Below are 286,692 nucleotides of genomic sequence, written 5' to 3' on the forward strand. Positions count from 1 at the left end.
GTGTCTTAGCTGGGACCCCAGAAAAGCTGGAGAAACATTTCTGGATAAACACGTAGAAGAGGCAGAGAGACATCCAGGCACAACATATGTGGGAAGGAACAGATCTAGACTTGACTGTATTTATCCTAAACAGCGTCAAAAAGAAAACTGAAGTTTTAGTAGGCAGAGGCACTGAATGGCTATGCCTGATTCACAAGATACCACAAAGCGCAGCTACCCTGGTAACCAGGTCAGATGGAGATATGGGAAAAGCAGATCCCAAGGCTGCTAGAGATCCTTCACATGGCCTTGAGTACATCATGTTTGTCCCTTTTAGCTCCTCAGAGGTGGGCTAGCTCCTTTTCCCTGGCCTTCTTTACCCTTCTACTAGCTCTTCTATTAGAGCTGACGCATTTGCATAGCAGCTATGCTCCTAAATGGGGGGACCACTCTGCTCATCACTGGCAAGCAGTTAAGATGCCCAGGTGAGAAAGCAAGCAGGCAGGAAGGCATGCTAGAGTACCCAGGCCTTCTCCTCTCCTGGACCTGCTCAGTTTCTTCAGGTGATGGTCCAGCAGCTGGTCCCAGCCCAGTTACATGAGCGTGCCTGCCTAGTACAAACACAGACCTCTGCCCAGCTACAACCAGGAGGCACCTTGGGAAAGTATAAAAACATGCAGTGAGAATAAACATCCGGATGAGGGCTGAGGAGGGAAACCAAAACACTGAGAGAAGCCAGGAATAATAAGAACCCAAAACAAATAGAAAAGAGCTAACGGGAGCAGCGGATCTAAAAATAAAATGAAAGAACAACAGCAGGGTGGAGGGACTGAGATATTTCAGGGGACTGGCAGAGTGTAGGGCTTTCAGGGCTCAGTTTTACAGCCGTGGGGCTCAGCTCTGTGGCAGAAGCAGCCTCTCTTCTCACTGCCTTCTCTCCCAGATGTTGGGGAAGATGGAGAGAGTAGGCTTGGACTCCCAGGAACTGTCTGGATAGCAGCAATGACAGCAGCCTGCTGCCCACCCCTACCACATCTCCCCTTAGGGACAAGTGTTTTTGCTATGGAGGAGCAGGATGCAGATGTCCCAGGAGCAGATGTCCCATCTAAACCTTTCTCAGGTCCCATGAGAGGTTGCTCATTCCTCCAACCCACCAGTGAGCTGGCCCATAAGGCTTGAGAAGGCCGGGACCACGTCTGCTCAACCCAAGACCTGGGGGAAGAACACATGCCTCCTGTACACCCCAAATTAGTGGTGTCCTGGCTAGGTCTGAACCCTGGTTATTTTGGGAACTGCCCCAGGATGGCTCTGCAATCCAGAGCCGTTAACTTGCTGTAACATCTATATCCACAGATGAAACCACTGAAAACCAAACCCCTGAAACACTCTTTGTTGGTTCAGATTCCCTGAAGCACTTCAGCCCCTCAGGCCTGGATCATATGAAATCAACAGGAGAAAACAAATCATTCCTTTCCCTCCGCCCAAGGAATTAACTTGGCTTGCAGCAGGAAGGTTGTACTGGATGGACTCTGCGCCTGCCTGGCAGTGTGGGGTGCACAGACCCTCAGTAGGGAGGCCATTTTGGAGATGGGCATAGGGCCATTCAGAGACGAGTTTAAACCTTCTCCTGGGAAACCACAGCAGGGATGCTACCTGCCTCCACTTTCTCCAAGCTGACCGTAGGGCTCCTGGGCATAAGCACCTTCGCTCCAAGGAGGACCCAGACCCCTTTAGGACAGAGTCCCTGCATGGGGCATTGAGACATTTGCTTTTTCTTTGGGGTTTCCCCCATCTTTCATCTGTTGCTCAGACTGGCAAGCTGTCCCCATCACCCTTCTCTGTCACCAATGCTCCCCTCACCCTGGCACGGGTGATATGGCATTTCCATGATGGGACTCAAGGAGCTGCAGGGAGTCTGAGAGCATGCTGGAATAAAAGAATACACTTGGGACACCTCTTGGCCTTTGACTCAAAGCAGTTCCCCTCTCCTGAATACAAGATGAACTGTGTTGTGGTGCTTCTACCACCGGGCTCACCAAGCCAGACCTCCCCTTTCATGGAAGATGTCCAGCCTCACCAGGGCTGCAAGTCCATGGCCACCTAATTAAAACCAATGGTGAATTGTAAAGATGGGGGAAAATAAAACAATAAAACCAAACAAAATCAGTCTGGATGGAGAGCCAAGGAGGCCACGTGCCAGGAAAACGAGCCACTTGCCAGTTTGGCACAGAGTGAATGCTTGGCCTGTTGAGATGACATGCTGGTGCGGGGCGTGCTGAAGAGGCACTTACCATTTCAGGGGGAAAACAGAGGTAGGGAAGGGGCCAGGGATGAGGACCAGACAGAGTCCAAATGACGACTGAATCCCAAACACACATTTAAGCATGAAGATGGGTGTGGGGGAGGATCAAGACCCATCCCTGCCAGGGACTTGGCTAGCGTTAGTCAGCACAGCCTCATAAATGGCAATACTGCAGCTGCTACAGACAGGCTTCCACCAAAACCAGAGCTGGAGATATACAGAGCAAGGGACAGTGCTCAGCCAGCCCATTGAAAGCACAAAGCAACAGGAAAGGGCTGGGGAGCACACTGTGAAAGGGCACGGAAGATACGCAGCCAAGAGAGGCATATGGTGCACCAGACTTTGGAGTCAGAGGTTGAAAAGATGGTGAAGGTCCCAAACCCCTTCGCCCTGTGCAGGAATGAGACACCCAGATCAACACTGGGTGCTAAAATAGGGGTGCAGGGCAGGCAGATGCCCAGGTGCTCCCCATGTACACTGCACCCTGGCAGGGCAGCAGCCCATGGGCCCTCACAGAGGAGGTAGGGGGCTGTGCATGACTTTCCCCACTTCCCAGCTCTGGCAGGGCATGCTGGCAGAGGGCACCGGCTGCTTTCCAGGATCCAGTCTCTCCTTGGCTCTTTTCCCTGGCTCCCCAGGACACGGTACAGCAGACAGCAACATGCCCCCCTCTCCATGGGCTGGTTTCTTACGACCCAGCGTAAGGAGCCTGTGAAAGGAGCAGCCGTGGCCAAGTTTCCCCTTGTTTTTACTTTCCTGGTTTCATTTTATCTGGGTCCAAGTGGTGGGTTTTGAATCCAGCCTTTCCCTTCTGTGGCTCTCCCCACTGGTCCCAGCGGTGCTGTAAGAAAACGTTAAGTCACAGGCAGCCGGCACCTCCCTGGCTCCGAAAGCTGCACCCGGCAGGATCCCGGCCGGATCCTGGGATGGACTTGCAGAGGACTAATGGAAATGCACCCCTACTTTGAGTCTCTGCTGGGTCGTTCAATGTGTGAGTCTGAGCTTTCAGCATGGGTTTTTTCCTCCCTAAAGTCCCCCTTTTCTGTCCGTGCACTTCTGGATGTGTGGCCACACCAAGGCTGGACCCACTGAGCTTTTCCAACAGTTTTCTCCTAAAAAACCCAGGAAGTTCCTCCACTGGCCCCTGCCCTGTCATACACCATCATAGCTACACCCTTCACCCTGCAGCCTGCTCAGGGTCAGGCTCTCTCATTCCCGAAAGTGCTGCAGCCGTCATTCCCAAAAGCATGTCCGTGAGACACTAACGCACTTCAGACACGAGCCCCCACGGGTAGAAGACTGAAAGGCAAAACCAGGCTCACTGCTCTCTCCCCACTGCAGCCAGATTTGCCGGGGCTGCGTCCCCTCCCCTCCTCTCCTCTGCCCAGCTGCACAGCATCCCCGCAAGCCGGCGGGGTGAGTGACGGGTAAACAGAGCTTTTCCATGGAAACATTTGTTCAACAAAGGATTGCAGATTTTCATGGCCAGTATCTGGTTTCCTCCAAACTTTTCTGTTGTTGTTTCTGAAAGCTGCCCGGCTGGTCTGGATCTGACTTTCAGGAGCATTTTTCCCCCTAATGCTTTTCAGCAGCTTGGTTCTCCCTGCTCCGTCTTCTTCCCCGCCCCTCCCCCCCCCCACCCCCCACTTCTTTAGGTTTCCATCGTTTCTTAAAAAACACAAATGGAGGTGATGGTGTCTCTTTTGGCCTTTTCTACAGGGCACAAACTCTCCTCCCTGAGAGATCAATGGTAATGATGGGTGACCCAGGAAGGGATACTTGGCTTTTTGTGCTGATAAAAGCTTGAAAAGAAGAGGTGGGACTAGGCAACTTGCTCTGGGCTACGCCTTCTAAGGGACACACAGAAGGAAGCAAGAGACTGTCCAGAAGAAGACACGAGAAGATGCTTGCAGTTTGTGTCCACATGCAGTGATGTGAGAGTGCGAGGACGTCGCCCAGCCCTATGGGCCTACCTCACTCCATCCTTTTGGCTCGAAGCTGCCTTTCTCCCTCTGGCTTCTTCGTGCTTAACTTGATTTTCCCCAAGCAGTTCTGCGCTGACCCTTAGGCAGACACGGGTTGCTCCCAGGAGTGTCCCCGGCGGGTGCCCAAGGAACCAGCGGCGTCCCCAGCACAAGGCGGCGGAGGTGACAGCAGGTGGCACTGCAGCCCCAGAAACGCTCCGGGAGCTGCTGCCCAGCAAGGACACGCTCCCACCCACACCCACATCCACACTCACTCCCACCCACATCCACATCCACACTCACTCCCACCAACATCCACATCCACACTCACTCCCACCAACATCCACATCCACACTCACTCCCACCCACATCCACATCCACACTCACTCCCACCAACATCCACATCCACACTCACTCCCACCAACATCCACATCCACACTCACTCCCACCCACATCCACATCCACACTCACTCCCACCAACATCCACATCCACACTCACTCCCACCCACATCCACATCCACACTCACTCCCACCCACATCCACATCCACACTCACTCCCACCAACATCCACATCCACATCCACATCCACACTCACTCCCACCCACATCCACATCCACACTCACTCCCACCCACATCCACATCCACATCCACATCCACATCCACATCCACAATCCCACCAACATCCACATCCACACTCACTCCCACCCACATCCACATCCACAATCCCACCAACATCCACATCCACACTCACTCCCACCCACATCCACATCCACATCCACATCAACATCCGCACTCACTCCCACCCACATCCACATCCACATCCACATCCACATCCACATCCACATCCACACTCACTCCCACCCACATCCACATCCACACTCACTCCCACCCACATCCACATCCACATCCACAGTCACTCCCACCCACATCCACATCCACATCCACACTCACTCCCACATCCACATCCACACTCACTCTCACCCACATCCACACTCCCACATACATTCCCACTCCCAGACCAGGGCTCAGGGAAAGCAGCCCCCTCCACTGCGGGGTTCATCCCATCTGGTCATCAGACCCCACCAGCCCCCATGATTTTATGCACTATGAAGAAGAAGAACTTGGGATATTATTCCTAACCCATGCCAGAGCAGGCTGTCTGGGAGAAATCCTGTGCTTAGTGAGGGTTTGGTGCAGGGATAAGTCCTGGAGCAGAGAAGCCCCCTCCTCACTCTGGGGGGAGGTAAGGCTTACTGCTTGCTATTTGGGGTACAAGAGGCTAAACGTGCCTGTTGGCTGAGAACAGGGAAAGCAGGAAGAGGCAAGCATTCCAAGAAAGCAAGGTAGCCCAGACAAAGTGCAACCACCAGCTGCTGCATACTGGGGGGAGTTAGGGAAGAACCTCCGTTGATGTAAAACTATGAATGTGAACACAGAATTAAAAACCAAAACTAAACGTACACCAACATCCTTCCATGAACTATACTGATTTATGCCAGTGAATTCCTATCAATCCCTCCAGTTGTGCTAAGAATATAACCAGGGATGTGCCATAGCCTCTGTTCCCATCCTATAACTACTCTGAGTTCAGGCTTTATTTTTAGCCCGGCTTCCTCGGGGCTCAGTCTGATCTGATCTCTCTGGAGAGATTTATTCCTGCTAAATGCCACCCCTCCTGTTAGAAATTCCCATTCTCCCAGTGCTGCTGAAGGGGTCGACCTTGTTGAGCAAATTTGAAAGATAATCTGGTGAAATTTGGAACAAAACTGACTGCCAAACAGAGAAGAGAGACACCTAAAATCGCATCCCAGGGTGAGATAGACAAGTGGCACTCAGACATCAGAGTAGCTGGTTGGTGGCCCAGAGGATGTCAGGATTGCTGCAGGAGGAAGGAAAAGAGGGTAATTTTCTTTCTTCCTTTGATTTGGCTGGTGTAGTATTGCCAAGCTCTTTGTGACTTGATTTCAAGCAGTTTGCTGTGAGTGTTCAGTGCTGGTTAGTGGTGTTTGGTCCCGTGACGCTGTTTCTGGCCAGCAGTTGGTTGAGCTCATGTCTTGTAATTAGTGGGTGGGCTTCAGGAGACCACTGCGGCTTCCGATCTCCCAGGGAAAGGGAGAAAATAAGCAGGATTAAGGAATTTTAGAAAATTACAGGCTTTTTCATTTCATGTAAGCTTTGCCAGGAACACCAAGCCCTGGAGAAGGATGGCTACTGTAGGATGCATTGCCCATGGGCAGGACTAAAGGACTTCGTTTCTCATCATAGTCACCCAAATAACTCCCTGTGTGTGCCTGTGTGTGTGTGTGTGCACAAATACAGCGTTGTCTGCCCAGTGGTCCACGGGCCAGCGGTGGCTGTGGGAACGTGGTACCTCTGCAAGATTAAAGGGATATATTCCATCTGCAAACACGGTTTTACACATATTTCTTTTTCACAGCAGGATTGCTGTAACTGGAGGACTTGGGGGATGCAGAGGGATGTTAAAACAGGGGAGCACTGGTTCTTGCTCATTTTTAACGAGGCCGATCTGTTGAGGTGACAACACTGTGTGTCCAGACCAGCCCACCCGGGCTGTCAGACCCCACTTGAGCTAATCCCCTTCTTGCTCACATGATTTTTCCTGCAGAAGAAAGAGACTGAAAACCAACCACAAAATCCCCAGGAAAAGGCCAATTTTGAAGCTGCAACAACCGAGCAAGAGCCATAGGAGAAGCCGCAGTATTTTTCACTAGTGTCTCTATTTGTCCCTGGTTTACGGGTCTGTCAGGGCGTTGAGACCCTATCTCCCCAGCCTGTCTCATCCGATACCCCAGGGCACATTTCCACTATACACATTCACTCAGCAGCATCTAAAACTGATGAACAGTCAGTACTTGGCGCTAAATGCACAAAATAAATGTAAATGCTGTTTCAGTTGGGCATCCATGCTCCTGCTTCTGTTGCTGGGTGCAAGATCTGACCACCCTGTTCCCATCTCAGAGGAAGAAGGTTCTAGCTCCAGCATCACCAAGCAATCCCTTGCTGCTATGTTTCCAAAATAACAAGTTTTTCTGGACAGGGTTTGATGACAGGTTTTGCCTTGAGCGAAGGACTGATCTGACATTCAGAGCAGAAAGGATCTATCAGCCAGGCGCTAAGGCACATGCCCCAAAACACTGCTTTTTCTGAACTACAATAGACACAAAATAACAATGTCTACTTCATAACTGCAAACACGTATCTAATCCTGACTTATCAGGCAAGTTGTTCTACACAGTGGCTCTATTAAGTGCATTTATCTCTCTATATACATGCATATGTACATGATATGTTTATGTATTCTGTCTCCCATTCAGAGTAGGTATTAATCACATGCTGCTCCACCCAAGCAATGTTAGAAGTGGCCTATGTCTCTCTGGTGATGACTGCTTCCACCATCACCCATGTGACTCTTGTTTGCAGGCTTATTGCACCAGAGCTGCCAACTGCGAGCCCCTGGGCCCCAAAAAGATTTTTTGCTAAAAAAGAGCCAGCTTTGGGCAAAAGCCTATTAGTTTTCTACAGCAGGGCTTCAGGCAGCAATCATCACCCCATGGCGACATCGCACCCTGGAGACAGTGCCCTTCACAGACATCCCTGCTGTGCTGCATGCATCCAGCACAGGAGCAGCGTGCTCCTTCAAACCAGCCAAGGACTTCTCTCTCTTTCTCTCTCTCCCCCTTCTTCTTATTTAGCAAAATAACCCTGCGATTATTTTTCCACATGAAAGTGTCTGCTGTTCAGGTGGACAATCTGACTCCAGCTGAGCCGCCTGGAATCCCTGTGGTTTTGATTTTCAGTGGAGAACAATCTTATCAGCCCAGATTGTACACAGAGATAGGGAGCCTTCCTTCGGGTAGGGTTGCATAAGCACAGATTGCCTCAGCTGGGATGGGGAAGGCTCCGCTCACTGTATTTATTTGTTTTCCGCACCATGGGTTTCAGGTTCTCCTGGTGACCACCATTTCAGCTCTCCTTCCCCACTCATTGTTTGAGCAGCCGAGCCTTCCTCATGGCTCACTGGGCAGGAGGTTCAATTTAAATCTGGCCTCAGCCCGTGGCTACTTGCATATTGCCTTGAGAGGTTTCTTGCCTATAGGGGATTTTCCCCCCTCCCATTATGGTTATTCTCTGGGCAAGGATGGGATGGCCCCCAATTTGGGATGGATGTGACTCCCCCCTCCCTTGGCACACCCGTTTTGGCCTCTTCCTCTCCTGTCAACTCCTCTTTCAAACCTGCCAACTGCGTGGGCACCTTGTCTCCGATTGCAAAGGCAGGATATACGGTTTCCACAGAGGCCGTCAGCAAATAGCTGTGACTACGTAACCCTGGCAGAAGAGGAGGAAGAGGACAGAGAGGCATTCTGAGCAAAGCCAAGCCCCAGAACATCACCCAGAGGAGCACCGAGGGGTGCAGACTCAGAGACTTGGGCATCTGAGAACAGCACATGCTGCAGTGGGTGTTGACATGGGGGTCCCATCCCACGTCGCACAATCCTTCTCTCCCAGGGCAATCCCCTCACATGCCACCCAAGGGCACAGGCTGGCAGGGACTGAATGCACCCATGCGACCTCCATGCTGATGCTCTGAGATGTCACTGGGACCTGGCAGGAAAAGTCACCATACAAGTCAGAGCGTGTCTTTGGAAAATGTTTTGTTTGGAGTTAACCTTGCAGGGGCATGGGAGCTACCTCGTGCATGTTGAACTCCTTTTGCTGTGGGAAAATCTTGGTCTTGGCCCAGTTCACAGCTTTTGCTCTTTCTGTCTCTTTTCCTCCTGGTGTGGAGAATTTTAAGAATTCTCCCTTGTACTGATGCCTTCAGATCTTGTAACATCACCTCTTTTCTTTCTCTAGGACAGATTATTACATTTAACACATCTGTAAATCAGAAGGGACCACTGTGATGAGCTGGTTGGACATCTGGTGTGCCATTAGCCCAAATCAAGCCTACTAAACATCTCCCAGAAAGTCATCACAATGTGGGGCATTGATTCTCCTCCTTCTAAAACGTACACTCCCCTTTTAGGCTTGAATTAGGCCATGAGTGGGTGCAGGGTACTGCGGTGACCAGCTGCTGGCCATCCTCACCATGATCATCATGCCTGGTGCCACGGGCTTTGGCCACACCACCATCCCCACCAGCCCAGTACCAAGTTCCCACAGGCTGGTGGCAATTGAGCAGGCCAGGTTCTGCATGGAGGTGCGGAGCTCAGAGGCAAAGCAGAGGTGGGGTCTTGAGCAAGCAGCCTACAGCTCCCCATCACCATGCCCTTGCTTTGCCTTTGCCCTCCTGGCAGTTCCTTGAACCTCATCCAAGTTACCCTGCAGACCTGGAGGCCTCAGAAGCAGATCCTGCACGCAATGGTAATAGATGGAGCTGCTACAGCCCAGGGTGGCAATAGCTTCTTGGCCAACATGTTGCACTGGGTATGTCTGTCCACTTCATTAGGCACTGTGTCTTCTGAGGACAGCACAGCTCCAGCATCCCCACGTCCTTTGCCTGTGCTTTTCCTGCCAATAAACAATACAGCTTCCCTACCGAGCACTTCCTGGGCCTTCGGGGATATTCCTCCTTACGCTGTCTCAAGCCTCAGCATCTCCCCCTCCCACAGGGGCAGCAGCAATGCGTGTCCCAGCCTGAGTTGTCCCAGCAGTATAAAACCACCATGTGCTTATCTTCCCTGTCACCCAACAGACTCCAGATACCATGGGGACCAGGGCATCCACAGCTCAGCTCCACTGCAAAGGGTATGTGGCACAAACCACCAACAGTCCTGTGTGCCAAAGGTTGGAAACCACCATACCAGGGGCAGAAGTGTCCCCTGCCGCTGAGCACTGCTGAGCCCACACACCATTCCTGGCTGCTGCTCACCTCACTTCTGCTCCAGCAGAGGAGTGACACAGGCAAAGCCCTGCTGAGGCAGGCAGAAGGAGCCTCTGGCTACAGAGAACAGAGCAATTCATGGCCAAGTGGTTGGGCAAGTTCTGTGGTTTCTTCATGCGGGCACCTCTGCCCAGCCCCAGAGGGCTCCCAGCTGGTGTTCACTCCCTCTTGCACACTTTGTCTCCCTGCTTCCCAGCTGGCAATGGGAGATTAGGCATATGAAGATCTTAATTCCCTAAATACATCTCTGGTTTGTTTTAGCCTGACACAGCCCTTCTCTTGGATGAAGCACACACCAAGGCTATGCCCATCCACAGCCATGGTGCTGCTACAGAATCCCTCCCATGCCCACACAGATAGCAGTACGGGTCACTGTGGCAACCAGCACCCCATACGGGGCAGCAGGAGTGGCAGGGGGAGAGGCATCCCTTGGGACTCAGGAGAAGCATCCTGATGGCTTGCAGATGTGATTTAATTTTTCAGTTGTTTCTAATTCGCTTGCGTAGTTGGGTTGGGTTTTTTTTAATTCTAGAAAAGAGACAATTTCTTCAGGGAGTGTTAGCCACAAGCCTCGTCTGGCATTGTGTTTTAGTCAATTGGTTTTGTCTTGTATTATTAGGAATATTGTATTACATAATGATAAGCTGCATTGGCTTATTATGGGGACTATAAAGGGAGGCAGCCCTGAGCACGTGGAGCACCAGCCACCAATGCAGGGCAGCCACCCCTCCTGCTTCATCATCTGCCTTTACTCTGACCTTCAGCAGGCCTGTCGTCTCCCCGGGTCTCGGTTTCCCCTCATGTAAAACACTTCAGCTATTAGCTGAAAAGCTTTTCCATCCTTAAATCAGAAAAAAAAAAAAAAAAAAAAAAGACGAGTTTTTCCCTTTTCTTCCATCCTAAGAAGCAGACATGAGGATCTTCTATGCCTTTTCTATCACTGCTGAAAGCCATCAGAGTCTGAGCAGGTTTGGGACTGTAGCAAAGCAACCCTGATCCTTGCAGAGCTAGGCTATGGAAGGGAAGCTCCTGTAGACCCACCCTCTGACATCTCTGCTTTTCCCAGGGAGCACCGGGTGCCCTCAGAAAACCTGACAGCTTTGGCCCTAGCAGGAATAGCAAAATCCACCTTTGAAGATGGATTGATGCAGCCAGGCTGGCCAAGTACTGCTTTCGCTGTACCTTTATTGCTCCTGCTGCTGCTAATGGCATCCACGCGTGTCAGGCAGGTTAAAGCACCTCCCTCTGAAGGTGGTGTATGCAAGCACCCAGCCTCCGGCAGCATCACCCTACAGTGGGCACTTCCTCAGATGCAAAACCACCAACGAAGAAGTGTACTGGCTAGGCAGACAGCAAAGTTTTCCGTCTGTGCCTGTGCAGTGTCTGTGAGCTGCTCTCCAGAGGAAAGTAGGAGTAACCAGGAAGCTCAGAGGTGAAGAGTTATCTCGGGCATGTGCTGTTTTCTTTACAGATCTGCAGAGTCTGAAGCACTTCAATAACAGTTAAACAATTATTAAATAGTACTTTATCTTCAGGCTGGATAACAGCACAAGCAGCTGCTGGCTGCCTAGTGACAGGCAGCTCGATAAAACCATCCCCCCAGGAGGGAGTCTGGATGCCTTGGCCCAGTCCTGCCTGCACCGCACACCCTGCCTCATTCCAGCTGCTGACATTTCCAAACCTGTGTGCTCAAAATGAAGCCCCGATGTCCGGCTGAGCAGGCCCGGATTGCAAAGTCGCAGAGCACAGAGGTCCCCTAACCACATCGCAGCTCCAGGCTCCTGCCATTGCAGCTGGGGATGCACGGGCTTTAGGGAGCCAGGCCTGCAAATACAGTGTTTAAATCCATCGGCTGAGCGAGCATCTGCTCCTCACCACGGGCCTCTGTGGAGGATTTGCTAGCACGTGGCTCAGGATGGTGGGGGCTGAAATCAGGACCATTTCTGCCCCTCTGCAGGGCCAGGGAGGCAGCAGGAAGGGGAGCTGGGCAGGGGCTGAGCAGGCTTGCGGCCCGTGCATGGCATGACGCTGGCTCAGTGTGACCAGGGAAATAAAATGGGGGGTGGGGGAAGAGGGCCTGGCTTTCTCTCCGGGTGTTTGGTTTTATACACCGCATTTCCTGGTTGGGGAATCTAAGCATAGCCCCCACTCCAGGCTGCCCCCAGCATGGAGGTAGGCTGAGAGAAGCATGCTGCCCGCCTGCGTCTGCAGGAGGAAGAGGCTCTTATGGTAGAGGTGACCTTTCTAAATCCCTGCTTTGGACAGACATTTCCAATAAGTGCTGAAGAAAAGCCTGCCAGTTCCAGCTTTCTCAGCCTGCTCTCCATTTTCCTTCCATCCTCTCCAGGCTGAATTTAATCCGAGAAGGTTCCTTTGAGCTTTTGTGTGTTGCTGGGGGAGATGTGGGCGCACAAGGGATCGCATTACAACTTTCATTTCCTGAAATGTTTGAGGGAACATCCAGGGTTTTATCCACACATCAGGCAAAGTTGAGAGCTCGGATTTCAGGTCTTGTCACTCAGCTGTCACCAAACAAATGAGCCTCTCAGAGCTGGAGACGGAGGGAGCTACCTGCTATTCATGACCCCAAAAGCAGGTGATCACTCATGGGAAAAGCAGGTAGAATTAATCATTCCACTGTTCTCCATTTCCTCCACTTTTTTGGCTGACCTGGACACAGTGTGAAATCTGTCCTGGGGGGTGAACAGGAGCGGGGGGGGGGGGGGGGGGGGGGATTAACTCCTTCCTGCCGATGGAAATACAAAGCAGAGCTGGGTGAGAAACAGCCCCAGGCTGCCTCCGCAGGCTGGCTTTGCTGTGAAAAGCTTGCTGCGAGGTCAAGCCTAATCGAGGAGAGCTCAGCAACCTGCGCCTGGCTCAGCTCCAGGGCCTCCCTGCTCCCACCTGCCTGCCCCGGCCCCTTCCCCTGCCGGAGGGTCATTTCCAGGGGCAGACCTGGGCACCCTCCATTCCTCCTTGCCACCATCCGCCTGTTGGCAACCTCATCCTTCTCCCTATGAAGTAAATAGAGGGTCGGGGCATGGAAAGGGCTGTACCGAGCGGTCCTGCTCTGCAGCCGCCGGGCCTGGCAGCAGTCCCGACCCGCAGTCCTGTGATGAGTACGGGGAGGGTTTGGGCAAGGGGGACATCCCCTGGCAGCTTCCCACTCCAAAAGTCAGCCCTGCCGTTGCCTGTGCGCAGGAAGTGCATCTGCGCTCTTTGCTTTGGAAATAGCCCTGATTTGCGAGCCCCTGCTTGGCTTCCTCGCTGCTCAGGGCTGGAACCCCGGGCAGTATTTATCCTTCCTCTTCGCCGAGTGACATGGGGAAACAAATAAAAACCAAACCAAAACTAAAAAAACCCAAACTAGAACAAAAAAAAAAAAAAAGAGAAAGAAAATAAATATAAAAAAAAACCCCACACCAAAAAACGGAGCTAGAGCTTATCCATCCTCAGGACCCAGAGCCCGCAGCTGCTCACCTTAAAAACCTTCCCCCTGCTCCCTGGGTGGGTGCCCCTTTATGCCCTAGGGGCTGGGACCGGCTGCGCGGCTTCGCGGAAGATCACGGAGGGGCTGGTTGAGGCCCCCACTAAAGGCGGCGAGGGTCCTCGGCAGGGCCAGGGCCACGGATCGTCCCGTCCCTGGGGTCCCCGCGGGGGGCGGGGGGTCCCGTCCCGTCCCTGGGGTCCCCGGGCGGCCTCCTGGGCTGGGCTGCCGGGGCTGGTGTGGCCGTGCTTGGGGAAGGCTCGGTCCTTCCACCCTGGAACGTCGGGTTTTGTCCCGGCTCCACCCGCGGTCGTTGATGGGCACAGACGCGCAGATGCGCGTTCACCAGCGTGGCTTGTGCGCCCAAGCGCAGGACTTGCGCCCTCCACCCTGATCGCACAGAGCCACGTTGGATCCTGCCCAGGAGGGCTGGGGGTCCCCCATCGTCCCAGCCGTGCCCCCCCCCCCCCCCCCGAAAAAAAGGATCGTGGGCGCAGGAAACCCTGCAGGAGCTGGGCTGGGCAACCCGATGGGGCAGCCGGGGCCAGGCCGGAGGGAGCTGCCGGAGCCGAGGAGGACGGTGGAGAAAACGGATCCGCAGCCCCGTGCCGGAGCCGCGGCGGGGGGGATCCGAGGAGGGCCCTGGAGCGTGTCCGTGCGCCAGGGCCTGAGAGGTAGGGACGCGAAGCGCTCCGGCCTGGCAGGACCCTCCTGCAGAGGGTGACATTTCTCCATGGCCCAAGACCCCGAGAACAAACACGGGAACGACTTAAATTATGCACTTAATGATGCAAAACGCTAACACGGGGGGACCGGCACCAGTTGCTCGGCCGCAGCGAGGCCCCGACGGGGCTGTCGAAGGGAAGGAGCAGCTCCCTCTCGGCCGTGCCACCCCCAGCAAGCAGCTCTGCTGGTGCTCCATCCTCATCCCCACTCTCTTAGGAAGGCACCGGTTGCCCCCTCAGCCCCGAAGCGGCCGCCGGCTGGGTCGTAAGGGTAGGCAGAGGGACAGGGGCTCGCCCCGGCAAAGAAAAGCTCAGCCTGGGTGTTCTGCCATCAGCGTTGTTTAATTTAGACTGTTTAGGTACAATAGAAAATAAACCTGAAAGCACATGCGATTTTTGGTAACAAATACTCGTCATCCGCGGGCTCTCTGCAAGCCGGAGGGGAAAGCGGAGAACGGGGCCAGGCGGGAGCAGGCAACGGGGAGCTGCCGGGGCGGCCCGAGAAGCACCCGTCCGGGGGGGAGCGGCCGCCAGCTCTTATTATTACCCTAATTTTAGCCACATCGATGCATTTCACCACGGATTAGAAGGAAGCCAGGGGTGGCGGGAGCTCGCTCGCTGCCTGCCTCGCCCGGCCGCGTTAAGACATAGGCACTTGGTAAAACTCTAATACTGCAGCTTTCGCCTTTTTTTTTTTTGTGTGTTTTTTTTTTTTTTTTTAATTTAAACTACATCGAAATCTTTCCGGTAAGGCTAAATATGAAAAATGTAAACGTAACTCCCCTCCCTCCTCCCGCCACAACGCCGGGCTCAGCGCAACGAGTCGCTCCCTCTGCCCTCGGCCCAGCTCAGCGCCAGCCCCGCAGGGACACGCCGGGCAGCAGCGAGGATGCGGCGGCCGCCGCGGCCCCTCCGCGCCCGCGGGGCTGGGATTTGTTTGGGTGGAATCGGATCCAGCTGGGGTTGGGTTTGGTTTTTCCTCCTTTTTTTTTTTTTTCCCCTCTCTCTTTTTTGTAATTCCCGTTGGGACCAGCTCGGTTGAACTCGAAGGGCTCAGGGTTTCTGCCGCTCCCTGCGTTTGGCTACGCGGAAAAAAAAAAAATAAAAAAAATGAAAAACCCAATCATGGTGATGACAGTGGGAGACACTGGGAGGGAACTGGACCAGGAGCCGACGTGGGGTTGTGTGAAAAGAGCCGAGAGTCCCGTCAAGAAGCAGCGGGTGAGCTGTAAACCCGGGTGCTGTCCTCTATGTACAACCCAGAACCTCTGTCCCCGAGCGGAACCGCCGCTCCCGACCCTCTGCCAGCCCGCCGCGGGCCTTTAGGATCCCAGATCCACCAGGCTGGACGTGAGGGGTCCCAGCAGCGAGTCCTGGAGCTGGTGGCCTTGGAGGCTGTGAGGGGTCTGGGATGCGGCCAAGCCGCCCAGGGAGTAGCCGGAGCTCCTGGCGTGGCTGAGGTTCCCCTGCAAGAGCAGGACCGAGTTCTGATCCGGGCTTTGGGGAGGAGAAAACTCTTCCTCGGAGCTGGACATGAGGGGTTTGCTCCCATCCAGAGGCGAGAGTTGGTTCGGCTTGTTGGTGGCCGCGTTGTTGTTTTCCGTGTTCTCCCTGCAGAAAGGCAAAAAAAAAACCAACCCACAATGGGGACGTTATGGCGGGCGAGAGGCGCCGGGTATGGGCTCTGGGCTGATGCCCCCAGTAAATCCTTTGCGTTCTATTTCATCGTGGCAGCAGATGCCTCTCTCCAGAAAGAAAACAAAAATGTAGAAGAGCCTAATATTTTCCTAACGGACGGTCTCAAATTTCTTTTTACCCTCCTAGAAATAGGTGTGCACCGCACAGCTCGGTAGTTTGGGTGAGAAGGAAAAGTTGGACGGGAGGGGGGGAAGGAATTCTTTCTCTTTTTAACTCAAAATGAAAGCGCGGCCCGGGACGAGCAGGGTGAGGGATTTTCTCTACGAGGCTCGGCGGGGAGGTTGCTGGAGGAGACAAAAAGCGGGGCGCTGCCCTCCGTGGTTGTCGGCTTCGCCGGGCCGAGCCTCCGCTTCGCAAGGAGGCCACCCCGGGCGGCGCCGCCGGGGGTGCCAGGGGTGGTCTCGATACGGAGCGGCGGCTCGGCCCGGCCAGCGCGTCCGCACCGCGGTCACCCTCCGGTTCCTTCCCTCTCCATCCTGGGACTTTTTTCTCCTCCTCCGGGCTTCGGAGTTACCGTGCCCAATTCCCGGCAATACCCGACCGCTTCCTCGGAGGCTCCGGGACTGCATCATTCCCGATTTACTCCGGGCGGCAGGCAAGCGAACAAAGACGGCGGAGCGGCCTGGAGAGGCCGGTGAGGGACTTGCTGCTCCCTCCAGGCAGGTGGGAAAGGGGGTCCGGAGGATCTCGGGTGGAAAATCCACTTGGGTTTCCGCGAAAGGGCAAAACGCAGGGCGGTTTGGGGTGTGGGCGGGTGTGTGTGCGTAGAAATGGATTTGGGAGAGTGAGTTATTTTCTTTCGGGGGAGCGGGGAGAAAAGAGGGGGAGGGAGGGGATGCGGGGGGGTGGCACGTACCTTTCCTTCGCCTCCGCCGCTCGGTCCCGCTGCCTCCGGTTCTTGAACCAGTTGCTGACCTGGGTGGTGGTGAGACCGGTGGCTTCTGCCAACTCCCGCTTCTCCCGGGGGGACGGGTAGGGGTTGTGGGCGTACCATTCCCGCAGCACGCCCCGGGATTTCTCCTTGAAGCAGTAGCTGGTTTCCTCGCCGTCCCAGATGGTGCGGGGCAAAGGGAATTTTCGGCGGACGCGGTATTTGCCGACGGCGCCCAAGGGTCTGCCCCGCAGTTTCTCGGCTTCCACGTAGTGAGCCTTCAGCCAGAGCTGCTGGAGCTTGGGGTGGTTGTGCGGCGAGAACTGGTGGCTCTCCAGGATCTTGTAGAGCTCGCGGAAGTTGCCGCGGTGAAAGGCCACCACCGCCTTGGCCTTCAGGACGCTCTCGTTCTTGTGCAGGTGGTCGCAGGCCGGCAGCGACCAGAGGAACCGGCCCAGTCTCTCCAGGTTCCCCCCTTGCTGCAGCACCTCGCAGACGCAGGCGACCTGCTCCTGCGTGAAGCCAAAGGACGGCAGCATCGACATGGCCAGGCACGACGGCGGCAGGAGGAGGAGGAGGAGGTGGCTGCGGGCACCGCGCGGGAGCGCGGCTGCGGAGCGGCGTGCGGAGGCCGCCTGCCGGCCCCGGTCCCTGCCCTGGCCGCGGCCCCAGAGCGGAGAGGCGCGGCGGCAGCCCGCTGCGGCGGGCGAGCGGGGATGCTCCTCGCGGCGCCGGGGGGACTTTGTCCCGGCTCCGCCGCCGCCGCGCTTAAAGCGCCCGAGCCCCCGCGCCGCGCTGATTGGGCGCCCGCGGCTCGGCCCCCGCCGTGGCGGGCCTGGCCCGGCCCGGCCCGGCCCAGCCCAGCCCGGCCCCCCCCCGAGCCTAGCCCGACCCGGCCCGGCGGGCAGAGCCTCGGCACGGGCGGGCGGGGCCTGGCGGCGGCGACCCGGCCCCGGCAGCCGCGGCTGCGCTTCCCGCCGCTGCCTCTGCGCGGGTGCGGCCCCGGCCCTGGCCCTGTAGGCGGAGCGGGGGGAGCCCGGCTGCCCGCGCCCCCGGGCGCTCCTCGGGAAGCCGCTGCCGGCGGGGTTTGCGTTTCCTTCCCCAACTTTCCTTCGCCCCCCCAGCTGCCGCGCTCCCCAGCCCGCTGCCCTCCGCTGCCAAGCCGCCCCGCATTTCATTGCCGCAATGCTGGGCTGAATAAAGAACGCCTCAGTGAGGAGCTGGGTGATGCGCGGGGCCCCTGCTCCCCTCCCCCGCCCGTGCGGCCCTCCGGCCCCGCTCGGCCCTGGGGGAAGTCGGGGGGGGACGGGACCGCGGAGTCTCCCCCCCGGAAACAGCGCAGGCAGCAGAGCTGCACGGGCCGGCGGCGCTTTAATTAGTACAATCCTCATTTGCACACCTCGCTCAAAAGCAATTATATAAAAAAATTAGAGAACAATTAGGCTCCCTAAACAAAGATAATCCATTGTCAGCAGCAGGGATGGGCTGGGAGCTGAGGACAATGCGGGTAGATAAGGGCAGGGGAGCGGTGCGAAGGGGGTGTCTTTATGGCTGGATTTATCTTTGATTAGATAAGGCGAAACCCGTATTTCAAGCAGGCTCCAGAACGCTTTTGATTCGGGAACGAGTTTGCTCCGGGGGTTCTAATAACCATCGCGGGGCTCTTTAAAACCTGTTTGTCTTCGCTAAAGACATTCGGATTTATTTGACTTTAAGTGCTCAATGTTAAGAACAGCCTATCCGTGGCAGAGGCGGAGAAGGGCTCTTGCTGCCCGCTCCCTGCCAGCAGCCTCTGCCCGCGGTACGATACGGGAAAGGCCGGTCGCGATATTTTCCTAAATCCGGATTGTTGTGGTTTTTTTCGCACGTACTTCGCTGAGCGGGGCTGTTTAAAATAAGCCTCTGCCACCCAGTCTGTCCAGTGACTTTAGTATGCGCGCTGGAGTCAGGGCGCTTCTATATCCCATATCCGTGTGTCTGGTAATTTTCCCTTACCATTTTATTTTAGTACTTATGATGTTGCAGATGAAGTCTTAAAGAGCTGCAACGTCCTCCCAGAAGGAATGTCTGCTTGGAACAGATCCTTATTGACAAGGCAGCTGTGTGGGGACCGGAACGGAGCCTTAAACCCGGCTCTAGAATCAACTAATACCCTAAAGTCTGGAGCAAGTGCGCAGAATTATAACGCCTGGGCGTGCAGCCCCCGTCCTGGAGGAGCAGCGCCCTGCTCAGCCCGGGAGGTGGGCTCCCCAGTCGTCCTTTTTGTTCGCATTAATTTGTAATTATTGTATCATTTCTTTCTGGTAAGGTGCTCAGTGAGCGAAAAGCACGGACCTGAGCGTTTATACCGTCAGGACGGTGAGGAGAGAAATGAAGGTCGGGGCTGTGGAAGCTCCTTGTCATTTATTGAGAGCTGGTTTCCCTTGCTGTCACATCTCCCCTCTTTATTTTTTCCTTTTCTTTTTCTCCCCCCCCCCCCTTAAAAGGCCGACCAAACCAAACACCGCTCTTGGACTAAGCAAATTATCCCGGTGCGTCCAGCGGTGGAGCTGCCAGGAACGGGCGAGGGCTGAGCTTCTCCGCGATTTCTGAGCGAGACTTCATTTTTCCGTATCACCAAAAACTGACACAAGGAGCGGACAGACTCGCCGGGGTCTACCTGGGAGTTACACACCGCAGGCGGGACCCGGTCAGCAGCGATGTTAATTATTGCGGGGGGTTGGTTTTCATCAAGAAAAGAAAGATGAATTTGAAACCTTTCACTAGAAAGCAAGGAAAGAGGTACATGAATTCCCAAAGCACCCATCCCATTTAGCCATTGAAAATCACCCAGAAAGAAAATAGTTTCGAGCCACTCCAAAGACAGAAATAAAAAGAAATAGTAAATAAGCGAATGCAAATACAGAAATAACAGCAACACCCCATCGGCGCGAGCCGCCGCGGCCCCTCGGCCGTCGTTTTCGAGGAAGGGAGGGAATAAGGAGCAGCCCGACGGGATCACCACGGTCCCCCGGCACCGGTGGCTTTGCACCGCCGACCCGTTTCCCCCGCCGGGGCTGGGGCCTGGCACCTCCGTGTCCGCGGAGAGGAGGCGGCCGGCCGCGGGGCCCTCCGCTCGTTGCCTCGCTTGCAGAGGCACCCATCGGCTCGGTTTGTGCGGGAAATTTCATTTATTCGCTTATTTATTCGATGCGGTGTTACAGAGCTCGGAGCGGGGGTGAGGACGGGTCCCGCGCAGCGCCCAGCGAGTTTTCCTTGATTTCGCCAGAAATATAAAACAAAGCAGAAAAATAACCAGAACACGACTCCCATACCCCCCACCCCCACCCCAGGCTTTAGAAATAAAGCTCTTCCCCAACCAAAAATAAATTTAATATTTTTTTTTCTTTAAGTGTGAGGGTCTGGAGGAAACAAACAGCGCAACAAAATCAAATCAGCGACATTTTTATTTTCCGGAGCCCCGTCTCACGGGGATGATAACCGGGGCTGGAGCCGGCGGGGCAGTAACACAACGCTGCCGCTTTCCGAACCTTTCGGAGGCGAAATCCAAAACCGGCCCATTAAGTCAATGAGGTTTGTGTTGTAGAGGGCTCCTTTCCCATCCACTTGCTGTTCTGAAAAATAGATCGCATTTCGTTATCTGGAGTGAGGATCTGCAACGTGATACCGGATCCGCGCCGCCTTCCCCGCCGAATGCGCGGGGGAGACAGCCAGCGCCCCGGCTTCTCCCGAACAATAAAGGATTTGTGTTTTCTTTCTCTCCCTCTCCCCCCCCCTTATTCTATTTTTTAACGAGGAAGGACAAACCCCTCTCCATATGCATCGCTCTTCTCTCGCAGGAGCCTTTGGCCCTACGCGCCTGCAAACCGGTGTGCGACCTTTAATGACTCGAGAGTAAATTGTCCTCTAGGCACCTGTAAAAACAAACCCAAGGGGTGGACGGGGACGATGGGACCGTGTCCTTGCCCGGGCCCCCAGTGCCTGCGCCCCGGGTACTCGATTCCTAGGGCCCCACTCCGAGAGGGCCAGACCGGGCCGGGGCTGCCGAAGGAGGGACCGGCCGGGCCGGGCCGAGCCCAGACGGGCTGGGATGGGCTGGGGCAGTTTAAGGCCTTCCCGGCGTGGTCCCGGCGAGGGCTATCCCCAGGGCACAAAGGGCTCTTTTCTTTGCGCACTTACCGGGACATTTTTCAAAGGATTAGAGGTGATTACGCTTTGGTTTGGGGTTGTTTTTTTTTTTATTATTTTCTCTCCGAGATAAGTCTTTCTGTCCCTGTCCCCCCCCCCCCCCCTTATTTCCTCCTGCTTATGCCGTGGGACACCCCTCCCCGTCTTCCCCCTTTTCCTGCTCCCCAATGTACCCTCTGGATGCTGATTCTTTTAAGCTATGAAGAATTTCCTTTTGGGAGGTGAAACCCTCCAGCTCCTCCTGTTCAGAGGAAAGTGCTAGTGATGGTAATACAGGGTGACACTAAATAAACAGTTAGAGCAGAGCTGGAAAGATGGAGTTAATTATCCAGTGAGCTACATTTAAACCGAGACCAGGAGGGGCTGATTTGTTTTGGCGCAGGGAACTGGGAAGGAGACGAGCCACCGAGGTCTCCTTGCTTCTCTTTAGAGGCTCCTTAATTTGTCCTTGCAGTCGCCAGCCCAGGGACCAGCTGCCCATGGCCCGGTGGCATAGCCCGGCAGTGGGCCTGGGTCCCGACGGCCCCCAGCCCGGTGCCCGCCACCCGGGAGGGGGCCGGTGCGAGCCGTGCATGGGAGCGGGCGAGCTCAAGGGGTCTGGAGGGAGGGGTTTCCCCGCGTTTGTTTGCTTTTTCTTGCCCAGAAGTTAGATAAATTACCGTCTCTGCGCTCGCCAGTGCCTGTGCTCCTCAGGTAAGTCTGCATATGAGCAGCAGCCCCGCGATGTGCTTTTGTGTTTTAAATTTTCCCTCTTTGCTTCTTTCTCTCCTTTTTTTTTTTTTTTTTTTTTTTTTTTAAGAAGTCTGATATTAATAATCCCCGTATGCCCCGCTTTCCGGGTCATTACGGTACTGCTGGTCTCTAATCAATCCTAATGCGATGGCAATTGGAGTCTCTGATGAATGCATCTCAGGTTTCTTGTAATGGCTCTACCACATTTTCCTGGACCTCCTTCTTTAACCTGAGATGCCAGGGGGACGTCTCCGTTCTCAGCTGCTGATTACTTCAAGATGTTTGGGCTGGTGTGGGGAGAGAGGGAGCAAGGGAGGCAGTCTGCCCCTGAATAATCTGGAACTGAATTGGATGAGCCGTTTCCTAAATCAAAGGACAACGGCAGGGTTTAACTCCTTTTCTGCACGGAAGCCCGCCGGCTTGCCTTCCAGCCGGCACCGGCTACGCTGCCTCCCCCCCGTGGGTTTCTGTCCGTGTCCGTGAGACGGCCCGCGGGTACCCACACACCTCCGGGGTGCGCAGCTCCCTCCGTCAGCTGCGGATCCTCATACAAAAGGGGACCCCCATCTCCATCCTCTCACACCTCCCAGGAATCCCCGTGCTGGTGGTCGGCTCCGTACCCCGCATGCAGGGAGCTTTGCCCCACGCAGTGGGTGGGAGCTCCAAGCCTGGGATGCGGGAGGAAGCCTTCCGCGGGTGCGCAGGGACCCGCGCAGCAGCGCGTTGTTACCAAAGCCATTCGCATTTTCGCGGCATTGTTTTCCTCCCATTTCTCAGCATAATGGCATTTGCCGTAACCGGAGACAATGATAATTGCAATTTCTGCCCGGTTTTCTTTTATTTATTTATTTATTTTTTTAAATAAGCTAATGCAGCTCAAGCCGGGCGCTGGCTGCCGCGGCATCGATCGCAGTCTCCCCGGAGCACCGGAGGGAGGTTCCGTCGAAGTGTGTCTCCTCCGTGGGGGTAAAACACTCCCCGGGTGCCCCTCTGCAGCCCCTCTGCGGCGGAATATGCTCCAGTGCAAGGCAACAGCTTCGGCTGCACTCCCATAAAACGAGGGTGTGCTGGAAAGGGAGTTAAGTGTTTAAACGAATAATTCAGTTTCTCCGCGCTTGGATGCGATGTAAAAATAATCCCCGGGAGAACAGCAGCGAGGGTGGAAGGCTGCCCCGTCTGCCGCCGGGTCTGGCCCTGCGTGGGGAGGTAGGAGCGCGGCCGCGGGTGGGATGTCCGTGCAGCGCGGGTGGGTTCTCGCTGCTCCAGCGCAGCGGCGCCGCATGGCCACGGGTGGGTCACTGGCTAAGGCGAAACAAACCATGGACATCGCCTGCCCTTAGCGCCCGCGGCGGCGCCGCGCACCCACGCGTGGGCAAACCCGCGGGAGCCTGCGCGTTACTTTAGGGGGAGAAGGTGGGAGCCGGGGGCTCGGCAGCCCCCTCTGCACCCACGGGGTGCACGCACGGCGACCCCCGCCCATGCCACCCGCGGCAGGGACACCCCTGTCCGCACACGGGCTTTCCCCGCTCGTGGCCGGGGCTGGAAGCCGGGTGCACGGGAGCGGCGTCCTTCCTTAGGTGATGCTGGGGCAGGAGAGCGCGGACACTGGGAAAACAAACCCCCCAAAAACCAAACCAAACCAAAACCCCCCAAAAATCCCCAACACCAAAACCAAAAAAAAAAAAAAAAGGAGAGAAAAAAGGGTGCGTGCAAGGCATTGCAGGGATTTTCTTACTAAAAGCTGGAAAAAAAAAATAAACTGAGGAGGCGGTTGTGAAAGCCTTTTTGGAAGGGGGTTGCCAGGCTTCCCCCTCAGCTCCTGGTACTGCCCAGGCCAGGAAGGGCCCCCTACGGTTGAAGGGGGCAGCCTATGGCAGCCTCTGGGGAGACAGAGGGAACCCCATCACCTACCCCCCAAACCTAGGCCTCACCACCTTGTCCCCGCAGCTGCAGCGCAATTCAGGGTGCAAACCCGCAGCTTTTGGGTCCAGCTGTGTGCCATCTTCCAGCCCAAATCCATGTCCTGTACCCAGGTGATGAACAAGGCACTGCCTGGAGGTTGGTGGGGTGGCAGCGGCGCGCAGGGCAGAATTTACATACAGGGCTCAATTTGCCTCTGTGCATTTGGGCACTGAACGAATATTTTCATTGCGAGAGCTGCTGGCTTTGGGTGGGCCAAGGGAAGAGGCACTGTCAACCCCTTGCACGGGCGCAAGTGTGATTTTGGGAGGGTGGCTGGGCAGCATGTGGGGATAAGGGGTGCGGGGATGAGGGTTGGGGGCCCATCCTGCACCCTCCGTCTTGGTGGGTTTCTGAGCGAGCTGCGGGAAAGGGACCTTTCACCCCTCATTAGTGATGCCATTAGTGGCTTGGCAGAGCGGAGCTGAGGTCATGTTACATATGGCACACAGTCTGTTCAGCGCCGGCAACGCCAGCTTTGAAATTTTAGAGAGGGGAAAGGTCACCTTGCGTAAGCCGAGGTCTGGGGGTCCTCCGCTCTGTCTGCGCCCTGGGTGGGTCTCCATATGCCTCCGTCGTCGCCAGCCTCGCTCAGTCTGGCCTTGGGAGGTGCTCAGCCTGTCTTCTGCCTCCTGAGTTTGCAGGGAATCACCTAAATGAAGGGAATACTTTCACGCTGCCTTTCCTTTTCCCTTACAGAAAGTCTCCCTCAGCACTGCTGGGTCGGGTTTTTTTCCTCTTTTATCTTCCCAGCCTAAACCCCTCTCTAACAACTGATTATTTTTTCAAACAACATATAACACAGCTTTCCAGGAGAAAATGAGTTGTCTCTGTTTATCAGCAGATCTGCCCAGACGGATAAGTTTACCCTTCTCAGATCTGGGTATATAATTTCATAGACCTCCAAAAGTGTAGTGTTTCCATGGTGATTAAAACTTCTCACTCCTGAATCTTGCTGGGGTATTTCAGGTTTCATGCCACTGGATCTTAGAAAAGCACATCTGCACAGTTGTATTTCTTTCTTCTGAACAGCCAGAAAAAGAACAAATCCAGTATATTTTGTGCTTGGCAATACAGAACACACTACGTTAAATTAGTTCCTGGTGTAATTCACTACACTGAATTTCAGTAGGATCCTGCCGGCGCTTCGTCAGGAATGGTTCCAGAGGTGGTGACTGTGGGGAAGAACTCACCATTTTCCCACTTCTGACAGCTGACAGTGTAAGCTGTGCCCCCTCTCAGCCCCGCTGCAGAACCCTATTTCGCAAGCTTTATTTTTTAAATACACAGGGCCTGATACTTAAGCTCTTAAAGCAACTTGGAAGGGGGGTTTCTGGCATGCAGCTGTTGCAGAAGGATCTTCAAAAGGACATTTGCTTCTACGCAGGTCATAACTAAAAAAGCTCTAAATGAAATAGATGCTTATCTTGAGAATCCGGAGACGCTGGAGCTGAACCAAGATGCGGTGCAGATCCAGGATACACCTTTCTGCCTGCTCCAGTGGGGCATCTGAACAACCGCAGTGAAAGGAGCTTGTTCTGATTTCCTACTAATAGGGCTCCTTGCATGGATTTTAATTTTTAAATAGGAATAGTCTTTGGCTGCCTGAAAGAGAGGGCTTGGGAGCGGAGCTATGAGACTGCTTATTTTCAGAAATGGAGATGCTGAGATCTGCCTATGGTTTTTGACACAGACGATGTTTTTTCTAGCATGGGGCTAAACTGCACTCTTAGTTATGGAGTGCAAATCTGTCGACTTAGATGGAGTTCATTGCAAGTGGAGTGCGATTTAACCATAATTTTCCGCTGCTGTCTGATCGCTGTAGTCTGAAGAAAGCAACATATGTATAATGGTAGCTGAGATGCAGGAGGGGTGGAAGCTTTCTACCAATGAGAACCACATTAAATAATTAATTCCCAATTGCCTTTCTACATTAGTGCTTTCAGCTAAAAAAGCTGATCAGCTTTGTAAAGCCCCAGGCAATGAAACATTTGGTGCATTGTCAGTCCGAAAGTGGAGGTAATAGATATCCAGGGTGGCTGGAAAAGTGTTACTCTCCATCCTGTCATTTACATATTCCAGCTGTGAAGCCTCATTCTTCATCCCCTCTTTTGCCTTACTTTAGTTTGACAGGACATCTCTTCTGAGGTGGCTGCTGAGGAAGCCAAAAGTGTATTTATTTTACCAAAATGAGAGTAACTTAATGTTTGAGTCTAAAAATGGAGTATATCTCTTTCATCAGCAGACCAAACCTGATGGGTTAATAAGGAAAAGGTTGAATTTCTCCCTCCTTCCCCATTTTCCCCCTTACCCCATCTGCTGGTCCCCCAAGCTCAGCCTGTCATCTCGGGTCAGGTTGGGATCTTCAGGGCTCGTATATCATTCACAATAAAGATCTTGCCGTGAGAAATGAGTTAACAAGCCTTTTGATGTGCAAGTCATCAGAGACTGCTCTGCTCACCTTCTGAGATAAATATACGTGTGTATGTGTGTATAAAGCCGAAGAAGAAAAGGAAGCGTTGGAATAAATTGCCTGGGGTGGTGGGAGATTCTCTGTTAAAAACAGGTCTAGACAAACATCTGTCAGAAAATACCGCCGTCTATTTGATCTTGCCTTACAGCTGGGGAAAAGACTGAATGGTCTTTTGGTGGTGCGAAGTCCTTTCCAGCCCTGAGAGACCTATGCATAAATGTGCATGTGTGTAGGTGATTATCTGTCTGTGTGTGTGTATATATATGAATATTCCCACATTCTTGGTGACAAGCTCTTGGCCTCCATTATAGTTTGTGGCAGTGAATCTTGTAGGCTAATTACACGTAGGTTTGCTGTCTCTTGGTTTCATTGAATTTGAGTTTCAGTTCCATTTAATGCCCTTTGTACCTCGAATGTATCGGATCACAATGTCTAATCTACCAGCTGTATTTTTCTGCCCTCCCCTTTCTTTCAGCTCTTTTAATTCCAAGTGAAGTTCCTTCAATTCTATGAGCTTTTTTCATGATTCCATTTACTCCCAGAGCACATCTGTGAAACCACTTGGGGTTCTACTTCTTGAGCTAAGGTTATGAGAGTAGAAACCTACCTTTATTACTAGACAAAATAGATGGGTGCCTGGCGAAGCTGTTTGGCTGAGCAATAGGACAGCATGAAAGATTTGCTTAGGGTTTTTTTAATTACTATTTTTGCATATGATCACTTTCCTAAGCAGTCCTGTGCTTTAAAGACAACACGGTCACAGTCGATGGTGGCACCTCTATAACTTCATTCCAAGCACGCAAACCTTGGCAGGACCCATGGTGATGCAGGCTGCATTTGAGGAGTGTGTTGGCAGCTTGCTTATGTTTATGCATGGAGGACAGGCAGTTACCAAGGGCCAGGACTTGTGGTCCTTTACACAGGAGCCAATATCAAATACTTCTATTAAAATTCATTTGAAAGCAAGTTTTATCACTGTGACACATAGGGGCTACCCTAAAGACACGGTCCTGGGTGACTCAGCATTGGAGACAGAGAAGAAGCTGTTCCATGTTAGAAAGCTTATATGACAGGTAGGGGAGGAAGGGTTTTGCAGGGCTGCTGGAGAGAAAACTGTATAGCAATTCCTCTGTCATTAGCCCCAGAGCACACTTGTGCAATGCAATGCTGTGATTCCCTGTGACACTGACACCTCCCAGAAGCTGTGTCCCTGACCCATGCAGAGTGGAAGCACGAGGTGCTGCAATGAGTTGCAGGGATCAACATCAAACTTTGTAGCACAAAATGAACCCTGAATTTCTGAAGCCAAATGCTGGGATGAGCCGGACTGCAAACTCTCTGTGGTCTATGCTTTTAGCCCTCTCTACCAGTAGGTGACTTTTCTTGGCTATCCATCTTGTCCTTCCAAAAAAACTCTGTCCCACATAGAAAAAGAATGAGTACAAAGTATAGCAACTGCATGCGCTAGCTGAAATCACTAGCTACCGCAGCATATATCCGTATGGAAGATTGTACCCTGTGACAACCGTGGAGGGGACACCCCACTACTTCTGCCAAGACCAAAGCAAGGAAGAAGCTTTCAGCCTGGGGACAGGCAGGGGCAGTCATGACACTGCATGAGCACAGGCTGCCAGAGCTCATGGGTTTGTCCTTGGGCAAGGTTTGAAGAGCAGCTGTGAGTTAAGCTCACCTTTTGAATGTACCCTCCTGGCAGATGCTGAGTTGAGCTCTTCTGCATGTTCATTCAAGGAATGCAAGCAGCAGGGTGAAGAAGATAACTTACAAGCTCCTTGGGTGGCATGGTGTACAAAACCAGCGGGGCTCTTCCAGAGTGTACTACATCTCAGCTCATAGTGGGATGCAAAACAGGTTTTGACATCAGGAAAAGCAACTGTTTTCCACGCAGCCTCTGGCAGAACTTGGTTGGGCAGCTGAGTAAAGGCAAAGGTGAGAGAGCAGATTGAGACTGTCCTCTGTGAATACATCCAAGAGGAAAGGGCTATTCAGGGGGAAGGACAAAACAGGAGCAGGAGAGACGAGTATGGGCTGGCTGTGAGCACACACAAGCTGGATGTCAGAGTAAGGTCTCCAGTCATCCATATGTGGCACTCTGCAGCAAAGGGTGATAGAAATTGCACTGATTTTACAAAGGACCTCAGTATACATATGAAAGGGCTGAGATCGGGAATTCCCCTGTTTTAACCCTTAGTATTAAAGCATCACTTTTCATAAGGTTTGCCTGCACAGGGTCAGGCAGGCACGACACCAAATGCAGAACTTCCTGGCCAGCAGGTCCTTATTTGCTGTTCCAGAAGTGGCACATTTTCACACACTGGAGGCGTTAGCCATGTCAGATAGTCTTTTCGGGGGAAAGCTGGTGGAGGAAGGGGGGATTGTCTTCCCCCCTTTTTGTTTTCTGCATTCCTTTTGCTGGCAAACCGTTACCATTGTGGCTGAGGTGGTTTGTCTGATGCTTCTTGGGTTTGTACTGCAGCCAGCGCTTCTGATTCTGTCTGGCCACATATTGTATTTGGCTGGTTGTCTCTCTTGAAAAATTCCTCTTTTCTTTCATTTCTTTTTCTTTGTGGCATTTTAATATCTCACAACAGGCGCCTCTACAAAGAGATTAAAGGTCTAAAACTGAACAGCTATTTCATAGGCAAGCTTTAACTCAGGTAACAAATAAGAACCCCTTGTAAAAGAGAATTTGGGGAGAATATCTTGAGTGTGGGTAACACTTTTAAAACATTTCTTCCACAATACTGAAGAATTACAAACAATTCCTGAGCAAGAGTACATGCAAAACAGCAGGGATTATTTAGGTAATTAAAGACTTACTTAAAACAATTTAAGGAAAAACCAGGAGAAAGTGAAGCTGTATCGACCTCAAATGATTTTTACAGTGATGAGAGAAAGGTCATATACATTTGGATGGGGAGTGGATGCAGTTCAACTATGGGAAGGAAAGAGAGGAGCCACAAATCCTTTATGCTATTTATTTGTTCAGCCCTCTGGTAGAAAAACCATTGGAAATGTAGTTGGGGCTGTCTGGAACTGGCTCTGCACTGCAGACCTGGCCTTTTTATTGAGCTTAGTGAAAGCACTCCAGAGCCTTGCTTGGCCCTGGGAGGAGCTGGATGTTCAGCTTTGCACAGCCAACAGACTTGTGTAAGAAGCAGTGACCCCTTGGCAGGGAGATCAGCAGTAGGTTTGTCCTATTGTGGACTTTTGTAAATGCAGTTTATCTCCAACCCCTTCCTTTTTGGTGACTTCAAGTAGATCTTTTCCCTCCCTCACCTTACAGGATTTTTCTCTTTTTTTTGGGGGGGGGGGGGGAGTGTCGGGGGGTGGGGTACAGTTCCCAAGTTCTCCTATTCTCTTTTGAAACTTTCCAGCTGGTAAGTCTGGGGAGCTTCTCACCTGCTGGGGAGCCTTTTCCTCCTGCATCCATCCTCTCCTGCCTGGCATAGGGAGGGGGATACCTTAGCAGGTGCTGGAAGCCTGCAAGGGCAGGTGGGGAGTGACTGCAGCTCAAAGCCCTTCCCAAGGGCTGGTTTTGGCAAGTGCCAGCTTGGCCCAAGGGCACTTTGGCTCTTTGCCCCCAGGGAAGAGCATAGTCCTGGCTGCATGAAGACAGCTCGCCATGGAGCTAGTGTGCTGCAGGATGGGCTGAGGCTGTGGTTATGCTGAAAGGTGCTCAGTTACAAGGTCTCAGGAAAGTGGGGAAATGAAGGGCAGGGGGATAGGAGCATGGATTTGGAGCAGCTAAAAAATGTACAGCTTGATTAGGAAGTCAGAGCCAGGCATTTGAGACTCGGTCTCCTCTTCTTTTCCTGGTGCTGACCCCTCTTGCCATGACTGTGATGTAGGAAGCCACTGGAGTCCACTATAGGAAAAGTAAATATTGTTGTTTCAAATAGAAAATGGTTTATTCTATAGCAGAACAGAGGGTGCCTTCTCTTTGAGAGGCCACACTGAGCTTAGATAGGGGGATTGTAGCCCACACAGCTGCCAATGAAGCTGCTCTTTCTGATAGCTGCAAGCCCTGCTGCCAGGCACATCACCCTAAACCCACAGGGGATGTGTGTGGGGCTGGTGCGAACATGTCCATTGGCTCCAGAGACTGCCCATCACCTCCTTCTTGCAAGCAGGTCCTTTGCTAGGGTTTGGGCTCAGTTTTGGGCAAGGTGTCCAGGGCAGGATAAAGTCGCATTGATGGGAGCTATGCAGGGCATATTGTAGCTAGGAGCAGGCACAGGAGCCAGTGATGCTGGGGGAAAGGAAGGGTACAGCCTCTGCCCTTTCCTACTGAAGCTGTGTGACCCTTTGTATAATTGCTTTAGCTCTGATGGCACCATGGTGATTTACAGCACTAATGCTTTGATCCAGAACATGTTGGACCATGGGACATGAATTAAAATGTGAGAGATGTCTGTAAAGCACAAGTTTCCATTCATGGTCAGCTATTTTGTGAAGACATGAGTGCAACCAGGTGTGAAGATCTTGCAGGAGGTCTGAACAGATTTGTTAGAAAGTGAATGTGAGCACAGCAGAGTAAGTGCTATTAATAGGATTTACACAGATTAGTAAAATAATCTGTGCATTTCAGATTGGATTTCATATTATGGAAAAGAAAATTAAGCCACATGCCATGCAGACCTTTCAGGCAGTGATTTGTGAGTGTCATTTCTTTGCCCGCAGAAGTGACTGCTCAGAAAAGTTATGGCAGCTCCATTAGTGAGTCAGTGAAACCTGCTGCGAACCCAGGCAGGGACAGTGTCTTGTGGGGTGCAGAGCTGTGCTGGCTGATTCAGGAGACAACAAAGGGAGCAGTATCACAGTCATTGCTTATGCAATGGCTCTTAAAATGCACTGCTGGGTGGAGAAGTGTCCAGGCTTGGCTGCATCACCACTGGTGCAAAGTGGTCCTCCCAGATCAGCTAAATGAATTGGGAAGAGAGATATGAAGAAGAAAGTCTCAAAAGTAATGCTTCTTCTCTAGACATGGCCTGGAGAGGAGCAGAACTCAGTAAATGTTACTGAAGTGGGAAGGAAAAGGCCTCTTTAAAAGGGCAAGGGCAGAGTGTTATTGCTGTGCCCTGCTCATGCTCCTCCTGGTGCCCTTCTACAGGAGGTGGGCAGGAACAGAGAGGTAGGAGGCATTAGCACAGCTTATGGAACGACCAAGCACCCAGGCTAATTTTGAGATGTCATCTGTCTAAGGGGTAAGTTTAATAGTATCTTAGCGATGTATTATATATGTTACATATATATCACGTGTCACACATTTAATGCATTATATTGAATATATTATATATGATTTATATATATTATATATAGCGTGTGTGTGTGTGTGTATATATATACACACTTACATACACACACATACAATACCTGCTCTATCAGTATGGTCTAGCCTCAATATTTCAGCTGTGCCATCCCACCTGGGTGAATCTTGGCATGGATGAGCATTTCAGTACCTCTCATCACCATGGAGGGAAGTGCTGTTACTGCCATTGTATTGATGGGGAGATGGAAATTCAGGACTTCTGGTTCCCAGTGGTTCATATCTGCTAATCTTGGAAATTATTGTTCAAGTTGCCTCTGAGTCAGGCTTGAAAAATACAGGACAGCTGACCTTTCTCCTTGTGCTCCCTCTTACTTTGCAAAAATACAAGCTTTTGGAACATTTCAAACCCCATTATAGAATCATAGAATGGTTAGAGTTTGGAGGGACCTTAAGGATCATGTAGTTCCAACCCCCTGCCATGGGCAGAGACACCTTCCACTACACCAGGTTGCCCTGTCCAATGTGGCCTTGAACACTGCCAGGGATGGGGCAGCCACAGCTTCTCTGGGCAACCTGTGCCAGTGCCTCACCACCCTCACAGGGAAGAACTTCTTCCTAATATCTAATCTAAACGTATCCTCTGGCAGTTTAAAGCCGTCTCCCCTTGTCCTATCCCTACATGACCTCGTTAAAAGCCCCTCTCCAGCTTTCTTGTTGGTCCCCTTTAGATATCGGAAGACTGTTCAAAGGTCTCCCTTGAGCCTTCTCTTCTCCAGGCTAAACAAGCCCAACTCTCTCAGCCTGTCTTCACAGGCGGGGTGCTCTAGTGGAAAAAAACATTACCCTTTCAAATTACTGTTTTAGGCCAAAGCTTTAAAAGTCAGAATGAGCTGAGCAGCCCAGATTTTTCTTCTTGCAGCATCTTGTTATGTTGTGCAAATAAAAATCTCGGAGTTGGTTTGGTTTGCCTGGGAGAACAAGCACTTGGGAATTTTCTTGGACCAGGGTTGAAGCTGGCAGCTAATGGCACACGGAGAAGGTTTCTTGCCCTGTTAGACTGTCTCCTTTCCCGCAGCCCTTAAGGTTCATCTTGTCTTTGCCATTGGTGATAACTCAGGCGACAACCATTTGTTACAACAGGAGCCGTTTGCTTATGATAATTATGGCTACACTGAAATGCAGGTTTGTAGGCAAATGGGTATTTACTTGTGGTGCTGAGCTGGGGCTTTGAGTAACCTGGCATGGGATTGCATGTGCTGCCAGTCTCAGTGGCAGCTGCCAGGCACAGTGTGCTCTGGAAATCCTGCCTGAGTTATACAGAAATGAATTTGCTTGAATTCCTTAAAAACAAAACTGGTCTTACAAGGGCTGATTTTAATAAATGCATTTGTATGCTATTTTGGGGGGTTTGTTTCTAAGCCAGTGAAATGTTCCCTTAAGTTATACAGAGGTTTCTTAAACAAATAGCTACTACCTTTACTAATTAGACTGCAATAGCCTAGTGAATTAACCCAGAAGGGATTTACACACGTTAACACCCCTACGCAGGGAATGACATTAGCTTCTTGAAGGCTACTGTAGCCCTTCTCCTCTTGCCCTTCTCCTCCTCTTGCCTATAAATGTAATAATGTTCCAGTTTAATTTTAAGTTTATGGAAATTTGGATCCAAAGGCAGCTTTGACAGATATTCTCCTGAATTTGTAGACCATTTATTAGTTTTATTTATGAGCTGCTACCTTTTTGATACCCTGGTTTATTCTCTTGAAGTGTCTTGGTGCACACAGTGCTCTCAGACCCAAAGGTTCGGAGACTGTGAGACAACAGCAGTGTTGAGATAAAATGCTTTTATTCCATTAGATAAATGTGATATACCCATATTTATATGTATTCTGGTTTGCAGACCTTTAGCACCTCCAGATTAATTTCTATTTTTCAAATACAGGAACTTGAGAATGAAGTTGAGCAGGAAGCTGTGGCTGTACCCCCCACCCCTCACCTCCTTCCCCTCTCTCACCAACTACTAAGTATTGCAAAGCTCATAAATTGTGAAAGCTGGCAAATCAGAACATTGCTTAAATTTAAGACTGAGACTTGGGGCCAGGAGATTTCAATCCTGTATTACCTGGAATATATCATTACTGACAGACTTGCTGGGATTCGGTTTCTACCAGCTATAAAGTGGGATTCTCAAATTATGTCATGACAGCCTAGTTGCCTTTGATGATATGATATGCCATTTGGAAAGGGGAGAACCATTAGATGTGACACAACTTGGCATCCATCAGCCTTTTGATGCTGTTCCATGCCCTGATGAACTGAGGAAATGTGATCTGGGCAAAGCCCCAGTAGGATGGGTGGGAAATTGTTCTGAAACAGTGATTATCTTGTGGTTCCAGGTCAAAATACCATGATATCTTCATCAAGGCCTTCTACGCAGCATGACAGTACTTTTTATTGCTGGACAGTATTTTCAGGAATAGCTTGGATGTTGGAAGAAGGTGTGCTTCTGAAATGCAGAAAATACACCAAGATAAGGAAAACTAGAAGACAAGCTGGTGATTCTGCCTGAGTTTTACAGGGTGGAGACTTGGGCCCTGAAACACAGGCTCTCACGTCTGTAATGGAAGTAGAGCTTGCAAGGCAGAAGGCACTTCTTTCGCTGGACTTGGCTCCAGTAAAACCTAAGCAAGAGTGCTGTTTAGTTTTGGGTGGCTCCAGTATTGCCTTCCAGTCTTTGAGTCTCTGTTAGCAGCTGCTTATTTCACAGGGATATTTAATTTATTATGGCTTGTAAAAAGATTCTAAGATTTGAGAACAGTTAAGAAATTAACAAAAATAGGCTCTACACTGTACTTTAATCTGAGGGGTTAGTCCTCCACCCCATCAGCAAATGACTTCCTTGTTCCTTGTGAGCGCTGTTCACCTGAAGAAATCGTGCTTTTGTAACCCAAATTACAAAGACTCAGATTTTTGTGTGAAAATTTGGGAGGAACAGGAGCACTTCTGAGCCATCTGTATGTTAGCAAAACTTGCTGCCGTTACTGGGTAACAAACATAAACCAAGAGCAATTGGTCAGGTAGTTTCATTTGCTGGAACTGATGTTTCCAAAGAAGAGGATGAAGCAGGTTAGCCCTGCTTTTGGTTTGCCACAAAAGAAACAGTCGGTAAAGAAGCTGTTCCCAGAAACTAAGGCCAGAAGGGGTTTACTGAGACTGCAGCACTGACGCTGTGTGTAGGAAGTGCCAAATGTCCGCCTGGCACCTCTGTACCACGCCAGTAAATTGTCAGCATTTCGCTGGCTGAGCCTGGGGAGGGCTGTCTGGCATGGCCTGATCTTTGCCCTGAGACCAGGCATCCTGCAGCACTGCTGGCTGGTGCAAGGCAACCATGCCCAGTATGTGCACCATGTCCCGTGCTCCAGGGAGCGCTTCCAGGCAGGCTGGGCTATTCTTGATAAAGCGGTACCTGGAAATAGGTTGCTGTCAGCACCCGCTTCCAGGTACTGTTGGTTTTGGAAGTTCTGTGTCCCACCTTGCAGAGGTGCAGAAACAGCACAAACAGTGTTTAGAAGCTCTTGGGAGACCATTATTCCATTTCTGGGCAAAAAGAGAAGGGCAATTGCAGCCTTCAGGAAGCTAATATTCCCTACATAGGGGTGGTACATGCGTAAATCCCTCCACATGCAGATAATATCACACCCTTGGAGCGTGCAGCTCTCTTACTGATACTGCTCAAGCAGGCTTCTCCTCCAAGCGTGGCAGTTAACCCCTGCTGCCGTTCTGCAACAAGCTCTGAGCAAGGGCACAGCACGCTCTTGCACTTCAGCAGCAGGCCAGGAATCTGCACCTGTCTGGGGGTCTTCACCCTCAGCCTGGCTCACTCGCTGAGTTTTGGGACCTGGTTGTATTTAGGCTGCATGGAGACCTCATAGCAGCCTTCCAGTATCTGAAGGGGGCCTACAAGAATGGTGGAGAGGGACTCTTCATTGGGGACTGTAGCAATACCATAATGGATAATGGGTTCAAACTTAAATAGAAGTTCAGGTTAGATATAAGGAAGAAGTTCTTTACTGTGACAGTGGTGATGCACTGGAACAGGCTGCCCAAGGAAGTTGCGAATACTCCATCCCTGGCAGCGTTCAAGGCCAGGCAGGATGGAGTCTTGGGTGACATGGATTAATGTGTGTGGTATCCCTGCCCATGGCAGGGGGGTGGGAACTAGATGATCTTAAGGTCCTTTCCAGCCCCAACTATTCTATGATTTTATATGTTGCCTGCAAGAGGGAGCAGAGGTTGTCTCTTCTGCAGCTCTATAGTGAGCCTCAAAAGAAAGAATTTTTCTCTTTTTTTTTTTTTCCAGCCTTAATCTGGTCAGTGCTCGCTTCCACCTGCATGCATACAGGACGCCAGACAATATTTTTTAACACAGATAGCCTATATATTTGTGTGTCATTGCAGATGTGCTTGGGTTGGTAATAGAAAGTGTTGCCTTTTAGAACTGCCTTCTGATAAACCTATGTGCTCTTGTTTGCTTAGGCAGCAGTATATAGCAAAATCCCCAGCATCTTCCTAGGACATGAGTAGGTTCTTTGTCATTTGTTCTTGATTTGTTATTGAAGACACCACTGGTTTAGGACATGGCAAGAGTATGCACAGCTCAGGCTCTGGACTAACCCATCCTCACTTCCTGTGAACGTATCTCTGTCAGCTCCTTGTACTTTGTGGGAAGTGAGTTGAACCTTTCTTGAATTGCCTTGATCTGGAAGTGTGTGTCTTTAGAGGCCTTCAGGGTCCATGTGGGCATCACCTTGATGGGGTGATTCAGGCAGGAATGGTTTCTTTGAAGCCTGAGTGTTGCTGGCTCAGTGATCCTGATCCAGGGCCAGTCTAGTTATTGACAGGGCTTAGCTACAGGCTTATGTGGCTATTGGTCGGCATCGGAAGGTGGCTGTAGACATAGTAAATAACTGAAAGAAGCAAACCCGGCTTTGGCATAAGCAGCAAGTCCTCCTGCTGCTGTCAGAGGGCATTGCATCCGAGCCGGATTTGGCTCCTGGTGAGGCGGAGTGAGCCAGTGGGCAAAGCAACAGGGGGAGTCAGAGACCTGGCTTTGTCCTCTGCCTCTGCCACCACTGCCAGCACCCCCTTCCTGGCAAACCACCTCTTCTCCCTGCGCTCCTCTCCCCTCCCAGCTCGGGTTGCTTTTATTTCTGTGTACTGTAAGCTCCTCAGGGGACGGGCTGCATTTTACAGCTGCAAGCAGTATAAGGGATACCACTAACACTGAAATAATTGGCTGTCAGCTTGCAGAGTAGAAAAGAAAATGGTGCGGTGTAACATTCTGGAGTCCTTTTGGGTAATAAAAGATCTATTGCAAAGCACTTTGGCTGCAACAACAAAGCTTATTGATTAGCCCGAAGTATTCCAAATTGGGTCTTTCTGCCCGAGAAGTAGCAGGATGAAGAATTAAAGTACTTACACAAGAGAATATTGTACATGAGTTATTGAGTAACTATCAGCTCTGCTCAAGAGCTGCTCAGTTCCTCTGGACTGCTTGCAACTTCTGAACATTTTATCTTTTTCCTTCAGCATTTGCAGGCGTGTGCCAGCTTCTGTAGCTTATAAACTAGGTGCTATTTTTATTGAATCTGGCTTTAATGTAGTAGATTTTTCACACGTGTGTTGGCTTTTTATTGTTGGTCTCATTCCTGAACTTTCTGGCACCTCTAAGTGTAAAGTCAGTTATGCACACATTGTTTGGCAGATGAACTCCTATTTCTGGGAATCATTTTCCTTCTAAAATGTATTTTTATATTAAAAATGTGATCTGTATCCGTAACTGAGATATAATGGCCTAAGACTCCAGCCCAAAGATTTCTGCAGCCAGAGATCACCACAACAGGGGATGTAGCCCTGCAAGGAGACCTCTGCTTTCCAAGCTGTGAGCATTTCTGTTGAGATCTTGTTTTACTGACTCAACCTCTGCCTCTTGGAGCTGAAAAATTCCCTTCTGATCTGGCACCGGGGAAAATCCAGCCAGAAACAGACAATAAAAACTTCAGTCTTCCAACACTGTCTCCCTTCCCAGCTCATCTCCCTGCTAGATCAGTCTCACTGAGCCTCTCTACTACCAGCTTTATCCCAGCTACTGCTGTGGCAGCCCCTGGTCCTCTCTGCAGCATCCTCAGGCCCTGTGTGGAAGGCAGGGGGTTGGCGAGCTGGCTGACCACCCTTCCAAGGGTGCTGTCCCCTTTTTCTCCATCTGCACACAAGCTGGCAGGGAAGAAGTAACTGGCTGTGTGTGGTTTTCTCGCCCAGGGTGACCTGGAACACATCTGCAAAGCTCTCCAAAGTAGCAGGAATGTGCTCCGTTAGGACATGATTCATCCTGCATACCGCATGGGTGGCTGCTCAGGGAGAATTTTGACATTTGCATACATTGAGACTTTCCACTTCTCGGTTGCCTTCAAACCCCTGCACTTTTTCTGGTGGAACACACAGGGCTGCACAGGAACCCCCATCCTGGAGGGGATCGCTCCCGGCTGGAGCTGACCCAGCAGGGGCAGTTCTCCCCTTGGCTGCATCATGGGGCAGAATGAGAGAAGCAGCTGCTTACAGACAGATTGAAGGACGGCTTTAGACCTTCAGCCCCTGCTCCAAGCAAAGTCGGGACAGAGCTGCTGTCCAGGGGTTGACTGGGAATTTTGGTATCTGCAGGGCAAGAATATATCAGTCCTACTGCTGGGGTAAAACCAAAGCGTTGCAAAGGGAAGCTCTATGAACAGGACTGAGTCATGAGTGCTGCTTCTGGGAAGGAAAAGGAGTTGGGCAACGAGGCAATTCTCTCTCTCTACCTTAGGGCTGCTCCTGCTTAACTGGATTTACCTTGGCAGCTGCAGAGTGCGAGCGGGGTCAACCCCAGGCGAGAGGTGAGCGATGTTCCCAGGGCTGGGGGCTGCTTCCTGCACTTTGCCACCCAGACTGCTGTCAGCAGTGCTGCATGGAGCCACCGGGATGTGGCTGGGTTAACTGGGAAAGACGGAGGAATGGTGAATAATGGTATGGAAAGGTAATGTCTTAAGTGATTAAAAATATAATTGGCATATACAACTGGATCTATTTTAAAAAATTAATCTCAGAGACCTGATCTTGCTTCTTATGGCCTAAATACAATTTAAGGGGTGAAAGGGTGGCATGTGCAGGCTGTTAAGTATCTCTACTGTAAATGTACAGTACATATGTACAGGTTCATGTGCGTGAACTTACTGCTATTCATTTTGGCACCAAAACCGTAACTAGGCAATCCTGGTACTTGGAGCACAGATCTAAAGTAATGTAGTAATGTGTTTAAATCCTTTAATATTGAGGTAACGTAAAACTTCAGGCTGTTCTCAAAAGGCTGTCAAAACCAAGTCTGATACCAAATGCAACGTTTTAATAAAGTTTTTTAAACAACATAGATCTAGCAGATAGGAATTTATCTACCCCAGAAGAAACCCTGATGTAGAAAGTATCCCAATGCCATAGAAGTCATGAGTAAATATTGACTCGTCCTAACTAGTAGGTGGAAACATATTTCAATAGTATCTATCTAATTATGGTATAAATTTGTTTTAGGACACAGATTTAATAGCTAGGTTTGATACAAAATATAAGGTTAATGTTTTTTAATTTAGTATTTTAGAAGCAAAGTTAGGCTTTGCCAAAATCCACTCAACAGAAAATCTCATTCCAGTTTAAGTAGGCTTTTGACCAACTTCCTGGTGAGCAGATATTTCTAGTGGCCATCGCCTTCATGATGAGTTCTTCAAAACCACCTCTACCTCAGATTGATTTTCTAATACCCAATTCAAAACCCCACATTGTAGGCAAACAGAAATATTTACACAAGGTGTGTATAAATATAAAGTTTATTCAGTATAGTGTTTAGAAAAATAAGTTCACATCATCTCAGAATACAAATAAAACACTTAATTGTCCAGGCACAAACCCCTATTACAGTACAACAAACATACATACTTTAGATCTCTTTGGTTGGGTAATTAAGCACAGATATGTTTGATGACACACTCTGGGGTGGCATCACCTAACAGTGCAGTAAAGTCTTCTGATTACTCCCTCCTCTAATGCGTACATTCTGCTTAAATTTTATATTTGTTGTAAGGCACAATAAACCCATATCGCAGAAATAACTGGTTAGTTCTGGACAAACAGTACATGCAGCAGAAGAACAAACATCCTCTGAATGTGAATCCTGAAAGTCAGAAGATTCACCCCTTCCTTGAGTTCAGAAATTCAAGAAGCTACTTTTAAACTATATGAAACATACAGGTAAGGTATAAAATATCCTTCAAGATAATAACTGCTAGGAGATACAGGAAGACTTCGGGTCTCCTTGCTTGCAAAATGTCATTACCTTTGTTTCCAGAGTTATAAAATTACTATTCTTTATGAGATGCTTCTCGATCACAAGCACTCATGCCCCGGAGTCCTACACACATATTTCATATGAAAATGGAGGGATGCACCTTCCTGGTTGTTCATCTGCCCTTGCTAAGAAAGATGCTCAGGCACTGGTTCCTGTACACACTGGCCAAATTCTACCCTGCTTTATTTAACTGAAAACAGTTATTGAGGTGAATTTGCAGGATTTGAATTAAAAATCTGTCCATTATTGTCATTAATCTGGGACTGACAGTAATAACAATAAAGATGGTTCCAGACTTATTTTTGGGTGAAGTAGCTTTCTGAATGCCTCTTCCTGAATCCACAGGTAGGGTAAAGCAGTAAATGAAAGAGGTATATGCTTTGATAGACCATGATCATTCAGTTATAACTGTCTGAGTGTCAGCCTTGTGCACTGGTTCATACTGCCACCATGTACTGGGTCAAATCCATCCCTGATCCAACCCCAGTGAAATGAATGGACCGTATTCTCAGCTGGTGTGAAAGAATATGAAAGTCAAAGGAACTGTGATAGTTCAGCCCAGCTGAAGACTTGGCTGATAGCTGTCTGTGACTTATGTGGCTGAAATGTTCTTTTAGGTAAGACCACAGGAATAATGTTGCAAATAGTCCAGAAAGAGCGCCCAATTTAAGTTATTTCTGGCTCCCTGCAAAGCTCTGGGTGAAACAGAGGCAGCTTTAATTAGAAGTAGTAAAGAGTAAAGGGTTTTCTAACACCATGTTTTGTAGCATTTGCTTAAACTTTAAGCATCTTTTTCAAAGCTGAATCTGGGACCACAGAAGTAGCAGAAATTGGCAATGTTTCCTGTTAGATTTCCAGTGGACTTACAAATTGCAAACATACATGAAGCTGAAATGATTCTTTATTCTCATCTGTAACAGAGGGAGTGAGTGAGGGAGGAGAAGGAACACATATGCCAGATAGACACACCTTCCATTTAAACAACAGAATGTGTTAATAAGGACTGTCTGTTGAACTTGGACACTCACTGCCATTTATGTGTGTGGGTGATGAGCATCCATACCCTCTAAACAGCATCCATACCCCCTAAACACCATGTAAAATCCTCAGTTTGGGGACCAGTGGAGCAATGCCTTATTTACAGCAGCCAAAGATCCAGCCCCAGATGCTTTTAGGGGCTTTGTGTACTGTCTATTTAGAGCAGTTAGCCTGCTTGCTTGAGGGCCACATAATAAAAACTGACCCTTATTTTACAGTAGGAGTAAAACTACTATTTAAATATCTATTTTAAAAACACTGTACCGTGCAATGAGTCTTTATATTGTGCATATGTACCTGCAGAAAACATAAGGTTATAACTACCTTAATCTGGAGGGAATGACACTTATTTTCACTGGGAGAAATAAAAAGTAAAACTTAATAATAAGTTACTTGATATCTGGAAGACTAGAATAGAATAATCTTACTTTGCCCCAAACCACAGCCTTTATGTACATCCTCCACTCCCACTGAAGAGTGGGAAGTCTCCTATTAGAAGTACCAAACACTCCAAAATGCACATCACTGTAACAACGTACACAGTTTTCATGTCAACTGTGCTGCAAAGCCATGGAATTCAGAGGCTCAGTAACAACAAATGCAAAGGAGGAAAATAAAATAAAATAAAAAGTAACAGGTACTGGCGGAACACCACAGTCTTTTCAGTTACGAGACCAGATCACATTAATAACTGACTGCTCTGAAATGCTCTCTAGCTTGCCTCCAAAGATAGTCTGAGCTTCACAGACCAAACATAAAGCCAGAAACAAGTCCTTCAGAGCCACACATATGCTCTCCATTAACATGACAACGATACATGGTCCTTCCAATTTTCCAAATAGTTGCACAAATCCACGCAAAGCAGCTACTGTTATTGTCATCATCATCACCTTAGTTTTATGTGTGAAGAAGAGGTGGGAAGCAGATTGCTCATGCTGGAACCCAGCAAACAGATAAACAAGCAGAGCAGAGAGGAGAACTCTGGTCTATCTGGGTCCCTGCTCACGCGGAGATCCCCTGAATGTCAAGGGAAATTGTGCCAGGGGAAAATACAGCTCCATGTTCTGCTTGTGATAATCTCCACTTTAAAGCACTTGCCTTAAACACTCTTTTTGCTTGGGAGCACGTGGGGACAGCCAACTGCTAATGGGCTGTTTCTGTTTGCAGAGCATCAGTGACTTGGTACAGCTGCACAGTGCACCCCTTGCAAACTTGCTCTTCTCCTTCCCTGTACTTTTCCCTGCAGCCCTTGGTTCTGGCTTGCAGCATGGACTCCAGTGCTTACTAACGGAGCTCAGACTCAAGGTTCCACAGAATACCTTGCACGCTGCATTCAATATAGTGCAAAACAATAGCGAGGATACCTATGCCATGCTCACGGTGCACAGAAAAAAAACATTCCTCAAAGACTTTCCACAGAACCAGTTAACAACCAAGACAGAAAAAGACTGGGATGTACTACCTATCCTTTTTCCTTGCAGTTTTTCTTTTTGTCCTTTACAGTGATCTTGTTTTGTCCTGAGCCTGATTCAGAACCCACAGAAGCTTATGAAAACATATTCCATTGCTTTCCAAAAACTTCAGACCAGGCCCCTGATGAAGATGAATACATGCTTTAGTTACCGTATATATTCACATTAGAATAAAAAATAATAAAACAAAACCACAAAGATTAACAGCATGTCATTTTCATACATCTGCATTCTTATTATTATTTTAAAGCTTAAGGATGTGCTTTTCCATGCTACAAAAACTCCTCTGGAGGAAAGGTAAGATCTGTTTGACCTGCCCATAGCCTGCCTGCTCCTGTGTCCCTGGCAAAGCACAAAGATGCAAAAGGAGAGGGGACCCATTGCCAGCCAAGCTGAGACCATGGCTGCTCCCACGAGCCCTTTGGGCAGCTGCAGTTCCCACCATCAGCCCCCATGCTGCTTTTTCTGGAAGATTATATAAATGCACACTTGAGTGCACTCCTGGATGGAGGCCTGCTTGCCTGAAGAGCAGCTGAAGCCCTCCCACACAGGCTTTTTGGCCAGTGGGTCCATGTAGACAATGGGGCTACCTACCCTGGCCTACCCATCCAAAGTTTCCTGCTCAGCTGCCCAAGGCTGGAGCCAAGACCTCTCCCTTGGCATGATGGCTCTGCTCATGGTGCCTCTCTGGACTCCTCCTGCCCTGCTGACGTGGTGCAGAAGGACCTATCTTTGGCTCTCTGCACTACTAGCAAATGTCACCCACGATGACTGAAAGACTTAAAACTCTTCTTACTCGTGCAAGCAGGGGCACTGAAGTCAGCGGGTCTACTTGCAGAAGTAAGGCATCATTTGGCCCTGAGGACGGATATTTGCAAGTCAGTGTTTTTATTCCTCCTGCCACTGTGCTTTAGTAACAAAGATAAGGCCACTAGGAAGAAAGGCACATGGAATTCTGTAAAAAATACACAAAAAGGTTCAACTAATTTGCAAATTACTAACAAAACAAACAAAAAACCCCTGAACACAAAGACAGAGGGGGTAGAGACAGGGGCCTCCTGGGTTTGTGAGACTGGGAGTTCATTTTCTAGTGTCAGTGTGATTAACATTTTACTTTTACAGTCTATTGCTTGAAAAACTACAAAAAGTAAAACCTTGTCAGAAACAACTACGCTTACTTCCTGCTCAAACAATAAAAATAAATTAAACAGCCAGAAAATATTTTCCTTTTCAATGCACTGTGTCTAAATTGAAAGGGAACATAGACCATAAATAAAATCCATTGTAATTGTACTAATTTTAAAAAAAGTCTCCTTTATAAGAAATGAAACAATATTTACATTCACACTGGAAAGAAAGCTTCCGAGTTGCATAATTAGAGTTTCAAATGCTGTTTTTTCTGGTGCACTAACAAAACGCTAGCTGTAGCACTTACAAACCTGCAAATGTTTGATGCAAGATTTTTGGTTTTAACGCAAGTCTGCTGGAAAAAAGCAAACACACCAGTAACAATATTATTGATGATTTTGTTTCACTTCTTAACCTCAAACAACATAAAAGCCGGCAAGGTATCGTCTTAGAGTTCCTTAGAAATTTCTCAATGCCCATGAACTAGAAGTAAACAGCAAAAATGACTGCATTATTTCTACCTTTTGGAGCGAGATTCGTGTTTTCTATCTAATGGCAGGAGTGTATACTTACTGTTGAGAGTATGTTGTACTGTGGAGAGTTTAGTTAAATTATCAGGGTAGTATCTTGTAGTCAAACTACCCATTCGTTCAGTACTTGCTCTGACATTTCCTTTCTCCTTTAATCCGCTTAAAAGAGAACACTGCACGCAAACCAAGTGCGGCAACCTAATTCCATCGCTGGAGATTCCTCTGTACATTGATGCAGATCACTTAAGTGTTCCTCTGTATTCTTTAAATGAAAAAAAACCCCAACCACCAAACAACAACAAAAAAACCCAACAAAAAAGAACCCCACCTGGTGTTCGTTAGGGCCTCAACAGGAGACTTATCTATTAAAGACAGAAAGCAGGGGAAAAAATGTTACAAGTCTTGCATATCTTCATCCATCTGAACTGTCTGCAGTTTGGCAAGTTCTTTTTTGTCTGTTTCCAGTTCTTCACAAACCGTGTCAACGATGTTACTCATAACATACTTGGATTTTGAATCCAGCATCATTAAATTGCCAGTTGACTTGCTCTCAGCATTAGGTAAGAAATTCTCTTTGACGTCAGGTACGGCTTGCAGAACTAACCTGTGCTCTCTGACAAAATCTTGATGTACTTGTGCGGAGGGGTGGCTGACACGGTCTCCACTTGTAGAAACTATTTCTCCAAGTGTGGGCTGTGCTGTAGAAATCGACAACAAATCTTGACTGGTAATGAGGGAACAGTTCTGAAGGGTTGCATAGTTAGTGTTGCTGATGGATATCACTGTAGAGGTACTGGTCACGGGTGATGACATGGACTGGCTCTCCGAGATACCAGAGTTCAGTTCTGCAGCATTTAAAAGAGTAGGTGGTGTGAGGGAAAAATTATGTGAAGGTGTTACATTCACTAATGAGGAGGCCAGGGACTGGAGTCCTCCGCTGGATATATTTTCAGAAGACATGTTTACATTTAGTTGCGTACTCTGACTGACTGGCATCAACTGAGAAAACACAAGGCTTCTTTCCAGTCCTTCTTGCTTGACAGAGCCTACTGCCTGGCCTGAATTGGGAACTGTATAAACGACTGCGCTTGGAGTGAGGGGACTGAAAAAAACCTTTCCTTGCTGCACTGTTGAAGATTCAGTCGTAAAAGTTCCCCCATCAGACGTGCTGGGACTTACTGAAACATTACCTAGAAGAACGGAAGCAAAAGAAAGGAAAACAAAGATTATAGTTTGCAGACAGTTGTGGAGACATCTTGGTCTTTTTTTATGTTTGTAGGACATACATACGCTATTATGTCATGCAGCACAGAATCGTGTTGTTTGTAACAGGTGAAAGAAAATCTGGTACGAAGAAATAAAAACTGTTACTAGAAACTGCTTTTAGAAAGAAATTAAAAAAAAAAAAAGAAGAAAAAGGGTTCTTGTATATTAGGTATCTTTCAGGCTCTCATTAACGGGCAAACAGTCCTCAGCCATGTGATTAAAATGAACGTGCTTTGGCCTTCACTAGTTGCCACCACTCAATTTCTATCTAAAAATAGAAGCATGAAAGGCTATTAAAGATAGTTCAGTGACAGACTACAGCTTGTGTGTGGGAACTTGAGGCACATCACGTGAAATTCACTATTGCTGGGCAGAACCTACCTGAGCCAACCTGCAGAGAAAACAACAAAACCCAGTAACTTCTATCTGGCTAACAAGGCAGTCCATCAAGCACTCGGAGGTATTGCCTTTCATCTCACTTTATCACTTATTTCTAAAAGCCTAACCCTACCACATCCATCATGCTGTGTAAAAATCACACAGCAACTGCCTACCCTTTCTGAAAGCCACAGCGCTGCCTGCGTGATGCTGTAGCTAGCCAAAGCAAGAAGAGGTGGCCAGAGATGACCCCAAGTTGGTTTTACTGGATATGCCATCTAAGTTGCCATTATAATCATTCCAGAAATAAGACATGCTGGCTCTTGGTACTGGGTCCCAGTTCAAACACCTCCCTCTCACAAAAGCAGTTTAATTATAATTTTAAGAGGCAGTTGGAGACACTTAAAGTTTTTAGAACACTACTGAAGATAAATTTCTTCCCTGGAAAATATTTTAGCTCCCTATTAATTTACGGTAATCGATGATTTTTTGGAAGATATGACTTGTGTAAACCAGAGCAGAAGTGAGGCAGTTTGAAGTTACCTGGTGATATCATTTATTGTACCTTACTTAAATATCCTGCAGCACACTGCAGTTGGACTAAACAGCCAGCTATCCATCCATCTTGTACTAAGAAAACCAAAAAGAAATCAAAGCAGCAAATATGGGTCTTGACTTTTCTCTCCACCAGACTAGATGTATGGTGGATCATTCACCAGTGGGAAATGGTTATTTTTAACAACAGGGAAAATATTCAGAGGGGCTCTTACTATGAATCTTATGACTTTTAAACACAATAGCTCCCCGTTACTTAAGGGACAGAACTTACTTTCTCACTTTTTCTGGCTGTCAGTTTATGCCTGCCAGTATTCAGACTAAATGTCTTCTTTTTTCCGTCCTGGTTAAGCTATGTACCAGTAACTTCCAGTGACTGTGTCACATTTTAGGATGTAACAATGGTGCATCCATTTAAAATGTGTTTGTACACCTTCAGTGCTCCTTCCCATATCATAGCAAGAATCACTGGCTCTCTATACATATTTAATTCAAATAAGCTAATGTGAGCACAGTTTCATTTTCATTATAGTACTCACAGCTCCTGAAAGTAGACAGATTCATTCAAGTTTAATCATTTTCATAACCAAAGATATTGTGGCTAATGAGTAACAAAGCTGTTTGGTTGTGCTTTATATATAACCTGCTTCGTAAGAAGGATCCCAGAACTAGGCTTGTGCCCCTGGAATTCTTCCTGGCTGGCTACAAGTTTCAGTCTATCATATGTTAAGACAAACTCTAAAGCAAACTTGGGGAGGAGCCTGCACACTTGGCACGTGAACCTGCGATGACATATTTCCCTTGGACTGAACGCAGTTCTATCCAAATGCCCTCGCATTTCGTATCTATGAGCTATTGCTTATTTCTATTGTTTCCCTGCAGTTCGATCTTTCTTAATTAGAGGACAGAAAATGTACCAGCATTAACTGTTTGGTCATGTTGTATCTACAGTCATTGAAAATTTGCTTCTATGAAATGCTTTGGTTAAAAGAAAAAAAAAAAAAAGAAAACCAACAAAACAAACCAAAAAGCCAAAACAACCACCAGAATAACAACGATGGTAACAATTTCCAGCTGCTGCAATTTTAATTTTTGTGAGCCTTCTCATTAAAAGAATTCAGTGGCAAATGGGAAATATTTTGAATTACTGAAACGTGTAAAATTTACAGATATTTGTGAAGACCGGTATCACAGACTTCTGAGAACAGCATGAGATGAAAGGGGTGTAAATTACCAGACCTCCTTCTCTGCTCTTCCAAGAGGAGCTCAGCCTCATGTCACAGTCTGCTCATGAGCATAACCCGCTATAAAGGAAGTCAAAAGGTATCTTTTGATGTACTGTGTGTAGCCATGGTTGAGATTCAATCCTAGTACCTTGGAGGAAGTGTACCACAGCTTCTAAAATGCTAAGTGTGCCTGATTCCAACTTGTTCTCATACCTTTTATTGTAAGAGACAAAACTTTTACCTTGTGAAGCTGCCACAGAAACAGGAGGCAGCTGCAGAGAAGAAAAACCAATGCTTCCATTCAGCAGCTGGCCATTTGTTCCTGAATTGGGGATCTGGACAATGCCATACTGGTTTATTTGGACAGGAGCAGTAAAAGTAACTACAGAGCCTCCATCTTGTGAAGCAGCAGTTTGTACGCTTTCCCTTTTCACCTCTGAGCTTGGTATCAATCCCGGGAATGAGACTGGGATGTTGCTGGGGCTGAAGGTGGCTGCTGCGGTATTGGGGACCGAAGCTTGAAGGAGTTTGAAGTCCTTAACATCTTCTGATGAAGATGACAGTATATCAGTAATGGATACCCCGTTGCTCACAACACTTGATGTGGTTTTGGGCGAATTTAAGGTAACAGTCTGCGAAGCCCCCACGCTGAGTCCATTGAGAATGACACCATTGGGTCCCTGAAGAAAAGAGCTACCATTGAGAAAGACGGGAGAGGTACTGGCAGGCACGAGGTTTCCATTCAACAAGACACCAGATGAGCTCAAGGCTATTTTAGTGTTTCCAAGCTGCTGCATGTAGACGGGCTCCATGTGGCCAGGAAGGCTGAGGCTGGTAACGCCATCAGATGAGCTGGAGAGCGGATGGGGAGATAAATCCTCCTGCCCCTTACTGGACTCATCTTCTGTGCTAGGGTTGCCATCTGACTCACTATGGGAAAAGATGGAGAGATGACATTGCATTACAACGGCGTGCCGGCAAGCTCTGCAGCAAGGAGGGCAACTTGCTTTGATACAGTTTGTGCGAGTTTTCCCAAAGAGGTGGGTTTTATTTTGTTTTGCCTTGCCACTTTTAAACGAATTTCAAGTCAACGGGAAGGTTTCTTAGAAAAGGGCAAACCAAACTTTCACTTAAGAGAAACTTTTCAGCCTGGGTTATGAACTTGTAAATAAATCTCTCTCCCCCCGCCCCGCCCCATCCGATCCGGGCGACCGAAGGGGGCTGCCTCGGGCCTCCCTGCGCCGGCCCAGCGTGCCCACACGTGTGAGAAGGGCCGCAGCCATTTGGTAAATCCCCGGGCGGCACCAGCGGGAGGTGAGAGCCAGCAGGCCTGGAAGCGCCGCCCGACCCCGGGCCCCCGCCACCCCAGCCCGGGGGCAGGCCCGGCCGCCTCGGGCTGTGCAGGGGCCGGTGGTGCTGGTGGGCGGTCTTTGTGCCGCGCCCCGCGGGCCGCCCCGGCCCCGCCGAGCCCCTCCGCCCGGGGCTGCGCCGGGTGGATGTTTCCCGACTGGTCCGCCCTCCGCTGCATTTTTCGGTCGCTCCCTCCCCCTCGGCGCTCGCCCTTTGAAGCGTCCCGCGGAGAGGGGGCCGCGGCGGCACAATCGCGCCCTTGGTTGAGAAATGCCTTGGGGCCCTCCGCCGCTTTCTTCCCTCCTTTCCTCCCTTCTCCCTTCCTCCCCCCTCCCTTCCCGTCCCTGCCCCGGGAGGAAGGAGGGGGGCGGGAGCGGGGAGGTCACCTCCACCTGCCTGCCTCGCGGCGCCGAGCCCCCGCCGCGGCCCCTCCGCCAGCGGGGAGGGACACACGAGGGGGAGCGCGGGCTCCCGGGCGCGGGCGGCGCGGGGCCGGGCGGGGGAGGCTCTCTGGCCCCGCGGGGAGCGAGCGGCAGCGGGGCTGGAGGCAGAGGCCTGCGGCGGGCCGAGCTCGGCAGAGCCGGCGCTGAGGCCCGGCGCGGCCGGCCCCGCTCCCCCGCTGAAACCCGAGCCCGGCCCGCTCCCGAGTCAGGTTTCAAAACAGAGCGAGCGGCGGGACCCCACACCCCCGCGCGCCCTGCGCCCGCGTCAATGATTAACTCTGTCAGCGCGACAGCTAAATGCAAACGAGGAGTGGGGGGACACGAACGCTGCCCCCCTCCCGTCCCGTCCCGTCCCGTCCCGTGGCGGAGCCCGCCGCGCCGCCGGTGTCCGTGGGCTCCCGGGCCGGGGGAAGGGACGCGGCGCGGGGCGGTGAAGGGGGCGGCGGGGCTGGGAAGTTTCCCCGCGCGGTCTCGGCGCGGCTCGCGTGCCTGCGTGCCCGGGCCGGGTGGGTGTGTGGGAGCGAGGGAGCGGGGAGGAGGAAGGAGGGGAGGACGAGGCGCACTGAAGGTAAGCGCCATGTTTGCAAGGGAAGAAAGAGCCGGGAGAGGGAAGGCAGGCGGAGAGGGGGCGGGGAGGAAAGTTTGCCCTCACCTTTTGGACTGGGTCTCGGAAGGGTTGCGGTCCCGCTGCCTGCGGTTCTTGAACCAGTTGCTGACCTGGGTGAGGGACAGCCCGGTGATCTTGGCCAGGTTGCGCTTCTCGGCAGGCGAAGGGTACCGGTTCTGCTTGTAGAGCTCCTTCAGCGCGTTACGGGACTTCTCCTTGAAGCAGTAGACGGTCTCCTCGCCGTCCCAAATCGTCCTAGGCAGAGGGTATTTCCTCCGCAGCCTGTACTTGTCCACCGCCCCCAGGGGTCTGCCCCGGGCTCGCTCCGCCTCGGTGTAGCGAGCCTTGTACCAGAGCTCCTGCAGGAGCGGGTGGTTGGAGGAGTCGAAGTTGTGGCTCTCCAGGATGCTGTAGAGCTCGGCGTAGATGCCCTGGTGGAAAGCCACCAGCGCCCGGGCTTTCATTAGGCTCTCGTTGCCACGTAGCAGATCGCTCGGGGGCAAAGACCATAGGAACCTGGCCAGGCGGTCCAGGTTCCCACCTTGCTGCAGGGCTTCGCAGACGCAGGCGACGTGGTCCGGGGAGAAAGCCAGGGGGGTCTGCGAGGAGGAGGAAGAAGAAGAAGAAGAAGAGGGAGAGGAGGCAGCGTGGTGATTCCTGGTCAGGAGTTCCGTGTGGAGCAGTACCTGGTCCGCGGTTGCCTCCTCCGCGGCGGCGGCTGAGCCAGTATGCTCCATGGGGAACGGGGCCGCAGCGGGAGGGGGCGGCGGCGGCGGCGCCGTGTTGAGGGCTCCAGCCGCGGCCCCGTCGGGGGACACCTTGCTGGCTTCAGAGAGGATTTCCATCACATTTTCCTGCTTGATCTCCACCGCGCTCGTGATCTCGTCCGTGGAGGAGGCAGAAGACATACTTCGGTTTGGGGTTTTTTTTTTTTTCCTCTTTTTTTTTCTTCCCCCCGTCCCCTTCTCCCCCCTTCCTATCTCTCTGTAAAGTCCACTCCTCCTCCTGCTCTCGGCCCGCTCTAGCCGATCAGGTTTCCTCCCGGCCACGCAATAACCATTAAAGATAGCTGCTATAGCAAAGTAATATAAACGGGCTCCTCTCCGCAGCTCCCCCCAACGTGACTCCCAGCCCCGCTGCAATACTATATGGCACCGCAGCCTGCTGGCCCGGCCGCGCCCGCCCATTGGCTGCGCCGCGCCGGGGGGCGGGGGCTCCCGCGTCTCCAGGGCAACCGTCAATCAAGCGGACCCGCTCCGCTCCTCTGCCCCCTCCCCACGTCCACCTGGGGAGCGGTGCCCCGCTGCAGGGGCGGCCCGCGGGCGAAGGGAGGCGGGCGGTGGCCGTGGGCCTCCTCACCTGTGCCGCCCGGCCTCTGGTGGGGAGAATCCAAACTCTCAGGGGCAAGGCGGTGGTGACCCGGGGTGAGGCTCGGCACCTCGGCCTCCTGTTGATTATTCATGACGGGGGAGGGCTCCCACCCGGTTACAGCCGGAGCTCTCGGGGCAGAACAGATCGCTCCCCCGCCCCAGCGCCAGGCAGGTACTGCCTGGTGCAGCTTGTACCTGCTTGGCCCAGCCGCCGCGGCCTTCCCTGCCGCCGGCTGGCTCTGCCTGGCCGTGGTCGTGGCCGGGAGGGGTGCGGAGCGGGGCGGGCCGGGCCGGGCCCCACGGCAGGCGGAACGAGCCGGGCGGCGGGCTGTGCCGGCGGGCCCCTTTGGCAGAGGCACGGCGCGGCGGAAGGCGGAAGGCCCGGATGGAGGCAGCGGGAGGGGAGGCGGGGGGGAGGCAGAGGGAGGCGGCTGCAGCCATGGCCATGGATATGGATGACCTGGGCTGCCCGCGGTGCAAGACCACCAAGTACCGCAACCCCTCCTTGAAGCTGATGGTGAACGTCTGCGGACACACGCTGTGAGTGAGGCCGCCGTCCCGTCCCGGGGGCACCGGAGGGAAGTGGCCGTGGTGAGGGAAGAGGGGAAAGGCTTCCCGGCCTGGGCACGGGGGTGGTGCCGGGCGGCGGGGCCTGGAGGAACGGCCGCTCCCCAGGCCGGTCTGGGGGTGATCCCAGCCCAGCGGGGCGGTTGCGCGGCGACACGGGCCCCCGTTTGCCTCTCCATGCGGGAGCGTCGTGGCCAGCGGTTGGGCTTCGGGCCGGGGGCCGGATCGCGGTGTGGGTGGGTCTGAAGCGTTGTTTTCGGCTGCATCTGTAGTGAAATGCCACGGGGGAGGGCAACACATAGTACTCGGCTCCTGTCCCGAAGAGGTGTGGGGTTCGGGCTGCGAAATCGGAAACGTGGCGAAAAATATTTTTCTCATCAACGTAAAAACTTCTTGCTTGTATCTAGTACAGTGTTTGTGTAATTAAGGAGGAAGAAAAAAGAGGGGTTTTGTTTGTTTGTTTGTTCGTTTTTCTGGCATGTGAATTCTCCTGATGAGTTATGTTTTGTCTGAAGGTCTGATGCTGGTTTAAATGATTGGAAAATCCCCCTGTGAACCTCTGCTGATGGTGCTGTTTACTCATTCGTTGTTCTTTTTTTTTTTTCTTTATTTTCAACTAGAGTCATAACTTTTTTTCTCTTTCCCCAAAAATGAACGCTTAGATAATTCCCACCACAGGCTCTAACTGATGTAAGTCACACGTAGTTTGAACTCTCACATCTGGACATTTTCCTTGGTTGGTGTGGAAGTTTTAAAGGATCTGCTCTTAAGTTCTTTCCAGATACGCGCAGTAGAAGACTCCTACTGCAGTGCCTGTTTATATTTTTAAACTGCGCATGAATTGCATACAAAAGATGCAGCCTGAAAGCTTTATTGAAGTTGACGTAAGTGTTGCCAAGTGAACTGGATTGCAGCAAAGGATTTGTGCAATTTTCTTAGAAAAAAACGTTAGTTTTCATTTGGTCCTGTTCTCTACAGCCACACAAGCACTTCTGCTGCCACGAGTGAAGGTGTGTGGGAGAGTCCAGATGGTTTCCTGGTAGTGGTGGTGTAGGAGAGGTCTGCGTCAGTAGTGCTCCTTTGGTGACAGTGATGCTGGCTGCATGGAAGAGCAGCTTTAGCTGGAGTTCAGAAGCTTTTAGACAAGGCTGTGCAGCTTTAAAATGATGCCTTTATCTTGTATTTCAGTGAAGATCAAAGGGGTAGTGGTCTTGATGATCTTCTGCTTTCAAGCTCCTCTAGAGCCACTTCCAGCAGAGGACAGCATGTTTCAGTTTGCTCTCCTGCTTTGGTTCTCAGTGTTTTGTTTTTTTTGTAGCTGAGCTTTGCTTGAGAAAATTAGTCATATTTTGTGCTGTACTGGTTCCAACTGCTGACACAGTATTTGAGGTTGATATCTTTGTCTAGGTTTCCTTGTGTCTTCTCAGCTGCACGAAGACTGGCTCTGCTTGCCCCAGCTCTTGTTTGCACTTCTGCATTTGGCAAATGTTTTATCCAACACTGAATTGCTAGTCTGGATCCATGTAGCCCTGGGTTGAGGCAGCTAGTGTCTCTGCAGGGTGCTTGCTGGGAAAGAGCTACCAGATTGACAGGCCCACCCAGATGGACTTTACCTGGACACAGCAAGGTCTTCTTAGTCCCTCCTTTACCTTCACGGCAAAGGGTGTCTGCAGCTGAGCATCACTGCTTTAAAGCATATGTGTGTGGGTAAAGCTGAAGTCACTATGTAAGTAAGATCACTGGATTTCTTTGGTTTTGTTGTGATTAAGGGTTCTCCATCTTGATACGGTTCTAGTGTGTCACCTTTACTCTGTAATATCCTTGCAATACCTCCTTTAGGTATTGTGTTTTTATTATTGCTTCCATATGATGTTACAGACCCTTCGTGCTGGAAGTGATTTCTTTGTAATGGTCAATAAATTCTTGTAATAAATAATCTGGAAGCTGGAAGCTGAGATGAGGCACCTGTGAATGAAGTATGAGGGGAAAAGTGGAGGTAATTGACATTTGTTCTGTCATAAATTCACTGTGTTTCAGGTGTAAGGAAGGAGTATTTGACTAGTTCTCAAAGCAAAGGAGCTAACATAAGTTTCTGATGAAGATTTACCCTTCCTAGGCAACCTATTCGAGTAATTTGCTGCTCTTGCCATTAAAAATCCTAATTTCTAATCTAAATTTATTTTGTTAATGTAAGCATTTGGGAATTCTGACGTGTTTTATACACCTTGTGAACTCTTTATTACATGTTTTCTGCAGGAATGTGTCACATGTTTTAGGGGCTTTCTCTTTGGTGTTTTCGACACTTAAGAAATCCTGTTCTTTCAGTCTCTTGAGTGATTTTTATTTCTTATTTTTACATTTGTGGGCTGTTCTCATTGATTTTTTTGAGGTTTTTTTCCACTGGGTTTGATTTTTTTCTGGAGCACTGGAACTGGACAGAGTGCTCTGAGTCGTTAGTACAAGAGGCAGAGTCAAAATTATTTCATATGCTTTTCATATGATATCTGCATTTCATACATCTCAGTAAGGCAATGAGTCTTTAAAGATTTTTTTATTTTTTGCCTGTGTGATGTATGTGATTTATGTTTAGCATAAACACCGGATTCTTTAGCACTTTACTGCTCAGTATATTTACAGGTAGAACAGTGTTTATATTTGCCTTCACTGTGCTGTTACAGGGGCTGATTAGTCTTACTGTTTTGCTCTGTCAAACTACATACTGCTTCAGGTGACTTTTGCACTTGCTTCGAGTCGCTTTGGATTCTAAGTCCTTCCATCCAAGTGATTGTAACTGTTCCAAATTATCCTCTGCTGACTGAAAAAAAACCAAACTTTTCTGTCCTGGTATTTTCCAATGGATAATTTATGGACAAGATGTTTTTCGAGAGATTTTTCAAGTTGTTGTGTGCAGCTATAAGAAATCAAACCGAGGAAGAGCAAAATACGGAGTTGCTTGCAGTAAATGGCCTACCTTTCCCCCCCTCCCCCAAGTTACTTTTTATAACAGTGGGGAATGCTGAAAGGTTATAGCCATGTGAATGGCCTTGCTACCTATTTTCTCTCTGACTGAAAAAAGAGCCAAGTTTTCTCAAGGTTTGGGTTTCTAATCATCTCTCAGTCCTTCAGTATGTACTGTATTTGTTTAGATTATATGACTGTCAATTTAAGACTGTCAAGAGTCCAGTTAAACCAAAACTGTGTTGCCTCTAGTTGCTCTTTTGCTACCTACATGGTTACTGTGTCATTGGAAGAAATTATATTCTTTTGATATGATTTATGTGTGGGATCTTACCTGCTTCGTTATCTGAAATATGCCGGAGATAAGTTGTTTGTCTGGTTATTTGTTTCAGCATCTTTCCAGGGACTGATGGTATCCCTGACTGGTCCGTGTTTCACTGTGTAGTTGGTTAATTGCTCTTCTGTGCAGGTGCTTTTGCCTTTCTTCACGCTGTTGGAGCTTAATGCAGAGAGGAGAGATGATCTTTGATAACTGCCTTTGTCAGTTTTCAAAGGGTAAATATTATGTTTATCAGATTTGAAAAACTTGAAGTACTCTCTCTTTACTGTGACACCTGAATATAGTCCATAGGTTTATGGAAGCTTCTTGTCTGCAGAAGCATATTGCCTTTATCATGCTTTCTGTTTAAAGTTTGCTGATAAACATGTATGGGGAAATTTCAGAGCCTTGACTTTGTTGTCTTGGGAATTTTGGAGCTATTCTCTAATGCATTTCCCAGTTCTGGCTTGTGTTCTTGCTCCTTTTGCTGTGATGTGAGTTACATTGGCCAGTTAATCCGTTTTAGTGAATGAAGATCAATGCAGAAAATGCCACAAGTGCTTTGACATCATCTGTTAGAGATTTTCCTTCCCATTGAACAGTGAGTTAATGCACTCCTACTTTAACTGCTCTTTCACTGCAGACGTTGTGAAGGAATATTTTCATGTCACCTTTGATATTGCCTGCCGGTAGTTTCATTACTGGTGCTTTGACCTTTCTAATTTTGTGAACTGTGCTGTATGCTTACTAAAGGGACCTTCAGTGATTTGATTTGCACTTGTGTGAAATCTCTTGAATTTCAAATCATTTAAGAGCCTGTACTTAGTTGCGATGATTTGTCAGTAAGCTTCACATCTTTCTCTGAGGTTTCAGATAGCTTCTGGTCTTACCGTTAGTTAATTTTCTTTATTTTGTGGTTCTCTGTTTTGCTCTTCTGAAGAATTGTGAGAGTTACCTTTTTATGCCTTCTGTCAGCCAAGTTGTTTCCACTTTCATGTTCTTAGCCAGTTCCTCCCCTTTGGTTAGAATTAAACTAGAAGAGCCTTCCTTTTATTGTGTTTCTTCTTTCTCTTACTTTTTTTTTCTTTTTTTCCTTCTCATCTCCTACATAAACAAAGTTAATCTCAAAGCATTTGAGAACTTGTTGGGCGACGTATGTCCTGTTTATTCCTTCTTTTTTGGTGGGTGTCTGCAGTGAAGGTTCCGCTTGCTACAAAGTCCTGTGCTTTGGAGGTTTGGAAGTTAATTCTTCTCTTCTGTGCATTAATTTAATTCTCTCTCATCTCAGGTAGATCCTGTGTGTTACAGAGTGCCTGTGCTGGCCTCATCTTGCTGTGACCTCGGTCCTGCCAATACATTCATTATGGAGCTCAGCACCACATATGCACATAGCACTTCTCCTCCCTTGTCCTTTGTATATCTTCCTGTGTCAATGTGCTTGACCCGATGTTAGAAGAGCTCGCAGTGGCTTTCTCCTAATGCTGCATGTTTGCCATGTTCAGTTCCTCTGTGGTCAGTGGGGCTCTGGAATGTGTTCATGTCCGCTTGTGGCAGAGCAGGGGTCAGTGCACTGATAAGCACAGCAGTGCTGCAGTGAAGATAAGCTGTAGGCAGATGAGTGTGAGAGGATGAAATTGGACGTTGGGTCTCAGTTGTAAACATCCTTCAGGTTGGGCTTCCATTGCAGTTTATTCTAAGAGAACCATGCCAAGCCTTACAATTATGTTTTTTATTTTTTTTTTTAATTCTTTTCCCCCAGGGCTTTCTTCTTAGTATTTTGTTTTCCTTGGTTATTGCTTCCTGACCAGTATCTCCAAAAGTGTATTACCATGTGTTTTTGGCATTGGAGTAATGTTGAATAAGCCTTTTCCACTATAAATCTTCCCTGTCAGTGGAAGGGAGGATGATAAATTAGCAGTTAAAAGTTGTTCTAGGATGGGACTTAGTATGGAAATGTTCAGTTCAAGAATAATGAATGCCTTTTAAAGTTTATTTTCTCAAGTATAACTGAGGTTCAAGGCATTGGATACTTGGCTTTAAAGATGCTTTTGTGCAGGGGAAAGTGTGTCTATGAAGCAATGCTTGATAGAAGTTCTGCAACACATTAGTTTCTAAGGTGCACTGATGGCTTTGCCTTCTTTTAAAAGTTCACTCTCAGGAATTATAGTCAGAAGTCTTTGTGCATGCATGATGGTTTTTGATTATTCACACAATTCCTAGTGTCTTTTCTGAGCATACAGATGCTGGGTGCGTGCTTGCCAATGAAGCTGTAATCCACCTGGCTTCATTTGAGACCGTGAATTATCTCTTACTCTCCCTGCTTGGGTTTCATGGCCTGTGTTAAGTTTTAGGGGGCAGATTAAGCATATCCCTCTGATTTACTTGCATAAAGAGGAAAGGAAATGCATCCACTGAAAACTGCCTTAAAAGAATGTTAAGGTTGTTACTGCAAACAGGATTGGATAAAGAAATTTACTGTTGGTTGTAAACTTAGACCATATGGTCTCCAACAATCAGACACAAAAGTCTTAGGTGAAAAAGGTAGTTAACTGGGGTTGCTGGTTCAGCTTTGTTGTCCCCCTGCCTGCTGTAGGGAGGAGAAAGGAAATGGGTACATAAAGCTTTTTCTTAGGAGCCAGTCCTGCTGCTGCAGCTACCTGTAGAGAGAGGAAACATGAATGTCTGCAGACCAGCAAAAGAAAAGAAACTCTTTCCTCACTAGTGTCATGCCAGCTGTTGTGTTGCCTCTGGAAAGCATCTTTCCCAGGCTTGATATGTCTGGGAGACAGGACACGGGTGCCAGAGCAGCCTCCCCAAAAAACTGACAGGCTTGATTTCAGCTGCTGCCAGTGTGGTTTGTTCGTGTGCTGCTGCAGTCTTAGATGGTAGTTAATGAACTTGCTCTATAACTATCTTGTTTGTCTTTTTCCTGTCTACAAGAGACTTACGGAAAGGTGTCAAGGCTCCTTATTAAGATGTCATTTGTGCCTTCCTTTTCCCAGAGGGAGATGTGTTTGTTTCTTGCCTTATTTGTTAATAAGGCTTCAAAATGAAGACAACATAAAAACGCTTACTATCTCTAGGCCCAGCTTTGCGTTGCTCAGGGGAGGTATCAGTTCACTGAGTTGTGTTGTGGGGATTCTGTAATCTGCCCTGCACCCTGTTACATATATTCCAAGGATTCATTAGGGGGTAATTGCGTCCTCTGAGTTACCTTTATTGCCGTGCTAACGGCTGCTAAAATGAAGAAAACAGAGGTTTAATTATTTGCTTATTTATTTTAATGTTAGGTGCATTTGGAGTTTTGCGGCTGTCAAGTTCCCCAGGAGCTGGAAATAGGCACATCCCTGGTGGATTTTGGGGAGTGGGGACTCATGCCAGTGTATGGAGCTGGAGTTGTTGGAAAAAAGTTTGGAATCTTGTTTAATCTCCTTCCAAGTGAAAGGATCACTTGGCTTCCTACTGCATTCTTCTCTGCAGTGTGGTTCAAGAAAATGCCTTTCTTCTGAGATGGGGGGAAGCCCTGGAGGTTGTGGAAAGTAAAATAAAACTGTGTTTTAGCCAAGTAAGTTTGAGTGAAGTATTCCAACTAGAGGTAGGCAGTGTGAGGATCTGTCAGACCTGTAACTTTTAACTTGAGCATGTGGGAATTAGGTGCTTAAATATGTATTTGAAATTTATTTGGCAAGCTTTTTTCTTAAGAAAATATCTTAAATGCAAGATATACAAGGACAGTGATAGTGTATTTAAGGCTGTCATTTGCAATGTAAAGATTGGCTGTGATGTATATGATTTTTAATCGTATTTTGTTAATACAAAAGTGGGATGTGGGCTTATGAGTACAAACAGTATGAGTAGTGAACCACAGAAATGTGGATGCAGGAGTCGTGAACAGGCACAAGGGAAAGAGCCGCTAGGCCCTGGTATTTACTGGACTCATGCAGGAGCTAACTCGTGCTAACTCATGGTACTTACTGGACTCATAGAGTTTACTAACCTGGCAGAAAATGAGAAGCTTTTTTGGTAAGTTAATGTGATGGTGTTTGTACAGGACTAGTGAGTTGAAGTGGCTTGTGAATAGTTAGGCATCAGAGATGGTGCAAGAAAACCTGGAGGAACATGCATCCACAAGTAAGGTAAGGACAGGGTTGAAGGAAGACACAATGTTGATTTAGCTTGCCCCATTTTGTGAAGCTGCATGCTTAAAAAGCTGGCTTCTCTGGAAGAGCAAGTGCTCTGTTTTGTCTTTTGGCTTGTTTTTTGCTGCTTTTGCAATATCACATCTCAAATTAGATTCCTAGGTGGTAGATCCTTACTTGCATGAAAAGTATAAGTAATCTTGGTAGACTAAAGCAGATAAATACATACAGCTAAAAATCTCAACCAGAACAGGGACTTGGTGTGGTCCTAAATGTGGCTACTTTACTTTGGCAAGATAAGTAATGAAAAACAGGTAATTAATTCCAAGTGATTTACATCTCAGAGAATTCTCTTTGTTTCTTATCTGTGAGTTGGGAGACGCATCAGGGAAGTTTTTTTACTCTTTTGTCAGATGTACCAGTTAGGTTAACTGGTGCTTGTGATGAAGCAAAATTACTTTTTAAAAAGTGGAATAATGTATTCCCTCAGAAAGAAGACTTTTCCCTGACTTCTTGGGGAATAAAAATCGAGGGCATCTTTCTTCTTTGTCTTCTTGTTTTATTCTTTGTCTGTTTTTATTAATTTGGATTAGATGCTCTTTGGGCTCTGTTCCATCCCATTACTCTTCCAGAGTCTCTCCAAGTTAGTCGTGGGAGGTGATTAAACTATTGCTGAAATACCCAAGAGGTTATTTCCTCTACCATCCGGTTTTGACAGTGAATATTTACTTTAAACTTTGGCTCTGAATCATGATCTTAATACTTCTGATGAAGTGGTGTTAATGCCTCAGTTATTATCATTCTTTTGTTTTAAAGCTGACGTGTTTAGAAAATCTTCTCTTTTCTCTGTTGAGATATCAGTTGTCATGTCTGCTTAGTAATACTTCTTGTCTGCTTAGCAAAGCTTGCAGAGTTCAACTCTTCATTCCTGACAAGTACTTTTCGGAAATTGAAGTTGTGGTTCTGCTGTGAGATGTAACCTTGGCAAAAGGAAAGCTATTGTTTATACCCTGGGATCTCCAATTAGTCAACTGAAAAGTAAATTCTTTTTCTTTGATTCTGAAAATTCTGTCTGGCTAAATGTGCAGCCTGGGATCCTGAAAATGGATATGGGGTTTGGGTGCCCAGCTTGAGGAGTCTGCAAACATGCCCAGCCCTTTTCGTTGGGTAAATGCTTACCAAAGTAGAGTTGAATGTGGTAGAAGTCCAGCATGGGAATGACTGGTCCAACATAGGTGTGGTAAATCTCTATGTCTAAAATAAGTGCTTCTCAAAAAGATGGCAAACATGATAACCTTTTAAACAATTTGGTACTAGTGGGTTTTTCTTTCTTCTTATAATTGCATCTGCCGCGTTAACAATTCAAGCCAATACTGAATTCCTTTATGAGGAAGAAGGACGTTTGTCTTGCTTCTTTGTGGCTGTATTAGCTGCTAAATGTTAGTGATATGCATAGGTTTAATATTTATGAAATTAGGCAAATTTATTCTAGTAATTTAAAAAAGGCCATCTCAGTAATTGTAAATTCACAGCAGAGCAGATGTGCAAGTGCCCTGTTAGAATACTCAGGAGTTGCATTTATGTGTATGCTCTTTGTTTGGGGCACCGGTTGCTTTTTCCTCAGGACATCTGAAGGTGAAGTTTGAAGAAAAGCTAGGTCAGCATTTTGGAAACTGAACTGTGTACTCCAGTGTTCAGATCTGGTTAGGAAATTAAGAAATAAAGAACTTCTTCCCTGATAGGGACAGGCTATGAGACAGGCAGTGTGCTGAGCTTGACTGGTGGATGCTTAAGTTTTCATGTTGCTGGTTCCCTCTACTTTTGTCTTGTACATGACAAAATTAGACTTTAAATGTCGTAGCTAAAAATACTGTAAAACTATGTTCTAAATTCTTCTTCCTTTGGCTATAACGCATATGGGGGAGAGAATGTATTAGGAAATTCTTGCACATTTTTTTCATGTGGAATGCAGGTAAGTTGAGAAGTGAGAATAAGATGCTTCTGCCACAGGCGAACAATGAGCAAGTCATCTGGTCTGATCTGGATTTTGGCTCCAAATTGGAAAACACGTAGAGAATGATTTTTGCTGTTCCCACAGCCCTGCTGCAGTGAAGAGCATTACGGTTAAATTATGTCTGTGTATGTGCAGAATTCTGGACTTACTGTGGGCCCAATAACTTCCTAAACATTACAAAGGAAGGTAAGTGGTTCTGCCGAGAGTTAGGAAATAGTGGGATGAGGCACAGTGAGGAGGCGGCTCTCTCTCTCTCCTCCCCCCCCTTTAGTTTTTTTTTTTTTTTTAAAGAAGCAGTGTTGAGGTGAAAGTTCCCCAGCCCTAAGAATGTTCTGCTCCCTAGTTTTTATTAATTCTGAGCAGTGTGGCCAGGTTGTCAATCTCACTGCCACGGTGGCAAAGAAAGACTGCAGTTCCTAGACAGCAAAAGGCAAGGGAGTGGTTCGGCTAATGTTGATGCCTTTAGACTGCTGAGCCAGAATGGGAAGTGTTAGGTTGAACTGGGCAGGAAAGTTTGGCACTGGGGTTACCGGTGTCACAAGAGTTGCTGGCAGAGCTGGGGTGAATAAGGTAGACCTCTGGTGCCAAGCAAGTACAGGCAGACAGATGTTAAACACCTTTGTCATCCTTACATGCAATGGGTTGTGTTTTCTGTAAAGAAAAAAAGGTATCTTCGTGGGAGCCAGAAGCTGCACAGTCTGCAGGTGTAACGAATGACTAGGTAATCTTCAGTGTGAGTATGTGAGTAGCCTTGTGTAAATAGAAGAGTTCAGATTCTTCTAGGATTTAGCTTTCTGCAGGTTTGAAAAGACTGAAAAATAGTCCTTACACACACTGGACAGCATCAAGAAGGACTGTTAGTGGCAGTTGTATGGTTGATAAGCCTGTGACTGATACGCTGTGAACTGGAGATGGGAAGCTGTCTTTGAATCTCCAAGATCCCTTTGTTCCAGGAAAAAAACAGAAAAGTAACCTTTCATTTTGGATATGGCTGTATTCTGTAAAGTGAAAGAGGGAAGTCAACAGGACTGAGAACAATGCCAAAATGATGTGGTGTTGCTGTGAATATCATCACCTGAGCAGTCCTGCAGGATTTTAGGAGCTGGAGAGATACTTGGACAATATAGTCTAGGAGCTTAGTCTAGAATTGCTGTATTTGAACCTTTTTGTTTCCAGACTTTTAACTGGCCTAAATTTTTGCTTAACAGATCCTTGTTTTCTATTCTATCTGCCTGGTTTTGGGGAAAGGTAGTACAGGACAGAACAGCAGATACAGCCAGAATTGGCTGTCTCTTCATGGGCAGTATCTCGATGTATGAGAGGAACAGCCCCTTGGAGATTAGTTCCTAGGGATGAGTTTAGGGAATTCGAACTGCATGGGTCTGGGTGGGAACCTTTGTTGCCAGTTTGACAGATCTTGGAAAGGAGCCTTCTCTTTTGGAAAGAGTGTGTGACTGGGAAACATCTTGTGGCTCTTAGGAAACTCTAAAATGCTGTGGTGCAGTTGAAAAAGGAGGTTGACTCCTGGTCTTACTGTGCGGCAGTAAATGAAGCAGCAAAGACCATGAGGGGGACTTGCCTAGAGAAAGGGATATAGGGGGTATGACTACATGAGGATTTAAGAGTAGTGATGACTGGGCTGGAGAAGAATTTAGGACTGTCTGGGAAGACTGACAAAAAAATGGAGCTAAGGAACCATAGAGGAAGATGTGAGGTTCTAGGAGGATGAATGCCTGGGGAGCTGGCAGCTGTGGGGAAATCGAAGGTAAGAATAGTGCACATCTCTTATGTGTGTGTGTGCTTGCATGTGTGTGAAGGGGGTGTAGGTGTCTAAATGGAAATTAGCTGAGCAGGGAGTCTGTGCCTGGATCCAAAAGTCTTGCTCAGGGAAGAAGGAAGGATGCAGAAGGGGTTGTCACTCTGATATCTTGCCTTTTCTCACTGGGCTGGAGCAGCACCCAGGATATTTGAGGCACTTTACAGAGCCCCGGGGTGCAGTTGGCCAAGTTCCTGGAGCGCAGCATTTCACAAGGGCTCCTGCTGCACCCATTGGATTTCCCTGCAGGAGCACAGGCTGTGCACAACCGCTCCTGCATTACCCAGGAGCTGTGCTTTGAGCAGAGGAAATCCTATATAGCACTAATGCTCTAAAATCACTCAATGACTAAAATCACTAAAGCACTCTCAAATCAGCAATGTGAAATTTGGGCATGCTTCAGGCATTAATTATAGTGGCTTAATTTCCTTGTCTGGTAATGTGGGGATAATACTACCTCATGGTGTTTTTGAGAAGGTCAGTTATTTAATGCTGACTATGCATGCCAAAGACAACTGGAGGGGGGAAAAAAAGTAAACATGTTGAAGCAGGGTTTGAACAGGACAAAATAAACAAGGTGTGAGGATAAACTGGCATTGTCTGCATGTTTGTTAGTTGAGTGCTGCCTATGCAGAGGGCTGAAAGGGGTGGCAGTCCTAGCAAGTTCGAAAGAGCAACCCTACATCTTGGTTCCTGGCAGGACATGCACATTAATTTTAAGGAAAACATGTAATGCCCAGTCAATATGTTGTGCAGGCATGTTAGAGGAATAGCATGATACTAAGGCCTCTACCCCACTGCCTGACTTAGTTTACGTAAGGTAATAGCTCTTGAGGGGAGTGGGTAGGGAGTAACTGAGTAACAGCTGGATTGCGTAAGCCTTTTTTTTTCCAAAGGAAACTGAGCTAACTTAATGTGAATACATAATAACTTTATATTGTAGTGCATGACCACAAGAGGGATCAGACCACTTGAATTTTCACTTTTATGTTTTTGAGTCTGCATTCTTTCATGTAGCTTGGTTATGGGTGTTTTACATATAGGGATTTTAATTGTCTGATCTGATGATTATAATACTAGAAATCTAGTTGAATAGTGGGCTTGTGCCTGGTTTGTTTTTTGTCCCAGGTCTTTTTCTTGGTTTCAGTTTGCAGTAAAAATAAGGCTGTGTTACTGCATGTCTTAGGTAGTCTTACATTTCTACTTGCAGAAGAAGTTAAGTCTTGCTTTTGCTAGGTAAGACTTAATTTCCAATACTCTTGTTATGGCTTTTACTTGAATATTTTAAAAACATGACTGTGCCATTGAGTTCAGAACCCGTACAGAGTCTGTATTTTATATGAGCTTGATCATTCAAACCTGATTTCTAGGTTTCTACCAGTTCTGCTCTTCTTGAACAGCAGTTGTGTAATTGGCAAATGTATACAAGATAAATGCTGGTCTGGAAGTAAATCATGATCTTAAGGTCCTTTCCAACCCTAATTATTCTATGATTCTATGATTCATTGAATATAATGAGCCACAATCACTTTCTCTTACACCTGATTAGTTCAACATTTTATTTTAAAATCCATAAAGTTTTTAGGGATAGGAGAAAGATGCAGAGTTGCCTGAAGGAGAATTACCTCAACTTACTTCATTCTACTCTGTGTCCTTCCCTCACAAATATAGAAGCAGCTATATCATTGAAAATTTAATGAAGCTTTCATCAGTATAATGCTGTGCCTCTACATTCTCTGAAACGTATTAATATTTAATGAGCTTCTAGTTCTAATTTCAGGTAACAGGAACTACTGAATATAACCATAAATCTGATTTGTTTGTGAGCAACATGTCCCATGTCATTTACAATTCGTAGTCATTGATGACCGGGGTGGTAAAGTATGGGGAGAGTTCTACATTCGAGCATCAAGCAGCTGCTATTTAATTTGGCCTTTGACTGCATTTAGTACTTTGCTAAAAATGTTTTGTCCCGGACCTTTATTTTTTGCCCATAAAAATCAGCTTCAGAAAACAGAAGTAGTGACTTTAAAGCAATGAGGTTGTTGTCCAAGTGTCATAATTGAGTGTTTAGTGTTCTTGTTGGTGTTTGTTTTGTGTGTTTGCTTTTTTTTAATTCTTAGCAACCCGAAGGTTAGTTTCTTACTTAAAAGGTACAATAGTGGGAAAATACTTTGGATGTGTGAGGGAGCTGGTAATACTGAACAAAATATAGAATTGTATATAATTGATTACAGAAGATGGAAATAGCCTAGGAATAACTGTGAAAATATCCTACTGTATTCTGGACAGTTTCAAACTGAAGATTTCTGCAAAGCATTGAATGATGTTGCACTGCTAGTCTTGGTTGGAAGGAGCATCAAGACTTGTTTTGCTCTTTCTTACTGAGAGTGAATAATAATGCTGAAAAGATGGGATTCTTTACCAAATTTTATGCAATAACAACACCTATGAGTACATGGTTACATTTTCAATTAGAATCATAGAATAGTTAGGGTTGGAAAGGACCTTAAGATCATCTAGTTCCAACCCCCCTGTCATGGGCAGGGACATCTCACACTAAACCATACCACCCAGGGCTTTATCCGACCTGGCCTTGAACACCGCCAGGGATGGAGCATTCACAACCTCCCTGGGCAACCCATTCCAGTGCCTCACCACCCTAACAGGAAATAATTTCCTCCTTATATCCAATCTAAACTTCCCCTGTTTAAGTTTTAACCCGTTACCCCTTGTCCTGTCACTACAGTCCCTAATGAAGAGTCCCTCCCCAGCATCCCTATAGGCCCCCTTCAGATACTGGAAGGCTGCTATGAGGTCTCCACTCAGCCTTCTCTTCTCCAGGCTGAACAGCCCCAACTTTCTCAGCCTGTCTTCATACGGGAGGTGCTCCGGTCCCCTGATCATCCTCGTGGCCCTCCTCTGGACTTGTTCCAGCAGTTCCATGTCCTTTTTATGTTGAGGACACCAGAACTGCACACAATACTCCAAGTGAGATCTCACAAGAGCAGAGTAGAGGGGCAGGATCACCTCCTTCGACCTGCTGGTCACACTCCTTTTGATGCAGGCCAGGATACGGTTGCTTTCTGGGCTGCGAGCGCGCACTGAAGCTGGCTCATGTTCATTTTCTCATCGACCAACACCCCCAAAGTCCTTCTCCACAGGGCTGCTCTGAATCTCTTCTCTGCCCGATCTGTAGCTGTGCCTGGGATTGCTCAACCCAGGTGTAGGACCTTGCACTTGTCATGGTTAAACTTCATAAGGCTGGCATCAGCCCACCTCACAAGCGTGTCAAGGTCCCTCTGGATGGCATCCCTTCCCTCCAGCCTATCAACGGAACCACACAGCTTGGTGTCATTGGCAAACTTGCTGAGGGCACACTCAATCCCACTGTCCATGTCAGCGACGAAGATGTTAAACAAGACTGGTCTCAACAGCGATCCCTGAGGGACACCACTCATTACTGGTGTAACGAATAAGAAATATAGAATAAGAAAACTTTAACATTGAGATGTTGTTTTGATCATGTGAAAATACTTTATTATACTATCTGCATTACTTAATTTATGGTCCTTTTATCATTTCTTATAATCATAACTGACATCCATTAATATTTAATAGATGTTTTTGGAGTTTAATTGCAGAAAAGGGCCATGTATAATGTGGTGCTGTTGATTATAGGAACATAAAATTTAATAACCAGATACATTCTCTGCAGTTCATAGTATTGCCTTTGTAATAATACAAAAGGCAGTGTAGAGAATGGTATTCACTCCACCCCTTTCTTGACATGCAATTTTCTATATCATCTGTTAAGAAGTCTTTGAGGAAGAAATCATAATATGGTACCAAGAGAAAGCTGTGCTTGCATGGCATGTTTTAGTATCCCGATTGCTTTTGACTGCTCTTATTTTCTTGCATTAATTTCCTCAGAGTTTTATACTAGCAGGGCTAATCAGGATGTTTTCCCACATATTTGTTTAATCCAACTTTTAATGTACATTTTAGCAGCCTCACAAATGGAACACTGAGTGTATTACATGGGTATTCCTACCCTTCCAGGTATGTGTAGCAGCCCCAGAATTTTATTCAATGTTTAACAAGACTTAACACTTAACTTTCATGGTCTCCTCCAAGAGCAGATCAGGAGGAGTTGTCGGACTGCCAGCTTTCTGGAGCCAGTGTCCTGGGTGCTGCTAATGCGCAGCCCTCCAAGTGCCACCGGCACAGGCTTGCTGGGGGGGGTGTCTCTGAGGGGCGTCCTGCACAGTCAATGATAAGGTAGTAGCGGTAGACTTGGAGTTTGTGTTAATGTAGTCACTTTTCATATTTGGCTTTCACTTTATACAAGAGAAGCTGAAGGTGGTTGAGATGAGGGAGAGGTGCGGGGTTTTGTTTTTTTTTTCCGCTGCTTTAAATAGTACCAGTTCAAAGGTCTTAAATGGCTATCCCTCATAGTCTCTGAGTGACATCAGATCTTTTGCTTGCCAGTCTTAATCACTGACCTCTTTTGGCTAGGTCAGCTTTTGAGTAGGGATTGTAATAAATGTACCAGTCCAACTTCATTTTGCAATGGTAGAGGGGTTTTTTTGTGCAAGTTTGGAGGGGCTGCTTTAATAAAACACCCATTTTCCCTTCCTAGCTTCTGCAGACATGCTTTTTCAGGTTTTTTTTTTTTTTTAAAGATAATTTGAGTATTTTACCTAGAATCTCTTGAGGTATGTATAGATTGCACATGAAAGCTACATTCCGAGCATTGTTTCCAAGTTTAGTAGCCAGAAGTTAGAAAATGCTAAAAGAAAGATTCCTTGTTCAGTCTTAGCTTGGTTGCTCTGTGTATAGGGTAGCATGCTATTATTGATGTAGAATGCTGTTTTTTGTCTTGCAGGATCTGTTTTGTACCATATTCAGATATTTTAATCTGTTATTTTAAAATCAAGTTATTTTCTGGCCATATCAAGTATATGTAGTGATTTCTTTCTTTTCCTTTAGTACTTTGTGTCTCTGAATATAAAACCTTTTATGCCTACGTATTTCTCCTGTGATGTAAAAACATTGCTACCTCCATCTTACTGATGAGAAAAATAATTACGATTTTACAGGGATTTCTAAATTTTCAAGGGTGTTACAAGGGGAATGTTAAAACTTCTTTCCCATCTGTCCTTCATCGTCAAACACACAACCTGCTTCCACAGCAAACAAAAATAGCCTTTTGAGAGCCTCATAAGGAAAAATGTTAAACTTAGACTGTGCCAATCCTATGAATAGTTGCTGGGTGTTCCAGAAAAGTGTATTTGTGTTAGTTAATGTAGTCATATTTCAGCTTTGCTCTGCAGTATAGTTTTGGAGTTGTTTTAGAAGTTTTATTTTGTATTAGAACATTGAACTCATAGATGACTGGTGAATTGTGCAACCTAGTGTTTGGGCAGGTAATACAGTAGATCATCTCAGTGCTACTGAGCAAGATTAAAATTGAAGTTTTTGTCCTGGGGTAGAGGAAACTGGGTATAAAAAGAAACAGAATTTCAAAAGGAGTGGGTTTATTAGGGGTATGTTTTGTGGGGCTTTTTGTGTGGGGTTTTTTTTCCCTTTGCTTTTCTTACACCCTTGGTTAATTTTTCTGTTATTTATCACACACAGTCATACGAGCACTTCTGAGGGGCAGCAAACTGTGATGCCAGTGCAGGTACAGGGACGACATAGCATCAAGGCCTGTTTTGCCACCAGAAAAAAACTATCGTGCAACTGCCCCTCTGTATGCGTCTTGTGTGCGTCCTTTGTGTGTTTGCTGAGACACTTTGCCAGCTGTGTGCCTTCCTATGTACATTTTGACTATGCATTTTTAAGCTTAATTGTGAACAGAAGACTTGGACTTTACCAAACATCTGTGATACTGCCCTTTGGGCGGTGGTGTTACTGCTTGCACTCAAATTGTTACAACTCTTCCTGCGTTCTGCTTGTAGTACATTATAAGCTTTGCGATTGGCCTTGTTAGTGTAAGATATTGTTATGCTTTGTACATGAAGACATCAGACTCACTGGTCATGTCTTTTATATATAAAGGTGATGGGAAGAAAAGATAAGCAGTGGTGTGGTTAAAGAAAAAATAAAATGACTGGCTGCATGTTTGTGTTGGCTACCACTTGAGTCTCCATGGTCAGTTCAGCTAACTGAGGTCCAAATGTTCCCTCTATCACTTCCTTGTGTTTCTACCCTCTTTTTTGGTACTAAATGGTGAACCAGTTCAGAGGTGATCCATTTTAGGGTTTTAGGCTGGTTGTCAGCTGAATTACTCCTTGTACTGCTCCTGGGAGCATGTGCTGTTATACAGGTACTAGGACTTGAATATGGGGTGGGGGACTGTGACAGCAGAGATTTAAAAGTAGGATAAACTACTGTAGGACTAGACCTTGCAGTTGCAGCGGCCATATATGATACCAGTAAAAAAAAAAACAACACCAAACCCACCAAAAAAGAAAGAAAAAAAATCTCTGCATTAGGTACTTGTATGTGTTGATAGCTTTGGTGCTGTGCCAGGAGAGCGCTGTCTTGGTAGCATTCCTGCAGCATAAAGTTGCCACGTAGGTGTGTGACAGCCATGCAAAGAAACCTTTGATCTCTGGTGATCCCATGCAGTTTCCCCAAGACATACTGTGGGAGTTAAGATGTTTGTTTTAGTTGACAGCCTGAGCAAGCAGAGGCTCTGTTTTTCTTTTGCTCACGCCACATGGGTTGTGTGGATTTGGGTAATTGCAAGGAACTGTCTCCTTGTGTTACGTAAAGTTTATATTCCTGAAAATAAAAGGATCACTTGTGGATTACTGGAGATGTCTCAATCTGAAAAAAACTATGCTGGGGAGGATACAACTTTCTCCTTGAAGTAGGGAATGATTTCAGACCTCTTCTCATTCAGGTATTTTCATGGTCCTTTCAAAACTTGGGCTAGTGGTCTTCTAGCATTGTCACAAGTGGGAATGAAGGCTGGTACAAGGTACAGCTCAGGAGAATGGTCATTGCACAATATGGTACTTGGTAAGAGTGGTTTTCATTTTGCTTGTTTTTCTTCTCTATGTCAATTAAAGTGAAGATAATACAAAGCAAAATCTGGTCATGGGAATGGCAACGAAGCAGGTTTAAAATTTAATGCATCACAACTCATTATCAAGTTGCTTTTTCTCTTTTTGTTTTTGAGCAGTGTTTACATTGATAATAGGCAGAGGACCTTTCATGAGTCCCAACTTACAGTTCTGTGCAAGGAAAAGTACTTGAATTAGCTATAGTCTTAAAAGCAAATAAATTTGAGCAGGGGAGGTGAAGATATAATGGGAACAAGAAAAGCACAATTTCCTCCTGACTTAGTTCATACAGAGTGCTTGCTCAGTTTTATGCATTATTTTTCAGTGGAGCCGCAGGATGGGATGGGGAGTAATACTGATGTTAAAGCTTTGTGGAGTGTGGGTTTAAGTGTTCTTTGTCCCTTGGCTTGGGAAGCCGTCCCACAGCTTTGGTCTGCAGTGTGTGCAGGTGGAGAGGAGGACAAGGAAGTCATGCTCCCATTAGCCTCCTGAAAGTACTTTGTGTCCCCAGAGTGCGAAGCTTGGGGCCTTTTCAAAGGGTAACAGATGCTGTGCAGGTGAGTCAGCCTTTTGTGCTGAGGGCCAGGTTTTTGACTTATTTTCAAGCTGGCATGCTAGGGCACACTGGCATTGATCACGTTCGTAAACACTTCTCAAAGTTGAGGAAGGCTTTTGTCTTGTGACCGGTTTTCGTTAATGCTGTGGGAGTGACCAGCTTGACACATTTTCCCCAGGTGGCATCAGCAGCCTATGAAATACAGAGGAAGCATTTCTACTTTGTGACCTTTACAGCAGGGAGATCTTCAGGAAGGACAACTAAGAGTGAGTGTCTTTGTATTTTTGGCACTTTGCCCAAATGCGTTCACTTTCCACTCCAGAACAGGGATTTAAAGGCTCCATGTCTTGCACCAGTCCCTTGGGCAGTGCAGTTCCTGTCTGCGTTACCCTGCTTTGTGTGAATTTGATGGTTGACAAGTTATTCTGCAGAACAGGAGGAAGATAACTTGGTTTTTGGTTTTGTTTTTTTTTTTTTTTCAATGTTGGAAAAATTGTTAGTGGTGTTGCTGAGTGGAATAGAGCAGGGCTGAGTTTGTTGTGCTGAGTTTTATGTCAAGTTTAGGCTCTCGCTTTTCTGAAAGAATGCTCAAGTTTCCCTTTATTACTCCTTCATAGTCTTTGTTTTTGAACAAAGATTCAAGAGTATTTGCCTGCAGGAAAGAACAGGTGAACAGTAGTTCTGATTAGTTTTCCCACAATATTTGATGTAAATATGGCCTCACTGCTGGGGCTGCTTACAGAGTGTGATGTTGGACAGTCCTAGATATACACACTTTGGTGCTAGGGAAAGCAGAAACTCCAGTTATGGGAATTGTCCAGTGCATGTAATAAGTGCATGTATCTCAGGTGTCTGGATCTCTCTTTTGATTTTATTTTCTTTTGTTGTAGTGGTTCTTTGTTTGTTTTCAGTAGGCCGTTGTCTTGAGGGGCCTGGTCTTGCAGACAGTAATGAACAGTTTTTGTTCACTGGTCATACCTGGGGGACTGTTCAAATAAGTGTATGGAGCTGAATCCAAGACCTCCTTGAAGCCCACCAAACACTGAGGTTTTGTTTCCCTCCTTCCTTGAGACCTGTGTTCCCAGAGGGCCATGAAGCTGGTTTGCCTCTCCAATAGTAGCTGCCTAAGGATTAGGGTAGAATTCTAAGCAACAGTTTACAGCTTATACATACATTTTTTAACCTACCTGTGATGAAGTACTGAGTTTTTACATGCCTTTTAAATGGCTATGTTGGTGGTGGGAAAAGTGACTTAATTGTGTATTGTCAAAACCAAAGAACTTCTTTTGGCATGGCCATGTAATGGAGCATTTAGCTTCACTTGAATCTGGTTTTGCTAAAAGCTGCAGAGCAGAAATCCCATGGGTTTGACTTTCACTGTCAACTGCTTTCTGTGTAGGTGGGAGCATGATGCAGGTGCTGGTGACGGTTTGAACCACTTGACTTTGTGCCCAGAGTGACAATTGCTGCCTAGCTAATAGAACCAAAACATACTATTATCTTATTAGTGCATTCCCATCTTTATGCAATTAAACCACATTATATTTAAACTGCCTCTGCTATGCACATTCCCAGTTTTAACACTTTGTCATTTAAAGCCGATGAGAATTTGACTGGAACTTAATTCTGTGTATACGGTCTGGGTAGCAGTTGAGTGTATCTGTGTGGTTGGGAACAGCTGCCCTGAGAAGTGAGTGTGTAAGTATTGTCAAGGTCTTCAGCTACTGATAAAGGGGAACAACCAGCAAAGAAATACACCTTTGTGAGGGAGAGTCCTTCTTCCATGGGAGCACTTTCAGGTAAAAGGTGAAAATTTATCATCTTGGTATTCACTTTCATTAAACTTACATAAGCGTTGGTCAGCAAGGAAGTTTCCTCAGTGTTTAATAATGTTGACGTGTTTAATAATGCTGATTTCTGCAGTTCTTAAAGAAAACCCAGTTGCCTTGGCTCCATTGCTTGAAAGTTTTGCAGCCAAGTATTTGGCAGTTCTGGAAACTATAATATAAATTGCTATTAAAGGTGATATTTTGGGGTGAAGTATTTTTTTGAGTAAGCATATACATCTTTAAACCCTCTGAGTCATGTATTCTATTTTTTAATACAAAACAGTTTTGAAGACTCAGCATGTCATTGTGGTGGTGATAGGGCACAAAGCACAAGGTGGCACATAAAGGCCTCCTGAAAGGAGGGAAAAGAAGGGAGACTCTTACATACTTCCCTAGGATCACTAAAATGACACACATTAATTTATAATGACCTTGTCAACCCTTGTTGGCAAGCTAAATGAGGTAGGGTGATGCTTCCAGTTTTGGGGCTAGCTTCTGCTCTGCACTGGGTTGACTGAGGAAAGGTGCTATGGTAGGGCAGCAGGTAATGGTTATGGTTCAGCAGTACAGACAGAGGTGTGTTTCTTTTTATGCTGGATTCAGTCATCTTGGGAATGTGGCCTCATCTTTGTGTTTTTTCACAACCGACTGTAGCGTGTTTTTAACTGAGGAATTTTGTTAGACTGGTTAATGTTGTACATTGTATTCGGGTTGTGCTGCAGTGGGTGTCACCAAACTTGTTTTACAGGGTTTCCAGGCAAAACACCCAGTGTGATGTTTTCTGCCATGGGTATGCTGATAGGCTTTAAAAGCAAAAGGCTGCAGCTGCTTTTCAAATAGTTCTGCTATGCAATGGCACCATCATGAACTACAGCCTGTGCTGGTAACTGAATGATTTTCAGGGTTTAATAACTGGGTGCATGATAGCTGCAGTAGCCAGGGTGCAGTCTTCAATATCTACAAACGATCTTTTGATCCCTTTTTGAGTAGTAAACTTGGCTTATGTCCTTTGTGGAAGTAGGTGAGATGAGCACTTCTCTGTAGCATCATAATGTTTCTTGGAGAAAATGGTGAACAGTAGAACACTTTATATTTCCATCAAAGATGTTGCATGTGGGTTTAGGGGGTTGAAGCAATTGGGATTGCCCTTAAGATGAAAGTTGCAAAGTTAAGGAAGTGGCTTAAGGTCGTGGGAATCTGCGAGCTTTAGAGAACTTACTAAAATTGTATTGTGAATAACAGGCACGTGGATTTAAATGAACTACCCTGCTAATCAGAGGTATTGGTGATGGTTGAAGGACTAGTTTTATCCATAAAGGGGGAAATGAACCTTTACATGGGAAAAGTTGTCTGTGTAAGCATTTTACAGAGCAGTCATGATCCTCAGTACACAAGTAGCTACCTAGCCAGATGTGTGCCACAGCACTCAGCTTGTGCTTTCAGATGTAAAAAATTCAGGTTTCACACAACTGTTCTGAAAACTAGTCCCTAAACCCTGGTGGAAGGACCTTTGTTTGCCTAGGTTATCCCTGTTGGACATCAAGGACGATTTGTGTATTAAGCTTGCAGGAGTGAGCCCAATAATTCATAATAATACATAATGCCATAAAATGGTGAGAGTAGATAATTCACAGTATTGGATCTTCTTAGAGATTAATTTTTGAGTAGAAGAATTTTATATTTTGTGCATATACAGTTTGCTTTGGCTTAGAATGTTAAAAGTGGTCAGTGTGAAGTGGGTACCTCCGAAGTATCAGCAATTTCAAGGGTCATTGCTTTCTGAAAAACTGATCCTTTGCATTTTGGGTTTCTTTACTTGGTCTCCCAATCTCTGGTCATCGTGGAACCTGCTAGTAGCTGTTGCTTTCTTGGAGGGTCTGCAGAATCAAAAATTCATGTGTAAAATAGATATATTGATTTTTTATTTTTATTTTTTGTTAGTGAGTGGTGGATGAAGAAATCCTTTTCATTATTGTGTATGAACTGCTTATTTGAATGAGGCTAGGAGCATATAGAAAGCATAAAGTTCTATTCAAAGGCTTTCAATCTTAGAATTATGTGCTCAAGGGTATACTCTCCTGATATGTGTGGACTACTTTAGTGGCACTAGATAGTATCAAGTGCTTACTGTGTGTGATTTATATGGGTAAGGAAAATGCTATTCAATGTTTTGTAGACCAGGAACAATGTTCTTTGCACATGGCTTTAATACAGCTGTTGTTAGCATAAATAAATGCTGCTTTTGAATAACGCTCACAGATCCCATGTAATTATGGAGCAGTGTGGTGTTTATGAGAAAACCTGCAGCATTGTTGAATGCTGCTCAGCTGATGTTTGGTTAAAACTGATAAGCTCAAATATTGTCTGGAACTGATCATCTGAATCTTGGGGCAGATTTCCATTTCTTTACTTGTTTTCAATGGCTCTTTATTTAATCAGGGTAGTTCCACTGATGGGCCATGGTGCCCATTATAAGCATAAGGTTGTAGCCATGGGTAATAGTGGGTTTTGATAGACTTTTTATTTATTTAATATTTCAGTTAACATTATGCAAAAATAAGAATGGACAAAAATATTATTCAAAATGGGTAAGTTAGACCAGTCCTACAGAGGGTGGCAAGTGGGGTTTATGCTGGAACAGGCACTGAGAAATACTTCCAAGCTATTTCCGCACACAAGTAATGAGCCACATGCAAATGCCCAACAAATCCACGCTCTGAGTTTGGTGTTTATGCATGGGCGGAACTCCACATAACAAAGAACAGATTTGTGGATGTTTAACTGACTTCAAATGGTTTGACAATATGATTGTGATCAGCTTATGGATGTTAGGAGACAGCTGTGTGTCATCCTGTCCTATCCTCTGCAGTCTCTTCTCCGGGTGTCCTCATCCACTGCTGAGTAACTACACTGGGGTGTTCTGTTTTATGTGGTCTGTTGCATAGCTGGTATTGGTATAAATACAAACAAGAATATAATGTATTTTACTAAATGCAGTAATCTTTCCTACTTTTGTCTTTTTGATCCATTAATCCTTGATGATTAATACATGCTGTCTTGCTTCTTGCTCCCACATTATGCAGCTGATTCTCCTCCTTTTCTCTCCTATTATCAAATATTGAAAGAATGAATATGCATCACAAACTTTCATAATGATAAAGTTATTTGAAATATGCTGCAATTTAGAACAGTTTGTGTTATGTTTTTGGTATGGTGAGTAATGTATTTACTTACTTAGTCCTGTTTGATAACTTGTGAAGCTTCTTCTAACTTCACTGAAGTAGGGCTGGGTTTTTATCCTCTGCACTCTGTAGGGAATGGCTGAGATGCCAGCATAGCTAATGAATGTCTGACACATCCTCCTTATTTTTGTTTAAAATCTTCCTCTAAAAGTAGTTGCATTGAATGTGACCTTCCAGTTTAACTTCAGAAAGTTTTTGTGGTGTTCATCAACCGATTTAATGTATGAAAATAGCAATTGCCATTTATTTTTAAGCTTGAGGAAGTAGCTTTTTTTTTTTTTTTTTTTTTTTTAATAATTACATTTACAATGCAAAAATATGTTCCCTACCAGGCTTTAAGTAGGATCTCTACCACCTTTAGAAGGGAAATTGCAACCTGACCTGCTCAATGGCCAGTGTGGAATGGCGGAGGAGGTTTAGTGTGTTTTTCCTCTTTTTTGAATAAATCAAAATGTATTTGTTTTTGAGATCGTTCCACTGGCCACATGTTGTAGGGTATTTCAAGACATCTCTGAAATATTTATCATGCTGTGTCCCACTACAAATGTAATCTTAAGGTCTCTGCTGTTTATGAAGCACAGTCTATATTTTATCTCCTGCTGAGAAAAGATGTGATAATGGTTGTTTAGGGATTATGTGAAAATGAAGTGAGGAATGACCCTTAAAAATTGGTAGGAAGTAGGAGATTCCCAAATGAGACTAGGGAGGTGGGGAAGCTGTTTAAATTGCTACTGTTGGGATTTTTTAAATGAAAATATCCTTTGCACTTACATGCGTGAAAATGAAGATTGGCGAGATAAAGAAGCTTTTCAGTAAAATGCAGGAAAAGTCTGTTGGGTTACAGAAACTAAAACTAAAGCTGTAACTCTAATGACTTGCCTTTGTTAGTGCTGCAGTTTCAGAGACTGCAGCCACAGAGTGTAATAAAGGTCATTAGGGGCTCTGGGAAGTGATGTGATGCAAACCAGCTTTAGGAACAAGGCTAGCACAGACACTCCTAAATAAGCGATCCTTTGCAAGGGGAGAGATGCCTTACTTCATTTTGTGTTCATTCTTTACATCTCCTTGAACTTCTTAAAAACCAAGCAGGTTTGACAAAACCTTAATGCTGGGTTGCAGAGCTCTCTGTGGCCTGTGGCACATTCAGGGGCAAATGTTCTGTAGATTTCTCTGGACAGTGTTACACATGGTTTGGCAGAAATGCAGGGAATGACCCTGGGGGTCTCTTGCACCTCTGTTTTTGTGTGTGATTACACTGAAGTGAACTTGTTTAGCAAACCCTGAGTGGTTTGTTAGATTATATATACATACATATATATAAAACCTAACATATATAATTTTTGTGTATATAATTTTTGTTATATGTATCTTGCGTGTGAAAGACAGATTTTTCAAAAATAGAAATGCAAAACCCTGTCGCTCTTTCAAGCAGGTGTTTTTTTGTGGATTTTTTTTTTTTTTAATGCTAGTCTTTCTTTTTAGCAGATACTTATCCAGGCTTATTTCTTTAAGGATTAAGTCTGTATTTCGATGAAAGAGGGCAATAAAATGTTACTGTGGGGTTTTTTTGTTTCTTCTGATAAGATTTTCTACAACTTAGTGTTAAGAATGATTTGGATTCTGCTCTGTAAGGTATTTAAGGACTGCAAAGAGATCATTCTTCCTTCTCTGACATTCAGCTATTCAAATTGTAATAGTAAAGGCAACAGAGATTTAGCAAGTCATTCTAAATGATGCTTTAGGTCAGGAAATAAATTGAAATTCTAGTAGGGAATTGAGATATGATGTAAAATTACCTACACTAGTCTAGGAAACTGGCCTGCTCTCGACAACAAAAATACTAGTATTCAAAGGCTACTGGTGCTTTTGGTTTGTCCCACTGAAAAGGCAGCAGTCTTAAGAAGCAGTTTGTTCCGTAACGCTGTATTGGACTAATGAAGAACCAGGAACGATTTGTTGAGTCATGACCACCACCGTTTGCTGCACAAAAGATCATACTGGTGACCTAAGGCATGGTGTACTACAGGGTGTATAGAAGTACTCATCAGCTAATACGTACTTGCTACCAGAAGATTTTTTTTTTTTCCATGCTAGTAGAATATATATCCATATTAAATTATGTGGACTATCAGAAATAAGACAAGCTGAGAATGCTTGCTCTCTCTAGTTGTGAAAAATACTTGTTATCCTGTCTGCTATCCTACCTGTTCTCGTATTGCTTGTAACTGTGCTTCATCTTTCTAGATGTGTTTATCAGGCAGCTTTTAGGGTACCCTGAAATAACAATGGACACCAAGGGTCGTGTTCTCTCTTCTTTTACTTTTGGATAAAGCTAAAATAGCTGGGTATGCTGTAAAAGCCTTGGAAGAGGGAAGAGGAAGACAAATTTTAATAAACAGTATTGGGTGCTGTTGAATTCAGAGTTGGGAAGAGAGGAACAGCTTTTTATGCCCTTCCACCGAGTGGGTATCCCCCGTAATTTAGTTCTGGGGTCTTATTCAGGCTGAAAGGACCTTTCTGGGGGCCCCTGTCCAAGTTGGACATCTTCACAGATGGGTTTACTGTGGTTATTTCCAGTGACACGGGTGAGGAGCCCTCTTTGAGGAGAAGTATTTCTCCTAGAGTTGAGTTGTCTTGCCTCATGTGTTATTACACAGTTGGTAAAGAGTGTTTTGAATGCTGGGGGGGTCTTCTATTGCCAGAGTTTTTGACGATGTGATCTTATAGCAGGTGAAGCTGTTCAGAGGTTGCCTGATGTGGTGCCTTCCTCTTCCCTTGCTTTGCAGCCTGGCTGTGCTGGTGCTCATGTCACACCTTTGCAGTTGGGGTGTTTCCCTTTGTCAAAGCCCTCTCAGTGTCAATACATGGGTGGAAGCTCCTGAATGGGAGTATTTTTGGTGGGATGCCCTAACCTGTCTGAAGTCTGCAGGAAGTTCAGGTGCTCAACTTGTTGGGACCTGGAGTTCACTTGAGGGTTCTCCTGAGGGTTCCGCTTTGAGATTAGATTGGCAAAGCTGTGTAGGTCTGTAGTGGTTTTTACAAAAAGTGCCAGCCCGTGCTGCTGGGCACTTAACTGCGTTGATAGGTACTAAACATAGTCCTTGTTCCCTGTTCTTTTCATGCTTTAGCTTTCCGAATGGTTGAGTTCTAAATATGTCTGGTTTTCAGGACTTTCATGATAGTGGGGTGATGTGCTTGCTTTGTCTGGGATTTTATATATGATGACATTTCACTTCAGCTTTCACAATCTGGTTGCTCATTCCTGCCTTCACTTTGCCTGTTGCTATGTGCTGGTACAGGTATTTGTGAACTATACTCTCTCCATTTGGTGAACCAAATGGGAGAGTTCATCTTGCCGAAAAAAAACCTCAGCAAATAACCATGTGGCTGCACAAATGTTTTTCTGGCCTGCGAGAGAGGACAGCAGGGGAAGGACAGTGTAGGGCGGTATGAAGGCAGATGATTGGTAGCAGCTTCTTTGGTACTGGTGCTTACTTAATATGTAGAAACACAGTTTTGATGTTCCGAGGCTCCATATATAAACTCGAAGTTGTCAGGACTTCTGCGGCTCATTGAAATGGGAGTTGGTCAAACCATTGAGGTTGGTCTCTGATTTCTGACAAATTACATAAAAAGAAGCAGTTGATTTTACTGTATCATAAAAAATTTGTGCAGGAGCTCCCACATAGCAGTTTGGCAGATTGTTTTTTCAGTCTTTTCAAACCAAGAAAGTTTAGTGGTAGGGGACAGTTCTTTGTTACACATTGCTTTTTGAGCACTGGCAGTATTTTCAGAGCTATTCAGAACATGGACAATGCAGTTACTGCTCCAACAGGCTGTTTCTTTTCAGTTGTTTTTAATTGTGTATACACACACCCACACTGTCCCTCTGTATTTGAATAGCTTAAGGAAACTGGACTGTGTACTTTTTACACTTTGTGTGAAATACAAGAGCCCTGCTCTTGGCAGAAATTTGGCTTGGTTCCTCCCAGAAGCTGAGAGAGATGAGCCAATGTATAAACGTCATTCAACAGGTATGCTTGCAAGAGATCAGTAAAGGTTTTGTTTTTTGGGAGTGTTTTAAACACTTGCATGTTTCCCCTTGAGACTCCAAATCACTGCTGTTTTTATGGAAAACCTTGGTCATATACCTCGTTCTCTTACAGATGTGTGTCTAACCAACTTTATTGTCTTACTTTTTGAGGTCAGACATGAAATACAGGAGTGTCTTGATGACAAGCCCTCAGTATTGTGATCAGGATATCCCATCATGCCACCTTTTAATTCCCCAACCTCCTCCCCTTTTACGGTATAGCTGCATTTCCTTGTCTTGTTTCCCCATGCAGTTGTTGCGCTCTAAAATGCATTGAAAGTACAGAACAGAAGGTTTTGCTTGTTTCGGATCAAGTAAAAAATTTGTTGTGACTATTTTGGGTCCCTAAAGTATTTATTTTCAGTTGTCTGTGTTTTAGTTTTTTTCCAGCATGATTTCTGGCATATGCAGGTGTTTCATAAGACTGATCAAGTGAATGCTCAAAATACTTGAGCTAGCAAGACCTGTCGGCTCTGGGGGCAGTTCAACCCACACTGTGGTATAGGACTTTCTCAGGAGTCCTACATGGATATGGATATGAAAGGGGAAGGGAGCAACGTGTCTTGTATGAAATTTGGTTATACTTGTTACCAATAAGTGTGTTTGTGTTGTGAGACAATGAGCAATGTTGAGCTGGATCATGGCTAAAAAAAACCAGTTTCTGCATTTGGAGCAGACATGGAAAGTTTCGAAATTGTGTTGTAAGTTCAGGTGTGCTGGGGGCAGCTGCTAATCCTGATAGCAACACGATTTGATGTTTGTTGAAAACTCTGAAAGCTTGCGAAGGTTCTTATTCAAAGAAAATAAAGCATCATAAAGAGGTTATTGACATAGTTGAATTATTATTTAGTGCATATGTTTGCCCAGTAGACTGTAATGGATTTGAAGAGGTTGTTCTGGTACATTGGGTGAATTCTTGGCCGATTTTATGCCTACTCGTTGTGAAAGCACTTATTTCTCAAGGCCACACAGCTGCTATTGAAGTGTCAAGAAGTGGCCTGTCAAGTATTGGCCTGTTGTTTGACCAAGTTGACATAATTGTGCTGTAAGACATGTTTTTTTTATGATTGTGTGCTTAATTGGCTGGGCAGCAGTATCTCATAAAGAACCATTTTAATTTAAATACCTACGGAAATATTTTCTCTATACTATCCAGACTTAAAACCATGAAAGGTTCTTTACTTTTTCCTAGGAAAAAAGTAGAGGCTCATCTGTGCTGGATAAATGTGGGTTAAGTCTCAGCTTGCTGCAGACTCTCTCGTCAGGTCCAAGCCACTTGAAATGGTTTTGCAGTGGAGATGTTGAAACACAGTGGGTGGTGGAAATGTTTCTGTTTATTAGTAATTGACTCAGTGTGTCCTTTTTTTGTTTAAAATGTCGGTCATTGAAAGCTGTAGCTCATCCAGTACCTGTTCTGCTTTTTTTTTCTGGCGAGTGCAGTTGAGATGAACTCTTCTGTGCACTGTAGTACGTGTATGGGTGTTTGGAAAATAGGGTTAATTGTGGCTGAGTGTGTATGAAATTTTTGAGATGTCTGGGCTCATTTAACTTAGTCCTTTATGCAATATGGAGCAGAACTTGTCTGATAGAACAAAAAGGAAAGTGTGTGCATGCATCCTTTTTTTCCAAAAGACATAAATAATCGAAAAGAAGGCATGTGATGCTGAGAACTGACACGATACCGAGTATTGGCAGATGCCAAAGTCTTTTTTATTGTTGTTGTTTTGCTTGTTGCTTAAAGGTGGGGTTAAAATCAGCTCTCTGGAGTCTCAATATTAAATTACATGCTAGCAAAGTAATCTCTGAGATTTTTGTCTTGCAGTGTATGTTGCTGTGGACCGAACAGAGGGGAGCCACAGACAACTGGAGATAGCTTATAAAAATAGTGTTTAAAACCCCAGAATTCTCATCTGTTGATTGAGTTGTGATTTCTGACTGAAACCCAAGATGTGTCTTACTGACATAATAAACTGTAATCTCTACCTGGTGTGTGGGCTGCTTGTGAGAAATTTACTAGTTGAAAACAGACCTAGTGTTGTTTTTTTTTTTTTTTGCCAAATAAGGTTTTGAATTTGTCTCCTTACAAAGTGAGAACAGCAAAATCACCATTGGTAGAAGTTCAAAGAATCTGAATAAAGGAAGAGGGAAAGAGTAACTGGTGTCTTCTCCCTACTCCCTCTTGTATTTGGCAGGCACAGTGACAAGATGGCCCAAAACACATAGAGAGCTGCTTCTGCAAGTACTTGAATAAAGATTTCTGAATTTCTGAGGTTTGAAAAGGAAAAGGCGTATTTTTGTTCCCAACTGTCTGCTCATCTGGGAGCTACTGATCTCTTAAACTCCTTTAATCCAAGGCTCTCAGAAGCATTTGGTGTCACTGCAGCCACACTTATTTCTCTTTCCTCAGCTTTTGATCCCTAACCTGTAACATGGGGAAAATTACTTTTGCTCGGTGGCTTTGGTTTTTGGATCACTGATATCATCATGATTACAAACATGATTATTCTAGGAAGAACCTGCCTATTAGGCTGTGCCTATTACTTCATCAGCCTAGAAAATAAACCTGCAATGGCCTACTGTGTATAGTAGATGAACCCTTGGCTATGTAGCAGAAACCACTGTGGGTTATGAGGACTTGCTAAATGTACTGAAGGTTGCGAAATAAACAGGTTTGACAACTGCTTGCTCCAAATTGGGCTGTTCTTGTCTCAATTCAAGAATCTCTGTACAAGAACACAAGGTTGTCTAGCCCAAGCTAAGCAAAAAGTCTGTGAATGTTTCTAGAAGCATCTTTGATTTAAAATCTAGATTTCTTTCTGTAAGCTCTCTCACATGTGTGTTTTTCTGTTGGTTCTTTATGTCCCCTTGTCATAAATCAAGAGTCATTCAATTTCTGCAAGTAAATTTCTCTCTGATATTAGAATTGAGGAACAAGTGAAAGCACATACTTTTTGTGATGATTCTTTCCGTTCCATTTGTTCATGGTTCAGGTCTTGGCTATATGGTGAAGGCTGCATTATTGATTTTCAATCTAAACTTATTTTTCTGTAGAGAGGATAATTTGTTTTATGTGTTACTCTAAATAACAGAAATCTTGGCTATGGAAGCTAAAGAAGAGAGGCTTGGAGATTCTAAATATTTGATATCGTTTAATACTTGTATCTACTAAAAATAGCCTTTGTAAAGAAAGGTAGTAACTCATTCTGTAATGTACCTAGTCAACAGCAAAGCCATAAAGATTTTTTTCTGAAATAATTAATGGTTGTGTATCGGAAGCCCTGCAAATTTCTGTTATGCTCAGCAAAATCTAAAATTTTAAAAGAAAGAATATTTTGTACTCCTGCTTGCGAAAAATAGCTCTTTCTTTATTCTGTTTTGTTTGCTCTCTTGCCAGCCAAGCTAGAAAAGTAAGCAGTGCTATCAAATGATGCTAATGTTGTGAGCCATTTTCAACCAGTCAGTGTCCAAGAGGTTTGATTCCTTATCTGCCATCACACCTCTACAACGCCATGTGCCCTGCATTCCCCACACATGGACACAATCTTGTACCCTTTGAAGACACCATCCAAAACAAACACTCAGTTCTAGTAAGTGTAATTTAGTTGATAAATATCTAACAGTTTTCTGGAGAGGAACCTCTGCTTGTTTTCTGCAATGTACCAAAAACATTTTTAGTCCGATCCTTATCCTGAAGTCCTTGAACACTGACAAGAGGACATGTAGTGCTATTTGTGCAGTAAAGACCATCTAGATGCTTTATTATTTGCTTTCCTGAAAATTGTGGTGTCATTTTAGACTACTCAGAGACCAAGCCATTTGTTTTAATATTTCATGGGGATGAAAGAGAAGAACAAGACAGCTTAAACCAGGGTCCATGGAAATGAAAATGAGCATGCTCATGTTTATTATCCTGATGTGCTAGACCAGAAGACTTTATTGTTCCTTGAGATATTGTGATTGCTTTTGTTGGTAATGTTACTTGTAGTCTTCCCCTGTTGGCCATGTATGTGTAACTCCCTGAGCATTTTCTATTAATATCTGCATCCAGATAACTGTTGCTCCTTCCTCCTCAGGGGAGGACACATCACACTTCTCCCCTGCTCCAATATAGGTCTCTCATGGGGTCACAACTCCTGCCAGCAAACCTGCTCCAGTGTGGGCTTCTCTCTCCATGGGGCCACAGGTCCTGCCAGGAGCCTGCTCCAGTGCAGGCTTCCCACAGGGTCACAGTCTTCTTTGGGCATCCCCCTGCTCCTGCATGGAGTCTTCTCCAGGCTGCAGGTGGAGATCTGCTCCACCGTGGACCTCCATGGTGGACACGAGGAGGCGGGGGCATATACTGCCTCACCATGGCCTGCACCATAGGCTGCGGGGAAACCTCTGCTCCAGTGGATGGAGCTTCTCCTCCCCTTCTTCACTGATCTTGGTGTCTGCTGGGCTGTTTCTCTTGTTTATTCCTACTACTCTTGCCTGGCTGCTGTGGCTCCTGTGCAGTAACTTTTCCCCCTTCTTAAATACATTGTCCCAGAAACACTATCACCATCACTGATAGGCTCAGTCTGGGCCAGTGGTGGGTCTGTCTTGGAGCTGGTTGGCATTGGCTCCATCTGACATAGGGGAAACTTCTGGCAGCTGCTAACAAGAGCCAGCCCTGTAGCCACCCTGCTACCAAAACCTTGCCATGCAAACCCAATATTTCAGGGTAAAAACTTAAATCTGAAAGATAATGAAAGATTTTAGTGAATGTATGAAATATAATACAGATCACAGAGGCCGTACAACCTCAGTGTGAAGAGAATTTGCAGTATTGCACCCTGAGTGCTTGTTTAGACTTCATGTAAAGCTGTATACTCAGTATTGAATAATACTGAACAACATATGTACCTGTTTTTTAAGTATGAACATTTGTCATAGTTGGTTTCTATGTGCAACATACATGCATATGCATTTAATATATATACGCATATAAAAGTTGCTGATTTAAGGCTTCCAATTTAAGAAAGCATGTGGTCATGTTTGCAAGGGAATTAAGCAGGTGGTTTGGTGCCTTGCTCATTTGGGGAAAGCTGTATGTGATGTATTGGCCAATAAAAGTTGCACTGAATGATGTCTTGCTTCCATAGTCAGACTGTCCTTACACTAAGGCAAATGAGAAGGGTTGGACTTGTAAAGAAATGGAAGAATCCCCTGAACTGATGTGGCTTATGCACAGTGTGGGAGCTGTGTAATGTCAGCAGTAGTGTCGGGGTGTCCCCCTCTGCTGCCCAGGATGTCTTGACTGTTGCATGGGTTGGATGCCTTTGGGGAAGTCACATAAATTGCTGCATATCTTTAAAAAAGGGGGGGAGGAAGTTATTCTGTACTTGTAAATTTTACAGTGCGAGGTTTTTTTGTTGGGTTGGTTTTTTTTTTTTTTTTTGGTCACATTTTGAAATCTTTATTTCAGGACATGAAACAATTTATTAAACCCATCTTTGTCAAAATCTGCCTTCCTGGTGTTTGCATCTGCTCTGACTTCAGTGCTCTGTAGCACTTGTTTCAGAAGGATTCAGGAGACGTGTTTTTTCCTTCCTCAAGAATTGGGTGGAAGTGTGTGGCAAAACACATTTGCCATCGCTGGGAGAGCAGCTGCAGTTTGTTGAGGGAAGGATGACAGACTTGCTAAGAAAGTAAGCTTGGGATCTGTGTGTGTTAAATCTGTCTGGAGATGCAGAGGAGGCAGGACATGGAGAAAGTCCAGGTCTGCCCTTGACTTGTCACATATAACCTCCTTTGAATTCAGAAGGAATTACCTATGAATAAATACGAGGCTGGGTGTGAATGAGTGAGAATGGGATCACCTGACACAGGCTTCCCATAGTGAGGAATTAACTCATCATTTTTTATTTTTTTTGCATGGAAAGCTGTTTTCCAGCCTTAGAAACACTGATTCCTGTTTGGGAAGACACTGAAGCACTTGTACAAAGTGCTAAGTGTCCTTCCAAGAAGGGGTTTTTCTTTCCATGGTCAAGTTTTGTGTAAACTTGAAATGTCTCTGATTTAGGGGAGGGGAGCAGAGAAGTGATTTCAAGTGCTACTGTCTACATAATGTCTGCACACGGAGACCGGTACTGTTGGTCCTTAGGCAATACAATGATAAACCCCCCCCCCAAACAACCAAAAACCCCAATACAAACACCTGCACTAGGATCTACTTGCCAAGTTCTGTAGGTGTGCACTCCCTTTTTTCCCCTCCCTGTGCTTTGGCTGCTGTGTTCAGAGAGACATATAAACAGCACAAGCTGCCAAAATGAAGGAGACCGTGAAACTGTCCTTATGTATGTGGCTGTTACATGCACAGACGTGTTAGGGGAGGAAGGAGAAAACCCTTTGCCTGCCTTGCCTTCTCTCTTGCATTTAGTGGCGCTTCTCCCATAACAGTGAGCTAAATTATTTGCGTAAAGTATGTATCTTGAGTTGATGTTCAGTAACTTATGAATTTCAGTGTGAATTTCAGTAACTTATGAATTTAGCCTAGTGTGCTAAAACTTTTCCTTCCTAGATAAATTGCATTTAAATGTTCTTAGTTTTCTAACTAAAGGAATTCTGGAGCAGGAAAACATCAAAGTAACTTCAAAGTTTGCTCTTTAGCATTGGCAGCTGCTGTGCATTTTGAAACTGTAGTCCTACTTGTATTAACAAAAAAAACCAACTCTATTTTATTTTTTAATTGTAAGATACAATTTTGTTTGTTTTGCATTTTCTAATCTGGAAAACAGAAGCTGGGTAAAACTGGTTGATCCTAGCCAGCTCTGCCTCTGTAAGTACTGGAACCAGTTTAGGCCGAGGTAGCTCAGCAGAGTGAACGTTTTGGATAAGATCCTTTGCAACCGTGTCAGTATTGTTTCTCTGAACTTGTTTAGCTTTTGTGCTGGGTTGGTGAACATATCGTATAGCACAGCCCTTAATGTACAACTACTTTGGCTTCAATATAGCTAAGCTATAAATAGGGAGTCTTTTGCCTGGCCTGCAGTAGGAAATGACTGCAGCAGGTGTCCTCTGCTAGAAATTTACACTTTATTAGTACCTAAGTACTTTCTTTTTAAAAAAAAGACGTTCTTGTTGTGTGTTCTCCCTTTATTAAATGCCAACTTGGCTGCTCAGCAGGCATCTTGTTACAATTCGAAATCTTCATTAAGAGAAAAGAAACAGAAGCAGAAAGGTATTTTTGGTTTATTTCTGTGCAGCCTTTGTGTAAAGTATATTTTATGTGCAATTTTAAAAAGTGATTAACAGACGGCACAGGAGAGCTGCATAATGCTGGTCGCTGGTTAAAATGGTATTTGAATTCTTCTAGCTGTGTTAGGCTGGAGTTTAGCTCAGGTTTGTTACAGCAGTTCCTGTGTGGTGCTACTGGTACATACTTGAAAGCCTGTGGCAATACTTGTATTGCTGCTTGTGCTGAATAGTACCTCGCACTGTGAATGGCCTAAAAACAGTAAGTGGGGCTTTTTGTGCAGCAAGGTAGTACACAGAGTAAATAAGGATATTGTAGTCTGGTCCATGTGAAATGAATCTGATGGTGTCACTAAACAAGCTTGCCCTTGACACAAACCCCATCATTGTGTTTGGATTAATTTTTATTCTCAGCAAAGAGGCAGAGTTGTTTGGGGCAAGGAGAATAAATGCATTTGCACTGCTGAGATTGTTTCCTTTCAGCCGGTTTGGAGCTCCTTTGCCTCCTTGCCACTGTTGGGTGCTGGAGAAATAGTGAAATCAAGGAGAGAAGCACTGGCACTAGTCCTTATAGTGTGTATGTAAACAACACATGAAGGGAACGATCCTGTGTTTCAGTTACTGTTTAACATGCATCTGCCTTTATACCCCTTCCTTTCTCCTGCAGATGCGAGAGCTGTGTGGAACTGCTGTTTGTGAGAGGGGCTGGGAATTGCCATGAGTGCGATACGCTTCTGCGGAAGAGTAACTTCAGGGTACAGCTCTTTGAGGATCCTGCTATCGACAAGGAAGTGGAAATAAGGAAGAAAGTGCTGAAAATGTGAGTATCGCCAGTTAAAAGAACAGAAGGCGGATGTATTGCATGAATCGCCATTTAAAAAAATTAATCCTAGAAGAGGAGATAATTTATTTTTTAAAGTGACAACCAATGAAACTCAATCCATTTAATATAGAGGAATTTCAGAGAATCTGATTTTATGCAACAACTGAATTCTCACTTTAGGCTTGAGGGATTCCTGTGTAGCATTAGAAAATGTTGGGTGTTTCTGTGTGGCCTACTTTGGCGAAGGCTTGCCTCCTAAATGGAGGTGATTACATACCGCTTTCCCCTTGAGGAGATAACATGGGAGCAGGGCAAGAAATAGGCCCTTGATTGCTTTAGTTCCTGGGGGTGTGTTCTCAGATTTGATGGCCAGTTCCCTTCAAAACGAAATTGACAAGAGAAGCTATGTTCACATTGTTTTCTACTTCACACAGCAACTGCTAGTAAGGAAATGCTTCCTTAGGAGCCTTGTGTTACTAGTCTGTCATGCAGATTTGAGAACTCTTGGAGTTGAGACAAATGAGGTGTAAAATTGCATCGCACTTTCTGTGGCCAAGAAACAAAATCTTATAACTAAAGTAAGCGAGTCAGTTGATGTTTTGGTGGAAGAGGGTCTGCAGTCTAACAACCCTGGGGAGACTTGTGTCTGCAAAAATGTATGTACAAGTAAATTGTAAGCTTGGCAGCATTTATCTAAGGCTTAGCGCAATACTTAATGAATCGTAAGATGCAGGAAACTAAAGACCAGTCAGTCTCACCTCTGTGCCTGGCAAAATCATGGGGCAGATTCTCCTGGAAGCCATGCCAGGGCACATGAAAAACAGTGAGGTGGCTGGTGACAGCCTGACCAAGTTTGCCGATGACACCAAGCTGTGTGGTTCAGTTGATACGCTGGAGGGAACGAATGCCATCCAGAGGGACCTTGACATGCTTGTGAGGTGAGCCGATGCCAACCTTATGCAATTTAACCAAGCCAAGTGCAAGGTTGTACACCTGGGCCGGGGCAATCCCAAGTGCACCTACAGGGTGGAGAAGAGACTCAAAGCAGCCCTGTGGAGAAGGACTTTGGGGGTGTTGGTCGATGAGAAACTTAACATGAGCTGGCAGTGTATGCTCGCAGCCGAGAAAGCCAACCGTATCCTGGGCTGCATCAAAAGGAGTGTGACCAGCAGGTCGAAGGAGGTGATCCTGCCCCTCTACTCTGCTCTCGTGAGACCTCACTTGGAGTATTGTGTGCAATTCTGGTGTCCTCAACATAAAAAGGACATGGAACTGTTGGAACAAGTCCAGAGGAGGGCCACGAGGATGATCAGGGGACTGGAGCACCTCCTGTATGATGATAGGCTGAGAAAGTTGGGGCTGTTTAGCCTGGAGAAGAGAAGGCTGCGTGGAGACCTCATAGCAGCCTTCCAGTATCTGAAGGGGGCCTATAGGGATGCTGGGCAGGGACTCTTCATTAGGGACTGTAGTGACAGGACAAGGGGTAGTGGGTTGAAACTTAAACAGGGGAAGTTCAGGTTAGATATAAGGAAGTTCTTTCCTGTTAGGATGGTGAGGCACTGGCACAGGTTGCCCAGAGAAGCTGTGGCTGCCCCATCCCTAACAGTTTTCAAGACAAGGTTGAATGGGTCTTTGATCAACCTGGTCCAGTGGAAGCTGTCCCTGCCCATGGCAGGGGGGTTGGAACTGGATTATCTTTAAGGTCCTTTCCAGCCCAGGCCAGTTTATGATTCTGCAATTCTGTATGATATTGCCAAGATGTGGGGAAATTTTGTCATTGACTACCAACATGGTGATGGGGAAAGTAGTAATAGTTTCCATGTTTGATGATAAATTCTACTGAAGTAAAAAGTCAAGCTGGAATGAAGTCATCTTAGTTGACTAATTATGAAATATAGTTAGAACAGAAAGTATTATAAAATGCTTGGTTCACTTGGATTTGACAGATTACTTTTTAGTAGGCCGAAAAAACTCCCCAACTTGGAATTTGGGCGGAGTTCTTGGGTTTAGACTTTAATACTACTGGTGTAATGTGTCTTGCTCCACAGACCAGGCAAAATCTCAGCATTATGTTTTCTTGGGAAGAAAGCCCAAAGTCTTCACTTTGAGAGGCTGTTCACATTCTAGCCAGTTGTCCCTTCATCTTACTAATTTTTCCATCTATCAAATGTTGGATAAGTGAGTTCTGGAATGTTCTATTGGTACACAATAAGTGTGTAGCATTTTCAGTTTGCTGCTGACATGCTTTCTGTTGTTGGTGCAAAGCCAAGCTCCTTTTTCTAATACTTCTAGAAAAGCTTTTCTTGTGGGTGTTACTGTTGCCTCTGGCTTTCTTAACAGGTTTCTCATGCTAAAGGGCTGACTTGGAAGTAGGGTATTCTACTCTCTGTTCTCCTGTTTACATGTAACCTTGGAAAAGGAGTTGTCAATTAGGAGGCAAAGATAACAACTGCTTATGCCAGGCTGGGTCCTTTCCTTTGAAAGAAGCACTTCTGTCTCTTAAGGATTCTATTTGTTGGGCACATTGTTGATAAAAATAGGTCAGTACTTAATAGACTTGCATCAAGAGCCTTACTGAATTGAAATCACATTTTTGTGTGTTTGTATAAATACTTGTTTCTCTTCTCTCAAAGATACAATAAAAGAGAGGATGACTTTCCCAGTCTAAGTGAATATAATGATTTCCTGGAAGAAATAGAAGAAATTGGTAAGTCCTAATGCTTGCATTTTTGATGTGCTCTGCTCATGAGACCGTAGCTTTTTACCTTCTGAGTCAGCTGCTTATGAGAATGTCCGAGTGTCTGTAATAGGAATTATCATAGTATCAGATGTTTATCTAATTACCTTTTTCTGTACATTTTAAATCATATTTTCTGAACTGTAGGACATTAAGTAAAATATTTTATCTGCCAGAGAAAAAAAACCGTGATTTGAAGAGGAAGCAGTGCTTTGTATCTGGAAAGAAAAGGCTTGCAGGGCGCTGTCTGTGCTGCACTGGAAAAGATTAAACAGAGAAGAGGAATTGAAATTTTCATTATATGCCTCCATTAGCTTTATCTACCATGACAGAAGCCATATGGTGTCTTTCATCGTTTTTGCTTCTGCAAGTACAGTAGTTGAAGCTGCTTTGAAGCTGATGACCTTACATACCACTGTGGTAGCATTTTATGTTGCTGTGCAGAAGGAGAAGGTTTAGGAACAGACATTGATTTCTTTCTCTTTGGATTAGTTGGAGCAGAACTTTGCCCTCTGGGGAAAGGACTATGTTATCAACAGAGTTTATTTTCTTAGTTCAGGTGATGTGATTTATGGTGGAGTGGTGGATTTTGCTTAGAAAAACAAGGATGTGTTCAAAGGAGTGACTCCTAAATGGTTTGTTTCTTGTTTTTATGAGCTTCTGAGGCTTTTCCTTTTTTGTGTCCTGGAGGAAGAAGAGGTGGCTTAGAACATGCTGGAGGGGCAGTGAATGTGATTTGAAGGAAAATGTGGAGATGCCACTCCCTTTCAGTTTCTCAGAGGAGACCTTGCTCCTCTTTGCACTGTGGTGTTTTGTAGAAATGTATCCAATACACTTATTGCTGTGAGTAATATATCGTGTTTTTGTTGGCCTCAGAAGGATGAGGCTGGAGAGCTAAATTGTGTGGCTGGGAAGCACCAGGCGCACTCTTACGGCTCCAAGTATCTGGAGGAGATGATGTGGGTGTAGTTCTGTTTGCATATTTTTTTGGATGGTGTGGGGGAAGGAGGAAATGAGTAGAAAGAATGGATACATCTTAGCCAGAGTATCCTGGAAGAATCTCTGTGCTCATGAAAAGGAAAACTGCTTTTTATTTATGTAACATTAAGTACAGGTTTCCCACTTACTGCTGTTGCAAGGATTTTTAGCATCTGCAACAAGGGAGTCAAAGTTTTGCCTGAAATTGCCTTAACCTCATGCAGTTGTACAAAATATTACTGTTCTCCAGCTCTTGGGATTAGGTTTTTAAATTTCAAATGGTTCCAGAGCCAGCCTTAGTAAGTTGATTTAGAAGCAGCAGAAATCATGGCTGGTCTTTGTAACCTTGTGAAGAAAAGTGAATTTGTCAATAATTGTGCTGGCCCTGCAAATGCACAGTGAAGCAGCTCAGCAGATAAGGTTTAGGTATTGGAGTTAGCTGCCTGAAAGGGACGCCTAAAATAATAAGAGGAGTGGTAAGTGCGACTGCCTCCTAGTTTCTTCATGTAGCAGCCAGGGTAATGAGTGGAAAGAAGGGGTGCAGTCAGGAGGCTCTTAATTTCCACTGTCAAAGGGGTCATTTATGCTGTACTAACTTCAGGCAGATGCAGAAGCTGGAGGACAGGTGAGATTCAAGAACACTACCTAGGGTAAGAATTCAAGCCCTGTTCTCCTTTCCTTGGTCACAAAGTTCATTGCACGCATCATGTGCCCTTCCTTGCTTGCGCACATGGACAGAGTTCCCCACTTGACAGTTGTAACACTATTGCTACGTTGTTAAGAGTTCTTCCAGTGGCTTTGCTGTGCATTTTGCGTGTGGTATGACTGAATGATGTGTTAAAGGTGCCTTTTCATTGTTACTTCACATTTTACTGCTGAGAGTAGTTATGTTTTTTTGAATATGTGAATTCCCTGCTTGCATGTGAAAAATTAGGCTGGAAGATGGGAAAGAAAGGGTGTAGTCATGCAGTGCAGAGTTTTGCCTTGTGGAACCAATGTACAGCAGGTTGGCTGGTGGCTGTTGTTGAAGCTGCCAGGTAAGGAAGCTGGGGAGCCAGAGAACTGCACTTCCCCTTTCTCCCCTTACCCCGAACTTTCAGTTTTTCTGTAGGAGGGGTGAGGTGCAGCTTTACCCTGTTTTATCTTTTACTAAACAAAGCTTGCCATTAGTTATTGTGGGGGTTTATATGAAGTAGTTGCTTGGCAGAGACAAAATGTAAACTCCTATATAACTACGCTGCACATGATCATAGCACAATTCTAATAGTTCTACCAAATGTTACAGGTAGGTCAGCTTCAAAATTTGCAGTGATTGCACTGTCTTACTCTATCGATGTGATATATGACCTCACTTGAAACATATTTTCCCCCTTCGTATCAGGCATGTTATACCTACAGACTTTTTCTATTTAAAGAAAAGAGTTGGGTGGTACAGCGGAAGTGTGTGTGTGAAGGTCAAGCAAACATTAGGGTAGTCACCTCTTAAGATTTCTATTATAAAAAACACATTTTTGAAGTGGTTTAGAATGTAGCCACTAAATATGCTTTGGGCTAAAATGTGTTATACAAGGCTTTAAATAGAAACCACATTTTAAAGCAGGTTTTCCCCAGAAACTAAAATCAGTTGGACAATTTGAGAACATTGTAAACACAGTTTGTTGTCATTAACACTAGGAAGAAAAATAAAATGAAAGGGTTAAAACCTGCCTTTGGGGAAGGTGTAGACAATATCCATCAAGTAAGTCAGGTTTATGCCCATATGATGGGAGGGGTAAGGTTAGCCCTTAGAGCGTTGTTACAAGTTACAATCTCTGGACATAATGCAACTTCTGCTCACTCTTTCTACAAGGAAAGAGTTTCTTTCACTATTTATTTCTTTCACTCTTTATTTCTTCCCCAAAGTATCTTCATAGCCAGTTTTTCAAAACCTTTCCATGTAAGCTCTCCAGAGCAGAGCCCGCCTCTGAGCATGTGTGTACACACTGCATGGCACTATTCTCCTGATACCTGAATGAGGCCTCTAGGCATTACCGCAAAACAGTTGTTAGTGGTAATTATTGCTTTTTAAAAACATTCAGTACATTTGACTTGGAAGGAGGCTGCTGTATTTGTGCCCTTTGGATTCCTGTATCTCATTACTTCTCTATGACTTTATGCAATACGGGCTGCCTAGTGACTTGTCTTGCTCGGAACATTTATCTCACAAGCGATCCTTGGATAAGAATAATTTTGGAATCTATAATCACTTGTGGGTTTTATTTATTGTTTTGTGGTTTTGTTTTGTTTATTTTCTCTCTGTGTGTGCATGAGGGTGGTATTGCTGGTCCTGACAGTGAGAATAACCCAGCTTGGAAGCTGAGTGACATGATCAGAGGTAGATTTCAGTCGTCTCACCTGTACAGTGATTTTGGTATCACACTGCTCCAGTCAAAATGATCTTTCTTAGACTAGTGGGGCTGAGTGATCTCATTTATTACTATGCTAAGTTATTTTTCTGGAAAATTACTCAATAAAAGAAAAGTGAGGATAAACAGAAGTAATTATTAATGCCTAACTAGATTTTTCTGGCTTAGCTGTTGGTTTTCTTTTGTTTCTGATAATTAATTTGTTATAATCACAGAAATGTTAGTTGGAAGAGACCTGTTAAAATCTATTTCATCTTTTCTCCCCCTCACCCCTCTCCTACTTCTCTTAAAAGTGCAGGGACCATGCACCCAAGTCACCAACCAAAGGTGCCACAAGAGCTTGGAGCTCCCGAGGCAGGCTGAGGGTCAGAGCTGGCGATTTATGGTGATCATAATTAAGGAGCTGTTTGTAGTAAGATGGGAGGAATATTGTTTATAACAAACTGATACTAGTAATTTTCAGCTTTTCAGCTGGCTTATACCAGCAATGCCGATAAAATAGATCTGCATTGTAGCTGAGTAATCATTTGCTGTCTTGCCAGAGAGGGTATGTTCCTACTGTTTGAATAATAATGTTACCATGTAAAAAATATTTGTTGTCTCTTAAGGACCTAGGAGAAATCTCAGAAAATTTGCAGTGTCTCAGACTAAACCAGGGAGATTTTGACAGGCTGAAGGTCCTGCAGTGAAGTGACATTCATTTGTAGTGCTCTGGCTCCAGACAAATTACTGTGCATGCCATATAATTAGTATTTGTGTCTGATTTTCTTTTTTCTAACTGGAAATTTTTTTCCATTTGTTGTAGAATTGCATGATGAAAGTTGTTGTTTTAAAAAAGCAGTGAAAGCCTCCCTGTAGAGGCTGAATTTCAGTAGCAGTGAATTTTACGTAAAAAGAATGAAATGTTTCAGAAAAACACAATAGTTTTCCTGTTATACTTCAACAGATGTCTCAAGGCAAGTCATTTTATAAACCAACCAATGTGAGATGGATAAGTAGATAAATAATTGTTACATACAAAACAGCTTCTGTTTCTTCTCCCTGAAGGGTTTCAGGCCACTTCCATCAGCTTATGCTATATTTCAACATGGACAAAGTAAGTCTGGCTTCTCTTTGAAACCTTTTCAAACTAGCCATCTGCTTTGCCAGTCATATTCAGATCTATACCAATATTTTTTCAGGGTAGGTGTAGCATATGAGTTAGGGGTTTTTAACTCTTTATGGTTCTTCTAGTTTCAGAATTTGTTTTGTTGTGTTTTTTATTTTTAATATAATTCCTCCAAATGTTCCCTTTTAAAATTTCTGGCAAAACAAGCAGGTACTCCCACCCTGACAAAAGCCCTGGCAAAGATGTGAGAAAAGCCTGTGAAGACTTTCTGCCAGGGCTATCCAACAAAAGCCCATAAAAGTTTCCCACCACAGGCATTTTTATTGTGGGATGGAAGATGCTATTTTCAGTTATTAAAGGGCAGCTATTGATACTGATGCTGATATAGAGGTATAAGATCTTACTTAACACTGTTGCAACAAAATGTGCCTCTTAGGTATTTTAAGTCTGAAATGTGGATGACTTAGTGTTGAGGAGCAGATGCTGAGGACCAAGGTAATGTTCCTCTTTAACAACCATGAATCAGTATTCAGTGGGAGAAATTTGCTCTGGCCTGGATTTGTGCTGGAGGTATGAATCTTTCTAATTCTAAGTTCTAAATAAAGACGGGCATCGGCACATATTTAAAACTTTCCTGCTTTCCCTAGTATGTCTTTTAAATCTTACCATTTTTGATTTGCAAACCTAAGTTTTGACTAGTTGAACCTATTAAAGGTAACTTAGAAAGAAAAAGAAAAACTTTGAATGTTTCAAGTAGCAATAGTTGCAAAACCTGGATAGATCCAGTTTATTGCTGGATTATTTTTAAAGAAATACCGAAGATGTTCAGGAGCCTAAAGAGGCATTTGGCATCTCCTCATGCTCCTCCCCTTGCGCCTGAAGGTGGCATCTGGGCATCCTGCTAGCACAGCGTTTCTCAGATGCTATTTCTTTCTTGTGTGGTCACTGAAGAGTTTAAGAGAGCTGGTGTGTGGATTTAAGGAAGTGCCGACATTCCCATGCAGCTGCTGTCATTGCAGAACCCTGGTCTGATTGTATGCCAGCATCTTCACGTGACAATTCTCCTGTGCCATAATACCCAAATATTAAGCTGCTTGTCAGCTGGGAACTGTAAGATGGCAATTTGGAGGTCAATTTGGAAAATATTATGCCTTTTGGATGGGGGGAAAAAACCAACTAAAATTAAAAAAACAAACAAACAAACAAAAAAAAAACAAAAAACAAACCCAAACCCTCCCAAACAAACAAGCAACAACAAAAACCCCTAAAACATTTGAAATGGGTAAGTTGTTTCCGGAAACCAAGGAGTTGAACTTTGAATGGCTTGTTTGGGTTACAGCAGTGCCCGGAGATTCCACCTGAGATGACATCAAGACTGTGGGGATAGGTGCTGCATATGCCTACAGTACAGAGATACAGCAGTTGATCTGTAGGAAGAAGGAAGCTTTATACCTCTACTCCTGATTCTTATTGGTGGGAGACCTCCAGTATAGAGGCCCGGTTATCTGCCCAGGAGCAGTTGCGAAGCTGGAAATTGAACTCTGGCACCCTTTCAAATTCTTAAGCGGCAAAACCAGTCTCCATCTCAAATCTTCCTCCAGAAGTGCTGAAGTGAGGGTGGGGGGTGGAGGTGGAAGAGTTCAGCTGATTTAGGAGCCAGGCTCAATTAAAATGTCAGTCCTGTTGATTGTGTGTATTATTTGGAAAAGAAAAGGGGGAATAAATACAGCTTTTGGGTTAGGGTGTTTTGGGTTTTGTTTTTGTTTTTTTCTTAAAGTTAGGAATTTCTCTGGCTGTCTCTTGCCTTGCCCTTTTAGTTCAATTCAAGGAAGGACTGAGTACATTTGGTAAGAATGAGACAACATGGTGGTTCAGTACTTTCAGTACTCCTGAAAAGAGAGTATTCCTATTCCCATCTGTACACTTTTAGTACTTCCCTTGGTACCACCTCTGGCACTTGCCTGACCCCTTTGTTGAGCCAGTTCAGGTTACTGGAGGGTGTCTGACACTGCAAAGCATCCAGGGTGTCCTGGAGTCAGACCAGGTGAAAGAATGAGACTTATGCCTGGGAAGAGGGATGTAAGAGCAGGGCTGCCCCTTTTGAACAATACAGCTGGATTTGAGAACTGAGCTGCATCCCACAACTTCCGCAAAATGTCACTTTCCTGTTTTCTCTGCCCACCTCCATTTGCTCCCTGCTTTGATTTCTTGCTGTTCCCTTTGCTGCTGTTAACTGATTTACTAGTCTAGGGTATTCATGGTTTAGTTTACCTAGAACCCTTCTAAAAGCTCATTTTTGCTGTGTGGAGAGGATGAAGGAAGTGATGTAATCTTTACCAAACTGAGATATGTGCTATCCTGATGAGTAACCACAGACCTCATGCTTCTTCCTTCTGTTTCTCTGGCAGCCTTATTTATACAAATGACTTGGCACTAGTGCATGTGTCCAGGGTTCATTTGGACCTAGTTGCCTGAAAAACCTACGAGGAGGGAACTGAACCATAATCTTGCAAATCCCGTGCTAGTTTTCACCAGAATCTCTTTCCCTTCCTCAGGGTTTGACTTAACAATGGCATATTGATTGCACGTTCTTGCAAAGGGTATTTATCAATGGCTGGGCAAATCTCTCTGCTGCTCTTGTAGATTTACTGTAGCCACGTGACAAATGCTCTTCAAGGCCTTAAGTGCTGTATGTTTGCAGTCTTCGATAGCTTTAAGGCTGTGGGCATGAGCCCAGCATCCACTCTGGATGGTGATCACCAAGCAACTTCCCGGTGATAATGGCTTTCAGTTGGAATTCACTTGACCCACAACTGAACCAGTGACCTAGGGGTGAAGGCTCAGGCATTGTATCAAATTACTAATCATCCAAACCGTCTGCATCTTTCAAGCTGTTGATGATAGAAACTGTTCAATTTCTTGAGGTATCTTCTGTGTAATGTGTAAATAATTGGGAATTTTGTGCTAAACTGTGGAGCTTGCTGGCTGACCCTGCTTGCTCATAATTTTATGTGAGATACAGTCTATCAGTATGAAGAGATATCAAAAGAATGCCATTTTACCTATGAATCTGGATGCATCTGCAGATTCTGCATAATAAAAGTAATTTTAAGTTATTGAGTAATATGAAAATTTTGTGTATCTGAGAACTTGAATGGTCTCTAGTCTTTGTGCATTAGATAATCTTATGAAATGGAGTGACTTAATTTCTAACCTTGTCTTAATATGTGTATGTTTAGTCTAATCTAATTTTACAGGATTACTGTTCTTAGTTGTAATGCTACTTGAAAAGGTTAATATTTTACAGATACTATGAATAATAATATTATTCATGTGTATCATTATCAGTATCACAAAATAGGATGCAAGACTCAAATTGTCATCTACAGATGTATAAACCTAAAGGAGCTCTGCTAACTGAGGTTGTGTTTAGCAGGTTGTGTCTTTATTTGTAGGGCATATTTTAATAAATTCTGTTGTTGCAATGTTTGTATTTGGTGCTAGAAGGGATAGAGAACATAAGAGTAGTATTTCTTTGTCATAGTCATGCATGCTGACCTAATACTTTTGCTTTCTGTCTTTCTAATATTTATGTAGTATATAACTTGACCAACAATGTGGATTTGGAGAACACCAAAAGGAAAATGGAACTGTACCAGAAGGATAACAAAGAAGTCATTCAGAAAAATAAGATAAAACTGGTTAGTTACCTTCTCCTCTGCCTTACAATTTTATTCATCAGTTACAGAATTAAAGGATTTTCGAAGTGAAGTACTTTCTGTAATGTCTTAAAAACAAGTCAAAGCTGAAGGCACTATGCAGATATCACTTTGTATTTAAAAATTGTAATATGCTGATGTTTTGTGCTACTGATATTTAGTGCTGTGTAAAGAGACTACATTGATAGTTGAAATGTAGTCACACTTTATTTTGGGAAGGGCTTGAAAAGAGGGGCAGGGAGTAAAATCTGCATCTAATACATCAGCACGGCATGAGTGCTGGCAGTGTCGTTGGACAATATCCAGGAGAGACAAAGTTCATTCCTGTACCAGGACAATCATTCCTTTCTCATCTGAAGGAAAAAAGGAATCCAGATGCAGACATTATGAAGCTCTCAGGAGAGAACTGTAAAATTGAGGCAAAGCACGGATCTGGTTTATGCAAAATTTAAGATGAAGGATGTTGAAACAAACATTTAAAGTTTTGCTCAAGAGCTGATAACAATGACATCAAGAGAATTATATATATGATCTGTATGCAAAACATACAGTTCTTTGAAGATCCGTTCATTAAAATACAGCTTAGATATAATTTTGTTCTTTAAAAATAAACTTGTGTTTCTTTCTGTAAGAAAAGCTTAATCTGTTAAATATTTTTTCAGTATAAAAATACACATTATTATCAGTTCTTGAAGGAAAATGTCTGCCCAGAGTGTGACATAACAAGGTTTTATATTTATATTACAATTTCACGAAGGACTTGCTTTCAAATCAGTAGGGGAGAAATCCTCACTTCCCTTAAGTCTGTGGCAAAACTCCTAGTGGTTTCTTTAGTGCTAGGATTTCACAGGAGGAGACTGGAATCTGAAAAATGTTTGTTTGAACCTCTTCCTTTTAAAGGCAAGGAAATTTCCCTAGGGGTCCATCTCTGATCTGTTATCCTGTCTCTGATACTGTGCAATATCCTATGCTTCAGAGCTTGAAGAGACCTGCCGTATCTTTGGCTACATGTCTTACTTTACAATGTAGGTGCAACCTCTTAGGGTCACAATGAGAATAGTGTGCTTTGCCTGCAGCCCACCTTCTGTTCACGTACATGACTCGCAGACAGCCTGTGCGCTAGCTGTGTGATCATATCAAGCAGCGCAGTAATACTCTCTACCCACCCAAGCCCCCTGGGTCTTCTGTTTTCTGTACTCTGGGGTCTCACTGTGACTAGAGGCTGTCTGGTGGAAGCTGGGCAAGCCTGTGTGAATGCAGACTTACTGGAGATCCGGAGACATTTCTTTTTTATTTCTTTTTTCAACATTTGAAACATTCAACATTTCTTTTTCAACAGTTGAAACTTAATAATAGACTTGATATAGTTGCTGTTACAAAAATTGCATGATCTTGGCCATAAATTTACCCCTCTCCCAAGAGCTGCTCTTTTTGGCAAGTTTTGGAATGTCTTTATTCCATAAATGGTAAAAGGTGTCCTAATTTCGTGCCTGAACTTCTTAAAGCAAGTCACTGTCCCTTCATTCTTGGGCTCACATAAATTTTTCCTGTCCACTGTAATAACTTGCTTCTGAGGAATATAAGTATTCTCTGTTCATGTTGTTGTTTTTGTTACCCTTTGCCTGTTTTAGTTTGAATTTGTGTTTGGCAAGTGGAGGGACCAGAACTGGAAGCAGTATCGTAGCTAAGATCTTAACAGCCTCTTGCAAAAGATCACTGTTTTCCCATCTTTACTGGAAATACGTTGACATGATACCAAGACTTGTAGCACTCTTAACAGGAGGTTAAAAATCAGTACTGGTCAAGTAGTGCGTCATGGTTTTTCCTCATTGGTTTTGAACTGATGAATTAATGTCTCCAAAAATCTATGGCCTTGTAAATAATTTTGATCTTACTTCTGCTACTTCTTTCCCGATGTGTATGTCATTGTTTCTTAAAAATCAAAATATGAAGTTACTGAACCAGCCACCTCAGGTTTTAAGTGACTGCTTGTTCTTCTGTCAGCTCTGTAACCAGTTCCTAATACCCTTGCTACTTGTGTACTAACTCGTCTGTTAGATCTGAAGATTAAATGCAGAACCATGTGGAGAAAAAGTTTAAACAGATAGGTTTGGATGAAAAAGTGAAGAACTTGTGGAGTAGGGGTTCTTGTTATATATTGATTTTTATATATAATTGTTGTGGTTTAACCCCAGTTGATAAATAAGTACCATGCAGCCACTTGCTCACCCACTTCTACCCCTGTCCCGGGTGGGATGGGGAGGCGAATCAAAAGAATGTAAACTCCATAGGTTGAGATAAGAAGAGTTTAATAACTAAAGTATAATACACTACTACTAATAAAGGTAAGGAAAATAACTAGGGGAGAGAATATAAAACTGAAAGGAGAAAGGAAAAAAAACCCAATCCAGCAGTGATGCACAATATGATTACCGCCCACTGACTGATACCCAGCCTGACCCGAGCAGTGATCTACCCTCCCGGGTGACTCCCCCCAGTTTATATACTGGGCATGACGTTCTGTGGTGTGGAATACCCCTTTGGCTAGTTTCGGTCGGGTGTCCTGTCTCTGCTCCTTCCTCGCTTCTTGTGCCCCTCCTCACTGGCAGAGCATGAGGCTGAGAAGTCCTTGATCAGGGTAAGCATTATTTAGCAACAGCTAAAACATTGGTGTGTTATCAGCATTGTTTGCAGACTAAAGCCAAAACACAGCACTGCACCAGCTACTAGGAAGAAAATTAACTGTCCCAGCCAAAGCCAGTACAATTATAAATTCTGCTTATCTACATGTATAGAGTCTTGCGCTCTTGAGTGGACTACAGTTTTCCCAAGTGTGCCTTCTTCCTTCAATATCTGCTGTTCTCCAGCCATGAGACATATGTTTGTTACTTCCTGCTTTGTCATTAGATGTTTAATTGCACTTGCTGCTTTGTTCAGTTTTGAAATAGTTTTGTCTGAATGCTGTGATGAGTGTTTTTCTTGATTGTCCTTTCTTGAATGTGGTGAAACATTATGTTTTCTGTTTAATTCTTGCACTTGTCATCTTGGGTTTACTTCAGGCTTCACCATGTTGATCTTTTTCTTTAGATGTTGAGACTGTGTCTAGATTATCTTCAAGGTTGACACAACCACCACTGCCCACTGAATTCCTGCCCATTCTCTTTTACTGTTTTGTTTGGTCTTTCTTTCCAGAAGGAGTTTGATCTGACTTGTGATAGTTCTTCCTTTCCTGTAGTCTGATCTGGTTTAGGTTTCTATATCAGTTTACTTATTTCTGAGTATAACTTTTTTTGGGCTGGTTCTTCAGACTATAGATCTTTGAGCACTTCCCTACCAGCTTTCTTCTGTTCCAGTGCAAATTCCAGGCAGTCTTTAGATATAAACATGGAAGAGGCTTGAAATGTCTTCAAGATCCTAAGCTCTTCAGTTCTGTTGACTGAACTAACTAAATCCTGTAGTTCTTAGAAATAACCTCAGTCAGCAACTTGGGGATTTTCTTGTTTACTTGTTTCCTTTCATTAAATGCAAAGAGAATCCAGTTTCAGGTGATCAGTTGTTCGTGACCAGCTCTTTTCCAGCGTCAGTGCTATGGTTAGTTATAAAATGAAAGCACTTTTTGCTGACTCGGTGGCAGGTGGTGAGGTCTGACAGCTTTTGCGTCCAGGAGTAACCGGGCCTCACTGGGACCCATTGGCTTGATCTGCCTGGTGAAAGGGTGTTTTTCAGCATATTCTGGCCTCTATCAGTTAACTATACTTTATGTTACAACTTTTTAAGAACAGATGTTACCAAGCTCTTGGCTGAAGTGATGTTTTGCTGAAATGGCTCCTATCAATAAATCATCTTTTTAAGTTGTATGCTGTTTTAATTATCTCTGCATTTTTACTGAATCTCCTTTTGCTTTAGTTTTTTTTTTTTGTGGGGAAGATTTAGACAATGTTGGCTGTATATTTTGTCCTATACCTCTTACAACCAAACTGACATTCTTTTGATTTCCTCCTCTGTATAAATGGTTTAATCCTTTCATTTTCCCCTCTCTGATCTCTCCTCTTTTTTTTTTTTTTCTTCTTTTTTTCTTCTTTTACTGGGATTTTCAAACACAGATTATGAAGAAGGTTAAAAAAGGCTTCTCAGGAAATAAATTCTGAAGCAAAAACTAGTCACTTTGTCCTAGTAATCTCTTATTTTTCCTCTTGTGCCACATGACTATAATCCAGATGATAGGAAAAATTCCTTGTTTTCTGGGAATGTGACATTTTTAAAGTTCACACTTGAATATGTTCTAGCTTTTAAGCTTTTCTGTTAATATTCACAGCTTTGTAATTGCTTATTTTCCTCCTACGCCGCTGATAAGCACACAGTGTTGTTTGCACAGAAGGCGCAGCTGATGGGAGGGATGGCAGTCGGGTATTGTGGGGTTACATTTTCAGTCACCCCACTTGCGTCGCATGAGAAGTAGGATGTGTGCAAGCAGAAAGGGGTTTGTTCTAGAGTGAATGTATCACAATGTGACCCATTTTCATCCTATTACATAAAGAACCAAGACACAGATGATTACATCCAACTGCAGAGAGCAGCAAGGGTAACTTTGCATTGGACAGTAAGAGGAGGTGGGATTATCATCCACAGTCATCTAATTTATGTTTCAGATGCGGGAGCAGGAAGAGTTGGAAGAAGCGTTAGAGGCAGAGCGACAGGAAAGTGAACAAAGGCGACTGCTCATACAGAAAGAAGAACAAATACAGCAGATCCTAAAAAGGAAGAATAAGCAGGCACTCTTGGATGATCTGGTGAGTAACAAAACCAGAGGCTTTAAATGCTCAGTAACAGAGCAAATAGCAGTTACATTGACATTAATCTCTACTATGGTTAAGTCCGTGGTTTTAACACACCTGCTTCTTTGCTTACCTGTCTTGCATGTTTTGTGCTACTTTTCTCTCACTTATTATTCATTTCAATATAGCAAACAATTCTGGTTTTGCTAAGCTAAGGACTAGAGGAAGAGTGCTTCTGGGATTCATAGACTTAGTTGGGCTCATTGTCCAGAATGTCCAGTTCTGGTTAGAAATTAATTCTAGGAAAACTTCTTGGCTGTTCCAACTCAAAATTTATCCTGGATAATGTTCTAGCAAAGAAAAATTAAGACTTTTTTTGGCATTTGAAGAAGGCTATTTTCCTGCTTCTACATGTTTTGATTTTTGTGGGTGATTTTGTTTGTTTGTTTGTTTGGGTTTTTTTGTTTTGTTTTTCTTTTTCCAAGTGAGTTCCACTGAAACCTCTTTTTCTGTTGCAAATTCACTTGTACAGGTGTATTTCAGAAACGGCTTTTGTGTGTCCAGCCACTCTAGCAGTTTGTGTATTAGTTGACATTTGACTGCATATCAGAAGAAAAGCTGGTATAAAAGTCTAGATTTCAATTTAATTCATTGATAATATGAAAGTCATAGACTTTGGCTGTGGTCAAGGATGACTTGCATTAGCATAGCTGATATGGTGACTACTCCATATTGAACCTGATAGCTGAGGTGTGAGGTTCTGTCATGTCTGAGGCCATGGAACTGCCTGCTTTGTTTGCCTTCAGCTGATGACAATTGCTTCTGCTTTAGTGCATGGCTGGTCATGCAGTTTGTGAGGGCGCTAGGGGAGATACTAAGTTGGTACATGTGTGCAGCCATGTCATTGTGGTTTAAAGCTGGTTGGCAGATTTAAGCCAGAATTTTTCATATTTCAGTTTATCTCATATTTATATAGTGTTAATTCCTGTTTTGTGTTCTCAGTTCTTATTCAAGATACAGATGCTTTTCTACTTTTCCTGGAAAAGTAGAGTTCACCTTTGAACCAGTGCAGGAAGCACTGACATGAAGAGAGAGCATCAATCTGCAATTCAGGTGTTTCAGAGCCTCCTGAAGAGCTGCCTTTTTCTAAATCAAGAGTTCTGGCAACCTGTCACTGGTTTTGCTGAAAGGAGCTGCTCTTGTAAGACCTCACCTGGAGTATTGTATGCAGTTCTGGTGTCCTCAACATAAAAAGGACATGGAACTGCTGGAACAAGTCCAGAGGAGGGCCACGAGGATGATCAGGGACTGGAGCACCTCTCGTATGAAGATAGGCTGAGAAAGTTGGGGCTGTTCAGCCTGGAGAAGAGAAGGCTGCGTGGAGACCTCACAGCAGCCTTCCAGTATCTGAAGGGGAGCCTATAATTATGCTGGGGATGGACTGTTCATTAGGGACTGTAGCAATAGGACAAGGCTTAATGGGTTTAAACTTAAACAGGGGAAGTTTAGATTGGATATGAGGAAGAAGTTCTTTACTGTATAAGGGTTGTAAAGCACTGGAATGGGTTGCCCAGGGAAGTTGAGGATGCTCCATCCCTGGCAGTGTTCAAGGCCAGGCTGGACAGAGCCTTGGGTGAGATGGTTTAGTGTGAGGTGTCCCTGCCTGTGGCAGGGGGGTTGAAACTAGAAACTAGATGATCTTAAGATCCTTTCCAACCCTAACTATTCTGTGATTCTATTCTATGATTCCAAAACCATGTAGCCATCCAGGTGTCTGGCTGTAGTGAGGGCCAGAGCCTGTCAGTGATGTTGGATGGTAGCTGTGCAAGGTGTGACCAGGTTGGTGATTCGCTCTGCATGGTGTCAGAGCTACAGGAAGAGGTGGAATGGCTAAGGAGCATAAAGGAATCTGAGGAGGAGATTGGTGGAGCTGTACTCTACCATCCCTGAGAGGAGCAACCCAGCCACACTAAAGAAATTAAGGATCCCCTACTTTTGCAGTTGGAAGCAGGTTACTCCTCAGAGTAGATGGCATATTACCCTCCAGCTTTATGTCACTTTCCCAAGTACCCCTCTACAAGATTCAAGGCCCTGCTACTTTCCTGTGAATCAGGAAAGTGAGGAAGATGATGAAGTAGGTAGGTGATTATCCAGGTTAGAAGAGTCACCACAGAAGAGTCAGAGAATGCATCATATCACGGCCAACTCTAGTAGGAAAAAAAAAGAGTGGTTGTGTTTGGTGACTCCATGCTAAGGGGAATGGAGGGCCTGATAAGTAGACTTGACCAGACTCACAGAGGAATCTGCTGCCTCCCTGGGTAGGGTGAAGGTCTTCACCAGAAGATTCTCACATCTTACTAGAAATGAGCTGGGGTAGAATGTCAGTGTTGGAGGCCAGATCCACAGGGCAACTTAAGTGCATCTATGACAATGCCTGCAGCAACAAACAGGAGGAGCTGGAAGCCATAGTGCAGCAGGGAATTCATGACATAATCGCCATCACAGAAATGTGGTGGAATGATTTGTAAGATTGGAGTACTGCAGTGGATGGTTACAGGCTCTTCAGAAGGGATAGGCAAGGAAAAACAGGTGGTGGGGTTGCACTGTTTGTCAGGGAGTGCATTGACTACCTTGACCTCAGTGTTGTGAGTGAGAAGGTTGAATGCGTTTTCCAGGAAGAGAATTTCAGTTCCAGTGATTAAATCCTAATGGGTGAGGACATTCACCGTTTCTCATATGTGTTATTTATAGTATTATCATATTATGTAAAGGTCTTAGTATTTTATAAAAGTGTCTGACAATATCATTCTATCTTCAAAAATCTTACAATTTAGGTAGTCCAGAGGCAGGTAAAGGGGCACAGAAATGTTTGGTATTTAAAATGCTGTGCAGTGGGCTCTGGTTCTTGGCCAGCCTGTGGAGTGCAGTGGCTGTTGCAGAAATGGTGGACCTTGGGCCAAGGCTTCATGAGCCTGTCCTCAGTGCAGAGCAGGGAGGGAGAGGCCAGTGTCACTTGCTGGAGGCCTGAGCAAGGCATTGCTGATGGCTTGGGCTCTGCAGGCTACTGGAAGAGCAATCAGGTGCTTTGCCTAGGCTGTTAGTTAGTTTGTCTCCCAGTAATAAATTAGGCAGATTTTATACTACCTTCACTATAAGTGACTTCTTTTACAATAAACCCTTTCACTTTAAAAGCAAATCTTGTTATAATTTAGACTTGTAGTCTCAAATGCAGTTTTACATATTATTGGGAGAGTTGTGTGTGTGTTTTGTTTTGGGTGGTTGTGTTTTTTTTAACCTTCCACTTGGTTAATCAGGGCTGAGCAAAATATTAAAGCACTTCCTGTATTTACTGTATAAACTCTCTCACCTGTGTACAGAGGATTACAGATTTGCTCTTAGATGTCTTCTGTGTTATGGGCCTTGCACTCTCCTCTTCAAGAGCCCTTACTTCCCAGGCACCAACGAAATGGCATTGATGCTCATGGCAAAGAGTCAGTTTTTTCTTGGGCTGGGGTATAGCTTGGAGTCAAGTGATAAGCAGGGTGCTTTAAAGATATAAAGTGTCTCTACTTTTACCAGAACCTCAGAAGTTTTGAGAGAAATCTTCAAGAATTTTTTCACATATGACTAGCTTTGTTCATACTGTTAGCTTTCCCATACAAAGAATTGCTAGTTTGGATAAATTCTTAAAGGATTGGACCTTTCATGTGTGTTAATAGTTAACAGAAGGGTTATCTGTGTATTTGAAAGGACAAACAATGACGGATGTTGTGGCTTGCTGGCATGGTGCAGGTTTCCCACAGTTGTGTAATCTGGTTACTGGTCATTGTGTGAACTCTTTAGTTGGTAGAAAATTTCCTTTAGTTATTGTACTGGAAGTGTGGTGAACATTTAAGGAATATGAGAAGGCAGAATGAACCAGAGAAGGCTTTCCACTCTTCAGTTCTCCCCCAGGATATTAAAACTGATGATTAAAAGAGTCCAACATCCTTAAACTCTGGTGACAGCCAGCAGCACATGCTTCTGCATGGTGATTAGACATATACAACACTTTGAGGCTGCAGACTGTAAACTAGTGCATTTGTGGTCTGAGTTTTCTTCAGTTATAAGAAAATTAGATGTCTCATTACTACAGTTTAGGCTTTTAACCTCTTCCTTCTTCATCTCCCAGTTAATCACAGAAATGTTAGTAGGATCCTGTGCCTTAGTTGTTGTATTTGTGACTCTGGACCAGATCTTGTTGTGTGAGATTTTTTTGCTTTAAGCACTTGCAATCTAGCCATAAGACAAAGGGAATGTCAGAAAAATTTGAGAGGAAAAGAGGGCTGGAGAGTTATGTGAAAAGTCAGTGTGCAACATGACCGTTTTCCATGATCACTTAAGATTTCTGTAGGCTACCATCAACACCAAGGCAACCTGCAGCATTAAAAACTTCCAGCTTCTTACCCTGGAATGAGTAAATGAAAATCACAGCCCAGTTTATTAAAGCTTGTTTTGTTTTATGAGAAACAAATATGGTGCATAGTTTAATGTTAGCTTGGGGTTCCATGAAACAGAAGTCTATGTGACATTTGAGGCCTTAGGAATAAAGTACTGCTCTAGAGCAGTCCAGGAAGAATCCATCTGAACTTCTTCCCTGCTCTCAACTCTAGGGTTATTCTAGCTAGGAAGTCTCAAGACTGTCAGGGTGTGTGTGGATAATTGTGTTAATTCATTAGAAAATTATTTGGCAGATACTTTTCTGATTCTTTCAAGAACGCAGTTGCATGCATATATGTATGTTAATAATCAGTCTGTTCTGAGAGCTTAAGTAGTTCACTTGCTTAACTATTCATTTTACTACTTTTTATATATATATGTATATTTTAAAATTGGCTGGCTTCCCTAAAAAATAAGTTGGTGAAGGAGAAAATAAATATGCTGTTGGTTGCACTTACAATAGTGCCATTGTGCAAAGCAGAGCAAGGATCATTTCCAAACGGCCTCAGGTGAAATCTAATGGGAAACAATTTCAAACTGGTCTGAGTTCATCGGTATAAAGAATGTGTCTTAGATAAACATCTGATCCAAGTTATAATACTTGGTATTATGACTTCTCTGATTAAGTTCTAATTTTTTAAATTTTATTTTAATAAATATAGTTACATTGGCCAGTTGGAATAAGGAGCCTGTTATATTGTCTTTAATGTGGATTCTATAAAAATGGTTGTTTGCAGGTTACACTGATTTATGGGGTTGCTGCAGCTTTTTCTTATTACTGAAAATGATTGTTTTCTTTAAACTGTTACTCATAGAGAGGATACTTTGCATTATGCTGCTCTGCTGGTGATGGCCTTTCAGGCACAGCTTGCAGTTTTGAAAAATATGCAGTGTTAATTAACTGTTTTTGGGTTTAGCATTTGAAATTTGTTCCTCATGTTTACAGGAGAAGTCCAGTCTTCCTGCATCATTGCTTTTAGCTCAGCATAAGGACAGATCTACTCAGCTAGAAATGCAAGTGGAAAAACCCAGCCAGGTCAGACCAGTCACGTTTTCCACTGGGATCAAAATGGTAAGTCTTGTTTGTTTGTTTGTTTGTTTATTTATTTATTTATTTAAATGCTTTTCAAAAGACTGAGGATTTCCTTATATGAAATTTAGAGGTTCCTTAAACCTAAGTTGCATATTATATGAAATGGACTCTTCCAATTAAATATGTAATTATGAATTAATTGAAAAATCATTCTGCTAGTTAGAATGTATGAAACCTTTTCATTGCATAGTTACCAAAAAGCAAGCTTTATCTCTATCCCTGCAAGCTAAAAGTTTGCACTTTATTCAGATTTACTTTAAGCACTGGTGTAATCTGTGTGTATGAGACAGGCAACTTAAAAAATGATGCCAAATAGTTAAAGATGCTATTTTCCTTGTTACTAGATTCCAGGAATCAACAAGTATCTGTTAGTTCTGGGGTGGCAGCTAAAGATCTGTCAGCATTCCTGTTCTTTATCATGACATGGTACAAGTACACATCAGCCTGGCTGTGGAAATGTAAAGTTTGGGGGTAATGGGGGATGTGAGTGTGAATTACTGGTCTCTTTTGCACTTTACCAGTTTGCTGTTTTGTTTTAAATCTGTGTTTTTTTAGACTTTGTATTCTAGAATTGTAATGGTAAATGATGTCTTGAAAATAACCAACAATATTCACCTTCCTCAACAAACCAAAAAGTCAGCAAAGCAAAAGCCCTTGCATCAAATTAGCCTTTCATCAGTTAATCAATTAATTTTGTCAGGGATGTCTGTGCTGGGTTCATTATCTGCAAAAGAGTTCACAATGTAGAAGTGCTTGCAGCTTTCCCTCCATTCCCTCCTCTACCACCCCAAGTAGTTCCAGGTTTTGCAAAGTTGTGCAGATTATTTTCTTGTTTTCCTGTAGTATAAACTGTATCTTCTTCCTTTTGCTTTTAAAATGTGAGAGTCTGGGGGATTTTCTGTTCATGTAGAAAAGCTAGTGGGCAGAAAGGTTTGTTGTTCTGTTTAAAACAATTCTAACTGAATGCCTGTACTTTTTCTTGCTGTTTAAATATATTGTCAGAATTTCTTAAAGCTGTTGGCCTTTCTTCTGGGAAGAAGAAGATTAGCATATACTACATGATGAGGAAAATGGAAGTACTTTCTAATGCATCTGTAAATGGACGTTAAATGCAGTATATGTTAATGGTAATTTCAGGTCTGTAGCCCAAAATAAACTTCATCCAGGAATGGTGAAAGACTTGGATTAGGAGATTTCTAGATCGTAACATTTAATTCTTAATGTTTGGAATAATAGGGGATATTCCAGGTAACTGATTGTTACTTTATCAGCGTTCAGAAAGTGTGAGTAGATGCCTAAATTAAAGTCCCAGACTAACAAAAACACCCCACCCTGACTGACCTCAGTCCTAGATTAAAAAAGAACAAAAAATAATAATAAAAAAGTTAATAATAAAGTTATTTTTAATAAAGTTGTTTTTAATAAAGTACAGTTAATAATAAAGTTAAGTGTAGGAATGTTTGATGTTCGTTATTACTGTTGATGGAAAATGCATTACATCAAGCAAAACAGACTTTACACTGATAAAATCACAGGTTTTGAGAAAGATGAACATTTCCATATTTTCTTCATAGGGTGCTTGATTTAGTTATTACATGACATTGTTTTTTAGAATTACATAGAAATTACATTACACAGTAATAACAATATTGATATTCTGCAAAATAAACAAATTAAGTGGCTGACTTGTAATTTCTGAAGTAGTTGTTTGTTACCACAGCATGGGAGTATTTCTGTGGGTGTTCTGCTAGGATGCAGTTCAGTGTGTTGAAGCAGATGCGGAATTTCTGTGGATGACATGTAAGCTGGCAGTTTACAGGGCTGCTTTGACAAGCTGGCCTAATTTGAATGAAATGTGTTTTAATATGGCTAAATGCAAAATTATAAATAGAAGAGTAAATAACAGGCTCTGTGAAGAAGATTTGGAAGTTTAGCTAAGCAATTTAACCAGTTCGATCCTTAGCCACAGCATGTGTATGCTGGGGCCTTGGGTATGTGAATAGTGCAGCAGTAAAATAGGAAAGGACTTTTCCTTTTGGATGCAGTATTGGGAAGACTGATGGACTAGAGAGTTCTGCTGACTGCATTTTTGAATACAAATATCACAATGTGAAGAAGAGCTACAAAAGTCTATTCAAAGGCAGAAAGATACGCTTTGTACTGTGTTCTCCCTCCTGTTTAAGAGAAAGATCATAGAATCATAGAATGATTGACTGAATTTACAGTATGATATGACTCAGTTTCAGCAAGTACCTCCTTAACACAGAACATAAAATCAATTGCAATTACAGTGCAACAGTAACTGTAGCAAGAAATCAGTAACCTTAACTAAACACATAGGATCAAGGATACTGAAGGAACAAATAAGACCTAAAGTTCACAATGTTCCACTGGTTAATTGGCCGTGCTGTCCAAATTGACTGTTGCTCCACTGATTAATTGGCCATGCTGTCCAAATTGACTGTGGAATTCAGTGAAATCTCTGGTTGATGTTTTCAGGTTTAGGACTGGGATGTTCCTTGGAAAGTTACTGTAGTCAAATGCAGATTGTTTGACTCAGAAGAGTTTGTTTTGCAAAAAGCAGTACTGCTTACTGTATGTGATTTGCTGTGGTTGATGATCCCTGGCAGTGTATTCCAGTGACAGTGTAAAGTGAGTTCCCACCTGCGCACCTTATGACATGCTTATTTTCTGGGTTGAGTGTTTTTTCTAAAATCTTGAGATGCTCAGTCCATTTCTTTTGTATAGGTGTACACTTGAAATGTGTAGAGCTGTTGCTGCACTGCCCTTCAAGGAAACAACGCTCTATAGTTGCTTTAGCTTTGTTCCTCTCTAAGCCGTGGGGAGTACCAAGAACCTCTTTAAAAATACAGTTCTAATTAATGCTCAGTTTGGCTTGAGTTCTGCAAATTAACTATAGTTCCTGTGAAAAGTCTGCTTTGTGCTCACGGTTACAGTTTTGACAGCGCACGTTTAATGAATCACTATGTGTGTTTTTCCTCTGTACTTTTATTTTTTCCTAATAGTTTGGCCACTGACCTTTTCTGACAAGTATTTTCCTTAATTTTGTTTCAAAAGAAAGGAATCCAGATAGAGCCAGCTGAGATGCTGGCTAACCCAAAGCTTGTGTTTACACAAAGGCTATAAAAATATGCCAGTTGTGGCAATCCATGGGTTTTTTTTTCTCAGCCTGAACATGAGTGTTTTTCTTGGAATGGTTTTGGTCAAAGATGTTCTTCAGCCTGACTGATAATCGGACATGCTTCTCGGTTTCTGAGCTGAGGCATGCCCATTCTAGTCTCCTGGGGAATGCTCAAGGAAGTTTGCTCATTTAAGGTGTCATATTAGCGTTGTGTAGTTCCTATGCTTGCATGGCAAGGAGGCAGTGTCTTTCACTTGTAAGCTAAGCAAGAGCATCCCCTATAGCACAAGACGGACAATTAGCTCATGGGAATAGGGTGTCCTTCACTTTTCCCTTTGTTTTGGTTTTTTTGTTTGTTTGTTTTTCCTTTCAAGTGGAAGCTGTTTTTTCTTCACAGTTTGCTTATTAACTTGTGAATTCTATTTCAGTAAGTTGTAACTTTTGTGCACAAAGCATGCCTTCCTAATCAATTTGATTTGCCTCTGTAAGTGGGGTGAGAAAGTGTTTCAGAGTTTTCTGTTTATTGTGCTCATCTTAATGAGAACTATGCTTTGAGCATATCTGAATGTTTAAAACAATTACGAAAGCTAATCTCAAATCAGTGTAAAGCTACAAAGGAAACTGCAGCAAAGCAATAGTTGCTGCGGTTGTGCTAACAGTTGTTGCAGTAGGGCTAAAAATACTATTTTCTGTCAAAGCTTGTACCTTAGATTTTAGTAGCTATCAAAAAGAGCAAACCTTGTTGGAGATGCATGATATTTCTCATATTTCTAGGGGTTATCAGGGTGTACAAACCAAATCTAAGGTCTGACAATAGAACTCTTCTGTTTCTTTGTGAATGGAGTGACCATTTCAGATTGTGAGGTGGCCTTAATGTGAAGGTAATTTTAATGTCTAAACGAGGTGCTCACATGCATTGCAAACGAATGGCAGTTTGCAAATGTAACAGTAATTAATTTCATTGCAGTAATTTAGGGTTTTTAATGTTTCTGGTATTTACAAGACTGTTGGAGCCTTTTGCTGCTTGTAGATCTGCACTTTACATCACCATTGCGGTTAAGAAAAACTTAGCGTTGATGTATTTAACTTTAATTCATTGAACTGGGAACATGCAAACCTTTGAGACTGTGGCCCAGCTATTTACATGTTTGTAAAAAACATGAACGCTTTAGCTGGGCTGAGCTGCATGCTCTCTTCAGCATGTTTCAAGCTATATGCCCTGTCCCTTTCCTGTTCCTTCCAGTTTTATGTTTCTTGCTCCTTCCCCCAGCCTCCCAGGAGTCTTGGCCTCTAGCGACGGTATTCTTGAAGTAATTTCATGTAGTTAAAAACTTAATTATGTCTAATTGGATTGTCTGAATATGCAGGAAAACAGCATAGGTGTCCTCTGGCTGCCACCACTTGAGAGAGCTTGCCTTTCACATTTTATACCCAAATACCTCTAAACTAATATAATGCATCACTGCTCAATTTCTGTCGTATTTTTTGTTTCCTTAATTAGTAGTAGTGGGAGTATTAATAGAAATACTAGTGCTTTGTGTTGTACATGCTTCGTCATTACCAAGATGGTTGCCACCCGTCTGAATTTGCGGTTTAAATAGATGTGTCAGGGAGGGAGGGGAACCAGATGCCCGGAGGGGATGTACTTGCCCAGGATTAGACAGTAGAGCAGCAGCGGAAGGAGGAATAGGATCCAGCCCTACTAAATTCCTAACCTTGTGTCTCTTCCGCTGAGCCAGGCTCCATCTCCTGTCAACAGGACCCCTGAATGGCAGCAAATTAAGAGTGAAATATCTGCTTCAGCTTCTACTTCCCTGTCCAGATCACAGCAGTGGTGTTTACATTTAACTTTCTGTGTGTCTGAATATTACCCAGATTTTATTCCAGTTATTGTAGCTTTCAGGCTATTAGTGAGTGAATGCTGGGGAGAGCAGTGTGCAGTCTGAAGCAGTTGAAGCTTGCAGGAGGGAGCAGTCGAATCAATATTTCAGAGGAATGGATCTGTGTCAGACACAGGATGTCTACGACACTTCAGGAATGCCCACTGCCACTAAGCTGAGCACAACAAGTGTTAGGGAATAGATTTCGTGCAGTGTTACACTTGCAGTATTATTCTAATGGGAAATAATGTTCTTATGTTATGTGGAGCTATTTCTTTTAAAACACTGACCTCATCAGCTCAGGTCAAATTAACTGTTCTTCATTACTGCCTTTTCCTGCAATATTGCTTCCTGTGCAAACAACTGCTCAGCGGCTGCTCCTGTTTTTCAGTCTGTTTCTTTTATAGCTTGCGGAGCAATTATCCAAAATCCTGTTCCAAATGCAAAATAGTCTGTCAAAATACGTTTTTAATCAGTTGTGCTCCTCCAGAGTTGCTTAGACATATGCCAGGTACCCTGAGGTAAGTGAAGTGTATATCACACTGTGGTTTAGCGTGTAACTATTCTGCAGCTCCTGAGAGTGTTTTGCCACCCTTTCTGCATGTGAAGAAACTGTTTCAGCCTTGCAGCCTTGCTTTGCCAGTTCTTACTGCTCTGGTTGGGTTGGTTGGACTAGATGATCTTTTTAGGTCCCTTCCAACCCTTGGGATTCTGTGATTCTGTGATTCTGTGTTGGTTTGTTGGTTTTGGTGTGTGTGGCTTTTTATTTGTTTTGGGTTGGTTTTTTTTTTTTTTGTTTGGGTTGTGTTGTTGTGTTGGGTTTTTTTTAAGTGCTTTTAGTACTTGCCTAAAGTTAATAAGTAAACAAAGAAATAAAAGTCAAGCCTATTTCCTTCCTTGGCTGTTAGCTCAGCTGGTCTATCTGAAACACTTCAGATGGAATTGATTTCTTTGAGAGGTATGCCAGTCTGAGTTTAATTGGTGTTTTGTTTTTAATCTTTATTTGGTTCATACGACACATTTCTCTTGCACATTTCTTTTTTCAGATGAGTGGAATGTATTTCCCTTTTCACAACACTTAATAGTTTAGAATCACAGCAAAATCACACCACTTATTTTCAAGAGGAAGTAGTGTGTTTAGGGATATAGATCCTGTTGGAATAGATGTATTTGTTTTAGAAAGGGTGTATGTAAAGGTGAAGTTTCAGTGGTGATGAGCATTATCTAGACCTCCAGCAGGAGTCTGGTGGAATCCACACTGCAAGGCTGCTGCACGGCCCTGCAGCCTTGGTGCCTGTGCGTGCGACGGCTCAGTGCTCAGGCACTGGGGGCTGGGTGTCAGTCCCGTGAAGTAGAGTCTGTTGCAGAGGAAACCTACATGTGCTGGTGAGAGGGAAGTCCTTGTGCTTTTCAGCAGGGCTCTGGATGAGGATGCTCAGAGGACCAGCATTCTTGCCAAGCAGCTTTCCTGGAGTGGAGATTCACAGGGGTGCATATTTGAAAGCAGGTGCATGTAGCCTTCTAACACTGCCTCTGCCAGTGGGACTTTGCAGCTGCTAAGCACCTTCTCTTGATTCCTAGTGAGAATATTGCATGTTGCTTTAGCTTTGAAGTTTTGTCATTGATAACAATATCTTGTTTTAACAATAAGCATTGCCTTGATCTGCTGAGAAGGATACCTGTTTCTGAAAAGAAAACAGGGAAGAGAAATGGTGGCTTCTGGATCTCCAGCATCTCTGACAATAAAGGTATATTGAATTCACGTATATGAATTGAGGGACAGCAAAAATGCTGAATGATAGCATTTGCATTAGGGCTAACATGCTGGATTTAAACTATGATCCAGAGTCCTATGATTAACATAGAGTTTACTTAAATCTCATAGGATTATATATACAGTATTCTTGCAACTTCTGAGTAGCATGATGGAGAGTGATTAGCAGTAGTGAATATATTTGTCATACTAAATCTCTGGCCAACTATTTAAATAAAGATGTTTTGTTAAGAGTCAAGCACATACATGCAGACTGTGCTTAAAGTTTTTGAACTCTGGTTTTGAAGTGTATGCCAGACAAACTTTGTTTGAGTGATGTATCACCAGAACGCTTCCTGTGCACTCCAGCCCACAGACTGAAGTCCCAAACATTTAATTGGGTTCTGGCCTTACTCAGTAATTACTATTATATCAAACTGCATAAACATGAAGCACATTGTGTTGACTTAATGATTTATTTTTTATTTTTTTTTCCTAATGTAGGTAAGAAATATTTGTTTTCTGGTGGGTTTTTTGGTTTGTTTTTTTTTTTTTTTCCTCGGGGTGGAAGGCAAAGTAAATTTTACAGTATTTGTTATTTCCTCTCCCCTCATTTACACAGTGCTGACCTTGGAAAAGGAGACTGGATTTTGCAAATGCAGTATTATGTCTCCCTGTATCTCTTTGCAGGATTTCTGTTTGGAATGCCAGAGGAAAGATGCCATACTCAAAATTAAGTTGCTTAGTGGACAGACATAATCAAAACTGCTTGACTCAGTTCTGTTTTACGGTTAGGCTCTTTCATACTGCTCTGTTAGAATAAATACTTGTTCATTTGCTTTAAGGCTCCTTTACATAGCTAAAGCAGCAGACGTTTATATACACGTATGAGTATAAATACAAATTAGGCGCATAAGTTTGCACAGCTGTAATGACTGGAATTCAGTAAATGAATTAGTGCCAACACTGTTAATTGTATGGGAGTGAACAGCAAGACCAATGTACTTGCCAGTGAAGTGGCTGTAGCAGTGGAGCAGATCTATGCTTCCGCTGTTACATTTTGGAATGGACCTGGGCATTTGGGGTTTTATGGTTATTTTCTTTTTTTGTTGCTGTTGTTGGTGTTTTGTTTTTTTTTTTTTTTTTTAATCTCCTGTTTGATTTATGGAGTTGCTCAAGAGCTTGCCTGGGTCTTTACCACAAAATTTCAGAAGCATATCTGTGTGTCATGCAGTCTGTTGTTTCGGTCCCCTGAAAAGATGCTGCTTAGGATGAGGCTTACAGGGAGGACGCTGCTAGCTGAGCTCAGCTAGACTGTTGTCTGCTCCCCATCTGCATGGGAGCAGGCACTGGAACAGGAGCTGGGTTTTAGGTCCTACTATAAGGATGCACAAATTCAATCCTAAAAACCAGCCAGACTTGCCACTAGCTATGATAACACAAAGACATGTTGTAAAGTGATCTAGGGAAAATGCCATTTAGGTCAGCCTGAGATCTTCCTGTTTCTGAGCCTTCTAGCTCTGAATATGCCGTTGCTTGAGTAGGTGTTACTGTGAGCAATAAGGAGAGATCTGACTGAAAGAAAGAAGGTGGCTGAGAGGAGAGTCCAAAGAAACAGCTGGCAGGGAAATAAAGAATAATAAAAAATTTCTCAATCACTGTTTGTTTTGGAAAGATCATGCCTTAAGCACATGGAAATACTTTACACATTTGAGAAGTGCTGACTTCCTACATGCCTTGTGAAGGAACAGCAAATCATTCATATAATGTAAACACATTTATAGATTGTTCCAGTGTAACTTTTTTCAGTGCTGCTGTACTTCTTAACAAGATACAATTTAGTGCATATATGGTCTTTTGATGCTATACCTTGGCTGAGAGTTGCAAACACCATAAATATTAGAATTTGTGCTAAATGAGGAGCACAAAGTTATTGAACCACATTTTTAGTTCAAAAAGTTATTAAATAGTGTTGCTTGATGCACTGCTTAAAAGTAAACATACCAGAAAGTAACGCTGGGGTGAAACAGAAATAAATAGCTTGTCTATAAGTGCGAGTATAAGCAGTCTCATTATGTCTTGATAGAGATGATAAAAAAAATTAAGAGCAGACAGAGTTCCTCTGTAAGGGTGGAAATTTAAGTCAGGGAAGAAAAATTAATGAAATGAGAACAGCCTTGGTGCCAAGATTGCAGTAGGTATTTGTGGAATTGTATAATCATAGTGCTGGTCGGGGTTCTTGAGAGGCCGTGGGGCTCTTTCCCCTGCTGCGAAGCAGAGTCAGTAGTACTACATGATAGGTACCTGTCAAAATCTCCTGGGCAGCCTGTGGGAGCACTTATTGCCCTTGCTTTTACATTTTAGGGGAAACTTAGTAACTGTACATTTTCTTGACAGGAAAGGTAAGGTCATTTGATGTAAGTTTAATTTTCTCCATGTCTAGGTAGGTGCCAAAAGCAGCTTGTTCTCTGCCCCTTTGTAGGAACTTTTTATGTACTTGAAGATGACAGTGGAAAAAGGACTTCACAGAACTAAATATTTTAGAATTTAGATCTTAAAAAAAAAATAAAATAGTTCAGATGCCTTTATTGTTACTTAACAATAAAAGCATCGATTTCTTCTGCAAATGGTTGATAGACTGTCTCCACTGTACAGGCTAGATGTGAAATGGCATTCATCATCTGGGATGAGGACTCTTTAGAGAAGAAAATTCTTTTAAAGAGAGCAGTAAGAACATTTAAAGAATTGTAGTAAAGGCAATTAAGTATTTGAAGCCATTTAGGCAAAATAAAGTAGTAATTTTCTATATGTGCATAGAAGAATGTATTATCTTTCTGCCATCATCCTCTTTTCTTAGCACTTCTCTGCAGTTGTGAGAACATTGCATTTTTCTTCTAATCCTTTCTTCTGTTGCTGCTGATCAAAGTAGTTTTGTGTCATTCCTTCATCTTCTCTATTGTTTACCTGGGGAAGAGCTGGTGACCTGGAATGAAAGAGCTGGGCTAATGGCTTCACAGATTCCTCTGAGTCAGTGGTCACTTGGGTTGTGTCCATCTCTCTGATTTTGAGAGACTTGCTTATGAGGCACATTTGTGCAGACTTACCTCACAGGCTAGTTTTATTCCTGGTTATTCCGTTTCTCAATGAACTGGAGTCCATTATCTGATGTTGTAGAGTATATTGACCTTGCAGCATAGCTAGGAGATAAGTCATATGCCTGTATCTTCTTTCTCACCTGTTCTCAGTACCTCCTGCAGACAAATTTTGGGTAAGCACAGCCTGCAGCTGGCTTTTCTGAAACTTGCCAGACTTAAAAAGTCATGCAAGGGGAGCCAAGAGGGGGACAAGAGGACTGGCAATAGTGGAAGGCAATCCCTGAAAGAAACTTGGCAGGGATGTTGTTATCAAGTCAGTAGCAACAGCAGCAGTGTCATGGTGGAGCATGGGTTAAGAACTTGGGGTGGGGAAGCACAGGGCAGCAGGTGAGATGGACGGAGGAGGAGGTGGGAACTTGGATGTGAGGTGCTTTGGAGAGAACATGGGGGCACAGGGCCATCACTCTTATGGGGGAGATTTGGGGCAGTTTGGCAGAAAGGCAGGAGTGGGATGGGAGTTTCTAGGAAGAAGGGCAGAGGGGATCCTGCATGAGATTGGGAAATAGGGGAGCTCTGGGACAGAAGGATTTGGGGGATTGGGTCTTTTTGTATTCATCTGTTTGGATTGGTTAATGTGTAAGAAGTCTGGTCTGTGAGGGCAGCAGGGAATGGTGTGGGCACACTTGTGTCGTTTCAAATCTGACCCCTCCACAGCTTAAGAAGGGTGCTGGCTGTAGGCAGGGATGTACATGTAAGACTTGGGTTTTCCACGTCATCTTCTTTTTTTGTGTTAATCTGTGTTACAATATGCACCAGCCTTGCTAATATATGAATTCTCTACAAGGGAAAGCACTCAGTGTGTTGACTGAGGCCATGCACTGTGTGTGCATGTGCCACCTTTCTGGACCTTAACTTGTGCCTAAGTGAACACAGTAAATAAATGAATGTTTGCTACAGGGTCTCAGAGGAGTTAGCTTTTGAGCTTTAAAACAGCACATTTGTGGAGTAAAAATACATTGACTCTAGCTTTCAACATTCGGTATTTATCCAAGATGCACTCATTGCGCTAGGGTACTTGCAGCAAAAGATACTTGGATCAGAGAGACAGTGGTCTGTACCAAGGAGACTTCAGAAGTAATTTTCCTCTAGAATGTTTGTTCAGGTGCAGAGGGTAGGAGAAAGGGATATTGGTTTAGGCAGTTGGCATTGGACATCAGAAGGTGAACTTCCCTATACCTACCTAGTCTGGACTTAGCATGTCAGGCAAGGTGTCACTGGAAAGGAATATTGACAGCACTGGCTACTAATGAAAGAGGAATGATGCTCATGAAGAAATGCCTTGGTCTCTGAAAATTTGGCTTATCTTTATTCCTCTTTATTTTTTAAAAAGAAAAATGTGGATAATGTAGTGTATCAGAGAATTAGCTATTTTAATTTATTGTTCTGCTTTGCCTGAACGTAGCTGCTATACAGGTAACTCATATTTTGGGGAAGTAACAAGGCTCGGGTGTAATTTCTGACATGTGTTACAGTTCAGCAGAATGTGTGGCAGAGCAGTAAAATCCTCTGCCTCTTGCAAAGTGGATAATAGCATGTTAATAGGTTGTATTTTATGTGCCCTCTTTCTATATAATATAAAATACGGGAAGTTTATTGTGACTGTGAAGAAACCTGCTCTGACTCGCTTAGACAGATGTGTGTAGTGGTATGGGCAGGAAATGGAAGGACAGAGAGCACATGTGTAACAATCTATCTAAATTAGCTGGATGGGGGCCAGGAAACTGGAACTTGCAGCATTTGCAATGGTTAGTAGAAAATGAAGTGATGGCTTTGTGTAAGAATAATGATTCTTGTATTATTCTGGGACAGTGAGGTAGATCCTGCAGGAAACAGATGTGATGTCTGAAGGAGATGCATGTAGAATTGGATGACAGTAGAAAGGTAAGTAGGTTGGAGGGAAGAACAACTTAAAACTCAAGGCTGTGCACAGGGGGGAAGCAGCATATATTCTTAGGTCTGAGGTCCATTCTGTTTCATCTCTTGAAAGAGAGGCAGAAACAAAGAGAACACTGCTGTCTTCTCCAAAGCATAGAAAGAGAATCACAGAAACATGATCCTCTGGAAGACTGTCAGAGGCAGTGCCCAAGTCAACAAGAGCTGCTGGTCTATGCCATGTAGGCTTGCTGACAGATCTAAAAGGCATCAGTGTAGGCATCTGATCCTCGCCATCATTAGGCAGCCTTTGGCACTGGGGCTTAGAGCTGCCTGTATTTCTGTAACTGCAGGCACATGTGCATGGCTAACATAAGAAAACCAAGCCACATACATTCAAGGCTGTATATAAAGATGGCTGGCTTGTAATGCTTCTCTGTGATAGGCCCTTGGAGTTCAGACAGCCAGTGTTTGAATAATCAGTTAGTAAGTATTTGAAGAATTTTCAGCCTTTCCAAGCAGGTGGCACTTTCTGTGAGAGCGTTATGGTAGTGGCACTGGAAATGCAGTGTTTTCCCCTGTTTCATGTGGAGTGGGATTTGAGCCAGATCATGACTGCAGATTCAGGGAAAGGTTAAACTAGGGAGTTTTATTGTTGGACTTTCCACCAGTCACACATAAACTCTGATATGGATAGAGTTGGAGGGCTTCTGTGTTGTCTGCTTGATAGAGGAGATCTTGGTATACATCTTTGACATCGAGATCCTGGTGCTCAAGGTCTGTTGGCTGTGCCTGCACACTAAGGGATTCCCCTTTGTGGTTATTCCTAGTGAAACATGGTTTTCATTCATTGCCGGGGGAGAATAAGAGTGCTTGACTTGAGAGCTGATAGGATGTAGAAGGGACTACAGTGGGAATTTTATGTTTCCTTAATCTCCACCAAGTCAGTTTTCATTTATTCACCTTAATCTGCCTCTTCATGGGATGATGTCTTGAGCTTGAATTCCTATTTTAATTTATGTAGGATCTGAAGCCTAGATGGGATTAGAGCAAGAATTCATCTCAAATATGGCAATTCTGAAATCGGGTAGGGCAGTTCTGAAATCTGTTTGGAAAAATAGGTAAAAAAAAAAAAAAAAGATGCATATGCTAAAGCCTAATGCCGTATCAGCTTAGTTTCATTGGTAGTGTTGTGTCCAGCATCTGCTTTATGCTAATTTTTAATGTGTTTTGTGTCAGGTTAGTTAATTTGAAATACAAAATTAAACAGATGTTCCACTTTTAAAATAACAGAAATATTCTTGAAGAGTGCTGGACCTATTTAACTGTTGGTTGCTTTTAAACTCTCTGTAACTCACTTAGGCTGTAGCTGAGTTGCCAGATACAACATTGGCACTAAGTCTGTTTATCACCTAATTGAAAAAAACTTGGATTTCATTTTAAAGGACCCTGAATAAAATATTGTTGGTATCTAGGTTATTTTGTCATGAAGAACAAAGGAAAAAACACTGCTGCATATTCTGTTTGGGGAAACCTCTGTTTGCAGCTCTGGAGCTGTGGAAGTGCAGTGTGGACCTGGGAAAGATGGGAGTAGAAGAGTGCATTTTCTTACATTTTTTGTATGGGGAAGCTTTTGCTATTTTGCATTCTGTCGTCTTTGTTTTTGCTGACAGAAAAGGAGGAGCAGGAAAGCTAAGGAATGGCTAGCTGATACTTTTAGGAATGGGAGAGAGAACTCATACCTGACACTGCCTGTGGGTGACAGGGGTAGACGCACACAGCAGTTCTTTATTTGTGCAATCAGAGGTATGTGTGTGTGCATTGTCAATTGTCCATGACAGCTGGTGTTGGGGGGAGAGAGCTTTTAGGGGAATTCAGAGATTTAGATCAGGGAACATTTGCTTCAATCAAAATGCTTAATTTCCGGTTAATACCAAGTGACTGTCAAATAAAGCTAGTTCGAGCATGATTTTGGGACTGGATTATCAATGCAGCTTTGGAGGGTTGTTTGTTTTGGGTTTCCCAGTTTCTCCAGCAGGGCATATTTTGCTGAAGGATCAATTAGAAAACCCAAAGGAATGTGGTTAATGTGAATGACAGGGTTACTACTCTGACCACTTTGGCAGAGTCATTGAATTTTTTAAAACTGCCCCTTTCACAATTCTTTTATGCTTTTATATTTTTTTGATTCAGTTAATTTTGATACATTTTTTTATTACTTGCATAAGGGCGTGCAAAGTATTAAGCTAAGACCATGGAAAATGACTTTGTAAATACTTTCTTATTGTTCTGAAATCTAATAAAAAACCTGCAAACTTCATCATTCATCATTTTACCATAGGAGTGTATTTCTTATGAAGACAGCCTAATATCCTGCAGCAACTCCATGGCATTACAAGAATAATTAATGGACTCTTTTAGGGCAGTGTGTGTTGCTACAATGTGGAATAATACTTCAGTGTTGCAAGTGAATGGTGTGCTAGGAAACACTAATCCCTCGTGTATAGTAACAGGAAGTATAAATATTACTTATTAATAATAATATAAAACACCTTCGCACACATGCTTTTTTTCTGGGCATTTCTACCTTTTTGTAAGCAGTGAATTTTGATTACAGAAAATTGGTGAGAAGCAGGAATGATTTGTGTAATTAAGAAGATCTGTTTATTTAAAAGCCTTCAGAAGTTCTGAGATGGAACTTAGCCGCATGAGAGGGATGAATGTTGTGCAATAATGCCCCTTCATTCCCCTTTCATAATAAATCTCTGCAGAGTATTCATCTAAAGGGCTGAATGCCAAAAAGAACAGGTTCGACTTGTCTGTGAGGATTTACACCACAGTAAAATGCACAACTGCTTTTGTAGAGGTCATTGTGAAGGTCACGGAGCCAGCATGCAGCACTGAATGGGAGCAGCCTGTAACAGTGGTGTGAGAGGTTGGGCTGGGTGAAATTGGTATTTAAAACCTCATATGAAATGTAGCAATAAGCTGGAATCATTAAAACACATGATTTCAAAGCACGTATGTTGTTTTGCAAGAAATGTATGGTCTCTTTTCCAGAAGTTTGCATTGCATACCCTCTGCTGAATGTCCCTCCTGCGTCAAAATGCCAGAGTGTGCTCGATTCTTGACCGTTAGCATTGACATAACTTAGCATGTCTAATATAAACACCCTCAAACTGTTAACAGTCGCCTCTACCCAGTTCTTTAAAACCCCTCACTGATATTGAAGTGGATTTAATTACCTGTAATTTGGCACACCTATTTTTACAAGTGAGGTCTGAGTTTGACCAGAGGGTCACTATGTCTTTAAATAAAAGATGATCATTCCCAATGGCAACCAGCCATCAGTGGGGTTTAGTGCAGAGATTAATTAGTAAACTTTGGAATGCGCTACAACAAATGCAGCTGATTGGCAATAGCATGTGGAGCAGCAACTGGTGGAAAGCTACTGCTGCTGAGCAGCAGAGTTATTTCCAAAAAGTCTTAAGAGTTGCCGTGATGTACTATGCTTTAAATGGCACTGTGCTGATAGCATCAAACCTCCAGTTTTCTATTTGTGCAGTTTAGTAAGCACACAGATTAAAGAAATCGGATGTGCATTTGGAAAGAAAGCAAGCTGTCTTGTATCATTTTGATGTGATTAGGTGCACCCCATCAATAAACAGTGATGATGCCCTTGAACATGAGTTTACAGAGGATTGTAGTTTGTCTGCAGTGTGGTTTGCAATTTTTTTAACTAGGAGGACAAGTATCAATGGTGCTGTAGAATGTTGGAGTAGGAACTATTTGAAAAAGATGTTGCAGTAAATATGATTTGATTCAGTAGCTGTTGCAGTAAGCCATTTCTTATAATTGTAGCCTACTTTTAAAATGTATGTAGATTACTGAGAATGTGTGCTTGCATGATTTATAATTGCTTGCTGACTTACTTTTAAGGTTTTAAATACATCAATTAGAGAAATTTGGAAGCATCCTATGTAAATTAGCTTTCTAAGGTTGCTTGATCTATTTGGTATGAGTAATGGATCCCATTACATATCATCCCTAGTGGGACTGTTTTCTCAATTTGTGTAGGCCAGGGGACTGGGGCCCAGATAATAAAATTAAGATGATTTATGTAATAACTAACTACTCTTGAGAGCTGACTTAGAAGCCCTATATACTTTCAAAAATCTCTTTTAATATTATTGTATTAGTCTCTTGGTGCCCACCTTCAATTAAAGGTATGGTCAAGCATCCATTTAAATCGGTAAAAAAACCAACCTCACACCAATGTCAGTGGGTCTTTGCTTAAAAAATAGCCCATACAACTTGACTAGTGTGGTAAAGTTCATTTTACTGTATGTATCCTGAGTATTTAGTGAAAGGCTGCCCTTGTAGACCAATTAATGGTATTGCTGGAATAGTCATATGAAATTTTTGATGTAAAATGGGCTGAGGTGCTTGATCTCATCAGATATGAATCATCCTGGCTTTGTCCCGGAAAACCCTTAAGCATGTGCTTTCGAATTAAGCAAGCTTGTAGTCCTCTTGTCTTAACTCTCAGCTCTGTTACTTTGTTTCGTTTCAGTCTCTAGGACACATTGATGTATTATGCTGGATCTGTGGACCAGGCAATAGAACATGCTGGTGTCTTAGCTGGTTGTGAGCCGCTTGACTTCTGAGCTGTTGGAACAGTCTACAGAAGGGCGAGGAACAGAGACCATAGTTGTACGGGTGCTGGTTGTTTCTCTGGAGGCCTGTTTCTGCAAGCCTCTGCTTCCTAGACAGTTGTGTTTATTGCCATAGGTAATTGCAGTGAAGCGGATGGGCTCAGTTTACACTGTCAGGTTTAGGCTTGCTCTGGCTTTGTTGGACTGGACTTGCAGGCCATGCTCCAGACAAAATAATTGGTGACTGCTTCTCTGACTTTGCTAGGCTCTCTGTGTGCTTAAAGCTGTGTAGTTTTCTAAGGTGAATTAATGTTGCTGAATCTGGGTCTAAGCCCCCAGTAAATATGATAAAATTTTCTGATAGCGAATAGATTCGTTAGCCTTTAAATGAATCCTGTGTGGAGCCATGCACAGGATTGGGGCATTACAGGGTCTTGCAAAACATTCAAACTGTCAACACTTGGGAAAGAAAAGACAAAAACCTATTATTATTTGTATGTACTCTAGAGCTTCTTATTTGCTCCCCTTGATTAGAGTGATAAAGTATCAGTTACTTCTATATCTGTAGTGACATAGTTTGTGACACTGAATTTGTGTTTCATGTGATGAAGTGGAACAGTGATGCAGATGCACGGTAGCTCAGTGTTGCTGGATGGATGGCTTCCAGGTAGATGGAGGCTTGGGCTAACTGGCTCAGAAGGCAATTCTCTGTCGTCAGTCAAAAATCAGCACTTGCTGGTGAGTCTAGAAGTGTGTGTGTGCACACTGAGTCAGTCTCGTATATACCTGTATGATTGTACCACAGATTAAACTCAAAAGGCTTGGCAAATCCTATTTGTGTGGGAAGCTTAAGTGCAAAAACTTGCCTAATTTACTTTATTTACATCAATATAATCCTGCTTAAGGCCTTTTGGAAAGCACATCTAAGTGAACAGTGTTCTAAGTTAACACGGTGTCTTTCGTGTTCACAGTAAAAGCTAGTTTCATTTGTAAAGAGTGTGCTTATGGTTACCTTCTACAAACTTTTGATATATTAAATGTAGAAGAACTCAGTTCTCCTGCATGCGCACATCGTCTTTTGTGAAATCTGTACTTTAAAGATTTAATATCTTCAGGTTTGCTTTATGATCAGCAGTTCTTTGAACCTGTAAGCAAGAAAGTGTGGGTAACGTCAAATATCTGTCTGATTCTAAGGAATGCTTATGTTATTTTTGACCGTATAATGTGAAGTTTGATTTCTGTCTCAAAATTGCAGTATTCTAGCAGAAATGTAAATACAGTCTGAATTTTTTTTTAGGTAACTTTTAAATGTGTTCTGTCTTAACGACAGGGACTTTATTCCAGAGATCCTGGATATTCAAACCGTGGAAACATACTTCTGTTCATAAGGGCCCAGATTCAGCAGCTGATGTCTAAATTGGCCAAGTTCATTTGTGCGTGCTTTCGTTCAGGAGATACTGATCTGTGCTGGTTTAGACTCAAATATAACATTTTTGGTAATTGTGAAGCTTCATTGAATAGAGAAGGGCTAAGGGTGGAAGCTGAGTGAAATGATTTAGAGTTTTATATAAGCACATAAAGCTGCAAGTTGTCTTGTTGTGTTTGGTTTTGGAAGGCACTTATTAACTGCTTTGACATCTCGCTTTTATTCTTGCACATCTGCTTTAGATTGTTTGCCATAAAAGTGTAAGAATTAATCTTGCCCTCATTTTTGTTATTGCTACCAGAAACCAAACTATTTTTATTACTACTTGTATATGGATTTGGACCCTGAACTGTTTTCAGAGTTGAGGAGCAAATGAGTTTGTATTAAATTTTTTCCCCTCCCTCACATTCACTCCAAGCTTATAGGTAAAGTTAATTAAATTAGAGTTTTCAAGTGCACAGAGATGTTAGGCATGGCTTGTTAAACTCTGTAGTAAGTGCTACTTTGCTTTATTTGGTCCAATACTGAAAATTTTAAGGAAATTCAAATGATCAGCTCACGTTAGTTTGTTTCTCAGTTCAGCAGCTGCCCTGAGCCAGGGTAAGATATTTGCATCATCTGTGGAGAGCTAGAGCTTAGTACATATTTTACTATATGGAAAAAAAATATATGAAAGTCAAAGAAATGAAAAGCTTGCTGCATATTTATTCATTTGATTAACAAATGTTCTTAATACTTGTTCTTGGGGCTTCCTTTTTTCCCTGTTTATTTCCCAAGAAGCAGTAAGTAGCGGTGGCATGTGATGTCAGTATAAGCACACTGCATTTGAGTGATTTCTTTCCCTGTCTTGTGTATTATTAAATTTCAGGGCATTCTGCTGATGTGGGTTCATCCAGTCCTTATGTCAGAGCATGTAGGAATCTTCCTTTCTACAATGGAAGTCTTGTTTTTAAGGCAAAACAGTCTTGTTATAAGCCTATAGCAGGAAATACTTAGGCGGCTTCTGAGTTGCTCGAAATCTGATGTTTGTGATGCAGTTGCTTTCACAGCAGTTTCCTCTTTCAGAATCTGTGTCGACACTTGGATTTTTTTGGTTTGAACAGAAGTGTTTTAGCAAAAAAGTTCACAAAGGAGCCAGTGAACAAGATAAAACAGATGAGGCATCTCTTTATTTTATAAATAGATAAATAGGATTTTTCTGAGACTGAGTGAAATTACCGTGTGATTGTATCACTGTTTTGCTGCCAGATTCTTTTTGCCGAAGTGAGGTTGTAGGTTTTTCATGGCAGGAACTGTTCCTTTTTCTTTGTACTAAGGATGGCTTAGAAGTTTCTGGTTATTGTGCTTCAAGGAGTTAAAAAGCTGAAGCTACTGAAACAAGTGTAATGCAGTATGTTAGTTCTTGGATAAGTGGAGGGACTTTTTGCAACCCTCTCGGGATCCGCCAGGGCTTGCAAATAGGTTTCTGATCCCATGAAGTTCTGTGAATCCTGTCCAAAATATTGCTAAGTTTGAGGTGCCATTTGAAGTGTACACAACTTTAAAAGCTGTCATGTGCCTGTGGTTCAGATTTAAGCTTCATTTTGATATAGCCACTTAAAACATAGGTGGAAACTTCCACGGAAAGAAACTAAACCTCTCTGGAAGGACAAAAGAGTATGTTTTGTGCAGATTAAAAATGCAGTTGCTTCTGCCCCAGGGAGCTTTTTGTTTAGTTTGACAAAATTAATGTGCATTTTCAGAGCAGTGCCATGAACCATGTGTTAGGTTTTGAGACAAGGGCAGTGTGTCTTCCTGCCCTGAGAATAATTGACTAATGTGTACTTGTGCACTCTTCATGCAAATCAGTGGAAAAAAGGCTATTAATAAACTACTTTCCACTTTTAACAGAAAGTAGTGATTTCTAAATATATTGCTAATAGGTTTCAGTGTTCATTTAAAATTTGTAGTAAATGTAGTCCACAAGTATGGACAAGTATGTGAAGATGCATCACATACTACTAATGTCTGATGACACTTTCTTAATTTTCTTTAGACTTCAATTTTTTAAATGCCTCCTTTTTATTTTTTTTTGCCTGTTTCTAATTATTTACTCTGCTGTTCTCCCTTCCTGTTTTTCCTGTTCCATGATTTTGCTTTCATCTGCCTTTATTGTCCTTTTTCTCCATATTTTATTCCTGGTTTTGTCCATGTTGCTGTAAAAGCTAACATGCTTGCTTTTGCCAGACAGTTATCAACTGTTAGCAGTCTCTCCTTAAAATCTAGCTATTCATGGAATCTCACTTTATTTCTTTTTGTTATCAGCCAGACATAAGCCATGTTGAATGGGATGTTCTCCATCTTTATCAACATTTATCTGGGTCGAGGCTGTATGCTCAGTAAAGCAGGGAGTTACGTTTCTGACTTTCACACACACACACACACACAGACACAGTTTCTCATCCTCTATAGACTGAGGTCAGCTTTCCATTTGGTTTTGTTGTTTTAGCAGTCTTTCTTTTTAAAACATCCATCAGACTCTGCATTCCTTAAAAACGAAGTTGTAGCTGTGGCTGTTTGCATGTGGGGAAGCTGATTTTGGGAATCCCAGGAAAGAGCAGCCAGTGGAATACAGCGATGTAGGGGTCTTTGTGAGCTTCTGCTAATGAAGCAGATAATTTTTCCAGGTTCCACTGTTTTTTCAGGAAATTCTAAATAATTTTCTTGCCTAATGGAGGGATCTTATCAGCATAATACTCAGCTTTTCTGAAGCAAAAGGAATACCAGTAGATTCAGCTGTACCAAGACTTAAACAATTGCTGCTGGTGGGCAAGCAATGCACAGCTATTGCTGTGCTCTGACCTCCGCTGCTGTGTCTGTCCCTCTCCTAATATTACGTATCATGACAAAGTAGCATTTGTCAAACTGATTTCTATGTCATAATAGAAAAATTAGGCCCGTAATGTGGGTATTTAAAACAATATTATTTTAGAGCCTTTAATCCTGTAATTGCACTGGCTACTGCGGAGCTTGGGCTTTGTTAATAGCTAAACCAAAATGATGGAGGCTCCAGAAGTCTGATGGTAAAGATGAAACAAAAGTTTGCTTAATTCTGCTTAACGTTGTATTGCTAACATAGCACATTGGGAATTAGCGCTAGGTTTGTGTTCCATAGTGCTATGTAACTGAACAGAACATTGAGTTGAAGTCACCTGCTGTGAAATGTTCTCTCTGAAAAATGGGAAGAACCTGTGGTTTTACCCTGAGGAGGGCAGTACCAAGCCCTGTGAGAGCCCAAGCAGGAGAAGGAAAGCAAGACCTGATAGTGAGGTTTGCAAATGCAGTTGGCACTCCTGGGGTGTCTGAATACTGCACAGCCGCCAGTTCATGGCATGGCTCTTCAATATAGCTGAAAGTGGCCAAACAGATAGTGCAGGCAGGGTAGAAGTCTTGGCAACCAGAGCAAAAGGTGCAGACGCAATTGAATTTCTGCATGCAGCACAATGGATCACACAAAAGTTCTAAGTGCTTAGGAGCTGAGACCGACTTGGTAGCACAATTGAGAAATGAGTGTGAAAAACCAGGAGGGGTGACCTGTGGGTTTGTTAGTTACGTGAATATGCTGTTCTGTTTTATTTCTTTGTTTCCAAAAATGATGCTGTCTTGTGTGCTGGGCTGTCCTTTGAACAGTGCTGGAAATTTTGAGGAAGGCTTGGCAGTTCCTGCCAGAACTATGGAGTCTCCACTAAAAACAAACAAGTGACTCGTTGCAGCAAACATCCAGGCTATCCCCTGAATCCTAACTGGGCTTCAGCAGCCAGTGCTGGAGAGGACAGTACCAAATAGGCGTTGTGATGCATTGATGTGAAGGGCACCGGGCTTTTCTGTGAAGAGAGTAGTCACTAAATCCTGGTACTGGCGCTGACCCAGAAGAATTGTATTTCAGCATGTTAGATGGACACGGGCTTTCTTCTGAGAGATTAGAGAAATGGGGCCTTTTGGCAGGAGCTTAAAGATAAGTCTTGTCAGGTAATTAATTCTGTCAGAAAGTGGTAAAGGAAAAGTTTGGAAGCAAGTAGAACTCATGGTGTGATTTAACCCATTTTGCTCCATGGTTAATTTCCCTGGTACCTGTTTGTGTGTAACAAATCCCACATATATGATAGTCTTTGTTAGTAGCTTCTTGAGTGGTGTGATCTCTTGCTTTATTTCTGCCATTCCTAAAGAAAGCACATTTTAAAAATCTGTTTTGGCATTCAGAAATCAAATTAAGTTACTGTGGAGGGGAAAGAAAAAGTCTAAATACAGTCAGATTGTTACTGAAATCATCTACCCCAGAGAGAGGGCTGCAGGGTGTCCATCTTGTATCTCTTGTCCTGCTACGTATGGTCAGATTCTGGTTTTGAGAACAACGGGAAAACTTACTTTGATTTTGTTGGTTTCTGTTAGATCATTTGTTCTCTTTCTGTTTCACTACTGGGATATCCCCATAGCACTTTGCATAATTGAGTAAAGAAATTAGATTTATTCTTGGTTTTCAAGAGCAGAAGAAAAAGCAGTTGGTTTCAGATGTTTGTCTTTGGAAAAGCCTCACTGGCGTAGGAATTTTAGGCTAAGGAATGGAATTATGCATTTTAGTTTGACATTCTTCATGTTTATTTAAAAAAGCTGTGGAAGACAGGCAGGGTAGAGGTTAAAATAATATTAACTGAGCCCTCCAAATCTATCAGTTTCGTTCTCCTTTTCCTGAGTATTACTGTAGTCAAAGTAAGTAGTTAATCAGAATCAGAAAGCCATATCAGCATTGCTGACATGGATTTGCCAGTAGTGAATTGGGAGAGTGGAAACTGGAGGAAAAAAATCTATTCAAAACAGCCCAGCTTTTGGCTCAGAACACATTGTCTAAGATATTTGCATTAATATTGTTCTGTAAGAAATTCCGTTAACACATGATCTTTCCAAAACCTGTGTTCAGTTGTGAGCTTAACAGTAAAATAGTCTCCTAAGACTGCTTATACTGAAAAATTCAAAGAATTCGTAATACTGTTTGAACATTCACTTGGAAGCGTTTGGATCATTACGCACTTAGATGATGGCATATCAAAACAGGGTTTGTTAACCTTTCTGTTGTGCCACATACAGTTGAAGTGATGCTCGGGATGTGGTGGTGGTTTTTTTTTTTCTGTCATGCCCTGGCATCCCACAGTGCTCGGCTTCTTTTTGACTAGCCATGTGCTCCTTACACCAGGCGGTGTAAGAGTTAAATGAAAAGAGCATTGCTGCAAACTGGCTTAAAAAGACATAGCACATAAATATTACTGTTTCTGTTATCTGACCTGTGCTGTGTTCTGGTAGTGTGGTGATAGCAGACCTGAGCAAGTTCCGAAGCAGGGAGAAATTAAAAAAGCAGAAAGTTTGGCTACATCATCTAGTCCAGCTGCTTCTAGTACAGAAACATGCTTTGTCTGGACAAGTTTTACTGACCCCAGTCTCTGGCTTCTGTCTCTTGCCTGGGGATGTTTTTGTGGCATAGCTGTTCCTCCTCTTTCCCCCACTAGTGCATTTTTGGTGTCAGTCTCCTTTCTCCTCCTCCTTGGCACTTGAGAGATTTCTGAGAAGACTGTCAGTTGTTACTTCTTTTTGCTGCTGAGGGAAGGAGGTGAAGGAAGGCAATGTCATTTTGGAAACAGGGAAACGGAGAGACAACAGGAGGGGAAGAAGTGTGAACGCTGCACCTTGCCCTGTTATTTCTGGACTCTGTGTGCTAAAATAACCTCTTTCTGCTAGCAGGCAAATACTGATATACCTGCATTTGCCAAGAGTTCTTCCCCCAAACCTGTGTGTGGAAACTGCTCAGATACACTGTAATTTTGATGCTCTAATAGCTGCAACTTCTCCTAAAAGGACATAGATTTTCTTAAAAATTAACTCCTTGTCACTGTGAAGGCGCAGCTCTTTGTATATAATCCATGGCTTTTTTTTGTTCAGTGCCATGTTATATTACAGTCTGAAACAAAAATTATCTACTACTTTTGTTTCTTATTATTTAAACTGAGAGGCATCTCTAACAGTGTATCTAGGATAGTGTAAAATAAGCCAGTCAATTTTATTTCTAATGCAAAGCCATTAAAGGGTGTGTATGTTAAATAATCCTCTATTTCTCTCATCTAAAACCATGCAGTACATGAATGGAAAGTCAGTTGCTCACAAATCCATTGCTGTGCAGTCTTTTACATAAACAAAGTCATAAGGATAAGCAAATGCCTTCCTTCTAATTAGCAGTGTGTTTTGTGGTTCCATACATTCCAAAATGTAATAGACAGCTACACTGCTTAAAATAATCCAAGAGAAAAAAGTCGTATGCCACGAAGATAGGGGTGGGAAGGACAGGAGGCAGGAAAATCTGTTGTCTGTATTCTTGGAGGCCTTTTCTGTCTCCATTTGGGTACTGTCAGCTTCTTTTACACAAATATTACAGCATCCAAGGGGAATTAAAAGTACTTACCCATGACCACAAAGTCAGACCTTAGGTTTGTCAGGAGAAAGCAATGCAAAAGCAGGATCTTGGACCCACTGCTTTCTTTTTGGTTTTAACGTGCTGATAAATGCTTCCTAATGTTGGGAAGAGGTAGGGCTGGCTGTCTAGGTGGAATACAGGAAATTTTGACATCTTATCTCATAGATGTGAAATGTTTTTTGGATCTGTAAAAGTGCTGTGTGAAGTCCTAAGTAACAGAACTGTCTCCCTGTAATGTCTCTAAAGCTATACAACTTCCCTTTTATACCAGTCTTTTATGGAATGGGCCACTCAGGACAGAGTCAAAACCAATGTGTTAATTGGTCAGGTAGCTTTTAACTGAGATAATATTGGTCAAGTTGAGCCTTTTAACTTCAGCAAGATTTTTTATAAATGCGCCTTATCCTCACATCAGTGGAAATAGGGAAAGCAACACTTTTCACTGTTAAGTTTTCATAGGTTTCCATCCCAGCCTTTTTGCACCAGTCTGTGCCATAGCCAGTGTTGTGACCACACTGTAATTGTGCAGGGCTGACCAAGTTGGAAGCTGGTGAGCTTAGAAGCCCCTGTAGCCGTGCCTCTGCACTGGCATTGCAAGGAGTCAGCAGCACAGATATATCCTGTTCACATCCAAAACAACTACAGAGCTGATGGGCTTGCAGGGCTTAACCAGGCTTCAGCCCCTTTCAGTAGGAATGTACATTGTAATTTATGCTTCCATCTAACCCTTTCCTGAATCAAGGCAGAATAAAATCTGGTTTATAGGAACAAACCTCTACCTCTAAAGGCCAGACAGCTGTAGGGCAGGAACAACATCTGATCATGTTGGGATTTCCTCTTCAACTCCATTGCTAAGGGGAATGTAATCCACAGTGCCAAAGCCCGTCAGCTGAAGTTGTGATTTTGCGAAACAAAAACAAATGAGATGTGTCATACAGCTGCACAGTCTCCTTGAGGTGTGGATCTGCTGGCTGGACACAAACCAGTGCAGTCATTTTGCCATGCAAAAGTATGTACTCCTAATGCATGCACCTTGTCCCAGGGTACAGGTGAGAAAGACACAAAAGCCAGTGCTTTGAAACTGATCTTGATGAACCAGATGATCCACTGTTTAATGGTGATGAACCGCTGTTTAATGGTGAAGATATTTAGCTATTGGAATAACTTACCTAGCAGTTGTGCCGTGGACCTTTATGATCTGAAATCTTTAAGTTGGATGCCTTTCAAAAGAAGATGCTTTGGCTGAACAGTCCTTGGGCTTTTTACATGCACATGAAAATGTCCTGGCCTGTGCTGGACATGAGGTCAGACCAGCTCAAGGATGGACAGTTCCGCTGTTCTGCTTCTCTTCAGATGATCTGCTCTCCAGGCCACCAGCCACCACACTGTACCTCACAGAGAGGTCCCAGTGACTTTTCCTGAAGCAAACTTTGGTCCCTACCATACAGCTGGGAACCCCCAAATAGCAGAAGACAAATGAAACGTTTTCAACCTGTCCTCCCAGGAGTTCCTCGAAATGGGCATCTGTAGCAGCATAAACGGAGGTGTGGAAAGAAGGTTGTGACGAGCCCAGTCCATTTGTCAGGAGCCTTCCTGTGTCTCTTGGCCAGCATTGGCAGAAGTTGCTCTTGTTAAAAAAGTGTTAGGAATGCAGCAGTGGCAACTCTGCTAACAGTGAGCAGCTGTTCTGGTGATGCCCTCCAGAGATGTGGCTCCTGCAATCTGAGCTGCTCCCTTTTTCCACACACAAGTAATTTCCCAAAATATTTATCATGGTTTTGAACTCTGCCTGGAACTGAATTTTCATTTCTATGGCTGGAACAAAATTGCTCTGGATTTGGAAAGACTGAGGCTTTTTTCACTCACCAGATGGGGGTGTGCACATGTAAGATGTTGGTATGTCCTTCCCTTCAGTTTGGCTGGAGAGAAATACACAGCTAAATCTGAAAGTCTTAGTTATACATTAATGTCTTACAATGGGTGTAACATGCCCACATGTATGTAGTTATGAGTTATAATGTTTTCAAGAACTTGAATAGATTGTAAATTGACAACTTCTTGCAGTATAAAAAGACCCTGCAACTGTATCTTAAACATCATGAAGTGGGATTAAGGATGAATTTTTAACCTTCCTTTCCATACCTTTTTTTTGTTAAATGTGTGGTTGCTTGGTTTTAATGGTGCAGCAATAGTTTGTGGCACAGAAATAACAGCATGCTAACCATGAAAGGTGAAGTGACTCATGGCTGGCTTGAGAATTCTCTTCACCACATCTCACCTTCAGGAGACTGTCACCCTAATGGTGTTAGCAGCAGCCCCTCTGGGCTCCCAGGCAGTGCAGAAACAGGCTAGAACTGTCTGTTCTCATCGCACGCAATGAGCTATTTCAGTGGAAAACCTGAACTGCTGATATTTCCATAGATATCAGCATAGATCCATAACAGTGTTTTTCAAGGACTTGCGTCTTCAATTTTCTTGGCTATTTTCTGCAACTGTCTAAACAAAAATATCTATGCTCCAAATTCAGAAAGGTCACTGTCCCCAGCCACAAATTTAATTATCAGCTTTCCCCTTCTACTAACTCTTTTTTTGTCCTCTTTAGTTAATTTTAACCCAGTGTCCTACATTAGGAGCCTTTAGTTTCCACTTGAGGGAGTAGATGCTTACATGAGTGGCCCCAGGGAAGTGAATCTCAGTAAGTGCTTGCTAGTGGGAAGCCAGGGTTATACATGGTATTATACCGTGGAAAGCTTCCCATCTCTTGTTGCAGACAAAATGTCTACAAACCCAATACTGCTACTTTCCTAAATTCCTGCATTTTGCAGATGTGAAGCTCAATTTCTACAGGGGGAAGCCAGGCTGTTCTGGGGGAACTCATAGTGCTGTCTTTTTGCTGCTGCTGCTAATTTTCATGAGCACCGTAGAATACAGTAGAAAATTGAAACTGTGTGAAAGATCAACAAATCAGTGTAGAATGTCATGCAGCAACATCTGTTAACTTTGGCTCTATCTCGTATCCTCCTGACCCCTCCTTTCCAGCCACAAGTCTCCTGTTTTGTGAGAGCTCAGAGTGATAGGGACTTGGGGAGGGGGGAATGTCTAGCTGTTTCTCAGTGGTCTGAATGGCTTGCAAAAGTACCATCTGGAATGAAAGTTTTATGCTTGTGTGTTTCTATATTTTTAGTTAAAACAAATGGGAATTTGCTGAATGAATTTATTGTATTGTGCTGTGAAAGTCTATCTTGAGAATTGTTATATAGAGGAGCTTACGAAAGCTGCAGGGAGAAATGAAAGCAGTCTCCCATTCTAATTAGGGCTTTCAGGAAATCATTGATTACAGAATCAAATAGGGTTGCTCAGAGACATTGGTTTGATATTACTTCTGGTAAACAAAATTTTTTCTAATAATAATTTTACTGGTGACACTGGAAGCAGCTGCACTTTCTAGTGGTAAGCTTGCCTTCAATAAAACTCCCCCCTTTCCTCCTACCTTGTCCATATAGTTACAGCTAATGAAACATTACTTCCAAACTATAGATTTCAGTAAAAAAATTAAATGGTGAAGAAATGGGCAGTATAATAGACTGTCTGTTCTAATGGGATGGTCTTTGCCTGGACCGGGTTAATGGCATAAGCTTGTTCCTTGCATTGTATTTAAAAAATAGTCAAAAGAAACCCTTGACCTGATATGTAGAAGTTTTATACCTTTTTTCTTTTTTTTAACAGGGTCAGACTATTTCACTAGCTCCTATTCCAAAACTAGAGGAAGCTTTGTATACGTATCAGCCTCTGCAAGTGGAGACGTATGGACCGGAAGTTCCAGAGCTTGAAATGCTGGGAAGGCTGGGGTGAGTAACACAGCACGTTTAATTCCAGTTTCATGGCATGATAGCTGGCACTGTTACCATCTTCAGCTTGCCAACACGTAGGGGTCTTTCTTTATTTTTTCGTTCCTTTTTCTTTTTTGTAAGGATCTTGACGAAATATTAGACTTCCTGCCCAACCAACATTTTGTTTGGGAGGATAAGCTGAAATTTTTGGTTCTCTAGCCTTTATAGATCTGTTGAGAGCTGGACTGGATTGCATTAGTGTTTTTAAGGTTGTCCTTGGCAGTCATAGTGAAGTAGCTGTTCATTTTCAGTTGCACAGTATTAAAAAATAAATAAATAAAAATCCAGGGCTTAATATACCCAGCTGTAAGCCAGTAAAAATATTAAAGTTGGGCTGTTTGCCATGGAAAAGGGTAGATTTACTTGTCGACTGCCGTCTACAGTCAAACTGCGTTTGTGAGAAATGAAGCACAGAGCTTAACTTTGTCAAAAGATATAATGCAGGGCTGGTCCAGCAGCTTGGCGGCATTGTGCTGTGCAGCCATGTTTGGAAAGGAGTTTGGGAGCCCTCTGTGCCTGGGTGTCGGAGGCTGGGAAGTCCAGAAGTGATGCATCTGCTCTCTAGGGATGTGTTGGTAGCTGAAATGCCACCTGAAAAAGCATAGCTACTGGGACAGTGAGTGTCACCCAACTCATCATAGCCTAACTTTGAAGGTCAACAACACTTAGAGTGCCTGGAAGACTATGTGGCAGAATAAGTGTGCAGAATTGTAGGGTAAGAAAGAGCTTAAAAAATAAGTTTATGTTTGACTGTTCAATATGAGAAAATTGAAGCCACAAAGTACTGAGCAAAGTTGAAACAATTTAGTATGCAGTTTCAGAGACCACTGAAATCCAAACAGGAATCACTGGCACAAGAGAGATTGTATCTCATCCAGAAAATTATAGAGGTATATAGACTTTTTTTAAAGTAAATAAGTAATGTAATGCCTCAGAAAATTCAAGGCTCTCTGGAGCTGAGGTTGCCCCCATTTTCGCTGTTTCTGTGTCCTCCTGGTGCCTGTAACTTTTATCTCATGTCAAGCTTCTGAGACCAAATATTAATTAGCAGTTTAACCTTGAGCAGAGCCAGATTCAGCCTTCACCACCTGTCTGGATGGAGCACAGCTGTGAGGGACCTCCAGTGTGAGGGAGTTTGGGGCCCTCTTGGCCCTAAACCTCATCACAAATGAAAGTGGGCAGGGGGAGATGACTTGTGCAGGGAGGACTTGTGCCCCCGTAGGCAAGTGCTGGTGTCCAGATCAGCAGGAATCCTGTATGTTCCATGGCCATCCCATCTAGTTGCCTATGGCACTGTTTCAAAGGCAGCCTGGCACCTTGCAATACGAAATCCTTTTGATTGTTGAGTCTGTATGCGAGCATATTTGGAGCAGCATTTGCAAACAGTGCTCATAGCCTTTTCTTAGAGATGCTTTTGCGTGTGTCATTTCACCCCTCTGAGTACAAACAGAGGCCCTGGAGTTGCTGGAGGAGTTGGGAGTGGTTTTGGTAGTAAGGGGTGGTGGGTTGGTGGTACACACCAGAAAGAGTTCCTCTGAGGCTGTTTGCAATGGGTTCTTAGCCTGTACAACTCTAACCCTGTTCTGTGGGGTGTCTGAATACCTTAAGCCATACAAGGCGCTTAATTTATATATTTGTGTTTCTGTGTTTATATGAACTCATGCATTTCCTGTTGATGATGAATGCTTAACTAATGTGCCTCAGTCCCTGCTTTGGGTTTTTTCAGGCAGCTGCATGCAGCTGCCTGGGTGAAGCAGAAGAGCTGGGCACAATGTTACCCACTCCTGTTAAAGATTTTTAGTTTCCTTGTCATTCGCACCCATACAAAGACGGGATAAATCTTTTCATGTTCTCGTTAATAATTTTGCAGTCTGGTTAATTGCTGCTGCTAAATAGTTCACTTGAATGTGAAGGCTATTATCGTTGAGTTTCTGGAGCTAGAATTATTGCAAAGATGCTGCCGAACTGGAAGCTTTGAATTCACTTCTGGTAGCAGAATTTAATGATTTTTTTTTTGGGTTTTTTTCATGATACAGTTTATTATCTTCAAAACACTCAGTAGAGTGGGCTTTTTGAATATTCATATCTTAACCTCTTGCCTTCTGCAAGACTCACTCCAGATTTCAGCATCACCGTTGCTTTTCTTTCATAGAATCATGGAGTGGTTTGGGTTGGAAGGTCCCTTAAAGATTATGTGGTTCCAACCCCCATGCTGGGACACTGTCCTCTAGGCAGGGTTGCTCAAAGCCCCACTGGGCCAGTAACAGTTGTAATGAAGGAGACATCTGGCAAGAAGATATCTAGCAAAGAGAAAGAAAAATGGTGAATCCAGAAGGGATCATTTAAAAGCTTTGTTAGGGATCTCTTATAATTTAATTTAAAATTTGCTTTTTAAGATGACTTATATTATTTGCTCATTTGGCTTTACAAATAACTTGCGTGCAGTGCAGTAAGCTTGATTCAACATCCTCCTACTGCTGAAACTGTTTTCAGTTTCTCTTGGGGCTGTAAATTTTCTTTTTTTTCTGTGTACAGAAACATTTAACATCCTTATGATGCATTTTTTGCCAGTGTGTTGGGAGTCTGAGAATGGCAAAGAAATAGATTTATTTCCCCCTCAACACAAACGATTGGTATAATGTGTAGGGGCTTGTGTCCTTCAACACCCCAACACTCCCCGTTTTTTAATGGAGGAGTAATGAAATATAGGCAATAATCCTGAACTACGTTGAATTACATGGCTTTCTGGGAGCAACATGTATTACAGTAACTTGTAGACCGTATTTAACCTTAATGGCAGTAGGAATGAAGCATTATTGGAGCCAGCCTCTGACAGAGGTTCCCTTGACTACGTGTCTGTGGGATTACTGCAGGGAAGTCTTGGCACCTGGTGAATACACCCTGAATGTGCCAGGTTGGTGATGGTCTGATCTGGGTGATAAAAGATCACTTTGGGTGTTCAGGCTGTGAGGACCAACTCATGCCTATCTCAGATGTCAAATGGAAATATGGCTTGAAGAAGAAGGGAAAACATGTATGAGGGCATCTCCCAAACCTGTGGTGCTGTCCTTGGAGAAAAGTGTCTTGGATCACTGTAATGTGCCTGTCCTGGAGGCAGGCTCTACAGCTGCATGTCAGTCCGTGATGAGTAATTGTCCTGGGTCTGTGTGTCTTGGTTGGTACTTTAAATTACTGGGGTGTTCAGTGATGTGCTTTGGGAAACTGTTGGTTTCTGGTTTGAGTTGAAGGCAACCTCCTGATAGGAGTCATGTTTAGAGAGCCCTGTGTTATCAAAGGCCCTCCTAGCATTTCTGCTGTGACTGGAAACAGATTGATGTACTTTGACTAAAGCTGGGAATGTCATTGTTTGGGTCAAATTGGTCCAAATCTGTTGAACTGCCAAAGTCATTGCAGGGCTGTGTGACCTACCATGGCTTTCAGGGAGTGGAGGTGTGTGGTTGAGAGAGGGAGCAGAAGCGCCTGGATGCTGAGGCACTCATGCCATTAGTTTACTTTGAAGTTTCCTTAGAAGAGCAAAAAGAGCCTTTCTTTGCCTTCTTTCCCCCTCTCCCCCCATGTTTTAGCTGAGCACACTGAATTTGTGTGGTTGGAGATCTGGATTTTTCTTACTGCAAAACAAAAGAGATGAAAAAATACAACAAACTTTGACATGCCAAGTAGTGAAAGAGCAGAACAGGATGGGGATGGAAATTAGTTTGTTGTTTTAAAAATGTATGCTTGTTTTGTAGTTTTGATTAAGGAAACCAAAACAAAAAACCAAAACAAAATGCAAAACCAAAACACAAAAGCCCGAGGATCAAAATGATGGTTGGTTGAGGTCCTGAAAAATGTAAAGACATTCTTGGCATTAACTGTAAGTATGCATGGCAAGCAGGAGCAGCCACACAGCGTTCTCACACCAAGTATTTACAGCTGTGGAAGAGCCATATGCAAGCTACTTAAAACTGACTATAAATCGAAAATCTGCTGATGTGATTAACATTTTGGGTAAAGATGCTGAACTTTGTCTCAAAGTTTAGAAATAGTCTGTTGTAATCCAAGTGGATTGTACTCTTAACACAGTCCTATTCTCGCAAAATAGGGGCAATTTACAAGTAAGATAAGAATTTGTTTGCTCTCTACTTAAAAATTTTCTGCCTTTACAGAGAGCTTTTGTACAGACCTTGAAACCAAGTCAAGCCTGGGCTGCTTAAAATAAAAATGTGTTTGCCTACTTAACTTTGGAGAGCTACATCCTGAATACATACATGTGAATATAAATACCAGGTTTACTTCAAGTATCTGTAGTTTTCTTTAGGCAAAAATGTGACTTCCCTTTCATCTATCAACTTGTTTTTATGTACAATCACACTGTTAGGAGTGCTTCAGTTAATTGGCATTTTGTTTGAATATGATGCAAAAAACAGTGGCGAACACTAATCTAATGAGGATAGGTAATATCCTTTGATAATTTAAAAGCTAAAATGACATTTAGCTTCGATTTAAAAGTTAAGAACAAGAACTGAAGCAAAATCAGAGTAGCATGGAAGTCTGTACATAGAACGAATGTCTTTTAGCCCACTGTGATTAATAAACAACTGGATTGTTTCATTACTTTTTTTCCTGGTGTAGGACAGCTCAGTCATTTTAAATTTCAAATTAAGATGAGGTTGGATTTCATATCTGGTGGAGCTTTGTAAGCATTTAATTTTTAACCTTCATTTCAAGTGGAAAATTTCTGCATATTTCTTTGTTGTACAGTGTTGTAGAGTAATTTGAAACACATGTAGAGTTCTGGCACTTCCTAGAAATGACTCGTGTAACTTCTTTGCTGTCAATCATAATGATTTTTTTCCTTAAGTAAGGCAATAGTAAGGGTGCTCTCCAAACTCTTCTTAAGCCATAGCTGATCTGGTCTTTGGCCAGACTAGTTTTTGCTAAACCCCTGTCAGTGTCTGTGTTGGGTTCAAGGCAGGGAAATAACTGAAAATCGATTTTGAAGGGGTGACAGGACCACTGGGCCTTAAAAGTTGTAGCAAGTGATTTGTCACTGAAGTATGCAGCTATTTCTTGAATCTTGGAGAAGGAGAAAAGCCGCAAATGAAGGGCTTACTTGATCTGCTTTGGACCATTGATTTTGAACACTGAATTCATTCTGCTCCTTTGAACAGAATACAGTTTTTCAGTAAGCTCAGTAGTCAGAGTCAAAAGATTGAGTAAAAGCAAGGAAAGCTTGTCTTGCTTTGGAGGGCAGGAGAGGGCTGCACTCGTTCTTGCAGGAATTCTCTTGGCTATCAAGGCATATGGTCTGAATTCCCAGTGTCTCCTGTTGCTGGTCCAGATGCAATCCTCAGTAGAAAGATCTGTCAGCCACAATGCATTTTGAATCTGGCACCTAATGGATGAGAATTGGTAGGTAAGAAGTGATTATGGCTTTAAAGACAGCCACATTTGCATACAGCCTTTTACAGCAAAGTATTTTGTCTTCATTTCATCATGAATAATTGAATAAAAAGTATTGTATGGGTACACTTTTTTTGAACAGTGAATATGGCCAAGTGAACAATCTGTTTCAAAAGAGGATGGAAGGAAACAGAACTGTGGGTAAACCATCTTAATTTGGTTTTATTCTGGCTGTCTTTCATTTTGCAGGCACTTCCTAAACCTTCATAGCTTCTTACTTCTCATGCCTCTTGCATGATGCCTATAAAGACTGCCTAAAGAAACTCTTTTGTATTGCTTTAGCATACTATAGAAATCCTACAGGTTTTGTTGTAGGATTTTGGAAGGACGCAAGTTCGATATAGGGGAGGTTGATTAGCACCAGTTTTTCCAGCTGCATGGAAATCAAGGAAAGGAGTGCAGCTTTTAGTAAGTCTGAAATTTTACTGTTTAAGAAATCGGCTTTCTGGCAAAAATGTCTAAGAGCATTTCAAATGACACCCTGTAGTATATGGTGTCTTCTGTCAAGGTCATTAGCAATTGAATATATTAAAAGTGGACTGCTTATGAAACAGAGTTTTACTTCCTGCCCGCCCACCTGTGGGTATAGTGTGGGTTCTGTAACTGTAAAAGGTCTCAGGAGGGTTATAAAAGCAGAGAATATGGAAAATATGTAAAGAAACAAAGAAGGAAGCCTGCATACACCATGTAGTTTCTTGTATGTAAAGTTGGCTGTAGTTGTATATGTATCACTAAATTAACCTCAAAAGCTGGCCATGACAGCAGAATGTCCATAGTAATTGTTTTTGTTGGCGTTTGGCTTCAGAATTAACTCATCGATCTAACATGAGTCCCTGTACTTGGAATACTGGTCTGTTAATGTTGTTTTACTTTTTCATGCAATCATGGAAAAAATATGTTTCTGCTCGAAGCAGTTGTCAAACAAGCTTCTTTCATCGACAATCAGACACAGGGCAGCTGAGTAAGGCTGTTTAGTCTAGAATAAATACTCGAGAGATTACAAGGTCGCTGTAGGAAATGTAATTATACCATTTATTCCAGAATAGTCTTTTTGTAGTGTGGGCTTGCAGAATACTAAATCATGCATTTATTAAAATACATATAATCTAAAGGGAAAAAAATAAACAGGCAAGACTTTAACATAAGGAATGGAGAATTGTCTGGCAAACTGTACCCCAGGATTAACCAGTAAATACTGTTTTGTGGCGTTTTTTTTACTGAAAATAGGTAGGAAGCAAACCCTGAATTGTCTTTGCAGGTGTAGAAGCAGTGCTATGAAGTAGGCAACTAAACTAGTGTCAAGCAGAGCTGTCTGCTGATGGATTACAATGTGGCAGGAGGCATTCAGCAGTTGTGTGGGCCAAATGCACTATATTCTGTACTCTTTGCATTTTGCCAAATCAGAGCCTCATTACTACCAGCCTACTTTAAAATACCAGATTGTCTGATAGTTCTTACCTGTTACTGAAAGCCCTGCTTCGTTTTCATCCTTCCCTTCATCCTCTGCATTGATATTGCTATTGATGTATCGTTTTCTAGTGACTTTGTGCGTCCACATACTTTACTCCTTTGGTTGTCCTCCATCAGTTTAGAAAACATGTTTTTGTAGAACTCAAGTTTTACATCTTCTGTTGTTTCTGTAAGGTTACAACTTAAACAGGGTTAAAACTTAAACAGGGGAAGTTTAGATTGGATACAAGGAGGAAATTCTTTCCTGTTAGGGTGGTGAGGCACTGGAATCGGTTGCCCAGGGAGGTTGTGAGTGCTCCATCCCTGGCGGTGTTCAAGGCCAGGTTGAATGAGGCCTTGTGTGGGATGGTTTAGAGTGAGGTGTCCCTGCCCATGGCAGGGGGGTTGGAACTAGATGATCTTGAGGTCCTTTCCAACCCTAACTATTCTATGATTCTATGATTCTAAGTTACGTGGTTCAAGATGAGTAGCTTTTGTGCTCAGTATTTTCTTTTTCTTTACTTTTTTCCCTCCTTGCTTCTCCTGCACTCCATCATATTGCCCTGTGAGTCCCTCTGGCTCCTCAGCCAGATGTATAATTGTATTGGGAATTGTGTAGTTGCCACAAGAAAAACAGTATGTTTTGCATGTGCAGGAGGGATCTTCCCTGCTTATTTCTCACTTCAGCAATAGGAGGGCCTCAGTTTCCACTGTCAAAGCTCATCTGGGGGCTTTTGGGACAGAGCCCCCAGGTGCTATCTTTAAGCCCAGACTACAGAGAGAGGAACATCTTCGCAAGGAGGAGTGAAGTCTGTCTGATGATTGTCATGTGGAATATGGGAGCACACTGAAGACCACTGCTGAGAGGAGGAAATCCTCTTAATTAACATCTGAGCATCACTCCTATTGTACTTGGCCGTAAAGAATGGCAGAGAGATGTCACGACAAGGAGCTGCTCAGGGGCAGTTGAGGCAAACACGCATGGCTTTCTGAAGGGTCCTCTAATTTGCCCTCTACGGCATTGTAAAAATCCATTGTAATAAAACTGCAAGAAGGAAGGCTGAAAAGAGGAAGAGGCTTCCTAGACTCTTCAACATTATTGTTTCAAGAAGGGGGAGTTATGTGTAACATTTAGACTCAATGGGATGGCCAGCAAAATAGATGAAAATAAAGCCAGAAATGATGCATCTTCTTGACTTGGACACTGATAAACATAGTTGTGAAGCAGCCTTCCAAATGAAAATTGTTTGGTTGGGTATCAAATGGCTGAATTACAAGTTTCCTGAAATGGCGGAGAGAGGCATGGGAGTGTCTTGCTTGAAGCTTTGTGCAGCTTTTTGAGCTGTTGCTTGTGATTCTTTAACCCCCTTCAGATAGCTTTGTTGCAGCTTTCTTCTTGATGAGTAGCATTTCTCACAGTGATGAGGAGTCTTACTGGTGCCCAGAGAAGCTGCATGGGGTGAGACACCTCATAGATGTTCTACATTCCCAAGTAAAGCTTCAGCTGGAGCTTTTGAGCACCCACAAGACCAAGCCGTAAGAAATGAGACTGCATTGTTTCTGGTGTCATGGCGCAACTTAGAAAGGAGAGGAAAACTGAAGCTCTTTGGGTCTTTGAAATTGAAAGATGTCCAAGGACAGGTAAAAGGTTATTGTCTTGTGTGTCTTTGTAGTTAGAGGCTCATGTGTGTTGGGTCAAGAGGGCAAAAGAGGAACCCAAGCCTTTTACAAATGAACAAATTCCCCAAAAGCATAGCTGCTCTTAGCTTTGTGTGTTCTGGACCCCTTTTATTCATCATGAACACTAATGACATAAGGTGCTTTTAATTCAGAGTCTCTTAGACGCCGGTATTTGCAGGATGGGTGTATGTTCAATGAATTCTTTAAATACTAGTCATTGTAATCGTCCACTGCTTTCATTTCAAATAAGCCTTTGTATCAAATGATTGAGATGTTACCTGGTTGCTTGACACCTGCAGTAAGGTTGCTGGCAATGCTGAAGCTGGCTTGTGGTGCTGTCTGTGCAGTGCTTTGCCTTAGTTAGTACACCCCACAGCAAGGCCAGTAAACCTGTCCATTTACACACATGAAGCATGCAGCAGCACCCACTTGAGCTAAGAAAGAGAGGACTGACCCCTGAACAGGCAGCAGTCTTGTGAAGATTGGTGGCACTAAACATATGGCTACAGAAGCCGTGATTAATTCAGCATGGTCTTAAAAATGCTCTTTTTTTTCCCCTCCCTTGGGTTAGGGACATAATCCATGTTTCCTATCATGCTCTACAGCTTTGAATTGTTTTAATTTTAGTGGGGCTGCCTACAGGGGTTGAAGAACGTACCTGCAGTTAAGTTGGCTGGCTGGAAATTACATACACGCATTTAGGAACTGTTTTTCATGGCTTTGTTTTTAATGCCTTGCTTAATAGTTAGTTGAAAACTGTTCTAGATAAACAACACACGTAGAGCCAGACTTCCAGAAGGAATTTGGTTGTTTGCTTCTCTCTCTTCCAAACTTAGGCATTCAAGTTAGGCCACATTTGTAATAACAAAAGAGGGGTTTGAACAGAATCGGACTTCACAGATGAGGCCTGAAGGTAACACCACCGTATTTTTGTTTCTTTACCTAACTGGTATTAAATGTAAAAACATAAATCCTTTTCAGTGGGAGAGGAGAAGGGGAGATGGTTTTCATTTGGCATAATTTCCTGTGAGACGTAGTTCTAAACAAGGCCCATATTTACACAAGACAATACAGTTTTACATGTACTGGTATATCCAGCACACTTTAGAATTGTTTAGCCAGCCCCGGGTATTAAATACCTTCACAATAAATGTGTTTAATAAAAGTAGATGAAGTTTGAAATAATTTTTGAAGAATTTTACAGTAGAAACACCAGTTAAATCAACCCCATTGCAGTAATAAATGTCACAAAAACAATTAATTATACTTGCTTGCCACTGCAAAATCAATTGTGTAACTGTTCTTCTAAAACTGACTTTTACATTACTAAATCCTAAACACTACACTTCTGTAACTTGTCAGAATCAGGTTTTGGTTAATAGATATTTTCAGTGATGTAATGGGAACTTCTGGCATGGAGTCAGAATATAATGGACTGTGATTAATGTTTTAATAAGCGCTTTTCTTCTACTTATGATGCAGCAGTGAAATGGTTTCCTGCTTGGATTGATAGAACAGCAGGTGTGCGTACATACTTTTTTCTTTCAGTAAGAGTAAGTTTTTCAATTCTTCTGCCTGAAAACATTTAACGTTTTTCCTTGAGTCAAGTGCTGCTGATTGGGGGTTTTCAGTTTGTTTGTTTTAAATCCAGCTATTGCCGGTATTTGTCATGGTGATGTGGAGGGTGCCATGGAAACTGTTTCAGTACTTAAAGTAATTGCTTTGCAAAAGGGGAAACTCATTAGTTTAAAAAATAGTTTTGATATATCGATGTTTTCTTCAGTGAAAGGATTTGTTTTAAAATAGTGTTAGAGTAATTCAAAAGTGTGTGAGTACAAAGTATAGTGTTGAAAATATTAGCGGGTTAGATTTATTATTTAAGTTGATGTAACACTTGCTACATGCTTGGTTACTTTTGAACTAGAAGTGATTGTGTTTTTCTATAGTTGAAATATTTCTACTTAAAATAAAAAGTCTATTTTAGTAACTGTTTTTTAAGGACCCATTAATCCAGATTTGTTGCAGGGATAGGTTTTTTGCTTAGAGTTCCAGACTTCTGTTGTCTTGATGTATTGATGAGGTGGTATTTCTTCTAAGATGCTGCTTAAGGTGAGCATATTTTCTATGCTTTTAACATCCTACTAATTTCAGGAGGCGTTTGTGCACTTGATCTCCACTATTCCTCAGCAGACGAATATATATAAAAGGAATATATATATATATATGCGCAACACAGCGCATGACGACTACCTTCTGTTTAAAACAAAGTAGTCTCTCTTCTTTCCTTTTTCACTATCCTTGTAGGCTGGATAGTAGCAAGGAATATGCCCGCAATGGGAAGAGAGGAGAAGAGGGTGAACCCCGTAGAGAGAGGACATCCAGTGTCTTAGGTACTGCTGGCGTTACTCCACCAGACAAGACTATAGGCACCTCTGCTCTCTCATTTCATAAAGTCACGCAAGCCTTTCTGGAAAGATAGAAAAGGTGCTATGGTCCTGTCTCCAGTGCAGGTGCTCTTCTCTGTTCTCTGTTGACATTAATTGAGATTCAAGATAACAGGTAGTTTCTCCATCTGTTTGTTCTTTCCCCTAAACTTGGGAATCTTGGTAACTCCTCTGTTCCCAAAAGTATCAACACATGCTTTAATTTTTCCATCAACTTTGGAAAAAATGCAGATATTGCTGGACTTGTGTTTTTAATATTTATTGAGAATTTGCCAGACAGCCTCTCTATCTTAGTTTTATGCCAGCTCTCTGTACTGGGGGAGCATCTGCCTTGCATAGAGAAGGTTAGTCGCTTTATTTGCTACTGCTGCGTTTATCTGGTTCTCCCTTAAAAAGATGCAGAAGGTGAGTTCTGGCTGCTATCTTTATTTCCTAACTCTGTTCCAGAATTCATGAGGAAATGGTCATGAGTAAAGCCAAAAAAAATCTACACCTCTGCTCCCCTTCCTGTCATTAGAAGGTTCCCTCTCTCCTCCTCCGATTTTCACATTTAGGTCCTGATGGATTGGGCAGATTTCTTGCTCTGTGGTCATTGATTCTGTTAATTGTCAAAAAGCATTCCAGAAACGAGAGAGAAAAGGAGATCTGCGCTCTGAGGCCATCTCAAACTTGGAAACGTAAAGCCTCTGCTGTTCCAGACACTCTTCAGCACACAGTTTATTTTTTTGGAGCTAAAGGTCCCACAGATACATAGTCTGCAAACAATCCAAAATATGGAAAGAAAATGGTGCCTTTTTTTTTTTATCTCTCTCTTTTTTCTTTTATTCCATGATGTAGGTGCATCCTACTTTTTTTTTCCTCACCAGAAGAGAAGCAAATACTGTTTGGAAGGTGTGAGTACAATAGGGAAGTTTGCTTTCAAAAGTCTGCTGTGAATGAGTAGTCTTGTGCCTTGAGCAGTCCAGGCCACAGGATCCTTTTTCTTGATCTTTTGGCTTTTGTCTAAGAGCAGACACTAAAGTTACTGTTTCTGGGAAACTTCTCTCTCTTTCTCAGTCACCCAGAAGTAATCTACAGACTTTTTAGGTCTTGCTGTATTTGCTCTGTTTATCCAAGCCTTAAATATGCTTGGAAAAGCATGGGCTGCAGAAGAACATAAAAACCTGGTGTCATCCAATTCTACAAATAGGTGAGCACTCAGTAGTGTCATAACAGCTGGTACTGACCCTGGACATGACAGCGATGATCATTCAGTGCAACAACTGCCCTCCTTGCTCTTTTTCATGAATTCTTGCAGCCTGACTCCTACCCTGCCTTCTCCTAGGAGCCACAGGAAGCTCACGTGTTCCCTGACTTGGTTTTGGATCTAGGTTCAAGCTGCTGTTCTGAAAAATTCCTACGGCTTGGGTGCTGAGGGCGGCAGCTTTACAAATAAATGAAAGCTCATGGAGGTCCGGTTCTTCTCCTGGCCCTGGCAGAGGGAATTTACAGTGGCTCTGATGGGAACAAGTTTAGATCTATAGAGGGGCCTTTGTTTCTACCCTTGGGCAGTATGTGTGGATGCTACTTTCTTTTGCAGCACAGTGGGTGAACTGTGTGTGCTCACAGGCACTTTCATATAATAGAGGAGTGTGCTCAACATGGCTCAGGGATGTTTGCAAATGGAGCAAAGGAATGCAGCTACCTGTATGACAGAGAGCTGTGGCAGTGAAGCAGCATGCTAGTGCTGCAGGCTGTTCATCAGGCCCAGTTAGTAGGTATTTGGCTTTGCTGGGAGCTGTGGGCTGCTAGTTGACTTTCCTGTATTTCAGAACAGAAGTACTGAAAAAAAATGGCGTTATCTGCTTAGATCAACTGCCCATATGTGCTGTGGTAGCAGGTTTTACAGGCTGTCTGCCCTGGGACTTGAAGAACTGAAAAGAAAATCAGTGTCTTTTCATGCTATTTTTATCCCCTTAGAAAAATACTTGGTGAATGGGGCTAGCAAATATGTTGGATTTCAGTACTCGTGTACAGGTCCAATTTGTGCCTTCCTCATGCATGTGCACAAATCCTGTTTCCATGGGAATAGCAGTGCAGTAGTGGAGTTTCATGTAAGTGTCACCGTTTGCCCAGGAGCGAAAGGTAAATGCAGCACAGGTTCTAGTCTTGATCTCCAGAGAAGGCTGGAGGGTATTTGCTACTTCCAGCAGGTAGGGCCACATAAGATGGAATGTCTGGGTGGAGGTGATAATACAGGCTACTGGTATTTTCAAAGAACAGTGCATCTTCTCTTTTGGGCTGCTCTGAAGGATAATTATTTGTAACAAATCCCAGAGGTTTTGTTGACTCATGACTTACATTTTGGTTTTATTCAGCATTTTTTTGCCCTTTCTGAGGGCTCCCGCAGCTGAAACAGCATTGTCTTGCCACACGGCAGTTTCAGCTGAACCTCGTGTTTGAAGTGGCAACACTGCTAAATAATTGTGACTTGTTTTTAGAACAGCATGTCAGCTGCCAGTTTCCTTAAGAAAGCAAAAGCAATGTGAAAAGCCAGGAACACAAATAAAGGAGAGGCTTTAAAATCCTTCTCGTGTAAAAAAAAAAAAAAAAAAAACCACTCAAAAAAACCAGACCTAAAACAAAACCAGAAAACACCTCAACAAAAAAGGCTCAGAAGATGTGCTGAATTTAGCAAAATATCTTGAAGTAATAGGAAAGTGACATCTAAATAAGTATGTGTGCTCCTTGATTCCTTTCACCTTCTTTCCTCTCCCTTTTCTCCAGCCCACACATAAACTCATTGATTACATTTTTCTCTTAATGAGCTGTTTACAGAAATTTTGCCTTTTCCTCAGGTTTGCACGCTCTCAGAATAGCTGCCACATGGTGAGGGTAGTGTGAGGGGGAATGAGAGCTCCCAGACACTCCCTACTTCCTTGCACAGTGATGAAGAAATTGCAGTGAAACCACAGATTCTTCCAAGAAGAGGGTAGGATTTAGGGCATCAAAAATAACTGCTCTGAAAGCACACTGTGGGCACTCAGAAGAACTGAAATTCCTGCTGGAAAGATGTTACTGATATATATGTTTCTGTGTGCATATGTGTATATGCATATATCATTATATATAATTTTACATTTACCGTGTAATAACTCCTTGTTGCTATTGCTGTGATATTAAGAAGTGTTTCTGTACGTAGTGACAATGCATTGATTGTTTTAGCAACTACAGCTGCAGATAGGTGTTTTGCCCTAGAAGAGAGAAGCTGATGCTCAGAGAACTTACTGCGGGAAAACAGATTGAGTACTGAATAGGCAAAGGTAACATTTTCTAGAGCAGCTAGTTGAATGAAGAGTCTGTCGTGCTAGTTTTACTGAACTGCAGGCTGTGAACTGGTTAAAAACACTAGCTTAGGACAATCAGACTAGAGAAGGAAGGGTGTTGGAAGCGCAGTGTTAGTGTAAAAGGACGTATTGGCGAACGGGGCAGTGTGTGCTGTTTAAGGTGCTTGCGGAACTGCAGAGGAGGAGCTCGACCACCCAAAGAGATGGATCAGATGTGATCCTGTCCCGGATTCCTCTGTAGTCTTTGTTAAATCAGGTAGACTAAAATCCTCAAAGGCAGTTATGCACAAAAATACCTTCCTTGGTAGTTCGGAATCTCTCCATATGTAAATCCTTCCTTTTCTTTTTTGTTTGTTTTGTTTTTCCTCCCCATTTCCCTACTTGTGTTACTTTGTTTATGTATCCACCTCCTTAGCTACAGAAGTAACCAGAGTTCAGGTTCTGTAAGTTGGCCGCTGTTATCTCTGTGGTGTTTCCAGTATTTATTAATTTGTGCAGTGCTGTGACTTGTGTGATGTGTTCTTTGCTCCTAGCTGCATGACCTTTGCTATTGAACTGTCTCTAGTCGGAAGAAGTCTGTATTAGTAAATGCTGCAGATTAGCCTGAATAATTTATCTGTTTTCCCAGCCCCCTCAGATTTTTTGACAGCTGTGCCTTTTACAAGGAATGACTTTTATATTTGCTTTCAAATCACAGATGAAAGTTGTTGAGAATCACTGGGATAAAACGAGACCCCTGCAGGGAAAATACCTCGTCAGATAGTGAATCCCCACTTACACTTATTTCTTGAGATCTGTGTAAATTGCACTGAAATATTTTTTCTTGATGTAGCACCTATGAAACTAATTTGAATGTGGTACTTAAAAAAACCCTGCTTGTTTTCATTATAAACCTAACGTTGGGCTTAGATCTTTTCATTGAGATGTGTCACCAAGAAAATTCATGCCAGTGCTGGTTAAACAAATCCATAGGTCAGTGTAGTATGTATTCAGCAACAATGCATTAAGTGGACAGAGCCTATAGTGGAAGCTTTTGTACTCTGGAGGGATTAAAGAATAAGACTTACTGATACAGAAAGACAACTAACTCCAGAAAAAGACCCATGGCATTCCTGTGGAAGTCTTACCAAATCTTGTTTTCCTTGAAAATATGGAATGTGCATTTTGTACAAAAAGTAATGATTTTGCATTGATGCAGCTTTAACCTTCATAGAGAGTTATATGAAAATTCTGTGAAACAGCACTGGTGGTGAAGTGTGTGTGTGAGCTGTGTTGGAAATGGCTTCCAGAGCAGCTTGGGCTTTTATGTGCTCCAGAGGATGTTGGAATATCACAGAGGTGCTGTGTGTGGAGCTGGATCTGCTTCTCCTATAGTTTCTCCTCTTCCATAGCCCCAGCTGGTGGAAGCTTTGTAGTACAAGAAATTCTCAGTTGGAGCAATCCCAGGCACAGCTACAGGTTGGGCAGAGAAAAGATTCAGAGCAGCCCTGCGGAGAAGGACTTGGGGGTGCTGGTCGATGAGAAAATGAACATGAGCCGACTTCAGTGTGCGCTCACAGCCCAGAAAGCCAACCGTATCCTGGGCTGCATCAAAAGGAGCGTGACCAGCAGGTCGAAGGAGGTGATCCTGCCCCTCTACTCTGCTCTTGTGAGACCTCACCTGGAGTATTGTGTGCAGTTCTGGTGTCCTCAACATAAAAAGGACATGGAACTGCTGGAACAAGTCCAGAGGAGGGCCACGAGGATGATCAGGGGACTGGAGCACCTCCCATATGAAGACAGGCTGAGGAAGCTGGGGCTGTTCAGCCTGGAGAAGAGAAGGCTGCGTGGAGACCTCATAGCAGCCGTCCAGTATCTGAAGGGGAGCTAATAGGGATGCTGGGGATGGACTCTTCGTTAGGGACTGTAGTGACAGGACAAGGGGTAACGGGTTCAAACTTAAACAGGGGAAGTTTAGATTGGATATAAGGAGGAAATTCTTTCCTGTTATGGTGGTGAGGCACTGGAATTGGTTGCCCAGGGAAGGTTGTGAATGCTCCATCCCTGGCAGTGTTCAAGGCCAGGCTGGACAGAGCCTTGGGTGGCATAGTTTAGTGTGAGGTATCCCTGTCCATGGCAGGGGGGTTGGACCTAGATGATCTTAAGGTCCTTTCCAACCCCAATTATTCTTTGATTCTATGAAGGGCATCGCATTAGCCCATAGTAGATTTATGTGCCAAAATAATTACTGAAGTCTTTGAAAACCTCTGTAGCACTTGTGTGGCTGATAATACGATACTTCCATGTAGCTACTTTAAAGTCATCTTACTAGAGTGCTTGCCCTGCTGATGAGAGATCAATATGGTCCTTTGCTCTCTTCCCTTAAATCACATCAGCAGCCTGTCACATGTGATGTACTGCGCTTGACCAACTTGATAGAAATTATTAGCTTTATTTTGCTAGTAAAGAAATTTCACTTGACCAAACCCTCTTTCTCAACAGAATGTCAGAGTACCTTTGTGTAGAATATAGCTTTTCACTTCAGTATACAGGTCCATGCCCTAATGAAAGTGACCTGTTTTCCTCTGTAATAAGCTCTTCCAAGCTGCTCATGAGCTTAAAACCTGAGTAGTATAGGTCCAGAGAGACCCTGACATTGTTTCCTTGTTACACATCTAGTGAGTGCTCGCCGTGCCTGGCTGCCATCTGGGACGGCTGGAGTACTGGTCCAGTTGCTTTTAACGGTTGATTACAAGGAAATGCATTTCAATAGAGAAGTTTTTTAAACACCTGGATTATCTACCATGCTGCTATGTATTCATTTAGCATTCATTTTAACTGAAGAACTGCATTAAGCATATCGTATGCGTTATCTTTCTCTCCTCTGCTGCCTTTAATTAGGAGGTTTATACCTTGAGGTACAACAAACATTATATTGGGGCTAATGGGAAATGAGTTTGGACTTGAGTTATAGTGGCCATAAAACGTGATGAGATCTGACACTTGGTTTAATGATGCCAAAGAGTGGCATGACATGTAATCCAGTGGCATCACACTGTACGGTGATGCATAAAGCCCTAGTGTGTTATGTAGTCTTAAGAAAAGAAAAAAGCTTGGTTATAACATTCAGTGAATGTTTGTGCACAAACATGCATGTGCCTGTTTAAGCTGTATGATAAACCAGTGGCCCACACTGTTTCTGAAATTTCTCATTGTAACAAGGAGTTTTTATATATTAATGATACGAGAAATTAAGCATTTTAAGATCACAAAGCAGGAATATTATCTTTAATTTTTTACAGATGTTTATGATGATTGAAGACTAAAGGAGTTTCATAATGAAAGAGCAAATTGTATGAAAGAAGTTAAACTCCAGTACATATACACTGTTCTTTAATATTCTAGGCGAGTGTATCATGTACTAATATAATAATCATTCACCTCTTGCGTTGCAGCTTTCTGATTTGCCATAACATGGAACTTCCCTTTAAAGCACAGTGATTTTTTTAAAACTTGTTTGATCTGTCCAGTAGGTGTAGAAGCTTGTGTCAGACATGAAGATAGCAGATTCAGCTCTGACAGATGATACAGACACAGTGAATTAATTGACTTCAAGATTGACTTGAAGATAAGCTGAGAAAGTTGGGGCTGTTCAGCCTGGAGAAGAGAAGGCTGCGTGGAGACCTCATAGCAGCCTTCCAGTATCTGAAAGGGGGCCTATAGGGATGCTGGGGATGGACTCTTCATTAGGGACTGTAGTGACAGGACAAGGGGTAATGGATTCAAGCTTAAACAGGGGAAGTTTAGATTGGATATAAGGAAGAAGTTCTTTAAGGGTGGTGTGAGGCACTGGTATGTGTTGCCCAAGGAAGCTGTGAATGCCCCATCCCTGGCAGTCTTCAAGGCCAGGTTGGATAGAGCCTTGGGTGACATGGTTTAGTGTGGGGTGTCCCTGCCCACGGCAGGGGGGTTGGAGCTAGGTGATCTTAAGGTCCTTTCCAACCCTAACTATTCTATGATTCTATGACTTCACCAGGGGAGCAGATTCTTCCTTCCAATTATGCCAAATGCCAGACAACTTTCCAGAGGTGGGGAGGGAGACATACCTAAAGGGCAGTACTGACACAGTGCTTTTCTAGGATGGGCTTTCTGTGCTTTAATTTTACTTTTTTCTTATTTATACTTTCAAGGATAAGGTAATAAAATCAAAATAGATAGTTGCATCTTTGTTTTGGGATTCTCAGACCTCGTAAATTCATTGCCCTTTTGTGCTCCTCTTGGATTTTCTGCCTGGTTTTGTGAAGATAGAAACTTTCAGGGATCTCTATGAAGCAATGAAGTCCTGGACTTTTAATTTTTCTGCCAGTATTAGCTGTTCTGCTTCTTCTACTTCATATCAATATAATTTAAACCCTGTCAAAGTCAACAGGTTTCTTGCACATTCTAAGTTTTTAATATTTGAAAGGCAAAGGAGAGGACTGGGCTTTTTACTTGATTCGTTAATCCCTGGTCAGGACTATAGCCTGTCTCGTATGAAGCTGTGCAGTTTTGTGTTCCAGCACCACATGATTCTGTTACAGAAATTTCCTGTCAGTAGAAAAGGAGCCAGCAAGGCTGTCATGGTGTAGGGGTTATTGTTTTGAGGAATACAACTCCCATTTTCTCCATTCTGACACCCTTCCCTCAGTTTTTGGTTTCAGTTAGCGTTTTTTTCCACTGCATGAGAAGTATTTTTACCAAGAAATGTAATAGTATAAATAATAAAAAGGGGTGGATATAGGCAACTTTTTATCCCCTATCACATTCCTCTGACATTGTGATGTATGACAGAGCACAGTGGTGGGCAGTGCATGCACATGCATGTTAGTACATGCACACTTTTGTACAAACGCTTAGCAGGCCCAACAGCGTATCCATACTACAATTACAAGGGTCTGTGTCTCTGTGATATATTAAAGTTCATCCATAGTGAGACTGGGTAACCAGACCACATTCCCTTTCCCCGATAAGTTCTACAGGTAGTCACATGTTGCAGCAGAACAAAGGCAAACCTGTCACAGGAGAAAGATTTTGCCAGTGAGGAAGACTTGCCTGGCTGGTAAATGTTAGGTTTTTGTCCACTGGATGGGTTTTTTTCTCACTGGATGAGCCCTTTGAGTAATTGATTAAGGTTGCAAGGTGCTCAGTGGTTTTCAGGGGAAAGAAAAGAACAAAAGAAATAAACCTGTCTTTTCTTTTTTTTTTTTCCACAGTAAAGGTAGAATCTGTTTCCAATGTCCTTTTCTTTTGTAGCACAACTCTATTATATACAGTTGGCCTTTTTGTGTCTTACTGTTCATTAACTCCTCTGGCTTTTTCAGGAGTATGTAGGTAAATCTGACACTTTGTATTTTATGTGGTTGGGGGTTTTTTGTTATTTATTGCTGGGTTTTGCTTTACAAAAGTGCCTAGAAATGTACAATGCAAGTCTATCGTACCAGGCAGTGTACAGTGATTTTAGAGGTGTGTGGGAGAACAGTCCATGCTCCAAGGTGCTTAAAAGTGGAGGATGCCATCTTTAAGAGAAAAAAATAAACAACCCCCAGAACAATAACAAGCTAATATAAAATAACAACGACAAACCAGCTCCCTTTTCTTTCGCCTGCACTTGACTCTCTTCCTACTAAATGCGGCAACGCTGTAATAACTTGTCATTTTTATGGCTTCTCCCTGTCAGCATTAACTTTTCCAGATCTTTCAGTGGCAAAGAACTCCATTCCATTTGTGGGTTCCAACTTTTTACTCATCCTTGCATCTGGTTTTGTTGCCTTAAAACCCAGATATTTTCAGATTGACACAATATTGATCACAGTTGCGTTTGGTTAAATTTGAGGTTAGTTTTACATGAGTCAGTGATGAAATTTCATGTGACTCTCATTTGGAAATCAGGCATTCATTATCTTTAAAATAATTTTTTGAGAAACTTTATTCAGCCATTAAGTGTACTCGTACTAAAACAAGCCCTCAGCCCTTAGTGTGCATAATTTAGATTTGGAATCGTGGTATGTTTGGTTTTTCACGTTTCTTGGAATGTGCTTTCAGTTCAGTTCAACAACATTCTTTTTAAGGCATAATTTTAAAACTAATTTTTGTAATTCTGGCAGCAAATGCTGTAGCACTAATTATACCATAAGCATTCAATGTTTTTCCATCATGAGCTGGCTATAATCCCAGTTCTGGAATACAGCTTTCTTGTTACTCTCATTTCTTCAAGTGAAGGTGCAATTTTGTTCACAGAAATGATTTCTTAACTAACATAAATGGGGGACTTTATTACATACTAAAGCAGTTTGAAAAGTATGTATTTTCATAAATGATTTTTGAACTTTTCTTAATGGAAATTAACTCCTAAGAATGAGTTAAAGTAGCAGATACTGTTCAGAAACAGACTCGATTCTTGTACCTGTAAATATTGTGCTCATTTAACCATCTTTGTAAAAAAAATGGAAATTAGTGAAACAAATACAAACTAGTGGCATTAACATACCTGTTTGTGTTGTGGATTTCAAAGCAAAACAGAACCCAGTACTACACCCCAGGGGTCAGTACTGGGACCAGTATTGCTTAGCATCTTCATTACCTGGGCTGAAGGGAAGGAGTGCACCCTCAGCAAGTTTGCAGGTGATACGAAGTTCAGCAGAGCAGCATGTGCGCCAGATGGTTATGCTGCCCTTCAAAGGGACCTCAACAGGCAGGAGAAATGGTAAGACAGCAATCTTGTGAAGTTCAGCAAAGAGAAATGCAGAGTCCTGCACCTGGGGAGGAATAATAACCCCATGCGCCAGCACAAGCTGGGGACTGACCAGCTGGAAAGCAGATTTGCATGGATGGCCTTGGAGCATGCCAAGCTGACCATGAGCCAGCAACGTGTCCTTGCAGGAAAGAAGGCCAACGGCCTCCAGGCTGCATTAGGTAGAGTGTTCCCAGCAGGTCAAGGGAGGTGATCCTTCCCCTCTGCTCAGCACTGGTGGGAGACACATCTGTAGTGCTGGATCCTGTCCTGGGCTCCTCAGTGTAAGAGAGAGATGGACACACTGGTGAGAGTAAGGACATCGGGTGTCTGTCCCATGAGATGAGATTGAGGGAGCTGGAACTGTTTAATCTGAAGAAGGGAAGGCTCAGAAGGGTCTTGTCAGTGTGTGAAAATACCTGATGGAGGGCAGGGAGTAAAGGGGACAGAGCCCAGAACGACAGGATTTTAAGGTCCTTTCCAACGCTAACTATTCTATGATTCTATAATTCTGTGATGAGTAATACAGCTGTGAGTCAACCTGAAACGTCAAAGAGGAGGTCTAGTTATAAATTGGATTTCTGTTCCTGTATCACCCTGTCAATTATATAACTTCACTACTGAGTTTAAACTTTCCAGGAAGGAAAAAGTACTGACAATAAAAATTACCACTGCTTATAAAATAGGAGCAAGCGGTCATAGTGTCCTGCTGGTCCCATTGGAGTGGTCAGGCTCCTGTGTGCTCCTTTTTCTGCTTCTGGAGTAGGATGGCTGGGCTGGAGGGAGCAGTGGTCTGACCCAGGACAGCTTTCCTTATGTTAAATGCCTTTCTCTAGTTCTTACATGAAGTATGACAGTGAACTTGGATAATGCTAACCAGATAATAATGCACTTGTCTGTAACAAAGCAAATGGCACTTCTTTGTAGCAAAGCAAGAGTGAGTTTTGTGCCTTTGATCTCTATGAAGTGCTCTGATGTGGTGAGATCATCTTGAGGAGGCACTAACAGGTCTTTCATTGAATTTTATGTTCAACCAGATGCAAAAGGAAGGATTAAAAAATGGAATTTAATGTGTCCTTATTGTGATAATTAATTTCAGTCAACGATTAGCTTGTTTTTCAATCTTGCTGGACAGGACTTGGTATTTGAATGGGATATTGGTGAATGACTTTAGTTTTCACTGAAAATTAATATGTCTGTCACCTTTTCACTATGGCGTTAGTTTTGCTTTCCAGGTCAGTAAGACTGCCAGCTCTCCGTCCAGAACTGATTTTCTTTATCAGTGTATTTGTATGTGTCTTGATAATCCTTCCAGTTACTGCTTTAGAAGATGTGGGAAGAGGAAGAGTATTTGTTCCCTGAAGGTTGCTGTAAACCAGTCATTGCTTGTGTGATACTTGATGAATGAAATATTTCCATACACCATAAAACTTTATCTTAGTAAGTCTTGAGATGTTAAAATAATGGTAAATATTCTGTAGACTAACTTTTGCAAGGGCTAAATAGCCTGGCCTTGATCCAGGAAGGCACTTAACAATGTGCTTAACTTTAAGCGCATTGAATATTCTTACTGGCATGAGTGAAAAAATCAATGAGACTGCTCACATGCTTAAAATAAGACTTGTGCTTAAGTGTCTTTCTGGACCTCAGCCAGAGCATTCAGCCTGTGCGATGGGCTGTATTCTAATTGTGGGCAAAAGCCAATAGTGTTTCATTTTGCTTGTCTTGTGTGTTTCTGAAGAATTCATTGATATTGTCTATGTTTATTTTAATTGGTCTCCATTTCCCATCTAAGCCCTACCAACTCCAAAGCTCTCGGAGTAAAATAGATGTGCAGCTTAGGGTTGTCAAACAGCTTGTCAGGGATAGTACTTAGACTGTATATATTGCTATAGAGCAGGAACTGAACTTCAGAAAAGCTGGGAAAAGATGAGGTGAAACATGATTGTTTTCTTTGGTAGCCAAGGTTTTAATATAGAGAGAAAATGAAGAGGAGAGAGGAGAAGGGCTGGTGACACATCACACCTTTTCAGTTAACATAGTTGCTTCTCAGGAAACATTAAAGAATGCAGACAGATGCATTAATAATCTGCTGGCAGTGGCTGTAGCCTTGGCAAGTAGACTTTTCCTACCTACTATTGATTATTCTGACTCTCAGGCAGCAATTTGCAAAGGGTGGCTTGATCCCTCACCCTCAGAATGGGCAGTGAGATGACTTGTCATGGCCAAAATGATTTTTAGTTTCTAACCAATCCGTCCTGTTTCTTCAACAGCATCTTTTACTGCTTAGATGACAATTTCCATTGCTGACAACTGTGAATGATAAAATATACTATATTTAAACACAAAGGGCCTCCATGTCTAGGGGTGCAAAATAACCCACCACAATGCTACTGAGCATTTCGTTGGCACCAGCTACACTTGTAGAAACCAACCCTCAAGTGCTGTAAATCTGGGATGTTACTGGTTGGCAAGTGTAAAAGCAGTGGAGCCACAGTGATCTAGAAGACCTTTGCTGTCAACTCTAACTTACTTGGCTAAGGAAATAGCGTGTTGTTCTCCCAGCCCTTTTGGTTGTCAACATCTAGACATCACTTGTCTTCCACTTTTCCTCTCTCTGTTTACAGGTTCCTCCTTACATCTGACGTTGCTGTTTGCTTTCTTTTCCATCCAGGTTGTTAGAGCCCATGCATCAAATTCTTCTTTGTGTACTGCCTTTGAGTTGTGATTGCTAGTATTTCTTCACTTGCCTTTTTTACTAGAAATTTTTTTCCTACCCTTTATATATTTGATTTAGGCTAGATGGAAGAGAAACTTAGGTTAGTTGGGAAGAGGGTGGCCACAGTAAATGAAAGTCAGGCATAAACACTTCTTAAAGGATTAAATATGTAAAAGTAGGATGAACCAATTGGCTTCAAGAAATTTTTTATGTCATTACGGAAGTATCTCTGGAAAATGCATCTCCATGAAGGAGCAGCTGCCATTTCTAGGAGACCTCTTCCACGAATCTTGAGCAGTTTTGAATGAGTTTGCTTGAGGGTTGTTGGTTTTCTTTCAGCTGCAGAAGTGTGCTTGTTACAGCACTCCAAGATAGGTTTCAAGTATCTTTCCAGGTAACTAGCAGTGTATGTTTTTATTGTGTACTTGCCCTAATGACCATTTATTTCTTTAAGCTGTGAATGCCTCTCTTAGTTGAATAAAAGCTCAATGGAATCACCTGTCACATACAGAATTGCACACGAATTGAATAAGAGGTGATTTAAGGCTCAAGTTTACAAGGTGTTTTCAGATTCAGGGATAGCCAATGATCTTTTAAAACAGTGAAATGATGTGCACTAAAGGTGTCAGAGCCAGAATTAGAACTGGAAGAATGGATAGAAAATGGATTTTATAGCTGTTTTGCTGTCAGCTGTTTTCCCCTTAGCTTTTCTAAAATCACCTATCAAAGCTGAAGTCTTCTAGGTCAATGAGTGTGTTTGTCAGGTGTCTTCAATGTGACAGAGCCTTCTGCCACCTAGTGTTAATGTGAGTTCTCTCCTCAGCAGGATATCACCAGATAATTTATTAAATATAAGTATTTATTAATAATCCCCCCCCCCCCCAATTGCTGGGCACTCTCTGTAAATGTTTGAAAATGCATTTTCTGCATCAGAGGGTTTGAGAAGCATTTAAGTCAGTACACACAACTTCTTTGCATACACTTATTGAGGATGCAGTTTGCAAGGTGGGTTGTTACACAAATAACTCTGTTAACACTTTTTTCCCCCAGATGAAACCAAAAGATTATTCCACCGAACTCAGCACACTTCTGTTTTCATATCTGTGCTCCTGCTGGTTCAGGAAACTGTATTAGACTGAAAGCAGCAGAGAATAAAAATTAATTCAACAGAAATTATCTAAAATAATGATTCTGTTTAGACACTTAACTCATTGTCTTTTTAGAAGAGTAAAATGAAAATCTCCCATCATCACTGCTTTTTCCCCTCTAGACATTCCATCAGGGCACAATGGAGAAGGACAATAACATCCAGATAATTGCACCCGGATTTCACAATAGAAATGTCAAACTGTTAAAATAGAAAAATAGGCTTGATGATACTTTGTATTTAAGCCAAATAATAATAGCTCCTACCATATGTTGACAGAGAGAAGGAAACTGCTTAGAACCGAAGGAGTGGGGGTTTTTCCTTCATTCTGCGATACAAATATTTTCAGGGGAACAGAGCAACTCTTTCCTTTCTCCCCTCCACCCATGTGAGCGGTCTTTGACTGCTCTGTGATACAGCGTGGGGCTAATCAGTTCCTTTGTAGGTTGGTGTCTGAGAGCTCAGCCAAAAGGGAGTATGTGATTTGGGCAGATGATCCTAATTCTTAGCCCAGCTGTAGTTTTCAGGAGAAGCTCTTGCTCCTAGCTCCTGCTCTCGTCACTTTTCTCCCTGGCACCTCTTCCAAGTCTTCCTGAGGAGCAGATGCCAGCATGGCTGAGAGCTGTAAACTTGATCCTTAACATCAGACTGAAATGCTGACCTGATCAGCAGCAACCAGAACCTGAAGCAGCAGAGGGTCTAATGCATTAGTCAGCTGTGATACCAGCCAGGCTGATTTTTTCACCTTCTTTTGACCTGAAGAGTCTCATCTTTAAATAGCATCATTCAAACTGCAGTCTTTTTGCTTTCAACAATTACGCTTTTCAGATACTGCCTGAAGAAAATAACTTTGGGTTCTTATTATCTCAGGTGAATAACTACCAGCGCAGAGCTCTGTGCTCGTAGTTATTCATTAGAGATAATTATTAGGTTTGGCGGCTTACTTATCTGATCAGTATCAGAGGTTAAAAACTCTCTAGAAATTCTTGCACATCTTGTGCTGTTTTGTTTGAGTCATATTAAGCTGGAATTACCATGCAACATGAATTCATTGCTACTCTGCCAGAGCAGAGGATGCTGTATCACAGTGAAAGCAGGATAGACCAGCTGACCTGGGGAGACAGTATTTCATTTTTCTTTATTCATATGATGGGTTTTTTTCCGTCAGAAGCAATTTGGGGGCAAAGCCTGTGTCTGTGGTAAATGCCTTCCTGCTGTTGTTTTGCTGCTCTCAGTCCTTTATGTTAGTGGGGTAGAAGGTGATGTTTCTTCCCCCTTAGGTCCAGCCTCATTGTCCTCACTGAGGTCAGTGCCCTACAGTGGCATTTCAGAGCCATGCACCAGAGCAAGTACTTGGAGGAGGCAAACTGGGGGAAGGTGTAGGGCCAAGGCAGGCTGTTGACCTCTATTAGTCTGCAACCTGACTGTGGCTGTGCCTGACACTCAAGTCCCCAGGGGCTCTGTCCTGTCTTGCTGGGACTAAAACACAGTCCTTCAATGTGAAAAAACCTCTAAAAGTGTGCTGGCCAGTCCATTTTCCAGCCTTGGGCCCTAAGTCAAGGTCCTTACCAGAGCTTCTGAGGCAAAAATATCTCCTCTCTGCTCACAGCAGTCTGTGCTGCACTCTGCAGTTGTGGTACAGTCATGACCATCTTTGTGATCTCTTGCCACAAATGTACTGAAAAATGGGGGTAAAAAAAGTCTCTGTGCATCTCCGTCCTATTCCTGTAGGTGTTTCTGATTGAGTGCTCTGTTCAGAAATGGCTTCGTTTGCTTCACAGCTGTGTAATTTACATGGAAGCTGGTCCAGAAGGAATCTCTTTCATGTAGCTCACTCGAAGCCCCAGTTCATCAATATGGATTGCTTGCCATGCACTGGGGATTTATGGTACGCAGTGGGGTGTGTGGAAGTCAGAGACAGAGTCGGCGAGTGAGGAACAGTGGGGAATTTTTATGCTAAAAGAAGAATTTGTGTGTCCAAAAGAACTATCTTTCAGAATAAAAGCTGTGTTCCCTTTTTGCCTACAGATGAGATGCTGTATTCATGGAATCAAACCCAGGGAAATGTTCCCTTAGCCGTGAGGAAAGACACAGTGATGTCTTTAAGACTGAAGTTGCTTATTCTTGTAAGGAAAAAAAGAAAGATAAGCCTATGAGAACAATCCTGACTCAGGTCGTAAGTTACAAAAGAGTGGCTAACTTCCTCAGAGTAATAATAACTACTTAAACATAACCCATGTTCTTCTGGTGACCTCTGTCCTAAATGTAGTGTGTGGAGTTGGAGGCAGTAGGAAAGATGAAGAATTTGAAGATAGAGCCATGCCAAAACATTTCCACAACATGTTAAAAAGAGAGCTACTTTGCAATTAGAAATGATGGTTTACTGGTCTTTTTAGGCTTTGAAAAGGAAGAGATAGGGGATCATAGCTGAGAAAAGGCCCTTGTGTTCAATGACATTCTTCTCGGGGTCAAGTACAAGTGGAGCCTGATTTAGTCATAGACTAAATGTAGCTGCAGTTCTGCAGTCCTCCAAAGTGTAATCTATACTAGTCCTGCAGAGTGAGTGCTTTGCTGAATTCCAGCTAGGCCTGCAGTGTCCTTGTTATGCAGCGAGGCCGCTCAAGGGTGTTAAAGTGCTTACTTGCAGTTGTTGGAGCGGTTTCTGCGATGGCGGATTGATTTACTGAATCTGGAAGTTCAGAGCTGGAAACGTGAGCGAGGGAGGATGCCTTGGCCGCGGTGGCGAGGCTGGGTGTTGAGAGGACAGGCAGCTGGCGGGTGACCTCAGGAAGATGACAAATGGTGAGCCAGGTGCCCCGCTCATCCAGAGCACTCCCATCCCCTCTGCTCCCAGAGGCGCGAGTTACGGAAGTTGCTCCTGCTGAAGGAAGGCTTCCTGTGAGCGAGGCTTCTAGAAATAAACATTAACCCTTTGTTTCTGGCTGAGTGCGCGGGGATATGAAATCAAGCAGCTATTTGGGAAAGCGTTTAGGCAGAAATCCTGTCAGTTTGAGGGAAAGAAAAAATAATCAAATGGTAGTGGTTGAACATACTGTGGAGATGGTGTCTGAACACCGGCAAAAATGTGTGGTGCTGAAATGTGTGGTGAGCAACAAGAAGCAAACAGTTTATGCAGCATAATCAGTGATGGTTCTTGAGAGACATGTATTGAAGCCATTAAAACAACTAAATATATTACTGGGAGGAAAGTGGGATGTGAGGAAGTTCCCCAGTAACCGAAGAAAGAAAAGTCAGGATAGAACTTGTATAAAATACCCTTTACAGAGGTGAAACGTGAACAAAAAGAAATTGCGTAGCCTTTAGTTTTTCTTTGCTTGCAAAGGATTAATATGTTTGCAGGTTCTGCTTTCCATTTCCTGTTTTTATTTTGAAACAGGCAGTTACCTGCTAAACCGAGGAGAACTTTCAGGTATTCATTGTCTTGAGTCTGCCCTGTAACAGCACAGAGATCTATGAAGCAGGTTGACTAAACCAATCTGAGAATATGCCTCCTTTCTGTGAATTGGGGGTTATGGTATACTCTAGGAGCTTCAGGGTTTTATTTTATTTTGGAATTTTTTTTAAGTAAAAAGCTAAATCAGATTGATTTCTGTCATTGCTTTAACTTTTGAAAGCGCTGATTAAATGTAGTGTTTGATTGTTATCAAAGGAAATACGCAGACACCCATTGTGAATTCTGGGCTCGCAGGAGGTGCAAAATGTGTTTATCAAACATGCATTGGATTTACACGTGAGGTCTTGAACGTAAACGTGTAGCTTGTGTAACTCGGTGGGAATTTAACTTGTTAACTTTGTTACTGTATTGTTTACAGGTGAAATTTGATTTGCAGGTCCTCTGAAGATGGGTATAGGTCAGCTCACAGCATTTTGGGAGTTTATGACTCATTTCAGAGTGCTCTAAGTCTGTAGACTTTACCTCTGTAGTCTACAGTGCTTTAAATCAATAGCCTAAGTCCATAGTGCTTTGAGTCTATAGTCTTTCTCTACGTGAAATCACTGTATTAGGGCTAGTGCCTTCTTGGGTAGGACCCTGCAGTGACACTGGACTTGTCTAAAAATTGTTATGGCAGTGCCTGCAGAAACCTGCGTGTGGTGTCCAGGGCTGTCAGCCGGTGGCTGAGAAAATGCGTCTTAGGTCAGAGTAATACAAAGCTTGCTTTATTCTCTAAAACCTTTCTCATCATTTACACTTTGAAACATGCACTCTTAAAATTACTATATCAGACAGCTTCTGTGGGGCAGAAGGCATTTCCCTTTGTTCTTTGATCTTAATTTCTCCATGCTTTTTCATCTTACCTGTAGGCAATAGCATTGGCTTCTCAGTTACTCTAAAGGCAAATGTTTGTTTATGTGTTAAATAAACATGAGGGCCTGATTCTGGTCTCGGGTCTGTTTAAAACCTAGAGCAGCAGTTGAATTGCTAGTTCAGTGCTAGGAAAATGCTGGAGAACGATGTACGCTCTAAAACTTTTCTTCCTTTAAGCTTTTTTTTACTAATAGAAGAGCTGGGTTTTTTTATGACACACTGACTACTGAAGATGTATTTTGAGACGGCTGTCTAGAAAATTTCCCTCCATTCCACCCACCATTCTCTTAGTTTTTCAGTGGAAATGCTGGGTCTCCGGAGTCTGGATTTCATCACAAAAAGAGGAAGTTTTCAGGGAAAATAGTGTGGTAAAATATGATTTTGTTCTCTTCCCCCCACGAAGGGTGACTGGTTTGACTTTGTGTCCTTGCGTTGAAAGATTTTCCTCTTGCAGGCTTCACAGTTGTACTCACCAGTGTCATAGGTAATTTGTAACAGTATCTGTGGTACGGATAATGGGATATGTCTTACAGTTTAAGTATGGGTTTCTCCATTTGAAAAGGAAACAGTTTATGTGAAACATGAACTAGAAGTTACTTAGTTCTTATGTTAAATACTCCGGAGATTCTTTTATTGGTCATGCAGTAGCCGAATGGTAAGGAGCGAAGCTGCCTCTTTTGGAGTGGAAGCGCTGAGCCTGAGGTGCTGCTGGGTCACTGTTGTAGCAGGGCACGTGTGGCTTTCAGCTGCCACCGTCTGAGATGCTTGCCCTTTGGTGTAAAGGAGGAGTGGGGGAAAAGAGGGAGGAATAACCTGTCACTGATCTCTTACCTTTGGAGTTGGAACTGGCTTTATCAGCGACAGCTATATATTGCTTTTCTAGGCTTTTTTTTTCCTCCTCCTGTCTCAGTAGCGGAACTCTGTGCTGTTCCACTGTAGCTGAGGTGTGCTGTGGCAGCCCTTACTTTAAACAACTTCGTGTCAGCACACATCTTTGACATGTACTCTGGCCCAGAGACACTCAGACAGCATTTGAAACAAATTGCTAATTAGACAAAGCAGATGGAGGAGGCTAAAAAGAATCACTTTCTTTTATTGATTTGGTGGGTTGGGGGCTTCTTGGCTTTCCTCCTGGGAAAAGCTGTTTCTGCTAGAACAGAGTTCTTTGCTTGGAAGGCACAAAACTAAGAAATAGATGTTCTGGGAGCCATGAACTCAATCTCCCAAGTAAGAAGTTTTTTTCTTAAGTATTCATTGTAACAAATAGAGACCCATTAGAGTCAGTAGGCATTTGATTTTGAAGAATTTATTGCAAGATGAAGACTTATTGGAAAGTTGGTTGAAGTTTCCCTATGAAAGAAAATACTCAAATGTCAACTAAGTACAGGTATGTTTATTTCCAAGCATTTGGAAAGAACTGTCTTGGACGTTTTAAGATTTGGCTGGAGAGGGTGCTGGGACATCTAGTCTAGGTCATGCTTGCCTGGAAAGGTAGAACCAGATGATCCTCGAGGTCTCTTCCAACCTGCTGTTCTATGATTTTATGATTGAAGTAAGGCCCTGGAAATGTTGTCAAAGATGAAGTCAGCTGGAGCCAGGGGGCTGGCTCATAATGCCAACTGTGCTTTCGGCAGTCCACTCTTAACAGCTGCAGCCCCTGAATAAGAGCCTCTGAATGGTGGCTTTACAAGCATGCCGTAAGCTTCTTTACCTGGTCACGTGCTGGTCTGGAGGAACTCCAGGCACAGCTCTGTGAATCAGGATGAATAGGTGACTGTTCTGTGGCAGCTTCTTGGTGTGTGGGTATGTGAAATGGGCTGAGCAAGCCTGTGGCATGGAAGAGCTGGAGTCTGGGACCCATCTGACATCTTGGTGGGCAGTTTCTGCTCACTAAGGCCTCAGAAAACTAGCATTGCTCAGCAGGATTACTACTAAGAAAAAGATAGGCTGGCTTTACTAAGCTGAATCTGAACTGGTGGGTCTGCTGGCTGCAAGTAGGATTGCTCAGGCATCAAGGGTGGTGGTTATGGTAGCTCTCTTTTGTAGACTTTTTCAATAGCCAAAACTCCATTGTGGTATTTAGGATGACATTTTCTTGCACCCCTGCACTATGGGCTGTATTTGGTCTTCTCCTGCTGCAAGACTAATGGCTGACATAATCTGGATAAAGATATATTTTTTCTGTCTGCCTTGGGATCTGTCATATTTGGAGTTCATGGTGCGTAATGGTTTCTTGATACTGATTCACACTGATTGCTGCAATTGTATACGCAGAGGCACAATAGCCAGAGGCAGGAAAAGAAAGCAAAACAAGTAGCATGCCCCCCCTTGGCTGGTGCAGTGGGAACCTCCCTGCCTGTTTGCGGGTGCCTGCAGCAAACCCCACAGCACGGTTATTTGTTGTTCCTTTTTGGACTTCCTGGTCACATTCAAATGAAAGCAATTAAAACTGTTCTGCTGTATTTATCAACCAAATGATGTCTTGATTCCTCAAGGCAGCCACGGACCTGTTCCTTTCCAGGGAAAAGTCTTCCCCATTCAACTAGTAAACAGATTTTATTTTTCCTCCACTTAATACTTGTGGTGGTGGAGGGCAGAAAAGAGTGGCTGATGGTAGGTGCATTGCTGCTGTCAGGACTGGAAGTGTGACCTGGGGCATTGAGCTGGGCTTGTGAGGGGCCCTTGTGGAGTTCATGGTTGTGTTAAAGTTTCAATATATGTTGGAACAGGCTGTGCTGGCTGGTGGTCAGCAGGAATTTCTGACACCAGTAATAGCTGGTTGGTTTGTTAAGATCTAAATACAAAGAGCGCCTGCTGAAATAGACAAAAGACTGCTATTTGCCTTCTGAAGACCTGGGATCAGGCATGTAGCTAGTCTGTGGAAGGATTAATTGCTATTCTGGACTTCTTTTAGTATCAGTTTTGTGTTGTGCAGGTTACAGTTTGCAAGGTTTGAGTAACACCTGGCAAAGGCCTGTTCCCAAATGAACTTCCCAGGGCTATGTAATGAAGAACAGCAATGAGCTCAGCTCATTTCATAAACAAATTCTGCTTTGGCTGCATGGACCATCTATGTGGTAGAACTGGTTCAAACAAATCACAGTTGAGTGGAGGAGCTCAGTTTCTTACCTGCTCAGGGGCTTAGAGTAACCCAGGCCATGCATTCCTCAAAAGAAAACAGGCCACAGAAAAGTTTATTATGTGCTGCTCTCATCTGATAAGGCCCAGTCTCTGCAGTGATACTGTGAATAATACATTGATAATTCATCTTAGAGACTTGGTAAATCTAATGAAAACAATTCTCTCTAGAAATGTTCAGGAATGCAGTGTGTGCTACTGCGTTACTAATGCTTTACACAATTTTCCGGACTGGACTATTCTCTTGCTTTCATGCAACCACTGTTTATTATTTATATGATGAATCTGGAAGATTTCCCAGATCTAATGTCTGCCCTATTACCTTCTGTCTTGGATACTGCGGATAATCAGATGAGCAGTAAATCTGTGGATATGAATTACATGATCTTTTTTTCTTCTGTCAAACAGTTTTTTGAATGATTTTTTTCTTCACCCCAATAAAATACCTAATACATCAAAAAAAGTACAATCTGCCTTCCAGATACACAGTACTCCACATGTACCTCTAGTGATGCATCTGCAGGAACACCAGTGGAGTGTATTTATTTTGGATAGATGGTGAAGGTGTTATGAAATAATCCCAAGCACTGATACTTACAGTTGGGTGGGTGAAGTACTATGTGTGTGGGGGGGTGTTTGGCTTGTTGGTTGGATGTTTTGGTGTGTGGTGGTTTTGGTTTGGGTTTCGTTTTGATTTTCTTTTAGCCTGGTTTGATTGTGCTGTTTCTCCATCTTCTCTGTTTCTGAGGTCTTTCCTGAGCATCTTTGAAACAAGACTGCCCTGTGGAGCAGTGAGGGGACATTTGCCAGTGGTCTCGGATGTTACAGTCTGACAAGCTGTGGTTGGGTTCTCTGCGCCTCAGAAACAGCCATGCCAAGGGGTGCTGAGGCTGCCTGGGCAGTGGGTGGAAGGGCACAGGGGATCACACTGCTGTGTAGTTCTGTGACGGTCCCCGTCACTCCTGATGAAGTGATGGTGACACAGCCTTCGGAAAAGAGAAAACGTGAAGGAAACCCACTCCAGGAGTGACCAACTTGATTGCGCGTCTCTGCAGCAAGTGTGAATTGCACCTCTTCCCTTGAAAGCAGGAGGCTTTTTAAAAATCATCCCCCCACTCCCTGAGTGATGATGAGAAACCGGAGGCCAGGAATGAGCCCCCTGAAGGCTCATGAAGAACAAAATACGATGTGTTTTAATTGACGTGAAAGGTTAATGGGGAAGATCAACATCCAACGGCTGCAGCTAAGGAAAGGGAACTTGTTTGGGCAGAGCCCGAAGTGGAGTGCAGGCATTACAGTGGGAAGTGTGAAACCATGGGGCAGAGAACACACGGCCCTTTAGCCTTGCTCAGAAATAATGGTGCAGGCTTTTTTTAACTTCAGTCTGCCCTCAGTAAAAACAAGTTACACTAAAAAACTCTGCACCAGAAAAAGCAAACCTCTCTTTCCTGGTTTCTGCTTATAAGATTTACAGATACTTAAAATAAACCTATGAAAAACAGACCTAGTGTGCTGGAATTTGCTAACTAGTGAGAGCAATTACCTCCAGGTCCCAAGACCTAACGGAGCTTGACTTTTTGGAAATAAAACTTGGCAGGCGCTTCTTCCTGCTGCTGTTGTAAAGGTGTACATGAAAAGATGTGTTGACCTCTGCCAGAAACCCCAGGAATCCAGTTCAGAGAGATTCTCCTGTGAAGGGCACAGCCGGCTTCAGGCTGCACAGATGGTGATCGGTGGGGAAAAGCCGGCAAAACATTCAGTTCTCATTGTGTGGCTTCAGAGTGGCAGATTCTATGCAATTGCCTGGTGTACCACAGTAATTAAACAGTCAAGAGCAGTAAGTTCAGATACTTAACAAGAAAATAAAGACCCCACTTGACAGCCAGCAGCTTGTCATGCTTGTTCCACAGGAGGAAGGGTAATTAACACAGGTTGCTGTAGTAAAAGTTGATCTGAGTCTTTTTATCAATGATTTTGTGTTGCTTCAGACATCACATACCAATTAACCATAAGTGTTGTAATAGCTGTAAATCAGGGTGTGTTATGAAACTAGTGCCCCAATTTCAGATGACCTAAAAAAGGGTAACAATAGACTCTGTCTCTCTCCTTCTAGTGTAACAAGTAACAAATGATAAGAAAAGTAATGAAAAACACAACCGACCTTTGTTAATGCAGAAACATAAAATAATCCCCTGTTTTCTCTGGACCGCTCCATGCAGGAGTGGAAAATTGAAGTTTCTGCAATGAAAAAAACATGACAGATGTGAAATCTGAGAGGGAATTGATTTTCATAAGACTCTCGGGCGTGGAGGGTGGAGATAGTTTCACACCAGCATTTCAAAGGAAATTATTTGTTGTTGTCAGTATTCCTTCATCATTACTGGCTGGGGGAAGGAGCTCTTGTTTCATACAGCAGTTGTAAAAGGCCTTTGGGAAGGATGAGATTTTCCTCCTAAAATATTAAGGGACAAGTAATAAGAATGTTAAAAAAAGAAGTTAAAATCCATTAAGTGCATTCTCCCCCAAAACCAGAGCTCTCTGCAGACCAGCTTCCCCTGTAGATGGTGAGAAAGGACCGGCTTATGCTGCCATGTTTGTCAATTCCCTTTGGACTAAACACTATGAAGTGGGTTTGTGCCCCAGGGTCTCTGCTGTGCTGATGGAAACCCATGTCCAACCATGAGGATCGGGCTCTGTCCCACGTTCATACCAAGTAGCAGAGCACACCTCAGCCCAGCCGCAGGAGGCAAATTCAGTCTCTCAGCTTCAGCATCACCAGCAATCTACTCAGAAATGTTGCTCATGTCTGTGCATTGTGGTTATTAGGTGCAAGAAATACAGTTTTAAAACTGTAATTAATCATTTCTAAGTAACCTCTTTTTCTACACATTTATGGCTTCAATGGGTATGACTGTTTATTATGTCTTACCTATAAAATCTGACCTGTTTTATATACTCTTTATGGAAACAGTGTACGGTCATAAATTAAAAGATGCAACTGTTTTGGATATTTTACTGGTGGTCCTGTATTTTCCTGCCAGAAGTGCAGCTGGTTTAGGTTTCTCAGGATAACATTATAAAAGGCTGTATGCATTTTGCAAGTTTATGCTTGAATTGCCAAGCCAGAGGTGGAGTGACTCAACCTTCCCAGGAGCAACATGTACCAAGCAATGAATCAAAACAGCTAGCTGAAGCTCAGAGGCTCACATGGCCACTCTGAAAAGCAGTTCTAATTTATGGTATTTTATCTGGCGTTTGGAATTTGGGGTGGTCATTTTGCTGATTGTGCTGGGCCTGTGGCTTTCTATTTGAAATGGTTTTGGTGCAAAACTAGCCAAGAACCTGGTCTTATATCTGTCTTACGTTGGACGTAAGGACTTCTATGGTTAAAGCACTGAATGAAACCATCCCTATACCCCTGAGCAGACACCTTTAGTTGGGAGCTCTTGGGTATGAGCCCTCAGAAAGGGCTGAGGGGAGCCAAGAGCTTGCAGCAGGGCTAGCATAGGCAGCATGGTTCAACATCAGCCTGGCTGGTTTGGTGAAAAATTTGATGGCAAAGATGATAGAATCACAGACTGGTTTGGGTTGGAAAGGACCTTAAGGTCATCCAGTTCCAACCCCCCTGCCATGGTCAGGGACACCTTCCACTAGACCAGGTTGCTCAAAGCACCATTCAGCCTGGCCTTGAACACTGCCAGGGATGGGGCAGCCACAGCTTTTCTGGACAACCTGTGCCAGTGCCTCACCAGCCTCACAGGGAAGAACTTCTTCCTAATGTCTATTCTAAATCTCCCCTCTTTCTGTTTAAAACCCTTTCCCCTTGTCCTACTGCTACATGCCCCTTAGATGATGATGAAATCATGGTGCAGTTCAGCAGCTGCTTTAGCCAAAATGACAGCCTTCCACAGACCTAATTGCCTGGTGTCAGTGGACTTACTGCAGATACAGATAGGCCTGACAGCAGAAAGTTTAGCTCTGTCGTTATCAGAGCAACTGGCATGGTTGGCTCTTGGGCGTGCATAGTGCTAACTGGACAGAGCTGAAACTCTTGACTCCTGTGGGAGTGCAGGAAAGCTTGTGTCATCATCATCTTATAAGAAAGAAATGCAGCCCTGCCCCCAGAACAAGTACCAAAATGCAACCCAGTGAGTGTTCTTAACCCTGTGCAGCCTGTTGCCAGAGCCAGGTTTTTTCAGTGTGTTTGCTGGGCAGCTTGTCTGAAGGTGCATCGGCATTGCCATCATTTCAACTAGTAAAGCTTTATACTGATCCCTTCATAGGCAGCTAGCAGTGGGCAGCTCCATCTCCTTGCTTTCTCTCAAAAAGCATCTTTGACCTGACTGCTGAGAACCACACCGGTGTCTGATGTGTTTATTTCTGCTCTGAAATGCTGCTTCTCTTTGTTTCAGGTATCTCACCCATGTGCGAGCTGCCTCTCCACAGGACATCGCTGGGGGCTACACTTCCTCTCTTGCTTGCAGCCGAGCCTTACAGGATGCCTTCAGTGGTCTTTTCTGGCACCCCAATTAGCCGGCGTGCATCAGCCTCTGATCAAGGGACACCAAACAGAGCAAGGAGTAAAATTGCTGCCATGTGCACAATGGCTACACCGCAGTCCCTCTTCTGTGTAAAACCAGCTGTGTGTAAGTGTTAGAGGAAATAAAAGCCTTTGTAAAATGTTGATGCATTTTTGTATAGAGGGAAGCTCGTTAGTCATGTAGCACATGCAGTCATGGAGCTGACGGAGGCTGAAGCATTAAGCCATGTCTAATGGAAGATGTGAATAACTCAGCTGTGTATGTTTGAGGTTTAAAGAAATACACTTGTCATTATTTTTTTTCAAAGCCAGACTTCAATAAAGAAGTTTGCGGTTTTACTCCTATTGCAGGGTTTTATTAGCACAGGCATTTAAATGCCATTTTGATTATAACATTTAGCGTCAGTATTCAAGCCTACATTTTCTTCCCAAGAAACTAGTTTCTCCAGTTTAGACAAGTGGGTTTTTCCTCCTGCCAGCTGGATGTGAAACCTTGGAACTGTGCTGACACAACTCTTGTGCAGGATCCTTACCAATGTCCCTTGTTTCTTACCTTTGTCTGGAAAACAGATCTTTAGCTGGAAGTCCTTCAAGTTTCTCTAGAAGAAATCTAAGAAGCCTTGATACAAGGCTAAGTCATTAGTGTTGTCAAAATTGGGGTGGTTTTTTTTTCCCTGATCAGCTCCATTTGATTCTGTTGTATGTTCAGAGGTTCTTTGAGCAGGAACCTTCTTTTGTTGTCTGGCTTTTGGGATGACCCTTGTCACTCGATCTGCTGGTTTTACGTGTTCCTTCTCCTCTCCTTATAGCAGAATGTAGACTAATTGCAGCAGAGATGGTCTTCCTGTGGCAGGACTGGTCTTTGCCATGAGTGTGTGTATAAACTGCAGGAGACTGGAAACCGCTCAGGATAGCGTGTGCCTCCAGAGTAAAGCCTGGCCCACGTTTTATGGGTCATCTGCTAATAGCTGTTGAATGCTGCTCTGAGGAGTGCATTGAATGAATGGATTTTTTCTGTGTTGTAATAAAGAGAAGAATAAGCTCTATTCCAGACTCGGTGTTTTCTTCGCTAAGGGAGGTGGAGGGAGGTGCCAAAATTTCACAGAATCACAGAATCATTAGGGTTGGACTGGACCTCTGGAGATCATCTGGTCCAAACCCCATGCCAAGGCAGAGCCACCTAAAGCAGGTTACACAGGAACGTGTCCAGGTGGGTTCTGAATGTTGTCTCCAGAGAGGGAGACTTACAACATCCCTGGGCAGCCTGTTCTGCACTGCCACCCTCAACGTAAAGAAGTTCTTCCTCTTGCTGAAGTGAAACTTCTTGTGCTTTAGTTTATGGCCAGTGCTCCTTGTCCTGTCACTGGGCACCACTCAAGAGCCTGGCACCATCCTCCTGGCTTCTCTCTTTTGCGATATTTATATGCATTAATGAAATCCCCTCTCAGTCTGCTGTAGGTTAACCAGGCCCAGCTCCCGCAGTCTCTCCTCGTAAGAGAGATGCCCCAGACCCCTGACCATCCTTGTGGCCCTTCGCTGGACCCTCTTTAGTAGCTCCTTGTCTGTCTTGTACCGAGGAGCCCAGAACTGGACATGGTACTCCAGATGTGGCTTCACCAGGGTCAAGTAGAGGGGGAGGATGATCACCCTTGACCTTCTGGCCACATTCCTCCCCATGCTCCCCAGGATACTGTTGTCCCTCCTGGCCGCAAGGGCACACTGCTGGCTCATGGTCAGCTTATCCACCAACACTCCCAGGTCCTTCTCAGCTAAACTGCTCTCTTACAGGTGAGCCCTAGCCTGTACTGGTACTTGGGGTTCTTCCTCTTCAGGTGCAGTACCCTGCACTTGCTCTTGCTGAACCTCATTAGGTTTCTCTCCACCCAATTCTCCAGCCTGTCAAGGTCCTGCTGAATGGCAGCACAACCCTCAGCTTCATGTCATCAGCAGACTTGATTTCTTCTACATGCTTGGTGCATGCATCCCTGCATACCCTGACAATGTTTCTAGGCTCACTTGGCTTGTCCCTTTTTCTACCCCCCCCAGATTTCTTTCTTACGAGTTTAAGATTTACTAACCCATTTTGTTGATTAAAGCCAGGTTTCTGTTAGTGCAGGAGTGCCAGGAAGTCCTCAATTTGGACTGTGAAGCAGTGCACAAAAAGGCACCTGCAGTTTCCAGCAGTATGGACAGGCCTCTTGGTGTGGATCACAGGGTGGCTACATTGTTCCAGGGTGGTGAGGGGCTTGTTGCTACAGCAGGGTTTGTTTAGGGTGCTGAAGAACAACAGCAGCTTTTGAATGTTTATGAGAAACCTGCAGGGCAGGGATAGGCAATCACACAGCAATGTCAGAAAATGTAGCAGACAGCAACCACAGCACACATTGCTTTTCCAGGAGCAGTGGCTGGTGGGGAGAGGGTACAACGTGCCTGTCATTGACAACAGGATGACAAACAGATTGAAGCTGTTGAGACAGATACTATTTTAAAGGGCAGCAGAGGAATGCTGGAGCTGGAGCAGCAGGCCAGGGAAGAGACCTATACAGCAGCTTTCAAGATAGTAGGAGTGAGTCATGATTTTTGACCCCTGGTTTGATAAATGCAGCCCAGGGACAACAGACCTCCAAAGGCGTGCTCAGAAGCCCTGGCTGCGGAGCCAAGGGAAAGGCAGTAATGCAAAACCCTCAGGCCTTACCAATTGTTTGGGTGAGAAGTAGGACACCAGGCTGCAGGCCCCAGTGATGGAGCCATAACAGCAGGACCAGGGCGATGGACATTTGCTCACTGAGTTGCTATGCGCAAGTTGGGACTGAAGAAAAACGTCTGAAACTGAGAGGCTGAACCAAGGCCTCTATCCAAATAATAAACTGTTTGTGGTTGACATTGCCCAGCAATAGCCTGGATGTGTAAGTGAAGGCCATCGAAGGCAGAGGCTTTTCAAACCCCTGCAGAATAGAAGCAGCCAGTCAGCAAGATCACCCAGGGACTGCAGCAGAGGAGCAGCTGGAGGCAGGGGAAGGCTGGGAGGCAGCAGGGGCAGGGAAGCCACAGGAGGATGTGGTTCAAGGCAAGAGACCACTGAGCCAGGTACTGGGTCTTGCACTTCCAACACCTGCGAATGTGCCAACAGTGTTAAGAGTCTTTCCTGCTTTAATGGTGGGCAAATGCTAAGTTAAGAGCCAATTGACTACTTCCAATCCCTAAGTATATCTCAGTGTTAAAAAGCGTTTCTTACTCAAAAGCCTAAGAACAAGTACCTGTGGCCATTTGGGCCTTCTTTTATCTTGGGTCAGCTTTTTGAAAGGTGATGTCACTTACACAGGAGCTGTTAGTGCATCTGCAAGCAGTAATCCCATATTCTTAGACACACGACCTGTTTGTCACAGAGAACCCAACCAAGGGTTATACAAGTCCCAACAAAATACAAAAATCTGTTTTCACCACAAGCCCCAGATTATCAAAGTGACACAGCAGAAAACTGTCCTGGCCTGGGCCACTGATCTACCACGGGGCATGAAACAACAGCAGAAAAATACCAAAACACATTTATTACATAAAAGCAAAGTTTTAGTTTTTTGTCGTAACAACAGTTTCAATCTGCTCACCGATCCCACAGTGAAAACCAAGAAAAGGTTAACTGCAGGAAGCGAGGCTGACAGAGGGAAGTTGCAACATGCATTCTGCACCTTGGCACCAGAGATGGGCAACACAGGCAGCACGCTTCAAATAATTCAAGGAGTAAACCAGAGGTAATCTCAGTGTACCTCTTAAACTACTGAGGTAGTTACCATAACTCTAGTCTTCAGCTCAGAAACTTTTCTTCAGAAAACTCATTGCTGGTACACAGACGTTTGGAGGCTTGTTTTGCTGGAAGAACATTAAAAGAAGTCAATTATTTAATGTACACTAAACAGACTGAACTAAACCACAAACCATGTAACACTTCAGGGATTTAAGAGGAAGAGATGAGAATTAAAACTGGGATTAACTGTTAGTCATGAACAAAAACTGCTACAGCAGTAATGGGGATTTTTACTAAATACTTTCAAAAAACCTGTATTGAGGTACGTTTTGACCTACATCTCAGTGCTACCCAACAACAGTGTAAAAATAAGTTTCATGGCATCAAAGTTTCATCAAAACCTTCTTTCCTCCAGTTCACGTAACTGCAGGCTGAAAGTCTCTCCTCTCCCTCCTCCTCACCTAGTGGAAAGCCCAACATCACTGAAACCAATGAGCTTCTGCAAGTGCTTCAAGAAACAAATCATAGAATCATAGAACAGTTAGGGTTGGAAAGGACCTTAAGATCATCTAGTTCCAACCCCCCTGCCACGGCCAGGGACACCTCACACTTAAACCATCCCACCCAAGGCTTCATCCAACCTGGCCTTGAACACTGCCAGGGATGGAGCACTCACACAAAACAAATGACTGATTAAATGAAAAAATAAAACTCATATACACCATTAAAGATCTCTAGTTTCTCAAGTAAAGATATCTGTTTCTCAATTAAATTGTAGAGAAGCTGATTCTGCTGATGCAGTGACTCCAGACCTAAACTGAGTCAGCACAAGCATAAGGGAGAAGGTCAGGACTGGGACCCATCTCTTGGAAGCACGCCATTCCACCCTGGGTGAAAATGAAGCTCCAGTTCTGAAGTATTCAGCTCACAGAAATGTGTGCTTAGCATTAGACACCCTATCCTCCCCTAGAATGCGATCTAAGGCACAAAGCTCTGGTTTATGGCCTGTGGGATGATCCTATCCAGTCCACCATTTTTTCTGTGGAGGCTCATGCTGGGATCAGAGGAGCGGACCGCTGTCGCCGAGCGCGCGTGAAGCCCTACAGCTGCTGCACATGTGCAGGCTTCAGCCAGCAGCCTCCACACTCCACAACCGAACACAGAATCCTCGCCATATGGCTGGAGTGGCCCACAAGGCTGACAAGGTTGGACCAGTCTGAGATGGCACAAGGTGTAGCCTGAAATCCATGTGCCACACAGGAGGTTTGTTCCTTACCTTCGTCAGGGCAGGGCCTCTTGTACAGCACGTCTACTGGGATCTGGAAGCTAATGCACAGCATCTCCTTGTTGGGTGCAACATTTCTAACCAGGTAAGTTGAACAGCGCCCATTCAAGGAGGTTCCTAGAGCAGCTTCAGCTCGTTCTTGGATGTCTTTGGCCGGGTTCTCGTGTTTGGAGAAACCATAGCAGTGCACCGTGGGAAGACCAGCAGTACCACATGGTTCTCTGACCAAGAGATGCCGGAAAGCATCCAGAAATTCAATAGCCAAAGCTGGCAAATTCATAACTATGTGAAAAGAGGTTTTTTGTTCTTCTTTATGAAGTGGGAGCTCTTTACTTAGTTCTTCTCTTACTGGCCCCAGCAGGAAGTCCCGGCCATCCATATTGAATGCTTTAATTTTGTCATCTACTTTGTTCAGTTTGCAGTTGTGCAGGAGCCAGTTGTAGGATTCAGGATTGAGATCGTTTGCAAATACGTGGCACTTTTTCTTTGCTGCTGGAATAGCAAAAGGTCCAATGCCAGCAAAGACATCAAAAAGGACATCACCGGGCTTCAAAAGCTCAACAATACGGCTGTGTTCGGTGGATAGACGTGGGTTCCAGTAGACTTTAGAGAAGTCCAATTCATATGCAATATTATTTTCTTTGACCTGAAAGTCCAAAACATTTGCTTAAGCCTCTGTGTTCAAATTGCAGGCATATTTAAGCACTATCAGTAGTTAAGACAGCTAAAAATTAAGGTGCTTTATCAAAATATAATTGACATTTGTCCCACTAATAGTAAACATGAGTCTTGTACAAACAGATCTACTCCACAGAAATAGCCATAAGGAATGTTCCAACTGGCAATCCAGATGGCTGGCTTATGGATGTCTCAATCACCAGGTGGAAATAAGCAGCAACTTAAATTTACCATTTAAAAAGATAATAATCTGAGGCTTTTTTTGTGGCTGGCTGACAGCTCCTTTATTGAAAGCAGACTTTGGGAATATGCCTTGAGCTCTCCTCAGTGGAGTCCACATAGTAAATAAGCATCTGAGAATGATACAGCACACAAATGGCAACAGTCACCCAAATTCAAAGTCCCTGGGAGGCACCCTGCAGTTTGAAAGAGTACCGTATTTTATCTCTCAAGGTGACAGCGTCTAGAAACTGACACAAACCCAAACTTTGGGATGAGCACTATCTTAAGAACAGACCTAAAAAGAAAACATATTCAGATGAGAATAGGATGCAAGATAATACTTTGCACCACCACACTTGAATTGTGTGACTGTGAAGTATCTTTGTATCCAAATCACTGCTTCTTTTGCTTTGCCAGCAAGAAACATACTGAAACATCTGCACTGCTCAGTGTGCAGCTCAGTGGTGTGCTAGATGTGTGCTCAATGAGCTAATACCCTCTGCATAGTGTTTGACTGTCACTTCTGCCTTGACAATTCAAATGCCTTCTCTGTGCATGTACAGGATGTTCTACCAAGCTACTCAGCTTTTTCATTTAGTAATCTAGTATTTTCTCTTCTAAAAGCACAGAACTGCTAACAGTTAGGAAAAACATTTTTTGGTCGAACCAGTGGCCAAGTTTACAGCTAAAGCCAAGAAACCCTGCATGGCAGTTACGTAGTTCTTTACACCTGAAAAATGTTAAAACAAGAGAGAAATGAGGTTTGTCTTGCTGCTGACTGGAAAGGGAAAAGGCATAGGCAAAATCTTGCCTACATTACAAAGCCACTGAGATTTAGAAACACATTCCTACGTTCCATACCAGCCTCTGCATAAGGCTTAGTGAAATGAAGAAACAGCAATTTCTTACATCAAATCCACAAAAGACGCTGGCTTTAGAGTGAGCAACACCCCCTACTACAACTAATGTAATGTAATGTAATTAGTATGTCTGCAAGAAACCTGCTACTGTCCCATATCAGTAAAATATCATGACATGCTGTTCTAGACCATTAAAATCTAGGCTGTGAACTTCAAAGAATATGTATCTTCATGATCTTTATGGTTGTGAGTTTACCCTTGGCAGACCAGGACAAATGAATGCAGACGTAACTGCCAACTCTTACACTCTAAAACAGGTGACAGGAAGGGCACCATGTAAAGGATGAGTTTTAACAGCATCTCTTCAGCACATCTGTCTAGTACATGTCTTTGGGTTTTAGCACATTAAGTTTGAAATAAGAGGAGAAAATCAACTGTACCTTGGTTACCAGGTTGCTCTCTCCAGCAAGCACTTCCATTTGAAAATTTCTGTATGTGCTGTCAATAATACTGGTTTTATTTACTACACAGGTGATGCCTGGGTTCTTGTCAATTATAACTTGGCCTGAGATAGGGCAAAAGATACTCTGGTTAAGGGACCAAAATCTTTTAATGCTCTACAAGAAATACAAATACTGCTGTTTACAGTTAAATTAATTAAAAGTATTAGAACAACCTTCCTCTGATGATTCAGGGTTGCAGATGCGACACCTAAGACATGTACTTTTATCATGACCCAATACTCCATGTAGCCTCAGTGAAGTGAGATTACAGTTACTGTAAGAGGAGAGACTACACCTTCTGTGCACAGCTACAGCATTGGCAATTGCTATTTAAAGTCAAAACACAATGCAATGAAAAGCCCTCAAACGTATTCTTTGTACAGGTAAATAACTTATCAGTAGAATAATTGTTAAATATCTTTTTAACAATATATTAAATATATGAATTACTTTTTTGAGAAGAGTACTTCTACCTACCAATCAAATGTCTGTATGGAAGCTGATGGTCTCTAAGATTCAAATGAGCTATGTGACCAACACGGCTAAACCCAGAGGTGACTTCTTGACCTTCAGGAAGGACTGCTCTTAGTATCTCCTCTGACTTGAAATTCTCATAAGTCAGCTCCAAGTTATACTTGAACACCTCAGGATGAACATTAAGCTGGTTTAGTACCTCTTGCTCTGATTCTCCCAGTGAGAATTCTGGTATTTTATGAGGATCCAGAATGAGAAATCTACTGTTCTCATCTCCTGGATCCTCAGCCACTCGCTTTAGACCGGGACGCTGGAGTACCACGTGTTTTAGGGACTTCAACAAAGTATATACAATTTCTGTCTTGACTTTCAGAACGGGAACAACAATCGTCCTTTTAAAAGCTTCTCTGTTGAGTTGTGTCATCCCACGCACTCCAGGATGCGGTGAATACAGTTTGAGGTCAGCTTTATCCTCCACGGTGTCAGGCATTGTAAAAAATCTATTTTTTCTAACTACTACGAAGAGCTCAGGTATTATGCCAGAATATCGAGCCAGCAGTGTCCAAACTGCTGGAAATGATGTATTTGCTGCAGCTGTCCTAAAATTATTAGTTTTCAGTAGTCTGGCAGAGTATCCCAATCTCCATAAAGTCCTAGAAGAGAAATTATTCATTTTATAGACATTATGTAATCATTCCATTAAAAAGGCTGCAAATCACATGGATTTGCTGTTCTGTTATGCTAGAATTTCCATCTGTACCAAACAATCCACAATAGTTTAGTAAAGCTCTTTATTATGAATTATATACCACAAATTTCTGTCCTCCTGCAAATGTACTTTTAGACTTCAACGTTAACTTTAAGCAGTGACATAATCCCCTTCTGCCAAAAAACAATGATCTCCCTTTGTTCTAATAAATGTGATATTAAGCCCAGTAAGCCAAATGGAAAATTTTCTACTGTCTTATTCCTGCTGTTGGATCTCTTCTGTCTCTGATCAGATTCATTACCAAGCACTGATTGCTAGAAAACAGTTATTAGCAACAGTGGTCATAATCACTTTTCAGCGATTTCTGCCTCCAGGTTAAGGGGTTACACACTCCACAGTGTCTTTGCTCCACAAACTGCACATCAGAAAGACTATTAATTAAATGCAGAATTCCCCTAAAGGTACAGAGGAGCATTAGTAATGTCTGTTCGAGTAACTGAACACCTCTCTACAGTTAATAGGATGGGGACTTGAAATGTAGCTTTACGCTTCTTTAAATAGTTTCCTACACTAGGCATGGTCCAAAGGAGCCTGACTTTTCTGACTCAGCATCAGTGCTCCTAGATGGGAACTGATGATTTAGGTGCTGTGAGAGGCTGACATTTTCCCTCACTTCTTGGGAAGTTTGTTCTAAGAGTGGTGACAAGAGAAATGCAAACTAGCTTCAAAAGGAAACTGGTTCTCTTGCCTGCCTCAGACATCTACACTGTGATGTACAAAGCACTGCCCTCCTTCAGGGGAACAAGCCATATGGTCTCTTCTTCAAAAAGGAGCTGAGCACCAGCTGACCATCAGCAAGCTGACCCTGCTCCCATCCTCCCTCCCCTGCAAATCCCAGCTCCTTGCTGGGACTCCCTACATCTCCCAGCTCATTTCCCCAAGCCAAGTTTTTGGCAACACACACCTTCTTTCCCTGTGGACAAAAAAAAACACATTACATTCTTCGTGTCTGCTACAGAGGAGAAATCCTTCATCCCGCGGCCTGAGCATCCCAGTGTTTTCCTCAGACATTCCCCTTCTCCCTAGCTGGAAACTGCTGGCCTGGTTCGCACGGGCTTCTCGATGCTAGGTAATCCCCAGTATAAAAGCGTGGCTGGGTGTCACTGCACCCGCGCCGTCGGAAGACGACTTCCCAGACTGACTATGGAAAGGCCTACCTGCCCCACCTAACCGAGATCCCCGTCTGCCCCATCCTGCCCCCAGAGTAACCTGAGGCAAATCAGGGAGGAGGGAGCTGTGGAAGGGCTGCTACCCGCTCCGCCCAGCCACTACCAGGAACGCCGATCACCACACACAGAGACCCGGAGGCCGCTGAGGCCCCACCCGGGGAAGGGACCCTCTCCGGGGCGGAGCCTCTCCGGGGTCACCGCCCCTCCCGGAGGGGGGCCCCGCTGACAGCCGCCGCCTCAGGCCCACAGCGCTCGGGCCGCCCGCTGCTGGCGGAGCAGCGCAGCCCCGTCCGGAAGATGTGGGGCAGGGGCCGCCGAGGGGACCCCGCGCACCGGGACCCCCTGCTTAGAGGCCCCCCCGTTGCCACAGCTCCCACCCCTCAGCGCCCCCGCCCTCACCTCATGCCGAGCCTAGCCGCGCACGACCTCACGTCATCGCCGCCGCCGTGACGCCACGCGGCCGCGCCACGGGAGAAGGCGGGGCTGGATCGTCGACTCCGCCCCCCCGGCGGCGGACCCGCCCCCCGGCGGCGCTCCCCTCACAGGCGCGGCGGCGGGGCTCGGGCTGCTATGGTGCTGCCGCCGCAGGGGGCCGGGCCGCTGTGGGTCGAGCGGGGCTGGTACCTGTCCGCCCGCGAGCAGCCAGAGGATGAGGAGGAGGCGGACGAGGACGGGGAGTCCGCCCCGCTGCTGCCGCCGGGCAGCGTGCATGTGAGGGGGTGGCTGGGGCTGCGGTGGGGAGCTCTGATGGGGCCCGCTCCGTCGGGGGGGCGGCGGGTGCCGGCTCGGCTCTGCTGTCCCCGAGTACTCTGCCACGGGGTCCCGGTCCCCGCGGCTTGCCGCCTGCCCCGGCCGTGCTTGCGCGGCCGGGCGGGGTCCCGCGGGCTCAAAGGTCGGGCGGATCGGTGTAGGGTGGACGGGGTTGTGCGGACTGGCTGCCGGGGGTGATACCCGGCGAGCGCTGTGGGAAGGGCTGGGCAGCACCGGGCCCGTGAAGCGGAGCACCTGGGCCTGCTTCTTGACCCGTCTTATCCCTGTCTGCCGAGCGCTTGGGAGTGCTGTCGTTTGCTATGTTCCTTGCTTCTGTAGGGACAGCCTGCTTTAAGCATAAACCTCGCTGCTCTCTTCTTGAGCACTAGTGTCGCCGTCCTCAGGATGTAGACGTATTGAGAGCCTTTATGGGACAGCGTATGTTATTGTGTATGCACGAGGCTTTGTGTGGTCTTAAAATGAGAAAAGATACTTTAGGTATCTACGATTTAGGTTAAGGAAAGGAAAGCTCACTGTTTCCCCCTCCCTTACATTCCTCCTATGAAAGGCCAAAACACCTCATGCACTAATTGTCGTTTGTTTTGCACTTTTCACAGGATTCTCAAAGTCAGGGTTCTTCCTTTGGTTTCTCAGTATTTAATTTAATGAATGCTATCATAGGAAGTGGGATACTTGGCTTATCCTATGCTATGGCCAACACAGGGATCGTGGGGTTTAGGTAAGTGTTCAGTTTGTACATATACTTATTTTTAAACTCAGCTTGTATTTTTAAATGGAACAAAGCTTGATTACTAAGACTCCTGTGCAAAAACTGGGGAGGAAATAAATAGCTTGTGCTTTTCAGCATTGTTGAATAAGATGTTCCCTCTTTGGTTTAGTCATTCATATCTGGCCTAATTTAGGTACTGCCCAGACAATGCGTTAAATTGCCACATGGTGGCAATTTCTTGGCCATTACTGTTAATGGATTGATATTTACGTTCAAAGCTGCTGTCTCTTTTAGTTCCAGAAATGGGCCTTCGGGAGTAGGGTAGCTGCATATGTGGAAACTGTGAATCTGCTTGTCTTATTATTTGCACTTCTGCTTGCTGTACATACAAACCTATGGATAACAGAGCAAAAGTAACCAGAATTGTCACTTTCGCCATTTTCTAACTGTTAGAGCCACTTCACTGGGAGATAAATCTTTGTCTGTGTATATTTAGACACACTCTTATGTTCTTTTTGTAACTGATCTGTCAGGCTTTCACCTTCTGTAGTGTGTGACATGCTTTGGTGAACAATACAAGAAGCAACTTGGCAACTATTGGGAAGGGAGACCATATGAACCATAGTCAGCAGATATAAGCCATAAAATGAGGAAATCTTGTCTTGTGGTAGCTTACTTCTTGCAGAAGTAGCTTTCTTAAAGTGCATTGTTTTATAAAAGTGCATTAATTGTGAATATTTTGTGGTTTTCAGTATCTTGCTGCTGATTGTTGCCGGCCTTGCTTCTTACTCTGTATTTCTTCTGCTCAGCATGTGCACTCAGACTGGTAAGTGAAAAGGATTATCTCTGAAATACTTCCTCACCTATATCACAATGATATGACCCAGTATAAGTGCTGTTGTTAACAGCGTGTTACCAGATATCTGAGTCTGATTCACTGGAGTTGAAATATTTAATGTTTTCAACGATTACTGTTTGCCATTTAAAAATATGATTTTGAAAATTCTCATGAAAAGTCAGTGCCAGACTGACTGGTTTCTAGATTCTCAATTTTTATTTATTTTTCAAAATGCCTCTCTCATCTTTCCAAGAAGGTAGATCCTGCATTTCTGCGGCAAAATTATTTTGGCGCTGATGAACTGCGCTACTTCAGTGTGTACCGTTGCTTTCAGTGAAGGCTTAAGAGCAATAAAACAGCAGTCTTCCATTCTTCTATTTGTAGTATATACATTGTTTATGGTTTGAAATTGGTACCTTTTGGGTTTTGTAAGGAGGCTGGATTATCATAATTCTCGTGGCACTTTACAATTGCATGTTTTTACAGAATTTTTTGATACCAAATGAGAAGTTGCATTGCAGTCTTTAGTAATTACACCGCTTTATATTCAAAAAGCGTATTCAAACAGCAGATTCTAGTATCTACAGTCTAATCTGATAATTTGTTTTAATTCTTGCTTTTAATTGAAACAAGCCTAGTTACTTGAGTTCTTGTACACAAAGATCGCATTATAACAGGAAAGTCTCCATCTCTTTCAGTCACCTGGTTATTGTTTCCCATTCATCTGTTTTCCTTTTTTCAAAGGTGGTGGGAGAAAGCTTCCGTTTCTTTCCTTACTGGCTTTGTTTTCTGTAGATAGCTTTGGTCTCTCAGATGATTGCTTCCTGATTCTTCTTAGATCTGCTGCTCCTGTCTTCATCTGTTGAGTGATCTTCATACGTTCTTTAAAAATATTCTTCAGAGGTAGGGTTACTTTTATGGCTGATATTTTTGGCTGCTTGATGATTTGGGATTAAGTCTATGGTAATTTTTGTTCTCCTCTTGGAGCTCTGCTTATTGGAAAGGAATTGAAACCTGAAACAAGTAGCTAGAAAGATCCATAAGAAGCAGTAAAAGGGGAAACTTAAGGTAAATTTTTATGATCCTTGTTCACCTCTCATTTGAGGCTGAGAAGTTCTGTATTATATAGGCATGAAGTGGTAGTATGTTATATGTTAAAATAAAGAGATCCTTGCAAATGAACTACTAGTGAGAAAGGGAAATTAAGGATTTAAACGTTTTGAACTAAGAAAACTTTTGGTGTGATGAACTTGGAGACCTAATACACAAGAATGGTTTAACTCCTCCATTGTTGTCCAAAGGCAGTGGTCCACCTCAAAAACGCATTTTTTAAATGCACACAACTGAAAGCAAGGAATACCACTGAAAGGACAGGATTAAGTATTTCTCTTGAATGAAACTAGGAGTTTACAGTTAGTAACTAGTTATCAGCTAATGTTGTCAGAACTAACACCAGAACTATGTCTAGATAAGTTTCCTGGATTTGCGGCCTTTGGTGTTCTGAGTGGGTTTTTTGGTTTTTTTTTTTTTTTTTAGCTTTTAAAACAAGATTTCTCTCAGATTATATTTTCAGTAATTCCTGTAAATCATTGAAATAATTCAGTGGTAGATAGCATTTCATGTTTTTCCTTGGAATGTTGTCTTTAAAAAGCAAGAAATATGACTTGTTGTGCCTTGACAAAGCAAAATCTATTTGCTTCCAAAGTAGGTAATTCAGCATTTTTCTTTATAAAACACACATGCATTTGTGAACAATGTTACAGTATTAAGTTTAAACCACAGCAACAAATTGGAAGGGTTTTTTTAATATATATTTAAAAAATGAGCTGGACAAATTTAAAGGATCAAGAATAAAAATCCTTGGAAGGGTTTGTGAACTATTCTTTCAGACTTTCAAATTGTAGAAGTAATTCTAGGAGACAGCTGACCTATAAAATACCTTCTGAAAATGAATCTCTAATACTCAATTTTAACCAGAGATAAGGATTTATTAAGCACAGGCATTTTTATTGTAGTTTTAAAAACAAGTGTCTTCAATTTTTAAATTATGTTGGTTTGGACTTTGACAAAATCACATGATCTGCATAGCCCGTAATGCTTAGCAAGAAAAATACTGCCACATGTCAAGTGTTGGATTTTGATTAGCTTAGTCCATGTTTTCTCCTGGTGTTAATTCAGTGTGACCTATGGTGTTTTGGGGTTTAGGCTGTCGAGGCTAAGCTTACTCTGTAAATTAGAGGAATTGAGAATGGAAGTGGGATGTACTTTGAAGTTTCATGGCTTTTAGGTTTCATTTTGAGTTAGTCATGAATATTGCTGGTACCTTACTTGCCAGTTTCACTTTGCATTTAAATGGATAATTTCCATTTAGTGTTTGTAATGTAACAGAAATCAAACCAATCAGGCAGAACTCATTTATCTTTATAGCAGTTGTGCTTAATATTTTGTTCTGTATATCCTTGAAATTACAGCAGTAATGTGATTAAGCATTAGTGCTTCCCAGTGTTCACAGGACTAAACTGATTACCGAAACAGAATTACTATAGAAAATACTTTAAGGTTTCATATTGCTGTTTGGATTTGTGTGGAAAAAATTGTTCTGTTTTTTCCTTGCCTTACTTGTGTGCCGTGTATTTGTTCCTCTGTGGTAAAACCAAAGCCAACTCTCTCCTCAGTACAGTCAACATTTTACTGATGTATATTTTTATGCCATTGGAGATAGTATTCTAAAATGCCTTTTTTGTTCTTTTTTTTTTTTTTGCTTGTGAACAACAATTTTATAAACAGAAATCTAAGAAAAACACAGGGTGAAATCTAGTAAGATGTACTTGTTTAATTACATCTCGTATTAGTGTTAACAACAGAGAAGAGATTAGTTCAGGTTTATGTTGAGAGCTGACTGGCTCATTTAATTTTGTCATTACATTTATTTTGTTAAAGCATACTGGTGTAAGTAGTAGACTAGAATGTGAAACATTGCCCATGAGAAAATCATATGAGAGAATTAATGAAGGTTTTCTGTTGGCTTTGTTTGGGTTTTTTTTTTTTTTTGTTTGTTTGTTTGGGTTTTTTTTTAATTCTGGAGCATTGCTCTGTGTGCAGATCTTCAGTGAAATAAAAACGCCTAAGCTTGGGCAGTCAGCAGTGTGAGTCTCCAGTCTTGTCATCTGATCTCTGTGAACTGCCTGTCTCCTGTGTGTTGTTTCATTTACTTCAGTGGGACTTCACTCAGGTGTGAAAGTCTGCCCCAGCAGCTCGGGTTGCAGGGCAGGGCCCTAGATTAGGATGTGATGGGAATAGAAGCAGTACTGTACCAAACAGAACCAAAGAAGAGAAAGCAAGCGTTGCGGCAATAAAATTATGTGGGTTTGAGATTAATTCTCCCCTTTGAGGCATTTACAACTGTGGACTCTTTTATTATATACCGAGAAAGTAAGTGGTGTTTCTCAGAATACTTTCATCTTTTGGATATCGCTTGAGTTTCTCATAACAAAATACAGAGCAACAATGAAAAACTTTAATATGACTTCCTTCTTCCTGAGGAGGGATTGGTTTGAGTTACCAGCAATATTAGAAGTGAGCTTCAGCTAAAACTCGACAAAAGGATAGAGGAAACCACAGGCTATTTTAATGTGATTATGTAAGTCAAGGGCAGGATTTTTGGTTTTGCTTTGGTGTGTTTTGTTTTTACTAATATATTTCAACTAAGGAAGGCGTTTACCTTCAGCTGTCTTGAAAATAATACTGCCAAGTTTTTGCCAAGTGGCAAGACGGTGATTGATGTTTATTATAGTAAAAAGAGGAAAACTGATCCTCTGTCATCTTCATTGAAAAAAAGAAAGTGTAACAAATAAAATATGGGAATATCTTATATCCAGTGGTTGAGGCTAACTTCAGAATTCTTCCCCTATAGTAAGTATCACTTGCAAATGTCTCTGGGAGAAGGCAGCTTGCCATGTCTTACTATTTAAAAAAAAAATACTATTTTTAATATTCAGTGAAGTTTCTGAAGAGTCTGTGAATGAGCACATAGCTGTATTTTACAAGATTATATAAAAGCTATTTTGTAAATAAAAAAATACCATAAAATACTCCTTTAATTCTGTCCTGGAGTTTATTCATTTAGAAAGGGGAAAAAAAGCAAAGCTGGAGCTCTCAAGTGATTTTAAAGTTAGAAATATTTTAGCTTTTTTTCATTTGCTAACAGCTGTCACTTCTTATGAGGACCTTGGCCTGTTTGCATTCGGATCACCTGGAAAGGTGAGTGTTTGTTTTCAGCTTTGTATTTTTCTTTTCTGTTTGATGCAAAGAACAGTTGTCTATCAGAAGCATAGTAGAGAGAGCTAAATGAAATAAATAGCATGTTTGCTGACATCCTAGTTTACTGAAAAATCTGTTAAGTAGCTTTTTGCTATGTTTCAGTTAATATGTCTGGTCTGTGAAAGCCCGAACTTTAGTTAATTGTAAAATAGACATTCCTTAAATGCAAGATTTTGCTCTACTTCCTTGTCAGTGTGTTCATTTTTTAGTTGCATATACAAATATATGCTCACTGGGATTGTTGTCAGCTTGGCTCAGCAATCCATTTCAGGTTTGTTACAGTCGCATGGTACCTCTTCTGTAAACTGTTAAGAGACAGGTAAGAGTCTAGCATTTGACAGAGATCTATGATAAGTGTTTGCCTTTTGTGTAGTTTCCACAATAGGAACAAATAAGAGTATGTTTAATGCATGTTAATTTTTTTGGTTGTGTTTAAAAAGTCTTCAGATAAATGTCTCTTACTTGTCACATGATTAAGAAAAACCCACCAGCAAACTAATTATTTTTGGTATGATGTGAGCTGTGTGTTTTTAGTACTGCATACTGAGCCTGGTTTTCCTAACAGCATTGTCCAGTGATACTGGGTGCAGAGGACATGCTGTTTATGAATGCTGTGCATTTAATATTACTTCTATGCTCTGTGTTTCTGTTATACAATACTAAAGGCAAATATGACCACACAGATGTGTGATTTTAATGGTTTACTAAAACAATATAATTTTGTAAAAGTAGTTCTGCTTAACAGTCTACCATTTATTTTCTTCTGTTTTAGTGTAACTGAGAATTAAATGTGAGCTGTTAAGTGTTTGTAAGACTTTTGTAAGCATTAATAAACTGATATGGGTGTAATCTGTGAGGATCAGTATTTATCGATCAAAATTAAAATGTGATCATGTGAACTGCAAGATCTGATAAAGCTTGATATTAGCAAGCTATGAAATAAAATTATTTTTCTTATAGGACCCAATCTGTACACACTAGCTACAATCCATTAGATGTACAAGTCATAGAAATGTAGAGCTGAAAGAGATATTAAAATGTGCTTTAGCCTGCCTTCTCTCTGAAGCAGCGTTAAACACGCATAAACCATTCTGGCAAATGTTTATCTAATCTGTTGTTCAAAAGCTTAAATGAAGGAGACTTCACAGCTTCACTATGTAGTCAACATCAGTTTGGTTTTCTTACTCTCCCTAATATATTTTTTCATAATTTTGAGTTGAAATAATTTGTGCTAAAAATCATCCAGTCTTAGTGTGCATGGAAAGCACTGGAATATTTCTAGGTCGGGAAGCTGTTGTTTTGATAAAATAATTAACCAAAGTCTACCAAACCTTCCTGCTGAACTGACATTTTCTGGATCACTTATCTTTCTCTACTGAAGTATCTTTGATATTTGTAGATCTTTCTTAAAACTTGCCTGTGAAGCAGAACACAGTAAGGTGTCTGAGAACTTGACTGTATTTTAGATAGAACATGGCTGGTAGGTACTGCATCCCAAAGCAAGATTTGCTGTTTCTGTGAGTGCCTCAAGCTACTTGGCTGTGTTATCTCAGACTATGTTCTATTTGCAGTGTAATAAGTCATAAATCATACATTTATGAGACGCACTTTCTGAATGTGCTGTTTTTCATGGATCTTGTTGATTCTTAGAGTTTTTTCTAGTTTGCCACAACCATTCAAAATTCTCATCCTGTCCCTAAATGTTCCTTGTCTCATGCAGGCACAGGTGGCTTTTTTTTTTTTTTTCCTTTCTTCTTTAAAGTAGTACTTACTCTTCTCTCACCTGAGTTATTTCCTAGTGATACAGACCGACCACTGCAGGACCTTATTTAAACTGAAATCTTAGGTTGACAGTAAGCTACTGGCTAACTGATCTTGAAGTACAGCAGTTATTCAACCTTAAGGTGATTTCCTGTCAAACACACTTTTTGGAGATTTGTGAGATTGGTGGTTTTCTGCTGTTGGCAGTTTGCTGATTCTCCCTTTTCCAAAAGCATGAAGTATTTGTTTCCATCTATGGCAAATTCCAAGATGTCATACTATTTTATTTATTTTTTTTTCCACTTAACCTGGTGACTTTTGAACTGACTTTGGATTAATTTAAAATCTGGTATGATTTTCTAGCTGATTAATTGAAAAAAAAAAGGCAATTCAAAAGTATTCAAAAAGTAATTAAAAAGTACAAATTTGCTTTTCTTCTCTTAACTGTGGCTTAATTTTTTCCAAGTTGACTTACTGGTAGCACTTATGTAGGAAGGTCCTGCTACATCAAGAGCAGCAGTAGGTAAAAACTCTGCTAGATGATTGTACTATTGTAGAACTGAACTGAAGAGAAATGCTGGGAAAACTTTAGACACTTTTAGGGTTGTTATTTTCAGTTGGAAGTTAATTCTTTGGATTCATACAAATATTTTAATAGCTTGTGATCATTTCTACTTCAGTATCATAGAATTATAGAATAGTTAGGGTTGGAAAGGACCTTAAGATCATCTGGTTCCAACCCCCATGCCATGGGCAGTCCAGTATGGATAATCACAAATGCTAAAGAAAAGTCTACGTAGTTTACAAGTTTAAAAAATAATGATATTTGTGATAGTTTAAAATGTTCAGGTTTTTGGAGTGAGGAAGTAGCTTGTACAAATCTCTGCTGGCTAATAGTCTTTTCAGAGGTGAATGATCATTTTCATTTGCACTCACCTAATGTCAATGAGACTGGGATTATACGTTTTCAGTGATGTAAAAAAACTCATCTTCTGCAGAACAGGCTTCATGCTATAACTTCTTTTTTATCACTTTGGAATGAAAATGCAGTCTTTTGGGGGAGACTTTCTGCTTTCATATTCATTTTAGTTTGCATTAGCTTCCATGTGTTAAACTCTTCACTAAAGAAAAGATGCCCTTCCTATCAGTAGTAGTTATCTCTCTTACATCTGGTCTGTTAAAGATAATACATATGTGGTTTATGACTGCCATAGACATACGATTTTAGTTATCCTTACCCTTTCTAAAGAAATTAATTTTTTTTTATAGGTCCTTGTTGCAACTACAATAATTATCCAGAATATTGGAGGTAAGAAACTTCATATGCTCTATATTAACCGAGTATAATCTCTGCAGTCTACAAAGCTCCACAAACACCAAAGGCAGTAATTAGTTAGAAGTGTTCTTAAGAGACTGATTAAAATGACAGAAAACTTAACGAAAAGGCTTATGTGATCACGCTAAGCAGAAGTACTGTAGTTTTGGGGTAGATGGGGGGAACTTCTGAGGCTGGATTGTATGCCTGATACTGTGGCACAGGATGTGGAACAAATCCATTATAGCTGGCATTGCTAGTTAGAATTGACTGAGGAAGCATAATCTCCTGTCTGCTGCTCCATACATTTGCATCTGGTAGTTATTCTTTATCATATCATGTGCTTTGTTTTTTGCTGTTAGAAATTACTTATTCGTTTTAGTGATTGTAGAACAACTGAGTAGTTAGCCATGAAGCTTGGTATACTCTTTATTAATGGTAGCTTTTTGTTAGTTCAGTACCTTGAGGTTTTGAGGAATTGTTTAGTTTGCTGACTTCCATCATGTGGGCTGATAATCTATGTTGTCATATGCTGGGCTGTCCAGTCACATTAGTGGTAATATTATTTTGCCTTTCTTGGTGCATGGCATAATAAAATAACACTAGCTGTCTTTGTATTGAAAAATCACCTAAGCATTTAAACTCTTACTCAGGTATATTCACATCCTTAACAGTTAGTAGTGCCCTTAGAAATGTCTGAAAATAGACACTGTTTAATGGAACAATTTCAATTTTTATTTGGGCACCATTGTTTTGGATACTTTATTTTGGATGACAGAATTACGTGAAAGCTCCTCCTCTGTCCGCTATCCCCAAGAAGATGCACATGTCCACGTCCATTGACAGAAGGAAACAGCATTCCAGTGCTGTTGTGATTTCCTTTAGGATTATCTGCCAAGTCCAGACAATTAGCGACTGCTGGGTTTTGTAACTGTGTACAGACCTACAACTAGACTAAATATCTGCTTTTGTTAAAATTGGAATCTTTTCTTATACTAAAAGCTCCAGTAATAAGAACTAATTGAAATGGCTTTAAAAAACCAAGCATTAGTTTCAGGCAGGAGTGAACATACTAATTCCAAGATGAAGGATTATTTACTCGTACAGGATTTGGAGGATGTTCTGGAGCAATCAACAGATTTTTTTCATTTCCATCCCTATGTCAGTAAATAAACGAACAGTACTGGAGAAGGAGAAATACACAGTACAGGTTCTGAACCCTCTGAGATAGTGTACAAGACTCTGTGGTCAAAGGAAATATGACTCTCCTTTCTTCCTCATAGCAGTTCATGACTTTCTCTGTGTCATTTTCAATAAAATTCATCTCATTTACTGTAGAGCCCCGAACTAGTGCTCGCAGGATACTATCAAACTGCTTCATCTTCTGCAGTGGCCTTCTCTGCCAACAAGTTGGGCCTGGTTTGCCAACTAGCGGTTTTCCTTTTAACTAGTTCAAATGTAGGGTTTTGAAAGTTGAAACTCTTCTGTCAAATATTTTTAGTGACCTTGTTTTGATGGAAGCTTTCAAAATTTTGGTTTGGTTCTGGTTCCAGGGGCAAAATATCTTTCATTGAGATGGTTCATGCATCCAATACGTTCACATGCAAAGATCAGTTGGTTTTCAAATGCCCTAAGAAGAGAAAGCTGATTATCCTTCTCTGATGTGGTGCTAGTAGTGCCTAAACATGCCACAGTCTGTGGGGAACGGTGATCTATGGAAATATGGATTGCAGGTTGAGCCTCCTTGGCACCTTCTCCCATACAGAAGATTTATTGTTGCTGTCATTGCAAGGAGCTGTCACAAGTTCTGTATAGTATTTAGATTTCTGTTTGGGAACAGAGCTCCCTGGCTGTGTTATTTCTCTCCTTAACACCTGCCTTTGGCAGGGTCATGTGATGCCACAGTCCAACTCAGCAGAGCAGCAGTGTCAGGAATTGTCTTTGCGGATAACTGTACTGCAGAATTCTGTACCTCTCACAGAACCTTAACTCTTGAAGAAATGCATAAAAAGAGATTTTTTTTTTTTTTCTCTTGTCTTTCTGGCCCTTCTGCAAATTTTAAATGGGAGTGGTGGAACTGTGGAGCATAGGTTATTCTGAATGGGAACCATGCTGGAATTAAGTGTTAAATATGGATTCTGCCCTTAGTGCACTTTGGGTGTTGTGCTTTTTGGTTTCTGTCCATTTGAAGGAACCAGCGGCACCGTGCCGGTCAGGCAGACATCCAGCCTCTGGTCAGTGTCTTTGATTTCAGAGTAAGGCTAAAAATAAAATTGTTTTCTGTTAGCTCTTCCATCATCAGACCTGGGTACATTGCATCATACAGTATCTTATTTCAGAAGTGATTGGGGAGCATGAGATAATGAATGATGGTTTGTGGTTAAAATAAGCAACTTCACTAGGGTTATTGTCACTATCTGCATCTAGTCTGAGCTTTTATACAGTTTGGACTGATCCCTTCTAAAAATAATTTAAGTGCGGAAGCTATTTACATTCATTTGTGGTGGAGAGAGTGTTTTAGTAATCATTTTAATATAGTTATGCATTCTGATTTGTCATCTTTGGCTTTTTAAAAAGAAAGCTTGAAGTGTAAGTTTGAATTTGACATCCTAATTGCATGCAGTTACAGATTTGTGTAGATAGGGGAGTTGATTTTTTTACTACCAGGATGCGCAAAGGAAAGAAAAAATAAAGTTTATACAGCTACAGGAAAGCACCTGTTTGTCAAATTTGGAATTTAGAAGCTTAAAAAAAGATTATTTCACGTACATTGCTTGGAATTCATGTTCATGCACTTCATGGAATATATATATAAATTCTTAGCTTAGAGTGATTAAATTTTGAGACTGTTTGGCTAGCTTTCCTCATATGAACAGATACTTGTTCCTGCAATATAGATATTTGTTAATAAAGCAAAACCAAAAGGTTGAATAGGATGGCCACTGCAACTTAGTTTTATATTGTTCTGTTTGTCAGTGGTTTGGCCTGGTTCAGCAAACCTTTAATCTAAATAACTAGTGATTAGATATATGTGAACTGCCCTGTTTTTGAAAGAGTCAGTCAGTGTGTCTGTGGGGTTGCAGAGTGGACACTAGAAAGGAAACTTACCAAACGGCATACTACCAGGCTATTGTGTTCATCCGCTCCTCCCAGCCCTTTCCGTTTACCCCTTGTTTTTAAGTGGAGTGATCTTCAAAATGTCCATTTCTTGCCTGCTGTGCAGACAAGATCTCAAATGCTTAAAGAGAGAGCGTCCTTGGGGGAGCTGTATGCCTGGAGGTGCAGAAGGAGCAAGGGAAGCTGCTATCGAAAACTTGAGTTACACGGCTCTGCCGGCAGTTTGTCATCCTTCCCAGAGTGACTGGAGTTGGAAGGAGTCCCCACTATTGTTTTGATAGTGTTGCACTTTTAGGAAGTGATGGATGAGGCACAGTGGGCAAAGCCGTGGCTCGGTGTCACGCAGCCCTTCCCCTCTCTTGCCATGGAAGTTCTGTGAGCTTCCTAGATGCTTTCCAAAGAGGAAAGATACACATTTCCTTTCCAAAGAGGAAGAGAGGCGTATCTCCTTCTGGAATTGTCCTTGCTGTGGATGTGACTGAAAAGGACAGTCCACAGCTGTGTGTCTGAAGGAAAATTGGTAGGAATCTCAAAGCATATGTAATGATGTTAGAGAAGGAATTAGGCTGGTGGAAAAATGGAGACAAGCACAATAAAGTATTGCACAAGAGCAGCTATTAGCCTGTTGCCAACACTAACAAATCTACAGCATTGAGGTCTAGCAGGAAGTATGCGGAGAGTTTTACAGCATTCTTCTCTGAGCTGCGGGCTGGTATCAGGGGAAGGTCACCGTTGTAGGGAGGTATGGCCGTGTTCAGAAAGTCTGGTGGCTGTAATACATACAAATGTAAATTGGAACTGCTGAGAACACGAGTTTAATTATGTAAAATTTATTAGCAGTGGGGTTAAGTGCAACAGTAGAGCCTGCAGTGCCACTATGTAGCATAGGTGGTCTGCGTTAGGACCTTTTGCAACAGGCTTTATTTTTCCTCGGTTTCTTTCAATGGGCTGAGATGCGCAGGGAGCGCTTGTGCCGCGGCTCAGTGCGAGTAACTTGCCTGCCTTGGCTTGTACCCAGGTCATCCTTGCAGTCACTCCTTGGAACTGAGCTTTCCAGACACCTACCTTAATTTTATAAAGAAGTACTCGCTTTCTAGTATAAATACAGTTTAATTAAGTGCAATTTCTGTAACTGGTGCTCGCAGATTTTGTTTCAGTATTCTGTAATTAACATGTCCTCAAAAGTATGCGTTTTCCTTCTTCATAAGAAGAAGTAATGAGGAAAAAAGATTGTTCCGTATCCCTGGTGTTTTATCCTCGGGTCTGCTTGAATGCTGTGGGCAGCATTCTGAAGTTATGGGATTAGTTCTGGTGGGAGATGCACTTCTTTGGCTGGATTTTATGGCCTGTTAATGCAGTCAGTGTGACAGCCAACACACGGAAACCCTGCTGTAATTGTAATCGATGCTAGATATGTATTTACATTTGGATAGCGCTTATGTCTTCAAGCTTCTCGAGGCAAATGGAGAGGTGTACTCAGAAGCCTGCGTGTAGGCGAGGGCAGCCTGTGGGGATGGCGCGGCCCGCGGCGAGGCCCGGCCCCGCTCCCGCACCACCATCTGCTGGCCTCGGCTGGCCGCGCACCCCGGGGCCGCCTCGCAGAGCCGCCGGCAGCCGGGCGCCTCGGGGGCCGCAGGCCGCCTCCTGCCTTCCTCACACCCCCCGGGCTTTCCGCGAGGTAAACTACCGAGTATTTAACTTGCAGATCTGGGTGGGGAGTGCTTGTGTGCTTTCCGTGAGTTAGTGCGCAGGCATGCTGTGCATGGACTGAAAAAGGCATTGCTTTGTCAAGTTAAGTGGACATTTTGGTTTTGTAAGTTATTGTGGTGGTGGTTTGTTGTTTTGGTGTGGGGTGGGGCGTGGGGGGGGTGTTGCTTGTTTGTTGTTTCTAGTTCTGGTGTTGGTTGGCTTGTTTATTTTGGCAGTGTTTTACCTGCAGTTCATCCCTTCTGAAATACAGCTTCAAAAGGACTTACAAACCTTGTCTCAAATTTAAATGGAGCACCTATTTTTTTGAGATTGGAGTGGGTGGGAATAACCTTTTTTTTTTTTTTTTGTAAGCAGAGTACAATACTCTACAAACTTTTAAGGTAACTGCATGGTGCAAATCATGGAAGAATAAAACACAGCTTGTTACATGCTGAGACCTGCCTCGTTAATACCTGAAGAAATTACTGAGCTTCCTTTAAGTATGGGAAATCTAATTCTGTTCTGAAACAAACTCGAGTGTTTGTTTTCACAGCGCAGTTTGCTTTTGACCTGAAAGCCTAATTATCCTTACTGATTCAAAATGAGGATTTCCAGTGCAGAGCTGCCTTAATTAAGGGCAGGTTTGTCAGCTCCTGTACTGATTTAACAACCGATGACCCATGCTCTTGTGTTTTTGTATTACAGTGAATGGTGGTTGGAAGGTTTGGTAATGTAAGGAATATTAAGCTGGCTTTAAATAAATTAATAACCAAACAAAACTACCACCACCACCCCCCCCCCAAAAAAAAAATCAAAACACACACACAAAAAACCCAACCAAAAAGCAGCCAAACAAAAACCAAACAACAAAAACCAACCCACCCAAACAACAAAAATCCCAGCCTGCAGCTATTTTTCAGAATGAAATGTATGATGGTCTGTGTAGAAAACCTTTCAGTTTTATTAGCATAACTCTACAAATAAACTATGCAAATACAATTGAACTAATGAAGTTTTACCAAAATAAATCTGCTGCCCACATGTTCCCCATGGAATAAGAAGGATTTTGTGGGGTTTTTTGCAAGTTTGCCATAGGTGAATTTCACCGTATTTCAGATAAAAGCTGAAGTTAGAAGGACAGGGAAGCAGGGGAGCAGAAAATCAGCAGGATGAGTGTCCGTAATGCAAAGACTAGCAAAGAAGCTGACAACCTGTTCTCAAAACTTATCGATAGGAACAGACATTGCATCTCACACACTCTATTCTACATCTGTATTTAAAAACGAATAATCCAAAGATGGGTTTTTTCCTTAACCTTCCACAAAGAGGAAACACTAAAGTCAGTACATCAAGTAGTTGGGAGACTTCTTGCAATGAATACCTCATATTTTTGATTTTTAAAATGAAAACAAAAGAGCATACTCTTAAGGCCATATGGTGTGAGGGCTGAAATAGTTTTCAGCAGCATCCATGCATCGTCCCTGGTGTTTCCACAATTCAAATTACTTAAGAGGAGCTCACTGCGATACCGAAGTGCTTCCTATCTTGCTATTCCATTCTGATTCTCTGACAGGAAAAGTGGAAGCTTGCTGAAAATCCTCTCATTTCACTTTCTTTCTTAAAATCCTCTGCTTTTCTTTGTAAGTTTGTCACTTTGTTTGGATTCAATTTTAAACAAACTTCATACCAGCAAAGGGAGACATGAGCCTAGAGAGGTTTGTCACATGCAGTTGCTAAGGAAGATCCAGCTTGGTTGGGCTGGAGTGTGCAGCAACTGGTAGTGTTTATTCTGCTATTTCTGTCTCTCAGCCTCTAATCTTTTCAGTGTTCTGGGAGAAATGGGGATCTTACTGACTGAACTGTTTAGAGAATGAGAGTTACAAGCATTTTCATTTATCTTATCTCTGGGCATTTGTGAGGCATTTCTGCCTTACCTGGTATTCCTCCAGATGAGGCTCAAGATTGCTCTGTCTACTTTTCCTGACTCCCAGATTGGCATCCCTCTATTTTGAAGCAGCAGCTGAAGAGCCAGTTTGGCTGTAGTGATACACTCTCTTTTTCTCCAGCCCCCTATTTTCTCCTTTGTGAAGTTTGAGGGTAGCTTGGTTCCATTTTTGCACAGGGCTTAATAGCGTAAGACATCTTTATAGCGCTCTAATATGATCAGCTGTAGAGGTAGGTTAGAAAAACTAACCAGAAGAGTTAGATTCAGTCCCTTCAATGAAATGATTTGAAGGGATTTATCACCAGTCATTTTCTAAGGAAGCAATATGGTGTATTTTTTTACACATAAGTTTAATGTACATTTTTCTCCAGCATAATTGCTGTAGACTTAAGTAATTGATTTCTTTTGGGGTAGGGTAATGAGGAAAAGTTATGATGCATGTTCTGGTGACCAAAAAGCCACTCAACATGTTTGATTTTAATACTAGGCCACTTCAGAAGAGGTAGTTCTTGAACAATTTTAAAAATACAACCTTGGCTTCCCTTTTCTGCAGCAGCTTATGGTTGGTTGGTTGGTTGGTTTATTTTTCAGGTAGGGGCATGTATTTTCAGTGTTAAACAATATTGTAGTACAATAAGAATATTCTGAATAATGTATGCATGGTATGTGTATTTATAGAGTCATATCTTGTGGTGGCACTACAGGTTATAATAATGAAAGTGTAAAACAAGTGTTTTATATTTTAACAAAGATAATTATTAATTTTTTTATGTCAAAGAGCTTAATACCAATTTTTTAGAACATGGCAAAGTGATGTGTATTTTAAGTATGTAATTTCTTGCTGCTTTCAAGACAGTGGTAAGCCTATTGAATAATGAATTGGTAATATAATTTTTATGTCTGCTGAATACTGTTTTATGGCATTTCTGTGTCACGGCCTGTTGAGAGATTCAGACCTGCTTAGTTCTCCATCAGGTAGCTCTTAGTGCATGCTGCAAATTATTTTTAAATAACATTATATATGCAAAGTAAGTACCTAAAAATTAGAAGTGACTATCTGAAGGTTGCTTGTGTTGTCACAGGTCAGTACTTGCTGCATCTGCATATTGCTAAAGCCTCAAACTCCATCATTGTACACCATTTGTTCTGCAGGAAACTTGGCTCGTTCAGTGCTAAAGGTAGATACCTCGTGTTGCAAAGAGGTAACATGAAGAAAACATAATATTCTTTTTTAATTTAGAGGATGAGAATGTGTTGCAAAAGCAGTAAGTTCTGCTCCCTTGTACTGTGTGCATGCACAGAGTTCACAAGGGTGAGCTCTGAAGGGAATGTTGCTTCTGACATTAATTTTTTTGGAAGGTTTGACTTCTGAAGGGGAGTGTAGGTTTATTGTAATTTTTGTATGTGATAAAAGGTGCCTCAGAAGTTAGCCATTGAAACACTGAAGTTATTTTCAGAATGACAGAGGAAGTCAATATTTCAAAGTGGAATAAATCAAAGCACAAGGTATGCTCTTTGTGTTCTACTTGTGTCACAGTTTAGCCTTGTGACTCTGTAATCTCTTCCTTCCGTTACACATTAAGTCTGCCAAGGATAGCTGCTGTTTAATTTTTGCTATATAACTTGGCATGGCTTTGGTCGTGGCGGGTGTGGGGAAGTTCAGTAAAATTTCTTATTTGGAGCAAAGAATACATGACTTTTTGTCTGTCACTCTTTATTCCTACTTGAGATAATTTTTCAAGTTGCTATGCTCTTTTTGAAGATGTTTTGCTGCTTTGGTTTCAGCTTTAAAAAAACAAACTAACAATGTTCTTTCCTCACTTTGTAGTCTGTTTGAGTTATACAGTGGTTAGTGTCTCTCATGCTGAGTAAAGCTACAAGGGGCTGCTGCTTCTGAGGAGAATTACAGCTGTGTTTGTAGGTGAAGGAAAAAGCAGGATTTGACTTTTTAAACTGTATCCCAGTCAGGTTTATGTGCGAGGTTAATGTCTTATCTAAGCATCAGGGTATTCATCTTCTAGAACAAGCAAGAGAATATAAACTGGGGGTGGGGGGGAACCCAACAACCCATACTATGTGAGATTGCTTCCCATATGCCCAAAGAAAGTTGCTAACAAATGTTTAGCATGTGCAAGTTTCTTGGTGCATGATTGGCTCCCTTCTTAGGAGTGGAATTCAGTGAAATTGGACTCCTCTTTTGAAAACAAAGAGTAAGCGCACAACAAAGGATAAGTGATCAAATGATTAGCCAGAAGCTAATAGGAATGCAAGGGAAGAGTGACAGATTGCATATTAGTAGGAAATCTGAGCTGGAAATTAATTCGAAGCTTTCTGCAGCTGAGGCTGCAAAAGAAGCAATTTTGAAATCTTTCTGAAGGACATAAATGAAAATTGTGACATGCTTGTGTGTAAAGTATTGTACAGTACAAGAAAGAAGGCAAACGGGTTGCATTATAGCTTAAAGGAATTTTTCTTCTCTTCCTTGCCCCACTGAATTTTTTAAAAAATCTGTGTTTGCTTAGGATGAAATATGCATCTGCCTGTAGTTTAGCGTGAGAAATTGTGTTAATTTACTTACAAATTCTGGTGATTGAGAAATATGCATGCAGTAAGGTTCGCTGTGGTTAAATCTACATCCTGTTGTATGCAAATAGGCGAGTAAAGTCAGGACAGAAGATAAATACCTCACCAGACACAATTGACAGCTACATGTCAACAGGGAAATACACTTGAATACTGGAAAAAACAGAGCTTTTAATTAGGAAGAAATGAATATTCCCTTATTTAGTGACCTACCAAATGGTTTTAATTTAACCTTGCGGTAGGTAGATGTCACTTTGTATTAATAGAATTCACTTTTTTTTTTTATAGAGATCACATTACCTTTCTTCAGAATTTAACATTAACTGCTGTAGTGCAGCAGTGCATGGGTACACATGGGATTTTTAAGGTTCAAAATATCCCTTTAAAGAAAAAACCTCACAAACTTACTCAGAAATCAGTTTATGGAAGTTTGCCGATTTAGCTTTTTTAAACGTATGTTTTAAAGCAGTGATAAATACACTGCTGTGAAATTCTAAAGAACTAGTAAATGCAGAACAGTAAAATTTGTATACAACAGATGTTTTTTTGACAAGCTTTAAATATAAGTAAACTTTTGTTGGCATGTTATTAAAATTACTTGCTGCTGAAGGATGGAATTAGTTTCATCTAGGTTCTGATACTCACAGAAGCTGTCTTAAAGCATGATTTTTCTGAGTAATTCTCTGCTGTTTTTTGATTCATATGAACACTTGCTGCTTATGTAAAAGAAAAATGACGCGACAGTATGTGAAGGTATCAGCTTAGTATAAGTTGTAATTTAAAAACCCTTTCATTTGTGCATTTGAGTCTTCTATACATTAAAGGAGAAAAGTGATACAGTGAAGTAGCCTTTGGATTTATGTGTATGCATCTTTGCTTTCTTCAGAATAGAATTATGAACAATTTCAAGTTGACACTCCTGTAAGCGTAACTAACAATTTCTCTTCTGATTTGCAGTTCCTGTATAGTTTTGCAGTTGTTGTTGTTGGGATCATCTTGATGGGGGGTTTAGCATGAGGAGTGGAGATCTGTCACTGATAATCCTCTTGCCAAGCCATGCAGTATATAAAAAAACCCAAAACTCTCTCTCAAGTCCTATTCTTTACCTTTCTGTCATGTATTCATTTAGTACAGCAGCAATCAAACAATAGAAACTGACTCTTTTAAAAACCTGTATTGTACTGATAGATATAAATCTTATTATATAATCTTGTAATTAATGATGTCTTAAAAAGAGTAAAGAGGAAGAACTGCTGCAGCTGAGTAGACTGTGTCTCTAGCTGGTAGGTCCATATTCCTAGGTAAAAGGTCGGGCCTGTATTTTATATTGTTCTGCCTTTCAGTCTATGTTTTCCTTTTTTCAAGTCTCACATTGTAGTAATCTCTTTGGAGGCATCAGCTAACATGAATACAGTACTCAGAGGTTTGCAGCTATTTTTAAAGGAAATGTATGAGAAAATAAATTGATTCTGGTGCCATGGTGTCTAATATATAACTGAGATGTTCCAGTTGTAACTGTGGTTAAGTCATGCTAGTTGTTACAACCAGAGATACTAGTATCCCTCTACTAAATCTGTTTTGCTTCTGTTTGCAGCTATGTCGTCTTACCTTTTAATTGTCAAGTCTGAACTTCCTGGTGCTGTTGCGGGGTTCTTAGGTGAAGATGAGAGTGGGTAAGGAAAAATGTTTCATACGTGTTCTGTATTTGTCTTGAAGAAACAAGTGGCTCAGTACTCCTGAATGAGATGGGTACTGACACTTCCCCCTGATCTCACATGCTGAAAAAACTAGTTATTTACAGAAGTGCTTGGGATATGAAATGTATTTGGCATGTGTAAGCCTTGTACAGCACAAACACATAGAGCGTGATTCTTCCCTTACGATTTCCCATCAGATGACCTTAAAGTCTGGCAAAACTTCCATCTACAGGAATCTCTCTTCTTTAAAAATTTAAAAGGGGAAGCAGAAGGGGACAGGTGGGAGAGGAGGAGAAACATTTAAGCTGCTGTCATGTTATCGCTTCACATATTTCAAAACCACAGTACAAAACCATCAGACATTTAAATTTCAGTATTTTGCTGTCTTGCTCCAGTAACTGGACTTGTCTTGGGGAAAATGCCAGTTTTCCAGACTTGATTTATAATTCCCTAACTTGGCTTCCAGTAAAGAAAGCTGTATGTAAGGAGCGTGTCCCTCGGATTTCTATCAGAACTGTCACAAAAAATATCCGTGCTGAGACAAACATTGCAGCTTCAGCACTGAGATACCTTGTTCGAGTTGTCCCAGTGCTGCTGTCTTTCAGAACAGTGTGTATCTTAGATTGTGTTATGGCTGTTTTCCCAAACTGCTATTTTCAGAAGTTTTGAGCTCAAAACTTTCTCTGGATTGACATGTGGTGAAATTGTCTCAAGGCTGTCTGATGCTTATATTATTCCTGAATGTTGTGGGTGATTTTTCAGTTCGAAATTAGGTTTTTAAAAGATACTTTAATTCATTTTTTATCTTGCCATTTAAAAGTTTTCCATTTTATAACGACTATTTTGAGAAAAGAGATGTGGTGGTAATCTTGCTTTCTGTCCTCCTGGCCCTTGCAATAATATGTTTTTAGTAAGAGACTTCTTTTGCCTTTAACTATTAGGTTTTATATGTTATTTTTTTATGTTTATATGTTACTTTGAGTCAGCTAATGTACCTCTTACAGGTGTGGTAGCCATAAATTTTTTTATTTGGGTGCTATTGCCTTATCCTTCAAGATCATGCTTTTAACTCCACTCTTCATACACAGTGGTATTGAGCCTGCTACTGTATCAGCTGCATGTGCGTTCCAGTCTGTCTGTCCCCAGATTTAGCACATAACGTCACTTACTACTGCTGTTAATTTTATGTCAGTGCTGTTTATGCAAGGTGACGCTTTGTTTATCAAGGTCCTAGCACAGATCTCTGGATGCAAACACTGGTGAACATGCAGACAGATTATAGTGATTTAAGTAGATATTGCAAATCACCTGAACTGTTGTAATAATGCTCAGTGTGCTGTCAGCACTGCTACCACCTCTACTTCTTCCTTAGCTGAAATTGCAGTTTGAGATGGGAATGAAGTTCTAAAATACTTTGCATTTAGAAAGAGCTGAAATTGTCCACAGGAATAGTAACCACAGCTCAAGTGGTAAGCTGAATGTCAGCTGGGTCTTGTCCTGTTTCTGCCTCTGTTATTGGGAGTTCTTCCATTGAGATATTTATTTGACACAATTTGATTTCTCTGTTCTTTGCCCAAATGATTATTTCAAACACAGTCCATGGTCAAGGAGTTTTCCAGGTACGTGCATGCTGCTTACCTTCTCTGTATGCCCACATCTGTATTTCGTATCTTTTGCTAGATTAATTGCCATGGTAGATCATAATCTTTTGTTTCTGTGTATTTCTTCACAGATTTTAAGAGTAGTTTTTTACTGACTATTTTTTAAATTGCAGGAAATGGTTCATCAAAAATAGGTAATCAAATATTAAGCCTAACTAGCGATTTATTTATGGAAAGGGCATAAATGATGATTAGCTTAATCAAACTTCAACTGGACATCAGCTGAACCAGATGTGGTTGCACAACTATTCTGTTTTTGTTAAGTCATTGTAATACCTGATACTCTTTAATTTGGGTACAGAACTTAATGTTTAACTGCAGTTAGAATGCGTGGGATGGTTTAGTGTGAGGTGTCCCTGCCCATAGCAGGGGGGTTGGAACTAGATGATCTTGAGGTCCTTTCCAACCCTAACTATTCTATGATTCTATGAGTCTATCTGTGAAAATATTTTATATGCATAAATCCTCCCAAGCCATACATTTGGGAAAGCCATTTAAAGAATGTTTTGCACAGTGAATTATTTTTATAGATGAAGGTTAGCAGGTGTGCATGTGTTTGAAAGGCTCTGAGCCAGTGTGTAATGCATCTTGGTGTCTTTATTAAAAAAACAAAAACATACAGCATGAGCACTTGTTAATTGTGAGATGAGATGTTTGTCTGTCTGCATAACAAGAATTCCACATAGTTTTGATGACATGAATGTAGTTTCAAATGAGGATTGTGTTAAAAAGTTGTAATTTGTGAGCCCTCTGTTAACATTTAATGACCCTGTCAGGAGGATATGATTGATGCAATTAAGTTGTCTTGCTTGTGTGTTATATAATTGATATGGACTGAGAGTATGATCCTAATTTAGAACATATGAATCTCTTGTCCTGTTGCATTCAGGAACGAAATTAAAGCGATTTATAAATGTCTGCTTTTAGTTAAAATATGGGGGAGGTGGAGGAACATCTGCATGCCAAAGCAGCTTCAGTAGAGTCAAGGATTTATATTCCATATTTCATATTTGGAACACTTTTATCATATAAGATTATATTTGCAGATCAAACTGACTTTAAAGGCAATGTCAAAACATTCTCTTTTGGCAAATAAGTGTACTTCTACCACAGTATTTGAGGGGAAAATGGACGCATTTATTGCTAACTAGTAAATGGTCCACTATTCAGATTTTATGAGATCTTTTAAATAAAAGAATTGTTATTCCAAAAAATAAGAAGTTTGTGAAATTGTTTTCTCCTTCCCATCACCTCATTGCAGTCTTCCTCCCCCACCCCCTCCGGCCCCAAAAAATGTTTCTTCGTTTACCATGAAGTAACCAAAATAAATTTTCCTCTATCCTGCTGAGCTTGTGAGCTACAATGGCAACTGTGGATTTCCTGCATATTTGGAATCAGGAGACTTAAACCAGAGGTCCCACATGCACATCTAGTGGAACATTCATTATACTTTTGCCTATTGCTGTGTTACTATTCCTTCTAATCTGAAAATCCACCGTACAGAAAGAAAAAGTTTATGTATGCTGAATGTGTAAAAATATGAAGAATACTATAGCAGGGAGCTGATCTAAGAAAGCTGCTTTCTCACTGTAGCAGTAGCAGACCTGGGCTATTTTTTTTTTGATGGGTATATTTTTTAATTATGGGTATATTTTTTATTTATTTTTAAGAATGATATATTTTGAGTAGTTTTTAATGCAGACTTCTAGGTTACTTTGATTTTGATGTGGTGAAGATGCCCTCAAACTTGAAATTTCTTAGTTTATATAGTGTGGGTTTTTTTCAAACAAAAAGTGACACAAGTGGTTGTCCATGATGTATGCCACTATTTAATATATGTATATGGGAATTTTTATTTTTTTTTTTAAACACAGGTGTTATGCTACTTTCCTTATGATAACTTGAGGTGCTGCCTGTTTATTAGGTGCTAACCATATCCTGGACTAAATAAACTTGAAGGTCAAAGGCCAAGGTGTTTATAGGTAGTAAAGTCGGAGACTGATGTGCAAGATGTTTATCAGGACAGGATATGGTTATTGCCAGTTAGGGGGAGCCACCCTCAAGATGTTTCTGTTTTCTTAACAACTTACCCATCTGTACTTTCCTCAATTTGCAGGTGAGATTTTGATACTTTGAAGTAAAATATATTTGAATAGGTTTTTTTTTTTAAATATATTAACTTCATACACCTCTACCGTGCTTTTTTTCCTATGTATAGTTTTATGTTTAAACATAATAGCGGATTTCAATATCATAATCATCCCCTTTAATTCTTGTGTGGATGTATGCAAAAAGTAAGTGATCACTTTGTGCAAAGTTAAAGATAAGAAAGTCCTTTTTATTGCTGTTTATTTTTATATCTCCTCTGGGCAGCAAACATTTCAAATTAACTGAAAGTTGACTGACTTGTTTTATTCTGTTATTTGAATGTGGTGATGATAGGTGTAACAAAAGGTGGGCTGCAGAGAAAGTTGGTATGTTTAGAAAACATAAGCGAATTGCCAAACAAGTAGTTTGGGTAGCTTAGCTTTCTGTTTCACACCGCTTGCAAATGGTCAGGCGCTGAGGTCATGTAGGAGTAGTAAGGGAAGCTCAACTGTAAGTAGGAATTGCTGTTGCTCTTTATTACAGTTATGTAAATGTGCAGTTTGGTGTAATCCAGTTCGACATACATGTAGCTTACTCTACAAATTTCCAATATAAATGCTTACAGAGTATGAAATGCCCTTGCTCTTGGATCGTTGCTTTGAATAAAGGCAGGGATGTGCATGTTGTGCTGCTGAGAAATAGCTTTGCACAGATGAGACTCCCGATCCGTGCAGACTCCTGCTTATGGAACATTGCCTTCAGTGCTGGTTTGTAACAAGGAAGCAGAGCGCCATCCTGTAATCTGGGAGCTCTGTTTTATATCACAATATAGAGACAAGGAATACGGATTCATGTAAATAGCATGTGAGACTGGAAATTATTTATTTTTCTTGTCCTTATGGCTATATTGTTTAAGATCACAGTGTTAAAGTAGAACATACTTTTTTAGGACTCTTGAGCTTCGTATCGGTCCTAAGTAGATTCTTCCAACAGGTCTTGGTACCTTGATGGGAGACTGCTGTTACTGATTACTTCAATCTGCATTGTTTTTCCTCTTGCGCTTCTTCCTAAAATTGGTGAGTAATTAAAGGAGAGAACGGAATATTATTCTACTTTAGTAGCAATTACAATTGAAGACTTTAAAACCTTAATGGGTTGGTTATTTATTTTAAGTGGCAGGGGGCTGGTGATGGTGGGGATTACTTAAGTTGTTGCAGTGTGTTCTGCCTTCCAGCCCTGCCTAGTTAACCTATTACTTGGGTTGCAGTAGTATTTTGTCTGCAATACTAAAATAAAATCTTTACAGCAGAACATTAAAGAGCTGCATTTACTTACAGCATGCCATTAGTGGTAAGCCAGTTCTAATTCTGCCCTACAAAACTACATAAATGATCTGTGACAGGCAGTTGGAATGTTGTTATTCTGAGTCCTAAGCCCCAGATACCAAGCACTGTAATAGAAAACATGCCTAAAAAACATGCCTAAAATGTAAAGCTTTAGCTGTACATTAGGATCACTTTCCTTATAAATTCTCTTTTATTTTTACTGTTATTTTACAGGCTTTCTTGGCTACACAAGTAGTTTATCATTTTTCTTTACGGTGTACTTTGCTCTTGTGGTAAGTTAGATAAGCTGTGTGCAGATTTACTTTTTCTTATTGTTTGAATGTTTTCATTAGCCTGTTTTGAAATTAATTGTCTTCCCCTCCCCCCTTAGTTTTTATATGAAATTTAGAGTTTTCTGGAAGTTCAGTATGTGCTTGCTTACATTTGTTTTGCTGAGGCATGGAAATGGAGATGAACTTTGAAGCATGTGAAAAGATTTAAAATAATTATATTTTGAACTGGTAAATGTAACAATATTTCTGTTTTGCTGACGGTGCAGTGGAGGGAGCTGGCACATATACTTTTGTTTCCCTACTAGTAATGGAATGGAATTCTGTTTTCTTAGCTTCTAACTATTACTTACTGCAACTAGTGCAGAAGAAAATTTAATATACTCCCAATAAATTAGATTTACATGTATAATAGAGTGACAGAGTTCAAAAAAAGGCAAAGAAAACTAGAACTTCATTAAGGCGGTTTAAAAGATTCATTAATACGTCAATGACCTTATTCTTCTTCTGCACTGAAAGGAAAAGTTCTTTTCTCTGAGCCATATGGGGTTTTTTGACCCTGATGTTCACTCTCTCAAGGCCTGTGTGAGGTAGATGTTTCCAAATACCAAAAGTGAGACCTGCTAGGCAGATCTAAGAAGGAAAATGTGCCTTTAAGTTGTACAATTTTTCTTTTTACAGGGGAAAAAAGTGTATTAATGCATATGTGTAATATGCAGTACAACCGAGCAACTCACACTCTGTCATCTAGGTATAGAAATAAGAATCTTATTTAGGAGCCTGAAAATATGTTCACCCTCTTCCCTGTCATTCTGGCTTGCATTGGCTTGCATTTAATACCTGTTTTGCAAAAGGATAAACAGAGTTGAAGGCAAGTTGAACAAACATGCCATCCAGGAGACCAAGGCAATCCATTAGGAACTAAACCATGTGATAAAACCAAACTTCAAAGCTGTCAAAACATCTCCCTAGGGTATCCCTGGTGAATTGCAGTGTTTGTAGGACCTTGGGAAGTATTCTTCCTAAACTGAACATTGAGGAGCAGCCACAGCCTCTCTGGAGCTAATGGAAATTCATTTATAATATTTATAAATTGCCTTAACTTTTGACCTCTCTCCTAAAATTTAACTTAAAAAAAAAAGGAAAAAAAAATCAGGAAAAGCACTAACTGTAATGCTGAGATAGGCCTTTGGGCTGAAGGTATTTGAAAGAGTTTTGAAATAAGTTCAGCTCCTGGATTTCAATGCAAATGAGTATGCATCTGTGAAGGAAGCTGTTGTAATGGGTAGACACATTTGAAAACAATTTTTGGGCTCCAAAAAGGCGTGTGTGTAAGGAAGACTTGCGTGCAGACATATTAAGGTGGGATGATTTAATAGGGTTTAGTTTTGATTCTCTAGCAAAAAAATGTAGGTAGAAAGTGCTAATGGAGGAGTACACAGACTACTGGATTTCTTATGTAGTGGTTGCATCTGTATGCCTACTCTGTTGTTAAATGACAAAGAAACAGCCACAGTAAATCTAACTGAGATCAAAATATTTAAAAGCCGTTACGGATATTTAAAGAAAGCTAATACTGTTCACAGCATATTCTCTGACTTCTCTAGGCACTAGAACTCAAAGGCATTAACTGTGGTTTAGTGTTCATATCTAATTGCTTTGAAGTGGATGATATGTGCTGTTGAAATGGTGTTTTAGTTTGCACGATGTTAATTTCTGTATGGAAGATATGTTTTAATTTGTTCCAGAAGGAAACAGTCATACAGAAGTCATACAATTGTATTTTGCATGTACAATAATTCTGTGCATTTTCAAGTGTATACCATCTGTTCAGCTTTTTGTAAGTAAGCCACAGTTTAATAGAGCCTGTGGAAATGATAGGCACAATAGTCAGTCTCAGTCAATATAGTGTAGTGAGTGCACGGAGCAAAAGGTGTAGAGGCCTTTGTTCTCTGTACTCTGCTGTGGGGCTTTGGCAGGTCACGGATCTCCTCTCTGTTGCTTCAGTATCTTTTAAGGTTAATATACTGGCTGTAGTCCTCACTTGGAAAAAAAGGTGAAAACACTGAGATGAGCTCATCTGGGAGAAAACAAATACATGTAACTGTTATTTCAAAGCCAGATTCTGTGAAGTCTGAGCACTTTTGTTTCTGATTGTTGAATACTTCCCTACTTGAATCCTAAGTGAAAGGAAACTAAATGTAATTATTTAAAGATTTCCCTTTTTTTCGTGGAGACAGTCCTATTGGTAGCTTGTTCAACAAAGGTATAAATTCATAATTCCTGATGAATTTTTTCTCAAACTCATTTATGTTCCTAGAGCAAAATATGATGCTTATTGGGAACCTGCCGTGTGTAATGAACAATGTTAAGCACAGAGATCCCCTCTTTGCTGACTGCTGTCAGTACTGCTGGAAGAGATTACTGTTTTCCCCTTGCAGGGTAGAAAAAACCAGTATCACTGAGAATATTAGGACATTTTTAGCCTATAACATTTTAGATTTTTTGCAGTGTTTTTGGTATGGCTTTCTATTTCCACTAGAATCTTTCTTTAGGCCTTAGTGTTTTTCACTTAAACCTGAATGTTTGTTATGCTCAAAAGAATGTTTATATGAAATGGGCCTAAAGTTCCAGAGGAAGGTTGTGCTGCCCGCATGACAGCTCAGCTAACTGGGCTGTGCTGCCAACTTGAAAATCTCTTCCTGTTGTGGGGTGGGGGGACCTCATTAGGCTACAGTTGGAAACCCAAACAGATTTGAAAAATTAAGGAGGTGGGTGAATATAATTACAGATTTTAAATGCACCTGGTGCATTTTATTTTGTCTCATTTATTTCCATTTCAATCTGTTCTTAATCTGTACTAATTTTATTTTAGAAAAATGTTTCTTTGATTTTTAGGTTTGGCTTCTCTTGTCCTTCCCCTGCAACGTTTATGTAGAATCTTGCTCTCAGCTTGCAGGAAGCCCTGTCCACACCACTGCCAGGACACTTTACTTTCCCTGAAGCTTGCCTTTCAGCTTCATGCCCGTTTTCATTGCTCAGGAAACCTATTCCATCCTTAGGCAGAGTTTTCCCACAAAGCCTTCTGCTCTGGGAGGCTTCAAAGCCTCTCCTTTATTTCCCCTGTCTGTGTGCCTTTAAAAATACAGAGATCTTCTTGAAAAAATATTTTGCCTTCTTGCTCAGCCTCATGAATGTCTTCAGCTAGCCAACAAGCTTGGGCTTCCTGGGGAGTGGGCTTCCTGGGGAGATAGTGCGGCCATGCATCTGTGGTTGTAGTCCTGCAGCAGCAGCCTTTCTTTGTGTCTCGGTTCATAGCTGCTCACTGTTTAGTGTGCAAGAGACATAAGCAGGGGTGACCCATGGGACAGTGTCATGCATATGTAGGATACAGGCCAAGTTATGCTTTAGTGCTTAAAGTCCCTTTATGCTTTAGTCCCTTTCTTTTTTCTCCCATGCTTGCTCTTTAGTTGAACTTCTTGATGTACTACCACCATGTTCTTATTTCTTCTGACACCCTTCCCAGATGAGGTTGCAGTTCTTGTGGTATAGAGTGAGACAGTTTAGCTGGTCAGTAAGCAGGTAAAACAGATCTCCTGGTATAAAGCAGCGCTAGTTTAGTGTCAGAATCATGGCTGGAGGATTTCCATTGAGAATCCTACAAAGATTGCAGACTGCTGTTGGGCAAGCTACTATCTTGAGTTGTTCTGAGTTGTTTTTAGTCATGCAGTTTAAGGCGTGTTACTGCCACAGTGCACTCGGTGTGCCGTGTACCTGTAGTTTCCTTTCCCTGTATTTTGACCAGAGGTAGCATTTGTTTTCTTCTCGTGGCACTGATGACAACAAGGAATATCTAATACTTATCCTCTGGGAAATACCACTTGGCTGCAAGCAAAAAGTAATTCTCTGAGCCAGGAGAAGCACTCTCTTGTGTTATTCTTCCTGTGAATCTGAGTCTTTAATTAAGTTTTTAATTATTTGCTCTAGGCTTCAAAAGAATTATCTAAAGCCAGGCAGCTACAATAGGAAATTAATTAGGGTCAGGCGAGCAATGGGACTATCATTTTAAACTAGGCATCTGAAAAAGGAGGTAAAATTTCTTATTTTAATTTCCCTTTGATTTTTCAGCCCTGTTACTTGGCAGTCCCTAAACCAGCAGGGTGTAGCTAAAGCCCCCATGACATTCTGGGACAATAATTGCATTTATTGTTTTTTCCTTTGCTTTCTAGTCCAAACCATATGTTTCTGCCTTTTAAGATTAGCCCTAGGCTCTGCTCTATCTCTGTTAAGGGCTTGTCTGCTTAGGGAAAGAGCCTGGAATAGCTAACACAACAGCTATTCTGTATGGGAGGCAGTTAGCGTGGAACACAGAGGGTGAATGTGGAACACTGGTTGTATTTCAGTTAATGTCAGAGCTCATTTCAGTGCACCACCTCCAGATAGGCACGCCATAAGGCTGCCAGCTGTGCACAGTGAGCAGCTGTATGGAATGGCACTGACAAGTTTTTCTGTCAGTTTTCCTTCTTGTGGCCTAGCTATCTGCCAGTCAAGCCTGTTCATTTACTATGGATGTAGCTTCCTCTTTATATACCAACAGTCTGATGTTTTAACTACATATATCTAAATTTAAACTGATTTTTAGGGTATCATTCATACATTAAATATGCTGTCTTTGCAGATTATGGTTAAAAAATGGTCAATCCCTTGTCCTCTGCCTTTCAGTAGTGCTGTAGAGACCTTACAGGTAAAGTATATGCTGTTTTGCAATTCTTCTAATTTTATTAGCAACTAATACTTTTTCTTTGGGTTTTTTTTTTTTTTTTTTAAGATTAACACTTTCAGAATTACTTGTAATTTAAATTCCTTCTTCTCTTAATCACCATAGAAACTAAAAAGTTTCATGTCTGTGGTTTGGGCTTATTCTTTCATTATGCCATTTTTTTGTATGTATGTCTTACAGGTTTCAAATTCTACTGGGGATTGTAAAGCAAAGCTCTTTCATCTTTCAAAAGAGGTAATCTCTATTAACAATATGCAAACTTAAAGGGGGGGGGGATGGTTTTCATAGAATTGGGGTTTAAACTCTGTACAGGATAAGCTATTCTTCTGTAAAACTAGTTATAGGGTGCTGAAATATTTCCTATACCTGCTGCCAAGTGTTATCCAGTCTCACTCTTTTTTATATGAAGGCTGGCTGTCCAAGTTAGCATTTATGAAAACATTTTACAAAGTATAAAGTATAACAGATGCAGCAGTGGTCAGCCTCATGATGCAGTCAGATCAAGCCAGCTTAATATGCCTTCAGCTGGAAGTCAGTGCTGCTTGGCTGTGTGCACACTTTTAGTTCCTAGCGAGGTAGAACAGGTTTCCTGAAACTGCCTGGACCTAACCTTAGTTTTTTCTTACCTGAAGCAAATTATTCAGGTCTAATGCAATCTTGTGCATTTCACTGGATGCCAGCTCTGGTATTTGTTGATTAATGTGGCAGTTTAAATCATATCATCACCCATCAAGGCTTGCAGGAGAGAAAGTATCATGTAGAACCCTAGTCTCTGTGGGATGAAGAGGAAGGGAAAAAGGTAAGAATGAATCTGGCACATGCCTGTAGTGTAGTGGAATTTAGGAGGGGCACAACTGTACTTCTCTGGAAAAAACAAAACCCAGCCCCACCCTCCCAAGAAAAAGCTGGGGGAGTTTTGGGCAGCGCAAACACGAGAGAAATGTTTTCTGTAGATCAAAGAAGAAATTTTACTTTGACCGGAAACGTCTACCATGAGATTCCGGCCTTTTGTGCTTTGAAGAATCTTGGGACTCATCTCTACTTCTTTAATGCTAACTTTATCAATAGGAAGTGGCATATTTTTACCAGTATGGGCCTGATGTGCCAGCATGAAAGTGTTTGTTACAGTTCAGTTTACTCCACTTGGCAGTTGAAGTAAGCTAAAGTAGATGACTCATCTCTTTTATTGAAAGCTTTTGGAATAATTTATCACAAACTGTGTGGCTGCAACTTTATGTAACTATTTTAAAATTTCAGATGCCAAAGTGTGTTACATTTTCTGAATGCTGTATGCGAATTTTTGTTAAGGAGTAATAAGAAAAAAGTGAAGTCAGGATGAAGGAATCAGTTATTTGACAGGTAGCTGTGGGTGTTAGAATTTAGGAAACTTGTTAGAAAATTCCATGAATGATTCACTGACTCTGGGGCAAATCCTACTCTTTATGTAAGTACTTGACCTCAGTATAGCTAAAAAAGAATCTTTCAGTTGTCATATACAGCGTGACTTGTGCCCATGAAACAGTAAGCTGTCACCACCACTTGAAAAGCTACTTACTGAGAAGGTCCGTTTTTTGTGGAATAATTCAGATGCATTCTGTGTGGTGGAGATTTATGTAAAGCATCAATGTGGAGAGATTTCCACTGACTTCGAGCACTTGAACCAAATTCTGAATTCATCCAGATACTTTTCCAACCATTTGTAATAACAATCTACAAGATATTTTTCTTCTGTTTTAGAGTGCTTATGCAATACCAACTATGGCCTTCTCTTTTCTCTGCCATACATCAGTCTTGCCCATCTATTGTGAGCTCCAAAGGTAATGTATGAAAACACATGCAATATTAAAATATGGTAGTATTTCTGTAATATTTTCCCTAAATCTTGAATAAATTTTATTTTCAAGTCGGTGCATCAGAAAATGCAAACTAAGTAGCTTTCATGTATTTGGGAAATGTACAGTTTTAGCCTGTACTGGCTTTTCCTCTCTTACAGGAGAGAAAAGTAGCAAATATGATTCCATCATCAATGTCAGTACATTGTCCTGGCCTGGACAAATCAGGAGAAAAAAGGTCATTTGCTAAGGTACTTATTAGTTAATTTTTATTGCTGTAGCTGAATCTGCATTTGGTCACATCTGATTCAGTGGGGGGTTTTTGACCCAGATTCTGTTCCTGACTCTGAATATATGTCATCCTGTATAAATCAAAATTTTGATGTAAAAAATACTCTGGAATGTCTGAATTCCCTACAAGATGGGGATGATGTTTGTTGTCTCCTTTGAGACTCCTGTGAAAAGTGCCCTTTAATGATCAGATTAAAAGTATTTTTGAAACCCCTAAATATTACTGACAGCACAGACCTCAGCAAATCCTCAGTTGCTATAAATTAAGCCAGTGATCTCTTATGAAAGGCAAGCTGCTATGGAAATTGCGTTGTGTTTAATAGTCCATGATACAGATTCAGCAGCACTAATTTTCTGGTTTTTGTGTGTGTGTTTTAGTCCATCCAAAAGTAGGATGCAGAATGTAACTGTCGCAGGAATTGGTCTGAGTTTCCTAATTTACTTTATGTCTGCTCTGTTTGGGTACCTGACATTTTATGGTAAGTATATTCAAGTGTTCTTTAGAATGAAAGCTAATAATAATGACAAATGCATTCTGACTGGTGTACTTGAAAGCTCTGAAATCTTCTTTTGAAGACTTAAGAATTTGCCTGACACTGGAAAGTGTTACAGTCTCATTGACTTCTCAATGAATAATGTAGCTAAACTTTGCAGGGTTTATGCCCTAAAATGCTATGCAGAAAGCCATCCCTAAACTGCAGCTGACGGTTTGTGTTCTCTAAACTGTAATTACTGTTCTGTAATTAAACTACTGATTGCCATTATACTGTTGGACTTATAATATTGTCATTTATATTCTGAGAATGGATTTATTGTGATCTGTGGGAAATTCTGAGAGCTGGTAATAGTCTGCTCGTCCAACAGGGTTGAAAGGTCTGCTCTAAGACTGTACCTTCTAGGACATTTACAACTTAATTAACCTGGTAATATCCCAGCACATTTGTTGTCTCTGAGGCTGTTGCCTTTCATGAGAGGAATTTGACCCACAGCAAGCCAGCCCTAATGTTAGGTAGGTGTGAAAGTTTGCAGCATTTTTTCCTTGTCTGATACAGCTTGGGTACAAAGCATGTATTGCTTTTCTGTTTCATGTTTGTATTTTTACAACTCGGTTGGAGCTAACAGTAGCTATTGTACTAGAAATCTGCTGGAAGTGGGGGAAAAAAATCCCATGAGTCATCCAATTTAGGAAAGCTTTATTTTAAAGGATTGTACAGAGTGACTTTTTCATGATATCTTTGTTCATGTGTAGCATAAAGACAAACTAGAGAAGTCCAGAAAAAAAAAATAAATTACAAGGAATATGAGAAAATTAGAAGGTGCATGAAGACATATCTGCTTCTGTGTCTTGACTTCAGTGAAGGGCAATGACAAAAGGCTGGGGAAGGATTTAAAGATTTAAAAGGGTAAGCTTGGAGCTGGGCTTTCTCTAGCACATGCTCCTGGGCTTCAGAAGTTGTGTTGATATCTGATACAGGAACTGAGCCAAGAAATGCACAACTCTTGGAGAAGCTGTCGACATAGCACTTGATGAAGTAAATATACCTTTTTATTTACCAAACAGAAAAGAGTGTCAGATGTAACACTTGCCCTGACAGATTCTATAGACATCTTTCATTTCCCTTTGCGGTGAAGTTTATGTGGCAGTGTGCTTCAATACCAGTTCAGTAACTCTACATTTGGACTTTTAAATACTTACGGGTACAGTTCCTTTTGAGTTTAGACATAGATGACTTTGGTATTCTTGTATTTCCCAAGAACACAGAAAGATTTTGGAACACTTGTCTACATAGTAGCCTTTTTTTAAGGGTCCATCCTAACTTTGACAGTAATGTCTATTTCATACAGCAGTTTTGGTATCCTGCCGCATGTCAGTGTGATGTCTTTCTGAAGAATTGTCATTTGGCTCTCTGTATTGTGCTGTAAATTTGTTACTACAGTGCATTTTTGCTCACATAGCACACACTATCAAATTGAATCACCTCTACTTGCTGATCATAGAATCAACTAGGTTGAAAAGACGTTTAAGATCATCAAGTCCAACCTTTATGATCTGTTTTCTGGAATAGTTTCATGCAAATGCTATCACATAAATGCATCACAGTCATCTGTTGGAATTCTTTTAATGTCTTCTGAAACCTCACCCTTTTTATGAGATTATTACATGCTAACCTGTGTTGATTGGAATGAATAAAATTACTTACAAGGGACAGTAAGGCAGTAAGACAGAAGTGTTCTGGTTAGAATTTCTTTTCCTTTCAGAGTGTTTTGTAGTTCTTGATGGCCAGGTTGAGAGAGTGTCAGGAATATTGGCTTTCAGCAGCTAATAATCCCAGATTTCCATGGAGTTTTCTACCTTTTTCCCCTAAGTATAAATGTTTATCTGTCTGTAACTGTCTGAAAATGTTAATTTGACACTTAGAATCCTTTGAAAAATTATATGGGGAGTCTTGAAACCTTTAATAGCGTATAGGCTGCTATTAGTGTTTCCTGACTGTCTCCATGTGGTTTGTAGGAAAACACAATTTTGAGTGACACACTGAGAGTCTGAGAGATTGAGCAGGCAGTGCAGGATAGGCATCTGGCTCTACATGAGGGCTCAACAAGGAGTTTAAAAAAGAAAAAAAGGGGGGGGGGGGAGGGGGAATTAAAATGGTAATAGTCCTAGAAACCCTCAGAGTTCCTGTTACCTTTGCTGTGTCTTTGGGGCAAGGCCCTGACTTGTCCCTTAGTCTGTTTCACTGGGATGTTTCTGTTTTTCTGCAAGCCTGATTTCTCTCAGTAACTCTTAGACTTGAGAGACAAACAGTGGATGTCTGAGAGAGTTGGGTTTTTGTGTTATGTCATCTCCCCCCTCCCCTCCTTGCAAGCTTCTCCTTTTTTTTTCTTTTTTTTTTTTTTCCCCTTACTTTCTGGTTGTCTTGCTTAATTAACTTCTTTAAACAGAGAGAATCTGTTCCCTGTTCCTAAAACACCAGTCTGAGAAAATTAAAACATTTTCTTTTAAATTGAAAACAAAAGGAGAGTTCCCTCTTTGAAAACAGACATGCTTCATCTTTCTGTGGTTCAGATGGTTTGTTCTGTTTTCTGTGAATTTAAAACATTGTGTGGTGACTGGACGTTGGAAGCTGTGGTCCATTCTGAATTCCAGAAAGCATAAAAGTCAACAACGTATGCCACAAAATCCCCCCAAAAGTCAGGGCAGTACTTGCAGAGATTTCAGAGCTCTGGCTTTTGCTGTTAACTTCAAATTTTCACCTTAAAGTGGCAAACTCAAAGGTAAAGATTGTTTGGGTTTGTTTGGTGGGATTTTTTGTGGGTGGTGGTGGAGAAATATCTGTCACAAGTGTAACTGATGCTAGTTATTATTCTGTGTCATCCAGCAATACATAAATAATACATATATTATTATATATATAATATATATATTATATATACATAATACAAAAGCAGTTACACTAGCATAGTTTTGAACATTCCCTTCTTCCTTTAAATTAGAATTGCAGCTTTTTCAAACCATGAAATTCTACCTTGTACATCACCTAATGTTTCAGGGGGAGGGAGGGTGGGGAGGAAGGAAATGCAGCTTAGCAAAATTAATTTGCTTCTGGCTTTCTAGTTCAACCCCAAGAATCTGGTGTTTAATGTTTCAGACACATAGAACAATCATAGAATCAACTAGGTTGGAAAAGACCTGTAAGATAATCAAGTCCAATCGTTACCACAGGACTGCTGAGACCACCACCAAAGTATGTCACTGGGAGCCTCAGCTGCCCTGTTTTTGAAGACTTGAGCACAGTTTTTGAGGATAAGTTTTAACTGTATCCTTGGCCTGATGTCACTACATGTTTCTTTTGGATGCTTTCTCCTTCATATTTGTATCTTGTAGCTTTGGCTTCAGCAGAGGCTCTCCAGTGACTTGCCTCCTGAAGTTTTGTCAGTTTTCTGGAGGCTGCATGTCCTCGTGTGTCAGTAGTACTAAAGCATGTGCAACTACTCCACATTAGTCACAAGCAAATTGATCAGTTTGAATGGAAGCTTAATATGCATTGTTAATTATCTTAGTTCTCAAACGATTAACAAAGTAATTATTTTTTTGTTCTTGTTTTCAGACAAAGTGGACTCTGAATTGCTGCAGGGTTACAGCAGGTACCTGCCTCATGATACTGTCATCATGACTGTTAAGGTAGCCATCCTGTTTGCTGTGCTTTTGACAGTCCCTCTAATCCATTTCCCAGTAAGTACTCCTCAACATTTTGAAGCTGGCAGTAAGCAATGGTAATGCTAATGCTTTGCAGACTGCAATATTTCAGTCACATCTAGTCTTGTGTATCGTATTCACTTGTCAGGTGATTGATCAAAGACCACATATTTGCATATGTTCCATGAAAGCTCAAAAATAACAACTAACCACTAAGCTAATTTGTGCTCTTGAGACAGATTTCAGATTAAAACTAGGCCACAGCTTTGTTTTTAATTTAGAGAATCCAGAACTTCTAAAGTTTATTTAGTTTGATTTTTTGCCTTGATTTTTTTTTTTTTTTGTTTGTTTTCCTTACCCCTTCTTAAATTGAGTTTTGCTGACTTGGTTTTTCCTTTCTACATACACGCACCCGCACACAAACACTCTTATATTTGAAAACTCAATTGAAAATTAGAAACACATATTGACCTGTTTTACAAAAAAACCCTACTTTAGATCATCAGTACCATGATTGAACTGAAAATTCATTGTTAGGACTGAAAAAATGCATGCAAACAAAACTACGTGTCTGGAAGTAGAGTATGGAAGCTTGGCAACATGCTGACATTTGCTACCAAGCATGCTTAAAGAGACAAGGCATTATCTCCCAGACGTCTTTTAGTCCCTGCAAAAAAGGAGTTATTCCTTAAGACTGATGGCTATGTGATAAATACTGCTTTAATACTAAGTAAACTGTGTGCTACAGAAAGGCAAAACATTTAACTGTTACTGAATTTTTTGCGTTTTGATATTTTTAAATATTTTTTCACCTCTTGAATGATGTCAGTCCTAAGTTTATGAAATTGAGATAATATTAAATAAAGTGTATCTATGTATTTACCCATGCAATATTTCTCTTCATATCATGTAGGCAAGAAAAGCTGTATTGATGGTATTTTTCTCTCATCTTCCTGTGTCATGGATTTGCCATATCCTTGTCACTTTAACACTGAATACAATTGTTGTGTTGTTTGCGATGTACGTGCCAGACATTAAAAATGTATTTGGAGTAGTTGGTAAGTTGTTGTGGTTGTTGGGGTTTTTTTGTTTAATTTTTCTTCAGAAAATTCATTAAAATGATGTTAATATACTTTAATCTTGCTCTAAGTAAAAACTTACTTTCTGTTTTTTAAAGGTTCAACCACATCAACATGTTTGCTTTTTGTTTATCCTGGACTATTTTATCTTAAACTTAGCAGAGAGGACCTTTTATCACGACAGAAACTTGGGGTATGCTTTTTCTAATGTGTGCTAATTATATTCAAATGGTCTCATTTTCTATTCATCTCAATATGCTGTAGAGCACGTAATCGAAGGGGCAAAGTTCTTGCTCACAGATTTTGTGAATTGCAGTGAGAACATTTTGCTCTGTTCCTCGTGATAGTTCTATTCTTTCTGAAACTCCTCCTCCACAAGAGAGTTTTGACTAGTAGTTCATCCATATGCTGGACTCCTGAGCTGAATACATGCTTTTCCATATAGTTTTCAGATGTTGACTTTTAATCCAATTTCTCTTCAGTTTTTATGCATTACTCTGATGTTGTCTGAGCAGCTGGGACAAAGCCAAACTGCATTTAGGTGAAATGGTGTTTATGCTTGGTTTTTATGTAAGCCTTCTCGGAAACATCTTCCCCACCCATCCCTTTCATTTTTTCCCCTCCCTCTCCCCCCTTTTTTTTTTCCTTCTCTTTATGGTTTCTCTTTTGGTGTAGTAAGTTAAACTCCAGCTGAAATTTGTGCAGCAGCCTGTTTTTTGCACTGTAACTGTCTTCATTTTAACCACTGCTCAGCAAAGCAACTTCATTACAGTGGCTAAAATGCTGACAAGCTTTTTAGGCATAAGTCCTTCAGCCATTCTTATAATTCACAGGGCTGCTCTTGTGCTGACAAAATAAGGAGTCTGAAAAAGTGTCTAATAACGATGCTCTTGGACTAAAGTCTTGACTAGTTCCAACAGTTCTGGGGCCTTGTTATAAATCAGCAAGCAGCCGTCTCTTGAGCTGTAGTTTTATTATCCTCTAGCTATTAAAAAAATATAAAGAGTGCATTGTAACTTTAATTTTGAGTCAAATACAAATTCAGTTTCTTAATTTATTGAGTTGTATCTGCAGACAGTGTGAGCAGGCAGACTAACAGCTCTCAGAGTTCCCAATGAAACTATCCCAGAGCAGGCTTAGTTTAGTTTTTCCCTAAACAGATACCTTGTGTTTGAAGACTGAGTAAAATATTAAAGATTATTTTAGAAGACGCTACTTAAACCTGTTCTTACAGGATTTTTTCATCATTAATTCTGATCCTTAGAAATAATGTAAAAAATTAATTTTTTGCTTTTCTTTCTTGACAGGCATGCGCATTGGTTGTTTTTGGCATTTGTGTTGGCCTTCTCAGTTTAGTTCTAATAATTGTCAATTGGACTGACCAATAACAGACTGTTGTTGGTGTCTAAACTGAGCTTCAGAAGGACAAGAACCAGAGACATGTCAAAACTACCAAGATGAATGCTGGATATCCTCAGGGAAACACTGACCAAAGCTATCTGTGGAAGAAATAATGCTGTTTTTTCACTGCATTAGTGATGTTCCCTTAATCTTGAGTCACTCTGTTTGCTTACTGGACAATTAGTCTTTGCCATTCTAAAATAATAGTTTTTAATTATGGAATCATGATGGGTAAAAAGGTCTCTTGAATTTCTGCAATGCAAAAATGGTTCAGTGCACATGGTGGACAAAGGCAGAATCTTGAACTAACTTCTATTTCAAAGACAATGAGTTGGATAGATCTGCTATGTAGATATGCTACATCAGCCATGATGTGCATGTCTTGATGTGTGCATTTAGGATAATACGCACATTATCCTAGACAGTGAAAGATTTCTATTGCTTGAATAATTTCCAAAATTTCAGCCAGTTCATATTAAGAACTTCCTGATTCCAGATATTTACCCTAATTTATCCTAACATGGATCCAGAAACCAACTGCCTTAGCCCAGTTTAGTGGACACATCATGGCAATATTTGTTCATTGTTTTTTGAAACAGTTTTTATACTTCCATGTACTAGAATCATACTGAAGTAATTTTTAAAACAGAAGGCTTTGCCCATCTAGCATAACAGCTTTTAGTAGTATTGGGAAGTATTTCTATTTTGCTGTTAATAATAGACATTTTTCAGCTAGTATCTATTTTTTTATATTATTCAGTTCACCTCAGTATTTCTCCCAGTGAAAGACTTCTTTTGTTTTTCTTATTTCTGTTTTTACAAGTGTTTCATATTTGAAATAGTGTTTCTATATTTTATGTACTGTTGTATGTCAGAAGGTTTGGGTTTGAAATGTGAAATTCTGCCTCTGTTGAAGACAGGAAATCTTATGTTTATGGAACCCTAATTTTACCTTGGATCTCTATAAACTTCCATGTATTCTTTTATATTTTCCTTGCATAAATGAAATGTGAATGCAGTTTTCAACACCCAGCCAGGTTCTGTTAAACATGGTACTGAGGACCCACCATGAAAGTTTCTCATACTAGTAGAAAAGTAGTAAAGCAGTAGCTGATAGCATGGTAAGGTTTTTAAAATTTGTTTCTATCAGATGGGATCTGATAACTTTAAAATAGCCCAGTCTCAAAAGAGTTTGTGCACTAAGGAAGAAGCTAAGCCTCCACAGAAAGGGTGTGTGTAAAGTTAAGAAATCAGCCTCAAATGGTAAGATTGAGAGAGTGGGAAAGATCCTTCAGTATTTCCAGATGCAATCATTCTTTCAATTTATTTTAGCACTTTCACATCTGAGAAGTGGAATAAGACACAAGTGAATCATAGTGAAGTAATGCATCTATGCAATATGAAGGCAGCTAGTAAATGACATTTAAATAAGTTTTTCTGCCCATAAGGTAGAGAGTTAGCAAATTATTTAACTGCTGCCAGAAAGTTCTGCTGAGACAGTTCTGTTAATATGAATAAAATTGAATGTGCTTGATCCTGACTTGACTAATAGGGAGGAACAGCAAATAGCAGAGTTGGAATTGCCTTGTCTATTCCTGAGATGACAGACTAGGATTTGTCATGCCAACAGGTCACTCAGTTCTCTAGGGATTTATAAGATACTCCTTGGTTTTGATAAATGGCCTGAAGGCACCCAGGTGGTGCAGCTCGGTACTGCTTCAGGAATCATTTTTGCTTTGGGAATATCAGGATTTTAATATAGAAATAGACATTTTGACTTGTGGTGAGGCTGGGGAGCTAACATTTTGGTAGGGTCCCAAAGGCAAGACTGCAGTTACTTTTATCTAGTAGATGTTCCGTGACACAAGATGAACCATCTAATAGTTTGTCAGTACCAGTAACAGCATGTCCAGTCTTGGCCAGAAGTTCACAACTACTGTGGCACTGGCAGTGGCTTTTGACAAGTGTATTTTACTTACAGAAAACCAGCATGAGCATAAGATGTGACATGTTACTTGCCAAAAAAATGAACCGAGTGAGCTCACTCAGGGGACAAGAAAAGTGAGAGGAGGGCGCTAGGACTGGGATTACCTTTTTTCAGCAGCAGCAGCCATTGGGTAGCACAAAACATCATGCTTTGTCCAGCAGTTTTGCTTCAGGAGGTTGAAGTGTGTGTGTGCACATAAGGAGTGCCTCTAACTGGAGAGGTTTCTTGCTTCTTTTGATCAAGAGATTGAGCAGATCTTCTCAGCATTGTGGAAATATTAATGGTTGAGGCTTCCTCCCCATCTTGCCTTCACTCTTGCAGCTCTCCCAGGTTGTTTAACTCTTGATAACCAGATGTAGCTGCCTTTCTGCCTGCACCTACCCTCTAATAGCTGTGTTTCACAGGTTTCGTAACACTTTAGGGATTTGGTCACTCAGTATCTCTTGGCAGTAGTGCAAAAGCTTAATATATACCTTATAAAAATGTACCTTGAGAAAGCGATGATAGCTGTACATGAGGAAGTAATTTTCTGTCTGACTGAACCAAAACATTTTAGGAAACCTGGAGACCCCACATTCATGTGAATGAACTGCAGGGTGTTCTGGGTTTTGTTCTGTTTTCTTTCCAGACACTAGAATTTAGGAGGAATATTTATTAGAAATTTGATGGAAGTTGTTTCTCATTTAGTATATGCTCTTGTAGCACACTGTTGAGTAAAACTTGTAGGACATTGCTGCAGTCACTTTATTTTACATTCCAACCAGCAAGACTTCTGTGAAGGCACAGAACATTGGCAAAGCTTTGCGAAGTTTTTTCTCTTTCCTTCCCCTGAAAAAGGTGAATCTCGCCGTGCACTGTGATGCTCTGTTTGTACACTGTGATGCTGTGTTTGTACACAAGCAGTTGGCTTTGAGTGCATTGTCTTAAAAAATGTGACAGAGAAAATATCTGAAATAGTGTTGATTTTACAGTTGATTCCTGTAATGCTACGGAAATCATGGCATCATTGTTTTTAATCCCGGAGTATTATCATAACTAACCTGGCTATTACCTAATTGTCCTAGTAAGTAGACTTTAGAATGATGAATACCAGTGTGTGAAGTTAATATTTGGTGAGAATGAATGGAAGCAATTCACACCTCTACTGGAGCTCCATTATTACATTTTGGCTGCGAAGCCGAAAGGATAGCATCACAGGGGTTACAGAATGTAACTGAAAAAGTGTTAGAAATACAGCTACTTTTAAGTTTCTGTGATACATAACTTAAAATATGGAGAGAGGGAGAGAGCCAGAAAGAAAAAGAACAAATATTTCCAAACTTAGAAAAACATGTAAGTACCTTCCACAGTGAAAAAGCAGAGGAAGGACTTTGGGTTTATCCTCCGCATACCCCACAGGAGATTGTTCTGTTTGTTGTGCCTGCATAAGGGTTTCACTACAGTTGTGCACTTGTGTGCATTTTTCTTTTTTAGCAAAACAGGCTTCCAGTCTGGAACTCTGTGCTCACTCAAGTGCTGATAAACAGATTTTTATTTATTCTTGTGCACAGGGGTTTTTTTCCTTCTGAACTTCCAGATTTATAAATTTCAGTGGTTCTCCTTTGTTACCTATAGTTAGCATTTTCTGACCTTCTTTGCTGAAGACTTGACAGGAATGGATGAAGGGGCCCACCGTTCTTCTGAATTCACTGGGAAAGGTTGCCTTTCCCCAGCTGACCAAGAACAATGATGGGAAATGAATTGGTTGCCTTTGGTTTGTTTTCTCCCTTTCTCCTATTTCACTCCTGGCCTATTGAAGGCTGGTCAAATTTCAGATGGACTGTGGTAAGCTGGGTGTGGAGAGTGGCTTTTGTAAACAGCATTGTAGGAACCAGTACTGCAAAACAAAAGCACTCTACACCTCTTTGTTTTGTGGCAGATGCTCATGCTTTATTTCCGTGTTTCTAAGCAGTTTGTATCTTAATACATGACTTTTCATGACAATAAGTATGTTTAAAATTCTCTTGCGTGTCCCTGTATAGTGAAAATTGAGACACTGAAACTGTCCTATCCTCTCTCTGTCCCTCCTCTCACCTTCCCCTTCAGTTTTTTATTAACACCAGTTGATCGACACTGGGCAGGAATGTGCCATTAGCTGAACAGTTCAAGTTATCACTTGGGAGTGCAGCCTGGGTGTGAGCATGTGAGTCCGCACTGCTCCATTCATGTCCCGCAGGCTCAGCTTGCACCTAGTGCCACCACAGCTCATGACTGAAGGCCAGTGCTGGCCATGGGCAGACCTTTTCAGTGTTCCCAAGTTGGCTATTTTTGTAAGAATTTTTCTATTTGAAACATGGAGATATAGCTAAACTTTTGTAACATGGGAAGACTCTGTTGATTTGGAGTTCTTAAATCATTTATGTTGTGTAATATACTTAAGGTGCTGTATTTCCAACCCTTGCAATCTTAATGAGGATGAAACCATGATGATGCAGTGGGATCTGTCTGATGGAGCTGCTGGGGCAAATGTGAAATCCTTGAGCAGCTCAGCTCACAAGTGCGTTGTTTGCGTGAGAGAGAATATGGGCTTCAACTTTATTACTGTCTTTCTTGTGCTGCACAAAATATAATTTTGGTATGGATGTGGAAGTCCATGCTCCTACAGCTTTAGTCCGTGGTGGCCACATGGGAGCTGTCAATCCATGCTTGTGTATTCTAAGGCTCCGTGGGCATCTCTCTTGGACAGGAGTGGAGCAGGGTTATGGACCTAGGTGGGTATTTTGCCTGACCCAGTGTGGCAAGTCTCATGTAAAATAAATTCCTAACATTAATTTTGAGGATTACTTGTGATGAATATGGAACGTTTTTGTTAGCATCAGCCAATGCACATTCAGCATTGCACCTGATATATGAGTGAAGGCAGAAGTCCAGTTGTTCTGGATAGAAATATCATTGCTTATTGGACCTCCTTTCTTGATTAAAACTCATTTAACACTTTACCTGAAATTGTTGGTTTACAGTTGACTTACATGTTGAAAGTGTTAGTTGCAGTTGCTCTGTACACTGAAAGGCCTCTGGATATGTTTACTGCTACTTCCTAATGACTGCTGGTGGGAGAGATTTTCAGTATTACAAAAGTGCTGCCTGATTTCTACAGTTTCATGGTGGTGGTTCTTTAATTTGTGTTTCAGTAGTGATCATCCAACTACACTTCATGTGGAATTGGAATTATTAAATTAATAACTCGATGTATGTAGAAGTTGCTTAACTCATGTCAAACCTGTGTGTTGTACAACAGATGTCCTCTTTCGAGGTTGCCTTCCTTCAGATTTGCTGTGGAACAGCTAGAGCATGATCCAAAACCCCTAGAAAATAGAGACCAGTACTTGTGTAATTCATGGGATTGTCATCTTTGCTTTGTGCGTAACGTGCCTGCTCAGTGAAAGAAAAGGGACTGCTGACTCTGCAGCTGGCTCTGGACATGTGGCGATCATGCTGCTAGCCCCAGCTCGGGCTGTAGCATGGCTTTGACAGCGAAGGGTGTCATTCCTAAAAATCACACCTAGTTCGGTGGCAGTAGAATAGTTGTGCACTTACATGTGTTTTCCTTCATTAGTGTGGTTGTGTGACCCCTGCTCTGTTCTTGCTGAACCCAGCTTGAAATGGATGTGAGATGTGGTCTGGGGAGTCGTTACAGATTGCTTCTCCCGGACCTGTCTCTTTCAGTGCTTGATTTTACGAGGTCTGCTCTCCAAAAAAGGATGCAGAAAATAACTTTTTCCGTTGAGAACTGCACTTGCTGTCCTTTCAGGTATTGGTTTCATCGACAGCAAGCCTGCCCGTCCTGTGCTGTTCTGCCCCTCTCTATGAAACAAAAGGCAGCAGAAGAGATGTGGGAGGCTGTGGCTGTGCAGTGTGTGGCCTCGGGACGGTGCTGCTTTGAGGTGGGTGCCTGGCTGGCCTGGCACATCAAGCAGGATGAAAAACTCCTGGAGACCCTTTGAGAAGGGCAGCCTCATGCAGCCAGGTCAGGGTCAGCAGGGAAAGCAGATAGCTTTGGTATGCAGAAGTAGCAAGCAGGGTAATGGCTGCCCTGGGAGGGCTCTGGAGCAGGGACCTGCTTTTTGGCCATAGATCGTGGTGCTTTCTAATAGATGTGAGTGTGGCTCCAAGTGCTTTGAAAGGTCTAGGGGAGTCTGGAATAGAAGCAAAAAATGGAAAAAACCCAAAACCCTCATTACTGTGCTGCTGGCTCAATTCCAGAGCTGTGTGAATGCTCACCCACATGGAAAGGAATATCAGCAAATTTGCGTTCCCTTAGGAGTGTTTGTCCTGACTGGAGCTGGCACCAAACAGCACAAACCCCAAGTGCGATGCAGAATTTGATCTTGTGCTGCACCAGCTTCTCGTACCTGGTCTTGTTGCCGAGTGGGTCCTGCCCGTGCTTGGCATTTCCCTTGCCTCCAGCCTTGCTGCTTGCGTGGTGGTGGTTTCTACAGCAGCCAGGCAGCTCTCTGCACCTGGTTTAGATTTAAAGCTCGTTTACACATGATGTCACGCTTTTATTGTCAGCCCAGAGAAGGTCAAGACAGTTCGTTTTGGGAAGGTTTGCGTTGTTGAGCATTTACAGCGCTGCCATTAATGCCTTCACCATCTGACATTTCAGTTCTCTGGTGTGGAGCAATGAAGGCACTGGGTACATGGGATGAATGGGAGTGGTTGGCACAGTGGCTGAGCAGCCTGGGTTGCAGAACTACTTTCCTGGGGACCAAGGGTGGAAGTTACTGCTCCATGCACCATGTAGCAAATCAAGGATCTGGCCAGAGGAGGGTTAATGAGCCCTGGAAGCTGAGGGTGTTGTTATGGGCTGTTACCTTGCAGGAGCCTGATCTTGCTGCTCCATTGACTGGAGTGGGACAGTGTTCCTGGGATCCTGGTCTCTGCACCCTCCCCGGTAGCTCCACACAATAATGGGATTTACACGCAGGGATGGAGAAGAGATTTGGGATGTGGTTAAGACAGCACAGAACCCATAGGGCTGTAGTTGAGGGCCATGAAAATCTCAGGCTTTCTTTTTACCTCCTCCAGACCTGCTCTGCTGTTTCATTTTGTACGTCACACTGGAAGCAGGGCTTTAGCACAGCATTTCCCCAGCTGGGTTCACAGCTCATGGCTGTGGATCTCCTGGAGGAAGGGCTTAAGTAGCCTTTGTGTTTATGGTTCTTTACAGGTCTGGCACTGGGGATAGCTCGTGAGATGTGTGCTCAGATTTTTGCTTTGGGATTTTGATGAACAACTTCCATGCCTATTAAAGAGAGAAATGATGCATGCTTTTAGTTGTCTACAGCTCACTTCTTTCTCCAAATACACAAGTCGGTATTTGATCCTTCAGATCTAAGCTTTGAAGAGCCTGAGCAGTGAAACAGAGTCAGCTTCATGTTGGTAGGTACCAGATGCAGATGCAGAGTCTGTGCCAAGGGGGGCTGCCTATTAACCCGTGCATGTATGGCGTTGGGGTAAACTTGCGAAATAACACTCACCTTCTGTTTTAATTGCCAGTCATTGCATGGTCGTAGGAGGGCTCCTCACCCTGAGCTTTGGGCAGGGAAGCAGAGGAATTTCCATTACTGCTCACTGACTGGGTGCTGACCCAAGTTCTTCATGGCCTGGAGTTCAGGGGTGCAGAGAGCTGTATGCAAAGTCAACATGTGGTGGGTCAGAGATGTAGACGGAAGGTATGTCTGGAGGTGCCTTTGCTCAAACAGCAAGAGCTAAGGTCACTAGAAAGCATCTGAGGCTCAGCACTTCCATAGTCCTTTCGCCTGCCCAGGCTCCAGAGGGGAGTTACTCCAAGTGAGGTCTCACAAGAGCAGAGTAGAGGGGCAGGATCACCTCCTTTGACCTGCTGGTCACGCTCCTTTTGATGCAGCCCAGGATACAGTTTGCTTTCTGGGCTGCGAGCGCACACTGAAGCCGGCTCATGTTCATTTTCTCATCGACCAGCACCCCCAAGTCCTTCTCCGCGGGGCTGCTCTGAATCTCTTCTCTGCCCAGCCTGTAGCTGTGCCTGGGATTGCTCAAACCCAGTTCTTCAGAGCACTGGTGCTTTTATTCCTCCTGGATGTGTGCTCTTCTCAGGAGCTATGCAGCACACCATGGTCCAGCTTGCAGATTGTGACTTGCCAGGCACAATAGTAAGAAAAGGTGGAGTGAAGAGCTGAAAGCCCTTTCATTGTATCAGTTGGTAGTTATCCACTAACTGTCACAGGAAAGTGGCTGCTTAGGATTTGGTGGGCACTGAGACTGGTGAAAGGCAAAGGGAGTCATTCCCATGGCACTCTGGGGTTGCTGGCTGTTACTGCAGCATGTCGTTTCCCAAGGGTCAGAAAGGGTTTGAGGTGGGGATGAGCAAGAGCAGCCTCAGCTGTTACACAAGCAATGATACCATCAAGGGCAACCAGGCCTCTTGCACAACATGATCACCAGATGGGATTAGGGAGAAAGGTCTGTGTCTCAGGGGACAGCATTGCACAACAAGGTGTGCTCCGTGAGGTCTGTCATGCTCCCTGGCAGGGAGCTGTGTGGATACGGTCATTTTTGATGCTCATCAGAGCCAGCTCCAGAATGCCTGTTGAAATGGTACAGTTTTCCTTTTGGTATTTGCTGGCACAGTTTCTGCTGCTGTTTACAGGTTGTTTCTTCTGTAACCATCTGAGCAATGGGAATGTTTGTCTGGTGCTTTTCCAAGGGGAGATTACTCGAATGATGGTGGAGAGACATTGTCTTGGCCTGGCTGCCAAATGTTAGTTGAAGACGTCTGTCTTGATATTCCTTAATCTGACAGTTCAGTTTGGTGGGTCAGAAGCCAAGGAATGACGTTTTCTCAGGGGATGCAAAGCCTCAGGCTGGAATGACATGGAAACCATGGACAGATTTCCCTCCTTCCCCAAATTCTGAAAGTCACTATCTGACCTTCTTCCAGCCACTGAAGCTGTTCCACCAGGGCAGGGGCTTTGTGTTTGCCATGTCGTGTCTAAACAAGGCCTTTCCCTTTGGGCGGAGGTGTCACAGCACATTCTCCAGCATGCTGCAGTGGGGGAAATATTTGGCTTGAGCATTTCCCCACTACCCGTTGACCACTCTGCAGGGGTGGAATACAAACACGAGGGCTTTAGGGGTCCCAGGAGAGACTGAGTGGAATTTCTTGCTTTGAATGAACATTAATGCTGAGAAATGGAGTCTTCTAAAAATGCAATGCTAAGCACAGCGTTTTGCCAGGCATAAAGAAACTCTGTGTACGTTTGGGTTTTGATAGCTCAGTGTTAGGCTCCAGCACCTGGGATTTGGGGGACTCTGGAACCAGTCCCTTGAATGGCGATTCTGAGGATTTTGTGCATGTTTTAGCCCCGGCTTTGACATGCAGGATTTGCCTCTCCTGACTTCAGGGAGAGTTGGATTGGTCCTTTGAAGGTGTTTGCTTTAGGGATCTTCCTAGCGCACAAGGATACCAGAGCAGCCTTGGCCATAACAGTTAACTTGGGAGAGACTTATAAAGTCCTTAATTTGCCTTCCATTAAAATTCTTTGTTGTCCCTCCAGTCCCTACAGCTTGCTGTTAAGATTCAGAGCAGCCCTGTGAAGAAGGACTTGGGGTGTTGGTTGATGAGAAAATGAACATGAGCCAGCTTCAGTGCGTGCTCACAGCCCAGAAAGCAACCGTATCCTGGGCTGCATCAAAAGGAGCGTGACCAGCAGGTCGAAGGAGGTGATCCTGCCCCTCTACTCTGCTCTTGTGAGATCTCACCTGGAGTATTGTGTGCAGTTCTGGTGTCCTCAACATAAAAAGGACATGGAACTGTTGGAACAAGTCCAGAGGAGGGCCACGAGGATGATCAGGGGACTGGAGCACCTCCCGTATGAAGACAGGCTGAGAAAGGTGGGGCTGTTCAGCCTGGAGAAGAGAAGGCTGCGTGGAGACCTCATAGCAGCCTTCCAGTATCTGAAAGGGGACCTATAGGGATGCTGGGGAGGGACTTCTCATTAGGGACTGTAGTGACAGGACAAGGGGTAATGGGTTAAAACTTAAACAGGGGAAGTTTAGATTGGATATAAGGAGGAAATTCTTTCCTGTTATGGTGGTGAGGCACTGGAATTGGTTGCCCATAGAATCATAGAATCATAGAATAGTTCGGGTTGGAAAAGACCTCAAGATCATCTAGTTCCAACCCCCCTGCCGTGGGCAGGGACACCTCATACTAAACTATCCCACACAAGGCTTCATCCAGCCTGGCCTTGAACATTGCCAGGGATGGAGCACTCACAACCTCCCTGGGCAACCCATTCCAGTGTCTCACCACCCTAACAGGGAAGAATTTCCTCCTTATATCCAATCTAAACTTCCCCCGTTAAAGTTTGAACCCGTTACCCCTTGTCCTGTCACTACAGTCCCTGATGAAGAGTCCCTCCCCAGCATCCTTATAGGCCCCCTTCAGGTACTGGAAGGCTGCTATGAGGTCCCCACGCAGCCTTCTCTTCTCCAGGCTGAACAGCCCCACCTTTCTCAGCCTGTCTTCATACAGGAGGTGCTCCAGTCCCCTGATCATCCTCATGGCCCTCCTCTGGACTTGTTCCAGCAGTTCCATGTCCTTTTTATGTTGAGGACACCAGAACTGCACACAATGCTCCAGGTGAGGTCTCACGAGAGCAGAGTAGAGGGGCAGGATCACCTCTTTCGAGCTGTTGGTCATACTCCTTTTGATGCAGCCCAGGATACGGTTGGCGTTCTGGGCTGCGAGCGCACACTGAAGCCGGCTCATGTTCATTTTCTGATCGACCAACACCCCCAAGTCCTTCTCTGCAGGGCTGCTCTGAATCTCTTCTTTGCCCAGTCTGTAGCTGTGCCTGGGATTGCCCAGGGAGGTTGTGAGTGCTCCATTCCTGGCAGGGTTCAGGGCCAGGTTGGATGAAGCCTTGTGTGGGATGGTTTAGTGTGAGGTGTCCCTGCCTATGGCAGGGGGGTTGGACCTAGATGATCTTAAGGTCCTTTCCAACCCTAACTATTCTATGGTTCTGTCCAATGAGCTCTTGGGAAGCTGCAGATTGATGTCCCTTTCTGTGCTTGCAGAGGGAACATGCTTGAGTGGAGAGGTCTAAAAATCAGAATCTGACCAATATTGCCTGTAAAAACAGGTGAGGTTTTGTTGGGAATATGGTGAATTTAAAAGCTCTTTGTTTTCCTGTGCCAGCTCAGGGGCTTTGAGTGATGATGAAGGGCATGACTGGGTGTCATGGGTGCCTGAGGGTCAGTCCCCTTTTCTCCTGTTGTCCTGCTGCTGCGAAAGTGTGATAAGCATAAATGCCGGAGGCTTTTAATGAAGCCTGAATCTTCAGGATCCAACCCCTCAAGAGGGACTCCTTTTGCTCTGGCACAGCCGGGCTGGTCCTGGAGCAGCTGCAGGACTGCTGTAGGTTGTTCCAGCCGCAGAGAAGCCAAGGCTACAGATCACCAAGGTAAAGGGATTCCTTGGTTGTGCTGTCCCCCTGGGCCAGGAGGAAGGTGGCCAAGAGTGGAGGGGAGGGAGGGAGTTAAGGGGAGAGGAAGGATTTGTTGGGTTCCCTCTTGAAACTGCTGTTTTGCCAGCCTGGAGCAGAGTGTACCTTCAAAAGCACATTGCACCATCCCTGCTGTGCAGGGGGTCTGCAAAGGCTGGGGTGGGGATTTCAGCCCTGCTGCTGTGTCATGTTCTGTGTCTGAGCTACCTGTGATGGTTGCGTGGTCTGCCCTCGCTGACTGCGATGGTCCTGTTAGAACCTCATCCTTTGCCTTCAAGGAAACCAGAGGAGAGCCTGAGGTCAAAGCCTGTCGCTCAGTCCCTTCTGAGCTGGCTGGAAACATGCTCACCTGTCCCCGAGGGTCTAGAAGAGCCCCAGGGGGTGGCTGAGCAGATTGGAGATGCTCCCAGCACCATCATGGCACCTCCCAGGCTGCTTTGCCAAAACAGCTCCACCGGTGTTAACACCAGGATTATTTGACCATTGCCATTTTCCAGAAACCAGGCACAGTTGCCCACCTCAGGCCCCCTGTTGGGCACAGCAGCTGCCGGGGTTGGTGCTGTCTGCTGGGCATCAGAGCTAAAATGCAGCGGGTGGCTGTGGGAGCTGCATCCCACCTGGCCTTGGTGTGGGGACATGCATGGGGCTCAGCACTGGGGTGGTGAGAGCATGAGGGAATGGGCCCATTGCCCAGGATGCTCTGCAGGCTGCTTGCCCCCAGGGAAGAGGTCTTGGAGCAAAGTAAACCTTACTTCTAACTTCCCTTACCATGTGGTTAACGTTAGGTGATGCCAATAGTGGTAAATAAAACCTAACTTCAACTAGGGCCACAGCAGCAAACATTTTGACACTTTGCACCCGGGCTGATTTGTTTAAAGACCCATCTTTTCTGGTTTAATTGGAACTGCAGAAATGTCCAGGTTGATGAAAGCAGCAAGTGGTGTTATCAGGAGCTGCTGAGCAGACACAGAGTTTAATAGGGTAGCACAACACTTTTGCTTCTGTTCTCTGTGAAAAAAGGCTGAAAACGCAAGGAGTGGAGCCATTTGCTGAACCTGCATATCTATTTTTACTCCCTTGCTCCATAATGCTCCTGGAATAAATTCTTCAGTGCACAGCAGAGTAGGAAAAAAATAGTGCTGATGGCATCTCTGCTATCCCCATTGTGCTGCAAGGAAGGAGGGCAGCTGCTTTGCTGACCTGTCACTTGCCTATGCCTGCATTCCAGGTACAGGGGCCATTTGCTCGTTGGGGTTTGCTTGACAAAATGGCCACTGGGGTTTATATATAGATCGTGCCTGTCCTGCCAAGTTGCCTTGAATTCTTGTAAGTTAAATGAAGTTGGAGGGGGTGGGAGAGGCTCAGCTGTAAAACAGAGCCGCTAATCTGCGGTGCCTCCGGGAGAGCTGCCGGGATGTCCCATCGCCCCCGGGGCTTCGAGCATCTGCGGGCATCCTGCTGGGAGGGGGAAGCAGGTGGTGCTCGGTTGATCCACAGCGGCTGCGGCCGCTGCCGGGGTGCCAGGGGCTTGAGTGATGAGGGAAGGTTGGGAGGAATATTTATAGCTCGTCACAGCGCCGGGCCCGGGGGGTGGCTGCCATCCTGGGGATGTGAAGGACACAAGTGTGCAGGGCAGCGCCTCAGAGACAGCGGGATGCAGGGGCAGGGAGCACAAGTGTCCCGATGGTGAGGGCAAGGGGTCTGCAGCACGGCCCCCCTCAGCTTTCCGGGGTGAGTTCTATTCATCGATGTGTTGTGAGCGGAGCAGGAGAAAACGCTTGGGGTTTGGAGCACTGCTCATGCCCAGCGATGCCCCTGTAGGCAACCCCAGCCCACCCTGAAGCCTGCCCTTGGCTTGGGACGGGTTTGCTGTGCCCTAGGCGCCTGGAGCGCAGTTCCATACTCAGCAGCTGCCCTCTTGTTTATCTGTGCTGTTTCTGGGGATCGTATGTTTTCCTTTGGATCGTGCCGCTTTGGTTGTGCTGAAAACCCCTCAGCAAGAGAAAGGTTGTTTTAAGGTAGAAAAACGTTGCCCTGGCCCCCAGCAGCATCACAGTGGGAAAAGCCCAAAGCAGCCCTGTGCCGGCAGCCAGGCCCACGTCTGCCCCCGGGTGTCTGCTGTCTTCCCCTGGAGATTCTGGGAAGTGACCAACAGGGACTGGATTCGATGTTAATTCTTGTGTCTGCCTTGTCTAAATAAAGATTTTTTTCTTTCTGAAAATGCTACAAACACTTAGCATATTTTTTATCTTTCTTTGAATGGAATAGATTACATTTATCTCTTTCAGAATTCAGGTATCTGCTTCATATTTCTTTAATGGCACCTATACGGTTTTTTTTAAGTGATCCCATGCCTGTGCCAGAGTATGACTCCAGAGTCCCAAGCAGCAGAATTGTGCCATATTGCCGGTTTCACTGCTTAGGCATGAGTTAGCAATGCCTCACACTCAGATACAGAGGTTTTAGGTTCTAAGGTTGTGCCAGCAGACAGAGTTTCATCTTTGAAACAAAAAAAGTGGCTGACTTCTTGTGATTGTAGAGCAAACTGGGGACACAAAGCACAGTGAAGGTGTGCTCAACGCATCGTTGTGAAAAGCCTCCTGCTGCATTACACCAGCTCACAAGCAGGACATGGAGCTGGCTTTTGTTTGGTGATGCCCTAAGTGGGTCCTCGAGCTTCACTTACAGATGAGCTTTTGAATGATGAGGCAGTGAGGGCAAGAGAGGCTAATGGCCTCAGCCCGCCATGTAGGGCAGGAAACTACATCAGATTCTTCAGTGAAGAGGGGAGTGAGCTCCTGAGCAGAGCTGAGGGCGTCCTTTCTGCTGCTTGCAAAGAGGGGGGTGTGTGTCCTGTGACAGAGGAAAGATGCTGAGGCTGCTTCTCCATGGTGATACCATGGGACTTGGGATGGTGGGTTTTGGGTTTAGAGAATATGAACACTAGTTGACTTCCCATGCACTCTGCAGCCACTGCATGTGAGCAGTGGTGTTTCATTCCTCAAACTTAGCTTTTTCTGCCACACATATATCATTTGACTCTCCAGTGATACGTGCCTTGTTTACTTTGTTTTTTGGCCAGCCCCACTGGCAACTTTTCATTCCTCCCAGAGGTATTGGTACCAGAGATCTTCCACTGACAGACTTCCCCATCCATCCCCATGCATGGATGCAGACCAGGCACCTGCCTGCTCCAAGATTCCTCTGGTGTATGTGTGTCCTGGAGCTGCGGCTTTATTCCTCAGGGAAGTCTGACTTCGGTTTCAGCCCTGATGAATTCATCCCTTCCTCTTCCTTGGGTTGCCAAGCCCAGTGCTGGGAGTGGCCAGGCCTGTCAGCCCTGGGCAGAAATATCTGAGCTGTCAAAATCCACCCCAGACCATGAGTCATGTTGCCTCTGCCACTTTATAGAGTGGGATTTGTTGGTATCTGTATGCACCAGTGGGTCACTTCAGTGTTCCCCTGCAGCGGAGACATAGTACCTGCTGAAGGGATCACGCATTCTCTTGGGTTTGGCCATGATCAGTCTCCATCCTGGAAGAGGTTGCCACACTGTGGATATACCTTGCTTTTCTCCAACCTGCTGGTAGCCCAGCCCTTCAATAAGCACTGATGTTAAAAACGTGTATAAAATGGTTTGGGCCTTCCCTTCCCTTCCCTTCCCTTCCCTTCCCTTCCCTTCCCTTCCCTTCCCTTCCCTTCCCTTCCCTTCCCTTCCCTTCCCTTCCCTTCCCTTCCCTTCCCTTCCCTTCCCTTCCCTTCCCTTCCCTTCCCTTCCCTTCCCTTCCCTTCCCTTCCCTTCCCTTCCCTTTTTGCAAGCCTCATAACTTGGTCAGCTCCTGCAGTGTTTTCAGAGGTACTTGTCTGCGCATTTTCCGTGTTGATCCAAGCCCATCAGTAACAGAGCTCTACAAGATCTGCTTGGTGGTGGGAAGAGTTCTGTGCTGTTCTGCTCGCACCCTAGGACTTGAGGAAATGTTACCCAGACCTTTGTGAAAGGTTTGTTTTTTTATAAAGAATTGCATTTAAAAATTTCAAACCTAGAAACAAAATTTCCCAAATATCCCACATAACTGAAATCCGTGGGAGGTGATGGAACCAGTACACTACCAGTTAGATATTGCTGCTTCTGCGATGCTAAGAGTAGCTGGTACCACTGATGGGACAATAAGACCAGGATGTCCTTGATATGTCTGCTTTGCTCAAAAGTCCTTGGATGTCTACACTGTGTCATAAATTATTTTGAGGGATTCCCAGTAAATTTCATAAAAGTTTTCATTTTATTAAAGAACACCTAAGTAATAAAGTTCATGAGGTGGCCTCAGGTAGAGCCACTGTGCAGTTTGCCTGTCTAAGCTGATATATCTGCAAGAAACACTCAGGTCTGTATTACGCTTTCAGTAGTTTGGGTTGTTTTTTTTTCTATTATCCAGTATTGTGAACCCAGAGGCACCAACCGCATAAGCGTCTGTTTGCAGCATGAGTGAGTCTCGCTGGGAAACAGTTTTCAAGGATGACTTTGAGGCATGTTTCAGCCTTTGGTGACTGTGACTAAAGTTGTTCCCTGCCTGTTCCGTCCTGATGTGGCTCATGTAGAGCACAGCACATTTCATCTCAGTGTGGCCAGTTCCGCCTGTGAGACTGGCATGGGAGGTTAGGCACCAAAACCCTTGGAAACCTGTGCACCTACATCCCTTTCTGCATCCAGGATGAAGTATGGCTGTACCTGTATATTCCTATAAATAACATGGGAATGAGAGTAGGTCTCTCACAGGATCCCTTTGAGTGTGCTTTTAGACTGCGCAGCCTTCAGAGCCCTGGAAGAGACTCCTCTTCAGAGTTGTCCTGCATCAAGGCTGGGGAACATACCGCACTGAGAACTATTGCAAGTGCTATGGAATACTACCAGCAATGTGTGTGATGTTTGGTGGGGTGGTCCTACTGCAACTTCAATGTGAACCATTAGCTCTGTCTTAAAAATACACATATATTCCTCTATATCTTCTAGTTCAAACATTACTTTCCAAACTGTGCACCTAGAAAAAAACCTGGTTTATGCTTCGGTGCTCTTGCTTTGTCTGGTCGTGAGCAGCAGCACGTCCTATATACACCGCTGGTGCAAGAAGGTAGAGGTTTGCTCTTGTTCCAGGGCAGGTGCATTTACAATGTAACCTTGATGGGGGTGATAGCTGCCCTGAAACTGCAGAGTTTGCTAATAGGTGAACACTGGGTACATAGGTGATGTAGTGAAGCTGGTGCCTTGCAATTGGCTCGTTTAGTGCAATAAAAATATATTGGGTTCCTAAGATGTTGACCAATGGGTTTGGGAAACAGATGATTGATTCACACAGCTGAGAAACAGGGACTGTAATATGTTTTGCTAGAGGAGACCAGTTTGACGGATGAGTTCATTTAAGGATTATGCTATAGATAGAGCTGTTGACAGAATGAATTTGTTTTTATTTTTCATCAGTAGGTATAACACAAAGCAGAACTAATTGAAAGTAGTTTCCTTGTGGCATCTGGTTGTGTTTCTTGCTTTAAGTCTTTCACACGCTGTAAAATTACACCAAAGGCTTTTCTTCACTTCGATTTGCTTTCCAAGTTTTCCATCACTGCTTTTCAAACGGGCTCCCAGGGTGTCGGACACGTTAAGGAATTGCAGACTACACGAGAAACAGAGCTGGGCTGTCATTTCTGTTTATTGCACTGAAGTTCTGGTGCACATCACAAATCCACACCTTGAGTGGACACGCTGAGGTGTCCTCACCTTAGGGCTGTTGGCAAAGCTAAAACATGAATGCCCTTACAGATATTTTTGATGGCATTTTAAGCTGTGACCTGTGCTAAATATCATTTCTATGTGGACTGATCTCTTTCTGTGTAAGGCCCAAACCTGGAAGGTGGTTATGTTTACTCAAGGAGTTGTTCTGACGTTGAAGGAAGGTGTTGAGCTAAGTTCTGGAAATAGCTTTTCCAAGCAGCCAGAGAGAACAAATCCTGGTGGTTCTTCAGGGATTTGGCTCACTGCATTCACTGCTCTCCCAGTTGGACTGCTATTGCCTGCCTGGCTCAGGTTGGGTGACTGCATTGGGGTCTCAGCTCCGCAAGTGCTTCCTTTGGCTGTTTGTGGCTGTGGTGGGGCTGCACTGGGATCTCTGAGCAGAGATCATGCAGGCTGTTGGGGTAGAAAACTGAACTATGGTTCAAACCCATCCTACAGATTTGATCTGTGGGTTTTGTCTTGGCTTTTTTCTCTCTTTCTTTTCCAGTTGTGGTCAAATAAGAGTTTTCCAGAACTGACTCACGTAGGGTCAAAGAACAGGAATGCAGCAAGCACAGCGGCGCCTGCCAAACTGACGGATTCGCAATCACAAGGGAGAAAATACCCCAGGTCTCTGCCACTGAGTCCCATACCTGAGAAGAGTCCATGTGATTTCAGGATTATGTTCCAGGCTAAATTCTAGACTTCACTTGGCCTCAGACCTGAACTTTAAGCACCAGCCAAAACATAATCCAAGTTTGAGCACAGGCTATGGGTCTATCTCATTTTCTGCTTGTCATATGTGCAGTCATTCAACAGAAGCTGAAATGTATTTTCCCTGCCAAGTGTCTCTGGTTTCCAAACAACTACATCAGCGCAGTGAGTGATGGAGTTTCCATCAACTGCTGTAGGCCAAATGCAGTCATCTGAATTCATGTCTTGGCAGGTATAGAAAGCTGGAGTTGTCGGTGATTTTTATATGAAATTGTACTTAATTGCGCCTTCTCATTCTCCGTGTTAGTTCTGTTAAAGCTCTTGGAATTGCAGATGAATGGGAGCTTTTTATCTCTTAGCTAGTGAGATTTTCTGTTCTTTAATTGACCTTTTAAATAATTTAGTCTGGGCTTGGATCTGGGTTAAATATAGCTGGTTATTTTCACTCTGAGTATGTAATACATGAAAGAACCTAGGTATCCTTTGAATGTGTTTTGACAAGCGCCCTGTCTATGTGCAGGTATGTATTTATAAACATTTGTGCTGTCTGTATTAAAATGACACTTCCAAAATCAAGTACTTTCCCTGCTGTAGCAAAATATTTGTATAAAATGTAATGTTACATTTAAAAAAAAAGGCAGCTCAAAAAAAAGAGGACGCTTGTTGGAAAGAAGCTAGCAAGGAGGGGACATGGACTGAGCCCTCGGTAGCTATGAAGTGACATGGAGCTGTTATTCACTTTAGCCCATAAAACCAGGACTAGATGGTGCCTAAAAAAATTGCTCAACAGCAAGGTTAAAGGAAGTCCTCAACATGAAAAGGACATGGAACTGTTGGATCAAGTCCAGAGGAGGGCCACGAGGATGATCAGGGGACTGGAGCACCTCCCGGATGAAGACAGGCTGAGGAAGTTGGGGCTGTTCAGCCTGGAGAAGAGAAGGCTGCGTGGAGACCTCATAGCAGCCTTCCAGTATCTGAAGGGGGCCTATAGGGATGCTGGGGAGGGACTTCTCATCAGGGACTGCAGTGACAGGACAAGGGGTAACGGGTTAAAACTTAAACAGGAGAAGTTTAGATTGGATATAAGGAGGAAATTCTTTCCTGTTAGGGTGGTGAGGCACTGGAATGGGTTGCCCAGGGAAGGTTGTGAATGCTCCATCCCTGGCAGTGTTCAAGGCCAGCTTGGACAGAGCCTTGGGTGGGATGGTTTAGTGTGAGGTGCCCCTGTCCATGGCAGGGGGGTTGGACCTAGATGATCTTAAGGTCCTTTCCAACCCTAACTGTTCTATGATTCTAAGCAAAAGGAACTACTTTTCTAACAGCCTCCATGGCACTGCAGGACACTTCGCTGTTGATGTTGTGATGGCTAAAGCTTTCAAAGGATAGGATTAAACATACTCATGGAAAACAGCACAGACAGTGCCTGCTGACTGCAGAAGCTGCCATGGGTACAACATCTGCCTTCTGAAGATCCTAAACTACTGTGGGCTAGAAGGTGACTGAGTGTGGGACAACTGCTCTTCCCTTTCTGGTATTTGTTTCCAAAGCACTTATTACTGACCTCTGTCAGAGATGAGGTGCTGAGCTCCTGTTCTTATTAAATATGATCATTCTTATCTCCTTAATTTATATGACAAGATCATGAATTCAAAGGAACTACTGCCTGCAAAAGAGAAGCAAGATCCCAGCAGCTTCTTGCTCCCAATCCTTTGCTGAAGGCTGATCTCAGTTCAAAAAAGAGCAACACAACCGAGCAAATAAACACAAAAAACAAACGCCCCCCCCCCAAAAAAAAAGAAAAAAACACACACACACACAAAAAAGAGGGAGAAGAAATTCCAAGTATTTGGCAGCAGTTTCCTCTGTGTTTTCCAGACACAAAGTCCCTCTCCTTTGACCTTCTTTTCCCTTCTCTGCCTGATAGCAGGGATACCCCATGTGACATGGGAACCCCTCAACTTCCCACATTCCAGACATGAGAAATATTTAGCTGATTTATTTTTTCCTGTGCCTGTTACTTCAGCTTCCAGTTTTAGAGACCATAGGCCAAACCAGTGTGAAGAGGAGTCGCGAATACCAGTCTCCAGCAATGCCAGCTCTCTCAGTGTTCTGAGTGCATTAACTGAAGTGGTGCCATGAGTTCTGGGGTCAGAGCCTTGAGCATGGCTGAGGTATTTGCTTCAGTGATGCTCAGTGTCCTGCAGATTGCTCTGCTGGAAATTGTTCAAGCAGATTCTTCTTCTGGGCAGCACTGCATGAAAGTATCTTTGTGGCATTAAAGTGGGGGTACTTGAGCTGGGTGAGGAGATTGAGATAGTTTTGCCTCTTTGAAAGATGTTGCTGGGATAGCAGGGTACTATACAATAAAACCTGAGATTAGCTAGGGAGAGTTTAGGCGCAGTCACACTTGTACAGTCTTGTAGCTCATAGGAAGAGGCCAGGTTCCTGTAAGCAGATGAATCTTCTCCTGGTGCTCACCATTTCTGATGTTTTAAGAGCCACCAGGAAACCACATGGGCAGCAGCATGTCAGTACTCAGCCAGTGCATGTTTGCATACTGTGTAAATGCATTTATTTGGAATTAGTTCTTCCCTTGTAGGCCTTATGCCCCAGAGAGTGAGAGAGATTAGAAAAGAAGCTGTTGAATCTAACCCATAAAATGAAAAATTGTCCAGGGGAACCAAGTCCTACGCAGTAGAGCAATCTTCTGGTTCTGGAAGTGGCAACGGCTTTGAGTGGTGGCAGAGCCAGGACTCGGGCATTTCTCACTCTTGTAAGAGCCAGTACAGGAGGCAATCTGGCTAACGCAGGAGACGCCCACCGTGTCCTTGTGAGCTGGCCCACTGTCTCCTGGAGCAGAAACATGTCGGAAAGAACTTGAGCCTCTGAGCGGGATCAGATTGAATGTAATTTCACACAGCCATGTTTTCCTACCTGCCTTTTATCTCCCGCTCGTCACTTCTCATCTCATGTTTGACACTGGAACAAAGCCCTGTCTCTGGTAGTTCAAAGCTAATGCCTGAAGCTCCAGCTCCCTGAAGAGCTGGCTCTGGTTCGTCATTATGCTGCTATTTATGTAGCCATTTACACCCAGATTCCTACTCAATTGCACTCTGCATATATCTCGGGTATAACTGAGTGTCTGGAGTAGACCAGCATCACGTCTACTCTGCTTCCTACTGCCTCTCTTCTCCAAAATGAAAGACTTCATAGGGAGTGCTCCAGGGGAGTTCCGCTGCTCTTATCTTTTCCCTTGACAAAAGGGTGTGACAATGCAAAAAGCCCAAGTCCAGAAAGTGTGGTTGCAGCAGTGAGAGTGAAGGTGGGTGTATCACATGCATTCTTTGGGAGGACAAGGGGTGGAAGGAAAGGTAAAAATGACCCATTCTCAGACAGTAAAACATAACCTCTGGTCCACTCACTTGACAACCTGTGATCTGAGTCATCACATTTCCTTCTCCCATAACTGCTGCTGACACTTTTCAGGGGGTGGAAAGCCCTTTTAGCTCAGACCTACCAGTGCCACTTGGCAGCTGTGGTGATTTACAGGAGAAAAGACTCAACTGTCAAGGCAGGATCTCCAACTTTGCTGGAAATATTTTACTCTGCAAAATGATTTAGTGCTCAAGCACAAGGTGGTCATTTTATCTCTCTTTTTTTAGCCCTTTGCCCATGACAGTCTGGATCCCATGCACAATCTGCTTACACAGCTACAGTGTCAAACAAGACAGGTGAAAGCTGCTCCATTTTTCATGAGCCCTCCTGAGCCGTCTGCTGGAAGACAACTGCATAGCCAATTGCTGTGTCCATTTTGCTGGCACCTCCAGCATTTTATGCAATGTCTGAATCTCAGCAGGCACCTCACACCTGCTAATGGCTTTGCAAGTCAGCCAATCAATTGGTTATTTATGGCAGGCATATCTCAAAACTCAGGTCAAGTTTTCCTTCCCTGGCGTATTTTGTTCAGAGGAGCATGTAAATCCTCTCCTGCCATTTGCCTTCTGAGTGTGAAGCCGGTGGGTTAAAGTTCCCAGTGATAGCAACAAACTGTATTTTAAAGGGTTTTTCTCCTGACAGTTAGGGGCTTGGGCACTTTGTGAGTCATGGGTCAGTTCATACTGCAAGATTTATAGGCATTAAGCTGTCTTTCTGGTGTCCTTTAACTCCGGAGTTTGAAGTCATACCCAAGGAAATTGAGACCTCTCCACTGTTCCAGTGTTTTTCTATTTAGGGCGCTTTTCTGAAATGTCATGGTGACATCTTAATTAGGTGCTCTCAAACGAGATACAAGAAGGGGTGCGGAATTCCTGCCCTTGCAAAGTTTCATCCTGCAGCTCTAGAATCTGTGAGCTCATGAATGGGCGAATGAAGCATTTTATGCAAGTGAACTCTGGATTTCATTTTCAAACCTCTAAAGACTGTAAGGCTCCGGTTACTTGCAGCTGCGCACATCTAGGTGCTACACCAATATGATTTAAAGTTAACCAGACTTCCCAATCTTGAAGACTCTTCAGTCTTGAAGACTTAAACAGTTAAACACACTAACTACCAAGGAATAACTGTTTAAAGCAGCACTTATTACGCACAATGGCCACCTCAGTCAATCACAAACCATGGGGTAAGGCACACTGTTTATAAGTGGGTGAGACAGGAACACAGTAATCTTTCTGTTCAGCCTATACTGGTATCTTTTCAATGTATGTGCATGTTTAGAAGTGAAAAAAGAATAAAAAGACTTGTAAAATCAAGCGAGGGAAATTAAAAAAAACCAACACATCTTCTAAAGCCGTGAACATTGTGCTACATTTCAGTGACTTGAACAATAAATTGCTTACAAAAAGACACTAACTCTTGATGACATGAAGAGGAGATCTTGTTCGCTCTCATGTCAGAACATAAGCCTTTTCCCATCAGGATCTAAGCAATCTTGTAACTGATAACATACTGCAAACGCACCTTCAGCTTTCAACATTTCTAGAATTTAGAAAAGATAATCTTGCAAATCAAAGCTCTTCAAGTGGCTTTGCCCCCAACACTTAACATTAAAACTAATTCAGCTGAAGATAACAGATACCTGTCTGCCAAAATTTGGACTGATCTACAAAATCCCATATAGATAAAACCAGGGGTACCTTTCCCTGCTTGTGGCCAGCAGCCTGTGCAGACCAGTATGGAATTCATTGTCTTCCTTTTCCCAGAGCTCTCAAGAAGTGGTGGCTGGACCTGCTGGATTGTGATGAGCCAGTTCTAAAGGTAAAGACTGACTTTTCCAGCCTTTCCCCACCCTGCAAGGTAGTGATTTATGGGCCTCATCCCCCAATAAATTAGTTAAAATCTTGACATTGAGCCTCCAGCCCACATGGGATTATTTGAGTGACAAGAGCAGGAGAACAGGTCTAAGGTCCCCAGCCTAGCCCCAGGGAGGTTCACCCTCGCCCTCTGCATGCAGCCTGCTTGGAAGAGACCATTAGTCCTGGGTTTTCTCTGGAGGAGAGGAGGAGAAGCAAGCTTAAACTGTACTGAAATCATGTGGTCTTCCAGTCACCATCTGACGGAGTTACATGGAGTTACGTTCATTTAGGTTCATGCTCTGGAAATCATAGAATCATAGAACAGTTCGGGTTGGAAAGGACCTTAAGACAATCTAGGTCCAACCCCCCTGCCATGGGCAGGGAACCCTCACACTAAACCAGGCCACCCAAGGCTCTGTCCAGCCTGGCCTTGAACACTGCCAGGGATGGAGCATTCACAACTTCCCTGGGCAACCCATTCCAGTGCCTCACCACCCTAACAGGAAAGAATTTCCTCCTTATATCCAATCTAAACTTCCCCTGTTTAAGTTTGAACCCATTACCACTTGTCCTGTCACTACAGTCCCTGATGAAGAGTCCCTCCCCAGCATCCCTATAGGCCCCCTTCAGGTACTGGAAGGCTGCTATGAGGTCTCCATGCAGCCTTCTCTTCTCCAGGCTGAACAGCCCCAACTTCCTCAGCCTGTCTTCATACGGGAGATGCTCCAGTCCCCTGATCATCCTCGTGGCCCTCCTCTGGACTTGTTCCAGTAGTTCCATGTCCTTTTTATGTTGAGGACACCAGAACTGCACACAATACTCCAGGTGAGGTCTCACAAGAGCAGAGTAGAGGGGCAGGATCACCTCCTTTGACCTGTTGGTCATGCTAAGTGATAAAGGCCCATCTCCTTCATGACACTGAGGATGACTTCTGCTGACAAGAGGAATAAATTCCTCTTAAGATGATTCAGTAATTGCAAGGTATTGTGGCATTTCTCTCTTTACAAATGGAGACCACTTAAGCTCTGCAAATTTTTAGGGCATGGGCATTTGAGAGCACAAACAGAAACTAATGAGAAGATATAAACACTGAAGTGTTAACCCTTGAGTGACCTCTGAAACAGCTGCACAGGGAATGTGGAGCTTGGAAAAAAATGCTTTTTGTGGCACTTCTTTAGGTGATTTGATGAGTCTCTTCAAAGGTGAACAGGTCCTTGTTGGAGGGTGGCAATGCACAAGCACATGTGCGCGTTTATAACTCATTCATGGAAGTCAAGGCAGGCACCTGGAGAGGCTCTGGCAAATGGAGGTTCCTTGGCTGTGATGCGTTATCAGCTCCGTGGCTGCACAGGGAACAGCACAGTGTGTGTGGTGGAAGTTTTAAAAACCATTTTCATCAGCATGATTAAATACTTATTACATGAGTCAGCCATACGGGCTTCATTAAACCAGTGATCTCAGAGGAGCCTCCTCGTCTGTTTATGAAAGCCATCTGGAATTACGGATGGTTCAAGAGAAGGAGGATGAATGCAGCTCAGTGTGACAGAAGCCCAGTTCCCCTCTCTGGAGCCTGCCTGCACCAACCCGTGTTGCACTCCTCGCCCCGCACTCGGGAAAAGGGGCTTTTATTTTATTTTCTGCACATTTCTGGGCACGAAACCAAGGCCTGACATGACTTTAACAGTGAGACTTTAAATATACCCTGTTGGGATGTGACACAGGCACCTTTTTCTGGTGGCAGGATATAACACAGCTTTAAAAAAAACCCCATAGAGGCAAGCTTTTGCACTGGAGGCAAGTGTGCCTTGAAAGGAAAGGCTTAATGAACTTTAACCAGCCTTCCAAGATCTTTATTAGTTGCCCCTTTATCAAATTAAATTCACACTGTGCTAGGCAGCTTAAGTACTGCAAGTTGATGTCATGTGCTAAGTGCCAAAGTAGGCTTTAATTGGCTGTTTAAATGAGAAAAGGGGTCCTGCTGCGCAGCACATGCACGTACACACACACCGAGCGAGGGGGCAGGCGGGAAGGAGTCTGGCTCCAGCTCTGCCCCTGCTAAAACAGCAAACAAGGTACCAGATTTTTCTCGCACTAATGGAAAGGATTTGCTCTGTGTCAGCCACGAGGCCAAACAACTGAAGGACAATTTGCATGAAGGTCCCTAAGCTCTGTCCCCAGGGTGATGGGTGAAGCAAAGCGGCTTGTCCATGGCTGCAAGCTGATGTGCTTCAAGGTAAGCTGGGATGAGGTGCTCGTTCCAGAAATGTTGTCCCATGGGGTTATTCAGAGCCAGCTCTTCTTGAGCAGCTTTCCTGAGGAATGCCAGCCACTCAGCCTGGCAGGGGTTTAGGAAGGAGTTTTTGTATTGGTACAGCTCTGTCTCATAGATTGTGAATTAGTCACAGATGTCAACAGGAGTAGCCAGATCAGCAAAGGCCAGATGAAGGTGAACAGGGTCACTTGTCCTGCAGAAGAGTTTTGATCTGAATACGTTACAGGGGTGGCAGTGGTGACTAAGTAATTAAGATTACAGACAACTCTGACATTAAAAAGGGGAATCCTTTGTCTTCCTAATGGGAAGCTCTGGGCTTCCAGGAGGACCAGTTAGTCATACATGGAGAAATCCTGCTGGGATTGCTTGCATGGGATCATCCAAGATGACCACTCACGTGGCTAACCCCTCTAACCCTTCACAAGAATAATGAAAAGTGGTTTTTATTCCTGCAGCCCAGATGCAACAAGGGGGAAAGTGGTGCTGGAACTTGCTAAATTCGAACAGTTGTTTTCTGTTAACACACGGCCTTAAAAAATGAGATTTGAGAAGCTTGTTGGGGAGCTAGTGTTAACATCTAGTCCCAGTGCAGCTGGGCCCATCTGGGCCGCAAGCCTCCCTGCTTTCCTTATGCAGCTGCATCCTCTCACCCCTCTCATCTTTCTGAGTGCCGATGCTAAGCTTTTGCTTGAGCTGCTATGGTGGAAAGCTCCAGTGCTTCCTGAAAACACTTTACCTGCTCATCCTGACCCATGGTGCTGAGCAGCAGTGGCAGTGAACCTTCAGCTTGCTTTCCGCAAGACCCAGGATTGGGGAGCCATGGCTTTGGAGCACCCTCTGCTGCTATCCTGCTGCTCTCCTGAAATGATGCTGGTGGAGCTTGGGGAACTTTGCAGCAGGGAACAGCAGCATCATGGACCACAAATCTCTTTCTTTTCCTCCTTTGTTATGCATGCAAAAAGCATTTCTCTGCTGCTAAGAAGCCTTGAGGTAGATCTGTCATGCTCCCTTCCTTCCCCTCTTCTTCCCCACCCTTCAATTCCAGCCCTTCTCTGGTTTCCTCCCAGCCCTCTCGTATCTCCCTCCCTGAGTCTATGTTCTCCCTCCCTTTCCTACAGGCAGGAGGAGAACCACTTGCTTCCTGCATTAAGCCGGACGCTTTGGGGAACTCCTGTCTCCTCCCTGCAACTTGCAGCTGATTTTATCTGCCCCCAGGGGATAGTTTTCATAAGGCAGCAGTCAGTGTGGAGGTGCAGAGGCTTCCGGCGCTCACAGTAACCTGCATTCCAGCATTAAAGATAATGGATACAATGGAAAATCAATGGAGAATATGTAACTTTATCCCATTCATAGCTTCATATTGCATTACACCATTGCCTTCAGATACATAAAAGTGATATATGGCTGAACTTGGCAGGAAAGAAAGAACACAGGAAACAAATATCTTGGGTAAGACTCACAGTCTAGGTATTACCTATATAGCAAATAGGCCTGAATATCTTTTGGTTTTTATGAAATTCTGCTTCATAATTATTTTCTAGTAATTTGCAAGCATGTAAAAAATAAATCAAAACTTTTTTCCTATTATAGATTTCCCATAAGGGAGGTAAGAGAGAAGGAAAATGACTGCTCGAGTTTCCAGCCTCAGCCAGATGCAAAATCTGTCAGGAATACTGCTTTTTCATATTATATAAATGGAGGAAATTACTGCTGCTATTATCTGCCCTTTGGTCAGCAGCATATTCTGCACCTTGGCTAATGTGCCTTTGTGGTGCAGACACCTGCACTTTTTTGAGGAGTTCATCTAATTACAGGGTAGATGAGTCAGGCTGCATTTCCTATGGGCTGTCTTCAAACATAGGAAGTTATTAATGCTGATTAGCTGAAAAAGTCCAGGTCTTCACCAGGACGTTTCCTGGCTAATATTAGACACACCTTCTGTACTTTAAGGTGTGATGGCTGATAAGAACCAGTAGTACGGCAGCTGAGGTTTTACGGCGGTGGGTGCAGTGCTGGACAGACTGTCCCAAGAGGTTTTTTTTTCTTACACCTTTGAATGAATTCAAGCAGACAGGCTGGAATGAGAATGGGAAAATAAAGGTAGAGGGCACAGCCTGGGATGTGTGAGTCCCTTAGGAAAGGATGAGGGATGAGCATGGCGCTGCCTCCGATCTTGATGCTTGGCAGCAGAAGAGAGTTATTGGGAAATTTTCCCTTCAATAGAAAGAAGTATCTTCCCAAAGGAGAGCTGGAAGTTCCTAGGAGATGTTGTTCTAATGCTTAAGCTCCTTGTTTTGGAAGAAGATTAAAAGAAACTTAGCTATTTAATGAGAATTAAGCAGACACAGCTAAGATCTAATAATGGGCACAACAGAGACCTACTGGGGGCATGTTCCCTGCACAACCCCTGGGATAATTAGAATTCGGAGACAGGGAGGAACCCATGTGGGACTGAATAAGATGAGGCAGAAGGGTCTATTTTCAGGTCTTCCACCAATTTGCAAATACATGCTGAGTTCTTTGCCACCTCCTCTTTCACCCTCTGCTTGTCTCCTCTGTGCAGGCTGCCAGGGCCAGGAGCTGTTGGTAAAGTCCCAGCTTCATGCTGGGGTTGTGGTGGGTAACCTAATCTACGCTGCTTGTCATCACTCTGGGTGAAGAGATGGACAAAGGGATATACTGTGGCACAGTGGATGGATGGACAGGACTGTGATGGCAATGGTAAGCTCACCTTGTGCCTGCCTCTTGGAGTGATGTGGGGTTACCCATCTGCCTGAGCAGAGCAATTGTGGTTCAGAGACACCTGGCCTAGCTCTAATGAGGCAGCAAAGGGGTGGAAATAACGAGGTGGCATGGCTGGCTCCACTGTTGACAGTGGGGACTTCACTGACATCAGGTGGAAAATTTTCAGATGATAAATCAGAAGGCAGAAAAGATGGGCAGCGCGACGGAGATCTATGCAAGCCATGCAACGTTTAATAGGGAGCACAGCCAGACAATTCTTAAGATACAAATGATTATACCTTAAAAAAATAGATAGAATAATGAAGTCCTAGCAACCAGATTTAGAAGCCAGAAGGACAGAGATTAAAAGTTTTAAACATTCATGAACCCAGTCTTGTATCACAGATGCCTTGATGTTTTATTTCTTGATTTATTTGACTTTTGCAAGCCACAGAAAAATTGTGTGTGATGGTTTTTCTTTTTCAGTTCCCACTACTGGCCCGCAAAACTTGCCAAACACAGAGAACCTCACAGAAATCAAGAAGAAAAAGCTTCCTGGCTGGATTTCCCATTACTTTCTCAGCTGTACCGTGGTGGCTCCTCTAATTTACTCTGCAACCAGAGGGGACAACTGTGCACAGCATGAACATGCAAGATAGGAGACAGTTGCTGGCACATAGCACCACAGCTGCTCTGGAATCTAAGGAAAATTGATTTGAGGTGAAAGGACTGGGTTCTGTTCACACACTGAGTAATAAGGAATGCCTTTACTGGGGACCATGGCATTGCATGAGCACAACCTGGTGAAAGAAGGGAAAGCAGGCTAAAAAAACCTGCTTGCAAGGTCCCTCAGTTTTATATTCTTAGCCACACTTGCAGAGCACATCCTACCAACAGGAAATCATGCTGACTTTCTCCCTCACTTTCCCGGTTTAGATTTCAGCTCCTCCTGTGTAATACCAGCTGGTACAGATAACGTTATTTTGCAGTATGAAGTGTGTGCTGTGTATGAAGGTGCTTCTCCAAATAATTTAACTAATGTGTGTAACGCTATCCCCTGTAAAAGGCATAAAGTACTATCCCCATTTTACAGGTGTGAATGTCAAGGCAATTTGGTCACGGTGTTGAAAGGAAGTTATGTTGAACTGGCAGCACTGAATTAATGTAACTTATCTTACTTCTTGACTGTAGATCAGAGTTCATACGGTCATGTTCTATAAATATCTGCCAGCAATTATATGTGGGCTTCGTATGAACGTAAAAATCCTACCCTTCCCTCAGACTTTGGTTCAGTGGCTGAATGTGTATCCTCCTTGTACCTAGCGCGGCTGTATTTGGTCTGAAAGTCCATAACTTGAGTCACATGCACAACCTTTAGAAATAAGATTGCCAGAATCTGCTGTTGGATGCTGCTGCCCAGTGCTAACCTGCACTTTTCATGTCTCAGTTGCAGATGAGATGGAAAATCTGAGCTGCTTCAGTCAGAAGCCTGTCCTGGATCTGGATCCTCCTTCTGCCTTCCCCTCACAAATGTGCAATTACTGTCCTGCTTTGCAATACAGAAAAGCAAGATACTCCTGTTTCTGATGGCTGGAACTGGGATGGATCTGATTTATAAAGCAAAATGGCACGCACAGAAGTAGGCAAGAAGGGCGGGGGGGAGGGAAATCAGTGAGAAGTTACTTCTAGGGAATCAGGAAAACGACAAAGGGTAGGATTTCTTCCTCAGTGACTCGCTTTTGCCCAGGAACATTTTAGTCCTAAGGCAAATCCAGAAACTGTTGTGAGTTTATGACATATGACTAGTATCGTGAAAGGTTACAGCCGATTGCAACAGACTGAGATGACATTTAGGCAGCTGAAGCCACATTCACTAAGTTTTGCAAGGAAAAATATACTGCCTGGTGGAAATGTTACGCTGTTGTTGGGTGGCAGCTTGCATTATTATTTGAGATGGCAAGGATCTATGAGACATTTGTACTTGAAAGGAGAAATTTTAAGCAACTTGGAGTTTACGGGCTGGGCATTTCTTTCTTGCTTTTGTATTGCTTGGGTTTTCTGTGTGTGCATATTTTAGCTGATGCAAAAATAGAGCCTCTTTTATTGCAACATTTCACAGAATTTTCCAGCTTAAATGAGCCAGTTTCCAAATCAAAAGGATAAACCCTGATGAAAAGTTGGCTTCTAAATGTGAAATTGTTCATTGTCTACATTCCATTGGCTTTTACAGGGAAAAAAGAAAAATTCTATAATGAAGGAAATTCACATTGTAAGGGGCGGTGGTGTAGCCATCCTCTTGCAAATGGTAAAATAAATGTGTCAGACTGAGGAGGGTGTCTTTTCCCACCACTTTTGCACAGTTCTGCTTGCCTTCTTCTGCTTGCAGAATACAGTCAAAGACACCCAGTGGGTGTAATGGAAATGCTCGGGTATGAAAAATATCTTTGATTTCCAAACCACTGCTCATCTTTGAGGGGCTGCCAGGTCTTGTGTTACTGGTGACGGTGTAAATGTAAGAGGTATGTCGCTCGTCTTCTGGATACAGAGCCATTGCACTCACTCTGCCGGCAGCCAGCTCCCATCTCCCAGCCCCGGTTCCCCAGGGTGGCTTTTCCTGTGACACAGTCTATTCTGCCCCATGAACCCAGCACCATAATCCTACTGGCACAGGATTCCTCCTAGAACAGGGACAGGGCTGGAGTGCCTTTTATCTCCACGTGACCTGCTTTTATCCTGTCCTGTCTGCTGGAGACCGAGACGTTGGAGAATGCTGGCTATAGGGTAGACATACCTGTTGCTGGTAAGGTCTTTGTTCCCTGCCTCTCTCCCACAGCCTGAACCCAGTACTGTGGCCCTGGTCCCAGAGGGGAGGCACAGGAAAAAAGCTGTGCAGCCATAAGTATATTGCTGATGTAGGACCACTGATTGCATGATCTTGCATTAATAGGAGTAATAGGGCAAAGAGGACTTTAGTCCTTGGGGAGGTTGCCTGGGACGTTGTGGAGTACTCTGGAAACAAGTGTGAGATGTCTAAGGTGCCATCGGCCCCACAGGGTGTCACACAGATAGATCAGGAGTTAATCTGGAGGGAGAAAATGTTTAGGAACCTCCTCCCAGTTAGTCAAGGCCATGGCTATCACAGCAGATCCCACTTTTCCAAATAAGGTTGAGAGTTTTCCCAAGAATTCCAAAGGCAGATAATATCTCTGCAGGTCTGAACCCTGGTTCTTCCCAACCCGAGCCAGGGGGATTCAGAGTTTGTAAAATGGAGACAGGAAAAATATCTTCATTATGAACTGCTCGTTTCCCTTTGCATTGATATTTTTCCCCCTTTATTTGTTGTTGGATGGTATGTAATATGTTACCTGTGACAGGAACAGGGAGAGACCCAGCGCCCCGCTATGCGTTTACAGGGTCATATGTTCCCTGCCAGGTTCTCGAAAAGAAAAGAGCAAAGTGGACAAGTTCAGATAAGCAGCGTTTGGGTTTTGTCCCTGTCGTGGTTTAAACCCAACCACAAACCTCTTTTACTCACTTCCCCCCCTTCTTGCCCTCCCCCTGCTCCTGGAGGGACGGAGAGGAGAATCAAAAAGAATGCAACTCCCACGGGTTGAGATAAGAACAGTTTAGTAACTAAGGTATAACACAAATCACTACTGCTACCACCAATAATAATAATGATAAAGGAAATAACAAGAGGAAAGAATACAACACCTCAACACCAGCTGACCAATAACTCGCCTCACTCCCCCCAGCCAAGCACCGACCGATACCTTCTCCAACCCTGCAGTCCCAACCCTTCCGGGTCATTCCAAGTTACATCCTGGGCATGACGTGCTGTGGTATGGAATACCTCTTTGGCTAGTTTGGGTCAGGTGTCCTGTCTCCGCTTCCTCCCGGCCTCCCCTCCTCCCTGGCAGAGCATGAGGTTCAGAAAGTCCTTGGCCAGACCAAACATTCGAGCAGCAACTGAAAACATCGGCGTTATCACCACTGTTCCAAGGCCAAAAGATCAAAACACAGCACTGTACTAGCTCCTAAGAAGGAGAAAAATGGCTGCTGCTGCTCAACCCAGGACATTATCCACCCCTTATTCCATACCATTCACGTCATGCTCAGATCCCACATCTTCAATATGCCATCACTCTTACTTATATATATATACATCTACATATACACAGAGAAAAACATCATTTCTTAGTGCATGGACCTATAAAGCTGCTGAGTCCATCTGGTCCATGATGTCAGATTCCATCTCTTGTTACAGTCTCTCAGAGCAGGAGAGGCTGTGTGCAGTGTTCACACTCATGAATAACCTGGGCAATAGTGTCCATTGCTAAGTCCACCCCTTGATCATGAGTCCATCTCTATGTTGCATCTCTGCCCTGATGGCCTGAAGTGCCATGGGCCCACCAGGCTCAGAATAATTCACTGTCCCCTTCAGCAGTTTCTGCAGCTTGTTGCTGGGGACTCCATAGAGCTGCCTTCCATCTCCGACGCTTCCAAAGCACTGGAGGGGCCCAGTGGACCAGATACTCGCTCATACTGTCCCACACACACTGCCACTCATGGCTGTCCAGCCTTGGGGAAGATCTCCTGGTCCTCCCATATTGTGGTCTAACCCCAAACAAGAAGCAAACCTGACTCTGCTTGACTTCTGAGATCAGACAAAATGGTCGTGGGTAGAACACCCTCTGTGTGTGTGCCACCATGCTGATCCCCATCACAATCAGCAGGCAGGTCCCAAGGGTACCCACAGGCCATTCAAACCCTTCAGAACTCTCCAACGATGCTGCTGTACTTGTCCCTGGGGCTGGTGCAGCTGCTGTGCTTGCCGGCTCTCCCACCTCCAGCGTCTCTTTCCCTGGGTGCAGCTCTTCCTCCTCTGCCGTGCTGGGAAATGCTGCCTGGGCCCCTGCATCCTCCTGGGGCTCGGCGGGCGGCTGCCGGGGGACGCTCTCGGCCGCCGCGGGACTGGGCTCGGCCGCGGGGCTCGGCTCCTCCGCGGGGCTCGGCTCCTCCGCGGCCTCCTCCCACTGCTCAGCAGCCGCCTCCTTCCCGGCCTCCGGCCCCGCTCCCGCCGCCGCCTGGTCCCCGGGGCCACTCTCCCGGGCCGCTTCGGCCGCCGCCGGCTCCCGGGGCCGCTCCCCCTCGGCTCCCCGCAGCTTCACAAAGACGGAGGCGAGGACAAGGGCCAGGGCGCTGAAGAGCAGCGGGACGGCCCGGTACAAGTCCACGGCCACGTCCATCTCTCCCTGCTGCTGGAGCCCAACTGTATTACAAGCCATTGCCATAAAGTACAGTGAAACAAAAACCTTAGCCCAAGCCCCACACTTGATAAACACGAACACAGGGAATACCGGCTCTATGTAATGTACTACATTCTGAAGCGCTGAGAGCAAGAGAAACAACTTTGAGAGCCAATAAATCAGCACTGTGACGACTATTAATCTGATCATCTCCGTCGTTATCTCAACCCTTCGTGCCCCACGTTGGGCGCCAAAAAGAACTGTCGTGGTTTAAACCCAACCACAAACCTCTTTTACTCACTTCCCCCCCTTCTTGCCCTCCCCCTGCTCCTGGAGGGACGGAGAGGAGAATCAAAAAGAATGCAACTCCCACGGGTTGAGATAAGAACAGTTTAGTAACTAAGGTATAACACAAATCACTACTGCTACCACCAATAATAATAATGATAAAGGAAATAACAAGAGGAAAGAATACAACACCTCAACACCAGCTGACCAATAACTCGCCTCACTCCCCCCAGCCAAGCACCGACCGATACCTTCTCCAACCCTGCAGTCCCAACCCTTCCGGGTCATTCCAAGTTACATCCTGGGCATGACGTGCTGTGGTATGGAATACCTCTTTGGCTAGTTTGGGTCAGGTGTCCTGTCTCCGCTTCCTCCCGGCCTCCCCTCCTCCCTGGCAGAGCATGAGGTTCAGAAAGTCCTTGGCCAGACCAAACATTCGAGCAGCAACTGAAAACATCGGCGTTATCACCACTGTTCCAAGGCCAAAAGATCAAAACACAGCACTGTACTAGCTCCTAAGAAGGAGAAAAATGGCTGCTGCTGCTCAACCCAGGACAGTCCCAAAGGAGTAAAAGACAGAAAAGATTTTTCAATAAGGCGCTTCAATGGAAATACTGGCTCTAACCCAGAAAATCCTTGACTATACATGGAGAGAGGCTGAAGTCCAGGGGAACTTCAGCATCTGTTCTCACGTCTTGAATATTAAATTTCATCCTTTTACCTCCTTTCTGAGTTAAATAGTTTACATTTCACTAAGGCTTGTGTTGTGTGTGCCTAACGTAATAGTCGTCTGCCCCCACCCCAAGCTCCATCCCTTTATCTGAAGAGATGACAAGATACAAACCAATCCACCTCTGCCCTCTGGGGATTTTGCCAGTGATTAGGGGCCTGCACTTAAACATGTGTAGAGCTGCTGCTGTGGATTTGCCTGCCTTTTATATCTAGTCCCTGCTTCTCACTGTGGCCTTTTCTATGTAAAAGTACAATTTAATATGCCATCGCTTCATCTGCTCAGACATTTTACACCATATAACAAAGCTGCATCACTGACTTCTTTCAAGTGATGTGGTTTTCTTTTTTTCTTTCCAAAAAACCAAACTCAAACTTTGAACCAAAACTCAATCACCTCATCACTGACTTCTTTCAAGTGATGTGGTTTTCTTTTTTTCTTTCCAAAAAACCAAACTCAAACTTTGAACCAAAACTCAATCACCTCATCTCAGATCATGCTGCATTACAGGAGCTACCATTTCTTGTGAAGCACTGTGAACAAGTGAATGACAGCACACATTTAAACTCCTCTATCTATCTCCTACATCTCTTATTTTACATGGAAGGAAGTGTGATGCTTGCTGGTCCTCTCCTGCTTTACTAATGCCAGATATATTTTTTCTATTATGCCCTTTCCCCATGCACAACTTAGCACAGAGTACTGGCTGCTGCAATGGAGAATGAGCAGCTGCCCTGTTGAGCACTTCTCAACACAGACTACGTCTATCTCTTTCAACAGTCTTCCTGCTATCAGGACTAACCATCAGAAGGTGAGTGAAGAGGATAGTTATTTAGTCTAAAAATAGATTGATGTAACCTGGGAAAGCCTAAAAATATAGTCTAAAAAAAAAGACTGATGTATTTTCCTGTATTCTTCCAGTTATATAGTGCTTGATGATGCAGAAAATGATGCAGCAGCAAATTAATTCCTGATTCTGCAATTGCTTTTTGGGCGCTGAAAAATTGCCTGACTAAAGTGATGGAAGGGCCATGGAGGACAGTGCAAGTCAGATTTCTTGGTACGGGAGCTGGGCCAGCCAGAGAATTTGGCTAAAACAAGACATTTGTAGCACTTTCTTGTACCCGTTGGTAACTAAGAAATGTGAATAAGGGAGGGTTCCTTTTCTCAAATAATGCAAAATTGCACTGGGAGGGGAAGAATTCTCAAAGGTTTTTCAGTTAACTCATGATTATGGTCTAAAAGGCTGACAGGGAAGGATGAACACAGATGGGTTTGTAAGGATGAACCTGAGTAGCCCAGCGTTGATACTGCTGCAAGATGTACTGCCAGACTGGGGGGGAAGGTGGATTATTTAGACCTCGTGCAAGTCCTTGGTATATGGTTTAGCACCAGGCACTAGCCTGGAAAGAGTCAAAATCTTGACGTGGAGGGAAGGGAGATGCCCTGCTTGAAAGGGTGGAGAAGCAGAGGAAATGTGTGTTCCTGGCACAGCGAGGTCTTCCAGGATGAATTGGCAATGGATCTGTTTATAGATTCGCAAGTGGGCTTTGACATTCAGCAGCAGCAAGAGAAAAAAAAAGCCACTCCAAGAGGCTGTGGGAATGGTTTACAGAACATGACTTGGTCTTTGCTTTTATTCGTTGGAAGCAGCAGCAGCTTTTACAGAGGGATATGCAAGTAGATCACTCTGAATGTAATGCTGCTGAGAGAGGATACTTGGTGGCCTGTGACTTGGAACACTGTTCAATCCCTGTAAAACAAGCGACATTGCACTGACATAAAATGGAGGAATAATAGTTCTGTTTGTTACACTCTTTCACTTAACAATCAAAGGGAAAAAAAGTCCTGGCTGCGGAAGGAGCCTTTAACCATGTAAAATAATCTGGAACAGAATTCTGGAAGTGCCCAATATAAGCTTCTCCTCCTACATGGGCTAGAGAAGGGGGTGACACAAAGCTGAACAGTCAGCTCATGGAGGTTTAGGACAAGGCAATCAAAGAGCAGGAGAGGCAGTATGCTGGCAACTGAACATAACCATTGGGGGCACTCACAGGCAGTGAACACACGCATGTGAAAACAGATAGAGAACAAGGGATCCAGACCCGAGCCTTAAACTGGTGTCAGAGATGGGGGAATCTGTCCAAAAAGGACTTAAACAGAGATTATAGACTGAATCTCTGGGGTTTGAGCAGAAAGACTGATTAGCCAAGGTGGCAAAGGAATTACTGATCACTCTGAATTTCACTAGGCCAGAGTGAGGAAAGGTGTTCACAGCAATTTGGCGTAAATTCCCTTTGTAACACGTGGTTCAGGGTTGGGAGGGCAGGTACATGCACCTTATTTGCAGTCCATGACTCCTTTTGCCTCCAGGGACAGAAACAATCCTAACAGCTGCCTCCTGTGATGGGCTTCCAAGAGAGGAAAAGTGCAGCATAACTGAGATCTGCACAGAAGTTCAGTGAATCTGAGCTTTTGTGGAGCAGAACATTGTAAAAGGTGGAATGACTACCAACCATGGCTATAGTAGATATATGTGTGTAGGGACAAAGAGCTGAAGACAAAGGTGAAGTGCAAGTAAGTTCTCAGAATTATCCTTGGACTGTCCCAGCACTGCGTGGTACCTCTAAATGGGGGAAAACAACAGTTCAAGTCAATTTCTGAAAAGGAATAAGGGTTTACTTTCCAGATCCCACAGAAGTATAGGCGTTAAAACTGGTTCAGGTACTGGCAGAAGCTCATTGCTCATTCAGCATCACTCTGCCACTTACTAGTAACAAAAGGAGAAGAGGCTTTATGCACTACTGAGAAAATGGATCAACTAAGCATAATTAAATCTGCAGTAAAGCGCTGACCTTCATCCAGTTCTTACTATGAAATAAGGTGACAGCACCAGTTGCTGACTGAATGCTGGAAAGTTGAATTTCAAAAGATGGATACTGCTTGGATCAAGAGATGATGTTCAGAGTGCCGTTGTGGATTCATCTGGGCTTTCCTTATTATGGAAAAGTAGTGGTGGATACAGAAGCCAGGAAGAGAGAAACCCTGCCATTAGCACAAGACAAGGCTTGTACTCACTTAAAGAGATGGCTTTAAGCTTGAAAATGCACTATCCACTAAAGAACGGACGGCTGTGTCCTGTGTAGTAAGTGCCTTTTGTCTAGTGTGTTGTATCTGGCTGATATTCTGACACATGCTGAAGACTTTGAAGGGGAACTCATGAGCTGTTTATACGTGGTCTGTGATAAGCTGGAGGCAGCTCATCTGAAACAAAAAGAAATGTGAGGAGCCCTGAAAAGAAATAATTTACCTTTCACACATTGTGGGGGAGAACACCAGGGGTGGAAAAGAGCTACTCAAGTTAAGGCAGAACCACAGCATGGAAACAACTGGGTATAAACTACCCAGGAATAAAATTACACTGGAAACTGGGAGGAGTTCTGTCCTGAATATGTTTTTATAGAAGTGAAAGAGTTTATGAAAGAGACAGCAGATTCCAAAGAAAGAATAAATATTCCTCAGAGACTCTGAAAAGACAGATGGAACAAAAACAAGCAGAAAGATTAAAAATCCCCCAGGAGGTCTGTATAAGAGATGGCTCAGACTGGGTTCACAGCATGAAAACATCATGACAAAAAATAGTGGCTCCTGATTATGCTTGTGCCATTTGTAATCTGTCCACTGTCCTTTTCTCTGCTTGGTGTTGACTTGGGAAGAGGCAGAAGAAGATGGGCAGAGCATGCTGTTCCCCTGGAAAACGGGCTCCCAAAGACTGTGATTTGTCTCAGCTTCGTGGTGGTGATGTAACTGCTGTCTTCCTTTCTCCAGTGAAACAGCTCCTTTATTTACCAGCAGCTGAAAAAAAACGCAGCAGAACATAGGGCAAATGGTTGAAAAAAGAGTTGTGAGGCTAGAGGAGTATCAAGACATTCCCAGGATATTCCTATTTCCTATAATAAAGGGGCTGATGCTATTTGATAGAGCAGAGTGGGCAAAACCAGCAAGGGATGAAGCAAACATGAGGCACATCCTGAAAAGGAACAAAGAACAAAAGCTTTGGGGCAGTGTGACAGCAAGCACAAGGCCTACAGGGTGAGCAAAGAAACCCCCTCCTGCTGTTTGATCCCACCGTGCCCTGTCGCATGGGGATCAGTTTGCGTTTCCTAAAAATAAACATAAAGGCAGTGAAGTGGCATCTAACCGCAACTCAGCACATGTGTTCTCCTTGTGGAAACACTGAAGCCATCCGGGTCGAGGGAGGTGACGGGATGCCCATGTACGTACACTAGCACTTACAGGTCTCCACATATTTGTTCTTAAAAAAGATACATGCTATGCAATTGTGTGTGACTGCACCAAAAGCAAAACCCATTTACTTTAGCTCCTCTCCAAAGAACTTTGCCCCGTCCCTGGCAGTGGTTGAGGCCAGGCTGAATGGGGATTAGAGCTACCTGATCTAGCGGAAGGTGTCACTGCCCATGGCAGGGGGTTGGAACTGGATGAGCTCTAAGGTCCCTTCCAACCCAAACCATTCTGTGATTCTATGATTCTATGAACTTAAAAATCCATTGCCTCTTGGATCTGGTGTAGCCCACTGTGTGCACAAGGTGCCCCTCATATCACAAAAAGGGTGCTAAAATAATGGCTTCTTTTATGACAAGGCAGGTCAGATATTCCCAGCAGCCTGGGATTCCTTTGGTTTCAGTACTCCTGCTTTCTTCTTTGAGCAGTTACTTCTTTTGATCCTTTCTGTAGCTCTTTGTTGTATTTCAGTTTTTGAAACCAGAGGACAAATTTTGTGGAAATAGTGAATTTTGAAATAGCCTGAACACTTTAATTTCTCCACTCTAGAATTCATGTCCTCAATCCATGCTGGGTTTAAGGGAATCTTCTTCAATCCGAATGAGAACTCCACAGAAAGTATTTTCCTGCCTCCACCCATTGGCCCTGAGCATGTGTGCAAAGCCTTTAGTTCTTGATAAATTTGGGACTATATTGAGTCTTAACCAACACGTTCCCTGGGTGTGGAAAAGATTATAATTGCTTCTTGGGATAAACCCCAAGCCTCGCACATGTAACAATACAAAACATGTGATAAAACACTAACTTGACCACAGACTTGTATCTGATTTTAGAAACCAACAGAGTATGTAGTGTAAACTAGTAACCTTGTTTCATAATATATTCCTGTGTGTCAAAGCACAGAATGGCAGGGTAGCTTTTCTATCTGTTTCCAGCAATGAGAATTTTCTGATAACACGAGAGTCCAGCTCTCACTGGTAGGACTTACTGCTTCACCCTAGAAACTTCTGTGACTCACAGGGTTTGCGAGCCTCCAGAACTGCAATTAAAATAAGGAGCTGTTAAATAGCTGTAAACCTTAATGCAGGCGCTCCAGAGTGAGACTCCCACTGGCTGCCTTGCCAGCCTCAGGAAAGAATGCGTGCTTTGTTTTGGTTTTCCTCAAGCATACACTGGGTTTAGCTGCTGGATACTCTTCCAACCTGCAAGAAAGTTCTTCACTTTGGAGTGATTTTAAAGCTGACATGTAGCAAGCTACTGAAGTGAACAGAGTGAGACTTTTACATGGGCTCGAACTTTTTGCTCCTCTTCCAAAAGCATTTAGGGAAACAACCCTGAACTGCTAACTGTGGATGGAAATGTGGAATCTGGATCCCTTGCAGCATCCCAGGCCTGCAGCTCAGACTGAGCCGTGGCAGATGCAGGGTTCCCACTGCTGTTCCTAGGTCAGTGCCACAGGGCTCAGACCACCTGCGCAGAGCCCGCAGGCAAGTTATTCAAGGTGATTAGCCTGAAGATCTCCACCTGCTGTCAGCTTCCCCTCATCCGTATAACGTGTGAGGCTGTGGCAAGCATTCTCCTTGGATGTGGGGGCCTTTTGTTTTCTCTGGAGATGTACTGGAGGGTTTACCCATGCTTCAGCTGTCGCTGTATGTGTGATGGACAGAAGGCTTAGGAATGCCACCAGCAACCACAAATGAGGAATCTCAGGTAACACCAAAGTGCAGATGTATTGAATAGGCTGTTGTTTTCTACTACAGAACAACCCCTAATTTTGGTCTGGTCCCATGTGTGACACCATTCACACTCGCAGGACATGGATACATTAAAATGGAGGTAGAGGGAACAAGCTACTATGCTTTATGCGGTCAGCAAAGGCTGGGCACTGCTGGCCCCGTAACCCCAGTGAGGTGCAGGGAACTGTGGCAGAAACATGTTATAAGCGACAGTCCCTGCCTTCGTGTGTTCAGGAGAGCCGGCTGCTTGGAGAGACCATGCTACACTGCTCTGCAGCGTTCTGCAAGCACAGCAGAGGGACGTGGCACAGGGTGCTCCATTTTACCAGTCAGGCAAAGGGACTCTCCTGACCCCACTCTGCTGGGGGACTGGTGACACACTAGGACTCAGACCTCCAGCCTGGCTGTGCCAGAGAACTGTACTGATTCCTCTGTGCAGAGCTGAGCTTCTGACCATGAGGTGTGTGAGCATGGGACAAAATGGGGCAGCTGTGGAGGAGGCTCTTGCAGGACAGGTCCTGCCAATAGCTGCATAGGCTGGAAAAGTCCATGGGAAGGGATATCAGCGCGTCTGGAAGCTAAATGGTCCAAGATGCTGAGTTCAGTGTTGTGGGAGACAGCAGCAGTGCAACTTGCCCAGTTGTTCCTCTGTCCCAAAGGCTTTATCAATCCCTCTCTGCTGCAGGAGTAACTAGCTTGGTGCTGCATACTGTACATACTATAACCCTAGTAATACTATATAACTAGGGTTGCATACAGTAAGCAGTGCCTGGCAGGGTGACTAACCTCCCATAAAATACGGGCTTTCTCACATCGCAGGTTGAAATCCTGTGCCTGTCTCTGTGGATGCTTGCCTCCCTTTGGCCCCTCTCTCAAGCTCTGGCCTGGGGAGCTCTCAGTCTCCTGGCTGTACCAGGGGACAAGTTTTAATCCTGATATGTGCACTGTGTGATAAGATCTGAAATAAAGGGCATCCCCATGATCCAGCCTGGGGCACATGGTCCTCCCATGAAACCTGGGCTGTCTCAGGTGGTGTTTGTCCTGTGTCAGTCCACATGATGAGGATTGCCTCTTGTCATGAGACCTGCTATGGGGTAAATGTAGTGTGTCCTGGGCCTTATTATTTCAGAGGTGGTGAGCACAATGGGTCAACAGCCCTCATGGTGCGCATTGGAGACTCCTGGGGAAGAGCTGCTTCCCTGAGCTTTAAGATGGTGCACCCAGACGGCATCCTCTGACATAGTCTGTGTGGAAGTGCTTGCTCAGGGTGTCAGGGCTCTTCGCACAGAGGAGTCAGGAGCTACTCTGGTGTATCATTTAGAAGTGGTTTGTGCATCAGGGTTTGGCAACATCAGATTTACCATTTTTTCCTGTCTTTCAGTCTTGTATCTAGCAACCACACCACATCCTTTGGAAGGGAAGGCATGCCAAGGTAGTTTCCTGTGAGGAAGCAGAGCTCCAGTGTTTTTCGGCAGTGGCTTACCATGCGATGCCTTTTCTTTTATGCAAGAAAAAGTAATGTTTAGAAACAAGCCCAAGCCACAGATTTCAGATCAGAGTACAGTTGGGAAGTGCTTGCCCTAGAACAACAGTTGGACTGTACTCAGCTTTCTAAAGTAACCCTGCCTAAAATCCAGCCTCCAGATTCCACCCTTCAGGCTCATGCCTCTTTCTTCAGCAAAAGTGGCTGTAGAAGCTGAATCTCATTTTGTCTGAAATCTTCACAACGCATTCTATTTTCTACTTTTGCTTTCTTAATAATTCCTTGCTGCTACAAAATGGTCTTTTGACCTCTCTCCCTCTTAACCATTGGTTTTCCAAGCCTTGTTCTTCAGGGGTTAAGCAAAGGAGGCCTGAGAGAAACTGCTGCTAATTAACTGTGACAGCTGAAATCCTTGAAATTGCTATTGAACTTGGAACCTTGTGTGCTATTGTTCTTAGCTCCTCTGCTGGAGTCTTGCGTGATGGTGGTTTGGATGGAAACATTTTTGGGCAAGTCCTTGGAAAAACAATGGGAAAAAGCCCTTTTAAGCAACCCTGTGACAGCCAGCAATGGCAACACTGACCAGAATTTACAGATTTAATCCATGCATCTGGAACTGAAAGGAAACTTCCCCCCCATGTTGATGGCAAAAGTCCACCTGCCTGTCAGGGCTCAGGTAAGGCGGGACCAAACACTTTCCAGGACATAAGGACTAACTGATGGTGTGGTATACCTATCCGAATGACAACTCATTGAAAATACAGTTTGGGTAAAACAGGTCGTTGTTTTCAGCCTACCAGTTGTGAAAGCATCACTTATTGCAAGGTATCTTGGGATACTTTTCCACCATTCTTTTTGGAACCCATAATGAGCACAACAGATCTGCAAGAAGGCTGCAGAGCTCAGTCTGGGCATTGAAATCTTCTGCTGGATAGCTTTCTATAATTGCTCTGAAGATGGCGCAGAGAGTGTGTACATTATCTGGTTTGCAGCCACTGGTAAGCAATATTTGTATAGGCTGTGTGCATTTGTTCCCTAACTCCATAGATTGGGGCAGACTATAAATATGAGTTGCCCCATTATTTCAGCTTTGTTAAGGGATATAGCTTGTGATCCCTCGATAGACAATCTCTTTGTCTTTGTGGGATATTTTTGAGCAATGAGGATTTTTGGATATGGCCCAATATTTTTCTTCTGGGCAACTATGGTTTTGTGCCCTTTCGAAATAAGAATAACATATCCATGTGCATACGTGTGTGACCCACTCCTTTTTTTAATTAAGACGATGACCAGATTCACACAAATCCAAGCAGAAACACTGGGCAAAGTCCACAAGATGCCTTCTACCTTACATAGGATTATTTTCTGTTACTACAGAGTAGTATCTCAGGACCCAACCAGGATCTACCTGAGAAGAGTGTTTGCTGCTGCTGCTGAAAGCAGTTCCATTTGGACAACCTCAAAATGCTCCCACTGGGACCCATGAAGGCTGCTGTTCTCTAGAGAACTTATCCCCAGATACACCTGATTGCAGTACAGTGCTATACTCTCTTCCATACCTAGCAGCACACCCCTCTCCAGCATAAATGTATATTGTATATACATTTAATGGGTATGGGTAACAGGTATGGGACAGATAGAAATGACTTCCCTTCCTTAGCATTAGGTCTTGTATTAGCCGCTGCAACAGGAACAGCTCAGCTTCAGAGAGCTCTGGAGTCTCAGCTGATTCTGGATGATCCATGTAATAAAGTAATAATAATAAAACCAATACAGGAATATGAATCCTGTAAATCACTGAGCATTTCTTGAAGTAAACTGGATCACTTTTAAAGTTTTAAGATTGATTTAACACTGTCTTTATGGCCAGCTTGTACGCCGTAATGGTATGGCCTTGTCTTTAGCTGATATAAATCCCAAAGGCTCTTATAAAACTGTTTCACTTTTTATTTACAGTCACACTAGTGACACAGTCCCTGTGCTATTTTTATTCAGATACAGAACTCCTGAAAGCTCAATTTTTTCTGACCTTGGAAACAGATAAGAAAGCAGATCTTTGGAAGCCTCTTGAATTAGACTGATGCACTTTGATTTGCAAATAATTTCTGATTTGCAACTGTGATTGCTCTTGCAAATTTATCAGGCCCTTAAAGTTATTTCAGCGTGTCTGAGCAGCTGATTTTATTTGCTTCCTTTGTGATTAAAACTAATGGCAGCAGACCACAAGTTCATGCTGTGTTTCCATATAGCAGAACAATTACAGAACAGGCTTTGAAAATATATTTGCAATGCAGTTCCCGATCAGATTTTTACTAGGGAATATGCCCTCTTTTTTTCATGTATTCTTACTTTCCATGTGTTTAGAGTGTTCATGGGATTTGTTTATCCTTTAAAGCCTGGCAAGAACAGTTGTCAAAATATCATTTCTGCTCTTAGAGACTAAGAAATAATGTATTGTCTTGCAGTTTGCTAATTTATTCTTAGCTTGATATCCACGTCATGTACTTGATATGGACATATTTGTAATTGGAAAATTCAGGTTTCCATGAAAAACTTAGCAAAAGTATTTCTGATGATACAGGCAGGATAGTGTATAGCTCTGGTTGTGATTGCAAGTTTGCCGATGACACCAAACTGTGTGGTTCGGTTGATACGCTGCAGGGAAGGGATGCCATCCAGAGGGACCTCAACACACTTGTGAGGTGGGCTGATGCCAACCTTATGAAGTTTAACCATGACAAGTGCAAGGTCCTACACCTGGGTTGGAGCAATCCCAGCCACAGCTACAGATTGGGCAGAGAAGAGATTCAGAGCAGCCCTGCAGAAAAGGACTTGGGGGTGCTGGTCGATGAGAAAATGAACATGAGCCAGCTTCAGTGCGCGCTTGCAGGCCGGAAAGCAACTGTATCCTGGGCTGCATCAGAAGGAGTGTGACCAGCAGGTCGAAGGAGGTGATCCTGCCCCTCTACTCTGCTCTTGTGAGACCTCACCTGGAGTATTGTGTGCAGTTCTGGTGTCCTCAACATAAAAAGGACATGGAGCTGTTGGAACAAGTCCAGAGGAGGGCCACGAGGATGATCAGGGGACCGGAGCACCTCCCGTATGAAGACAGGCTGAGGAAGTTGGGTCTGTTCAGCCTGGAGAAGAGAAGGCTGCGCGGAGACCTCATAGCAGCCTTCCAGTACCTGAAGGGGAGCTATAGGGATGCTGGGGAGGGACTCTTTGTCAGGGACTGTAGTGACAGGACAAGGGGTAACGGGTTAAAACTTAAACAGGGGAAGTTTAGATTGGATGTAAGGAGGAAATTCTTTCCTGTTAGGGTGGTGAGGCACTGGAATGGGTTGCCCAGGAAGGTTGTGAATGCCCTATCCCTGGCAGTGTTCAAGGCCAGCTTGGACAGAGCCTTGGGTGGCATGGTTTAGTGTGAGGTGTCCCTGCCCATGGCAGGGGGGTTGAAACTAGATGATCTTAAGGTCCTTTCCAACCCTAACTATTCTATGATTCTATTCTATGATTGTGTGTCTGTACATGAGGGGAGCAGGAGAGCGGGCAAGGGAGTAAATGGAAAAGTTATCCAGGAAGCCGAGCTGCAGCCAGAGGTGTGCTTAGAGCCCAGCCCTAAGAAAATGACACAGAAAGGGGGAGAGAACACAACTGAGCAGTTGTTTGCAGTACGGTCAGGTGTTGCCCCATATTACTTGATCCCCGCATTGTTCAGAGCAACTGGGTCAATTAAGAGGATTTGAATTCATAAAGGGGTTTTGATTATGGAGTTTAGAAAAAATTAAGGTGAATTTCTTCTCTTGATGGAAACAACTAGCTAGATCCCAAATATTATTGAACTGCAGGAAGATAGCGCTGCAAGGAACAGCTATAGGACTTCAGCAGTACAGAACAATAGCACAGTTTCTACAGCACACAATGACTTTATCTCTGTTCCCTTTTGTAAGGGCAGAATGGCTGAGGGAAAACAGTCACTTTCCTTTTAATACAGCTCCTGCTTGGCGCATCAGAAAGCACGAAACTGAGTCAAGAGGCCAGCTGCCTGGAGTCATTAGTAATGTGGAGCCAGCACGCAGCTAATCCAGCATGCTGTGGAGCCTGCTGAGGTTCTATATACCCCCTCGTGTGACATATGGCTGGCCAGGTTCACCCAGGGCACATGTCCTGCCATGGAACTGGTCACTTGCATAGGTGGGATGGGACTGGACTGGACATCAAGCTGTCCAAACCCATGGAAAAGGAGCATCAGCCTTTGGTCCATGGTTGTTGATAATGGCTAGAAATGTTCATTTTATAAAATGAGGTAAGTGTAATGTTACTAGAAGGTGGAAAGCTTCCAAGCCTGATCCTGCCTCATGCTCCTGCTGCTCTTAGGCCTGAGACCAGATCTCAGTGGCAAGCTTTACCCTGCAGCAAATATTTACGTGACCTTGTAGTCCCTCAAGGGAAAAGAAGGGTTTATGATGGAAATGATGATGGAGTATTAAGTGCCGTGGTGCTCGTGAGCTGCGCAGCTATAACAACAACCCCCAGACGGGTAAACAGGAGAAAGGCCTTCACTGTCCATATGGTGAGGCAGGCAATACAGCCCTACTGTACGTAACACCAGAGACCTTCCAAATCCTACTCCAAATCTTTTAATACCTTCAGTCCTTAACAGTTCAAAATTACATCATCATTTCCTCCATTTCAGACAGAGCTTTACCCCTTTTGCTTTGTAGCTGCAGTGTAGTCTAATAGGGCTCATACTTCTTAATCTTAAATGGAAAAATATATGTCAAGGCAAAACAAAGCACAGTTTCTAGATCTCCAAAGGGGGTATGGAGAAGGGTGTCTTGTAAATCTGTATATGGTTAAAGGCAGCTGCATATTGATATGGACATTCTGAGCTTGTCAGTCCTTTTTATGATGTATAGCTATAGAGGCAAGACAGCAGTGGCAAGCTGAAGACAATGAATTCCCTCACTTCCTACTCTTATTGCTGAGGACCAGGAAAGAGATGTCTAATCAGCCTTGAATTTGTAAAGGCCCAAACCCAGCACAAGCACTACTAGTTTTCAGCTTGGCCATTTATTCTAAAATCTTTCACTCTCTAGTTTCACTAGCAGTGGAGAAGTACAATGAATTCCTTTCTGGTAACCTGAGAATATCAGCTAATGAAAAAAACCAAAAAATGCTCTGCAACTATATTGAATTTCCAGGGATTTTTTTCACGCCTGCCCCCAACTGGCTGATGTTAACATTTTTCTGATGTCCTTGAGATTACAGCAAACAGTTTCCAGGGGGGAAAAACCCCAACAAACTCAAACACCCCAAACAGCTTGAATCATATCCTCAACTGGCATAAACTGATGCAGCTCTTTATCTATCAGCTGAGAAGCCAGGGTACTGCTGCTTTTATTTTCAGCTTTGCAACACAGTTATTGTAATAAAAGTAAGATATTGAGATGAGTTTTGCTCCAAGTGACATCATAAGTTAGTGGGGAGCAAGCAATGTGTTGGCAAAGTTGAACGGGGTGCTGTGCACGAAGTCCGTTTGTCACCAGAAGCCAGACTCCAGAATTCATGGAGATGCATCCAAGGACACAGTCTTGCAGTTTGTCTCCAGTTTTTATGAACATCAAACTGATCTGTGTATTTAGAAATGGAGAAGGAAAAATAGTGATGAAAACACATCTGTAGCATGGTGGCCTTTCTGATTATTTAACATGTTTCACTATAAAAGTTGAGTGATATAAGAATTATGTCATTGTCTGTGAAGTCCTACCCATACTGATATTTCTAAGCAAGCAAGTCCCCACTGATATTAGAGATAAGTAATAGGTACATGAAGAAAGGAAAAAGATGTAGCTGATGGAAATGATCATGTTAGACCTCCAGGGTCAGCCCCGCTCTTGTATTCAGATCTTCAAGTTTTGGCTTAGACATGAGCAGTTCAGATGTTTTCAGTCTCCTGTGAACATTTGAGCAGATGAAAATTAGGATAAAACGCATGTTGTCTCTAATGAGCAGTGAATGTCATGGCTGAAAGCTGTCTCAGGACATCATCTTTCACCACAGTGGAGAAATCTTCCATCTGGACAGATCTGACGAACTCTTGGCAACTTGGATCCTTCACTGCAGTATAAAGAAGAGTACATCTGGCTTACACCCATCTTTAGGTTTCTGTGCTTTTGGGAAAGTTATAGTACCAGCTCACCCCCAACTATACCCTCTGCAGAATAATTCCATATCAAAAGTATTTAACAGAGTAATTACTGTCTTTGGTCTTTATCAACATGGTATTAATTAATGGTTTCTTCCTTGGCAACTCATGAGGAAACACATGCACCCACAAATACTTGTATAACACAAGGAGTTTGTAAAGATGGAAGCTGCATAGATTGATCAACAGGAGAACCTGAGATGAGGTTGCAGCAGTAATCTCCTCTGATTTCATAATTAGGCCCCTAAACCTGTTTTCAGAGAAGCACCTTCCTCTGTCTACCATTCCCAGTCCAGACTATGTTCCTTTGGTGATGCTGGTAATGTCTAACAGCATCTGGAAGGAGAAGGTGGCACCTAACCTGAGCGTGAATGTAGGCATCCAGGGAACTTTGCTGGTGAGCACTAAAAATCCTAGGCACTTGCAGGGTACTAAGTTTTTGAACAGGAGTTTGGGGATCTCAAGTTTGGACTTAGATGCAAATGCAAGATCTCTCAAAGGTCTTGGTAAGCATTCGTATTTTATGTGGGAAAAGAGACACTTGGAGAACTGCAAGTCCAGGGCTTTAAGCCTACAACACCAAGTCTACAACTTGGGGTAGAGAGACCCCAAGTCACTAGGGACCTACTGATGTCAGTGAATGCTAAAACAAAAGGCCCTATTAAATTCAGAATCACTCTTTAGTGCTCCAGAAGCCTTTTTGGAAAAGCTGACCCTGGATTTCGGTATTTGCTAACTGTAAGACCTCACAGTTTGCAGACATTTCAGTTTGGCTGAAAATTACCATGTGGAATTTGGAAGCAATATATTCAGAGGTGAATTTTAAAGACAAAACAAAGATAAAGAACCCAGAGCTCACTGTTTTGTGTAAACTGGGTAGGAACTGTTTTTTGGGCAGTCTCCCTGTATTTAACAAAGCTACAATACATATTTTAAGTGGCTGTAGTATAAAAAACTTTGCCTGGCTGCAGGTATCAGGCTTGGCAGCAACTTGTTTCTTTGAAAAACTTTGAAAGTGAGATTAATGAGGAAGAGGGTGTTGCTAAAGGGAGCCAGAGAAGATGGGGATAGATGTTTTTGGAGCATGGACATCCTTGTAGCACTTATCAGGATTTCCTGCTTTTAATTTATTCTTGCATTATTCACCTGGAAAATAAAAAATCCTTAAGTTCATGCACTTCACTGGAACATACTGGTCTCCAAGAGATGTATTAGCTGTTTTCACATGGGAATGGTTACTACTTGGCATCTATTCTAAATTTAAAGTGCATCTGTTCAAATTCGTGTGTATTGTAGACTTCTCAAATTGCGGGATTTCCAGTCAGGGTGCATTTGGCCCAGTGTGCTCTGCCTGTTTTTGGCTCCAATACATTATGAGGTTGTTAGTTCCATATCCCCTGAAGGGTAATATTCTTCCTTGGGCACAAAGCCCACTCAGGTCTCTGTGTACCACTAAACTAGACTATAAAGACTAAGTGCAAACCTTGCATAGGAACTCCACTGATCATGTCAATACCTTTTTGAGTTACCTTTCAAAAGAACATATTTAGTGACAGGCTTCGTGTGCCCTGCCCTGTCATGAGAGCTTTGAGGATTTAGTTTTTCTATGCAGCTACTCTTAATTTTGGGGAAAGGATTTTTTCATATACAATAAAATCCTGCCAACTCCTTCACCACATTGCCATGATAAAAGTGCCCATTCAGCCAGTGCAATTACAACACCTGCACTGTTCTGCTGTCTGGGAAATGGAGGTCTGGAGGTTCTGGAGGTCTGTCTGCACCTCCAGTTTCCCCAGTGTTCAGCTCCTGTTGGGAATTCTCCAAAGTAAACTCCTTCCTTCCTCTTCTTAGGTGCCATACATTCCTTTTTACTGAGCTGCACAGAGATCAGTGCGCTCCTGGTGTAAATAGTTACACTTATGGACAGATGGACAGAGGCGAGGAACTCAATGACCACTTTGGCTAATGTGATGCGGATCCTGTGTAGCAGATTCAAACATGAGTCTGAACATCACCGTGGAGGCCTTGCTCTTGCACAACACTAGAGATGCTAGGACATGGAACTGCTGGAACAAGCCCAGAGGAGGGCCACGAAGATGATCAGGGGACTGGAGCACCTCCCGTATGAAGACAGGCTGAGGAAGTTGGGGCTGTTCAGCCTGGAGAAGAGAAGGCTGCGTGGAGACCTCATAGCAGCCTTCCAGTACCTGAAGGGGGGCTGTAGGGATGCTGGGGAGGGACTCTTTGTCAGGGACTGTAGTGACAGGACAAGGGGTAACGGGTTAAAACTTAAACAGGGGAAGTTTAAATTGGATATAAGGAGGAAATTCTTTCCTGTTAGGGTGATGAGACACTGGAATGGGTTGCCCAGGGAGCTTGTGAGTGCTCCATCACTGGCGGTGTTCGAGGCCAGGTTGGATGAAGCCTTGGGTGGGATGGTTTAGTGAGAGGTGTCCCTGTCCATGGCAGGGGGGTTGGAACTAGATGATCTTGAGGTCCTTTCCAACCCTAACTATTCTATTCTATGATTCTATGCCTGAAACGCAGTCCTTACCAAGAAGAAGAGGGGCATGAGATAGGGCACAAGACTTGACTGAGCTCAGTCTGTAGGTTACAGCACAGTAGGTCTGAAATGACCCCCTACATTGAAACCCACAAAAATCTCCCTCAGTCATACAAGCCTGAAATGGCTCTGTACATTGAACAGATGGGAAAGGAGAAGTAACAGAAGAGAGCTTTGCTGTCATGTTTTGCTGCTGTTTGATAAGTCTTTATCAGGAACAGAAACTGAACCTGCTGTGGTTGGGGCTCTAGGCTGGGATTTAAGAAGCATGTATGAAGTTTCCAGGCATAGCTCTCCTACAGTCTTAAATAAATCACTCATTTCATTTACAAAAAGCAATTCTAGGCCTGTCTTTATCTGTCTTATCCTGGTAGACTCGAAGGCGCTTTGTCAAGGCCATGGTTTGGAAAGTGCTAAGCAAGTTTGGCCAAGGTCCGTAGTTGCTCCTGTAATTCAAGGCAGGAAGAGCAGCAAAATTTAATGACATTTTCCCTCAGGAAGGAGTGGGGGAGAGCCTTTCTGGAGCCGAATAATGCCATAGTCTGTATTATCTGCAAATCTAGACTGAATATCAAGGTAAATACAGTTTCTTTTGTTGCTATCTTTATTAAATGCAAAAAATGTGATAACTTCTAAGAAGTATAAAATGTAAATCTAAATGACTTAAAATTCATAAGAAAACTGGTCTCCCATCTGGGAATAGCCTGTGCAGTTTTTAGTGTAAGAAACAGGCCATAACCCCTTCATAGGCAATACAATTAATCGAATAACAAAATTATGTCAAGCCAGTACTGATGATAATTTCTAGGGATAAGTATAGTTATTCTGGCTCACAAATACAAAACAAAAGTAGTTGAAAGTTAGAACACAGAGCAAATGGATGATTCTGAATCCTCCCTCTATTGTTAAACTGTACAAACCTATTGCTATTCTAATAAATAATCCCAGCACAGAGCATTTTCTTGCCAATATTTTCAGCAGCAGAAGCCAAGCCAGAAGGTTCTGAAACCAACATATTGGCATGGATGGGGTTTTTTCCCTCGTTTTTCTAATATACCATGGAATCTAGTTAAATATTTTTCCACTCCTTACTTCTCCCTGCGTCTTCTGGAGAAAATGTGAGTCCTATTTCCTCATAAAAATATCTTAGCATTTGACAGGTTGGGTGTCTTTGATCCTGAAATGTTTTTGGATGATTTTTCTCCCCCACTTTGACTTTGTAATATAACGCTCCATAAAAAGTATATGCATATATGCAACTTTAAAAGGGGCTCCTTATTTGAAATTAAACTTTTACACCAATTAACCTCCTCCCAGTGCACTATAAAGTGCAGTAAAAACAGTGCTCTTACAGAGACCCTTGCAGTTCTCGGATTGATGCCTCCCTGGCTGTGGAACCCAGAACATCTGCTTTAAATTAGCTCTGATGGAAGGTCTACTTGTAAATGCATGACTTAATCAGCCTTACTAAAGTAAATGGCACATACTGTAGTGGAGGGTGCTTCAGAGTCAGACTCAAACCTGTCTTTCTTTTGAAGCAGAGAGGGGGGAAGAAAAGGGGGGCACAGAGGGGGCAAACTTTAAACCAAAGGCGATTTCTTTTCTTTTCCTTTTATGAGCTGACATTAGCAGACGTGTGGCTGTACCATAGCCAGTCTAACTCCCAAGCAATGTGCAGCTGTACAGGGTAAGCCTTGCTCCTCTCCATGCTCAGATACCCATGCTTTCAGACCCTGCTTAGGCGAAGACTGCAGTGTAGTCGTGCAGGAGTGTTAGGTAGGTAGCCTTCTTGCTTGCCTGCAGGCTCTTGCCTGGGCTCCCTGAGAGTGCCCAGTTTGTCCTGGAAAAAAGTATAAGAGCAGCTCAGCAGCAGACAACTTTGACTCTCTGCATCGCTCAGACCCTGCTAACCTTTCCTGAGAAAAAGAGCCACAGGCTTCCTGTTGGTTTTTAACAGTGAGGATTGTGAAGGGTGAAGAATTGCAGAAGGTCCTTATGAGGCTGAGTGACTGGGCAATAAAATGACAGATGAAATTCAGTGTATATAAACATAAAGTGATGCATGTGGGGAAAAGCAATCCTAGATTCATTATAAATGATGGGCTCTGAGCTGACTATTACCACCAAGAAGTGAACCTTGAATGAAAACATCAGCTCAGGGCTCAGAAGCCACCAGAAAAAAAAAAAAAAGCAAATCAAATGTTAGGAATGATTAGGAAAGGAATGGAAAGCAAAGCAAAAATCACTTCATCACTCTCTACAGCTATGGTTCACCCACACCTCAAATAATGTGCGTTGTTCTATCCCCTCATTTGAAGAAAAGGATATATAGTAAGCTGGAAAAGGTTAAAAAAAGGGTGAAAAGGATGATCAAAGGTTTGGAATGACTTCCATATGAGAAATGATTGTATCTGGAAGAGATAGATTGGGAGTGGTGGTATGACAGAGGTCTACACCACCACAAATAGTAAGAAGAGGTTGATCAGAGATCAACAGCTCACTGTCTTTTCCAGTACAAGAACTAGTGGGCATGACATGCAGCTAGGAAGAGCCAGGTTAAAATGAACAGGAAGTGTTTCTTCACACAGTGGTAACAAAGCTGTGGAAATCCCTACCAGAGGACGTTATGGAAGCAAGAAATTTAGTGGTTTCAAGGGGAGAATGGGTAAAAACTTAGAAGAGATTAATGGATTAGGGAATCAGGAGATAGGAACTAGAGAAAACACTGCCAGAGGAAATGAAACCTGAAATACAAGAAAAAAGATCTAGAGAGTAAGAGAACAGCAAAGGAAAAGGGCAAGCAAAATGAGAGAAGACACTGGGGAGACAGGAGGACTGATTTGGGCAGGGACTACTCAGACATACAAGCTGCGTAAGTAAGGTCGTAAAATACACACGGGAGGTACAGGGACACAGACCGAAGATAATGTGAAGAAAAAGGGGAGAAAGCCACAAAGGTACACGCAAGTGGGAATGAGGTCTGCTGTTTGCCTGCCAAGGAGAGTGAGCTGTAAGCTTGGGTAGCAGAATGATACTGCTTTGGGACAGTTCATTACTGCATGCTAGTTGTGCTGAAGTATTCCAAATCTCATACAGAGATGAGGAGGAACAACAACATTGTAGATGCAAAACAGGGTCCACAAATCTCAGGAACTACCCAAACTGGAACTGCGTGTGCAATTTTTATTCAGCCCTAGTGCTCTTTACAGTCTAATTACTCAAGCATATCCTCTTCGCAAAATTAGCCCACACATCTCTCTTTCGTCTGCCCTTGCCTAGAGCAGCTTTCAGCCCCTCTACATTTGAATAAGGCTGCTGTCTACTTTATGCTGGTTGAACACCAGGGGAGAGGCCACAGAAGAGACAAGGACCTGCTCTCAGTGCCCATGTCCTCATACCCAAATGACAAAGCAATAATTACAGAGACAGCCCTTCTGAGTCCCACAGGCGTCCATAGCTGCCCTGTGGGGAGGCCCCAGTCCAGCTATAAGGTAGTTGAACATGCTGAGTAAAAAGGTTTTTTGTGGTGTTTTTTTTTAACAGATGTATGAAAAGTGTTTTCTGAGCATGTGGAAACTGAATTTTCCAGAGACTTCTTGCCTGGGCTGTATGGGGACATTTTCATAAGCATGGCAAAAGTCACCTTCTGACAACTTACCAGCTCTCAAGTTATTCACTCAGGAGGTGGTAAGCAGCACAACAGCTATTCATATAAATGGCACTAGAATAATTTTAACATAGATAAAACAGTAAGTTTCTCCCAACCCTATTTTTTTTGAATGAAACAACTCCTTTGAGTAAATAAATAATTTAAAAAATTCTCGAAGATTCAATCTGAGGCTTCTGGATTATATGAGAAATCCCAGTGCATGCAATTGCATTTTCATAAATTATAAGAAATCAAAATCAGGACATTGCAATGAAAAATGCTGAGCGATTGTAATAAAATGCAGTGTAATTGGTCCCACATGTACTGCAATTAACATCAACACCACTATGCCATACTTTTTTTCTTTCCTGTTTTGGAACTACCTGTACGTAGGAAGAAAGGTTTTAAAATAACAAGCATATACACCAAGAACACTGGGAAAGTAGAAAATATGGATGCTATGTTACCAAGCATCATGTATTTTACTTTACATGTATATCTTTATCCTCTACAGTGTGCTACAGGAATGCACATTAGGGCATGAGATTAGGTCCTGATGGATTCACGGAACTTTAATGTACATTTAAGTGCTCCCTTAAATTGGATTGAGGCTTTTCCAGCAATCATATGCTAATACAAATCTCAATAGGCATGTTCATTTAACATTACCATTTGTATCCACACTCATTGAAGTAGGTAGATAAAGACTTTAAGACAATTCAGGGTCAGAGAGGACCATTAGATTATCTAGTCTAGTTTAGCAAGGAGTAATCTATTTACTAAGGGTAGTGGTCTTTTGAGACCAGTAATTTGAGTTTGGCACAAGACTAAACTGGGTTTGAATGGAACCTCTTTTCTAAAGAGGCACAGTGGCCTGATCTGAATGTGTAGGGATAGAGGGCCTCTCACTTTCCTTGGTGATGAATCCCTGAAACTATCTGTTCAATATTTCCTTCCAAGAGTCAAAACTTTCTTTCACCTCTGGGTTTCTGGGACACCACACCTTCTGGGGATAGAGAGCCTTCAGTACTTGGCATTTTAATGGAGAGACTTACATACTAAGTCACTTCTCAGTCTTCTGTTTGTTTGTTTTTGATGATTGAAGCACTCCAAGCTGTTTAAGCATCTGCCATTTTCTCCAGCCTTTGATCAGCATTTTTAGTGCACAACTTCACATCCAAAACATCGAGTGACTACTCCCACTCATGTGGCTTACAGTGTTATAGACCACTCTTCCCACCCTGCATATGGATGCTTGTTCAAAAATACTTCTGAATAGCCATACTACCAAAAGGCTTAGATTTTATTTTTCTGAAAGGAAAACTCTGCAAACGTTGCTAGTGCATGTTTGGCAAGCAGCTTTGTCTTCCATTTCCTCTGCCGAGATGCTTGGGACTCTTTGTCTGAATTGCTCTACACTTTACAATATAAAAATATGGTTTCTGGGAAAAGTCTCCTCTTCCTCTGCTGGTTCCACTCAAAACAGAATTAAACAAGAGTTAAATGGGAGCTTTCAAACACCAGCATTTCCTGGGGGCATGCTCTTTACCATCAATCCATCATTTCTTTACAGCTCATTTTTAGATGCATTTGTTAGAAGTTATTCTCTGGCTACACCCTTCTTTATGTCATAAATCAGTCGCTTCTGGCCTGTCTGGACACTGCTCAGTACTCCCAGTGCCATTCCTGCCAGCCCTCACAAAATGCAGCAGGCTGAGTCATACCTCAGCAAAATGTCTGTAATTGCCCGATTTCATGTTATTTCTTTTCCATTAGAGAGCCAACCTAGGGGTGACCACTTACATTTTTGAGGTAATCCATATTTAAATAATGCCTTATTGCTGTTATCTTTACTTTTTTTTTTTTCTGTTTTATTCATTACATGTGATTCTAAAATACATTTATTCAGCGTTGGTCTTTTAGTGTTAGAAAATGGGAGACACATTGATTGGTAGTTGCTCATGTGAAGTTGTTTAAATAGTACTTTAAAAGACATTAAGCAGCATTTCACATCAAAACCCACTCAGACACATGTATTTGGAAAGATACTGACTAGACTTATATTTCCTGTATTAAAACACTTGTGTAAAAATGTGTTCTTTTAGGATTTATCAAACAAGCAAATGACCCTCTGGAGAGTTTCTGGTTCAGACATGAATACCTAAACAAAATCTTGGTGAATCACTTGAACTTGCTAGAATTTTCCATATGAAGACCATTATGAATGTATCAATATCATGGTGTGCACATATTCAATGCATGCCTGAAATCTGTATCATTGCAAACTTTTACTTACAAGTGAAAATGCATACAAGAACACCAAGAAGATGTAGAGAGGATAACAGTTCCTTATTCGTGTTTGGTTTGCTACGTGCTGACAAAATGTTTAGCCCAACTTCGCTCCTCAGCTCAGGACCAGAAATTTAAGATTCGTTATAATTTAATTATAATTTAAGCTTTTTTCCATTTCACATAATTGTTTTGCACATTTAGGGACAAGAAAACATTAGAGTGAGCCCCAGTGAGCAGGTCTTAGCAGATAATTTGACCCAGGACTTAGAAGTAGGTTGGAAGATGTCAAAATATCTTACGCAATTTGAAAGTCATGTGTCTAATTCAGCCCTCAGATAGAGATGCACAAAAGACAGGGAATTGGGGCAGACATGGGAAAATCAGGGTGGGAAGAGAGAGGACAATGTACAGATTTTGACTCAGACCAGGGATTCAGGTCCTGATCTTAAACCCAATGGGGCTGACAAAAAGATTCCTATTGTTCTCACAGGCTAATATTTCCTAATATTAGCTAAAAACATTAGAGGCAATGAGACACTGAAATATCACAAGGGTGACAACCACAGTGTCTGATACAGATGAAAGGGATTTTTGCTTAGGCCTGAATAAAGCTGTGAGACAGATATACAGATGATAAATGTGTGTGTATTCAGAAGGGGCTTTATGGAATTACTCTCTTGCTCTGAAGCTGAGGAGTTGCATGCTCCAGCCCCACAAGTGGCCAGCCCTGAGTAAGGGTGATGGGCTAGGTGTACTTCTGGTCCCTAGGCTGTTGAAAAGCAGCTAAATGCACATTTGAGCAAAGAGGAGAAACCTGCCTGAACCCTCTATGAGTTTTAAAACCCCTGAAAAATGTTCTTGAGAAAGGAAAGAAGATAGATTTCTCTTTCTAACTTAGGAAAAGCCTGGCAAAAACTGGCCTGGGAAGAACAGTAACTAAAGATTTATTTGCTCATATTGTCAAACATTAGAAGCTAAAGCTTAGTTATTAGGACTGTCAGATCTGGGCACTTGTGGAAAAGAAAGATTAGTTAGGCACTAATGAAAGAGAGAAAGCTATGGCTGACTGGCTTGGCTAATGTGTGTAGGAATTTCTCAGTGTTAGTCCTGCTAACAGAAACCTCCTGTGAGCAAACTGAAATGTTTTGGAGCAGGAGAAGAGCCTGGAAGAGAACAGAGCTGGGTCTGGTTACCCTTCAGGTACACAGCACCCAGTAATGCTGACCTGCAATTACCAGCACGGGTGCCTGAGAAATCTTGGAGGTTGCTAAGGTGAGGAATTCACAAGGTTCAAATGGGTCCAATGCCAACCTTATAATAAAAGAGAGGGAGGAAAAAGAATCTCCTAGTGTATGTCCCCTGTGGTTTAAATTTTTATATTGTTAAAATTTTTCCATAATCCAAGCATTTGAACGCCAGTTGATTTTGGACATTTTAATGAAACATCACTTTTAGAAGTGATTTATTTTAAGATGTTGAACCAGGCAGCAGAGGAAACAGCTCGAGAGCAGCTGAAGGAACAAAATTAGGCACTGTTACAGCACTACCTCCATAGCAGGACTCCGTGCAGAAGGAATTTCTGAATTCAGGGTGTCCTACCCCAATTTGCACAGAGGCCCCCCTCTGCTTTCAGCCACTCAGTTCTCAGAGCAAAAGATACCAAACCCTGTTGCCATGGTTAATGACATGCAGAGGCTAGGAGAGAAGGGGGCTATATGTCCCACAGCTTGTCTAGCTTTGGGTTTTGGAGAGGATGGGCTTCAGTGGTAAAGAGGAGACTTTCCCCTTGGGAGAGTCCCATAGATTTGTTCCTTCTCATCTGTGTGGGCTCTTGCCAGTTCTTCGAACGGCAGCTTTGCAGCCATTGCATAGATTTCGTGGGATGAAATCTTGCAGGAAACCGTATGGAGAGCTTATTGTCTTGTGTAAGCTCACCTGCTGGGAGCATTTAGAAATGAGATGAGAGACTGCAAATCACACTGGAGTCTCACTTAAACTCTCTTGGGCTCAGGAATTTACATCATGGTCCGAGCAGTTTTCTTGAAGTCATCGTTGCAAGTTCAGCTGTGCAGTAACAGAAGGGGTCGTGTGATGATTTTGTTCAATCAGTTTTTGCTCTCCACATAAAGGTAGGCGCCTTTTATTACCTCATGTTAAAACTGACCTTTAACACACACAGATGAATAAAAATTTGAAGCTAATCCATACACAGGATCGTTGTTTCTCTTCTGTCAGGTTTTTGGGGTTGGGAGGTCCTCCCTTACAGTGTCAGAGCTGCAATAATCTCAGGGCACTTTGTGACAGTTAACAGCAGTAGAAACCACCCTTCCCCCATCAACAAGGGTCTCTTAATGACGGGATTAACATCTCAAGCTTGCTTGGGAAGCTCCTGTCCCATCACAACAGGCCTAAATATGTAGATTGTGCTGGGGCAGCTTCCCACACTTTTGCATGGATGCTGTTAATGCTCTTGCAGTTCTCCAGTTCATATGAGTGTCCACCTCGAGTTAGCTGGGGAAATAGTGCCAAGAATTATGTATATTTTTCTAGTCAATAGTGAAAAATATTCCCTCATGGACCTTTGGATTTCTAGACCTCTGTGAAGGCAAGGCTTTTTTGCCACTTCTGGAATGACTGTTAACCACAGGATTTCACTCAGACTGTAATGGAGAGGCATTGTAGGCCAAATATCACATTAAATGTCTCTGCAAAAGAGTGTCTTTAGTAATTGTTAGTGCTAGCGTGTGAAAAGCTAAGATGAAATATTCTGCGGTTCTGCATCAGACATGGGTGTTGCTAGATGTTCTCCATAAACTGATACCTGATTATAATAATGAGCACAGTGGTCTCCAGTGTGGCTTCTTTGCTCTGTTACTGAAATATGAGGAGATCTAAGTTCACGTGGGTGTGTGTCTATCTATGTACTTCTGTAAGTGCAGGAATTAACTCTATTTCTCTATTTCGTGTCATAGGAAGGCCCAGTTTCCTGCACTTAATGTCTATCAAGAGTTTCTTCGACTGCAGCATGAGAACTCCAGAATTATGCCTTGTAATTCAGGAACTTCAAGGTTTGTAAACCCTCAAATATTTAATTGTTGCCTTTGTTGTTCCATATTTGCTTTCCCTTATATATCTCACTGCTTTCTTTTAGTTAAAATGTATGCTATGATGGCCTGGGATAAAGTATGGAGACTGTATCTGTGTATGGGGTAAGCTAGTAGAAGCTAGTTCAGAGTTTCCCTGTCAGTAAGAAGGCTTTGGGACATGAACATAAATCTTTGAAGTATGTGTTGAGCCAGCTGCTACATCATTTAAAAATAGTCAGGTTGGTGCCAACAAGACAGATCACTCAACTTGGGGGCCATAAACAGAAATCAAAGGCATGCATTAGCAATGCCCCAGTGTTTGTATGGTTCCATGACAAACCCTCTGCCCCTTCTAGCACATATGTGACGGTGTTACCGAATAGCCTGCTGTCACTTCTATAATGTATCGGTGTCGCCTAGCCTGGTAAGGTGCCATATGTTGGAGCCTGTATGAAGGTGGAAGATGTTCTCTAACTCAGTTTTCTCGACTTCACAATAAAGGGCAGGCTTTAAGAGTTCTTGTTCTCATATCCCCAGCAGCAATGGTGACATGCCATTTGGGTATTAAATACTTAAAAAGGGTCAAAACCTATGAAGTGGTCAAAGGGAAAAGAAACAAGGTCAAAAGTTTAAGCCATGATACATGGTAGGCAAGGAGAACTCGTATTTTAAGCAGTCTAGACAGCATATTAGCAGAGAAAGCTTACTGTGTTGTACTCTGTTTATGGGAGTTTTCCATAAACTGCAAAAAATACAAGGAATGCAGCATAACCAAAGCTTTGCCTTTTCCAGTTGAGAATAAACTGTTGTGCAGCTTATGTTCAAAGCACACGGCACCTATGCACACTTAATTCAAGTGAAAGGGTCACAGGGCCTTAGGGGAAAAGGTGAAAAAAAAAAGAAGCAAGCTTATTTAAGATGATTTTTCCCTTTTCCTCCTCCAAAAGAAGTAATTTATGTATCTGTCTGGAGACAGGTATAACATAGCCATTGGTGCAGATTTAGGAGGCGACTGCAGTATTTGGGCACCTGTGTTTTTTATGTTCACTTATATATATTTTCTTGTTTGCAGAATGAAAAATATGCAGTCTTGATTTATTTTGCTCGGCTCGTTTCAAGTGTTTTTTTCCCTCACTGGATAAAAAACAAAGTATGTGGCATTTTCAGTCTATAAATCTTGCTTGCTGTGGGCTAAGTTCTGCTCACAGCTCTTGCTTAGAGTAAGTTAATGAGGCTACACGTACCTCAGGGCAGGATTTGGACCTCTGAGGCTACCTGGGCAAAGCTGCCTAAGTTGAAGGATGGTTAAAGCACTGGCTTGGGACTTGACAGACTTGGGTTCAGTTCGGTTTAGCTCAGCTCAGACCTGTGAGGTGACCTGTGAGCTCTGGGGGGAAGTTGCTTACAGTCTCTCAGGCTCCATGGCTATGCTCCACCATGGTCCTGGCTTGCAACTCTTCCTTTCCTTCAGTTCTGTGTTAAAAAGTCACACCCTTATCTGCCCCTTGCCTCACTATAGAAGTGAAAAGGGTCGTTATTTTGGTCTGACGTTAATGCTAATTCTTTGGAGCAGAGACCACTTTTTTGTTTTGTGTCTTTCTACAATAAAGTAAAATTGTCTGAAGTGTTCTGTAAATAGCAGTGCCGCCAACAAAGCTGATCAGTGATATGCCATACAGTTAACATCTATTAGCTCTTATCAAGGAGTTCTTCCCAAAACTCTCTTGAGAAATACTGCCCTTGCCCTCTAAGGTTACCTGCACATAGTTAACTAAAAAGAGGGCACTGAAATAGCTGCCCACATGGGTGCATATCTAAAATATGACTGTCGAGAGCTTTATGCAAAACACCTCAGCTATTCCAGTTCTGTCTTTCACTAGGACAGACTGACCATCTTATTTGTGAACGTGTTCATAGTTCTCATGACGAAGAACCCCCTATCTGGATTCTGGCCTATAAACCACCACCTTCAGCAACATTTTTCAAGAAACATGGTCTTCTTTAGGAATAATTTCTGAACTTTAGATTGCAGTGGGATTTTCAAAAGCCCTCTTTGGAAGTTGTGCTGGGCTAAGGCAAAGCAGTCTTGTAAAGGCTGCCATAACCACTCGGGGTCATGCTGTCCACTTACGTGCAGGTGTTTACACGTACTGAGCATTTTGCTTAATCTTGTATGTATGCAAATCCTGTAAGGTTATCAGGTTCAGTTTGACTGTGGCTCAGTATGTATTTTTTAAAGGTGAGGCCACAAGAAGAAAAAACAGGGAGAAAGATGAAGTGGAGAAAAAGGAAGGCAGGAACATTGGTAAAAAGCAAATATATGGGGGCTATATGAAAGAGCAAAACAAGGATAGAAACAACTATTAATTGACAAATATGATCTATATGAAGTATATGACAATCCAGACAGCTCTGGCCTTATGAAATGTACCTGATCTTATACACAAATGTTATGGTACTGGGAAATAGAAGACTTTAAGGAGACCTTAGAGCAGCCTCCCAATGCCTACAGGGGTTGACAAGAAATCTGGAAAGGACTTTTTACAAGGTCATGTAGGAATAGGACTAGGGCAAACAGCTCTAAACTGAAAGAGGGGAGATATAGACTGAATACTAGGAAGAAATTCTTCACTGTGAAGGTGGTGAACACTATAATGGGTTGCCCAGAGAAGCTGCAGCTGCCTCATCCCTGGCAGCGTTCAAGGCCAGGTTGGATGGGGCTTTGAGCAACATGGTCTATTGGAAGGTGTCCCTGCCTGGGGGAGCGGGGTGGAACTAGGTGGTCCTTAAGGTCCAATCCAAACCGCTCTGTGATTCTATTCTACTGCAAAAGAGTTTCAAATCTGAATGATATATTCTTATTGATTGTACACATGT

At 43.3% G+C, this 286,692-nt stretch overlaps 5 protein-coding genes and 1 long non-coding RNA gene across 15 annotated transcripts; 3 read left to right on the forward strand and 3 right to left on the reverse strand.

Annotated features, from left to right (window-relative positions):
* Positions 1-14,685: 14,685 nt before the first annotated feature.
* SIX1 (SIX homeobox 1) lies at positions 14,686-17,699 on the reverse strand. Its single transcript, XM_065683937.1, has 2 exons — positions 16,917-17,699; positions 14,686-15,973 (listed from the first exon to the last, which is right to left on the reverse strand). Exons 1-2 carry the CDS (start codon positions 17,474-17,476, stop codon positions 15,685-15,687), a joined length of 849 nt encoding a protein of 282 aa, XP_065540009.1. The 5' UTR covers positions 17,477-17,699; the 3' UTR covers positions 14,686-15,684.
* A 20,744-nt stretch (positions 17,700-38,443) lies between these two features.
* On the reverse strand, positions 38,444-51,098 carry LOC136017999 (homeobox protein SIX4-like). 4 transcript variants are annotated; one of them, XR_010614183.1, is made up of 4 exons: positions 50,040-51,098; positions 47,836-48,524; positions 44,213-45,359; positions 38,444-38,602 (listed from the first exon to the last, which is right to left on the reverse strand). XR_010614183.1 is itself a non-coding variant. In XM_065686827.1 (3 exons), exons 1-3 carry the CDS (start codon positions 50,900-50,902, stop codon positions 44,563-44,565), a joined length of 2,349 nt encoding a protein of 782 aa, XP_065542899.1. In that variant the 5' UTR covers positions 50,903-51,098; the 3' UTR covers positions 39,466-44,562. The 4 variants fall into 4 exon arrangements, 1 of the variants encoding a protein (XP_065542899.1); XR_010614182.1 differs by lacking the exon at positions 38,444-38,602 and adding an exon at positions 39,466-42,632; XR_010614181.1 differs by lacking the exon at positions 38,444-38,602 and adding an exon at positions 39,466-42,632 and having other exon boundaries at positions 43,308-45,359.
* A 643-nt stretch (positions 51,099-51,741) lies between these two features.
* MNAT1 (MNAT1 component of CDK activating kinase) lies at positions 51,742-175,601 on the forward strand. Of its 3 annotated transcripts, none has more exons than XM_065686836.1 (10): positions 51,742-51,904; positions 87,856-88,008; positions 90,645-90,718; positions 94,425-94,516; positions 95,179-95,227; positions 98,837-98,940; positions 103,608-103,748; positions 109,159-109,284; positions 137,411-137,532; positions 170,764-174,408. In XM_065686836.1, exons 1-10 carry the CDS (start codon positions 51,750-51,752, stop codon positions 170,846-170,848), a joined length of 1,101 nt encoding a protein of 366 aa, XP_065542908.1. In that variant the 5' UTR covers positions 51,742-51,749; the 3' UTR covers positions 170,849-174,408. The 3 variants fall into 3 exon arrangements, with proteins under 3 accessions (XP_065542908.1, XP_065542907.1, XP_065542909.1); XM_065686835.1 differs by lacking the exon at positions 170,764-174,408 and adding an exon at positions 174,428-175,601 and having other exon boundaries at positions 51,744-51,904; XM_065686837.1 differs by lacking the exons at positions 94,425-94,516; positions 95,179-95,227; positions 170,764-174,408 and adding an exon at positions 174,428-175,601 and having other exon boundaries at positions 51,748-51,904.
* Positions 175,602-178,088: 2,487 nt separating this feature from the next.
* TRMT5 (tRNA methyltransferase 5) lies at positions 178,089-184,790 on the reverse strand. Of its 2 annotated transcripts, none has more exons than XM_065686829.1 (5): positions 184,657-184,790; positions 182,323-182,972; positions 181,783-181,907; positions 179,574-180,228; positions 178,089-178,422 (listed from the first exon to the last, which is right to left on the reverse strand). In XM_065686829.1, exons 1-5 carry the CDS (start codon positions 184,659-184,661, stop codon positions 178,358-178,360), a joined length of 1,500 nt encoding a protein of 499 aa, XP_065542901.1. In that variant the 5' UTR covers positions 184,662-184,790; the 3' UTR covers positions 178,089-178,357. The 2 variants fall into 2 exon arrangements, with proteins under 2 accessions (XP_065542901.1, XP_065542900.1); XM_065686828.1 differs by lacking the exon at positions 184,657-184,790 and adding an exon at positions 183,993-184,280.
* Positions 184,688-231,241, forward strand: SLC38A6 (solute carrier family 38 member 6). 4 transcript variants are annotated; one of them, XM_065686831.1, is made up of 17 exons: positions 184,692-184,968; positions 185,625-185,746; positions 186,490-186,563; positions 190,783-190,835; positions 193,926-193,965; positions 201,805-201,900; positions 204,900-204,978; positions 209,745-209,827; positions 210,311-210,369; positions 215,045-215,110; positions 215,327-215,380; positions 216,884-216,963; positions 217,648-217,748; positions 221,379-221,452; positions 222,381-222,525; positions 222,645-222,739; positions 223,854-231,241. In XM_065686831.1, the coding sequence occupies exons 1-17, from the start codon at positions 184,828-184,830 to the stop codon at positions 223,932-223,934; spliced, it is 1,443 nt and encodes a 480-aa protein (XP_065542903.1). In that variant the 5' UTR covers positions 184,692-184,827; the 3' UTR covers positions 223,935-231,241. The 4 variants fall into 4 exon arrangements, with proteins under 4 accessions (XP_065542906.1, XP_065542903.1, XP_065542902.1 ...); XM_065686830.1 differs by having other exon boundaries at positions 184,693-184,968; positions 221,379-221,503; XM_065686834.1 differs by lacking the exon at positions 222,381-222,525 and having other exon boundaries at positions 184,688-184,968; positions 221,379-221,503.
* A 33,151-nt stretch (positions 231,242-264,392) lies between these two features.
* On the forward strand, positions 264,393-267,603 carry LOC136017282 (uncharacterized). Its single transcript, XR_010613881.1, has 3 exons — positions 264,393-264,508; positions 265,916-266,693; positions 267,395-267,603. It is a non-coding gene; the product is annotated as an uncharacterized LOC136017282 (long non-coding RNA).
* Positions 267,604-286,692: the final 19,089 nt, after the last annotated feature.

The sequence above is a fragment of the Lathamus discolor genome, chromosome 6, assembly GCF_037157495.1.
Source record: "Lathamus discolor isolate bLatDis1 chromosome 6, bLatDis1.hap1, whole genome shotgun sequence".
NCBI classification, from domain to species: Eukaryota; Metazoa; Chordata; class Aves; order Psittaciformes; family Psittacidae; genus Lathamus; species Lathamus discolor.

Excerpts from the sequence above, each read along its gene's own strand:
- SIX1 (XM_065683937.1), bottom strand. The coding sequence starts at position 17,476 with ATGTCGATGCTGCCGTCCTTTGGCTTCACGCAGGAGCAGGTCGCCTGC. Across the intron at positions 15,974-16,916 it reads GCGGCGGAGGCGAAGGAAAG|GGAGAACACGGAAAACAACA; the intron begins GTACGTGCCACC and ends GCCTTTCTGCAG.
- LOC136017999 (XM_065686827.1), bottom strand. The coding sequence starts at position 50,902 with ATGTCTTCTGCCTCCTCCACGGACGAGATCACGAGCGCGGTGGAGATC. Across the intron at positions 48,525-50,039 it reads TCCGAGACCCAGTCCAAAAG|TGAGTCAGATGGCAACCCTA; the intron begins GTGAGGGCAAAC and ends CTTTTCCCATAG. Across the intron at positions 45,360-47,835 it reads TTCTGTGGCAGCTTCACAAG|GTAATGTTTCAGTAAGTCCC; the intron begins GTAAAAGTTTTG and ends CCGTTCTTCTAG.
- MNAT1 (XM_065686835.1), top strand. The coding sequence starts at position 51,750 with ATGGAGGCAGCGGGAGGGGAGGCGGGGGGGAGGCAGAGGGAGGCGGCT. Across the intron at positions 51,905-87,855 it reads AACGTCTGCGGACACACGCT|ATGCGAGAGCTGTGTGGAAC; the intron begins GTGAGTGAGGCC and ends TTTCTCCTGCAG. Across the intron at positions 95,228-98,836 it reads TATATTTCAACATGGACAAA|TATATAACTTGACCAACAAT; the intron begins GTAAGTCTGGCT and ends ATATTTATGTAG.
- TRMT5 (XM_065686828.1), bottom strand. The coding sequence starts at position 184,099 with ATGTCTGAGGAAAACACTGGGATGCTCAGGCCGCGGGATGAAGGATTT. Across the intron at positions 180,229-181,782 it reads AGAGCAACCTGGTAACCAAG|GTCAAAGAAAATAATATTGC; the intron begins GTACAGTTGATT and ends TTGGACTTTCAG. Across the intron at positions 178,423-179,573 it reads GAGGCCCTGCCCTGACGAAG|CAAAACAAGCCTCCAAACGT; the intron begins GTAAGGAACAAA and ends ATGTTCTTCCAG.
- SLC38A6 (XM_065686830.1), top strand. The coding sequence starts at position 184,828 with ATGGTGCTGCCGCCGCAGGGGGCCGGGCCGCTGTGGGTCGAGCGGGGC. Across the intron at positions 210,370-215,044 it reads CGGTGTACTTTGCTCTTGTG|ATTATGGTTAAAAAATGGTC; the intron begins GTAAGTTAGATA and ends CTGTCTTTGCAG. Across the intron at positions 216,964-217,647 it reads ATCTATTGTGAGCTCCAAAG|TCCATCCAAAAGTAGGATGC; the intron begins GTAATGTATGAA and ends TGTGTGTTTTAG.